This window comes from Chenopodium quinoa, unplaced genomic scaffold (assembly GCF_001683475.1).
Source record: "Chenopodium quinoa cultivar QQ74 unplaced genomic scaffold, ASM168347v1, whole genome shotgun sequence".
NCBI lineage: Eukaryota > Viridiplantae > Streptophyta > Magnoliopsida > Caryophyllales > Amaranthaceae > Chenopodium > Chenopodium quinoa.
This window is the reverse complement of record NW_018744693.1, coordinates 687,444-975,801: the sequence shown is the minus strand read 5'-3', so window position 1 is coordinate 975,801 and position 288,358 is coordinate 687,444. Positions and strand designations below refer to the sequence as shown.

Sequence of the window (288,358 nt, the reverse complement as noted above, 5' to 3'; positions counted from 1 at the left end):
TTCTCTCAACATGTCCTGTCCCTTTTTGCTCTCCTTCACAATTTGCTTTCGCAGAGTTTGTAACTCTAACTCAGACACTTCTGCCCTCCTAGATAAAGCAACAAGGTCAGCTTTGAGCATGTCAGAAGAATCATCCAAACCCATGGGAGATCTTAAACTGGGAAAGAAATCTCTAGGGCTGTTCATCGAATACTCGGTGCTTGAGTCATTGACAGGAACAATGGCCAGATCCCACTGTGTTTTGTGCTCATCTTGATAACCTGAGCTGTTTGAGGTCTGATCTTTGACAGTATTAATATTTCTTACTCCAACTTCTCGCGGAGTATTTAATCCTGAGCTGCTATCAGAGCTCGACAATGTGATGTCCGAACCATTGGACCCTCTACGAGTGCCATTCAACCCCACTGTATGTGACACCGTCTTTCTCAAGGGTAGATCCTGCAAACAATCATCCAAAACAATAAGCAAATTGAAAATCAAATAATTAGAATAGTAGCATTACATTAACTTGTTATCAATTGATGCATTTCTCCAATAATCTCTGTAGAAAATCACAATACCAAAGATTAAATCAAAACAAACACCAAATGTGAGACCTTACTTCAATAGGATTCGACATGGTAGCTTGCTCTGCATCGCCATTGCTAAAATGTCGTCTCAAGCTCTTATCCTCGTCCTCCTTTACTCTTAAACCATCATTCTCTTCAAGATCTCTGCATACCCTCATACCACATCAACAAAATACCCAAACACGAAAATTCGAAAAGCAAATGTAATACAGTACATAGATATCTCAATTCACACCTTTGAACTCTTCCATGATTACTATTCTCCTGTACCCTTTGAATTGAAACCTATCACATTAACCAATCACATAGATAAGAAACCTCAAAAACTCTAACATTATTTGCTCAATAATTCAATCACATTCCTTTTAAAAACCAAAATGAATCATTTCTGAGTAATTGGCCAAAACCCGGCCTGATAATGAGACCGTCTCATACAAGAATTCGCGATAATTAAAAGGTTAAGAAGAGTACTAACATGCAAATAAGAATCCGAATTCGAGTTCTTAAATGGAAATGAAACTGAACAAGCTTTTGTTGCTCCAACATAATCCGCTATATTTACAGAAAACTCTCCCACTAAACTACTCTTTGGTGATCCCTGCAATTTCAATGCCAACAAAAAACAACTCATCAACCAATTTTACTTCACAATTCTTTCCAAAAATAGAAACCTTACAATCAAACAAAATAACAAAATTAAAAAATAAAAATCAATAAAACGTACAGTTGAGATGAGAAAGTAGTAGATTCTCTCTTGAATCTTTCCAGTTTTAGGATCTTGAATCAATTTCACTGTTTCGTAAACTTGATTCTCCCAATAACAACCATTTTCCCTCACCGTCGATTTCTCCAACCTCGCCGTCGGTTTCCCGTTCTCCGCCGGAACTACCGACACCACCAACCCATTTCCGCCGTACTCAAATATCTAAACATTATTCAAAAATTTCAACCACATTATTATTGGAAAAATTGTAACCACCGCCGACACAATTAATTAATTAAAAAAGAAAATCAAGTTTACCTGAGTAGCATGAAACTGCAATTTGAAAATAGCAGTGATTTTAGTTCTCTCACTCCTCCACTTAAACATATCTAATTTTTACGGTTGGTATAACCGGAGCTCAGCCGGAAAATTAACGGAGCTCCGGCGAGCATTGCCGGAAAACGATACTAAATAGAGGAGTAGCAGAATCGCATTCCGAGGTTGACTCGGGAGAGAAACTGAGTGAGAGATCGTAGGAATGCGCAGATCTAGAGAGGGTAATCTAGTATCTGAATCTCTCTCTTCTATGTATGTAAGGTGGAAGCATGCAACAGTGTTGTTATTGAAAGAAACGACTGACTTCTTAAAATATAAATTCGGAGGTAAAATGAAGAAGATGTAGACTTGTTTTAATATTGTAAATCAAAGTTTTTTTTTTTATTGTTGTTCTTTTTATTTTTTTGGTGGTGACGGGTGAGATTTATTTATTAATATTCTTCCGTTTACAATTAATCTTCTTGTATACTCTGGATGACTGTACCTATTTAGAATTAGAATGTAAAAATAGGGTTAATTATACACTTGTATCAGTCATTTCTACCCTTTAACATTCTTACTATATCTTATAAGTTCTTTAAATTACGTGTTTAGGGTTAATAGAAAGATTATTAAGGACAAAAGGAGTTTAATTAAAAATAGGGTTAATTGGTAGTATTAGAGTAATAATTAGGTGGGGAGAAAGTAATGAGAAGATACAGTAGAGAGTGTAAAGTAAATATGTATTAAAAAAATAATAAATAAATAAAAAAAAAGTGGAGTATATTAGGGAGAGCGGGGGTGTGCTTAACGGCAGGGGAGCAGTAGTTTGATTACGTAAGAAGGTGATTCTTCCAATGAATTTTTATTGGATTGACTTTGGTGTCTTCTTCTTCTCCGCCTTGTCCAATTTTTGGTTGTGATTAAATTTTGCCCAATTTTTTGGAGCTCCGAGATTAGGGTGGATATATGACCTCCAATATCCAAATAGATGCATATTGGATGCTGGATATTCGATCCGAAATCACAAGTATTTGTCATTAGGTATTTGGTTCTGTATATGTAGCCGTTTAGGACCTGTAAGGTTTCAGAACTGACATGAAATTTTGAAAATAATCTTTTGCCTAAAAACGCTCTAGCTTCCCTCTAGTTTCTCTTTCTAGAATTTTATTTCTAGTCACTAGCTTGATCATCAAAGACATCATTTTATAGGTCGGAGTCCAAGTCGTACAAAAGCTGTATTACACTCTGTTTGTCGAGGGATTCTAAAAAATCTCTTGAAAAATATGTCAAAGCATCACATGAAATATCAAATATAAAATTGAAATATTTTGGTTTATTTTAACATTATTGCATAGTCTTTATCACCAAATTACAACAAAATAGTGGTTTAAAAAGGACTAAAAGAAAGTGATATAGTGTACTACATATTTGCCTCTTAGCTCTTCCAACACAACCAATGTATAAGTTCGTTTAACCACATTGCTACTTCGATGTGTTTCTCTCGGTATACTCTACTTGGTAAAGAAGTGGCTATTGGGAATTGTCATTGTCATTGTATATTTGTATTAGACTATTAGATCCACCCTTGAAATCATCAACTACGTTGTACTCCATATCACACACTACTAAAGTACTAACATAAAAAATGCCTAGCTAACTCAAAGCATAAAATGCTCAAGCTTCTTTATTTTTAATTGACTAAAATTGATTCAACTAAATATTTATATAGAAACATAGCTATCAATTCTCTTTTATTAACTTGAAATTATACAGTTTATGATCTAATAAGTTCCTAATATATATATTGTATTTCTATTATCTACTTTGTACGTCATAATGATATGGACATTCATGGGCTATAAAAATACAATCACAATATTAGTCAATCTAAAATTCCAAACTTTATAACAAATTAAACAACAAGACAAAGTAATAAATACCAACTTACAAGTTGTGTTATAAATTTATTTTTATTTTATTAATTTTAAATAAGGTGGCTTACGATTGTTGCTTGTGAAAATTATATTTAAGAAAAACCTTAATTATTGTTGGTATTAAAATTATTTCCATGCTTATATAAATATAAAGTCCACTCACTAGTAAACGATGCTATATTTGACTACTTGAGAAAATAAAATAAAAATATATATATAGATAATTCATTGTTTTTATTTGTTGTGATTGTTCTATTACGTTGGTGCTCCAATAGACATCTAGATCCTATGCAACTATGTGTCTATGTGTATATATTTAGTGGGACCCAAAGTCCAACGGTCAATGAAAATTTGATTAGGCTTAGCCAATGTAAAACAACTACCTTAATTACCGATTACGGAAGTATCTTTCCATAATTTAGAAGGGAAGACAAAATAGTAAAAAGTAGTATGACGATGTGATATACCATCTTTTAATTAATCAAACAAAAAAAAAAAAATGGTTGTATATAAATCTTGTTGATTGTCTTCTATATACAAGAATTTTTATATATAACGGGTGTATTGTAATAGCTTTGTATTGTGTCTAATCCTTGATTTTGATTCCAATTATATATAGAGTATTAATTCAATTCATACTAATTTTTGCATTTCGCCTGTCATGCCTACAACATAATTCGTCTTTGTATATACAACTATCCTCTTTGACGATTTATTATTATTATTTTTTTTTAAATTTGCATACATTTCATCTTCCGTCCTTCCATTTTTGGGAGTATTATTGCTCGTATTTACCCTTTTATATACTCACACAGTCACACAAATTAAAAATACCCGCACACATTATCAACTTAATTAGCTATAAAGTATAAATATAGTTAGTTGAATAATTTTTATGCTTTATGTCTTTCTTCTTCTACTCGCATCATCTACATGGACCCGCTTCTAATCTAACTTTTATTATCTCATTCATATGATGTCTTAATTTACGTACAAACAATAGTTATAATCAACTTAAAGTAACGAAGAGAGTATAATTTTATAGTGTTACAAACTTACACTAGCTTGCAGCACATTATCAATAATGACATGCAAAAGAGTGTGCAAGAACTTTTTCAAGTACACCAGATAATTTCGTCCATGTCTAGTTGTAAATTTGTTTTGCATGAAGGTGAGTCGTGTGACTTACCTAGATCTGGTTCCTTTATCATGTCTACTACATCATTATTTTATTATAGTACTAATTATCTTAGACTTTGATGTACACTGCACAGTACTAGCACTTGTAATTTAAATAATAAATAAACCAATTTTTAATAAGATCAAAGAAGACCATTATTATACTTTCAATTGCAAAATATTAAATTCAGATTTGATTTGCTTAATTTTTAATTAAGATGCAAATTTGTGTAAAATTGTGCTTAAGAAGTTCCTAGAAGAACAATGATCCAGATTTGTAGTACTAAGGTCAAAGACATTACAGAGTCCGTAAGATAGATAACTTATAAATTAATTTAATTATTCATCTATATTAGGGGGACCTAGCTACCCTTCAATTAATGTTCATTCCCCACCAATTATTAAATCATAATTCTTCTTGGAGCTACATTACTTGGAAAAGGAATACATATATTATGTATAGTACATGTATAAGTTGTTTTATGACTTGAATTATACGGAGTAATTTATGGTTACATTGGTTAGTTGTAATAGGACAATTGCATATGGATGTTCCCAAGCATAATAAGTACTAGTTCATTTGTTAGTTATTATAGTTGATAAATTAATTTCTGATGGTGATATAATAAATTTTAATCGAATTATCTAATAAATAGTACAATTCTTCTCTTATGCATGGTAACTTCAGTATTACAGAGTACTCCCTCGATCATTTTTATTATCCCATTAAATCTATTTGCGAGACAAAAAGAAAAAAAATCGATCCACAAAAAGCTAGATTTCTAATAAAAAACTGGGAAGAACAAAAATGACCAGAGAGAGTATGTATATGAATACCTTTATACTTTCTCTATTTCATTAATTTTAGTGTATATTGAATTAAATGTTTGATAATAATGTATTATATGTGTAGATTGATAAATAATATCTTTAATTGCTTGTTAGGGCCTGTTCTGATTTACAGAACTGAACTGATTGGAGCTGAACTGAACTAAATATTTTATGAGAGAAGAAAATTAGGAATTGACTAAACTGAACTGAACTAATTGGAACTAAACTGAACTGAATTAAAATTAAGCTGAAGAGAACAAACCCTTGGTCGTCTAAATTATAGCCTAACTACCATTATTTATATTGTGATAAGTTCTACAATACAGTACTTAATAATTTTTTGTTTAATCTATGAATAGTGTATTAAAAATGATTGGAATTTTCTTAAGGAAGTCATTTAAATTGAAGAAATGTGAATCTTAAAGAAAATTGATTTTAATAAACTTTATATGTTGATCTGATATTCAAATCTTTAATTAAGTTCATTTTTATTATTGTCCTCTATAAATTCTTGTAACATTGACATTATACTCTTCCATTATAATATTAGAATAACTTCCAAGGCAACTATAACTTTAAACATTCAATTTCCAACAAAACCATACAAAAGGCCACCAGCAATTTGGTATATTAACACTATACATATATTTTCGGTAGCACCCAAATATATAAATAAAGAAAAAGTTAGTAATAATAATAAGAGTATAAATGTATGTAGGTAGAACCTAAGCTAGGAAATAGGAAGTTAGGAAGGATATGATGTTAGATTGTAAAGCATGTGAAAAAAGAAAGGCTGTAACAAAGTATTCGATGATTGGAAGAGAAGCATCTTAAAAAAGTGGCGTATGTATAGATTGTATTGTGTGTTGAACAAGGTATTGTACTGGCTTGACGGTGGCTCGCACCAACTAACTCATCTAACCTCCTAATATTGTACCACGCACTTACATTGCATACTTTCGAAAATTACGTATGACCTACCTACTAGAGTATGTTTTTATTTGTAGCTTCGACTAGCCGCCTTTTTACCAAATATTTTCTCATCATTTGCTAATTATGTATACTATACATGATATAATACTTTTGTCGTCATTGAAAATACCAAAGTTTGGGTAGTCATACATATTTATGTAGACCTTTGTATGGTCTATATATTGTTTGTACAATCATATGTATTTATGTAGACCATTGTATGGTCTATATATAGTGTTTGTATACTCCGCACAAATGTATGATACTGTTTCTCTGTAGTTGATATGTAAATAGGTATGTTTGTCTTGTTTACATTATTTATATCAATTTTAAAAAATGTTTTAATAGGTAATGTATTTATTTATTTCATGTTTAGGAAAGTTTTTTTTTTTATTAAATTTATAAAATATAATTAATTCAAACCAAAGCTCAAGTAGGTATATTTAAGTTTAAATAAGTGAAGCACGTATATAAAATAACCTCAAAATCAATGAAAAAAATTCCTTTATGATCGACATCCCTATGAAATTAACTCTGATCTGTTTATTAACACCTAACAATGAGCTCCATATTCTTTGTCAAACAACACTTGTTCTTAAATGTTTCAGATTTTCAACGTATCATGAGTTAACATTCAAGAAAAGTTTATCAAATGTGCAGAGTCTGATCCATCATTTCATGCAATGTTATATATAAAATATCAAGGTCATCGAGTCTAATTAAGGACCTACGGTCATAGAAGTAGAATTCAAAAAGTGTAAAATATCTATAAAAAAAAACAGGTAGGTTATGCAAACAATTTTCTGTTAAAGCTATAAACATATAATGTAACACACAATTAATTCATACAATGACATAAGATGGTCCTTAAAACCTAACACGATATACTTTCTTCCTCAGTTTCTCATACAAAAAGTGAAACAGTTTGACATAACTCATGTTCCTAAACGATAAAAGCCCGTGTAGTTGATATTTATGTGGCCACAGAAGTAGTACTCATCTAACAATTCTGCATTATTAATAAAGATGAAGCAAGCAATGCAAGAACGCAGGACCAGGGGGCGAATGAACATAAATGAGGTATAGGAAAATTGGTTGGAATATTAGTATCAATGTTTTAAATTAGTTGGCTTAGCTTTAAAGCTGGTCATATGGTGGGCGTGAATAAGTAAGTAAGTTGGCTAAATATTGTTCAACTTTGATGCATAATTAACTAGTGTTGCGCTAGAGCTGGACACCATGTGATTTTTATGCGTGAGTTTTCAGTCATATATAAAAATAACAGACACATTAACATTAGTTCTTGTTACAATTATAACCAACATAGATATTAAGAATTTATCATAATAATTATTGTATGATTTTATCATAATAATGGATATATAAAATAAAGTACAGTGGTATTATTATTCTATTAGCACTATGATTTAAGTTATATCCATATCATATCTAACTTTCATTAATTGCTCACTTTATTATTCAATTTCACGTCACTTCTGTTTCTTTAAATCTTTCTTTATTATTGCATTTTTTTTCCTTTTTATGGGGGGTGCAAAACACTGGTAGCTGCATGTTCCTCTTTTATGAATGGTAAGGTTGCGCGTCTCATAATCTATGTAGCACTTATGTATGGAGTGTTAATAATCTTTCTGATCATTGTGGGTGGCCTTAATAGTATAATTTAATTAACCTAGCATCCGAATCAGCATTTTTTAATGTTTTTTTCTAAAATTCTTGACGATGTTTGTCAATGCTTAACTTTTAAGAGATTAACGCGATCCTATTTGTTTTTATTGAGAAAGTAACACACAGGGGTGCAAGGTTGTACTGTTTTCTTCGGGGAGAATAAAATCTAAGGCAAACAATGCAAGGGTTTGAGACTCTAAGGGCCTGTTCTCATACGTCATTTTCAGTTCAGTTCAACTCTAATAAGTTCAGTTCAGTTCAGTTCAGCTCTTAATTTCCTTCTCTTATAAAATGTTCAGTCCAGTTTCAGCTCTAATAAGCTCAATTCAATTCAGTTCAGTTGATTCGGTCAATGAGAACAGGCCCTAAGTGTGAGTAATATATATTTTCACATGTTAGGAAGAAAAATATGGTCATAATTATATTAATGTACGGATTATAAATAAATATTGCTAAGTTTGGATTAAAAAATGCAGGTAAAAACAAAACACAAGAAGCATTGTGTAATTTCTTATGAATTATGATAAGATTTCTATATGCCAAACATTAAAATTAAGTGTCAGGGAAGGTTTTGGAAATGGTCTCCTTTTGGCCTTTGAATATAACATCCAGGCCAAGATATTTGTATGGCGCAAAAGATATAATGTAATTTAACAAACAATATATTTTTGAACAGACAAAATATGGAAGATCCGATCCATCTTGTGGAGTCGTGGATGATAAATGATACTCCAAGTTTGAGGGACAGATTATGCGACGTCTCTTGAAGGGAATTGTACATCCTACATCTATCTATCATGATATTAGTCCTTTCATCAACGGTGAATTTCATTTTTTTATTATCCTTTAATGTGGTTACATTTTTGTATTAATTTGAGTAGACAAATATACCCAACACCACGCAATGTAACTCTTTCTATTACAACATTTTTTGTCAAGGATTCTATTGTAATTCCCCCCAACCAACACACACATGTATAAGGCTAAGGCCGGGGTGTGCAAATTCAGCCCCGGACTTAAACTTGTTTTTAAAATTAGATCAGAATAGACTCCTTTTTTATATTAGGAAAAGATTATAATAGACCTGAACTAAATGTTTTCTAATGTTTAATCCTTGAAAAGCTTGAGTCTAGATTCCAATCTTAATAGATGATTCAATTTCCTTAAAATTAATTTTCTAGAGGAGCTTTACATTGTTAACTTGTTCGTATGGAAATCATATAAAATTTGAAATTGTTTTGTCATTTATGAGTATAATATAGATGGATCGCTGCAATATTGATAAACGGGCTTGGCCACACCCGTCACACAAGTGTTCACTTTACACGACTAAGGAGGTTTTACCTTAAAACCACATGGTAATGAGAGGAGTAGCCCTTTAACCTTATAAAGTGGACACAATTTTCTTTTTTCTATACACATGCCAATACTTTCACTCACATGCGGGTTTGCTCATGGGCTCAACAAATACACTTCCACCGTTTTTTATAGTTGCAACACATCCCTAAAATGGAAAGGTCACAATAGTTGCATGTTACTATAAAAGGAAGGTTTTTATGGTGGAAATTTTACTATTACCTTTATTTAAAGCTAATGGTCCACTTGATTATATTCCTAACAATCTCTTAAGTCTTAAATTCCATTTCAAGTGTATTATATCATGTGAGATCCACTTTGTTTAAATACCGTGATAGAGTGTGTGTTGCCATTATAAAGAAACGGAGGAAATACCCTTCAAAAAAAATGGAGGAAATATGTTTTACACCCTCCATTCCTTATCATAAAGATAGTCCCTTATGTTCACGGAAATTAAATAAAAAACTTAAATAAGAAGCAGTAAAACTACATTGAAGTAAATTTACATGGTGTATGCAAAAACGTAGAGACATAAAGTAATAAAAGTATACAGAAATGAAAATTTTACATACAGAACCTAAATTTGTACAAATATTGTTGCAAATTGGAGGGAATTTTTGTAAAAAATTAATATTAATCATATCGTAGTTGAAAAAAAACAAATTGGACTATCATTTTAGAACTTAAATTTGATCATAAGGAACTATCAATAAGGGAGGGAGAGAATATATATCTTTGTAATTATTGGTATATGTTTTACAAGGCATTGATGAAAAATTTATTTTAATTTATTTTCAAGGCCTATTCTGTTTCCGTATAGAAGTACGGACTACTACTTAAACTCCCCAATTCCCCATGTTCAACCTAGCTAGCAATACATAATACAAGTATAGTACGTACATAGCTAACACATTATTTAGAAATAGGCATCTAATTACGAAATGGAGGGAGTAGTAAATTACCTTGCATCTGTTGTAACAAATTAGTTGAAACAATCCCAAACAAAATAAGAGATTCAATCCACTGACATGATGTTTGACGAGTCAAAAGGCCAACTTAAAGGTTTATTCATATTTACTGAACTGAACTGAAATTAAACTGAAATGAACAAACCCTTAATAAATTAAACACTTATCACTTCAAATGCTAAATACATAGTGTATTGAGTAAATGACATTCAATTTGTACGGCCACTAAAATAATGCCTAAATCCTTTCCTTTTTAGTTCGGTTCTTAGAAAAATATTTTCGTGTATGTATTTTCCATTTATGCATTTACTGAACTGATTTTCCCTCTTCGTTTTACTGCCAACTTAATAATGCTTCTCTTACTCTGAATTGAAAAAATTAATGCTTCTTTTGATCATATATTTATGACTCAAGAAATAGGCTGTAACACAACCATTTATCTAAGTATATGCTGAATTTACATGAACTCATTTGACTTTATTACGATATCAATTATCAAACCTAACCCAACCATATATATTATATCACCTTATGTAAGGGCCTGTTCATATTTACTGAACTGAACTGAACTGATTGGAGCTAAACTGAACTGAACTAAACTAACTAAGCTGAAATGAATATTTTATGAGAGAGGGAAATTAAGAGCTGAACTGAACTGAACTGATTGGAGCTGAACTGAACTGAACTGAAAATAAGTAAATATGAACAGGCCTTAAGTAATGTTATCATAAGGTTTCAAAAAAAAAAAAAAAGTAATGTTATCATACTTCTAATTTTCTAAAGTTACATGAACTCATTAGACTTTATTTCCCGTAAATTTATTAAACTCAAGGAACCCGGATTATATAATTTTGTAAGAAAGTAACTACATTTATTTGTTATGAACTTATCATTTTTTTTTTAACTTGTCAACTTTCATATTCAATTGGAATTATATTTCCTTCCTATTTCCTAATGTAAGTTGATGAATAAAAATAGCCCTATTAGTTCAAGACAAGGAAAAGTAGTTTCTGAAGTCTATTTTGGAGACTTTCTTGTAGGATGAGGATTGTCTAAGGTGTCATAGTCATTGTAGAAGGCACCATCAACCATTATCACCAAAATGCATGTATGTATAATTGTATAGGGCCCAAAACAAATTGAGTGTATCCTATTACAATTCCATTATTATTATGGATTTTCCAATATTGAACCAAAATTTTAGCTGTCTAGCACCATCTGCATATGTTAAAATCAGTTGAATACAAGATATTTAATATTTATTTAATATTACATTTCAAGCATACCTAATATTACTTTCAATTTTTATTATTTGTAACTTTGGGATATTATTTGTGAGATATAAAATATTGCAAAGTGCAGATATTAAAAATTGAAGATAGTACAATGTGGGAATATGAGTATGTAGAATTTTACACATAACATTCTAAATAATTTAAGCCGCCGTACATATTTATTTTCTTCTTTCCTAAAGATTAATACTTGCATAAAGCTAGCTCCTCACTTCCTCAGTCCTCCTTCATGTGTCATTGGCACATGATCGGTGATCCTCTCCTTTGTTATTGTCTAAAGCTCAAACCCATAAATTATAAAAATAAATAAATAAATAAAGGTTGTTATACAGAGAAATTACTTCATTTCTTAATACATGCATAATTAATATAGGATTAGAAGACATTGTTCTCATATACATACATACATTTTCCTAATTCTTACGATGAACATGTTTCTCGTTGTTGAATTGATCTAAACTAAATTCAGTAGAGTATTATTGTCTTTTTAACCTTGATTTCAATTTGTTTGAATTGCCCCTGATCCAATCTTATAATCTTTTGGAACAAAGATCCCTTTAAATTAGATGTAAAATTAAAAGAAATAATTCTAAGTCACCTAATACTTATTAGAAACAAATAATACCCATCAATATACAATACTCCATCCATGTATGAATTAATTAATTGTTTGAGTCTTACGTATTTGTCATGGTTTTCAAGTCAAACTATTCCTAAAGTTGTTCAAATAATTACACAATTAAATATATATTTGATTCTTATGTACTACGTACTTATATTAATTAGTTGGTATATATATAGTGCTAATCCTATGTGTGTATTATTGTGTTTTTTAAAATAGTTTTTGGGAGTATATATTGTACTATAATTGTCATATACTTGGTACTTCGTATATAAATAGTGTCGGTTGTTGTTAAAAGAAAAAAAAAATGAAAATTAGCATACTTTAGAGAAGAGGCAAAAGAAGAGAAGATGGGAAGACACTTTAGAAGCAGGAGAACTTCCACATTCACAAAAGAAAGAGGGGGACAGTCCGTAAATCCTAGTGATGTGATGATTTAATCTGCAGAAATAGAGAATATGGTCATCATCATTTCATATCATATGCTTTCTTTAACCTTTTCATAATTTTCCAAAAAAAATCCTTAATTTATCCCACTTTAAGTCATGGGCTCCACATTAATTACCCTTTTAATTTTAATTCTTTATAGTGCTTGTAAAACTGTAAATTGTAGACGAGATCTGACATCAAGTATAGAGTGTAAGGGTATCAATTATTATATGTTCTTGGTTGAAAATTAGGGTATCAATTATGACACCAACATCTAATTTATGTTAAGATTAGGTATAGGATTGTTACAATGAGAATCCTTAATTAGGTATGGTCCAATGATGTTGCTTAATTAATCAAATAATAATCATGTCTCTATCCTCTCTAATCTAGAAGTAGTAGTGCTTAAAGATGTTAACTTTTTGGCTAATTATTTTATACTCGTAATGCAATAATGAAAAAGGGATCTAAAATAAAAGTATTGTACTTATCACAGATTGATGATAAATTACATCAATTTAAGAATGAATTGACATACGATCACCTACCAGAAAGCTAATTTGCAACGAATTTGCCCGATTATTCAATTCAATTAGACTTCTCATATTGTATTTTAGAGTAATCATATCATACTTTCCAATTCAAATGTTTTAATTATTTGATGATTAGAGCTTTAGCCTCAATCTTTCAATTGGGTGTATGTATATAGTACAAACTCTTAAATAGACCTATTTCACACTAATTTATTGTGGACCACTTATAATAGAGATATTGTGGTCATTTTATTAATTTTAAAAAAGGTCACTATGTTATAAGAATGGTCATTATGTTAAAATAAAAGTGATTGTTTAAATTTAAATGAAAATTTTAAAATACTAGTCAATATGAATAATATAGGTCACTAGGTTAAAATTTGGATCATAACATCATACTTCAGGTTTGCAACAATATTAAAAATCACACACATTTTATTAAAGGTTACTATGTTAAAATTAAGGTTACTATATTTAATATTAGAGTCACTATGTTCAATACAAAGCCAGTAACACACACGTAGAACTTCGGGTCCACAATAATATTATTGTGAACCAGGTTCATACAAGTTTTTCTGTGTATATAGATTTTGATACTAACCGCTCTTACTATATGTAAGCATTAGCTTAAGTCACACAGTAGACAAACTGTTATACAATAACTCAATAAGTATGAAATCCATAATTTTAGTAATAATTTAGATGATAGATACTACTACTCCGTATGTATTTAGCAATATTATCTTTTAGCACATTGAGAAATTGATAACTTAATGTATGAAATTTGTCATGGTTAATACTATAAAGAATGACAAGTATCATAGAAAATTATGAAATTAGTTATGTTTATTAATTGAATATAGACATATAGGTAATTATTAGGCCCGGTTCTGTTTTACCTTATTTTCACTTATTTCAGGGTTAATAAGTTCAGATAAGGGTTAATAAGTTCAGGAAAGATAAGTTCAGATAAGGGTTAATAAGTTCAGATAAGATAAGTTCAAGAAAAATAAGTTCAGATAAGTTGTGATAAGGGTTAATCTACCCAAGTTTTATTAATAACTAAAATAATTTCTAATAAGTGATAATATTATAATAAGTTCAGATAAGATAAGATAAGTAAAAATCATGTAATAGAATACACCCCTTAGCATTACTTTCTAGTAGGGATCGGATGGCGCAACAAATTAAATGTCCAACTCTGACGGAATATATGACTCCGACTTTGATAGATTATAGATTTGGGTGTGGGTCGTGCTGGCAATGGGTGTGGATTCCAAAGACTCAAATAGCCCAATTTCTCAAAGTATACTGAATAATAATTGAAAAAAACTCAACGACCGGTTGGATCGGAATCGGAGGTCGGATATTGAAGTCGGTTTGGAGTCGGATCGAAGTCTCAGAGTTGGATGTTGGAGTCGGAGGATTTAGCCTCCGACTTCTTGTAGGGTCGGAGTCGGATTTAGCATAATCCGCTCCGAGACCAACCCTTTATCATCCCTACTTTCTACTTTAATTATAATCGATCCATCCATAGACAATTACCTTGTTCAACTATTAATGGGGATTATCTATAGCCCGTAACTTATAATTATCATCTTTTTTTTTAAAACATTATAAATATCAACTTAGTTATATATAATTACATCGATTTTTTTTTTCTGTCATAACTTTACTTTTATGTGATCTAAGATGACCGATGACATCGGCTTATTTCATTGACCTTTCTACTAGTACAATACAAAAAGAAATGGGGCTTAATAAAAATAAGGCTTTGCTAGCTTGAGGTTGAAGCAATTCTCATGCATGTTAAAAAAGCTACCGTGTTACAGAAAGAAGTAGGGATAAACATCATAAGTCTTCATTTTGTGCTTGTGCTATCTTTCTGCCTTTTCCCTTTAGTCACGAGAGGAGGATAATCTGCTTTGCATTTTTTCAGAATGCATGATTATATACACTTTATATTATTATATTAACAGAACATTACATGGCATAATTAGCAGATCCGTGTATATGAAAAGCTAATACGAATCAATCAATCAATTACATTTAAAAGGAACTTGTTGTATAGGTAAAATGTAATAATCTATAAGCACTGGCGTATCCAGGAGTTCCGAACTGTGGGTTCGGAATCTTAAAAAACAAAAGATGCTAATATATTAATTAAATATTTTATATATGTTCAAATTTTTTATTACAAATGGATGGATTAAACAGTTACAAAATAATAAATTAAAAAAAAAAAACCTTACAAAAGCATTCTTCGAGTAATGAGGGTGGCTAGTCTCGAACCCATGATCAAGAGGAGCCTCACTACTCTATTAGTCACTCCCTTACCAATGTGCCAGAGTTACATATTTGTTTATTTACTTCACAAAAATTTGTTTTAACCTTATTTTATTTTTTTAAAAAAAAAACCAAAACTTATAATTTTTTTTTCAAAAAATCTGGGAGTTCAATGAACCCCCTTGAACCCCCCTGAATCCGCACATGTCTATAAGTGAAAGGGTGGTGAAAAAAAAAATAGATGGGTTATATTGAGTATTTGTATTTGTTTTTTTATTGACGTTTATAGAAGATATACTATTGACCTAAACAAATGTTAAGAATATAGATCATATATTAGTCAATAGATAATTCTTCCTTGGAATTAAACATCAGTGTAAACCATAAAAATTCAAACCTGTAATATTTAAATAAAGAGGCAGAAAATATTGATTCCTCTCTCTAAAGGGTTAGGGTTTTTATATTTATTTATAGTACGAGACCTTGTCGGCTTAATCCATACTATGTACCTACAATGTTTGGTAGTAGAGAGGAGATGGAGTCTTTGTGACTTGTTCCATCTGAGCCTAATTAAACCCTAGATTCGACCCTCTTTATATAGAGAGTCGTAGAGTAAAAGATAATAATCTATGAGATTCAGAAGATAAATATCTTATAATTTTTTATATTATCTCCTTATTTACATATATCTGACACTTAATAATTAACAAAATTTCGGTGTCAACAATCAGATATACAAAATATCGCTCCTTACTCTTTATTACAAAATACTCTAGAAAAAGAGTTTGATTTTACTAGAAATTATATCATATCCTATAAGTCATGTGAGTGGTAAAAGTTACAAAAAAAACTACAAACATTTGTTTACTTAATTTAATTTTTTAAGGATTGCGTACAAGATTTATGACTTAAAACATTTTCTCCTAATTTTGTGTAATAGATGTTTTTTTTTTTTTTTTTTTTTTTTTTTTTTTGCAAGTTTGCAACTTTCAAGTTCCAATACATGATGACAAAGCTTGAGATAAAGTAGCAAATAAATATGCTACGTATTTACGTTATAGTAGTACATAGTAATTTCTTTTTGAAAAATGACTTCCAATATCAATAAGATAACAAGTGTAGATCAGAGAAATGAGGCGTATGCTTGAGAGTAGGGATGTGTTATGTTGGTTAGTTACTTTTTAACAATCTCTCTTTACTTTATATTTATTAACAACCGTTTAAGCTTTTACTTGGCTTTAAAGCTCCTTAGTTTGCATATATCATAAATACTGGTACGATGTACTAATCCTAGTTCTTTGGTGCTGTTTTTAAGACTACTAATGCCAGCAGCCTTGCACCTAATTTTAATAACCCTCTTCGAGAGTACCAATTTCACACATCTATCTTTAATGCTTCGTACCAATTAAGGAGTATTTAAATTGGTTACACTTTTGAGAATGATCTCAAAATTCATAACTACGTAGTACTTCCACTTTAAGAAGATGTCTGCGTTTTAATTTTGTACACATATCTTTAATTATTATTTATAAAAATATGACATTATGAAATTATACGTGGAGACAAATCTAATCATATCAAAACATATTTTTGGGACAGATCGAGGAAATTTGCTCACTTTGATTCCCATCTTAGTATAAAATTGTTCGCTTTGAACTAGTCCACATAAAAGATATCACAACTATCTAATTGTGAGGTCACATATATGAGGGTCTCCCATACCACTACCAAAGACTTGTACCCACGCCATGAAGCCACACTATACACCTAATTTAAGTGTTCCAATACCATCAAATATGTACGAAGTTTTGTACTATGGGGTTAGATTTAGATACCACTTGATCTTAATTGACTGGATTGACTATGTACGGATTTATTTTGAGATACCCTCCCAAAAAGCCTCATACTAATAGAGAGGTGAACACTTATAATCAAGTCATCACTTTCTTACTCGTTTCACATGGTACTTATATACCTCAATAAGGAGTGTGTAGTATAAAATACTTATATGTGTATCGAGTATGAGTGTATGACCCAAGGCATCATCCGGTCACAAAAACTAGTTTGGAATTAACTCACGTCAAATTTATTGAGCGAGGAATCAAAAAATGACTTCACAAAGAAGGATAAAATAATACTCGTATAAGAGGATTTGCTGTTCAATTGTTGGTCCTTTAGTAAATGGCCCAACAACCAGCATGCTAGCCCACTACAACTATGTATTGTTACAAAAATCATTCTTCACCAATCACCACCCACAAAACTTATTCCATTATTTACAGATAAATTTCCAACCAATTAAATTATGTAATTATATACCAGTAACTTGTAAAGTTTTCAAAATTCATTTATCTCCGTATGAATTTTTGACAAAATATTTTTTTTATTAAAAAACCGTTTGTTATTATACATGCAGTTTTGATTGATATGTCAATTAGAAAAACAGTAACTTTGGAAGGAGTATAATACAAAGATTCGTCTCAATCAAAGCATAATTTGATGGTTGAAACCCTAATTGATTTACATACTCTATCATATATTCCGTAGATAATCAGTTGATTGTTGGTGTAATGGTGATTGAGGTTGCACTTGATAAGGAAGACTGCATGTTTGATCCTTCATAACAACAATTGAAAGGGGACCGAAACTTAATCCGAATTAGTCAAAAGGATAAATCGGAGGAGAATACCCAACTACAATAGTTGGGTAAAGCCGTTTTCTTGCTCCTTATGTAATGCATGATTTTCCGATGCCTGGAGGTGAGCCTGAGTGGCATGGAAATCTGGGTGATAAGGACTTAGATAGCCTCTTTGGCTTTATTGAGGCATATGTGGAATGCCCCGAGACTATAAAGTGACCCTTCCTTCACATTATATTTCAAAGCCATGATATCAATTGAGGAGTGAGGGGATGGAGGGATGGTTGGTCCCTCCATCTCCCCCCCATGTGATGGGGGTTCGACTCCTCACAACCCCACTCCTGAGATAGGATGGGGCCCCTCCCCGTAGTTTACCGGTAAAAAAAAAAACGGAGGAGAATAGTCACCAATATAATCCGTGTATAAAAGGGCATGACAACTAAAAAAAAAGTTTGCAAAAACTGTTTGACTTGAAGGAACATTTATTTATTTAAGAAAAATTTGCAAATTGCAGCCATTTAAATTTTGTATTTTGCAAATTGCAGCCATTTAAATTTTTTTTTTGCAAATTGCAGCCCAAAAGTTCATATAAATTGAAAATTGCAGCCCGATTCAACTTTTTCATCGGTTTACAAGTTGAAAAATCTTCTATTAAGGTTTTAGGGGCCACTTTAGTCCTTAGGGATCCGAATTGAGCTCAGAATTAGCAAAAAAATAACGCAAGTATCTCGTTTTGCGTAATAAAAGTGTATCGATTTGTGGGAAACTGTAAATATGAGACATTTACGTTTTTTTTTTGCTAATTTTGAGCTCAATTCGGGCCCCTAAGAGCTAAAATGACCCCTAAAACCTTAACCGAAGATTTTTCAACATGTAAACCGATGAAAAAATTGAATCGGGCTGCAATTTACAATTTGTACGAACTTTTGGGCTGCAATTTGCAAAAAAAAATTTAAATGACTGCAATTTGCAAAATACAACTTTAAATGACTGCAATTTGCAAATTTTCCTTTATTTAATAGCGATTCTTTTTAGATTACAAGGCCCCATCAGAAAGTTCAGTATTATGTCTACTGGGCCCCCGTAGTCTTGGGTCTAGCCATTAGTAATTGGTGTATGTACATTGATTGGGCAATTTTGTCCATTTACCACACAATTCATTAGCCACAAACCAAATCCCCCCCCCCCCCCCCCCACACCCAAAAAAAAAAAAAAATCAATAAACTTCTCTATTTACTTTTAAATTGATCACTTTTACTTATGATCTAATTTTTTATACCGATATTTAATAATTTATACAGTTGCTATTATGTAAAAATTATATATTTCCTCCGTTTTCTTTTAGATGCAACACACCCTTTAGCGCGGTAATTAAGAAAGGTGGGGTTTACATGATATAATAAACTTTAAAATAGGATGAGTGGTTGTTAGAAGTGTAATTTAGTGGGCCATGTGTTTTAAATAAGGGAAATAATATAGTTTTTTCTTATAATAACTTTCCTTTTATAGCGTGTTGCAAGTATTGTGACATTTCATTTTTAGGAAAATGTTGCAAGTAAAAGAAAACGGAGGAAGTACATTATTAAATATTAGTATAAAAACCATTTTTTCATTTATTGTATACTTTTTTTTTGACATAAAGATAGGGATTTTATTAATTGCTCAAAACATCAAATATTACAGCATCCGAAGCACACTCAGGCACCTCCTCCATCCAAATTCTCATAGCCTCAAACATAACACTTCATTGAGCAAGCCCATGAGCTACCCCATTCCCTTTTATACCAACATGTGAAGAAGCAAAACTACTACAAGAATCAGCTAGCTTAAGAATATCACTAATAATTAGCCCAAATCTGGAATTCTGAATTTTTCTATGTTTTAAGTGCTGATGCAACTTCAAGTTATCAGTTTCCAGGATTATGCTTCGAAAGCCAGCTTCTATGGATATTGTGAGAAGATGTCTAGCAAAAGGGCTTCTCCAATGTCCACCTCGAACTCCTCTTGCAGTCTCCAGATTGTAGACAGCAGCACATCACCCAGGCAGTCCCTGGCCACACCACCAAGACCAGTCGTTTTGTCACTAAAGCAGGCAACATCAGAATTAGTTTTGCAAACACCTGCAGGGGGCAGCTTCCAGCCTTGTTCAGTCACCGTATTCTGAGTAAAGGGAGTTGCTCTTGCTTCATTAGCCTTGATAAACTCACACACCAAGTTCACAGCTCGTTGGATAACAGACTCAATTGTGAATGATTTTTTATCAAAGCACCACGAATTCCTTTTCAGCCAAATACCCCACAGCAGACTCCAGAGTATATCCCACCATTCTCTCTTTTTGTTCTCTTTCATTTTTTGTTGGCAAAAGGAGTTGAAAGAGATAGAGTTTTCAGCATCAATGGTCAAACGGAGAGGGGAGAAATACCATATGCTCTTTGCAACAGGACAAAAGAAAAGAGAATGCATAATGGTTTCAGCATTCTCTCCACAAACAGGACAAACATCATCATCACATATGCCTCTTTTTTTCAGTTTACTTCTCACAGGTAACCCTCCATGGAGAGCACGCCAACCAAAGTTCTTGACCTTGGGAGGTACATTTGCATTCCATAACATCTCCCAAATGTCATTGCAGGGGTTAGTAGACGATGACGTACCAACAACTTTCAGAGAATGTAAAAAAGCAAAGTAAGCGCTTTTAACAGTGAAGTCACCGGTCTTTGTAAGCTGCCAAGTCCACCTATCCATATGAGGGAAAGCAGACAGCGGAATCTTCTTTATTACATGAGCTTTCCACTTCACAAATGTGTTGTCGATCAGTTGATAATTACACTCTCCTTCCAAACACAGCTCATGAACATAATTTGGTCCAGCAGGATCAATTAGAGCTCTTGGCAGTACCTTAAAATTGGGTAAATTAGGTAACCAAGGATCACTCCAGATATTGATTGAGCTGCCTTAACCCACCAATTTACAAGCCCCAAGCCTCACCACATCTCTTGCAGAAAGAATTGATTTCCACGTATAGCTTGCAGTAGGAGTAGCTTTCGTTTCCATGAACTCAGTATGAGGGAAATACTTTTGTTTCAGAGTACGGACCATCAGGGAATTCGTATTGGTGATTAATCTCCAGACTTGTTTAGCCAGCATTGCTTTATTGAAACACAACAAGTCACGCATTCCCAGACCTCCTTCCTTCTTAGACACAATCAATTTATCCCATGCCACCCATGCTGTCTTATGTTCCTCTTTCTTCTGACCCCAAAAGAAACTACGACACATACGTTCAATTCCCTTCAAAATGCTAATTGGCAAATTGAAACACTGCATTGCATAAGTAGGGATGGCTTGAGCAATTGATTTAATTAAAACTTCACGCCCGGCTTGAGAAAGATAACCACCTTTCCAGCCTTTTAATTTTTTCCAGACTCGATCCTGAATAACGGAGAAAATCCTTTTTTTCGAACTCCCTAGGTAAGTAGGGAGTCCAAGGTATTTGTCATGTCCTTCAACAGCCTTAAATGATAACTTCGTCTGAAGCATATTCCTCTTCTCTGGCTCAACGTTTCGGCTAAAGGAGACTTCCGATTTCTCCATATTCAGTTTTTGTCCCGAAGCAATCTCATAGGTGGACAGAATATCAAGCACATGATCCACTTCCTCCTCATTTGCTCTAATAAAAAGCAAACTAATCATCCGCAAAAAATAAATGAGAGATCGGGTCCACTCTTTTTCCAATCTTCACACCATGGATGATTTTCCTTCTCTCCGCATCTCTAAGAAGGGTAGATAAACCCTCAGCACAAATGATAAAAAGAAACGGTGACAATGGATCACCTTGACGCAATCCTATGGAAGGCAAGAAACGTCTCGATGGCTGCCCATTTACAAGAATTTGAAAGGAGGCAGAGGTCACACACTTAATAACATTTGTCACATAGACACTCGGGAACCCCAACTTCATCATCATGCTTTCCAAAAAAGACCATTCAACTCTATCATAAGCTTTACTCATGTCAAGCTTAAGTCCCAAGAAACCTGTCTTCCCCTTCTTCTTCTTACGCAAATAGTGAAAACATTCATAAGCAACAAGGATGTTATCAGAAATTAATCTCCCTAGCACGAATCCACTCTAGGACTCATGAATAATATCAGGCAAGACCAATTTCATTCTATTAGCAAGAACCTTCGTCACAAGTTTGTAAATCACATTACACAAGCTAATAGGTCTATAATCAACCGGAGACTCACATTCTTTCTTTTTAGGAATTAAAACAATGTAAGTCTGATTAAACGACCCAATGTCACCCCCATTGTTCAAAATATCCAACACTAAGTCAATAATATCCGGACCAACAATATTCCAAAATTTCTGATAAAAGAGAGCACACATACCATCGGGTCCAGGAGCCTTCGTAGGGTGCATCTGTTTGAGAGCTTGAGTAACTTCATCCGCTCTAAAAGGATCAGCAAGCATAGTGACCATTGTTATGAGACACGAGCATCAACCAAGTCAACAACCTGACCCGTATCAATCTGGCAAGATGAGCCGAATAAATTCTCGAAATGGGCAGCAAGAACCTCCGAAATTTTTTCTTCTTCATTAAAAGTGTTTCCAGCTTCGTCTGAAATGGATATGATGCTATTGCGTTGGGCTCTTTGCTTGGTCTTGGCATGGAAAAATTTTGAGTTTTTGTCGCCATTTTTTAGCCATTCTTGCCTGCTTCTCTACTTCCAATACAATTCCTCTCTTTCTTCAAGCTCATCTAATCTCTCATCAATGGCCTTCATCTGCGCTAGAACCTCAGTCGTTTGATCCTCCTCCATGAGCTTCGACAATTGGGACTTCAAGGTTCTCAACTCCTTGGCAAGGCTGCCGAATTTGATTTTACTCCACGAGCCAAGTCTTCCTGCAGTAGTGGAAAGATTAGTTCTCACATCCCCCCTCCATCCCATGTTTCACGAATAATGTCCAAACACGAATCTTCTCTTAGCCACATTTCTTCAAATCTGAAAATTCTCTTTATTTTTTTCTTTTTTTTTTCAAATGAACACACTCTTTGACACACAGGAGTAAGGGTAAATGATCAGATTTTCTTTTTTCAAGGTGAGTCACGAAAGCCCCTGCAAACATATCTTTCCACTCCATATTAGCCGTGAAACGATCGAGTCTCTCTTGTAAATTATCTTCACCACTTTGATTGTTAAACCAAGTGAAAGGATATCCAATGTAGCCCAAATCATCCAACTTACAAGTAGTAAGAGCATCCCATAATATAGCAGCCTCGGCATATTTGAAATCGACTCCCCCTTGCTTTTCCGTAGACCACATCATCAAGTTAAAATCGCCTCCAACAAGCCACGGCATATTATTATTACTTGCAAGACTTTCCAAGAGAGAGCCAGTTCTATGTTTATTTCCATCCTCCGGAAAGCCATATATCCCCGTGAATCTCCACCAACTCTACTTCTCACACTTCACATGAGCATCAATATGGTTTAGGGAGTATGATTGAATCGTGATGGTCCAATCATCTCTCCAAAGAAAAGCTAAACCACCACTCCTTCTTCTGCCTTCCCCTGCACAACCAATCGCCACCATCCCTGTAAATTTCAGCTTGTTTTTCACCCTTTCCATCTCCCCTTGACTAAGCTTTGTCTCTTGCAAGAACACCAAACCGGGATTTTCCGTGATAACAATGCGCCTTAACGCATTGGCTGCCCGAGGACTCCCCAAACCTCGGCAGTTCCACGATAGAATGTGTCTCATTTCTCACCAAGGGCCCAAGGAGTGGAGCCCGCCACTATGTCCGTCATGTCAGTATCATAGTAAGCATTCACCGAGCTACTGTCTATTACCCTTCTTTTCCCATTATTTACCCCAGCACCATCATCATTAGAGTCAATCCCTTCCTCCTGCACACTCCTTTTCCTCGTACCACCAATTGTAGTAACACAAGAATTAGTAGCCAAATTCTTCCTATCCTTTCTAATCACCACCTTACTCTTCTTAAGTTGGGGACCACTCACACTTTCTTTAACACAAGACACTACATATTGAGAAGAATTTTCATGTATTTGAGAAGATTCAATGCCTACCAGGGAGTTTTCTTTATCAGGTAGTAAGATTGGGGGGTTAGATGGGGAGATGTCACCCTCCTCACCATTCTCCTTACTATCAGGCATCAACACACAAATCATTTAAAGTCAAAGAGACTTCTTGCAACTTTTCAAGCACTACGCCAATCTGCTCATTACTCACCTTTTTCACAGATTCTTTCGGTTTAGTGATGAATAAACCCTTAGCACAAGCAGGTTTATTATTCGGCAGCACATTATCTTTATCCTCTCTATTACTCTTCCATGGAGAAGCTTTCATCCACCCACCAAACTTCATATTTGAATCATCTAAGTCCCTGCATCCCTCACAATCCTTTACACCATGGCCTATCTTCCCACAAAAAAAAAAAAAAAAAAACAAAAGAGAGGCGGTTTTTCATATTTCACATCAAAAAATTCCTCATAACCACCTCGCATCTTCACCTTAACCTTCTGTAACAAGGGTTTAGTAACGTCAATCATGACTCTAATTCTCACAGAATTATCAATTCCCATACATCCTGAACTTTCCAGTCTAACAAAGCGCCCAATTTTATTCCCAAGCGCCTCCACATTAGCAGCGTTTAAGCGTCCCTTGAAAGGTAGATTGTACACCCTTACCCACATTGGGATTTCATATAAATGCACATCAAGCGGTTTCACATTATCTTCTATTTCCCCAAGCAATAAGGCATGTCTGTCGAAATGCCAAGGCTTCTCATCAAGAACCCTCTTCTTGTCTCTCCAATGGTGGAATTGGAACACATATGTGTTCTTCCCAATATTGCTTATCTCTAAACCATGTCTGGGTTGCCAGACACTCTTTATTGTTTCCATGAAAGCATTGGAGTTAATTGAGCGATCAGTCCATATCTTTCCTATCAACCCTAATTCCACCCTTGCTTCCTCATCCTCCTCATTACCCTCAATCCATTCCACAGCGTCATCGGTATCATTGCTGATGGTATTATCTACACCATCGATGTTATTCCCCTCTCCTGCGTTCTCTATGATATTGCTAATATTTGTTTCTAAATTTTTATTTAGGTTTGAAAGAGTCTGACTTTTTGTATCTGGTTTTTTCTTCGAGGAATTCGATTCCATGATCAAGTACTAGCACAGATTCGACCACAATAATCAAGCAAAACCTTCACAAGAAGGAAACCCTAGGAGAAACCTAGACAAACCCTCCCAAGGAAAACCTAGAGGGAACCTTGCATGAATATGTATTTAGTCACATTGTTTTTTCATAATATTTATTTTAACTGTCTACAATTTTAAACCTATAATTACCGATATTAAGTGGCAAATGCATTAGTCAAGTATTCTCCATATTGCCTAAAAGGAATTGCGATTCACATCAAATGTAATGTATTAATTGTAAACAATATAATCCTGTATTTTCAAAATCCACTTTTTAAAGTCTATTGTCGTTAAAAATTAATAAACCTTTCGTCGTCTCTTGAAATTGACATTTATCTTTGACTTGTAAGATATTTATATGTATATGCGTTTAAACTTTAATTAACATATTACACACGGCTTATACTAATAAATATTGGTGTGACATGTTATAAACAAAGTTTTAATCATTGAAACGGATACAAGAACGTTATACATGATTTTTGTTTCGTATATGAAGTAAGAAAATGCTATACATAACTCTTAGAGCTACATATAAGCATTAAAAAACGCTCTTGAAAATTGTTTAAATTTAGATAATCATGACAAAAACACAATAATTACACTGATATACGCGTGTTTTTGTCATAAATTCCTAATTTTATACAATTTTCAAGAGTGTTTTTTATTTTATTTTTTATGTAGCATTACCCTATCATTATTTATTCATTTTTGTTGATAAAATATCATCATTTAATGGTGTATAAGCCATGCAACGTGTTAAAATGAAGCAATTGATAGACTTTAACCTTCAAAATATAAATGAAGCAAAGAAAAACACATGTAGAAAACTAGAAACCTGCATAAAAAAAAGGTGGAATGTTGTTCATAATGGTACCAGATCATGCCTGATAATCGGTCATCAATGCTGGTATACTTAGCCGTTTACACTACTGAATTTTGCTGTCAAGTGTTTTATGAATAATAATCGTATGAGAAATTACACCATTAATGTTTTTTTTTTTTAATATTATTTTTTTAGGGGGTACCATTTATGTTAGATCGATGTTCTTACCCTTGTTAAAAACGATTATAAAGTTTGTTGGAATTTGCAGATTTCACTCATCAAATAAGGCCATGTTCTATTAAAGACTTAACGTACAATATTCATCAAAATTAAATAATTAGAATTATTGAATTTAAATTAAAGTACTGTATATCTTTTTTGAAACAATTAAAGTATATTATTAAAATTAAACAAATTTTGATGAAATTAAATTACTTAATTCACTGATTTTTATTAGGTAAAAATCAAGCAATTAAGGGCCTGTTCACATTTACTAAACTGAGTTGAACTGAACTGAACTGATTGGAGCTGAACTGAACTGATTGGAGCTGAACTGAACTGAACTGAACTGAACTGAACCTGAGCTGAATGAATATTTTATGAGAGAGGGAAATTAGGAGCTGAACTGAACTGAACTGAACTGATTGGAGATGAACTGAATTTAACTGAACATAAGTAAATGTGAACAGGCCCTAAAGCTCACCATTATTAAGTTGAAAAATTCAATTTGTAGGACAAGAACACGTATCATTATGAATTTATGATCTCTAGTCCTCTCTCAGACCTGCTGATGTATTACTTTATTCTTGGGATTGTGGTCGCGATGTCTGTGTAGATTTGATAGGATCTTCTCCTTTGACACAGTCAGGGCTATCTGACTTTATTCCTGGACGGGTTGTGGCTGATGCAGCTCATCGGAAGCAGGTTAAGTATGAGGCTCGTTGTCAGGCGATTGGAAATGGGTTCATTCCCTTCTTCTTTTCTTCGTTTGGTGAATTAGAGAAGGAGGATGTTGCGTTGCTTAAGCGAATTCAGAGGTTCTCGACGACGCAAGACATTGGAGCACGTGTTGCAGCTCATATTTTACTAGGTTAGGTTTTGCTATAGCTAGAGGAGTGGGGGCCCAGATTGTATCTCGGCTTTCCACTAATTTATTGTAGGCTGTATGACTTTTTGTTTTTGAGATAATAATAATAATAATAATAATAATAATAATAATAATAATAATAATATATTCCAATTGTCGTGAATTAAAGTCATACTTCCTCTGTCTCTTTATTAATGTCCACTTTCTCTTTATTATGTGAGTAATAAATGATAAAAGTGGACATTAATAAAGAGACGGAGGGAGTAGTTGAAAATCGTTATGTCATACCCATATTTTGAACATATGGACGTTCAAAAATTAAGCAATTGGGAAAGTATGAAATGCTTAACATGATGAGTTGCGATAGAGTATATGGTCTACCAAGGGCAGAGTTAGGGCTTTCCAAATGTTGTTATATACTCATGAATGGAGCTTTACAACATCAACAAGGATTGGCTCTGCCGCTTAAGGTTATTGGCGGGATTGTTAGTCTAGGCTGTGGGGTTTAATTTGTTCCACGTAAAAATGACTATTAAGGACCATCATTTTACTTTCATATTTACTATTTTGTACATAAGATCACACTAATATTTTTTATTTCATCTAATTTAAAAATAAAAGGTACCAGTAGTTGATATCAGACAAACTAAAAGGTCAATGACTCAATTCAATGAATAATGAAATTGGTTAGTTTATCCATTTAAAGAATATTTGGTCATGTAAATGTGAATGGATTAGCCTAAAACCCTAGTTGATTTTTATTTGTAGTCAAAAACCATAAAACTTGTTCAGCCATAAAGTCCGTAAACAGGTGAAACAACTTTAATCACAAGGGGGGTGATCACTATGAGTAACCAAGCTTGTTTGCCTTTTGTTTTTAAGTCACATGATGTTGTATGCTTGATTACATGTATAGTTGTATGACTGAAATTACTTTTGTGTAATTGCGACGAAGTTAGACATCTTAATAAACAACGAAAATTACAATCACTTCAATTTTAATATTTCTATCGCTTTGACTAACATGTGTAATGCCGATACCATAATACCCAAATATGTACTTGGACCACCATGGAGAGTTGGAGACCATGGGGTAATTGATTTAATTAGGTAGGATACATATGGTAATCATATATCGGTATCCAGTAGACCGGATAATCATATGTCCGAACAATTGGGCTAGGCCAACATCGGCTTAAGTATTTTGTTTCGGGCCTAATTTGTGCCTTAACTTTATAATAACATGGTTTTTTAAAAAACAGTAAACAAAAACATTCGCTAACTTTAATAATATCGATTTTATTTTTTGTAATCATAATCTTAAAAATGAAACCAAAATTTGTATTTTTTAACTGCCCATTAATATTTCTTATTTACCAACTTTTTTTAAAAAAAAAGGAATATTTACGGTACTACTAACCTTTTTTATTATTATTATTTTTACGGCCAGTATAATAGTTTATGGGCGTGTTCGGCGCTAGCTTTTGAGTAGTTTTTAGTGGTTTGACCAAGTCAAACCACTACTTAACAAAAAATGTGAGTGTTTGGCAAAGTAATGGTTCAAGTAGCTTTTAGTGGTGGAGGTAACTTTTATTAAAAGTTAGGATTATTAGCTTTTAAAGTTAGAGGTAGTTGTTTTAAAAAAAAAAAAAAAAAGTTAGAGGTAGCTTTTGAGGTAGTTTTGAAAATTTAATGTATAGTTTTAAAAATAAATTATTGATTCTTAAATGTAACAGCTAGTTAACCACTACTTCACCGAACACTCATACCTAAATGATCTATTTTCACAGCTAACAGCTTGTTGACAGCTAACAGCTACATACACGGCTCACAGCTATAGCTACCTTCACAGCTATATTTTGCCGAACATGCCCTATGTCTATAAATATTAAAGCAGTAAAAAAAATATTTTAAAAAATTAAAGAGTGAAATCAAAATTATAAATTATTTAAGTAAGTTAAAATCAAATTGTATTTTTAAAGGTGGTTAAAGTAAAAAATAATAAATAAATAAATAAATAAATAATAAAATAAAATTATAATAACAGTCAACATGAGATCAAATTTAGGATCCCTTTATAAAAATTCAATTTTAAAATGAAATTATATTATGCCCTAAATTGGGCAGGTTGCCAAGTTGATCAACTATAGTTACCATTCTGGGATTATTTGGCAGCCATTGCAAGTCATTTATGCGCTGGTTCAGTAAAAATAAGTTTAGTTCAGTATATTATTTCAGTTTTTTTTTAAATCAATAATTTAAAAAAAGATATATATAATAGAAAATCATCAAAAATAATTTATGTTTATTAAAAATAATATTTTTATTTCAGTAAAATTAATTTCAGTTTTGTAAAAATAATTTAATTTCAACAAAAATAATTCCAGTTGAGTAAAAATAGTTCAACTAAAATTTGGTGAAGTAAATAGGGCCTTATTATGTCCTACTACCAAAGTCAATCAATAATTTAGAAATATAGGTTTTTATTATGAAAATAATTTAGATAACTAGGTTGGTGTATAATTGTATATTATAGATTGCTACTGCACCGTCTTTAAAACAATAAGCGTGTATTGGCAGACTGCATGCCATGTCAATTTCCCATTTTGAAGATTGTAACTATTAATTACATTTTTGGGGAAAACTATACGTACATTGATTTTTAAGATACATTAGAGTGGAGGAAATTTTTTTTCTCCAAGTTTTTCAATGCAATGGGATAATTTCTTTTTATTCACATGAATAGAATTTCTCAACATGCAAATTTAAAGTTCAAAAAACCTACACACATCAATAAACCCCACATTCCAACATACTAGGTGACTTACAATTAATTTTTAATGCTTTACATCAAATTTGATTATTTAATTTATACTTCATAAAAATTTTAGAGATGAAAATAACTCATCATTCTCACATCATTCACAATTGCTATACACAAGTAACACAACGTCAACAACGCCACCACAATATTATAAATCACCCAGTCCTCACACATATTGTAGGACTAAAGGTACATACTCTAGCCAAAAATTGCACGTAATACATATAATTGCATGAAGTTGAGTTTCATTATATTGTGATACATGAGACAACTTTGATCTAAATTGAAGAGCTAAGTTGGTTAAACACTCTAATTTTACCACGAACTATCCCATTAATATTTGCGGTAGGAATTGGTTGTATGTATGTTATTTAGGGTTCTATATCCAATGTCCGTTTCATGTTTGCTCCCATAAAAATATATAACTTGTGAAGTGAAGACAATTTACTTATCAAAATATTGTTTTAATTTGGTATTATTTAGGCATTTGAGTATTGGACGTATCTTCTTGACTTTGAGTATATAATTCATCATTTTGTTAATCTAACGTTAAAGCAAGTGGTAACATATAAGTAGACATTAACATTTGTGGAAACTAGTGGAAAATCCTAGTCCTAATCCCATTTATCATTAATTGGTTACGTCCTTGTTACATTGCCTATCTAACTATCTAAGTAGCATATAGTCATATATAAGTACCATGTAAGTGTGATCTTAGTAGACTTAGTTACAATTGATTCATATTCATAATTTGCATGTATTATGGTTAGTTAGTGTGGAACACAACATGTATTAATTGACATTTACATTTACCGTGCACTCGCGGTTGATAACTTAGAAAAGTGTCTAACACATTACACATATAATTTCTAGAAGCATATTGTATAATCATTTTTACCCAATTTAAAATACAATGCACCAAAACTGATAGTAAGTGTTCAATACCCATTGACACATTTCCATTTAAAAGTACAAACATTTTGTAAATACAAAATAAACTTTGTATTGTTTTGTTTTTCATAACATGTAAGATGTATGTAACACTACACCATTGTTTTTGGTAGGCTTATTATTTCAAAAGATAATAAAATTAAGTTCAATGTTCATCAATTAAAATTTGGGTCATCTCTTTTGCACGATTTTTCTCATCAATTCCACCTTTTCCCCTATTCACATACAACCCATACACGTAGGAGCAAAACCCCCATGCACATATCACGGTGGACACAGCTTTAGGGCCGCTAAAGTTGTCCCCGTACACTAACACCCCGCCGATGACGTTCAACGCTAGGAGGGCGGTCATGCACACGCCACCCGTTAACGAGGTGGTCAGAAACACCATCCCCGCGGTGCCCATGAAGCACACTTGCCAACTTATTATGTTACCCATCACGGTTAGCCAATACATGTTATGACCTAGGTCGTATTCGACCATGCTCTCCCTCTTCATCTCTTTGAAACCACCAGCCGCCGCCATTGCTATGGTGGCGATCACCGTTGTTGTAAACTCCATCACAAATTGCATCTCTACCACCATTTCATAGCAATACACCTCCCTATATAAAGAACAATATATGTGTAACGTTACATAAATTGTTTAATATTATTAGAAAATAAGCTAAATGAAAAATTAGTGATTAATTACCTACATGAAGAATTGAAGAGCATTATAGTACTTTTCTACGGAGTATATATTTTTTTATTTATGTAATTAGGTTTTCATGGAATTAAAATACAAATTAAAACTATTCTTATTAAAGTTGGATAAGATTTTGACTTTGTTAGCATATATGAGAGATTTCATGTGATGCGATAACTTATAGATAGTCAATTAGTCCAGCGAATGGATGTAGCTGACAACTTTCATTGACTCATACATTTTATAGAATTAAAATATAATTATTGGTATATATGTAATATGTTTAATGTTATTTATGAAAATATAAGAACTCTAAAATGAAAATATAAATGTAAATTTTCCTCAAAAATAAAACATAAATATAAATATATGGTAAGGAGGGAAAAAATGGTATAGACGAATCATAAATAATAATTGTGAGAAATAAGAATTAAATAAACGTGCTATAGATTATGAACAATAATTTGTGATTTTTTTTTTTATTTTTTTTTTTGGACAAGGAGAACTACATGTTAAGGAGGTCAGGCTTATGGGTAATTTTATAACGTATTTCGTTACAATCCAAACAATATAACAAGTAAAAAGTTAATGAATTACCACGTCATCCACTAATTCTTATTTTCGCTTTAATTACCAAAACTATCCCTGTATATGTAGAATAGAATGGACTTTGCAAATATTTCTTTACTTTATCAAATGCAAAATTGTCTTTTTCTCCAAAAACACAAAAATTAAAAAATGAATAATAAACAAATTTTTTTTTAAAATAACAATAAAAAGTAAAAGGTGAATTTGTAAAGAGCTGTGTTCAATTGCTCTAGGCATTTAGCTAGTTAGCTTGTCAATCCAATCTTTGTTTTTTTAATTTATTTTTGGAATTTCTGACATTTCGTGAGTTTTGGTAAAATATATAAGTAGACGAAATTGGTACTATCCTACGAGGAAAATTTGCTAAATCCAAATAAATTCAAATTCCCAAAAACTTTTTTTCACTTTCAAATGGATTAATTAACTTGAAAAGGAATACGAACAAACACAAAACATATGTAATTTATTACCCATTATTGGATTGATTTAAAGAAAAATGTAAGCAATTTATTTATCCATAATTGGAATATGGCTTTGTCACTTTCATTCTCTTTCTAGTTTCGATCGTATAACATTGTTGGAAAAAAGATGTGGATAGCACAATTATTAAATCAAGCCAAGAAGCGATCTTCAGAAATTCAACTACAATTGTTTTTAAAAGACATATATTGCATTCTTTTAATCCATCATCGTAATGTCAAATATGGGTTGAGAACTATGGTTGTCTTCTTATACTACATAGTTATTAATGGATTTTTAAAAGATTCGGAGTATTTTTAAAAAAAAAATTATACAACCTTCGTTTCTTCACAGATGCATCAATTTAACTATTTACTAACTTTGAATACTTTTATGTATGAATATATATACAATCATAAATAATGTCATTTATTTTTTTTTATTTTTTTTGAGGAAATGATAAATAATGACGTTATTTTAATTGTTATTGATTACATCTCAATGTATATATATGTATCAGGGTATATAATTTAAGAAAGATAGGGTCAAAGAAAGTTTATGAACAATGTAAAATTTCAAACTGATACATATATTGAAAAACGGAGAAAGCATTAGCTTTTTATAGTTGTTTACTCATTTTAAAATTAATTAGTTGTTTACTCATTTTAAATTTAATTCCAACTTTCAGTTACTTCAAAACAGTTTATGTTGACCCTTGTCACAGAACATATGTTTTGTAACGATACAATAAAAAATGTATAGAGAATTTATGAGTTACAAACAAGGGATTATATTTTTAGAGACTATCTAAAAAACAAGGGACTATATTTTTAAAAATAAAAAATAGTTAGAATTTTTTTTCATTGCAAAAAAGTTATTAATAATTTAAACAAAAAAAATATATCAAATGTCACCTAAATTATATTAATTGCTCCAATAATGATAGTAATTGCCCCAATGATAATTTTAATTACCAAAAAAAATTTCCCTCTAATAATTCTCCTAAGATAACAATCTTGCATGCAATTAATGCACTATTATGTACCAAAAAAATGGAGGCAGAAATTCACAAACAAATTAAAGAGTATACGTAATTAAATCATAAAATTAAGAGGACATGAAAAAAAATAAAAATAAAAAAATGTACCTATAAATTTTCTCCATGAGAGGAAGATAAAGAGAGAAGAGCAAACCGGCACCAATGGTACAAAAATAGCCAATAAAATACATGCGCTTCGTTACACCCTCGGGACGATCATGGCTCGAAATTAAAGCTAATAAAACCGAACTTATGGTTAATAAAATCACACAATTTAAGTTGTTAAAGGTGATTTTTTGTTTAACAATGAGGCACGATAAGATTAATGTGAACACGAGTTGGGATGATAAAAGTAAGGAAGAAGTTGAAACCGGTAAATAAGAAGTGCCCCAAGAAATTAAAAAATTGTTTAGGAAAAATAAAACTCCAATTATCATAGAGAGGAGAATTAATCTTTTGGTGAATTTTTTTGAAGGGTTTTCTAGGGCTTAATTTAAACATGTAAGGGAGAACTATAGGGATGATAAGGAAGGGAAAGCCGGCACATTGGACCCAAGTCGAGACCCACCGGCTTGAGCCATTGTGGATGAAGTAAAATTTGGCTAAGAGTGAGGAGGCCAAGGAGCCAACAAAGAGTAACATATAGTTTAAGACTAGTAGCACCATGTAACGTTTTGTTGGTTTTTGGGACGACGATGGTGAGGATGACATAATTGGCATGATTTCGTCGGTGGTGGTGGGTGGTGGTGGTGGTGGAGCTTGGTGGACGGGGGACATTTTTTTGGGTTGAGAGGAAGGAGTCATCTTGAAATGGAGAAGGATAAATTTTTTGGTTTGTTGAAAGAAAGAAATGAAGGGCTTGTAAAAATGTTGGAACTTTTGGGTTTTTAAATGTGTATGTCTTGTGAGTAGTGGACAATTTGTGTGAGTGTAGCTGTATTGGTGAATGTCTTGTGAGTTTGTTGTGAGGACTACAAAAGTAAGCGGATTTATTTCCCTTTTAAAAATATTTTGAGGATACTAATAAATCACCCTTTTTAAAAAAAATAAAATAAATGTGACTAATTAAATAGACGACAGTATAAGCTTAGTTAATAATACTCTCAAATGATTTAATTTCTTCTTAAATGTAATTTATCTTTATAATGGACTTTATTTTTTATAAAATGAAAAATCAGTCATGAATCATTCATTATTCTCATTTTTACAATAACCTTAGTTTGGTTTCAAAACAAATTGAGGGGTTAGGGCCTGTTTTGATTGACTGAAATGAGCTGAATTAAAATGAACTGAATTAAACTGAACTGAACTGAACTTATTTGAGCTAAACTAAATTGAACTGAAAAGAACAGGCCATAGTCTAACTAAAAATAAAGTACAGAGTAATTATTTGAAGGACAAATTAAATCATTGGAGGTTTTTGTTTTTCCTTTTGTTTATGATAATTTTATTTAGTTAATAGCTATTGATGAGTGTCGTCGTCATGAGTGATGCTCCATATTGTTATTTTTGGTTCCTTTTTTTTTTTTTTTTTTTTTTTGAAAGAATACTTTTGGTAATCTTTGCCTAGTGAAGAAAAAAGGGTTTGATGACTATACAAGTGATTGCTTGATTTTATTTTATTTATGATTTTAAAAAATAAAAAAAATTAAAAAAAAACCCTTAAAAATTTGGAAATGAATAAACAATGGCTCAATTATTACTTTAATTTGTATTATTTTACCAAGAAAAGATGTTTATAATGCATGTTATTTTTACCATATGTAGTTGAGTAAGGTCTTGTTTACTTCATCTTATTTGTATTGCACTAGAATTAATTTTACTGAACTAAATTTAATTTTGTTGAGCTTAAATTATTTTTACTGGTCTGAAATTAGTTATAACGAACTAAAATTATTTTTATTCAGTTCAATAAAAATAATTTAGGCTCTACAAAAATGAGTTTAGTTTAATAAGTATAAGTTTAATCAATATAAATCAAGAAATTCAAAAAACAAATGTAATAGAGAATTAGAAAATTTAAGTTTTAATTAGTAAAAATAATTTAATTTCAACAAAAAATAATTTGATTTCAACAAAAAATAATTTCATTTTGGTAAAAATAAAATAAACAGAACATGGTAAATTTTATTGGTGGTTAATTTTAAATTTTTCATAACAATACGGTCATGCGCCTATCCGATTATACTCTTGTATGGAGGAGCAATTGATAATATTGATTTTCTTCAGAAAAAGTTGAAGGATTGACATAGAGACGAAATATTTGCATTAGAAGAAACATGTGATACATAAACTTTTAATTTTTAATTTTTTAATAAACTACTAAACTAGTATAGATGCTACATTTAAGCCACAAAATGTCTTATATTACTCTTTGGTCTCCACTTCTACATATCACACTTTATTATTTTTCTCTCTTTATGGACCCTACTCTTACATGTAATTGTTGAGTAAAATTACCAAAGTAATATTTTTTTTTATTAAAAAAAAAAGTGAGCATAATAAAGGCTTTTATTTATTTTATTTTTTATATTTTGGTTGGGTTACTTGTGGGAATTTATACATAGGGAGTATTATTGTTGTTATTATTATTATTATTCTGAATTAAATGGGTGTGTCCTCAATATTAATAAAAGTATGACTAAACACTTATGAATAGTGTTGAGATAATTATGCCCCTTAAAATGTTTATTTACATATTTACCCTTAAATATAATTCTTTTACAGTATTTTTATAAATAGGGTTGAGATAATTACAACCCTTAATAAAAACTTTATCAACTTAACGAGTAATATTAGGTTCACTCTAGAATTTTCCTTTCCCTTAGGAGGATTTTTCTAGCCTCTATTGCTATATTTTTTCTGCTTTTTTAAAAAGGTTTTCCTTCACTCTTCTCTTTGTTTCTCTTTCTCTTTCATCTCTTTTGTGAATCTTTGTAGGGGCTTCCATTAGTGTTTTTATTGGTTGTAAGCCCCAAAAAACTTTTTAATTACTTTCAACATATATGCGGATTCCATCTTTGAGATGGTAATTATTCTATTAGGGTTAATTTCTTTTGTGTTTGTCTGTCGAATATTGAAGATTTGGGTTTCATAATTTCCGAAAATATCTAGAAGACTATAGGAGTATTTTCACTCAAACAACTATTCATTAGTAGACCTCAAGCCAAATTAGTGTTACCTTTTCAGATGATTTTTTTAAGGCAATTGTTGATGGCATCTGCAATGTATCTAGTTCTAAGGTGATATGTACTTGTGTTGGAATTCTAAGAGCATGTTCACATTTAATGAACTGAGCTGAACTGAACTGGACTGAACTGAAATGAATATTTTATGAGAGATGAAAATTAAGAGCTGAACTGAACTGAACTGATTAGAGCTGAACTGAACTAAAATTAAGTAAATGTGAACACTGAACATACCTAACAGCTGAACTGGACTGAACTGAACTGAACTGAACTGATTGGAGCTGAACTGAACTGAACTGATTGGAGCTGAACTGAACTGAACTAATTAGAGCTGAACTGAACTGAACTGAAATTAAGTAAATGTGAACAGGCCCTAATTTTTCTAGTAATTATTTGTCCCATGTCAGTATCGTTTGACTATCTTTATTACTGAAATTCTTTCTTCTTGTCGAAAAAAAAAATTTACCCTTAATGAGTTTATCTTCTTATTTTTCCTCATTAATGTTAGTTATTTTTTTAACTCTTAAAAATGTCTGCGAACATTTATACATTAAAAATATTTATTTACTACGTATTTTCCATTATTAATCCTTGCAACAAATAAAGTTGTGATGACATAAGTCACATAAACATAAGGCCAACCCAAAAATACTTCTCGGATATAACTAGCTATGATGCGTGCATCGAGTGCGTTAGATGCCATAAGCTAGTATAGTAAAAAAAAAAAAAGTAGTTTTATGTATGTTTTGGATGAAAGTCCAATCTAATCTAATCTTATCTAATCTAATCAAATTCAATCCAATCCAATCCAATCCAAAATCAAATTTGGTTGCATGTTTTGAAATATTGAGTCTAATTCGAACCAAAGATTTACCAACTTTCATTTGATCCGCCAAATTTCAATCCAAATTTCAAATTGAAATTATCTTTTGTTTACAAATTATTTTCGATGATGAGGAAAAAAATACAATGTAACCCAATATCTTTCATCTCACAAACTCAAAATGACTTGAAAGCTAATATTCAATCTTGAGGAATAAAAATAAATTTCGACAACAATAATCTTTAAATTATAAAATTATTGCATTTAAAAGAAAGTGATAAAACTCAACAAAAAATCAAAAAAAAAAAAAAAAGAAGAATTGAGACAAAGAGAGATGTATACTTATAAGAATTTTATGAACCAAAAACAAAGTGATAGAGGTATATATTTATAGGAATATGTGCATTTTTTTTGTGCAAGGAAATATGTGCATATAAGCATTTAATATACTTCTTTTTTTAGTATTGAGTTGAGAATTTATTAACAATTTATGAGTAAATCGGTTTAATAAATGTTTATTTATTGTCAATTCTTTCCACTTTTTAGCTTATTATAAAGGTTGCAAATATCTTTTTCCTTAATTTATTATTTTATTTTGTGAAGTATTTTAATTAGTGTAGGACTAAGCTAATTAAGTCTATGTCAAAAAAAAAAAAAAAAAAAAAAAAAAAAAAAAAAAAAAACCAAACTTCACTAATAATTAATTACTCCATAATTAATAATTAATGCTTATGTGATAGGTATAACTTTTTTTTATTAATAATAATGGAGTACATGCATAATATAATCCTGCCCTCATTAACACCTCTGTCCTTTACAATTGATTATAGTTGATTATATTATATAAACAAATGTGTTATGCATTAAGTTCTCTAATATATGACCTAAATATGGATTATTATTAGTAAATCATTTGGATACTATGTTGTTTTTTTCCTGTGATTTTGTCGAATGTATTATTTTTGTCAATCATTAAGATAAAATTATGTGTAAACATAAAAATGGTCAATATTTTAATAGGGGTTAAAAAGTCTTTTAATTTCATGAGGGCATTACTCCTCCCCCGCCTCTTCCGGTAGATTATAAAGATACTCGTTACTTTTAATTGTAGAAAATGAAAAGTAGAGATATTTTTATTTAATAATAAAGCAAATCAGACAATAGATTTTTTAAATGTACATATCTTTTTGTCAGAATTACTCTATAGATATCCGTTACTCCAAGACTTTAGGAACTCAGAGGATACATAATCTCACCTGAATAATTTTTCTTGTTTTTATCAGGCATAAGTTTGAAATAAATGGTGGGCCAACTGTGATTTTTATCGCATACGTGTCTATTATTTTTAAAGCTATAAATGTACGTGACGTATGTACAAAAAATTGATACTTTCGGGATTGACCAATAGATTGTTTGCTAGATAAAGTGATATTGTTCTTTTTTGAAATTATTAAGGTCCATGTACATAAATTTCCCATGCCTGAGGATAGACCAATATACTAGATTTTTTTTTTTTTTTAAAAAAAAAAAAAACTAACAAGCTTTATAAATTATAACTAACCTAATCAAGGAAGCTAAGCTAATTTAAGGACAGTACAATGACAAGCAAATCCGGCAACAAACCTCCAATAGGGCGGAGAAATCTTATTACGAAGGAATTTCTTTTTTCAAGAATCTGGTGTGATAGCTTTGGAACTTTCCTTGACCATCATCATGATTACCTTAACCCATGCTGATAGAGTGTAAATTATATTTCTGGGCCTCAACCATTAACTTGATATCAAAGCCAACGTGACTCAAAGGTCACGAGTTCAAATCTTGTCTACCCCTTAACTTCAAAGTGGAATATTTCGCGCAGGTTATGTGGAGCGCCTATGTTGCATCCACACTTCAAGCCCTACGCGCTATCGTGTGAGAAGGCATGAAAGAGTATATATATATATAACATATTTCAAGCCTTAATAATTAACTTAATTAAGCTTTTAGTTGAGTTGGTCTGTTAACTTGATGGAGTATAAAACATATTCCAGGTCTCAATCAAAAGCTTTAGCTAATGGTTATACTCTATCACATGCCTCAACGTCGACATTGTTCTTCCACCACCGCAAACCTTGGTTATATTGAATTGAATGTTTCTCTGAGGGTCGACATCCCTAAAGCATGTGAGCGAGCTAGATCATCATGGCCCTCTACTGATTCCAAGCTTAGTAAGTGTTTTCTTATTTTATCTATATCGTCGCATAATCATAAGAGGAGATTGGCTAAAAATACTTGGCATATCAAGAAAAAAGAAGGGTTTTGTAACCTAATAATCACTGTTTGGATGGAACACTTACATTATTAGCTAGATTCATTGTTATTAATGCAGGTGCATGGAACTTGGTAGAGGAAGTTGAAGACGTGCCACGTGTTGTGACACGTAGCAATGCTAAATCCTTGGTGGTCACCTCTTGGGGTTGACTAACATCAAGCTTGAGTAAGTTTTGTTTTCTTAGAATAAAGCTCCAAGGATTCCATGTGTTATCTAATAAAGACACTTATCAATGTATGATGTAATTATTTGATTCAGTCATATCTTCTTCATTACAAGAAATTTTTAGGTGATTCAAGTTGGAGGTTAAAGTAGAGTTCAAGAGCATTCCAAAGATTAGTCACATGCTAAATTTGAGCAAGAAACGAAGAAGTTATAAATGTTTGAAGTTGAGTTGTTCAGGTAGTCACGAGGACCGCTCGCTCACCAAGGAGGAGCGCCCGCTCCTCACAATGGAGCGCCCGTTCCTATGGGAATCACTTGAAATTTCAATACTGAGTAGCGCCCGCTCCTAACATTTAGAGAGGCCGCTCCCGAGGCTCTGTTTCTAGCGGACAACTTTTTTTTTTATGCTTCTTTTTGCAGTCTTTTAATCTTGACCTTTCATTTGTAATCCATGGGGTGTAATTTAAGAACTTTAGGGCTTATTTGTATAGCCTTTAAATAAGGCTAAGCTTTCTTTTGGAATAAATTTTGCTTAATATTGAAATCATTGAGATTTCCTCTCTCTACCCATAATCTTTGTGATTATTTGCTTTCTTTGTGATTGCTACTTTGTAATCTCTGAAGTTACACCTTATTCCTAGCTTTACTTTGTGTTAGCTTTGATTAAGTGGATTGCTAAACATCGCCCGCAAATCTCCACATAAACCCCACAAATCTATATTGAATTTACCTTATTGCCCTAAACCTAAAATAAAAAAATCTAACCCATACCCACACTCTAATCACCCGAAAATACGGCAATGTTGAGGCGGCAAGGCAAGGACTTGGCGGCCACAGCGGCGGAGGGAAGGACGGCTCACGGTGGCAGGGTTTTTTTTAAAATTTTTTTTTTTAAAAAAAACCAGAAGAGGTGGGGCGCCTGACCAGGACACCCAGCCCCTAGTGGTGGCGTCTGCTCCGGCCGCCGGAACCAGGGGGCTGGCGTCTGACCTGGACGCCTAGCCACGGTTGTGGCGTTTTCTAGAGGCGCCACCGCCGTGGCTGGGCGTCCAGGTCAGACACCAGCCCCCTGGTCCCGGCGGCCGGAGCAGACGCCACCACCAGGGGCCAGGCGCCCTACCACTTTTTTTTTTTTTTTTTTGTCTAATATTTTTTTTTTTTGGAAAATCTGAATTCTTTTGTTAATGTTTAATATTTTTGTTTTATGTGTTAATGTTTTTATTTCTAATGTATATATATATATTTTAAATCAGAATTTTTTGTGTTAATGTTTAATTTTTTGTGTTAATGTTTAATTAAAAAAAAACAAAAACTTTAAATAAAATTTAAAAAAAATTACAAAAAGTTTAAATAAAATTACAAAAAAAAAGAAAAATAAATAAATAAAAAAATTACAAATTACAAAAAAAAAAAAAAAAAAAAAAAAACAAAAAAAAAACAAAAAGTAGGGGTGGCGTCTGGCCAGGACGCCACAGCCATGGTGGTGGCGTCCTGACCAGACGCCACCCCTACTTTTCGTAATTTTTCCCCCGGATTATCTCGCTTTCCGGCGACGATGACGGCTCTTCGGTGTCCCTCGGCGATCCACTCCAGCTCCACATTCTTCGTGAGAGTGAATTACGGTTTCGGTAAAAATTAGAAAAAGGGCAAAAGAGTCAAAGTAAAAATATTTGTGGGCTTTATGTGGAGATTTGCGGGCGACGTTTAACAAATCCCTTGATTAAGAACCCTATTTCATATATCTCGGTGATTATTGAGATATGTTTATCTTTTTTTATTTGAAATTGTTGTTACTCGATTCCCTCCCCTCTTTTCTTGGTTTTCTTGGTTATTTCATACTTCCTCTGTTCTTTTTTACTTGACCTGTTTCTTTTATTACGCTTGCCAATGTAAAACTTTAACGATCAATAACTTAAATTCTCCACAAGTCACTAGTAGGATAAACGTAATGGCAAGCGGTTCATACCCCCTAATGGGAAGCGGTCTTGAACCGCATGCCATTGGGGGGGCTTGCCATTAGCCTTTTAAATGGAAAGCGGTTCAGAAACGCTTACCATTTGTAGTGAAAGGGCAGCGGTTTTGGCGCCAAACCGCTGCCCATTATGGGTATAAAAAATAAAAATAAATTATTATTTTTTTTGGTTTTTTCAATTAAATTGAAACACAAACATAATATATGCAAAAACATTAATATTTTTATTAATTAATTGTTGCAATATTACATTTTCATAAAAAAATACAAGTATTAAAATGGATGATGCTCTAGTTCACCAGTCGTGCACACCACCAGCCGCGTGCGCCACCAGCTGCCACCACCAACCACCTTAACCTGTATCACCGTCACCACCCTATCCCGATTCACCGCATCTGCCAACAATAAATTGAAAAATAAACAACAATAATTAACTTAATTTCAGATCTTTTGTGTAAAAAAAAAAATTCAGATCTTAAATTATAAACAACAAAATTTTAAAGCTAAAAACTCAAAAATTATACACAAACATACCTGGTTCAGATCTTAAATTATAAACAACAAAATTTTAAAGCTAAAAAGTCGAAAATTATACACAAACATGCTGGGTTCAGATCTTAAATTATACACAAACATAATATATGCAAAAACTCAAAAATTAGCTAAAAATTTAATGAAATACCGGAAAATCAAGTGAGATATGACTTGAGAAGCAGCGATCTGAACCGTAACGTCGAGCCGGAAAACTGAACCCAAATGTTTTCTTCATTCTCGTCGTTGGGTACTCGGTGTTCGTCGCTCTTCGTTGTGGTGAAGTGTGAGAAAGGAAAGAAGGGAGTTTTTTTGACCAAATGGCAAGCGGTTCAATGCTCAAACCGCTTGCCATTTACATTTTGGTAAGCGGTTCATCCAAAACCGCTTGCCATTGGCATTTTGACAAGCGGTTCATCCAAAACCGCTTGCCATTTACATTTTGGCAAGCGGAATTCAATAACCGCTTGCCATTTGTGGCTGCCCTTTAAGTTTATTCTACTAGTGAGTAAAAATTATAAAAGTTATATACTATGATAGTATTTATTGAGACGAATCCAAAAAGATCATACATGACTATATTTTTCCTTACATAATATTATTCACAAAAGACGGTCAAAGGAGAGGTGGTGAATAGTGTAAAAGTCAAAGCAGGTCAAGTAATAAAGAACGGAGTAAGTATCGGTTATACTTCGCCTTCTTATAATGAGGTGGCAATTTTGGGGATTTTCGAACTTATTATGAACTACGTACACTACACCACATCTATATTATATATATATAGATATATTACCTCCGTTAATTGTTATCTGCAACTTTGGGGTATTATTTGAGAGATATATATAAAATATTCCAAAGTTGCTAATTTCCTTCTCTCAGTTCAGCTTAATTTTAGTTCAGCTCAAAATCAGCTCCTAATTTCCCTCTCTCAGTTCAGCTTAATTTTAGTTCAGTTCATCTCAGCTCAGGATCGATTCCTAATTTTCTCTCTAAATTCAGTTAAGCTGTTCAGTTGAAAAAACAATATGACCAAGAAACATGACAGTCCACATACAAGTGCACTCTTGAATGAGAGTTTGAAGGCACATGACACTACAGACGTAGTGGCATGCAACCAGAGACGTGGCGAGTTCGCCTGATACTTACACAAGCCTCATGTTTCTTTTACATCTCAAAAATACTCAACGTTGCGCCACTTTGCCCCGATATATAGCTTGCTGGTGCAAAACTCGATCTCACCTATTACTCTATTAGTCGATTACAAACTTTAATGATTAAGTTGTCGGATTCTAGTATTTTTAAAATTAATCATGCTTATTTAATCATACAACTTGTTTTCTTACAACGCATTAAAACAACAACATTTATGTTATATATGGAAAATCTATGTGACAATTTATTTTTTATGTCCAAATTTCCTTTTATCTTACTCTCTGTGTTTTTTTTTTAATTAGAATTGAGATTTTCCACTATTTATATATCATCATTAATTTAATTTTTTTTTTCATAAATATAATCATATAACACGTAAGCAGTTGAGTTTGTCATAATGTCTACTTTTACGGAGTATAAATTACTTTTTTATATAAATTTAGCTAACCTCTAATTATTGATATTAATGATCAAAGTTATATTTCAATAAATGTACAAATCCAACTCTAACTTATTAAAAAAAATAATAAATAAATAAATAAAACAGAGAGATTATATGTGACTATTTGATTGTGGGCATTAGCTAGCACTAGCAGTTTAGCACAAGTACAATCTATGATAGTATCCGCTTCAAACCTAGTTCGCAACAATTTATTTTTAGGCACTTTCCTAAAAAAATCTCATACTAATTAGAGTGCGAATTCACTTATAATAAAGTCACCTCTTCCTTATTTCTTCAGTGTAAGAGTTGGGATGAATAACCCTAGCCCAGGACAACATTGTTGTACGAAGTAAAAAAAAAAAAAGTAGCTAGTAATGGTCTAGTGGTAAAATATAACTCGGTAATAATTACATTATATTTTTCACTCAACTAGGTAATACAAAAAAGAGCTCGCTAATTTACTATTTCTAGTCTAATTAACTTAATTAGAAGCAACAGCTATGTAGGAAGTTGTCACTACGATGATCAACCCATGAAATTGATTGACCTTGATTATTATTAGCTACTTGTTTGCCACTTGATGACGACGATGTCTCTGACCTCGACCACGACCTCGACCCCTCCGCTGCCGCCGCAGCCATTCTCTCCATTCTTCTCTTAATCACATATTCTTCCGGAATAAACACATCCATTATACTATAGTTTCTTGGAAAAAAAACTAAGTATTAACTGCCTATTTGTAGTAACAAAAAGTACGTTCAATGTGCTTATCTGCTTAACTCACTAATTAAATTAATTAAGCAGCAGCTATTAGTACAGTTACACAACCGTAGAATTTATGCCTAATTAATTAGGCCAATGATAGGAAAAAGTAAGGAAATTATATGTAATTAGTTGATGAAGAGAACATAGGTGGGATAAAAATGAGTCATATAAATAGAAGGGGTTTTAGAGTGTATAGTGTATGAAGAGAAACTGTGGGTTACAAAACAGGCAAAGTCATGGTTTTTTGGTGTAATGTAATGTACTCGATTAACGAAAGTGTTGTGAATTTATTTCTGTTGGCAAAGTGTATGTCTAACACCTGGTTTTTATGGAAATCATATATAATCATATAACAATGGAGGAAATTTCATGCTATATTGTTAAAATAAAGGAAAGTGTAATTAAATAAGACAAAATGTAACGTGGTGCATACATGCCTTGCAATGATGAAGGAAATTTCTCTTTCTTGTCACATTTTTTGTTAGTCGTGGTCTTATGGAGTACATTTTTCATGATCGCGAATTTGATTACCTAGATTTCTTTTAAACGGTCGTGGTTTGCAAGAAAGAGAAAATAACAAATATGGTCTAGTTCTCATGTGAGTGGACGAGTGGTCATGAACTTATGATTAGAGGTGGGGCACGTGCTGGGCCGTCCCAAGCCGTGCCTCGCCATGTCTGATGGTGGTTTGTGTCGTGTCGTGCTGAGCCACGCTAGAATCTTGGTGTGCCGTGTCGGACCACCATTTATCACACCCCAGCCCACAGCCGCCCGAATCGCCCATAATATTGTTATTTTTTTAGCAACTTTTAAAATTGATATATAATTTAAATAATATTATTAATATATATTTATTTATGGTTGTGTCTGCATGCCGTGCCGTGCTGACTGGCCAAACTATTGTGCCGCCTGCGAGTTTGTGTATTGTTCGTGCCAGATTCTTGAAATCGTGTTCACGGCACGACCCACGGACCACTTCTCACTGTGTCGTGCCGTGTGTTTCGGGGTTTTCTGATGTCCTGCGGGAGAGTTACAATTCCGAGACTGGAACCGGGCGCCTGTACCTACAAAACAAACGGATGCTCCGGATGATTGGAGATCCGCCTCCGACGGTCAAGTTAGTACTTGATTAAGGAGTAATTAATGCGGAAATTAAAGTGATTGGGTCTCTCTAGGTGAGAGAGTTTAATGTGTGTAATCTGCCTACTCTCCCTTAATGAGGATTAAGGGAGGTATTTATAACCTCGGGAAACGTGCCAATCTAGGTTTAGGTTAACCTTGGGCTGATTGGGCTTCCCACGGAAGTTGGGCCTAGGTGACCGGTTATCCCAGGTGTCATGGGAAGGACACGTGTCGTGTCGTAATTGGTCCATAGTGGACGAATCATTGCTTGACACGTGGCAGGCTCCTATTGGCCCATGTGACGGACACATGGCGGAACCTGATTGGTCCACTTGTCAGATGGTGATTGGTGGGGGAAAATCCCCTAATCATTTGCCCCTCACAGGTGGCACGTGACTGGTCACGTGTTACCTGTGACAGGTATCGCCCTGTAACAGGCGACGGCCTGCTACAGGTGTCTCTCGGCGAGAGGCCGAGAGATTCTCCCGCCAAAATTTTGAATTCTGGAAGTGACCCTTCGCCTTCTCACTTCGCCTATATAAAGGAGTGTTGACTTCGGTCATTTTCACACTTGAAAACTTTGTGAGAGAACATTCGGACCCCTGAACTTGCTCTGACATTTTGGACCCTTTCTGCCTACCGCCTGCTCTGACAAGCCGACTGCAAAGGATTTTCAGAACTTCATCAATCGTCACTCGTTCAGGTAACCGTCGGTTCTCTTACTCTTAATTTTCTCTTTACTTTATTCTTTTTTTGAAATGGCACCACGGAAGCACACGACACGACCTAGGTTAGTGATCAGCCGGTCACCGGGGACGGCTGAATCTAGGACTAGGAGTGTCGCCTGCCCTTTTCTGGACCCATCTTTTCCCTTTATACAAAGTCCGACTGTATCTGTGTCTATGCAGAGCATGATGGCCAGAACAAAAAAGACTGCCAGGATCTCAAACTCAGACGGCTCCTCCCACAGGGTGCCGATTAGTGAAACATCTGACCAGGCGCCAGATGTGGAAGTGAAACAAAGCGGCTTGAAAGCCGGCAGTTCTGAGGGAGGAGTCAAAGTGACCCCTTCCCATTTTACAGTTGACAATTCTACATTCTCTCCTGCTCCTTTTAAAAGAGAGGAGGTGGGCCCCTCCGGGAGAGGGGAGGAGTCGTCCTCTTCGGACTCGTCAGAGGACGATTCCGAGTCTAGCTCTTCTGGCCATGCTTCTCTGGACACAGAAGAGAAAAACAGTCGCCTACAAGAGGTGAGGCTTTCTCACGCAGTTGAGAAGGGGGACGATTGGGCGGAGCCATCCGCCTCTCACCGAGAGCAAAATACCCCCTACTACTGCACGGTACCTCGGGGCCGGATCACAACCATGCAAGAGAAAGTGGAGAGCTTTATCGCAAACCACACAATGGGCCTCGGCTTTTTAGTGTTCGTGCCGGATCCAGAAGACACAGTCGTCTGGCCGGATGGTACCAGTTATGATGGCGCCTGCTTTGGCTGCTACGAGGCGGCCATCAAGGCTGGGCTGCGCTTCCCACTACATCCGGCTGTTCAGCGGATCTTGGATGGGTATGAGTTGGGGTTATGGCAGTTAGCCCCGAACTCCTGGGTCAACGTACTCGGCTATGTGGCCGGGTGCGAACTACACGGGGTGGAGCCGAACTTCGAGGCTTTCGCCCACATGAACTACCTCAGCCGGACCCCTAAGGCAGGCGGTACCGGCTGGTATCAATTGACGAGCCACAGGGGCTACCTCATGACGAGAGGTAAAGCAAACAAATGGAAGGAATGGCGGAGCACCTTCCTTATCATTGAGAGTTCAGACACAGAGCTGAACAAGCGCTTCAACAGGTGGAACAGGAATCCGCCCCTTCTTGCAGGCGGCCGCAGCATGCCGCCTGTTCCCCCCAAGGCTAAGAAAGAGATCCTAGATAAAGGACTCTTCAAAGTAGAGTCGAAGGTGAACTCTACTTCAGGGGTACGAGAGCAAGTACCCCTGCACTGCGTCCCGAGCTTCAAATGGCTCTACGACGAGTACTTTTTGGCCGCCTGTGGCCTCAGCAGTCGGTGCTCAAGAGGTAGCCGGCCTGTCGAATACTCTGTTGTTCCATGCACTTCTTGTTATGACTTTTATTAACTTTGCTATTTGTTTTTGCAGCTGACGCCATGAGCAAAATTACCGCCTCCAAGACTGCGGCGGCCATGTTGCGGGCCTCCATCATGCAACAGTCTTCAACCGACTCCCCCAACAAGGGGGCACCCTTGGTGGGCTTCGAACCTTTCACCCTCTTTTTGGAGTTGTGTTTATGCATATACTGACTCTTTTCTTCTTTTTTAGACGGGCGCTCCAAGAGCTTCTTCTTCCCAACAGTCGGACCCCAAGGCCCGGAGGACGACTGTTGCGAGCTCTCCTGGTTCTTCCAGGAAACATGTGGCGGCTGAGAAGCAGCCGGCCACTTCTTCTAAAACTCCAGCTGGGCCACCTAGAAGTATGAAATTATCCTTGTAAATTTTAGACTTGCTCCCTTCTTTACTAGGTCTAATCCGTTTGTTTATGCTTGATGCAGCCGGCCCTCAGGAGCCTGACTTGGTCGAGGTGGCCAAGTCTATGATCAAGGTCGTTCCTCCAGCTGAAAGGGAGGCGGTCAGGGGTGTCGGCACCCTTGACCTAGACGGGATTGCAGGGGTCCTTGCTGAGGTATACTTAGCATATTTTTGAGTATTTGAATTCCAGGACGCCTGTTTTCTTTTTTATTTGGAAACTGACGCCTGTTCCCCTTTTTACTTAGGCCCTGCTCCGAGTGAACGGCCTTCGCAAGCCGCTTGACCGGAAGAACAAAGAGGTAAAGGCTGCAAAAGCTATGGCCGCCTCTGACTGTGATAAGGCAATGTTTTAAATTGCCCAAATTGAAGTTCTGACCATTGATATTCTTTATTATCAGGCGCAGGCTATCGCCGCTATCCGGGCTCAGTTAGAGGCAGCCCAGAAGAGGAATAGCGAGCTGGAGGCGACCATCAACAACCTCAAGGCCGAGCTGAGACCTCTTCGCCAAAAGATGTCCTCATACGAAACCTTGGAGAAATCCTTGGCGAGCGTAAAGGTACGCCTGGTGACCCAGGAGAAGAGTCTTACTCAGGAGCTCTCGGAAAAGGCCGAGCAAGAAAAGAAAGAGTTGGTCCGGGAGATGATGGAAGACTCTGCTCAAATCCAGCGCATGACTTGGGGCCGCCTCTTCCCCAATGTCGACTTTGCCTCATGGGAAAAAACGTACCGCCAGTGTTCTGATAGATATAATCAAGAGATCCTGGCGGCTGCTGAGGAAGAGGCGTTGGAGGAGGAGGAGCAGCCGGTAGTGGCGCTTGTGCCGCTTGGGGGTAATGCATCAAAGAAGGATGCAGCTGAAGCCGAGTCCAGCAAGAAGAGTGCTGACCAGGCGGCAGCTGCTAATATTGAAGATCTGCCCCCTTCTTAAGCTTTATGTCTTCTTTCCACGGCCTGCCTGCCGTTTGTTTGTATTTACCCGTCTAGGGGGCCGGGGCTCTGAATATTTTGCCGGTCTTTAATGACCGGCTTCTTTTTAATGATTTTTTTTTTTGTTTTGCTTCAAATTTGTTCAAGTATTGAATTATTCTGATATCCAATTGTACACTATACCGACTGTTTTACATGGCCGATAGTTGCAGACAGGTACGGATAGTTAGTCACGCCGCCTATGCCCCTGGACGACTGGTTGTCTGTTTCCAGGCTAGACGATCAGTCGGCCATTTATCCAATCGGTATTCGAACCATTTTAAAGACTGGATCCCCTTTAGGCAGGCGGTCCTGTCATTTGTAAAATTAACCAAGTAGGAAAGTTGTTTCCTACTTGTCATGCTTTTAGGCTAGAGACTTTAGGCCGTCTAGGCCGACTGTTTCCCGCCATATTAAATCTAGTGTGAACAGGTGTTGTATGAACACCTTTTTAGTTTCATACTAAAATTTTTAAGGAGTGACCAAGTAAACATGATTGTTACCTGGTCGCCAAGTAACTGAGTAGTAGAGGTATCAAGCGGTGAGTACCGGTTGTTCCCCTTTATTCGCCAATGTTTGTTGGCTTTTAACTCATAGGTTGTTAACCTAGCAGGAGTAGTGGTTGAGAGCCCCTGTTTGCTAAAAACAGGCGGACGACTCATACCTTTTAGGCTCCATACTAAGTTTGAGAGAGTGACTATGAGTTAACTTTGGTGTTACTCAGTCGCCGTCACTCCTGCTTGAGTAGTAAAGGTACCAGGCGGCGGAGGCCGGCTGAACCTTTTGATTCGCCAATGTTTGTTGGCTATTAACTCAAGAGGTACCCCCTGCATTTATCCCAAGTAATACAGGCGGTCATCTGACTCAGATGCCAACTGCTACCACTGATTTGGTTAGTGATAGAGTTATCCTTGTCTCAAAAACGGCTACGTGGTTGCCCTTGGGGACAGTCGTATAGGTGTCGTGTAATTAGTTTATAGAGCAATGTTCCACCCAAAAGGGAGCTGCTCTCTGCGATGAATTTCATCCGGAGGGATGCCGCCGGACGCCTGCTATGATGTTGGGACAGGTCGTATTAGTTTAAAGATTGGATCAGTTGGCTTGGCGCCTGGACTGATCATTCGGCTTGTGGAATTGGTTAGTTCTTGGTGAACGTAGGTGCTAAGTAAGAGGAGGGTGGCCGATAAGAATAAAAATTAAACATGGAGAGCAGCCGACTGTTTGTCAGTAGGCATGCCCCTCTTAAGTAAAAATGAAAACTGAGTATGGAGAGTAGCCGACTGTTTGTTAGTAGGCGTGCCCCTCTTAGTACAAAATTGAATATTAAGTATGCAAACTTTTATTAAGTAGCCCTTGACTATTTATATCATTCAAAAGAAATATTTCTTAAGATTATCTGCATTCCAAGTTCGAGGCAACGGTTGGCCGTCTGGTGTTTCCAGACGGTAGGTACCGTCCCTGATCTCTTCACGGATTCGGTAGGGTCCTTCCCAGTTGGGAGTTAGTTTGCCAGAGTCATTAGCCCTTCCAACTGCTTCCATTTTTCTAAGTACAAAGTCCCCCACTTTGAGTGGACGCCTGTGTACTTTTTTGTTGTATGATCTAGTCATTCTCAGGCGGTAAATTTCATGGCGCAAGACAGCATTGCCCCTCCTTTCAGGAAGTGAGTCTAATGCCAGGCGCATGGCTTCCCAGTTTGTCTCTTCGTCATATAGCATTACTCGAAGAGTCGGCTCGTAGTGTTCTATTGGAAGAACAACTTCCGCACCATAAGTTAGGAGGATTGGAGTTTCTCCAGTCGCCCCTTTTTCAGTCGTCCTAATGGCCCAGAGAACATGTGGTAATTCATCCGCCCATAGGTCGCCTGCTCGTTCAATCTTTTTCTTGAGACCGTCTGAGATGATTTTATTAAAGGATTCTACCTGGCCGTTTGCTTGTGGACGGCCGACAGATGCAAAGTAGTGTGCAATTCCTTGGTCACCCAACCAGCTTTTGAGAACAGGCGTCTCAAATTGGGGACCATTATCAAAAACCATAGACATGGGAACCCCGAACCGAGTGATGACATTTTTCCGAATGAATGAAATTACATCCTTCGTCTTGATTCCCTTTACAGCCTCCGCCTCTACCCATTTAGTGAAGTAGTCGACGGCAACAAGTATGTACCTCCTTCCGCATGTAGCAGGCGTATATGGACCCAGAATATCCATGCCCCACTTAGCAAACGGTAGTGGGCTATGAATGGTAGTGAGGTCAGTAGCCGGACGGTGAATAAGCTTGCCAAACCTTTGGCACTTGTCACATTTTTTCACCATCTCCATTGCATCTGCTTCTAAAGTAGGCCAAAAGTAGCCCTGCCGCCTTGCCCGTTGAGCAAGCGTCCTACCGCCTATATGGGAAGCACAGTAACCAGAGTGAAGATCGTCTAGTATCTCTCGTCCCTTTTCTGGAGTAACACACTTTAAGAAGGGTTGAAGGTACCCCCTTTTGTGAAGTTCTCCCTTTATTATTTCAAAACTGGTTGCTCGTTTTTTCAGTGCTGCCGCCTGTTGATGATCATCCGGCAGGGTACCATTTGTCATATATGCCCTGATTGGATCCATCCAGGTTGAGCTTCTGTCTAAGATTCCAATAGGTTCTTCCTCAATGCTTCTCCTCTCCATTACTTCCCAAAAAACAGTTCGAGGAGTATCACAGGAGGCGGATGATGCTAATTTTGAAAGTGCATCCGCCTGGTTGTTTTCTGATCTCGGCACTTGGGTCAGATGGAAATCCTCAAGGGAGCCGACTGCTTGTCGGACCGCCTGTAAATACTTGATCATGGCCGGATGGGTTGCTTCGTATTCGCCATTGTACTGACTCACTATCAATTGTGAATCGGAACAGGCGTCTATTTTTCTTGCCCCTGCCGCCTTGCACATGCGGATTCCGGCTAGTAAAGCTTCATATTCTGCCTCATTGTTTGAGGCCTGAAAACTGAAGCGAAGAGCATACTCGTACCTGTCGCCCTCTGGCGACTGACATATGACGCCTGCTCCACAACCATTTGAAGTAGAGCTTCCGTCCACATATACCTTCCAGACTTGGTCTGTAACTTGAGAGTCAGGAGGACGAGTCATCTCAACAATAAAGTCAGCAAAGGCTTGCCCCTTCACTGCTTTTCTAGGCTCGAAAGTAACTTCGAGGCTCTGTATTTCTATGGCCCATTTGATCATTCGGCCTGACGACTCCATGATGGTCAGTGGCCGCTTGATAGGTTGGTCTATATACACGAGACTGCATGTGCCAAAAAGTAGGGCTTCAATTTTTTAACAGCCATGAAGAGTGCAAGACCAAATTTCTCCACTAAGGGATACCTCAACTCGGCATTTTTCAGTACATGACTGACAAAGTAGACCGGGAGCTGACAGTCGTCTCTCTCAGCAAGGAGAACAGCGCTTAACGCATGATCAGAGACGACCAGGTACATGTAGAGTACTTCTTTGGGCAAAGGGCTGACCAGCCTCGACAAGGAATGCAAGTGAACTTTCAATTTCTGGAAGGCCGCCTCAGCATCCGGCCCCCATTCAAACCTTGCCTTTTTCTTAATTGCCTGGAAAAAGTATAGGCATTTGTCGCCTGATCGGCTTAGAAATCTTCCCAAGGCCGCCAGACAACCTGTTAACTTCTGAACCTCTCGGATGGTACGAGGCGACTGCATGTCGATGATCGCCTGCACCTTCTCAGGGTTCGCCTCTATTCCTCTCTGATTGATAAGGAATCCGAGAAATTTCCCAGACTCAACTCCAAAGACACATTTCTTGGGATTAAGCATGACATGGTGTCGCCTGAGTGTGGCGAAAGTTTCTCAGAGGTCCGACAGATGATCTTTCTGAAGTTTAGACTTGACAATCATATCATCAATATATGCCTCGACATTTCTCCCAATCTGATCAAAGAACACAGTGTTTATCATTCGCTGGAAAGTGGCCGGGGCATTCTTAAGACCAAACGGCATGACCGTGTAACAGTATAACCCCTGATCAGTGACGAAGGCCGTCTTCTCCTGATCTTTCTCCCATAAAGGAATTTGATGGAACCAGAGTAGGCGTCCATGAAGCTCATCAAAGCATGGCCGGCTGTTGAGTCGACCAGGTTATCAATTTTAGGCAGAGGGTAACTATCTTTGGGGCACGCCTTGTTTAAGTCTATGTAGTCTACACACATTTGCCAGGTGCCATTCGGCTTTTTAACAAGCACCACATTTGCAACCCAGTCTGGGAAGTAACATTGCCGGATGAACCCTGCATCAAGTAATTTTTTAACTTTGGCGGCTGCCGCCTGACTTCTTTCTTCGCCATGGTTCCGCTTCTTCTGCCGTACCGGCTTCTTTTTCGGATCCACGACCAGTTTATGTACCGCCAGATCAGGACTAATGCCTGGAATTTCATGGACTTTGAATGCAAAGATGTCCTTGTATTCTTTCAATAGTTTGTGAAAGTCGTCACCCAGGTCCCTTAGAGCAGTCGTCCCAACCTTGATTGTTCTGTCAGGACGCGAGTCATCTAACATCAGGTCCGTATGCTCACCAGCTGGCTGAGGGCGGAATTCATCCGACCGCTCCTCTGCCAATGATTGCTATTTTCTGTCTTTTCTTGCGGCCCCTGTCTGGGATGCCTTTCTCTTCTTGCCGCCTGCTTCTTGAACAGGCGCACTCTCCTTGACATTGTCAAGGTCTATTTTTCCACCGCTTGACATAGTGGCCATAACAGTGGGCTTGACATCCGAGAGATAGCACTCTCGGGCCATCCTCTGATCTCCCCTTAGGGACCCGACTGTTCCATTATCCCTCTCAATTTTGAGCAACATAAGAGATGGGATTATAACAGCCTTGGAATTATTCAGGGTTGGTCGTCCCAGAATCATGTTGTAGGCCAAGAGTTCTTCTACTACCAGGAACCGGACTACCATGTGTCGTCCTACCCCTTTTTCACCCAGGCGGATGGGTAAATCCACTCGTCCAACTGGGTGGACGAATCCTCCTCCAAACCCTACTAAAGGGTGGGATGCCGGATGTATGCAATCAGTCTGATATTTTAGTTTCGACAGACATTTGCTACTGATGAGATCTGAGGAGCTTCCGGTATCTATGAGGATTCGGCCAACTCTCTGGTTGGCCACTTTACATTCAATAACGATAGGGTCGTCATGCGGCCCTCTTACCCCTCCTAGATCTTCTTCAGTGATGACAATCTCAGGAAATGAATATTTGGAGGGCCGTTCTTGGTGAACGGAATTTACATCTAACCGTCTGGTGTTGTCTTTGTTGCCCCTAATAGTGGGGCCGCCTCCTGAGAAGCCGCCTGCAATGGTGTAGACGACTGCATCATCTGTATCGGAACTGTCGGCCTGTTGATTCTTTTTGGCCGACTGCTTTTTCGAGGAAGTGTTCCCCGTAGATTTCTTGACATAAGTGTCAAGATCACCTTGCTCAGCCAGGCGGTCCAGATACCGCATGAGACTGATGCATTCATTGGTGTGATGACCAACATCTTCATGATAATCACAGAATTTTTCTTGGTTCCGGTTGTTTGCAGAACCCTTCATGGGGACCGGCTTCTCAATTGAGATCCGTCCCTTGATTTCCTTTAGGATAAATTGGTTATCCTTGTTAAACGCATACTTTGGGAGTATGGTTTGAATTCTTTTTTCTTTTTCTGGGCCGGCTGTTTAGAGGAATCAGCCGCCCAGACCTCTTTTCTCTTCTCGTCTTTGTTTGACGACTGTTTCTGTCGTCCTTCTCTTTTGTCGGACCTTCTCCCGTCTGACTGTTTTACCGTACTACAAAGATCAGTCGCCTGTATATAAGCTTCTGCTTCAATCAAGGCCTCTTGAAGAGTCGCCACCCTCTTTCGGACCAAATCAAATTTGAAGGTCGACCCGTCTTTGAGACCTCTGAAAAAGTCAGTATAGGCTACTTCATCCGGTAACCCTTGAATCTGTATTCTCATCAGGTTAAACCGCCTGATGTAAGAACGAAGCCCCTCCTTCTCGCCCTGCTGAATTGTTCCTAAATCAAGGGTCGTCTTCTTCGCAGGGATGTTCATGGCGAAGTTGGAGGTGAATAAGTAAGTAAGCGTCTTGAAGTTATTTACACAACCAGTCGGCAGGTTGCCGAACCATTGTTGTGCGATTCCTTTGAGAGTCGCTGGGAAACACTTGCACCAAGTGGGATCATCCAACCCTTGAAGGTACATCAGGTTGGTGAATGTCATCAGATGGTCTTCTGGGTTAGTAGTGCCGTCATAGGCGCCTACTAATACATTTTTCACTTTGGCCGGCTGAGCGGCTTCAGTAATTTCCTTGGAGAAGGCCGACGGCTGTTCACCAAGTCTAAGCAACCGTAGCTGCCAGTCCATAGGTTGGACATTTTTTGCTGCATGTCCACCAAACGGAGGTGGCTGTAAAAAATACTGTTGTTGCGGTACAAACGGTAAGTTTGGTACCGCCTGGTCGCTATGATAGCCGGACTGACGGGAGGTGCCGCCTGACTGACTCTCATGATACGACTGAGTATGCCTCATCGAGGTATTTCGCAGACTGTCTTGGAAGTTTGAAGTAGAGGCCGACTCTGACAATCGGTCACTCTTCTTCTGCTCCAGCAGTAGTCGAGCGTCTGTGTATGTTTTCCTCGACCCGTCCGCCTGAATATGACAAACAGGTTTCCTGTTTCCTGGAGTAGGAAAACGGTATTTTGTGAAATCAAGGGCAGGTGGCTCCCACTTCCTAGATTTAGGATGAGGGGTCGCCTCTCGCCCTTGAACTGGCTTCCTCTTCCTTGAAGTGGAGGGTTTCTTAGCCGACTGCTCCTTGTCCAGAGCAGGCGGCTTCTTGTTGATTAACTCTTGAATTTCTCCCTTGAAGTCCCTCATGAAGGTCATGAGTTCGTTCCTTGTGATGGGAGCAGACCCATCAGTCGGCTGCTGCCGAACAGGCGGTGCGCCTGCTGGCTCGCTTCCTGTATGAAGATGTTCCTGTTCCCTCCTTTCGGTATGACGGGTACGTCGGGCCCTTAGGGTCCCGTCTGAAGCTGTGTGAGCTTCAACTTCAAATTCATTCTCAGTATCGTGGTCCGACAGAACTAGAGGGTCGTCCAGGGGACGTCTCTCTTCAGGAGCCGGTACAAACGTGGATGCCATCTCAGAAGTACTCTCCCCACAGACGGCGCCAAGATGTTTCGGGGTTTTCTGATGTCCTGCGGGAGAGTTACAATTCCGAGACTGGAACCGGGCGCCTGTACCTGCAAAACAAACGGATGCTCCGGATGATTGGAGATCCGCCTCCGACGGTCAAGTTAGTACTTGATTAAGGAGTAATTAATGCGGAAATTAAAGTGATTGGGTCTCTCTAGGTGAGAGAGTTTAATGTGTGTAATCTTCCTACTCTCCCTTAATGAGGATTAAGGGAGGTATTTATAACCTCGGGAAACGTGCCAATCTAGGTTTAGGTTAACCTTGGGCTGATTGGGCTTCCCACGGAAGTTGGGCCTAGGTGACCGGTTATCCCAGGTGTCATGGGAAGGACACGTGTCGTGTCGTAATTGGTCCATAGTGGACGAATCATTGCTTGACACGTGGCAGGCTCCTATTGGCCCATGTGACGGACACATGGCGGAACCTGATTGGTCCACTTGTCAGATGGTGATTGGTGGGGAAAAATCCCCTAATCACCGTGTACCACTGACGAGCTCGTGCCGTGTTCGTTTCGGATTCTCGAATTCGTGTTCACGACACAGACCACGGACCACTCCTCGGTCACTGTGCCATGTCGTACCACTAACGGGCTTGTGTCGTGCCGGGCCAATCTGCACATGCTGCTCGGGGACTGGCACGGCCCATGCCCACCTCTAGTTATGATCTCGTAAACCGCGGCGTATTTCGGATGCTTGAAGGCCCCGCTTACCCGAGAAGTAGCTGCACAACACAGCTTTTGTTTTTAACCCTATCTTGCACCCCTAGTAGCTACGTTCGTGAGTCCGCCCCGGTCTCACTCACTCCAGGAAAGGGATTAAGGGTGATTTTTATTTTTATTGATTATTATTATTTTTATTTATTTTTTTTGACAAGATCTTGTCTATTTTAATATTAATGTAGGTATATTTTAATGTATGCTTTAAGAAAAGTTTTTTACCAAAAAAAACAAGAAATAAGAAAAAATAGTCGTACAAACTCTAATGTGCAACGAAACTTAGCAGGGATAGTGGAACTCGGCCCGATCCAATAGAGTTGTACATGGACTACGACGTGAACGCTTTGGGCCAATAAAGGATATGAAGCCAGTTTCTTTTGGGCTGGAAAAATTAATGATCTTTGGGCTCATGCATATCACATGAGAAACCAAAATTCAGCTAAGAACAAGTTTAGGTCGTTAAGTATTCCGTATAACACTTTCTAGTTTTTAATACGAAGTATAAGTATATTCTTTTGACAAAAAAATTACGGAGTATTAATCTAGATTGTATAATGAGTTTAAATATACCGTTACACTTTGAGTATTGATCATGCGATATAAAATATTTCAAAATTATAATTAATATGTAACGAAAGTAGTATGTTAATTTTGAAAACCGATAGCGCACATTTACTAGTTTCCACATTTATTTATTTCTTAACGATAACAAACAAACCCTAGTTAGAGCCTGTTCAAATTTACTTAATTTTAGTTCATTTCAGCTCAGTTCAGTTCAATTCAGTTTAGCTCTTAATTTCCCTTTCTCGTAAAATATTCATTTCAGGTCAGTTCAACTCCAATCAGTTCAGCTCTTAATTTTTCTCTCTCATAAAATATTCATTTCAATTCAGTTCACTTCAGCTCCAATCAGCTCAGTTCAATAAATGTGAACGGACCCTTATTAACTGGAAAAAAATCTCATAAAATTTTGTATGAAACCGAGTATAGAGTTAAAGAATTGAATGGCATTCTACGTGTGAGTGTGTGACCCAATTAATGATTCAATGAACTAAGACAACCAAAAAAGAAATGGAAGCAGTTTTAAAGGCTGAGAGGTACAAGTGTTATATTAATTGAAAGACTAATGTCCTTGTATTAAGGAAATCAAAATGGTCGGTGAACATTGAATTTAAAGACTCACTTGAGCAGTTAGTCAGTTACCCTTTTCTCTGAGGTTGTTAGTTACCTCAAAGTTAACAAAATTCTCTACTAATCCAAAAACTTGGTAGTTATACTGATTTTACGGAGTACAAGTGGAATAATAAACCTTTTGATTGTATTTTATTAATGCTGTAAAGTTACATGTAAATATGTAATACCTCATTAGTACTGAAAACAATCTATAATGACATATACGGTCTACTTACAAAGGTAGCATGGTTTATTTGATTAGCTAAAATGAACTTTTTATTTTAGTACGACTTATATTTTGAATAGAAAAGAATAATACTTCGTATTAGAGTTGTCAATGATTAGAGTTTAGAATTGGGCCGAAACATCGATGACAATACAAGTGGTTATTGCACGCTGGAACACTCAACACACACGCCCCTCCTCACACAATTTTTTGTGGCATTTTGAACTAGGGTTCATTTTCTAATGTTTATAGTTTGGTGTCTATGTTATTTTATTTTTTAAAAAAACACAAATATATTACTAGTAAAACTTGTTTTTTACTAGCAAATATCAAAGTCAATTATTATCTATAGAATTATACAAATCAAGTAAATAATAGAGCTTTCGAAATATATAAAGTAGCTTAATCTCAAACAAAAATGTGATCAATAAAAGTAAAACAAATAGAGTATACATTAATTTCGCTCTTACAGTAGCCAAGCTATATGTTAATTTATTGTATTTTAGTCGTGCCATCTTTATCAACAAGAAGAAAGTAAGGGTCGGGGCCTGTTCTGTTCCGTTGAAATTCAGTTCAGTTCAGTTCAGTTCAGTTCAACTCTGCTCTTAATTTATGTCTAATGATATTGCTAATGATATAAAGCCAAATTTCATTCTTTTAAGCTCTTATTACAACGACAACAACAACAACAACAAAAACAATAATAATAATAATAATAATAATAATAATAATAATAATAACAATAATAATTGAAATAATAATACTAATAATAATAATCAATAAATAATAATAATAATCATCAGTAAATAATAATAATAATAATCAATAAATAATAATAATAATAATAATAATAATAATAACAACAACAATAATAATAATAATAATAATAATAATATTATTATTATTATTATTAACAATAATAATAATAATCAATAAATAATAATAATAATCATCAATAATTAATAATAATAATATTGATACAATTCATTGTTCAAATGGTTCTATTTTTTTATACATATTTCTAATGTTAATCTCATTGAGAAAATTAGAGTACTACACAACTTAAACTAATTTTCATAGTCAGTTAGTTCTTTTGTCCTAATACTATTTTATTTTTAAATTAAATAGTATATGTGTTTAAAATATTTAGAGGTTTCAAGTTTTTAATATATTTTTCATACATTTTATAATATATTTTCCATACATTTTATAATTATATAGTATATTTTTCGTAAATATTTTAATATGTACATTTGTATATACACATATGTATAGTAATAAATAATCAATAAATAATCAAACATTACTAATCCGTAGTTAAAAATCACTAATTAATAAGTTCAGTTCAGTTCAGTTCAGTTCAGTTCAGCTCAATTCAGTCAATCAGAACAGGCCCTAAGCTACTCCAGTACTTTCCAAGTGAAAAGAAGAATCCTTAAAGAGCTTTTTTTAGGTGGCCAAATAAATGGAGAAATATTATGGAATATCAACAACTCAAAAAAGCAACTAATTAGCTAGTGAATCTATAATTAGTTCTCTTAATTACTCAATTAATTATGTGGACATAATAGAGTAGAGTGTAAAGTAGAAAGAGGTCATTCGCCACCTATAAATGGGGCCTACTAATTTGGGCCTTTGGATATGGTCAAAGACAGGCCACATACGATATTTGATTGATTATTTTTTCATAAAAATCTTTAAGTGAACTTATTCTTTGGATATAGAATCCAATGGGACACATTTACATTACTTTCTCTTTTTTCCCCTTTATTTTTTTTAAAGAAAAAAAAATTTGAGATAATATGAGGGACACATTTCAGAATTTTATATCTTTCACATTTTACAAGCATTGATGTATAATATATAGGGCCGACATGCCTTTTTTTTTTTTTTTTTTTTAATTTTTTCCCTATTTTCTTTTGGAGAGAAAGGTAAGCATGCAATTGAGGTTTACTGTGTCGAATTTTATTTACCCAAATACTTATCCTCCTAATCCCTAATACACTTTGTATAACGTAAATTAGGTTATGTGTGTGTTCTATTCACCCGATAATAGTAAGTTTTTGGGTTAGTTATATCTAATTAAAGCTGATCAAGTTCAATTATGTATAAACAATAAGATGAAAGTTAAGGATAAACGAGTATGGTCATATTTGATAAATTAAGTTTAAATAACTTTAGGTGAATAGAATGCACCTTACTAAAGATAGAGTACTAACGATTTTAAATTATAAAGTAGTACTCTAATATTACAATTAGAAGAGTTACATAATTTCTCAAGTGCAGATAAAAATTAGTTTAGTTAATTTAAATTTTAGAAAGTGGTATATACTACGTGTAAATATATAATGTATAGTATATATTATTACTATGTTAAAACTGTGGCAATGCAATTTATAAATGACCATGGTTAAAATCGATATATTTTTGCACAAGCTTAAAAACAAAGTCAACAAATACTCAAATCGAAGAGTCTTACTAAAAAACAACCATCATACCCAAACAAAACAACTTATTTGTCAGTTGCCACCTGACCTAGAAATTATTTTATACACCCGGGTGTAAGGTGCACCCAAAAGTATTTTTTGCTCATTTCGATGATTATTGCTCATTTTATCATCAAATAAACAAACAAATACCCTTGGATGTATCGTACACCCGGGTGTATATAACAATCTCTCCATCTGACCACCCCAAAATCTTCCTAGAAGTCCTAGTTAGGGTTACCATTAAAAGAAGATTATTTCCATGAAAGTCAAGATTCTATAGAACAAACCATAACAAACCTATAACAAATAGTACAAGTCTTCATGCTATTTTTGATACAGTATCTAACGCAACCCATACCTACACACAACACAACACAACAGAACAAAATAATAATTTTTATAATAAAAAATGATGAAATTTTAATAATTTTAGAAATAAAAATAAAAATAGTTTGGTAAATATCAGCTGTATCTTTGATATGCTCTCCTGGCACATCATACAATAAATTATTATTATAAACTCCTATAATTTCAACCTGCCCTCCACCTCTCTTTATCATCTCCTCTGTTTCTCTTTCTCTCCTACCACTCTCATTTCATTTCTTTCTGGTTTTTTCTTCAATTTTCAACCAAAAAAACTCATAATTTTTGTAACCAAAAATAACAGAAAAAATGGGTGAAGAAGAACAAAAGAAAGTAGAAGAAGTGAAAACACAAACTGTTGAAGAAACATCAAAAGATGTTAGTGAAGAAAAGAGTGTGATTCCTGTTGTTTCTGATCACAAAGATTCTGACTCCAAGCCTCCTCCTGCTGATGAAAGTAAAATTTCTTCTCTAACCCATAGTTTGTTTTCATTGATTAATTTTTTTGTTAATTTTAGTGAAAAAATTGTGAGGTTTGGATTAGTTTAGTTTAATTTTCTTACAGTATTTAGCCATTGATTAATTTTTTTGTTAATTTTAGTGAAAATTTTGTGAGGTTTGAATTAGTTTAGTTTAATTTTCTTACAATATTTAGCCTTTGTTTAATTGATTACTCAATTTTGCTTAATTTGAAGTGATATTAAATGTTAGTTATTTTGGTTTAAATGCTTACTTTTTTTAGCCTAAAGTTCTTTTAATTTGAAGAATTTTGTAGTTTCCAAGCTTTATAATCTAAATATTTTGAGGGGTTGAATTAGTTTAATAAAAATAATTAATTTAGCTTTAGCCCCTAGTTTTATTTAATTAATTGATTTCTTTGTTTTTTTTTTTGTTTTTTTTTGTTGATAATATGAAGTAATTTTGGTGTTAATAAGTGATTAATTTTTGTAATTATGGCAGAGGCTATTGTACCAGTAGTAACACCTCCACCAGCTCCTGCACCTGAGAAAAAACCTTCAGGAGGTTCAATTGACAGAGGTATTTTACCATTTTTTTTTAAAATATTTTTATTTATTTATTACTCTTTTAAATTTTAGGTTACAAAAAATAATTCTGTATTTTTGGTTAAAATTAAAATAAACTGAATTATTATTAATCTTTGCAAAATTCAGATGTTGTGATGGCAAAGGTTGAAGAAGACAAAAAATTGGCCCTTGTCAAAGCATGGGAAGAAAGTGAAAAATCCAAGGCAGAAAACAAGTATGTACTTTTTTTTTAATTGTATCTGCTAACCATAATTTTGTTTACTAGTTTTATTATAACCTCCATACTCAGTGGCGGATCTAGGATTTCCGAGATAGTGTTGATCATTTGTAAAAGTACAATTTTTTTTCCATGTCTTGTTCATAATTAATTTCAATCCAAAACTTATATGTATAAAATATATATATATGTATATATACATATATATGTATATATACATATACCAAATTGATTTCAATCCAAAAATAGGACACAAAAATTCATATCTTAACCAAATACATTACTTAAGAATTCAATTTTACAAGTCGAAAATACTACAAATAACATGTTATAAATCAATGGTACAATAAAATTATTATATTGAATTAACTTTATGATTTTTTAGTTAATTGATAAGCTTTATGGGGAAATATTAAAATTGGTTGTACAAATATAAGATATAAAAAGGGAAAAAAAATTATACAAAAAAAAGTGAGATAACTTAAAAGACCAGTTATTAAATATAACTGGTCTCTTTAATGAAAAAAAGTAACGCAAAAAAATTGTGAAATGCAATAGCAGCATCAAAGAGACCTCTTATATAAATAACAGGTCTCTTTAATATATAAAAAAAACACACCAAGTCTTTTGTAGCAATAGCAGCATCAAAGAGATCTCCTATCTTAATAAGCGGTCTCTTTGATATTGTTTGTTGTTAGCAGCATCAAAGAGACCACCTATCTATAATAAGGGGTCTCTTTGATATTTTATTTTTAAAAAAAATACTATGTCACTGGACCCACTATGACTAAAGGTGGGTCCGCCCCTGTCCATACTTCTAGTACATCAGTTGGACTGTTGGAGGGTGATTCATATAGTTTTATACTTCGTATTAATTATTATAGAACGGTTTTTCTAATGAGTGTCCATGGGTAGTTATTACGGTTTATCTACTATAGAAATATCCTTAATATAAAATACGGAGTATGATGAAACTTAACAAGTGTTCATGAACACATTTTAGAAAATCGATACGAGTATTAAGATCATAGATTATCTACTAAGCAATAGTTTGATGAATTTTATTTACAACTTGTATAGTTGTACTTATCATCCTTTAGTTGCAAGTTTTGTGAAGTTGTCAACTTTATGTGAATTGTTAATCATATTTGAAGTAATCTTAGCTTATGAAAGTGGAGTTGCCAGAATTTATATGCTTTGACAAAAATGACTAATTTGCTGGGTTTTAAATGTACAGGGCATGCAAAAAGCTGTCAGACGTAGAAGCCTGGGAAAAGAGCAAGAAAGCTACATTAGAAGCTGAACTCAGACATATGGAGGTACTTCAAATCTTACCTTTACATGTATTGATAATATTTCGAGTTCTGAAACACTTGGACGGTCTGAAAATAATTGTCACATTATGTAACCTTTTTCCTCTAACACTTTTTAGTCGTATTATTATATGGGACGGAAGGAGTATTCGTGATAATCCTGTAATGAAACAGGAATAACTGATGAATTGATGATAGTCACATTATATCCGCACCCTTTAGTCGTATCATTATAAATATTCTGGGACGGAAGGAGTAATAGTGAAACTCGTGTGTAATGAAACAGGAAAAATTGGAGAAAAAGAAGGCAGAGTATGCAGAAAAAATGAAGAATAAGGTGGCAGAAGTGCACAAATTAGCAGAAGAAAAGAGAGCAATGATTGAAGCCCATAAAGGAGAAGAGCTACTTAAAGCAGAAGAATGTGCTGCTAAATTCCGCGTTACTGGCCATGTACCAAAGAAATTTCTTGGCTGCTTTTAGTTGCTGGTTTATTAATTAATTCTAGTACAAAAAAAAAAAATTAAAAGTAATTGTGCAATTTATTTATTTTTATAAGTTTTTTTTTTTTGTTTCAATTGTTTGGGTGTCTGAATTTGGTTTGTCAATGTGTACAGTGAAGATTTTGTCTGGTGTGGTTAATTACTTATCAGTAAATTATGCTCAGTGTGACTGTTTGCACATTATTATGGGTAATGTTGATCATCTTAGTTTATTATTTTCACTTTTATTTTTATTGTTTTTAATTTTTTTTTTCAATTTTTAAAGAAGGGTGGGGCTGAAGTTCAGGCCCCATTTTTGAAAAAAAACAGGTACCAACTACTAAGTGATATTCCTGTCCATTTTTTTAGGGAAAAAGTGAAAAATTGAAGGGGTGTAAATTTTGATATGTTTTGCCGACATACTTTTAGAAAACAAATGTTGTGCCAACAATATCATTAGAGGTAGGGTTAACCTTCTCCTAATTTTTCTCCCATCATCCAAAAACTGCCCTAACTTTCAACTTTTACTAACTGAGTTTAAGACAAACACAAACAATAAAAGAAATTAAGAAAACTCCCTAGATGTTTCTTTAAACTGTTTTAAGTTGTTTCACATTTTATTTCACGAGCCAATATATTTTATTCCTCTAATATTTTTAATGAGTTAATAGAAATATACTATGTATTTAAAAAATCAATCAATAAAACCTCATACTCCGTATTATAATAGTACTAATTGATGCAAATCTTATGAAATGACCTTTTTTTTTCTTAACTATAGTATTAATCATCAAATTTAGTCCAAGTAAAGTACTACCTCAGTTAACTTTTAGTTGCAACTTTGGGTATTATTTGTGAAATATAAAATATTCTAAAGTTGTAACTAAAAGTTAACAAAGGTAGTAAGTGAATAATGCATAAGTTTAACTGTTACAAATAAAAATAACGAAGGAAGTGTATTATTACATGTCAAATCATTGACTTTAAATAAAATCAATTTGTTATACGTCACAAATGAAACATTATGAATGAATGTCAACTATCTTAATTAACTTCAAGCATAGTACCGAAAACCTAGGATCAACTCTTCTCTACATTATAGCCCTAACATAAAGATTAGCTTATAATGTAGCAGTAGTATTAATGATCATTCTCTTGCCAATTCCTTTACAAGTGTTACAAATCAGATAAGTCTCAAGAGTATTACACGACATCATTACATTTCCTCAAATAAGGCTGGTTCGTTTCAATAGACAATGATCCATCCTAAATCATGTCACGCACAAACTAGCTCTCTACGATTTAGTCAACAAAATACTTTGACTAACTAATCCAGAATTTATTTATAACTAATTCATCATTAACAAATTTTTTGTCAAATTTTTTTTTTTTTTTAAATCCTGTTTCTTTAAACAAAAATCCTACAAGGTCACAATCTCGCATATATTTGACCTCACTTGTACTGCATGCCAAACGTTCATCATAAAAACATTTTGGAAAATTATGATAAAAGGTCCAAAATTAATTTTGCAACTATTGAAAATTGCCCTTAAAGACAGACAATTCATACCCAAGTTGGTAGGGCTACAACTTCCAACTTCCCATGTGCTAACTAGAATTCTTAATATCTTTGGTTTCTTCTTATGCTTGCTGTCATTTGAGGTATTACTTACGTACCTTTTAGTTGGACAGCTAACTTAAAGAGTTTATATTCCACAAAACATTAAGAATGTGGTGACATTCTCCATCATCTTTATAACTGTCTAGTTAAGAGAATGACGAAAACATGCTCCAATCTAAGAAACGTGGTATCGTTGCTGATCAAAAGCATCTCCATGACAGACAGATAGACCATTGAGAGAACCGACCAGTGATGAATTTGACGATCATGAGTCATGAAACACATTTCTCAAGTAACACCCTAAAGTTATATCGCTGTCGATGACAACGAATGAGAATATGCTGAAGGTTTCAAAAAAAAAAAAAAAAAAATGCTACAAACGAAGATGCACAATTTGAGGACAAAAACCACAATATAGAGGGTTGATGCACCAGAGTAACATCTTCCACTCAGAACATGGAAGCAGATTCTGGTGGTTTGCTGGAATTTAACATCTATCACGTAACATTCCACCTCCTTACAGTTAATGTGCAACAACACGATGAATACACAGTCTAAACTCTAAAAGGATTAAAAATAAAAAGTACAAGATTTAAAAGCCCTCTACATGTAACTAAGTTTAAAGCTGTTGATGCCTACCTTTTTTTTTTTTTGGTTTTTATTATTTTTTTCTTTTTTTTTTCTTTTTCGTTTTTTTTTTTTGGAAAGTTGACGCCTAAAGTTAAATGCGAATAAAGAATATGAAAAAAAACAGGAAGTTACAGAAACCTTTTCACTGCTAGGATATGTGAATTGTCAAACATGCGTCTTCAAGCAGTCGGGCTTCATCAATTTCAGGGAAGTCTAATGGACAACCCCCTCAATATCATCTCACAAATCAGCACAGGTCTTCAGCTGCCTCTTAAAAAAGTGTTGCTAGCTTCTTCTCCATCCTCTGCATTGATCCTTGAACCAGAAATATGCTCAAACATCAGTCCACCCTTACAGAGAGAAATTGCAATGGGATAAACATAAAATCAATATACAAGTGCAAGCAAAATGCCAAATATAGAAAGGAAAAAGGAAGAAGGAACGCACTGATCCATTTAACCAACTATCCACAGCAAGTCCAGCTAAATTTCTAACAAAGTTAGCATGTGAAAATACATTTTTCCATTGAAATGTGCTCATCAAGACTGCCAACTTTGACATTTCTAACAAAAAGGCAGAGGCTAAATGTGTGCATTTGAGTGTGCACACACACACGGGGGAGGAACAGTGAGAGGGGCAGTGGGAGGAGGAAGGGGGGGGGGGATGCTTGTTCAATTTAATATTGAACTACTTACAATGAGATATGGCCCAACCTATGTTACTTCAAGTCTTCAACGCCCTGCTGTATGTAAGATGACGCAAGTTGGATCCTCAACAGTTCAAAACTACACCCAAATATATAGTTGCCTTCTATGATTTTATAAAATCTAGAGTATAAGAGGATCCAACACCGTATCGGACACGACACCCAAGTCCAAGTCTGGGCAACATATGCCCAATTAAAAGAACTATAAGTGCTAACTGCAACCAAAAAAAAAGGCTAATGTAGCTTAATAATTTCTGATAAACTTCATTCCAAAAACACCTTTATGGTTTAATCAAACTCTAGATACAACAACTTAATCTCTTGCGTCATTTTATCCAATTAAACTCAAATTAGCTCAAGCAGCAAAGCTAGTTTACATCAGACCAGATGTTTTATGATCACAATCATCACATGTTCATATCCAGTTTTAATAAAATCCCAAACTTGAATTCTTGGGGAATGTATGTAGCAAGATATCTTTCATCCCATAAGGGAAGATTCACTTTCGTTTCAATTTATCTACAAATTAACTGCAAAACTGTTTTCAAACAATATACTCCTTACAATTTTGAATATCGAAAAGAAACAAAGTTCATCTGATATAAAGAAGAAACTATTTCAACTTCAATTTTGACAAGTGTGGGTATCAAACAGAGTACTCAACAGGAGCAAACGAGAAATTGGTCCATACATACTGACAGGAGTAGAGGGAGTATGGTCCAGAAGAGCAACAGGAGTAAGGGTGGCATTGACCGGCGAAATATTTTGAGGAAGAAGCAAGTTATTTCCATACAGAGCATATCAGAAGAAACAAGTTAAGCCCATGCACAGGAAGGGAAGATCTGTGGAGAAATCACTAAAAAGGGAAAGGAGGACCTCAGCCATACATAAATACAGACAAAGGTGAGTCGAGGGGAACAATAAAAAAAAATAAAATTGATACGTTTGTCAAAAAAAAGATTTTGCTGTTATTTGCAACTACAACTTCTGATTGTTACTTTCTTGAATCTTCAAGTGTTAGCAAGCTACAGACTAAAAACCAGTAGCACAAGTAGCAGGAGATGGCAATCTCTATCATTGGAAGCACCCTAAAGGCCTAAACTACAGACTCTCAGAAGGAATCACAAAGTCATAACCCAAAATTCAATTCACAATCCCAAACAAACAATTTTAATCAGCAGTAATGCAATCACATCAGATCACAACACTAAGATATTCAGCATAGAGAAACAATATTGTATTACAGGGGGTGGGGGGGCAGTTTATGCACTAAAATTAGCAGCACACATCCTTGCAACATAAAAGTTCAACTCTCAAGTAAAATGTGATTGCGAGGACAACACCTCAGAAACCACAATAACTCAAGTATGTTCAGAAGTCAAATCAGTCTCGTACTTCTTGGAAAAATAAAAAGTACTCCTTAATATCCTGTTAAAAAAAAAAAGCCAAACCATTGATGCCAAAACCCTTTCTCTCAAACTGTGTCAGAATTCATGCAAAATACTACCTCAACAAAAGTAGCTTCACACCTGTAGCTACTCTCTCACAGAATTCATTTTGAACGCATAAAGCCCTTAACACGAAAACACACCTCCCTCCCCACCCCCACCCCCCCTCCCCCAACACTGATTTTTTTTAAAAAAAAAAAGGATGTGGGCTATAATAATGAAAAAGACAATACTCAAAAAACATTTAAACATACAAGAAAAGACAAAAACTTGGAGCCACAAAAACCATACGTGGATTATTGTCCCACCAACTCACCAGAGAACAATTTGTTACCGGCAGTAGATACCCTGATCTATGTGCGGAGGAATTTGCTTGATTTCGGTGCCAAGCTCTTGTTCAATCTTGTACCTGAAAAAAAGAAGAATTTTGCTTAACATTTAATTGTTGGCACTCCCTGTGAATGTCAATTCACAACACATACAAGTTAAAGCGATCCTCATATGTGATTAGGTTGACAGCCAATCCAAGGTGCCCATATCTTCCAGAACGACCAACCTGTATAGCAGATAGATATTAAGTACATTCCAGGGGAGAACGATAAAACATACATCAGACCAAAATTAAAAGAAAGAACCTAACATACTCTGTGCAGATAGGTTTCTGAGTTTTTTGGGAAATCAAAATTGATTACAACATTTACTGCTTGAATGTCTATACCCCTTGTAAACAAATCTGAAAAAGGCCAAACAAAAACACTAGCTGTAAGCACATAACACCTACTAGTGCCAAAAATCAGAAATATAGAGAAGCTATCCTACATACTTGTAGGAAAAAGAGCAATCCAGCATGTAATTTGAAACTTTGCCACAGAAGCAAAGTATTAGTAAGATATTATGGGTGCTAATGCAAGTGTAATTAACAGGTGCAAAGAATAATAACAAAATCTAGTATATGACGCACTTCCACTCTTCAATTACCAATTGACCAATAGAACACTTGTTTATCTAGTTATAAAAGGCTGTGTAGCCATACTTTACTAAAAAAGTGTTTGAATGAAATTATGTACAGCAACCCTTAAGTTTAAATGAATAGCAGAAACAAATCTGAGGTTCTGGGATTGCCCATGGTATCCCTGAGTTAACTGTTTTTGTTTTCAATTTTCCCTTCAAAATGACGGCAGGGTGACACATTATAGACCAGATAACCAGATTATGTTTTCCAAAAACAAATGAACTGAGCAGGAGAGTTTGATTAGTAATAATAGCGTCAGTTGTGAGGCAAGGACTGAAAATTATATGCCTTGTGCAACTCCTTCCTTTTCCATACTACCAATAAATCTAACAAACATCAACAAGGAGAGAGAACAAAACCAGGAAGAGGGGAGAAAGCAAGGAGAAAGAACAAAACCAGGAAGAGGGGAGAGGGGAAGGAGAGAGAACAAAACCAGGAAGAGGGGAGAAAGCAAGGAGAAAGAACAAAACCAGGAAGAGGGGAGAGGGGGGGGTGCAGCGGAGGGATAACAGGAATAATTTCATTTATAAAACTTCTTACCAAACCTTTTATTTGGACAAGATTTGGCTCCCGCAAGACACAAAGGTAAGGACTAAATTTCGAGAATTCTCTCATGATCAACTTTCTCTCATACACTTTATCTCCTCTACTCTACAGCTCTACTATAATCTGTGGTGGTGGTTGCACACTTGCACCTACCTACAACACTTTCTACCATTAAAAGACCCCTCTGTTGCCACTACTGCTACTGTTGCTTCCCATTGCTGCTTCTGATATTGTGGTCTTCCACTACACTTTTGCCTTACTCTTCTACAAAGACAAGTGTTACCTAATCCGCAATTGGGAATATGCTGATATTGCGGAACGCAGTTCGTTTGCTACCAAATTATTGTAGAGTAGAGCAAAAGTGTTCTGCAATTGGGTGGGGGGTATTGGGTAACACCGTCAATGACCAAACAGATGAAAGTGGGAGTTGGGAAAAAAGGGTAAGATTCCGGGAGAAGAACAACCCTAGACTTATCATTGATGAGCTGAAAGAGTGGGAAAACAAAGAAAGGGGAAGAAAGAAAACCAGAGATGATTACTTTACAACAGCAGTAACAGTGTCAGGTGGCTGTCAATAGCAAGACCATTCATAAACTTGAGCAGCATATTCAGGGTTACCACAAACAATCCAACAAGATGAGATTGTTATTTTAGCTTGTTTTGTTAATCTTCAGGTAACCAGGAAAAATTCAAATAGAAAATCCTTTGTATTCTTGAAAATGCAACTAATAGAAGCAATGATGAAGTGATTAAAGGAAACTTAAGAGGAAACTACTATCCATCACAAGCATAAAATCTTTGTACAAATCAAGAAAAGCTTTTAAGCGAAGGATTGAAGGACTAAAAATCAAAGAGATAGTATAAATGACTATTGTCTAGGCATTAAGACCCATTGCAAAGCAGAAGGGGCCAAACACATACTTCCTCCGTTTTTATTTAGTTGCATCACTTTTGTAATTGTTGACTCCTAGGTAAATTTTTGTAATAGAGAGAGATAGAGAGAAAAATAAAGGAGGACCATGTGATAGGAGAGAGATAAAAAGAATTTATTAACTTAAGGGGAAAGTGATGCATCTAAATTGAAACTTCCATATTTAGAAAGTGATGCAGCTAATAAAAAACGGAAGAAGTAATTTCCAATTCCGCTGTGGTCAAGACAAGTCACCCTTGAAACAAACAACACCAAGCAGGACAGCATCTCCATCAAATGTTAAGAGGTCTAGCTCTACCTCACTTCTAACAAAATCAAATTGCAAATCCATGTAGCCCCTTCCAATCCCACATATAAACAGCTATTATCAACAACATCCTGGCACCCTAATATCCAACAAGATCAAAAAACATGATTCTAGTAGTACTAATCAGCACAGCACTAAAAGTAAAGGGTGCCACCAGTCCTACAGAAAGCAATGAAGAGTTTGTGTTAACATATCCAAAAGAGGATATATACTATTGCCTATAAGCAGTCACATCTAATATCCCCCAAAATGAATTAGAACGTGATGATGAAGTAGCTCTATTTTTCAAGTTGTCACTATGCCACTATGGTTAAATCATTTGATATAATTAGTAGGTATGTTTCCACTCGTCTAGGATATGAGGAAGGGAGGAAGAATCATCATTATGCTTTTCCAATATCCTTGCACATAGAATTATAGGGCACGGTTGTTATTCTCAAGAGAAACCAATCAAGCACTGGTCCAAGCGTAATATGACAACCAATGAATACTTGCAAGCACTTACAAAGAAAGCAATAGAGGAAAGGTAGTAGCACAATTGCTTAGACATCACCCTAGTTCTATGTCCACCAAACTAAGAGACCATCCTCGTCTTTCAGGTATATAGCATTATAGCCCATAGAAAAAATAAAAAAATAAAATAAAAATAAAATAAAAACATAAACATAAACATAAACAAACAAACAATATCCTGACCAAATCACACAAATCAATAAATCATTAAAGAGTATCTTACAACACTTCCAACTAACTAATACAGGGCCAGTGGAGCAGAGGATATGCAAAACGAAGAACTCCCATGGTCACCCAACCTAGTACTATAGCCCAAACACAATCATCCAACGATCATCAAGGGAATAAGAGAAAGCTCCAGAAACCAATTGAAAGGCTTGTTTATGACATTTGGATCACATGTTTTCTATTACCTGTGCAGACAAGGTTCCTGCAGGCACCATTGCGAAAATCATGAAATACTCTATTTCGATGGTCCTGGAGCATCTTAGCATGGATGTAAAAGCAAGAATAACCAAGCTCTGTAATTTTCTTGGCCAATAATTCCACTCGATTCACAGAATTGCAAAATATAATGGATTGGTTTATTTGTAGCTGAAAAGCAAACCCATAACGATATCAGAGAGCCTTCAGACGTGATGCAGAAACAGTAGAAACACACTAGCACATAGAACAAGGACAAACCTTCGAGAAAAGCGTGTTCAGGCAATGGAGCTTCTGTCTTTCTTCCACAAAAGCATAAAATTGTGTAATACCTTTGAGAGTAAGCTCGTCCATAAGGTTGATTACATATGGCTTTTGCAAGAATCTATCTTTGAAATCCTTGACAGTGACGGGAAAAGTAGCCGAAAACATCAAAACCTGCCTGTTTCCAGGAAGAAAACGAATCAACTGCTCCACGGATGGTTGAAATTCAGGGGATAAAAGTTTGTCGGCCTGAAGAGAAAAGAAGCATGGAGCATCAGATAAATCCATATCTAATCAGAATAGCTTAGCAATTGATACTTAACTTCAAAAAGCTTTTAAGTGAATTCACTCAAGATCAATAATGCAATATAGCGTCTAAAATGGTCAGTCAATATATTTTGAAATATTCATTTTAAGAAAAATACATGGGCTGCTTTTATGAAAAAACAAAACAATTCTTTTTCTCTAGAAGGACACAAACAAATTCTTACCTTAAAACTAAAGAACAAGAAAATACAAAAATAAATAATATATTAAAAAGAATAAAATAACCATAAAAAAACCCACATTAATCTTTTACTAAATAAATATTAAATACCCAACACCACCACCTCTGCAAAGTTACTCATCATATTAGAGATGACAATGGGTAAGGTTTGAGCGGGTTCGATAACACCTGCACAATAAGCTCAATCCCTATATTTTTTTTATGTGTAGTCATACCCTACACTGACCCATGGGCTCTAAATAACTAAAACCCTTACTTAGACCCATAGGGTATAACAGGGTATGGCCAAGGTCTAGGATCCGATATGGATCCTTCACATACTATTTATAGAACCTTATTGCCTTTTTTTTCATTACATAAAATGCGCAGCAAAAAAAAAAAAAAAAGCTAAATGGGCCAACACCCACACAAAAGTGCAAAACATCAGTCCACAGTTGCACTAAGGGTGGGTGATTGAATGGTCAAATCTCAAAATTTGAACCTAGACCCATACCCTGAAATTAGGATAGTAAACTAGACCCATTGGCCATTGCCATCCCTATATCAACTGCTCTCCCCAGCCCCCATCCCTTCTTCCAAACATTTTGCCTCACTGGTCATTCACAAATATGGTAACTGACAGGATAATGAATAAGAAGACAAAGAAAATAAGAAAGTTGTCTGAGACAAACTTTGACCAGACAACTGACTCTAATTTTGCTGGAAGAACCTTTCTGGGGAAGCCTGGGCCAGAAATGTTAACAGAGAGCCAACAAACTGACAAAAATAGAGTGAGTGAGGGCAAGGATCCTTCTTCATGGTCCTGAGGGATTGCACAGGAGATTAATGCAACTACTATTTTTTCTTCAGACATTTCTAAGAATAATAATAAAACAAATAAGACCCATGCATGAGCTACAATTCTGTCTCAAAATGTCCTCATAATACCACTATTAGACGTTTCAACTTCCAAGATCCAGAAATGAGCTGTATGCCACCCTAAATTTAGTATTGTACACATTTTGAGCGCCTGGAACATTCTGGAAACATCGAGGGGAATGCAAATGGAGCTCAAAACACACCTGCCCCCAGGATTTCCGTGCTTCATAAAATAAAAATTTTATTAAGGTTAGCAGGTTAAGATTAACATGACTTTATATACTTCAAAATGATGATAGGTCTGGGCAGAGAGTGCATTTGGCAAGGACTTGCAGAATGAACAAAGTGGAAGGAATCAACACTAAATATTCAAGCAAATATGGAAGTACCTCATCCATTACAAGCATGGAGCAGTCTTTTAGAACACATATGCCCCTCTTTGCAAGATCTAATATTCTTCCTGGTGTTCCAACCAGCAAATGCACTGGTTGATACAAACGCATAATATCATCCTTCAAACTAGTCCCTCCTGTTGTGACCATAACTTGGATCTTTAGATGCTTGCCAAGCTCTTTGCATACCTGTGATGTTTGAAGGGCCAACTCTCTAGTGGGAACGAGTATAACAGCTGCAGTGAACAACCAGGACACCCATTGAGCTACTAGACAAGTAATTATCAATAGAATACGCAGCTGAGGCATTAATGCTTAGATGCTAGAATAATTTAATTTTTTAAAGTCAGAAACTAATAAAGCTTAGTTAGGCTACCCAAATGGGCAGATGCTGGAATAATTAATACTGGTTATCACCTTGAATTACATTGTTGTCTTGGTCTATTTTTTCCAGAGCAGGGATGCAAAATGCAGCTGTTTTTCCAGTTCCATTTTTAGCTCTGGCAAGAATATCACTTCCTGTTAACGCAATCGGGATACTTTCCTCCTGGATTGGGGAAGGACGTTCAAATCCCTTTTCATATATACCCATGAGTAGCTCACGTTTCAAGAAATAATCCTCGAATTCATTTCCTTTTGTAGCAGTGACATCCTGATCCAGGATGATTTATACATCAGCTTACAATCAACCAGCAAGTAGCATTTATGAGAGCCTCTTAGAGATAAAATTCAGTAAAAATCAGAATCCATCAAAGATTTTATTTTTCAATTAATGTTTGGACTACGAAGTATAATCATAAGATTCATAACATTAAATAGAGATACAACAGCCTTAACTTTTACCAAGTATTCGTGGGTACATCAAGTAGGGATTCAATATAATTGCATCCCTATGTGTTACTGCATAATATATACTTATACGTATGCAAAATGAGGTTAAACGGAGGGAGCATGATTATATAATAACACATAAGGGTGCATATAAAGCCACACTTTTTGCGAAATTCTTACATAAGCAAAACAGAATATCAACCTACCTATCATCTTGGCGCATAGCTTCTATGTGTTTTGGAAACACATAGAGGGTAAATTAGTAATTTGACATTCATAAAGGTATTTTTAATGGTTATAGTGATACTTTTGTGTACAGTAATGCATTATGCATGTATATATACCATTAGAGTATAGGTTGCTTATTAGTACTATTAAATCTCACAGTGGTAGAACATTTGATGTACAATTTACATGCTTTTTTGTACTATTAGAAAAATAATTATACCACTACAGCATTTAATGATACTATTTACCTATTTAACGGTACTTTATACTCATGTTAGTATTTACAACTTAAAATTCCTTTAACGGTACTTTATACTCATGTTAGTATTTACAAATTAAAATTCCTATTTGTTTCAAAACAAATAGGTCCTATGCGCCAATACTTCTCCCATTCCAAAACTCTATAGGAATTCACAAACAACCGTGCCTAGATACACTACCCACATCACAAGCTCATAATGTCTCGACTTCCCCCAACAACACCAAGTATCTTTATAATATAACTTCTTTCAATGTTGTTAGTGCATTATTGCTTTCCAAGAAGAAAACAGAATTCATGTAATTTACCAAGAGTGGCAGTGTCACTACTCCAAATTCCAAAGCCATAAGCCTGTTTTCCCTAACTCATCTTTTCCTTCCCATTTATCCCAATTCTTATATTTCCTTCATTACAATTTAGTGAACACATTTTGACTTTCACCACTATTCATACAAGTTACTTTGACATCATAATGTGAATTTTCCCAACAAAAAAAAAAAATAGTTGTAAAGGGTCATGTTTGAACAGTCTGAACATATATTTTCCAAATATCAAATTTGTATAATTTTTGGTTGTACATAATTGAAGATAATGTTATTTGAAGTTAAGCATTGACAAACGTGCCTAAGTGAACTGCGTCAACTAACATGAAACGGAGAAAGCATTATATAATACTGGAATTAATCATGAAAGATTGTCTTTTGGTAACATTAAGATTTCAAGAAAAGTGGATGTAACAAAATATAGCACGTATAAGTGTATGACAGCATCAAAATGAATTATGTGTTCAATTCCCGCTGCAACGCAATCAATTACTAAAGCTACAAACTTCACCCTAAGATGAGGGGGCTTTTTTTTGAAATGCATGAAATGTTTGAGACTCTATCATAAAAAAAACAGAAAGCTATTTTAGGTTCTTATAATCTTAATCGTACCCCCATGATTTCATCTCCTTCACTTCTTTCATCCGTCTATTGTTTAAAATGATTGTGCAAAGCAAAAATCTTAATCAATATAATAGGAAGACTTTCTGTTTTTAAAAAGGCTACACGACACCAAGCTGGCAAGCTACTTGACTTGCAACTAACTAGGTATAATTTTTTACATGCGTCAAGGCCATATTCAAACTTGTCACAAAAAGAGATAACTTGCTAAATAATTTTTCTCAAGGTTACTTACAAGTCCACTAGTTACAAGACTCTTTCAGTTCTCCTGGTCCACCTTGTTTTATATTTGTTAAGATTTTTTTTTTTTCGATTAAAAAAAAAAATTAACTTACATCACCTTATTCTAATATAAAATCCTGAAAGTCAGGAAATAATTTTTTAGGTTAAACAATTCAGTCTTGATTTTTTTTTTTTTCCTTTGCAACCACAACTCCTCAAAATCCAAAATTTGGCAATCTACAATTCTTGTTTAGCCAGCTACAGTTATCCGGGGAAGCAATATGCAGACACCAATGTGTAGCTGATGTGAAACAAGCATAAATTGGCAAGTATATATGCAGTACCTCTGTCATGTAACGGGTATCAGCAGGTGGAAGCTTAAGGTTTGCCTTCCAATCTTGGGAACTGAACCAAAGGCAATATTAAGTCACAACACAACAACCTTCATAATTAGCATCGAATTAAAGAAACACAAGTACATGATATTTATATATCAATTACTTTTGACATCCATAACTATAAAAACAGTAGCAATCTCATTGATCTGGCAAACAAGACACGAGTTATACTACTCCCTGCATTCCAAAATAAGCCTTTATTGTTTTTTCCTGATTCAAGTTTGACCACTAATTCATCTGAAAACACTCATTCATTATATCTTAGTTTTAAAAGGCATGAGGTGAAGGAGCATGCCTTCTTTAGGTGTGGCACAATTTTTTTTTTTTAATAAAAAGTAGTTTCTATTAAATAAGTCTAAAAACAAAATTCTGATAATAAGGTGAAAAAGGCCATGTGATCGATAGCTAGGGTTTTTTGAACAAAATTGGGGAATATGGGGTTTCTCTCTCCTGTAGAATCGAAGTAAATCTGACCCATGCAAAGTCACATGGCAGCCTAGAAAGAAGCGCATAGGTGCACGCCATTAGTAGGTCTCTGCAGCAAACATAGCTAGGGCCCCAACTTTCATGCCTTACGGCGCTAACACCATTATGCCTAGGCACGCTTTATAAACTAAGTATTATGTATATTAAAAAAAATTACTCCTTATGTTTGGAAATAAGTATGATACTTTGGGATGTATTAAAAAAAAATTGTCATGCTTACAAAATCATAGATAATTCATGGTTAGACTTCTCATCATACCTCACTAATATAGAGTAAGATAGACGATGGGGATGAGAAAACCGATATAAAGGGTTTTTTAGTAAATTCATGGTATATCCTTGTTAATTTGTGACTTAAAATATAGTAGAGCTGACTTTGAATGCAAATATCTCTCAAACTATAAGTGATTTTGAGGTGATTCAAGTTAAAGGTCATAGCTTGTTTGGAAGAACTTCCAACGATAGGTCATATGCTCAATTTAGATAAAAAAAAAAAGCGAGAAAGTTAAGGTCATTCTACAGAGAACAGACGATACTGACTCGAAAGGGACATCCGTTGATCCGTGCCAAAAAGAGGCACGTCCATCAGTTTTAAATTTGGATTTAAGCTTACGTGGTTAATGGAAATTTCCTAAAACTATATTACTTCTATGACGGCTGTTAAGTATACTAGGGGAACAATTTTGAGTTTTAATATGGCTTCCTTATGCTATTAAAAAAAAAAAAAAAAAAAAAAAAAAAAAAAAAAAAAAAAAAAAAAACCTTTAGTTAATCAATTAGATCACACCTTATAGAGCCATTAAGATTTAAGACTCCTTATATTATTCTCTCGTTTTTTCTCCATTACAGTGAAGAAGCTCTCGAATTTCCCATCTGTGAATGTAGGTCTAATTTGACCAAACCACCTAAATTCTTGTGTTCTTTGTTTATCTTCTTCATTGTTTTTCTCGTTCTTATTTTTCATTGACTTGTTCCAATGTAATCAAACACAATTACACCCTTATTTCCTAACAATCTTTAATTAAGAGACAAGAATAATGTGAAAATTGATTCCAAATTAAGGGAACATATTGTAAGCAGTTTGCCATACAAGTCTAACAATATATTTTTTACGATTTCCATCAGCATGTTATGAGATATTTATGATATGTCTGCTCTCAAAAATGAAAACAACAATGACCTTGGATTAACATAAAGTGTCATACTTGCACTACAAGACCATATTTTGGGGTACGGGTGGTGGGAAGCACATAAAGTTGAAAAACATGTGGCAGACAAGATGAAGACAACTCATATATGTTTGAAAGAAAAGAACAGATTTGAACCTTATTAGTTTCACAGCTAACTAAAAGCTTGAAATATACTTCAGAGGGGAGAGGAGTATACAACCATATTGAATATAAAGACTTTGATTAAGCTCACAATGTTTTCAAAGTTCATTTAAAAGATGAACTTTGACCAAAAATATCATTCTACTTTCCCCCTCTCCCCCTCCCTCCCAAATTAAAAGTAACGATTTTTTTTTTTTTTTACAATATCTACCTATCTATTTCCAAATTTCTCCACAAAGATACATATAACGCTATGGGAGTAATGATATTGGGAAACTTGCCAAGGAACTTCAGAAGTGCAATGGGATATTAGCTTCCTACCAAGTTGAAGGATGGACATCAGCTTTCTGCATTGGCAAGGCACTATAACATCATTGGCCAAACGCCCAGAACTAACAACTCCGGCAGGGCCAGTTATCAATCAGGAACTAATAACTCCTACTTAGTGTAAACCTCAAGACTACAGCCTTTGTATCCATAACTCTAGTCTCATCACAACCAACACAATATCATCCACAAAAAACAAACACCATGATATCTCATTTTAGATAAACCTTATTATGTCTAAAACTATTGCAAAGAGGAAGATCTTAGGGTAGTTAGGATAGTTTTTAGTGTAAACTGATCGTAATAGGGAAATATTTTGTTGCTCCACTACCAAATGTTTTCACATCACGATCTATACCATCAACTAGGCCCATACTTGCGTGATATTCTTTTCTACATCATTACCCACCAAAGCCCCTCTTGATTTTTTGTCATATGCCTTCTCTAAATAAGATAAATAAATAAAGGTGCAAATCCTTCTTACTTGCCCTATAATACTCCATTATTTTCCTCTGCAAATGGACAACTAATATTCATATTGTCTCGACATAAACCCAAACTAATTTATTATAATGTTAGTATATTTACTCAATCAATGTTAATCACTCTTTCCCACAATTTCATGGTATGACGTAAGCTTTATTCCTCGATATACTGATCTATTTTGTTCTTTTAAATAGGCATGAATGTGGATTAACCAAACCCTTCCCTAGGCTTCTCCAAACCTCAATAAGAATAACATCCAGCACAAATGCTTTCCTTATCCTATTTTTTTTTTTTCAAAATTTTCTCTACCTATAAATTTTAATCCTACCATGCAATTCCAGCTTCTTGATTCTGAAATGAAATGTCTGCAATAACACCTACTACTCTATAACATAGCTCACCAAAAGATTCCCTGTATCTGTCCTTCACTACCCAAAATAAGAATTCTTTGGTTCTTACCCTTTAGCACCTCATATTATAAAAGTCCTTGGTCATCATTTGTCTCCTCCTAGATATCTTATAAATTTCAAATCCTTATGAACCCTTGATTTAGCCTATTATTTTCCTTACCTTTAGCATCCTCCAACTTTGCATAAAACTTATAAAACAAGCTCTACTAAAAAAAGCCTTTTTATATAGAAATTGAACAGTTGTAATCACCAACTAGTTGTTTATGACAATAATTTCCAATGAACAATGGCGGTAAGTTCTTAGTTTTTCTATCTCTTCAATTTGTCTCTATATAATACAATATGGCTATAAAATTCCAAAATCATCAACTCAAAGCAAACAAATATTACAAAATTCTACTCACTACCTTATATAAGAAAGAACCCATTATTTTTACTATTTAATATCCTAGTTTGATCCCCATCATCTACTTTCTTATCACCTTTTTCAATAAAATACCATAATAATTGCCCATATAACTTAAATTCAACAAAATACTGCCTCACTAACTCTTATAACCTCAAGTCCATCACTTCACAATTAATTTACATAAATGCCCCATGATTTATGTTCATTAAAGGTTAACCTAAGTCGTGGTATGGTTTAGTAAGTGGAATTGGTACAACAACACAATTTACTACATGATTTGGTAAAATTAGTCTAGAAGTGAACCATTGTACCATGTACCACAAAGCATGGATTATACCATTAATATGTAATAGCTTGTTAGCCTGTACACAAATGAATAACTTTACATAGGAACTGTACACCCAAACTATATCTCTACAGTCTACACTAACACTGCCACAAACATGCTGGTTAGATAAGGATTTAGATAGCATTTGGGAATGTAGGATCATGGTAATATAGAGTACCTTCATACCAAATCAAATTTGAAATTTTGTTCACCATTTACCTATTAGTCTCAAGATTGTAGTCTATAACATAAATGAGAAAATAGCCACCTAGGCGTGTTTTGGACATGGGATGTAGCATTACAAATCGTAAATGGTAGATTATTATAAGTATAACAACCAAATGCCAAGATCTCAATCTAGTCCTCAAGCACCAAACCCCCACATTATCCACCTGAAGCATAACTCCATCCCCTCTCAAGTACTAATGTATTATACAAACAAAGAACTTCATTTAAAATTCTAAATACGGCCATCAAAATGAACATATACTTTTAGATGCTCATCTTATAATAATTATGTCGATTATCCCATTTGAAATAGTCAGAGCAAGCGAACCCCAATATTATAACAATTCAGCACAAATACACTGACAACCTACAAATGACTTATCCATCCATTAATGATGAGAGGCTGAGAGGGTAAAAATCGGAATGCAATCAAAGAAGTCAAGAGTCAATCATGATAGGACCTGCAGATACTTGAACTCTGGCAAAGAATAGTTGTCGTAAGGAGAATACCCATCTCTTTTAAGAAACCAAACTTCCATCCAATTTTACCTGCTTCACAATGTCACAGCTTACCTGAGTCATCCTATCCAGCTACAAACAAGGTAAACAAAGCGAGAACCAAGAGTCCAGGCAACATAAAGGGTGTTTTTGCAAGCAGTACTTGGTCACAAGACAAATCAAACATCTACTTGATTCAAAAGGTCCTCAATCAGGTCTCCACTCTAAAACCAAATCAAATGCCCTAAAACAGATCTTCACTCTTACTCTAACTTCCAAAACCCCAAAATTGAATCAATAATCGCAAAGTGTCTCCTGAATAAACGCTCCACTACTTGCAACTCCAAATTTCAAAGTCTGAAAAAACCCAAATCTTACTCTCCAATTCTACTCCATAAGAGACTAAATCAATTAAAAGTAACCACAATCACAATCCCTCATTCAACAGTTACACAATATCATATAAATTCCAAAAACATCAAAAATCACAAAACAATCAAACAAAAAACCCTAAAATTGGGATAAAAAAAACAATACCTAGAATCCACACCAGAAGAAGCAGTTTGCATAGATTTCTCAACTTGATTAACAGAAGACTGATTAGAACCACCATCAGTAGCAGAATTAGCAGGACGTCTCATCATCCACTGCTGCTGCTGTTGCTGTTGCTGTTGTTGCACTTGTTGCTGCTGCTGCTGCTGTTGATACTGATGCTGATTCTGCGGCGGCGCGTTGCGCGGCACATACTGAGGTTGCTGTTGCGGTTGTTGGTGGTGATATGGCGGCCTATTTTGAAAATTAGGGTTTTGCTGCACATAACCGCCGCGACCGTTGCCGATCCCCGGCGGAAACCTCGGACGAGAGTTGTGGTTCATCGGAATCTGGAGTGATGAAGGTCAAAGGAAGAGTAAACGATGAGAGAGAAAGAGAGTGTAGTAGTGAGTGATTTTTATTTTGAACGAAGAATTTTGATGGAGTATTATTTGGGTAAATATAAGTTAATCTCTAAAATTCACAAAATTTGTTTATCACATGGCAATTTTGTAAATAAAGCAACAACTTTTTTCATAAAAGTAGGTCCAACAGTGATGATGACTGGATAAAGTTGTTGATTTATTTACAAAAATGTCATGTGATAAACAAATTTTGTTTATCCCAGAGATTAATTGGGGCTTCCTCGTATTATTTTGGATCTAAGAAGAAATGAAAATGGAACATTTTTTAGGAGGGAGTAAGAGCCTAAGAGGGAGTGGGTGTTGTGGGACTTTAGTAGTTCACTGCGTCTACTTTTTTTACTGGATGATTGATTTCTTCTTGTGAGCTTGTGACGAGAGGGTTTTGTCCAGTTTTATCGGTTCGCCTAACTTTATTGAGTAGACATGACTTGTGACGAGCAGATTTTGACTAAATTTTCCTTTTTTTTTTTAGAAGATATGTTAGAAATGACCTTTTTAATGTAGACCTCTTGTGAGAGAACTTCTTTAATTGTTATGAGCTTGTGAGTTGTGACGAGAGGGTTTTGTCTTGTTTTTCTGGTTTGTCTACCTCAATCGATCAATGTTGCATACATGAATACAAATGAGTTATGTTCTTACACATTGGTATTTTATGAGTATTTTATGTGGAAAACTTGTTAGAATGATGTTTTGTGAGGGATGTAAATGTTCTTTAAAATAAAAAATAAAAAACAAAAAAACAATAATAAAAAATTAAGATCTTGAAAGTAAATATAATAAAAATTTGGGAATTTGGATTTTTGAACAAAAAATTTGATTGTTGACCTAATTTTCAGACATTGCCCCTCTAGTGACCTCTTCAAAACCTCTTATTTTCCCTTTGCTTCTTCCCAAACTACCATGACCATCGGCTCACACTTATCATCCATTTCAACGTTTTAGAAATTCTACTGACATAAAACATCAATTTAATTGATTATGAACAAAATTGACAATGATCTAAAATAAAACTTCAAATGGTCGATTGCAAGGGCCAAGGGGTATCTAGTACATTAGGATTGCCTAGTGCATTATTGAACTTATGAGATTACATTGGGATGGAACTTTTTTAAAACTAAGGAGAACTTTTTTAAAACTTCTTATCTTTCTAGGGCTTATTTCGCTTGTGGCACACTTTTTCAGTAATTAAAAGAGTTAGAATAATATTTTAGGTAAATGTATATGAAAAAATTAAGAACATAAAATACATTTTATAAAAAGATTATATATGAGATTTGGAATAATATTATAATAGTTGTATTATACAAATTTTCCAAATATAAAAGATTTTTTGTTAAAAATGGAGGTGGGGGTTTTGGAGGGAAAAAACAAAACCAAAAATTGACACGTGTCATTCCTGGTGTCTATTTTAATATTATGTTATTGATGATTGATTGTAATTCTCTACATTAGTGTGGAAGATTCTTGATTAGCTTTGGACATCTATAAATAAGAGAACCTTGGAGGAGCTTGATATACAAGTCATTCCACAACAAGCATTGAGAGGAAAACCTCTCTTAGATTGAAATGAGGAGTTTGAGATCATCTTTATTAATCTAAAGATAGTGAGTGTTCCACAATTGTACTTTGAGAGAAAATTTTGTTATTCATCCAATTTGGGTAAAGTCATATTGTAATCCTACTATTAAATGATAGTGAAAGTTTTGGAATACTAATCTTGTGGTTTTTACCATTATTGGGTTTTAAATGCAACCAAAACTACTATTTTTCACAACAAATACATATTAAAAAAACAAAAACAAAAAAAAAAAACATAAATTTCAAAGGTTCGACAAAATAATCAAGGAAGATTATGTATGTCTAAAACAATGATAAAATATTAAATTATTACGTAGAATTTCTAATAAAAATTCGAGATTTCACCTTTAATTTCATCATCAAGAAACGTAAATAATGATAATGTGACACCTGCAAATTAAGAAAGAATAGTAAATTATCAAATGAATTACCAATTACGATGAATATCTTTCTAACGAGTCATTGCAAATTATCCTAACTCATCCTAGAAAATTTGCTATTCAACCAGTCCAAAATTGTCTAGAGAACATACAAGTGAACACAGAAAAGGAAGAAAATTTCCAAGAACTGACGATAACTGTGCAAGTATGACGTAGTGTAGCAAAGATTGACTTATTAGATCCCAACCAGTATTACAGATCCAATTGTAAATGCGTTTATAAAGAGAGTGCATTGCAATGTCATTTAAATTTATGTGAGGTGGTTTTGGTGCTCGCACCGGCGCCGGAGTCGATGCAGGCATGCAACTCGTTCCGAGTTCGGTTGCCAAGAGATGTCGTAGTAATTGAAAATAAACATGGTGTAAAATACGATGACAAGAAAGGTGGGTCATATAAAATCCATTCAGCTATTTGTATAATTGCTAATAATTAAATATTATTTTTATAAAAAAAATTGCGAAAGTATCATATCACTCATACTTAAGTTATTTTAGTTCAATCAAACACGTTCTAAACAATTTAAGACGTCTTATTCTAAAATATGGTTTACTTCCAATAACACTGAAATATATCATCGAGGTGATATTTTAATCTAAAAGTAATAATTATTTGATACGGAAGGAGTTCCCTCTAGGTTTTCCTTGGGAGGGTAAATTGCATTAATTTATCCTAAAGATTTCATTTCAATTGGAATTTGGTTATTCACCATGTACGAGGATCCCCGCTAATCATCCATGGCTGAATGGTTAAAGTGCCCAACTCATAATTGGCGAATTCGTAGGTTCAATTCCTACTGGATGCACGCCAATGGGACCCTCCAATAAGTTTATTGGAATTGGCTCTGTATCAATGGAATCTCATCATCCATACATAAGGAATTGGTGTGGTATATTCATATCATAACATATGAACAGGGTGAATTAGCATTCTTATTGAAACTCGAACTCATCATAACATATGAACAGTAAGAACTAGCATTCTTATTGAAACTCAAACTCATAGGGAAGAAAATCGATTTATGGTCGTTTGGCATTGTTGCGGTTTTCTGCTTTTTGGTTTTTTGTTTTTTAAAAGTATGTGATATATGTCCCAAAATGAATCAAAAATTATTTAAACTTATTAAAAACATGATTATTTTGAAAACTGACAACAGAAAAGTGGAAACACATTTTTCTTGTTTCCTGTTTTTGGTTTTTGGTTTTCAAAAAAACAGAAAACTGAAAACCAAAAATGATGCCAAACAAGCTCGTAGTTCTCTTGCTAAGGTTTCCTTTGATTTTCAAGGCTCAATCTCGATTCTCTATCGAGTTGTGGACTAATTTCTGGATTTTTTTTCAAATTTCTTTTTCTTTCTCTTTTAATGGCGGAAGACAATAGCACAATAGTGGTTGGGCAGAATGTTGATCGTGGGGACAAACCCTTAATTGGGGAAAATGAAGATGTTTTGGAGGAAGCAATCGAATAGGAGATTGATGGAGGAGAAGATGATGATGCCTGAATTGAATTGGCTCTAGTTGGGAAAATCTAGACAACTCGTAATATCAATAACAATGCGTTTATTGCGACCATGAAAGGGGTTTGGCAACCGAAGCATAGAGTGGAGATAAGTACCATTGGAAAAAATATGTTTATGTTCCAATTTCACCATTGGAAAGATAAACAAAGAGTCATCGATGAACAACCTTGGCATTTTGACAAACATGCCCTTCTTCTTTGGGGAAACCGCAAACTCAATCAAACCCTCGGACATTCAACTCATTCATCTGTCGATGTGGATTAGGGTCTATAATTTACCTCTTAAGGGTAGATTTAATATGATTAGTGTGGAGAAAATTGGCAACAAAATTGGTGTTTTTGTTAAAATGGATTCTTCTGCAAGAATGGGAATTGATAAGTCAATTCGCATCCGTGTTCTCGTTGACGTCCGCAAGCCCCTTGTAAAGGACATTAGATTGAAGATGAGAGGTGGTATAGAAGAGTGCTTTGAGGTGAAGTATGAACGACATCCATTATTTTACTTTTGTTGTGGGAGAATGGGGCATGGTATCATTAGTAGAAAATTAGCAAATGGCACGAACCGGTGCCATAAATGATTTTGGCACCGATTAACCGGTGCCATAACTATTTTTTTTTGTTGGGAATTAAAGTCAATTGGCACCGGTTAACCGGTGCCAATTCATGTTTTTTTTTATTATTTTTTTATTTTGCTTTATCCACACATACAATCAGAGATATATTGATCAAAATATAATCAGAAACATATAACAAGCTTGAATACGAAATATAATCAGAAATATATTGATGATTAAATTGTTATTTTACAAATACAAAAAAATAAAATAAATTACAACATCAAAATCCAAAAAAAAAATTACAACATCGAAGAAAAAAAATATTACACATCGAACGAAAAAAAAAACAATTACAACATTGAAATCAAAATTCCAAAATCAACACTTTGATTCTTCACCTACATCAATTAAAACACCGAATTAATAACAACTCACAATAAACTAAAATTACGAAAATTAAACCCAGAAAATCACGAAATTAAAAGCAAGAAAATAAACCCAGAAACCCCCCCCCCAAAAAAAAAAAAAGAAAAAACCCCAAAAATACTCACGAACTGAAAATAAAAAAATAATTAAAAAAAATCCAGAAACTCAAAATTATAAGAAAAATTGAAAAAAAAAAACAAAATCTCCGAATTTTCTTTTTTAAAAACACCCAGAAAACTCAAAAATAATAATAAAAAAACCCCAAAAGACACATGCATGTACCCAAAAAAATCGATTAATTAAACCCAGAAAAAACGAGAAAAATCGAATTAAAATACAAAACCGATTAAATTCAGATAATTATACCCAGAAAAATTGACAAAACTCAAATTAAAAATCCAATAATCAATTAAATAAACCCAGAAAAATCGATTTAAATCCAAAATCAAACCCAAATTTAAATCCAACAAACTCGATTAACATCGAATTAAACCCAAAAAATAAACCCTAACCTCGAAGGATTATACCCAGAAATTGTTGTTGATGTTGATGTTGGTGGGCTTTGCGGCGGTGGTCGACCTTTGTGGTGGTGGTGGCGGCTTTGCGACAGTGGTAATGTGGTGGTGGTGGGCTTTGTGGCGGTGGTTGAATTTGTGGTGGTGAAGATCGAAGAAAGAGAGGAGATCGAAGAAGCTAGGGAGAGGAGACGAAAGAAGATTGAAGAGAGAGAGGGGATCGAATATGGGAGATGAAGATCAATAAGGGAGATGAGAGGAGAGAAAAGGGAAAGGAGGAGAGAGAAGGAGATCAGAGGGAATGAAATAGGCGGAGTGATAATCAGCTATTTAGGGTTATGTGATGAACCGGTATTTTTTTAACATCTTTTGGCACCGGTTCAAAATTGAACCGGTGCCATATGTCTAGCCCGGTTAACAGCTGCTTCAATCTTAGCCTTTTTTCCACCGGTTTTCCTTGAACCGGTGGCAATATAGGGGTTCCCTTTTGTAGACACCAAATTTTGATCCCCTATTTTCCATAATTGTTTTTTACATTCAATTAACTAATAAATTTTGTGTAATTTCATAATTATAATAACAAAATTCAATTTTGCTAACGACAACCGCAATAATTAGACATAAGAGACAAGTTCAAGTAGTGTTTATTTATAATTTTGGAGTATACAAAACCCTTTCAGAATTGAGAAATTCTATGGCTCGAATCTTTAGTATTCTCTTCTTTATTACCTGTGTCTACTATTTAGGCAGAATGTTGTCACCTATTTTAACTAAGAAACTGAACGAAACTCCAGAAACGAAAGAAAGTGAGGAAGAAACAGATGTAGAAATAGAAAAAACTTCCGAAACGAAGGAGACTAAACAGGAAGAAGAGGGATTCACCGAAGAAGATCCTTCTCCTTCCCTTTTTCGGAAGAAAAGAAGGATCCGGACAAAATCAAAATGGATGAAATGGGAAAGATCCGAGTGAATGGAAAGGACAAAACAAAGGATGAATTTCACTTGCACTTAAAAGAAGCATGCTATAAAAATAGCCCAACTTCTTATTCTGGGAATCAAGATATTTCGAAGTTCGAAATACTTAAAGAAGAAAATAAAAACCTATTCTGGTTTCAAAAACCCCTTCTTTTTCTTCTTTTCGACTATAAACGTTGGAATCGTCCAACGCGATATATAAAAATCAATCGGTTTGAAAATGCGGTAAGAAATGAAATACAATTTGTACTCCTAATTTACAAACAAAACACGAGGCTAATTTGTAGCATAACTCGAACCTTGTACACTCCATGCCGGAAACTTCAAGTCGTCATTTATTCATGATTATGAAAATCATTAACGCCATTAGTAGTACCACTAACGCCATAATCAAAGCTAGATATAAATTTAGCACTCGAAAATGCTCGTCGAATGGAGATGGAGCTTGACGGTTTTGGTTGCCGGGAGCCATGGAAACCGAAGAGGAAAAGGTAAGGGGTGTATTTTTTTGAGTAAAGGGTGATTTCGGATAAGGGAAATCTCCCTTTTATAGGGGATAAATCTTATCCGTATTTTATCATATCCTAATCGTGTAATTGTTTAGTCTAATAATAGTAGTAAGTGTATCTTTTAAAAATAACATAAAATAAAAATAATGTGTTACCACTGACATATGTAACACTTATTCCGTTTGACATATCCTGATCGAGAATATCAAATATTGACCCTTTAATCTGTACAATTTTAAAACCGTGACCATTTCTAAAGTATCACTTAACCCCGGGTAAAAGTTTAGTACTAACTGATTTTATGTATCCTATTGCTATTATTATTATTCTAATATTTTCAATCATCTTTTTTTTTAAAAAAAAAATAAAATAAATAAATACAAATCATAAAGGACAAATTAGCATATTTTGATTATGTAAAAGAATGCAAAGCATGCATGCATACTAAGCCATTACCAATACCCAAGGTCAGACACAAAACATGCATGAAATGCATGTAATGTAAGTGGAAAATGTCAAAACTCACGGCTCCCATTATTTTTTTTTTTGTTTTGTTTTTTTTTTTTTTTTGCTGTTGTTCAACTTCCTTAATTATAACTTGTTTTAGTTCTACCATTTTGCTTTGTCAAAAACGTACTACTATTCCAATTTTCATCTTCTTCCTTATTCACCAAAACACCATTACCACTATACCTTCATGAGTCATCTTTCCTCTATTTCATATACTCAGAAATAACAAGTGTAAGTATGCATGCTACTTCTCTTCCGGGTTATTACAACGACGACAATATTTGACAGTAAAAGAGTGGCTCTAAGCAAAGATACCTCTGCCATTACCACTCATTTGATATGTCAAATCTCTACAGAAAAAGAAAATGGTAAGCTATGGTTATAATTTAGCAACGAGAATCAGAAAATGGTGTGATATGACAATACGTTGTATCACTGAGCCGTGTTTCTTCCCAAACGGTAAGGTGATATGACTATCCACAATCAATGGCAAACAATTTTTTTCCTTGTTATTTTCTGATAAGTGGGTTGTGTAATAGTCGTATTTTGCTATGGTAAGTTTAATATACGAAGAGTAAGTACACTCTTCAAAGGAAAGTAGTACCAATTAACCATTGTATTCAAATTATATTAGTACTTTTAATTATTTTTAGTCATTAATAATATTGTATTTTGTTCAGTCAATAGTAATTAAGTTTTACATAGAGTAGTAGGCTATTCTATTTGTCCTCTACCTCATTAAGACGATTTTTAGTTATAATTTCTACCTAACTCTTGTATTCGTACGCATTTATTTCGTATAACAGTATATTCTCTGTATTTTGTATTTTAGCTCCCATTTTCTCCCATATATATACCACCCCACTCTTCACGAAAGGGAAAAAAAAATATCGAAGAGAATAGTTAAGAAAGGAGCTAAAAAAAAAACTCATAAAAGAAGTCTAAATTATTTCAGCACTATAATTAGATAAAAAAAAGGTAATCAAAATTTTTATTTTCAGTAAAAAAAAAAAAGAATATAAAAAAATTGTAGAAGGACTTGGCCTAAAAAAATTAAATCGATCATTTTGACACTACCTTGACTAATTCCTCAAGATAGCTACTCAAAGCCAAAGGTAATATCTTCTTTCTTTTCATTTGTGATTTCATATTATTTTTTACACACATTTACTAACTTTTCTACTTTTGTGTGTTCCATAACCTCCTAGGGCACTATACGTGTCGGTTTCCTAATTTGGAAACCAAGTAGAATTTGACCGACCGCGAACGAGTTTGAGAGTGAGTATATATGGTTTGTTTGATTTTTTTTCTTGTATGTATCATCCTTATGTAGAGTATGAAATGGAATCAATGATAATTGTACAAAATGCATAAGGAAGCTCCAAAGAATGAATGATGGAATTCTAGCAAGATAACATTTTCGACTACTTTTTTTTATTACGTAAAAAATCGTTTTTCATCATAAAATTAAAAATAATTTTTTACAGTAAGCTTATGTATTTAGGAGTGTATGAGACTTGGAATTTTATAAAAATAAATTTTAACCAACTCACAAAAAATCAGACATTAAGACAAAGTAACACCACAAATTCCTTACTACAGGTCTGTCCATTTTCCAATTTCGACCAATTTCCTTTTTTGATAATAAAATTTGAATTAAATAAATAGAAAGTATATTCCTTAAGCTTTGTAAATTGGGGTCACACGTTCTCATAGGATGAATACTCTATTTTTTATGATTTTTACAAAACAAGGTATCAAAATGATAAACTGATTTGAGGCTGTTTTCCCCAACCAAGCATACTCTTTTTATTTGGCATATCAAATGACTTCTAAAAAGGGGGAATTTTCTACAGAGAATTTATATGCTTGTCCTTAACATACCATTAAAAGGATCATGCCAATTTTAAAGTACTTTGACCATTATCACCCAATTCCCCATGAACGTCCCAAACCGGAGTGTTTTTTTAAAGAAAATTCATTATCTTTCATTTCAACAGCTAGATGAATCCCAATTTTTGATATGTTATATAAGACATAGACATTTCCAAAGACCTATCATATGCTCAAATCTAACTGTTAGAACATGAGTTATGGTGTCCGAAATATTAGAGACACTTTAAACCCTTAAGCTTTTTAAGGAAAAATGGAATGAACATTATTATATAATTTGTGTCACCCTATCATGTATACCTCTGTTTTTTTTTAGTCATTTGAGGAAGTTATAAATTACTCATGCCTCAAGTTGATATTAATCCAAAAAAGAGACACATTTGTATCACTTTAAGACTAACACTTTTTTTTTATTTAAAAAAAAAAAAAAGTCTTCTTCATTCTATGGCTATATGAAAGGATCATTATAAATAATTCATTTAGTTTGGAATAGAATGTCTTATAATTTTTAAATAAATCTTGTTTAAATTTTAATTCCATCATCGTTCGGAAGAGCAAAATTTCCTTATGCATTTCTTAATAAAGAGACAACTAACTTTTAATTAAGCAAAATATGGCCTTGCATGCTTGTATCATTTCATTAATAAAATAAATCTTTCGAGTTATGGTTTATGGCTTATATTTAAATAAGAGGGTAAAGTTGAATATTCAATCATGATAGGTTATAAGATGATCTATTTGCCGCAGAGAATTATACTTTTAATGTTTTATTATCTCTGATAGATCGCTTACTTAATCTAACATGATTAAGGTTTTCAACATATACTACCTATCATTTAGATTTAAGCCATATAGAATGTCCATTCTGCGTAAGTCAATTTCATACAATCTAAACACATTTCCTTCATATTCTTCTCAAATTCATACCAAATAAAATTCCTTTTTTTAGCACACTCAAATAAGCCCACACAATCTCTTTTTGGAAGTTGGTCAACCCTAAATAAAGTCGTTAATTGAAACGCATTTTACAAACAAAATCATTCTCCTCAAAGAAACTCCTATGGTGTCGCTGATTCTAGTGACTTCCTCAACCTTGATAAATTGACCTCCACCTTAAAAGCAAGATTGCTCAACCTCATTCAAATGACCCTATATGGATCGACCACCTCTCCTAAAAAAAATATAAACTTTCTTGAAACCTCGTATGAAATTTCGACCATGTATAAATGGACGTTCGTAAGAACTACGTAGGGTTTTGATCCGGGAGTGGATTCAAATCCCACAATGAACGGTACGTAGTGCAACTTTAATGCTCAAACCCACCATATATCGTAAGGTTTAATTCACTTTTATTTTACATTTGAGTGTGATTGACAATGTGGAAATTTTCATGTTTTTATGCATTAGTTTAAGGAAAAATATGTGAATAATCATAACCAATTAACAACGTATTAGTAAGAGCCTGTTCGTTAGAACAGAGGAAAAGACGAGTTCCAAACGTTCGATCTTCCTAACTTATACCCCGTACCTAGATTTTTTATTTTCCTAAGACCATACTTATATAGTGCCTCATCTAATGGAGTCAATGTCGTTTTTTATTTGAAAACGATCATAAACAAAAGACCGTCTCTATTCAGGCAAAAATAGAGTGGCGACTCTAATTTTTATTTTTTTTTGGTCAAATTATCGACTTACGTGGGATTTTGACTTCTAGTTTTAATTAGTCATAAAATGGGTACCCTGTGCTGCAACAGAATAATGGGGAAGACAACACTAGCAATGAGATTTTCTTATTTGGTAGTGGCGTGGTGACAGAAGGAAATCAGGAACAGAATAATGGGGCAATAAAAACAAGTAGCATTGATGGGGAAGGGAGTAAGAAAAGTTGGAAAAGGTATCATAAAGATAAAAACCGAGGCCTGACTAGTGATGAGAAACATACAGGAAAGAAAAGAAAGGGTGCAGAGGCGGATAATTTGGATGATACCTCGATGATGATTGATACTGCTGATGGTAATAAACGTAGAGCTCTAGACCTCTCAATTGAATATGTGGCGGGCCCCACATAATGGGCTCTTGGTGATCAATGAGCTACATCCTCTCGTGGGACTGTAGAGGTTTGGGGAGCATCTTTGCAGTGAATGCCTTGAAACGTGTAGTGTTTCTTGAAAGCCCCCGTTTGGTTTTCCTTTCGGAAACCAGTTTGAAAAAACATGAAGCTGAAAAAATAAAAAATAAATTAAATTTCCCGAGTGCCTTTGTAGTAGAATGTGAGGGTGGGGGGAGAAAAAGAAGTGGGGTCTGATGTTGTTATGGAAGGATGAGGTGGATATTGATGTAATGTCATATTCTCAAAATCATAGTGATGTTATTGTTGATTGCTTGATAGAGGGGGGGGGGGGGGTGGCGTTTCACGGGTGTATATGGTTTTCCCGAAGAGGATCAGAAATATAAAACTGGCCTTCTTTTGGAGGGCATGGCAGATTCTTATGATTTACCATGGATTTGTGGGGGAGATTTTAATCTCATGTTAATGTCAGGTGAGAAGCAAGGAGGAGGGAACTTTAGAGTGGAAGAGGTAGACATCTTTAGAAGGGCGGTGGATCATTGTCAGTTTCTTGACATGGGATATCTTGGGCACGATTTTATGTGGACAAATAATAGGGGGGGGAAAGCATAATATACAGGAGAGGTTGGATAGGTTTTTGGCAAATCAAGCATGGAAGGAATTGTTCCCGGGGTCGTTTGTTACTCATCTCTCGAAGAGAAGGTCTGACCATCTCCTGATTCTTTTGTGCATAAAAGAGGCGATAAATATTCCGAAGAAAAAAAAGAAAAAAAAGATGTATCGTTTTGAAGTGATGTGGCTTAGAGACGAGAATTGTGCAGAAATTATTGCTAATGCTTGGGAGGCAGGTGGTGACATTGTATCGAAAATTGCTTGCACTTCTAACCGGCTTAGTAAGTGGAGTAAAGAAAAATTTGGTGACTTTGCAAAAGAGATGGCTGATTGTAGAGCTCACATGAAATGCTTGATGAGTGAATACCAATCTGATGATATCATTGCTCAAATGAGGGCCCTCGATGACCGTATGGATGAATCGGAGAGTAGGGAAGAAGCTTATTGGAGACAAAGGAGCCGACAAGATTGGTTGAAAAATGGTGACAAAACACGACTTTTTTTCACACAAAAGTGAAGCAACGAGCAGCAAGAAATAACATTAACTCCATTAAGAATGAGGCGGGCACAGAATATCGTGATGAAGAAGTGATTACTGAAGTCTTAGTGTCTTATTTTGAGGAGCTTTTTGCCACTAGTTCCCTCACTGACATGGAGGCCGTGATCGAGAAAGTGGAGTCAAAGGTTACAGAGAGTCAACATTGCTCACTTGCTGCCCCTTTTATTGCGGGGGAAGTCCGTACTGCCTTGTTTCAAATGCATCCAACTAAGGCCCCGGGCCCTGATGGTATGTCTGCAATCTTTTTTCAAAAATTTTGGGATGTGGTAGGAAATGATGTGATTGAGAAAGTCTTGGATATTTTGAATAATGATGGTGATATAGGTTCTATTAATCAGACTCATACTGTCCTAATTCCGAAAAAGAAAATTTGTGAGTCTCTTGTTGATTATAGACCTATAAGTCTTTGTAATGTTTTGTATAAAATTGTTACAAAGGTTTTGGCAAATAGGCTGAAAAAGGTCCTTCACTTTATTATTCATGAGTCGTAGAGTGGCTTTGTTCCAGGAAGGTTGATCACAGATAATATTTTGGTTGCCTATGAGTGTTTTCACTACCTTCGGAAGAAGAAAACTGGGAAAAAGGGCTACTTGGGTCTTAACTTGACATGAGCAAGGCTTATGATAGAGTTGAATGGGGTTTTTTGCAGAATATGATGCTTAAGTTGGGTTTACCGACTATTTTTGTGAACATGGTGATGAAATGTGTCAGCTCTGCCTCTTTTGGTGTGTTTGTAAATGGTCAGCCGTCAAGGATTTTTATGCCTAGTAGGGGTCTTCGACAGGGGGATCCTCTCTCCCCTTTCCTTTTTATTATGTGTGCTGAAGGCTTGTCGACCCTTTTGAGAGATGCTAAAAGTAAAAGGCTTATTCATGGGATAAAAATTGGTACGAATGTCGATCCTATCTCTCATCTATTTTTTGCGGATGATAGTCTCCTATTTGTACGTGCGAATGAGGAGGAAGTGGAGAATGTGCTGGAAATTCTTTCTACCTATGAAGTAGCTTCTGGTCAGAAACTGAACATGGAAAAATATGAGGTGTCATTTAGCCGAAATATTGAGCAGGAACGGAAAAATATTCTTCAGATTAAATTATATTTTAAGGTTGTCGATGGGCGTGACAAATATCTTGGGCTTCCGACCTACATTGGGGGTTCTAAGAAACAGATTTTCCAAATTATTCAGGATCGAGTCTGGAAAAAATTGAAAGGTTGGATGGAAATTTTTTTGTCTCAAGCTGGCCGTGAAGTTCTTATTAAGTCTATTGCTCAAGCTATTCCCACTTATGCTATGCAATGTTTTTTGCTTCCAGTGAGTATCCTTGATGAGATTGAAAAATTATGTAGGAATTTTTTTTGGGGACAAAAGAAGGATGAAAGGAGAATGAGTTGGGTGGCGTGGGAAAAATTGTATGCTCCTAAGTCTCATGGAGGTCTTGGGTTTCGAAATATGAGGAATTTTAATAGAGCTCTCTTGGCCAAGCAAGCTTGGAGAATTATGACTAATGAGGACTCCTTGATGACAAAAGTGCTTAAAGGAAAATATTTCCCCAAGTCATCTTTCCTCGAGGCAAAAAATGTTCCAAATATGAGCTACACTTGGCGCTCAATCCTTGGTGCTAGAGATGTGATTGAGTTGGGTGCAAGGAAGTTGATTGGTGATGGTGCCACGATTGATATAAGAAGTGACCCGTGGATACCTAGTCTCCCAAACTTTAAATTGCTGCCAGAACGTCTAATTGAAAATGAGGAGACTGTTCCAGTGCGTGATCTTTGAGTGGAGAGGAGTTGGAATTTGCAGACACTAAACACTCTTTTTTCTGCAAGGGAGGTTGAAGCTATCTGTGCAATCCCGATTCCTATTTTTGATAGGAAGGATAGGTGGGTTTAGCACTTTTCGAAAGATGGGAGATATACAGTCAAGAGCTCGTTTAAGATGATGACTTTGCAGGGAGAGCGTGAGAAGGCAACCTCTTCTAGGGGCAAAGAGGAGTTTGATTGGAAGTTAGTGTGGAATGTAGATGTTCCTCCAAAGGCTAAAAATTTTGTGTGGAGGGCTATTAGTAATGGGGTGGCTTCCCGTGCTAATCTGATGTCCACGGGTATAATAACTGATGATATGTGTGTAATGTGTGGGAAAAAAGGGAGGATACTCTTCATATGTTGGTCTTCTACAAAGAGGCGAGGCTCAGTTGGCACCTTTCTGTTTTAAGATTGGAAGTCGATAGATATGAGGGGTGTGACTTCAGGAAATGGTGTGCAAATAATGATAAGGGATTGTAAGGTTTAGGATCAGATTTGATTAATATAAAAAAAATTGTCTTTTTTTTTTAAAGAAATATAACAAATACAACAAGATTGTTAAAATATTATAGATCAAATATCTTAAGGTCACACTATTTAATTTTAATTATTGGATTTCAAAGTATTTTATACCGATTGTGATAAATTGGTAATATGCATCTTATTATTCATAGTAATTTAATATGTGATTACATGCATGATGCTAAAAGGAAACCAATACCTTCTATGGACAATAATAATATAAGAATTTACAAGACACTATTAAGTTTATATTGGTTTAGTACGTTTTCATCTAGATATATACTCTATTATCTTAAATTAACGGTTAAGCTTGAAGTATAATTAATACATTTCAATATATTTGGTCAAATTAGTGTCTTCCTAACTTTATCTTCCATAAGCTAATCAAGCAACAATTCATCTTCTAAATATATCTATATCTCCTCATAATACGGTAGATCAAGTGGGTAATGTCCATACATCAATGTTTGATTTTGTGGCCTCTAGTTTTTACATCAACTTAGTTTGTTTTTATATCTCAATATTTTGTCTAAGATAATCAAAGTGTTTCCATTGAATACAATTATTGTGAACATATTTCTTCCACATTCCTCATTCGAAGATAATCCAATTATATCTTACGAGGAGGAAGAGGAAGATTAAATAAAATGGTGTTTACAGGAACCCTCGACAAATGTAAGGCATGTGACAAAACGGTGTATGTGGTCGATATGGTAACAGCCGATGGGGTTCTTTATCACAAAACTTGTTTCAAATGCAGCCATTGCAATGGGAGGCTCATGGTAAGTGCGTATATCAATTAAGGTTTAATTTTAAATGTTTCTTATACAAAGTACACCATAAACCTCATGTATATGATCAAGATAAGGTAATCATGATATATACAAGATACCTATATTGGGCTATATGACATTTTAAGTTTGGGTACATCTACTACAACTTATCAATTCATCATTATTTATTTTACAGACCGGTAGATTTTCATCATTGGATGGAGTTCTATATTGTATGCCACATTTTGAGCAACATTTTAAGAAAAACGGCACTTATTCCAATAATAAGTCTCAATCATGTAATCTTTTTCTCTACAAACTCTTATACATATATTATGTTCTTGTAGAAATAAGTTTTCTAAAATTTATATGCTTGTATATGCATATAGTCTGACACATTTTTTTTTGTTTTTACTTGTATAACAACAGCTGCAAAACGTGAATTGGTAAGCTTCTCATATTGTGATCATCAAATTAATAAAATGATGTATGTTATGATAAAAAAAATCTAAATTTTTTGCTTGTTTGTGATTTTAGAGCAAGTCTTCTAGCAAGCTTTCATCAATGTTTTCTGGGACCCAAGACAAATGTGCTACTTGTAAGAAAATTGCATACCCCCTTGAGAAGGTTAGCAAATATATATGTTATACTTAATAATTTTTAGTCTTATAATAGCACAAGTTCACTAATTCTTGTTTATTCAATGACAACATATATATTATAGATTGTTGTAGAGGGAGAAAATTACCACAAGTCATGCTTTAGGTGTGCAAAAGGAGGTTGCTTTCTTTCTGCGTCAAATTATGCTGCTCTAGATGGATATTTGTATTGCAAACCTCACTTTGCCCAACTATTTAAGGAAAAGGGATCATATAACTACCTCAAAAATTCTATTTCAATGAAGAAAAATAATTTTGCTCCTCCATCTTTAGAAGAAAATAAGCAACATACAACTTCGGAACTTGAAGTAGCACAAGGAAAAGAGAAAGAATCATCACAAGAAGAGTAGTGATTTGTTACCGTATGCCTCAAATGCAACCTCTTTGTTTGCTTTTGCAATTTCATATTCCTATATTGAACCTATATAGATCATATGTAACGCGAGGTTATTATTAGATCTTAAATTAGGCGCTTAGTTTTTAAACAAAATTTTCATTTGAGTTAAAGAACAAAAATCATGTTCTTTAATTTGCATTTGATTGAGGATTATGCATTATGGGAGGCTGTATTACAACTTCTTTACTTAGAGGATGTGAAACATCACCTTGTTGAATTGGAACGACATTGAGGTGTACTTTAATTTTGAGTTTGTGGCCATATTTTGATTTGGAAGAAGATGTATTTTTGTAAGTTGTAAGAATTTCAATGTGGTTCAATTTTAAGTGAGTTAATAAATTTATTTATTATTCCTTTTCAATGGTTCTTCGTATAATTTGTACCCACAAATGCCATGATAAACTTAGTAATTATGTTACTTCAACAAATATATATACTTTGTATTTAACATTTTGATCCAATTTTCTCATATTTATCAAAAAGTATTTATAATCATCTCATCAAATCTACAATATTTACTACACACTTATTTTTATGCAAGGCAAACACTTAACCATGTACAAATTCTATTAGTAGTTGAACAATTTGCAGTTCACGTAAATGTCATTTGTTTAAACAAATACACCATCTCTATATGATATCTCCATCCATTCATTACTCCCTTAATTGTCTCAAATTAGTCTTGACACTTTCCTTTTTTAATTGTCCCACATTGGTTTATATACTTTTTTTTTTAATTATTTTTTTTATTTTGGAAAAACTCTATCATTAAATTGAACATCTCTCATAAGTCATACCCAAAAAGTAGGAGTCCAATACTTTGCAATTTTCAATTTTAAAAAATTATTCTACCATCTCCTATCATTTCTACTCTTTAATGCGGCCTATATGTAAGACACTACTATCTCCTTTTAAATTTACTTTTGCATTAATATAACAATTGATAACCAAACAACAACTTATCATCTAAAACTACGTGTCATGATAAATGTCAAATCTAAGATGAGATAATGGAGAGAGTAATTGATTATTTAAGAGAAATCATCCCATATATTTAATGGTAGCTCTGGCTTCCACATTATGGGTGGCAATTCGGGTCAGTAGGTCGGGTTCGGGTCAGATTTCGGGTTATGTTTAGAAACTATAAAAAATAGTGTAAAACTTAATATTATTATGAATTTAGGGTCAAATCGGGTCGAATTCGAGTTGTTCGGGTTCGGATTCGGGTTTCTCTCAATAACTTCGGTGCGGATTCAAATCGGGCTATCGGGTCGGCTCAGGGATTGCCAGCCCTATTCCATATATAATCTCACTACATATTGTTGTGCGAGCAGATGATTTTTATATCAACCAGTAGTAAGGAGCAATCACTTGTTGATTATTATGGAATCACCAACACAAACAGAGACATCAAGTCGAGACCACATCATTGCATGAGCTGTGGCCTGTGGGGAATCACCAACACAAACAGAGACACTTGCTCTTCTTTCATTTATGCTCTTTTTTGTTAATTTTTTTTTTTTTTGCTTTTTTGTTGTGTGAAACGACAACGTTTTGCATAAAATTGCCTCATTGTTTACTTTGTGTCAGTACACTACAATGACACTTGAATAAATGTAGCCGTTATGCATTATTTGCCAAAATTTTGTATAGATTTAAAAGGGTGAAATATCTTATAACGTTAATAAAAAAAATCTACATTGCTTTTCAAAAAAAAAAAATTATCGTTGAGTTTGTCATAATTTTTTTTTTTTATAAATAGAGTCCAATATGGCAATATTGACATATTTTTTCACAAGTAAATTTTTACATTTTCTCTATTAATTATATTATCAAATTAAGTACTGTAGTGACTACTTTAATAATTAAAAGAGTTGAATTTGTTAACATTAAATCACTATAATTAAAACATAAATAATAATATTAATAATTGGTGGGGTATTGATAAAGTAGGAGAGAGAATTATGGGGTAACTCACCATTGTAGAAAAATTAGAAGAATGACTTACAATGGTAACTCATCATAGTGGGAAATGACGTGGAGATGATGTAAAGTAAAAAAGTAAGAAAGAGAAAATGGTGAGCTAGCCCATGAAAAGTGATAGATTCCTTAACACCCACAATGGTAGAGAGCACCCTCCCCACAACTCTCTCTCTCTCCTCCATTTGAGCTACCTCACCATTGTAAGAGGTGACTCATGGGTTACCCATTTGATGGGGATGCCCTCTCTGGCAAGTCATCAAATGTCTCGGCCCACGCAAAAAAAGAACGTTGCGTTTCATTTTTTTTTTTCCAATTATTGTTGAAAACGGTACCGTTTTGACTGTTTTAAAATTTTTTTAAAAAAAACTGAAATTTCTGACGCGCGTCAAGGAGGACGCGGTCCACCAGATTTTCGCCAAGTGTCCACTTACTTTTGTCTTGATTTAATTGTAGCCATTGATTTTATAGCTGTTGGAGCTTATTTTTTTCAAGTAATTTTTATCTCTTAAAAAACTTTCAACGGTAATAAAAAAAAAATCTGCTCTGAATTAAAAAAAAATAATAAAAAAAAAAAATAATTTCCAACGGCTTTCTTATATTTTTGCCTATAAAAAGAGACCAATATTACTTATGTTATTCACACTTAAATTTTTTACCATCCTTCTACTAACCCACAAAAGCTAAGTTATATATTATCTAAACCCAAAAAAATAATAGTAGTCCTAATTATGGATCCTAATATTCCAAATAATCAAGGAAATAATTTCTACTCCCCACAAAACCCAAATAACCCAAATAATCCAAATTACCAAATTAGTTCCAATTCTCCAAATTTTCAAGTTAATCTCCACTTTGATCCAAATGGTCTTGCTAATCCAAATGTTCAAAGAATGTTATATTATAACATTCCTAACCGACCAATTATAAACCTTAATCAATAGTTTCCTAACCAGTTTCAACAACAATTTTCTAACCAATTCCAACAACAATTCATGAATCCAATTCCCCAAAATTTTTCTTCTGGTTTAATGTTCTCAATGTCTCAACACGTTGGAAACCAAGTGGAGAATAGTCCAACAACTCCCGGGGGAGATGGAAGTAGCAACAAAACTCCTCCTGAAAGAAATGCCAATGATGATGAAAATGACGATGATGACGTTGTTGGTGAAGATCCGCAAGATAGCAACACCACCTCGTCAAATGCAAAGTGGGGTGCACAAGAAGACGACGCACTTGTCTCAGCTTGGATAGAATGTGCGATTGAAGATCCGGAGACAGCAACTGATCAGTGATTGGCTATGATGTGGAAATCCATATATGATTTGTATGAGGAAGCCAGGAAAGACAATTCTTCCACTATCCGCCGCAGAACCTTGAGAGCTATGAAATGTCGTAGGGGTAGAATAAACAAAGATGTGAACCTATGGATTGGGTGCTATGCTGCGGCACAACGTAGAAATGCAAGTGGTACCAACACTTACAATGTCATGACTGAAGCTCAAGAAATGTATAGTGCATCATGTAACGGAGCCTGGTTCACTTTAATCAGTACATGGGATGTGTTAAAAAAATCTGATAAATGGAGGCCAACAAACAAGCAAGTGTCGAATACTAGTGAAAGTGATAGCTCCAAAAGATCAGAACCAGCTACTCCAACGGAAGTAGGTCGGCGTGGACGTCCAGATGGGGTGAAAAAGGCAAAAAGAAAAGGTAAATATGTAGCTAGTTCCGGAATTAGTAGTTTAGATTCGTGTACTCAAGCTCTATCAGAGATGAATGTGATGAAGGAGCAATACAAAAGTGTTGATGAGAAGCTGATGTAGCGCAACAAATGTTGGATTATCAAAAGGAGCGAGATGTTGAGAAGAAAAAGAGGAAAGAAGAGGAAAGAGGTTCAAGTTATTTAGTGTTCTACTTGCACCAAACCTCTCTGCAGACGACCAACAACTATTTCAGAAATTGATAGAGGAGTTCAGCCACCTTTTAGGCTAGTTATTCATGTTGTTAGTTTAATATTATTTTAAGTTAGTTTAAGCTTCTTCAATGTTTGCCTTAATTTATGTTGTTGTTCATTTGGTATGATTTAACAATTGTTTTCTAAGCATATGTAAAACTTGTTTTAATTGATGCTATTTAAATATAATTAAAGTCATTCTCTTTAATCTCATCTTCTAGAGATATGGGCACAAACATTGGTTTGCAGTTGGATGAAAATATGCAAACCTTATCAGAAATCTCATCTTCTAGAGTTGCGTGCCTATATAATAATTCGTAATTGGATAGAAATCAGGATATATGATCAGAATGATCTGAACATCTCATCATCTAGAGTTGTGTGCCAATACATGCTTTTTTTGTAATTGGATAGAAATATGAAAACCTTATCAGAAATCTCATCTTCTACTTTTTTGTGCCCATACATTATCTCATCTGTAATTGTTTTAAAATCATTTACAAATTTCTATATAAGGCCTATTCACTTTGTAGTTCAACACACAACCAAAAATACCCTTCCTCACAAAAACAGCCTCACACTAAACACTAATCTTACCATATATACCGAAGAATGAATTATGATTCAAATTCATCTAGTTATGGTATTTTCGATTATATGGTGAACGACTATGTTGAGTGGCACGAATCAATTACTCAGAGACGTAAGGAAGAGGAATTAATTGAGGAAGCGATCAATTCAGTTGTTGTCCCCCTTGTCACCTCTACTTTTCAGGTCCCATTCACTCCCGGACCTGAGAAGCAAAGGTGGTACGTACCAAGAGATCGTGAAGATGCTGATACACGGTTATATAACGACTACTTCAGTCCCAAACCACTTTTATAATGACGATATGTTTTCGTCGAAGATTTCGCATGCGTAAACACGTTTTCACGCGCATTGTTGAGGAGCTAAGTGAAAGTAACGAATACTTTCGACAAAGGCCTTATGCCACTGGAAGACTTGGTGCTTCGGCTTTTCAAAAATGCACTGCGGCAATGAGGATGTTGGCTTATGGTACAGCAGCCGATGCAGTTGATGAATACCTCAAAATCGAGGCAAGTACATCAAGAGATTGTCTCCAACACTTTGTTGAAGGGGTTATCTCTAAATTTGGACAATAGTACCTGAGGAGGGCAACACCTTCAGATGTAGAGTGACTTCTTTGTGAAAGTAATGTTCGTGGATTCCCCGGTATGTTGGGGAGCATTAACTGCATGCATTGGGAGTGGAAAAATTGTCCACGTGGATGGAAAGGAATGTACCAAGGAAGAAGTAAAACTGCGACCATAATTTTAGAAGTTGTTGCTTCCAAAGACTTGTGGATATGGCATTCTTTTTTTGGCACACCTGGTTCACTAAATGATACAAATGTCCTCCAACGGTCGCCAATGTTCGATGATATTTGTGAAGGTCGAGCCCCAGAGGTGAGTTTTAATGTGAATGGAAATAGATACAATATAGGATACTACCTTACAAATGGTATATATCCAAAATGGGCAGCATTTATCCCAGCCATCAAGCTTCCACAAACTGCTAAGCAAAGATTATTTACGAGGAAGCAAGAAAGTTATCGCAAAGATGTTGAGCGTGCCTTCGGAGTGTTACAAGCTCGATTCGCAATAATACGACAACCAGCTCTCGCGTGGTCGACAGAAATCCTATGGAAAATTATAATGGCATGCATTATCATGCATAATATGATTGTTGAAGATGAGCGAGAGAACTATTAGCATTATGATGCATATGAATTTATCACTGATCAACCTCAAAATATAGTCGAATCTTCAAACCAATATATTAACCAACCATTCACTGTAGTGAGAGAAGGACGACTACGTAATCTTAGTTTAGCGGGTTAATGGCAAATAGAAATAATGTCCGAGACAGGGAGACTCATGTGTCATTGAAAAAAGACTTGGTTGAGCACGTATGGAGTCGTTTTGGTAATGAGTGACGATATCAAGTAGTCGGATAATTATTTTCTTATGTAATGTTATTTTTTTTCATTGTTATGTTTTCCTGTGTTCTTTTCAATTCCGTCTATGAATTAAATGTGATATTGTTATTTTATGAGTAATAATAGTTAAGTCTTCAATATTTTTTTTAATAATATTTAAATTAATCATGTCATTATTACGAATACTTTGATAATTATTAAAAATAATTATTACGTAAACTAAATTAATGAAAAATTCAAGAACTTATAGATGTCATTATTAGTTCGACTAATATGTTTATTAGAAGAATAATTAAACATAAACTTCATTGGTAAGAGAGACAAAACATGGTGGAGTATTGATAAAAGTAGGAGAGAGAATGGTTGGGTTACTCACCATTGTAGGAAAAATAAAGGGAGTGACTTAAGAGGGTGACTCAAGATAGTAGAATATGATGTGGAGGGGGAAAAGTAGGGAAGAGAAAATTGTGAGCCACCCCATCATTGTAGGTGCTCTAGCATGAACAGTGGTGAGTTAGTAGTAACTCACAACACACTCTCTCCTCTTCGTGAGTTAGCTCACCATTGTGGAAAGTGACCCACAAGTAAGTAAGTTACTCATGGTAAGGAGCACTCCCCACTGTCGAGTAACTGACATGCTCATAATTTTTTGCTTTGCTATTATTCAATTATAAGATGACAAGTGTCACTTACAAAGAAAAATATGTTTAGGTGAGAGAGTAGTGAGTAAGCTTACCATTGTAGATAAAAAAATAAGGTGACTCATTAATTTCATAATAGTAACTTTAAGATAGTGGAAAGTGAGATTGGCGATGATTTGAAAAAGATAAAAATAAATAAGTTGATTTGTAATGATTGTGAGTTACCCACCATTGCTCATGCCCGTAATGCCCTTATATCTAAAGCTTAACACTAAGGCCTAATTGATATATATTAGGGGTGTTCAAAAAAACCCGACCCGAATGTCCCGACCCGCTGTCCCGGCAACTACCCGATGGGAATTTTTTTTAAAAAAGCCTATTTTTTTCGGGTCGGGTTCCCGACCCGGGAAAACTGCCTTCAATCCGGGTCGGGACATGGGGCGGATTTTTTCAGAAACGGGTACCCGAATACCGGAATTAAAAATAATAAAAAAAAATTTACCCCCTCAAACTCCTCACTCTCTTCCTACCTCACTCTCTCTCTTCCTGCAAATCGAAGCAACAACAACCCCAACAAATCGAAGAAAATCAAAGACAATTCTCTCTCTTCGTCCCTCTCCTTCGTCTCCCTTCATCTCCGTCTCTCTTTCTCCGTTCCCATTTCTCTCTCTATCTCCGTCCAGCAAATCGAAGCAACAACAACAAAAATTCTTAGCAACAATTGGAGTATTCTTATCAACAGAGAATCGGTGATGTGCTTGCTTCGGTAAGGTGCGGTGACTTCTCTTGGTCAGATCTACAAGATTACAAGTTTCCAATATATTAATGGAGTATACTTATTAATTAGGGATGAATATGTTTACCCAATTTAATATGGGTTTTAGTGTTTTACAATTCAATTAGTAGTAAATTAATTTTCATTGTGTTTGGATTAGTATACTCAATTATTCATCAATAGATTTGATATTGTTGGGGTTGTATAACTTATTTTTATTCAATTATACTGATAAGAAATTATGGATGAAGATTATTATTGTTTTTTTTTTTTTTTGACAACAAGATTATTATTGTCTTTGATATGTTTTTCTACTGGATTATTTTCATTTCATGACTTTTTTTATCAAAAAAAAAAGATCCGGGTACTCTATGTCCCGACCCGAATAATTCGGGTACCCGGGTACCCGAGATATTCAGGTCGTGACATGGGACAAATTGACAAGTACCTGAAACTCCGGGTACCCCGGGTTTCGGGTACCCAAAAACCCGGGTACCTATCCGAAAACCCGGGTACCCGGATTTAAACACCCCTAATGTATATACTTCTTGTCCAAACTCGTAAATTATATTTGGACTTAGTGGGCTTTTTAGGCCGAGTCAAAAAAGCTTGTCCATAGGCCGTTTAAAAAATCAAGGCGGGTCAGGCCCAACTCATATTCGGGCCTTTTTTTAATTTCCAAAGCCCGCCCGAAATTGGGACGGGTCAACGGGTCGGGCCTGTCTAGATCAAGTACCATGCCATGAAACTCTAGGATTGTAGAAAAAGATCTTGTTCTAAGAAGTGCAAATCATAAGGCGCCACGTCTCCAAATTGGCGGATAAACATACTCCCTCCCTTCTCTAGCCGTTCCTTTTATTTCCCTGCAATTTTCTGGGCTTAATTAACAATTTTTCAAATGTTCTTCTTCTGCAACACCTTCTTCTTCATCAACATTATCTAAGTTTATCTCAACTATGGAAAAACTTTCTCTCTCTTCAACGCCAACTCCATCGTTTTCTCGCCCCTTTCTCTCTCCTCTCCTACCCTCTACTAAAAGGGTATCCTTCACTCTTACTAACCCTAAGAAATTCTCAGTTTCTGCCTCTAAAAATGACCCTATTGATGATAAAAAGCTCAATCAATGGGACTTAATGGAGCTTAAATTTGGAAAAATGTTGGGAGAAGACCCTAAACTTACCTTAGCTAAGGTCAATTCTCAACCTTATCAACACTCCCTTTTCTGCAATTTTTGTATGAACTTCATAATATTGAGTTTTGCTTCATATTTTTGCTGTAACTTATGTGTTTTATTGCTTATTGAATTTGTTGCATGGACATGATTATGGGTTTTCTGATATGTTTTGATTGAAATATTTAGTTAGAGTAAATTTGTATTTATATGGGTTTTCTGCGGGTTAATTTGCTTGAATATTTGTTTATGTGGTTGGTGATTTAGATAAAGGGAAGGAAGTTAAACCCTGATGCATCTTATGTCGAAATTGAGAAGGATTTTTATAGAAACAAGGGGAAAATAGTGGAAGTGAAAGAGGTTCCGTTTGATGTGCCAGAGAAGCTCGGGTCGAAAAAAGTTACAAATGGTTTGAATTTGGTGAAACCAGTACCAAAGAAAGGGATTGTTGTTGGGGGTGGTGAGGTTAATTCTAATTTGCCTGAGATAAAGAGGCCAAGTGAGTTGATTAGAAATAAAACGAGTAGTGAGGATGATTTTAATTTGCCTGAGATAAAGAGGCCAAGTGAGTCGATTAGAAATAAAACGAATAGTGAGGACGATTCTAATTTGCCTGAGATAAAGAGGCCAAGTGAGTCAATTAGAACTAAGATGAGTAGTGTTAGTAAGTCCAATGTTCCAAATGTTATATTACGAAAACCAAGCGTGTATAATGAGGAAGACGATGAAATGTATAATTCATCGAGGTTGAAGATTAAGCCGAATTTGACATTGTCGATGAGGACAGAACCAGTGAGGGAGATTTTTAGTGGGATGACATTGTTAAAGAAGCCTAACATGAGTGAGGCGAATGAGGATGGCGGTATAAATGAAAATGGTTCAAGAGATGGATCAGTGTATGGTGGACTTCTGAACAAATCAGCAAACAAATTTGAGTCTAATATGGATGATGACGGTCAAAGCTTGACTAGGTTTGGTGAAGAAATGCTATTGGAGAAACCCCAAGCCATGGTGCCCCAGGGTACTGAAGGGATTGGAAGCAATTCTATGCCTAATGGAATGGATGATATGCTAGAGGATTATACTGAAACGTTTCTAGAATTTGGAGGCGAATTGATTTCAAAGCAAGATGGACCGGGAGAGATTTCCTCGATAGGTACATAATGCATTTCCTTTGATTTTGCATTCTATTCTAGGCTGAAGGTATTTGCCGAAGACTAGCTATTAATGCTTGTAAGTATTTATTTTCAAGGAATTCAGAACCTTGAGCAGACTGATGCTGGAAATTCAGGGAATGGAGACGGGGTGAGTAAATCCTCAGGTGTAACAGAGACTGCCTCTCAGTTCTTTGTTGATTCTGCTCTCCGGGGAAAACCAAAAAGGTATATAATTCCGGTTACTTTCCACATGTTTCTTAAACTTAGCAAGTTTAATATGCTAATAGGTTTTTAAATAATAGATTAGACCAATCTGTAAAAGAAACATCATCCTACCCAATTCAAGAGAGCACGGTTCATGCATATCCTGAAAGGTTCGATGGTAAAGGTGTCCAGGAAGAATTGTCTCAGCCACAGCCTCTGAAGGTTAGATCTCTTATGTTCCACTGGTTATAATTAACCACTATTAATGGGGGTAGATCTGATCCTCTATGCTCTTGTAGGCAACGGAAGAGACTGCTTGGACACAATTGGAGCATCATTTTAATCTTGGAGATAAGGTGGATGTGGAATTAATTAATTGCAGTCCAAGAGGATTTGTGGTATGGATTTGACTGAAGCTTACAAATTCATTCTTCCTTGTTTTCTATATTTGTTTTTATCTTACATGTATTGGCTTCTCTTTCAGGTATCCTATGGGTCATTAATAGGATTTTTACCATATCGAAACCTGGCAGCAAAGTGGAAGTTCTTAGCTTTTGAGTCATGGTTGAGAAGAAATGGTTTAGATCCATCCAAGTACAGGCAACATTTAGGCATTATAGGAAATGATGATGTTTTTAAAAAGAGCAGTTCTCTTGAGTCCTCACCAGTTCTAGAAGCCAGTCATAGAGAAAAAGAAAAACTTGAAATTACTGCTGATATGGAACTGGAAGATCTTTTGAAAATATATGACCAAGAGAAGATCCACTATTTGTCATCATATATTGGTCAGGTTTGATCAAATTACCATGAACTCAGCAATTTTCTGTGCATATGCTTAGATTCATGAAAATCTAGTATTTACTATGTATTGCATCTTTGCAGCATATCAGAGTCAATGTCATGTTGGCTGATAGGAAGTCCAGGAAGCTTATATTTTCTATGAGGCCAAAGGAAAAGGAAGAAACAGTTGAGAAAAAAAGAAGCCTCATGGTAGTGAGCTTTTCCATCTTCCTTGTATATATGTATATGCATTTGGCTCTTTCATTTTGTTAATGCAACCTTATTTTCTTTACAGCAGATCAAATGTTCATGTGTTTAAAAACTACGTTTTGACATCAGTGACCTAGATCTTAATTCAAACTGTGATTAGGGAAGTTCCTTTAGGGTACCACATATATGGGCTTTCCTATGGTAGGTGTGATATTCATGCAAGCTAATTTTATATAATGAGAAAATCCATGATTGCATTTATCTTATGTTACTATCTTAGCCTTTTGACTAAGTGCAAAACACCCGCCTCCCCCAGCAGTTAAATTGATTTATAGTTTTATCATCTTCACCTGTTGTGGTGTTGCAGATTAGTGCATATTGTGGATCTTAAATAGTTAAATGGGATGAATCTATCAGCTAGAGATACTGTGTGCTGTTATCTTCTGAATAAGGTCATAGAATGTCATATTACAGACTGTATATTGGTGTACTTGTAGGGTGGGGGTGGAGATGGGGGAAAGGGTTTTCTGATAAGATAAGAGGATCATTATGCAAATTAGCTAGGAGCCTAGGATAACCCAGCCATTGTGGAGATGACATAATAGCAAGAGTGACTCTAGCCATGAAGTAGTTGACTAGTTGTACTTGTAAAGTGAAGGGCAAACTATTCATAATATTCTTTGACAGCTTGTGTGTCTTCATGTAGCCCAGAAGACATCATACTTTCAACTTTCGAGCTATAGGATGTCTGTATAATGTTAGTAAAGAGACCAGCTCAATTAATGAAGATGGGCTGCATTGAATAATTAGCAACCTTATAAACTCTATTAGGTCTTTCATCTGTGATAGAGGATCCTATGCTTCCCTTAGGGCATGCTTAGATTGAAAATAATGCGTGATGGTGTAGTAAAACTCAAAGACAAAATAAAGGTGAGAAGAGGTTGTTTGTAAGGAAAATGAAGTAATAAAAGTGCAACAAGAAAGGAGAGAGGGGGAAACTATTACCCTCCTTTGTAATAGCTATCTTAGGTTGGAGGTGGGTAAGTGCTATACCCAATATCAGGGTAATCATTTCTATCTTTCTTCCTTTCCCTTCATACTAACATATTCCCTATCTTAGTTTGACTTAATTGCTAATCACCTTCATATCTTAGTTTGACTTAATGACTTTTATCATCCCCATAATGTATTGACCTTAATCCAAATATACCCTTAGTCGGCAGAAAAGATGAACTGTGTTTACAACAGCTAGTATGAAATTTTGTCAGACTGCAGGACTAGAAAGCAACTGTGATTGCTTTCATGCAAACTCTGAAATTTGATATGCTTGGCTAGTATTACTTGATCAGGTGACCTCCCAGGAGCCTTTGTTGGCCTTGGGAGCAAGTAATGTTTTGACGGCACAGTATAGCAGTCTGTTTAATAATTACAAACTATGTAATGTTGGATTGTGTTGAATCTGTTGATTGCTCTCTGCTAAGACTTCATGTGGTACATTGCTTTTATTTTTTGGCTGATAACACCTGCTGTTACCCCTTTGTTACTACCTTTATCCTTTTTACAACAATTACTTCGTATTTTTCTGCGTGCCTCTTTTGGGAAACAATCTCTTCTTGCTTGAAATAAGGTTGCATACATGTTCAGATGTTCTCACCTCCATGGCAAGAAGTACTCTTTTTTTTTTTTTTTTTTTTTTAAGACAGGATATTAAATTCGCTTAATAGAGGGTAGCAGTCATAAATTTCTGTGTACAGGAATTTTTGTTGCAAAATAGAGATGATTTAAGCATATGGTCCTAGAAAAGGATATAAGCTTTGTACATAGATTTGTAATAAAATGATTCATGATTGATTGTCAACCTTTTTCTCTTAAAACTAAATTTTAATGTATTTACTGTACATTTTGAATGTAGGCAAAGCTTAGTGTGGGAGATGTTGTGAAATGCTGCATAAAGAAGATAACTTATTTTGGTATCTTTGTTGAGGTATGGAATAACTTATTTTGTGTAGATAAATATTCTGAGGAATCATTTAATCAATGTTCTGGTAATGAGATGAGCTTTTGTAGGTTGAAGGAGTACCTGCTTTAATACATCAGACAGAAGTAACATGGGATGGCACACTAGACCCTGCATCATACCTTAAGATTGGCCAGGTAAGGAGGCTTGCCTTTTATAATTAAAAATGCATGTTAATGTATATAAGGCATGCCATGTAATCTGGATTTTGAAAACTCATGCTTCAACCTGTAGAGATTCTAGTATTCTACAAACTCGAGAAACAGCTATTTTAGCCATTTGCATAGCTAGTAGCCAACTTGGGGCTTCCTGTCCAAATGAGCAAATTCCAACTGAGAATAAAATGTTTAATGTAGACAAAATCCCAATTTAAATCAAATTTTCTGCTTGGCATTTGTTGTTGTTGTTGTTGTTGAGGCCTGAAGAGGCTGCTTTTGGTTGCAGATTGTGGAGGCTAAAGTTTTTCAATTAGACTTTCAACTCGAGCGCATTTTCTTGTCCCTAAAGGAGATAACAGTAAGCATGCTCTCTTATTGCTATTCTGTTTTAGGCTGATTGCTTGTTGCTCAGATCTTATCTTGTATTTTCTTGAGGCAGCCAGATCCACTAAATGAGGCATTAGAATGCATTGTTGGAAATAATGGCTGCAGTGGGGGATCAAATGCTGCAGAAATTGACTCAGAGGTTTGTGTCTTCATGTTTTACCTTAATTATGCCAATTTGTGCTGCCATATTGCAAATATCTCCATATCCTTAGCTTCTCGGGAATCCATAGTCTTACCCACATGTCAAAAAATGCTTTTCAATATTGAGTACTTGTCTTAAAAAGCTGGTATTGGACTAATCCTGTAGTATATACTGAAAAGTGTTAATATTGTTTTGTTTGAGCTTGTCTAGTTAAAATTCTATGTAGAGAAGGAAGCCACAAGTCATTAACAGAATTTATAAGTCATTCACAGCTTAAGTGTTTATGGGCATTTAGTTTGGTCATGGTCGAACTTAACATTATTTTTTTGAATTTATTAACCAGTGGGCTGAGGTGGATTTACTTTTTAAAGAACTGCAAGCAATTGATGGTGTTCAGAAAGTCATTAAGGGCCGGTATTTCTTGAGTCCTGGTTTGGCACCCACATTTCAGGTGAGCTCAATGAGGTGTCAATATTTATCTCAATTGTAATAGGTGTCTTTCACTTAAATCACATTTCTATGAATTAAATATGTGATCATTTGCCAGTCACTTAAAATGAGATCTTAGGGTTAAGGTCCTTGAGCCATATGTGCAGCTATTTACCATGATAGTGTTAGGGCCTTGAGGACTTAAGTAGTTTGCATTAAACAGAGTGCTGCTACATATTTATTTTCTTTGTTTCTTACTGAGTACTTCATTGCATCTTTTTTATTTGGGGAACTAAATTTCATCAATATATAAATTGCTGTTTGTGGATTCATCATTTGTAGTAAAATATAGTCTTGTGCACTCTCACAAGAGGTAAACATATCAGATGTCCGTCAATTAGTATGTAATGTCAATATGTCATTTAGAGGAAGTTTAGTTTTGTGCACTGTCAGAAAAGGCAAATGCTCCAATTTTTGTGCTCTTAAAATCTTCGAAATCCCTGGGACAATTTATTTATTTATCAAGCCCTTCAAAAAGGGGACGTTTTATCTAAGTCCACAATTTTGTCTTCTTGAGTAAGCTTTTGCTATCAATCACTCTCGTGGTCTTATATCTCCATCTAACTCTTCTTTTCAGGTTTATATGGCATCTATGTTCGAAAACGAGTACAAGCTACTAGCTCGATCTGGAAACAAAGTACAGGAGGTAATGTTCAAACTTGTTGCTATGTAGTGTTTCTCTTAACATCGGACTCTCGTAATCTTGTTGCTACCTGGGTGTGGGAGTTCCATCCTTTTATGCTGGGATCAGATAGTTGTTAGTTTCATGTTTGGTCCACTGAAATATGCCTCCTATAGATGATTTTGGCTCATTGCTTGGCACGGAAACACTTTTTAAGGGTTGCCTGCCTCATTCATCGTTAATTTCTGAAAATTATGTCAACTTTCGGAAGTTGCTCCAATTTTTTTGTGGCATCTTATATCTTATCTTAGCTTCTTATAATAAAATGATTGTCATTCTAAGATTTTCCATGGCTAGTATCAATAATCTGTTTTTTTGATAAATTTGTGTTCTGTTGATTCATTGATTGCAAGATTTGCAACTATGTTAAATTCTCTCTCCCTGAAATTTGTAGTTAATGGTTCAAGCGTCACTGGATAAAGAAGAGATGAAATTGGCGATTCTCAATTGCACAAATAGAGTTGAGATATGATTTTGATCAGCCTCTACCTCCAATTTGTACATTCTCTCCTTCCACAGAATAGGCGATTCTAAATGCTTTCATCTCGTCTCTTAATTTGGGGCTCCCTAACCTTTTTGTTTATTTGTTAATTGTAATTTTTTAGTTGGGATTGGGATAATTTGGTTCTTATACTATCTACGAGTACATGCTAATCTGCTATAGGATCTTATATTACCTGTAAGGCTGTACCAACTATACGAACAATACCAATCAACAGAAACTATCATCCATTGAAATTATATTCGGTAATCACGAATGTAAATAAAGAATGTTTTTTATATAGGTTTTTTTTGTCACTGCTCCTTTTCTTTCATTGTTCTCAAGTCTCAACCTTCACTTCTATCTGTTGTTGGATCCAAATAGTCGAAATGTCCCATATAATGAAGGTCTCTCGTGCTGCAGTGTTGCCTGCCCATCAGTTAGCGACTTCAGCTAGGAAGCGTCAGCTACTTTGTTTCCTTTTTTAGTATTTTTTTTTTCTTTTTTGACAGGAAGCAAAGAAATTTTATTAAGCTTCAACTAGGCAATCTGCCATTACAAGATCAGCGACTTCAATTGAGAATTCCTCCATCCATACTCTAAGCTCAATATAAATTCCTCCATCCATACTCGATCAGTGACTTCAAGTTTTTTTTTTCTTTAGTGTGTAACTTTGTCCCAAAAAAAACCACCTTCACTTCTATGGCAAAATAGTTACTTTTTTGGGTTGGTAAGGGGAAGGGCCCTATCGGGTCAGAACCGGTCCTCCCGATCTGGGTTAGTGGGCTAGACAGTATGGAAGAATGCGGGAAGATAAGGGAATCTCACTCCCCCAAATTGTCACTAGTGGGGATTGAACCTCCAACTTCATGATTGGAAGGTGCTTTCCTTTCCACTATACCAAGTTTGGCTTGGTAAATAGCTACTCTTGTCATAAACTGAAAATTTGAAGGTGCAGGCGGCTATACTTTACTTGGTACAGCCAAAAAATGCAAAAAGAACATGTAACTATTTTGTAAAGAGCATACAATTATTTTGTAAAGAGCATACAATTATTTTGTAAAGAACATATAGTTGTTTTGTAACGAACATCCAATTTTATATATTTTTTTCATATCTAAAGAACATCTGCAGTATTAATAAAGAACATGATAATATTATATAATAAACTTTATCTATATATAACCACCCTAATTTGAAGACAATTTAATAAACATTTCACATTAAGCAATGATCACTATGTTGCAATAAAGTACATTACACTGACTGATCAATGAACATAAACATATTATTTTTTGGTGCAAGTATGTTCTTTTCACTCTAGGTATATGTTCATTACATTTTAATAGTATGTTATTTTTACTTTAGGTATATGTTCATTATATTTTAATAGTATGTTCTTTTCACTATAACTATATGTTCATTACTTTTATATATCACGTTCTTTCCTACAAAACGACTGTACGTTGCACCGTACAGGCGCCTGTAGGAACCAACTATTGAACAAACTTTTTTAGACAATAGTTTTTACTTTTTAATGACACTTTTAATGTAATTAACTCTATACATTGTCCTTGTTTCATTAAATGGCAAACATCTAATATCATAAATTACTAACCTACCCCAAATATTTTACGCAACCCACATACCCAAAGCCAACCCCTTCGCCCTCCATTATTCCCGGCCACCCCTTTTCCATTATTGTAACCCCACACCCGGCCAGCCCCTTAATTTTTCTTTTTTGATTTTTTTTTTCCTAATTATTGAGGAAAAATCTTATCCTCAATTTTTGTATTGCTTGCATCTCAAGTCTCCTAAATTTTGTACTCCATATTATTTTTTATTAAACATATTAATTTTGTGACATATCTCAAAACTCCTCAATTAAACACAAATTAAAGGAACAACCCTGATCTAAAAATTAAAAAAAAAAAAAACAAAAAAACAAAAAAAGAAACCCTAATAATTGGTTACTAAAGATTTAACAAAATAAACATCTTTATTAAATCAAGATTCATGAAGAAGCATACGCATTAGAGTATAACATACATACAATATGCTCAATATCTATCTAACTTTGTTACTATATTTGTAATAAATTCTACTACTCTAACAAATTACAAAAATCAAATCTTATTACATTGGATTTGCAATTTTGCAACATCAATAATTCAACAATCGATATAAATCAATACACCAAATTAATCTTCAACTAATAATTCTATGGCAAAATTATAAACCTACACAAAGGACAAGTCTCATGATCATACAACCACATCCACAAGCAACTCCCATGAAACTTATGCATGCACGTAGTTCCCGAAACCGTTTCTCCAACTTCAAATTCCTCTTGACAAACACCACAAACTTCTCCTCTATCTTCTTCCAAAACCACCATGTCTTTCATCGCCGTTTCACGTGGATCAACCGGCAACTCTTTCACCATTATCTTGGCCTCAATTTGCATAAACTCAAGGTATGTCTCATCAAACACCGTGTTGAAATCACGGCCAGTAGCTTCCGCTCTTCTCCTAGCCACCTCGGCTAGGCGGCCTTTGGTCTTGGCTAGGGTGTCCATGAGTTTGTCCCCTTCCTTGGAATCCAAGCCATGGTACTTGGAGTATTCACCCCAGTTGGTTAACTTTCTTAAGATTTCAACCGTTATTCTTGCTAGCTCTACGACTTCCGAAGTACATTCATGATTAACTTCCATGCTTGAAAATTGTCGAGAAGATTGAGAGAGGGTAGGATGAACTTCCATATTATGGTGAGAAATTATGGTTGCAATGAAATAATATGGATAATTGTTACAAATAAAAAAGATCTTATGCTATGAATTGAAGTTATGTGAAACTAAAATGTATGTACATGTATTATATAGCTTTTGGGTCGGTAATACAATCTAGGGCGGTGGTAACTTCTTAAAATTATTGTAATTTAATCTAATTAAGTAAAGTTATATGATATGAACTAATTCTATCATATAATTACTTACCAAAAAACAAAAAAAAAAAAAAAATCTACGGATTATCATATAGTTAGTTATGTTAGCACCAAATAAAAATTGCGGAGTATAGTTCTTTGTTATCCAAGACTTTCCTAATATTCGAAGCGGAAGGTTCTACGTGCATGTAACTCGAGTACCCTAACACGTACAATCTATCATCTTTGAAATTAATTCCTAAAATAATTCTATGTAACATGATTTTGTATGTTTTCTTTTTTATATGAAAAATCTATCAACTCTATTAGAAATTCCTAAAATAATTTTTATTTAAAAAAAAAAAAAGAAATCCCTAAAATAATCTTATTTGAGATTTGTTAGTTGTGAGACTTGTGTGATAAGGTACAACATCTTAATAAGTGACACAAACATCGACTGCGGTTTTATAAGTATAGACACAAATAAAGCTTATACAAATCTTACGTGGACAATATGGTGGGATTAAAATTAAAACCTATGCAAATAGAGAATTAATTTACAATTAAGCATTCAATTATTTGTATCCCAATGGCTACTAAATTGTTGTATGTATGTTAAATCTTTTCTGATATAATTTGCTACGTAGGGAATAATATTCTTCATCCTTTGAAGATGCTAGCAGCAAGAAACTTTAAAAAGAGCAAGCAAGTCCCTCCAACTATAACTATTGAAAATGTTTTTAAAATTCAAAATTTATCATGTAAGGATCCTCTTACATTTTCCATTTTCATATTTATCTTAAAAAAAAAAAAAAAAAAAATAATGTGCCCCTATGCTAAAAGAATCCATGTTTGTTCATAATTTGTCACTTTTTTTCTCTGAGTTTAATAGTATAAGCATTAAATTTACACTTGAAAATCGTAAAAAGTTAAGAAATCATCAAAATATAAACACTAATAATACTTATTTACGCGAGTTTTTGTCTAAAATTTATAATTTTATACAATTTTCAAGATTATATTTAATGCTTATATATAACTCTTAAGTCTACATATAACATTACCCTTATTTAAATACTTGACTTTTGCATGGTGTTTGTTTCTTCCTTCTAATCTTTGAAATTTACCATAGAATATCAAAGGGGTCACCGTTCCTATTCGTCCTTGTATCGAGAAACTTTATGGTCTTGTTGACTAGATTGCTTCTTTTTTTTCAGCTCTAGACTAGATTAGTTAAATTAGTTGATTTTTTATTGCTTACAAAAAAAAAAAAAAAAGTTGATTTTTTATTGGTTTGTCAATTTTCGAAATTTGCACCGAAATTTAAGCAAATCTTCTTGCGTTTCTGACCCTGATTTTTTTTTTCTTTCCTTATTTTTAAGCGCTTTTGTTCGGAACTTAGTTAATAACACTAACCTAAAGTTTTTTTCCCAGCTCTAGATTAGTTAAATTAGTTGATTTTGATTCTTTATATTGTACTGTACGATATTTTTTGTTAAAATTATTTTGTTCCACCACTGATGCGTTTTTTTTTATAGACTTTCGGTTTTTTTTTTTTATTCACATGAGACTCACTTTCTTTTAGTTGTATAATTTGATTTTTAAGCTCATTTATAATTTGATGTTTTTTAAGCTCATTTATCGATTATTACTCCGTATTTACACATTATTACTCCGTATTACAAAAATATACATTGAAACAAACAAATAAAAGGCAACGTGGTTAAATAGATCAAATAAAATACGGAGTACTCCGTATATAAAAAAGGTAAAAGCTAACAAATGTCCTGGAGGCGTTGGATAAGCTAACTAAAAGTAGAAAGATTAAATTAAAATGAACATTAATTACACTGATCGATGCGTAATTTTATCATTCTTTTCCAAATTAATATTATTTTAGACAATATTTTAAATTCATATCCAACACCTAGGAGCGTTCATTAGCAAGATTTAAGTCAAGACATTTAAAAATTGGACTTTCCCTAAAAGTAACAAAAACACATCTAGATTGTAGATGCACCTATATTCCCGCTATCACCATAATGACTAAAATACCCCTAACAATACTTCCAAATTCCTTAACATACCTCCTTTGTTGTTCCTTCTAAGTTCCAACTCAAAGATACAAACTTGAAAGTTGAAACTTCTACTTGCAGTACAATGCAAGCGCCATCAAACAACAAGAAAACAAGTTGAAAAAAATTATTATTTTTTGGACCCATCTCATATTCTATTCTAATATCTTCTATTCAACTTACTTTAATTAACTCAACGGCTTCTTTCCATTTTCTCTCTCTCTTCTGTTTCAGAGAAGATGGGTTCTGAAGGTGCAGCAGGAACTAGCACCTTTGTCATTAAATGGATCAACTTTCTCACCACGGTAACACACTCTACTCTTTATTTTATTTACTCGCCACGGCCTGAATTAGTTGTCACGTTGATAGTGTAATTTAAACTAGTAACGCATCAATTAAGCCTGACCGAGTAGTGACTAGGGATTATTTCTGTATGTGTTTCATATGTTGAACTTTTTTGTTTTAGGGTGCTTTTAATGTTAATTATTTGATATGGGTTTCTATTTTTGGGAAATGGGTTTGTTTTGAATCTGGTTAATTTTCTACTTTTGGGTGTTAATTCAATGCTAATTTGTGAAATGGGGTTTGCTTAAATTGTGATTATGTGATGTGATGCAGCTTATAGCTTTGGGAGTAATTGGATTCGGAATATGGATGAGCAGTCATACTGATGGTTGCAGAAAATCTCTCACTTTTCCTGTTTTAGGCCTTGGTGCTATCATACTTGTAGTGTAAACCCTTGTTAATTCCTTTATTTTATTTTATTTTATTTTTTTATTAAAAAATGCATATTTGGGTATATTTGATGATGAATTTAATATCCTTTTTGGCTTACAGATCATTAATTGGGTTAGTGGGAGCATGGAAGAACAACTCAATCTTGTTATGGATTGTATCCTTTGTCTTGAATTCTTAATGAATGAATAGGGTTGATCCATTGATTTTTCTGTTATGAGGTTTCCTTGACCTATGTTCTTTTTTCAGTATTTGACACTGTTATGCTTGATACTCATCGCCATTTTGATCTTCACTGTATTGGCGTAAGTTTTTTTTCTTCCAAGTGTAATTCTTTGTTTCTTGAATTAGCTTAAGTTAGGCATTACAAGGGTTGATGGTAGCTTTGTGCTAGACTATTAGCACTATAGTTAATGTGGTGAGAATTTGTTTGTTTTGAGTATTTGTAGTCATGTAGGCAGATGTAGCCGACCCCACTTATGGACTAAGGCTTTGATTGATTGAGTCTTTGTAGTCACTGTAGATGTATTATTGTTATAATGTCATTCTTGGTGCATTGTAGTTGAAACTTTAAATTGATCAGCTCAATTTAGCTGGTTAATGATACTTGGAAGTTTTGAACTCACGCTAGATGTTAATCTTTCCTTGTATGTCCACTTGATGTCAGAAATTGTAACTTGTTGCAAATTGTAACAAATTGGTGTGTTATGATTGTGCTTTCTTAGTCCTTAGTGTTTGGATACTTTCTTTGGACAGGGTTAATTAAACTTTAATTTTATCAAAAGAAAATGAGGACACTTGTTTTATTGGATGTACAGACATGGAAGTGGTGAAGGTGAACCCCTCACTAATTCATCATGTTTTATCACTTTAGCTCCTTCCTATGTGTGATAGCAGTCTTCGTACAGACAAAACTACTATCGTTGTTACCTCTTTTTTTTTCTTGTTATATGACGTCCTTACCTAGCCCTATAGGTCTTCTTAGAATCTTCACTTGACCCATGGGTAGTTGGTGGCTTGGTAGGTTGGTGAAAAGGTTAATGTGGATGACCTTGGCTGAAGTAATCAACTTGATTTCTTTTTGGATCTTTATAAATTTTAAAAAAACAAATTCTAGTGTGATGGGAAGATCTGGAAGGAAAGTCAACTGTGATAGTAAAAAAATTAAAATAGGCAATGAAATTATGGATTAGACTTTTGACATATTAGATAGTTCGGCCAAAACAATAGTATAAAAGAGTATTTAGTGATGCAGCTTCTAGCTTCTACTGAGAAGGGCTTCATTTGGTTTCCAAACTCCTAATGTTGCTAATTGTGTCTTCCCTTTTGATAATGATGGCTTTGGTTTCTGGATGATTATGTATATTTTTAGTTTCTTCTCACGTGCACATTAAAGTCCTGAGGTATTTGATTGATCTTTGTCAGATAATATAAACTCCTTGATTAGAGTGATTTCCATTGATCTATTTTCCTATATTCCTAACAATCTTTATGTTTTCAGATTTATTGTGACAAATAATGGATCAGGACACAAGGTGGCTGGATTAAGGTAAAAACTAAACCTGGGTTCTGCTTTTTAACCTTTAGTTCTGTTGTGGCAATAATCAAATGTGAAATTTGTGTGGAATTTTGTGGCTACATACCTACATGTGCTTATAACTGTTAATTTGCTTTGATATTTCACTTTTGTTTCAATGATGCTTGTCAATTTAAGGTTTTACCTATTCTTATCTCATCAGATATAAGGAGTATCAACTGCACGATTACAGTTCATGGTTTCTGAAGGAAGTAAGAATTCTGCGCTTTTTTTTTTTTTTTTTAATTTTTTTTTTTTTTTTTTTATAAAAAAAAAAAAATCTTGGGCAGAGATACTGATTACAGATGACAACTTTTGTGATACATAGCTAATTTAATTTCTTTCAGCTAAATAATACCCATAACTGGAATAATTTGAAGGCCTGTCTCGTGAAATCTCAGGACTGTGCTAAGCTGTCCAAGAAGTACAAGGTATGTTTTCCATATTCCTGTTTTATTTGTACAAGTTTTACTCTTTCCATCACAGAATAACAATGCCCAATTTTTTGGATAGGTGTGAATAACTCATATATACTAGTTTTCGGTTTTTGGATGTCAGATTTAGAATTGGTATGATATAAGTTAAACAATGAACTGAAAATTAGTAGACATGACACATTATTTAGTCACACAAATTTTGAAACTTGTGACCGAAATCTGGGAAACTACTATCTAGTTTCCAAAAAAACGTGTTTTAATTATTCAAAAAACTGAATACTCGTTACCATAACAAACTAACCCTAAGAGGAAGGTGATTTAAGAGAGTAAGATGAAAATAGTATTCCCTAGGGCTTATGCGGTCAAATGCTTGAGGTAATGTAATAAAAATAATAGGGTTTGACGTATTGAATAATCGAATATTCTTGATCTTTCAATGCAAAATCTAGAGTCAACAGTAGCTGCTCAATTTATCTCCTCTTTCTCTAAAATCTGTACTATGACAATGAATAGGGCATGCCATTCCATGTCTAATAATAGGTTATATAGACTTGTAAATTTTTCTAGAAGAGTGGAGAACCTAATCCTAATTTCTTATTGGTGACTAGGGAAGTAGGGAGCCACAAAGTGATTTTGATCCCAGGGCTTTGTTACACCTCTAAGACTTTAATTGTCTAAACTAGTTGACATCTACTAATCCTAAGTACGGAGTAATATATACTTGGGTTTTCCTAGGAAGCTTTTTGATCATTTTGGATTTCTGATTTCGAATTTATAATTCACACTATATAGTAAATCTTTGCCAATTGACACATGACTTAGGTTTGTGATAAACCATACAACTTTAGTGAGCTTTATTGCTCTTAATTGAATCTGTGTTTTATATAAAAAACCGATAACAGTGATAGTCCAAAATCCATATATTAGCATGTCTCAGTTTGGCAGGATTACTATTAGTTTTTATGCTGAAGTAAAGCATATACGTATTTTCTGTGAACGTATTGTTGAGATGATTATGTTAATCAGTTCATCATTTGAAAAGTTAACACCCAAAATTATCAAGCTATAACCCAAATGGGGCCAAATGTAAAATGTAACTTTGTATCAGAGGGAGTTTGGAAAGAATGGGTTTTTTCTTGGCACTGACAAATATAAAATAAATGTGATCTTTTGGAATGGGGTATGCACAAAATACTATTGTGTTTACAATAATCTTTTTGTATCCAGTAGACTTTGAAGAAGTATAAAGCAGCAAAACTGACCCCAATTGAGGCTGGTTGTTGCAGGCCACCATCTGAGTAAGTTTCTAATAGTCTTGTTTAATTGGTATTCAGAATTTTAGAAGCAAATAATTTAAATTTTCCTTCCCCATTTTTAGTGGCAACAATTATTGAACATTGTTTCAAATTGAAATTACATGCTTTGTTCTTTATATCTTTGACCAGTATTACTTGGGACTCGCTGGAAACTGAACTCAGTCGTTGGAACTTTTAATTGTTCATCGTGTGTTTGTTGGGCTATTTCTTGTTGCTTTTGTATATTGTAAAGCATCATTGACCAAGTACTCAATTGCAATAGATGTGAGGGATGTCTGTGACACTGCTTTAGCCTAGCGTTTTAAAAGCCTGTTTTCTATCACCTGTTAGGTGTGACTATCCTGCTGTCAATGCTTCATACTATGATCTGAGCTATCATCCGGCTAGTTCTAACAAAGATTGCAAGTTGTACAAGAACAAGAAGACCATTAGATGCTACAATTGTGATTCCTGCAAGTAAGTGTAATTCGCCTTAAAGTACTTGCATATCTTTTTCTATTATAACTCGATTTGTTTGTTAGTTATAATGCTTTTGCTTGTACTTTTTCAGGGCAGGAGTTGCTCAGTACATGAAAACTGAGTGGAGGGTGGTTGCAATATTCAACGTGGTCCTTTTCGTTGTTTTGGTAAGATATAGAAGTCAAATACTAGCCACTTAATGAATATACTCGTATATGTTTTCTATAGCTCAGTATTAGCCTGTGTACATAATATATAAGTTTTTGTTCTCCAAGCATAAACATGCATGCATCATCATCATAAAGGACTTAGAAACAAATTGTCTGCTTTTTTTTCTCATTTCTTGCTTCCACTTTTTCTTGTATCAGTCAATAGTGTACTTTGTGGGATGCTGTGCAAGGCGAAATGCTGCCTCTAGTTGCTCGAAAGCTTGACGAAAAGACAGTGATCAGTTACGGGGATTGAACAAGAGCACAATCAAGCTTTATATTTTGAAGATTGGTGAAGAACTTGGATAATAGAAATCTCTTCATTTGATGTATTATTGTTCTCGCGCAGTATATTACTAATATTGACTCATTCAAAACATTCTAACCATTAAAATTTAGGGGAAAAAATTGGGAGAAATGACTAATTTACTAAGATTAAAGATTAAGATTGATATTAGTATTTCAATGGCTATTAAACTTTGGTCGTAAAATTTTCCAGCCATCACTGTATTATTCTTCGCCTTTGTTCTTTTGGGCATCCATTATGTGTTTAGTAATTCATTGTTAAATAATTCATTGTTCAATGTGGTGTTCTCTTTTTCATATGCTACTTTATTATTTAGGGAAAGGGTGCAGAAATTTTAGTCAAGATGAATACGTTAGCTATGAAACATTATGATCCCACTATCTTGAATTAAGCCATTATCTATACTGCATTTGGAAAGAAGTTGTACACTTGTACTGTCAAACTATGATAAGATCTAATATAAGATTATGATAAGGATATATTTGTATAGTTTATGTTTTTTTTACATGATTGTAGACATTGTGGTACCTAATTTGAGATGGCCCAGATGGGGTGTATTTTGAGGAGGAAATCGAGCGGCGGATTGATTGGCCAATCGCAGAGTTTTTCATTACTCCCAATTAGAATTTATTAATAATGTTTATTTTAGAGGAGGATACTAGGGGCATGACTTTACCACGTTTAGTCCTTTTGTTGTTTTTTTTTCGCTTGCTCTTCCTCCGTTCTGTTAATATTGCAACAAGGAGGAAATTACGCATCCCAAAACACATTTTATATGCTAAATATCTATAATTGTGTAACAGTAAAAATTATAAAAAGTTGATATTGTGGAAGTATTATATGAGACGAATCCAACAAGATCCCACTTGATTATATTTTGCTTAACGTATAACTCATATTGATTTGGGTATTTTTACCCGGCCAGGTGGCCCAATCAGAAAATGCCACGTGTCCTCAGTAAAGGTGTCATTTGGACCTATGAGATGATAACACGTGGAGGGCAGACATTCCTCTGCCCTAAACAGAGTGATGATCCAGCATGGACCAATCGGAAGGCGACGCGTGTCATCCTAAAAATTGCCCCAAAGACCTTTTGGGCTCAGTGACACGTGTCACTCAGGCATTGCCTCTGGAATGGCGGCCTTCAAGGGCCCAAACCTTGAGGCGCCGTTTTGCGGCGTGACCTAATCCCTAGGTCACCAGATCCTAGGGAGGACACACTATCCAAAAGGACCCTATAAATAGGGACATTCTCGCATTTATGACAGGACAGGAATATACACGCAATACGAGACAATACGTCACTTACTACAGAGTTGTCATTTTCAAAGAACAGACATCACTTTACCTGAGCTTGGGATCCGAGCAGATAACTTTACTTCCGCACGTTTTATTACCGAACGCTTACTAACTTAATCTTCGGAGGCGGACCACCGACCATCCGGCGGTCCGTTTGCTTTGCAGGTACAGGCGTCCATTGCTGAATCCAGTCTCAGTGTTGTAACTCTCCCAAGGGACAAAAACCCCCGAAAAATTTGGCGCCGTCTGTGGGGAGAGTACCTCTTAAATGGCTTCACAAGTCCCTGTACCGAATCCAGAGGCCAATTGGCCTCCAGAAGACATACTGGTCCAGACGGACCATGACTCGGGTGACGACGCTGATGTCGAAACCTATGTGGACCCAAACGGATCCCTCATCTCTAGACGCATCCGCAGTAAGGAAAAGCGGGAGCGTCACGCTGATCAGGCAGGGCCAAGCAAAACTGCTGGTCAGCCAAAGAAGCTCTCGGGGCGGCCGGGCGATCCTTCCCAGGCGGCAGGATCGACTTCCGTCACTCGAGATGAACTCATGAGACTCCTGAGCAGTCTTAGGGGTAAAATTAAACAACTCGCCTCCAAGAAGCCGCCTACTCCTAGAAAGGAGCAGTCGACCAAGAAGTCAGCCTCAGCTGGCAAACAGAAGTTGGTCAGGGACCGACAGCCAACTCCTCACCCTGAGAAGACTCGGCCCCAATTTAACCTTACCAGGCTCCGTTTCCCAGAAACGGGCACAAGAAAAGCCATCCGGCACATACAGCCGGATGGTAGTAAGAAAGCATTCTCTGATGCTTGGCAATACATTGAGCAGAAGAAGACCCAGCTATCGGAGTTGGCCTCAACGTCGACTTATCATGATAGCTTTCGGAATACCTCTGCGAGGTGTTCCCAGTCTGTACATGAGACCCCAGCGAGCAGCCCACGGGTTCAGTCTGGTCCTCATATGATCCAGTCGGCCCAGTACAAGGCACAACCATTGTACCAGGCGCCGGTTCTACCTTACATGCAGCCTGCCCTCTTTGGAGGATAGGCGGCATACGGCTATCAGCCGACGGACTGGCACCTTAGGCTGAAACACCTTGGAGATCAACCCTCTGCTTTCTCCAGGGAAATAACTGAAGCCGTACAGCCGGCTAAAGTAAAAAAATGTTCTGGTTGGAGCCTATGACGGGACCTCCAACCTAGAAGACCACCTGCTAGCATATACCCACCTCATGTATCTACAAGGGTTGGATGATGTCGCATGGTGTCGTTGCTTTCCAGCCACCCTGAAGGGCATAGCCCAACAGTGGTTTGGCAATCTGCCGGCTGGTTGCATAAACAGCTTCAAGACGCTTGCGTTCTTGTTTGCCTCAAACTTCTCTATGAACATCCCTGCCAAAAATACAAGCCTTGACTTGGGCAACGTACAACAGGGAGATAGAGAAGGCTTGCGTTCCTATGTCAGACGATTCAATCTAGTACGAATCCAGATTCATGGGCTGTCTGATGAGGTCGCTTTCACAGACTTCTTTAAGGGTCTGAAGGACGGGTCTACTTTTAAGTACGAACTCGTCCGCAAACAAATCTTTACTCTGCAAGGAGCCTTGCGGGAGGCGGAAGCCTATATACAGGCGACCGAACTATGCTCCTCCAATAAGCAGTCGGACCATAAAAAGTCCGACCGACAAAAAGAGAGTCGGCCTTCTCAGCCGGCTCCTAAACCAGAAGAGAGCAAAAAGAAAAAACAAGTCTGGGCCATTGATAACTCCTGATCAACCGGCCCAGAAGAAGAAAAAAAAGTGGAATCCGTACGTCCCAAGGTACGAATTCCACAAGGACTGCTGCTCCATTCTCTTGGAAAATAAGGGTCGGCTGACTCTTGAGAAGCCGACTCCTATGAAAGGTTCCGCTGAAAATCGGAACAAGAACAAGCATTGTCATTTCCATGAGGATGTTGGCCATGACACGAACGACTGCTTCAGTCTCAAGCGGGAGCTCGACCGTCTGGCCAACAAAGGACAGCTCAAGTCCTATGTGAAGTCCAAAGTGACTTCAAAGGCAAACCTAGGGCAGTCCAAGAAAAAGACTCCCCAGCCTGCTGTGAGTGCCGAAACTGATGAAGATCCGGTATACACCATAGCAGGCGGTTTTGCTGGAGGTGGCCCGACCATTCGGGGCACCAAGGACCATCTGAGGAAGATGGTCAACTCTGTTGATGAAGGAGAGGCGGCAGGCACATCCGCCTTCCCTAAAGTCGTCATCGCTGAGCAGGACAGAGGCAAAGTCCGCCGGCCGCATGATGACCCTGTGATCATTGAATGCAAGGTGGCCAATCAGCTGGTTGGTCGAATCCTGATTGACACAGGAAGCTCCTCTGACCTCATCATCCTCAAATGCCTATCCAATCTCAAGAACAAGCCGGACAGCATGATGGAGGTCTCCCACACCCTTGTTGGGTTTGGGGGAGGACTTGTGCACCCAGTCGGACGCATTGACTTACCAGTCCGACTAGGAAGCAGAGGAGATGGTCGGCACATGACCATCCGTTTCCTAGTAGTTGAAGAGCTCACAGCTTACAACATCATCTTCGGCCGACCCACTCTTAATGAGTGCAAGGCCGTCATCATCCCTGCGCTCATGCTACTCAAGTATGAGAAGGATGATGGAACAGTCGGTTCCCTCAATGGGGACCAAAAGATGACTCGAGAATGTTATCTCTCGGACGTCAAGCCCGCTGCCGTAGCATCCGGCCGGGGCAAGCAAACGATTGACCTCGACAATGTCGAGGAAGAACAGTCGGCCCCACCAGCCGGAAAGAAAAGAAAGACTGATCAGCTGGTGGCGGTCAAAAAAGAAAAGCAATAGCAATCACTGACCGGGGAACGGTCGGATGATCTCCGTCCCCAACCTGCTGGCAAACACATTGATATCCCTCTGGACGACAGTCGCCCAGAGCGGACGGTTAAGGTGGGGACGGTTGCGTTTGCGAAGCTGGGCGAAAGCCTTCACCAGCTGCTGAGAGAATTCAAAGACATCTTTGTCTTTGAAGTGGAGGAGATGCCAGGCATCAGTCCGGATCTTGCTGTCCACAAACTCGTCGTGGATCCCAAAAAGAAGCCTATCCGACAAAATAAAAGAAACCATGGCGAGGAAAGAAGTCAGGCGGCATCCGCCGAAGTTAAAAAACTGCTGGACGCCAAGTTCATTCGGCCATGCAATTTCCCTGAATGGGTAGCTAACGTTGTGTTAGTAAAGAAGCCGAATGGAACTTGGCGGATGTGTGTTGACTACACAGACCTCAACAAGGCATGTCCAAAGGATAGTTATCCATTGCCTAAGATCGACAGCCTGGTCGATTCAACAGCCGGACATGCCCTGATGAGTTTTATGGACGCCTATTCAGGTTTCCATCAGATCCCCCTGTGGAAAAAAGATCAAGAAAAGACGACATTCGTCACTGATCAGGGGTTGTTCTGTTATACAGTGATGCCGTTTGGTTTGAAGAATGCGCCTGCTACTTTCCAACGAATGATTAATACGGTCTTCATTAATCAAACCGGAAGGAATGTAGAGGCGTACATTGATGACATGATATTCAAATCCAGACAACAGGCGGATCACCTTGCTGATCTCCGAGAAACATTCGCCACACTCAGGCGGCACAAGGTCATGCTAAACCCAAAAAAGTGTGTCTTTGGCGTTGAGTCTGGGAAGTTTCTCGGATTTTTGATTGACCAAAGGGGAATAGAGGTCAACCTAGAGAAAATACAGGCGATAATCGACATGCAGTCGCCCTGTACTGTGAAGGAAGTGCAAAAGCTAACAGGTTGTATGGCGGCCTTGGGGAGATTCCTCAGTCGGTCAGGTGACAAGTGTCTCTACTTCTTCCAGGCAATAAAAAAGAAGACCAACTTTGAATGGGGGGATGATGCAGAGGCGGCCTTTCAAAAGCTGAAAACTCATTTGCACTCTTTTCCAAGGCTTGTCAGCCCTTTGCCCAAAGAGAAGCTCTTCATGTACTTAGTCGTCTCTGATCATGCCCTCAGTGTCGTTCTCTTAGCTGAAAGAGACGGCATCCAGCTCCCGGTGTATTTCATTAGCCATGTTCTGAGGAACGCGGAGCTTCGGTACCCCATGGTTGAGAAATTCGGCCTTGCTCTTTACATGGCCATCAAGAAGCTTAAACCCTACTTCTTGGCACATGCGGTAGATGTCTATACTGACCAACCGATCAAGCGGCCGCTCACAACCTTGGAGTCTTCTGGACGAATGCTTAAATGGGCAATTGAAATGCAAGGATTAGAGATCACTTACGAACCAAGGAAGGCAATAAAGGGGCAAGCATTCGCCGACTTTGTACCGGATAATACTGACGAGGTTTGGAAAGTGTATGTGGATGGGAGCTCCACTATGATCGGCTGTGGTGCAAGGATTATCTGTCAGTCTCCTGAAGGAGATAAGTACAAATATGCACTACGGTTCAAGTTCCAGGTCTCTAACAATGAGGCCGAGTATGAGGCCCTGCTGGCCGGCATTCGATACTGCAAGGCGGCAGGGGCAAAAAAGATTGACGCCTGCTCTAACTCTCAACTAGTCGTACTCCAGGTCAATGGAACGTACGAGACCACTCATCCGGCCATGATAAAATACTTGCAGGCGGTCAAAAGTGAAGTTGGGACACTTGAGGAGTTCCATCTAACTCAGGTGCCCAGATCTTCAAATAATCAGGCGGATGCTCTGTCAAAACTAGCATCATCCGCCTCTTGTGAAACGCCTCGGTCGGTCTTCTGGGAAGTCATGGAAAAGAGAAGTATATCTAATGAAGACCCCATTGGAATTCTCAACTGAAGCTCTACCTGGATGGACAGCATCCGGGCTTATCTTGCAGACGGCAAGCTCCCTGATTCACCCCAGGAGGCGGCTGTTGTGAAGAAGAAAGTGGCAAACTTCGAGCTGAGACAAGGAGAACTCTTCAAAACGGGTTTCTTGAAACCCTTGTTGAAGTGTGTTACTCCAGAGAAGGGTAAAGAGGTCCTCGAAGATTTGCATGCGGGGTTCTGCGCCTTTCATATAGGCGACAGGTCCCTGGCTGCCAAGGCCAAGCGACTCTATTTTTGGCCAACTCTGGAGTCGGATGCTATGGAAATGGTCAAAAAGTGTGACAAGTGTCAAAAGTTTGGCAATCTCATCCATCGTCCGGCCACAGACCTGACGGCCATCCACAGCCCAATACCCTTTGCCAAATGGGGCATGGACATACTTGGGCCTTACACCGCGGCACCAGGGCACAAGCGCTATATATTGGTAGCTGTGGATTACTTTACCAAGTGGGTAGAGCCGGAGGTTGTCAAAAACATTAAGACAAAGGACGTTATTTCCTTCATCTGGAGGAATATTATCACTCGCTTTGGGGTGCCCATGTCTATGGTTTTTGACAATGGTCCTCAATTCGAAACGCCTCAACTCAAGACTTGGTTGGGAGAACAAGGGGTCTCAAGCTTCTTTGCATCAGTCGGTCGGCCCCAAGCAAACGGCCAGGTTGAAGCCTTCAACAAACTAAACTCAGACGGGATTAAAAAGAAAATTGAACGGGCTGGTGGTCTTTGGGCGGATGAATTACCACACGTCCTCTGGTCCATCAGAACGACTGCTAAAGGGGAAAATGGAGAAACCCCGTTCCTCATGGTGTATGGTGCAGAAGCTGTCCTGCCCATTGAACACTATGAGCCGACTCTCCGAGTCATGTTATATGACGAAGAAGCTAACTGGGAGGCCATGCAGCTGGCATTGGACTCACTACCAGAGCGCAGGGGCAATGCTACCTTGCGCAATGAGATTTACCGTCTGAGAATGACACGGGCTTACAACAAAAGAGTACACAAACGTCCTCTCAAAGTGGGGGACTTTGTGCTACGGAAAATGGAGGCAATCGATAGGGCGAATGAGCAGGGAAAGCTAACCCCAAATTGGGAAGGCCCCTACCGAATATATGAGGAATTAAGAGACGGCAACTACCGCCTGGAAGAACCAGACGGCAGGAAGCTGCTTAGAACTTGGAATGTGGACAATTTGAAAAAGTACTATTTCTAAGTACAAATGTAAATACCTCAAACTTTGTCTCTTAAAACTTTGCTAATGAGAATATGCCTTAATTTCCAACTTGTCTTTTTATTAGTAGTATCGCCTGTACAAAATACAGGCGGCCAATGTATTTGGGTAACGTCTGTCCCAATAACAGACGCCCCAACCCCTATGAAGGAGCCGACTGCCTTAGAGTAGTCGTTTCTACGAAATTCTTTGAGTATTATGCTAACACTTAACGAATAACTGCTTAAAAGGCCTAAGGCCAGATAAAATCATTTTAAGGCCAATGGCCGGATATTAAACAGATAGAGACCGAATGGTCATAGTCTGCTCCAACATGAGTATGACCGTCTGCTCCAACATGAGTCAGATAACCGGCGATGCCCATTCAGGCGAATTCGTCGAGGAGAAGCATCTCCTATTTGGGTGGCACATTTCTCTACAAATACATCAAGCGGCCCTACCGAATGCTAAGGAAGCATTCGCAGTCGTTTGGTTTAATCGAAAGTGAAACCTAAAAGGGCCAAAAAAATTCTAACGGTTCTAGCACAGTCAGAAAAAGGTCACCATGTCATAAGTAGAGGCTATTGAGGCATTAGGCCAGATGCGCCTGTTTTTGCTCTGGGGCAAGACAGGCGAAATTTTTTTTACTGAGGCCCCTGGCCAGATACGCCTGTTTCTGCCCAAACGCAGGACAGGCGGACTATTACTTACCAAGAAAACGAGATAAAATACTTAGCGGATTAAAAAAGAGACCTAGGGGTCGGATGCGCCCGCTCTTTGCTCTCGAGGCAAGACAGGCGGATTATTCTAAAGTAAAATTAAGACTAAGTTAAAACTTAACATCTTATCTCGTCGAGGCCTTAGGCCGGATGCGCCTATTATTAGCCCTTGGGGCAAAACAGGCGAGAGATTTCTTTTTAGCAAATTTGCTAAGTCATCTTGTATTTCATTTGAGCCAATGGCCGAGTGAAAATAATTATTCGCGCGCTCCGAATGGACGTCTGTCGCGTGGTTTGGGGCAATCTCCATAGAGATTGATTGACTTAGAAACCATGCATACTCTTCTAAGTATCCATAATTTCTAAGTCAATCAATCCACTCAACCGAAACCACTCGACATTCGTCCAGGGGCAAAAACATTCGCATGGTATATAGGTTATAATACTTAGCCAAAAAACATGCAACAAAAAAAAAAGAATATGAATAAACTCAGCCAAACGGCCGAATGATTCTAGATTAATAGACCCAATCGCCACCAGACGTCTGGGTAAGATTGTTTGCTGGCCACGCCAGAGAAAATTGTCAAATTACCCGACCCCTCGGTCGGTAAAGATACATGGATACTCGGCACGCAGGCCGGAAGATGAAATGTATGGCCATTCGGCCGCAGAAATAACAACTAAAAAGCTTTAAGGGGCAGAGGGATTATTGGCATTGGCAGCCGCATCATCAGTTGACGGATGCTCTTCATTTTCATTATCCTCCTCTTCCCCGTCTTCGTCCCCAGAGGATCCTGAAGAGGAGTCGGCCTCATCGCCATCAGCGTCATCCTTGTTCGCTTCCTCTTCAGCCTGGCGAAGGAGTTCAGCATTGAAATCCTCGTTTGCTTGATCAAAATTAGATTTCCAGATGCCAAAATCAGCACCCGGCTGTACCGCCTCCCATGCCATCCGCATGATGGTATCGTAGTCCTCCATCATTTGTTTGACAAGGGCCTGCTTCTCCTCCTCAGCCCGGGACTGGAACTTGGCCTTCAGCTGCTGCTGTTGGTTCGCCAGGCGCCCCTCCAGGCGGCCAACCCGCTCCTTGGCCCTCTCGGCCTCTTTCTTGGCCTCTTGAAGAGGCTCAAGCTTTTCCTTAAGGCCTTTAACTTCGGCCTTAAGGTCATTAATTTTGGAGCGGGCCGAATCCAGGTCCTTCTCCACCTGCAGGTTGGCGTCCGTCTGGGAATACATCATATCAAGGGTCAGAAGCTCATTCTGAGCAATTTCAAATTGAGCTCGGTCTAAGGCGGACTCGGCTCAAGCTTTAGCGGCTGTTACCTCTTTAGACTTTTCCTGGATTGGCCTTCTTAGCCCCTGGACGCGCAGCATGGCCTGGAAATGAGGAAAGAGCCGAATGGTCAAAACCAGTCGGATATGTGTCTAAATATTAAGGAAAATTTAGCTAACTTGTTACCTCACAGAGGTTCCTGTAGGCGTCGTTTGAAGTGCGCCTACGTTAAAAGCATGTTGTGAATATGCTTGGCACTCTTAGGAAGTAGGAATTGACATAATACGATTAGGGACAAAGCAAAGTAGGGAGCCGCCAACAAGTTTTTAAGGAACTTGTAAACCGTTCACGGATCATAAAAGGCAACCACGAATAAGGGACAACGATAGGCAACAACGATTGACCCGTGAAGGTTACACCCCATTCATAATCCATGAGATTACTAACTCCATATGGTTCGGAACCACGAAAGGAGGATCGGGGATGATGGTACGAAGTGAGTCATGGAGTCACATTCGCCCGTATTGGCCTCTACTCGATTCTTATAGTGAAAAGTGATTCCTGCGATCTCAAAGGCATACAAACAAAATATTCAATTTGCTCCAAACTATTATCAAGCTAAATTGGTTGAATATTAATGCACACATTATTCTAAAATATTGTGATCACTTCAATTAATAACAAGATTAAAAAGGATCCTAAACCGGTTGTCCAAATTATCTTATTAGGCGTGATTTTCAATTACATATTCCCTTTAACATGCAATATGGTGATCATAATAATAAATAATAGAATAAACATTAATATTGGAAGCAATTCAACAATAATAGCGTTAGTCAAATTAAATATGAAATAACCTAATCATGATACTAGAAATAAGAAAATAAAATAAGAGTAATTAAATTAATTAATTACTCACATTCCGCGTGTTCCTTTAAATTGCTACATCATGAATAAACTGTTAGTAACTTCAATAAAAAAAAATATAAAGTAAATGGAAATTAAATTAAATAAATATTAGATTTGATTTGGTCCAAACCCTCAGTTATTTGTACCTTTCACGCCTTGGTTTAAGGACGGAACCTCGGGTTAAGTATAGACTCCTTGGAGTGCTTAGGGGAATTGTTATAAAAGAATAAGGAGGCTAGAAATTAGGTTAAAGAGGAAGAAGAGAATGATTTTTGGTGTAAGGTGAGAGAGAATGATTATTCGTTCCCCATACATCAGAAATGAGGGGTATTTATAGAGAAAATGTGTTGAGGGAACACATGGAACCCTAAAATGATAAAAACCCTAAAAAAGTATCCCGCGACACGGCAAAGTGTACCGTGACACGGGAAATCCCACCGTCAGACGGGAAACTTTCCCGTGACACAGTACAAATTTGCGTGACACGGGAAATATTTAGTTTACGGGAAGGAAAACGCGTTAAGGGTTTACGCGAAAAAGACACGGAATGTCCCGTGACACGGCACAGGTACCGTGACACGACAGTATCCACCGTGACACGGTACAGTACACCGTGTCACGGTATGGGAGACGCGGAAATTACACGGAAACAGCTCCGTGTCACGGGGAATCCCACCGTCAGACAGTGTAAATTCCCGTGACACGGTGGAAAATGTCGTGAAGCGGGAGTTGTTTAGGTACGAAGAACGCAAATAGGACACGGAATAGCCCCGCGTCACAGCAAGGGCACCGTGTCACGGGGATTCCCACCGTCAGACGGTGCAATTTCCCGTGACACGGTGGAATTGCACTGTGCGTGGTGATTCCAGGTTTTTACCCGTTTTTAAAACCATCATAACTTTTGATCCGTAACTCGGTGAGGCATATAATATATCATTGGAAATATTATCAAGTCTACTTTCCAACCCAATTAGAATCAAGTCAAAATAATATGTATATTTTAATATATATCCGCTTTAGTGGAAGGGTGTCGGTTTTAGGCCGAGTTTGGTGTTTTGCTCATATCTTTTTCGTTATAGCTCGGAATTGGGCTTATGATATATGGTTGGAAATCTTATTTAAAGGCCTATCCAACAAAATAATAATTGGATCAAAATTGTATAGCCATAAAATCAGTTTCTCTCAGTGGACACGAAAAGTGGAAAATAGGTTATGGTTTAGGGAAATGAGCTAGAAATTGGATTGGTTCATGAAATATATTGGATAGAACATGGATTTAAGCACTCCAAAGATTAAATACTCAACTCAACCAATAATGGCGGTGAAAGGTGTTCATCAACGGGTTTGGTTTTGGGGAGACATTTTTAGGTGTCTACAGTTCCCCAAGATGGCATCCAAGTTAAGGGTGTCGACTCCTCTCACGGACGCCTTGTCCTCTAGATCGAGCGACCGCAGCATCCCCTTGGCCATCTGGACGACGGTCGACCTTTGCACAGGAGCTGCAAAATTATAAGTTAGTCAAGTTCTAAGAAACTATCTTGATACTGCAATTCAATGGAGATGCGGCTCATACCGTCCGACTGAACCTCCTCCTCTCTCCCATGACGTCTCTTCTCTCCTGATGAGCCGACAACAGTGCTGGGTTGCTTAAAGCCACCCTTCGATGCCTGAGTAGCATCCGGTTTGCTGACCTCCCTGTCAGCTTCGAGAGCAGAGCCGTCCCCTCTCTTGGGCTTTTGAGCAATGTGTTTCCGGTTTTTTCCGGATGCACTCACATCACCCGCCCCAGTCTTTTGAATTTTGGGTTGGGATTGTTTGGAGGGAGAAGGCCTGATGGAGCCACTCTGTTTGAACAAAAAGAAAGGCGTCAGAAAAAAAGGCGGGCAAAATTTAACCTTTATTGAAAAAAATATACCAAGTGTCATAAACAGCTACCTTGGGAGTTCCGGCCGCTTTCTGCTCGTCATTCGCCCTGTTAAGGACGTTGGAGCGGTACTTTGCTGCAGAGACGGCAACCGACTTCTTTGTTGCCGAGAGCTTTTCCATTGCTTTGTCTGCACCAAAAAGAAGGAGTTAGGCTTTATGAACATATACTGAAAACAATTTAAAGTTTGCTTAAAATCAGATGGTCGACTACCTCTCGGCATCTCAGAGCTTAGACCACAAGCGGCCAAGAACACCCCATCTTCTAGCCACTTGTAAAGGGGAATGTAGCTCTGGGGGACGACTATTTTCTCCCCATGCTCGTTTGTCCGAACGGACACTTTAAATAGACCCCGGTCAAAAATTTCCTTCTGGGCCAGCCTAGGGAGAGGGGGCAAGACACTCTTGCCAGCCAGGAGGGGCGGATCCTTGTTCCACCGATTGTATTTTTGGTTCATTCGGCTTTCAGAGGAATGGACAATGTAGAACTTTGTTCTCCATTCCTTCCATTTGTTCTCTTTGCCGACTGCCATCATGTATCCCTTGCAGGTGGACAAGGTGTACCAGCCTTCGCCGCCCTTGGCAGGCGCACGGCTGAGGTAGTGCATGTAAGAGAATGCCTCAAAGCTGGGATCCACCTCCAGCATTTCACAGGCGGCAACGTACCCGATGATATTTATCCATGAATTCGGGACAAGTTGCCAGATACCCAGTTGGTATCCGTCCAGTATCCTCTCCACGACCGGATGGAGAGGGAAGCGTAAACCAGCCTGAAGGACCGCCTCGTAGCAGCCGAAGGCTTTGTCCTTATAACTAGCCAGGGAGGGCCAGGTTACAGTATCCTCCTTGTTGGGGACGGACAAGGAAAAGCCATGCCCCATTACGGTCTTGCGCCTGAAATTGGCAAGACCGGATGTCATGAATGTCCGCTTGCTTTGCGGAACATGGTGATAGTAGGGGGCGCGTTTTAAGTGCCTGGAAGCACTTGGCTCCGCCCATCCTTCCCCTTTCTCTACTGACAAGTAGGGGTGTTCAAAAATACCCGACCCGAATGACCCGTCCCGTTGTCCCGCTGACCCGACTGAATTTAGCGGGTATTTTTAAAAAAAAAATGAAAGAGAAAATAGCAGGTCTTCGGGTCGGGTCATGGGCCGACTTGTGAGGTAATCGGGTACCCGCTGACCCGTGAGTGTAATTTTTTTTTTGTTTTGGGTGAAAAGTTGTTCATGTGAAGTGAAGGGTTAGGGTTTTATACTTTTATTCCCAACTATCATACTCTCTCTCCTCCAAGCCGTCATTCCTCTCTCCTCTACATTTTTTTTCCCTCCCTACAATATACAATTCTACTTGCTCTTTTCCCTTCTCTACAACTCTCATCTCTACTCTCTTTGCTTCTCTACATATCTCACGGTTCCACAACGATAACAGAGCAACTCCGAACATCATCTTCTCCACGGATCCACTACGATCGATAACGAGAACAGAGGCGCGAGCATCATCTTCTCCACGAAGAGGCGCGAGAATCGTATTCCCCAAACATAGGAGATATTATCATGCTTCAAATCGTCTTCTCCGAGCATCATTCCGGTTAGTTGTTTGTTCTTTGATGTCATCTCATCTCCTCTCCGGCGGCCGCTCACTTCGTGTTCGACAGATCTTCACTTCTACGGCCCAAAAAAATATTTTAGTTAATTTTTTAGGGTTTATTTGGACAATTATCATTATAATCATCAGTTTGAGTATTAATTAGTTGTGGCTTTGTTGTTCATAAGCGTGTAAAAGTTTAATTTATGTTTGATTTTTGTTGTTGTTGATTTTTGGCTTTTGATTTTGATTATTGTGATTATATTGATGTATAAGCAGCATGTGATTTTTAAAGGATGGAAGAAAAGTCCATATTAAATTTTTTGTAAAATTATAATTTTTTAAAAATCGGGTACCCTGTAACTCGACTCGAGAAAATCGGGTACCCGAAACCCGGGTACCCGATCTTCTCGGGTCGGGACATGGGTCGAGTTTCCAACTACCCGAAGATCCGGGCACCCGCCTTTTCGGGTACCCGAAAACCCGGGTACCCGGAATTGAACACCCCAACTGAAAAGGATTCCCTTGCAGTCTCTATTTTCGCTCGGGCTTCCTCTGAGTTTACTGGGTAGCTATCAGAAGATGACGAGGCCGAACGTCATCGGAACTTTCCCCAGAGCTAAGGGACTGCCGGCTAGGGCCAGCTAGGTCCTCCCCTAGACTCTCCTCCGACGCCTGTTCAGAAGGCTCGGACTGGTACCGACTGTCGGCTTCCCTTAGAATAGTATCACTAGGGGTGCCGCTTGAAGAAGGGGGAGAATAGTATGTTGGAGTTTGGGGAAGGTCAGAAGAAGGGATTGGGGGGTGCTCAGAAATTTCGCTAACTGGCACCCTAATGGAGCCGTCTGAATTTGGAGTCTCACTGTCCGAATGGTAAAAGGAATCATCCGGCCTGGCCTATATCTCCTTGTTGTCTGCTTTGTTCGAGCCATCGTGTCCTGCAAATGCACAAACACTATCGGATTTGGAGATGTACTCAAAGGAAAGTTCTCGAACGAGCATTTGGCACTCCTTGTTCTAGATTCAGCCGTCCCCGGTGACCGGCTGATCGCTAACCTAGGCCATGCCGTGTACGTTTGGGAAACCATTCGAATAAATGAAAAATACAAGAAAAAATAAAAGGAAAGAGCAGGCGGTTACCTTAGAAGAAGGTTTTGTGAGACGCCTGGTTGGCTGAAGCAGTCGAACAGAAAGGTCGAACGTCGGATGCTTGACAAAGTTAGGGTATTTGAGAGTCTTTGAAAGTCAAAAGTCCAGAGATTCTCCAAAGATTCGCAAAGGTGTGAAAGCGAAAATGAAGTCAAACCCTCCTATTTATAGAAAAGGGAAACCCTAATTTTTCCCCCCAAAAGCAATTTGAAAATCCAACCAGTCATAGGAAGACACCTGTCACAGGTGCCACGTGCAATGCACGTGACCCCTGTGAGGGGCAAATGATTTGGGTATTTTTACCCGGCCAGGTGGCCCAATCAGAAAATGCCACGTGTCCTCAGTAAAGGTGCCATTTGGACCTATGAGATGATGACACGTGGAGGGCAGACATTCCTCTGCCCTAAACAGAGTGATGATCCAGCATGGATTAATCGGAAGGTGACGCGTGTCATCCTAAAAATTGCCCCAAAGGCCTTTTGGGCTCAGTGACACGTGTCACTCAGGCATTGCCTCTGGAATGGCGGCCTTCAAGGGCCCAAACCTTGAGGCGCCGTTTTGCGGAGTGACCTAATCCCTAGGTCACCAGATCCTAGGGAGGGCACACTATCCAAAAGGACCCTATAAATAGGGACATTCTCGCATTTATGACAGGACAGGAATATACACGCAATACGAGACAATACGTCACTTACTACAGAGTTGTCATTTTCAAAGAACAGACATCACTTTACCTGAGCTTGGGATCCGAGCAGATAACTTTACTTCCGCACGTTTTATTACCGAACGCTTACTAACTTAATCTTCGGAGGCGGACCACCGACCATCCGGCGGTCCGTTTGCTTTGCAGGTACAGGCGTCCATTGCTGAATCCAGTCTCAGTGTTGTAACTCTCCCAAGGGACAAAAAACCCCGAAACACATATTATATGGTCAAACAAGAGTGATGAATAGTGTAAAAAGTCCATTGTTACAATATTAATAGAACGGAGGAAGTATTCGCTTTCTGTTGTGCTTCCTTTCTTTGGTTTTATGCCTCATATGAATTTTTAAAAAAAAATACATATTCTTTAATAATTAAAAATTTTCACTAAATTTCTTAGTGATGTTATTGACCTTATTGTTATGATATTCATCAATAGTGGACCACGTATAAGATTTTAACTTTTTCAAAATTCAAAAGAGACTCGAACTCAAAACACTACTAGGACATTGGACATATATGTACATTTTTTTAAGGACCACTATCTAATGTTTCACTTAGGGCCCATACAAAGGATTGTCAGTTTGTCATTACAAGATTTGCAACACTTACTTGAAATTTTTTGGCCTGACTCAAATTTACCCGAATAGAATCCCTAACTTGAATTGAATTGATTCTGGCCAAATTAGTAAAACCGAATTGAAACAATCTAAAAGATAGATAAACAATGTTGTAAATGATATTCAATCTCAGGTTTTGGGCACAATCCCATATCACTTTAACCTAATAAGCTAATTGGCATCCACACGATAACTCAATCATGTCTCTTGTAACACTTGTTTGAGTTGTCTCTCTTTTGTTCATTACTTGAGAGTTGGACTAAGAATAATTCAAACTTGACTTATTAAACTCTTAAATCAATTTAAGCTCGCATGAACTTAAGAGTGTCAATTCGGATAATTGGATCGAGTCTGATATGGTCAGATCGGGTCGGGTCAATGTTTAAAGTTAAGTCATACTAAATTGTTATGTCCACGCGAGTCTTAATCTGAATCGGATATTTTTCGGATCGGTTTTAGATCGGGTCGGGTGTGTTTTTGACACCTCTACATGAACTAGCCTTGATTGAGCTCGTTAACATATTAACAAGTATTATAAATTACTAAAACTGTCTAGACAACATAAGGTACAACTATATAAATTGGGATTATCTGCATTAATGAGTTAATGACAATATCAAACCAAAAATCAAAACTGCCTAAACCCGCACTAAACTCGAATTGACCCGACTTAAACTTGATCCAAATGACCCTATTGCCTAAGTCTGCCACAGGCTGTGGTCCTCTACAGCATACTTACAGATTCAGATCCCAATTTCGAACCTAAGAAAAACCGGCCAACACTTCTCTTTTCTTCCTAAATTTCTGCATTTATGCTAAAACCCCTAAAACCCCAGTAGCACTCATTTACTCCAATATACCCGATTCAAAAGTTCTTCCCAAGCATCCACCTTTCAGTGATTTGTGGGCATACATTTTGCCAGGTTTAATGATCTTCCACCTTCTTCTTGTTTTTTACTCATTAATGGAATATCTGTATGCTTGATGTTCATTGTTAATTTGCTAATTTTGTTCTTGCTTTACCCATTTTTGTGATTCGTTATTTTCATTAATTTGTTGGTATTTGATTGTTAAATTTTGCTCCTTTACTAATTTTATATGGGTTTATTGATGTTGCCAATTTCATGCATATTTACTGTTCGATGAAATGCCCAAGAGAATCGACGTTTGGTTGAGTATTTGATGTGATTGTTTGCTTTTGTTGTAGGAAGCTATATGTTTGCATGAAGTTCATTGGTGGTTAAATATGAAATTTTTTTGTATTTACCAATTTTCTATGGGTTTTTAATGCTTTTGTTTTACGATGTCTGAAGCATCTGCTCCTATGCTTATTGCAGGAATGTGGGGTTTGATGATCTGATTCAATATTCTTCTTCAGTAAATCGAGTAATTTTGAGTTGTCTTGAATTTTTAAGGAAAAGTAAGCTATGGGGAAGTAAGCTTTAGCAAAATTTTGGCAGTCATATTCTTGCTCTTCATTGTGTTTTTTTGCTCTCTCGGCCCTTGTAGTAATTAATAGGATTATGCGATGGAGGAATTACTAAAGAACCCGGTATTTGCAAGCCATCTTCTTGCTGCTTCAGGTTCTGTGGCAATAGGCACTGCTCTATCTTATCCTCTCGACACTGTCAAAACTCTCATCCAAGTTGGTGCTAGTTCCAGCAAGAAGTTAACTGCCACTCAGGTTTTGGAAAGGGTTAAATCTGTATCGGGATATCCAGGTCTGTACAGCGGTATTGGTTGGCTAACTGTGGGAAGAATTGCAGGTCTGGGTGCTCGATTTGGGGTCCATGAATTTTTGACAGCCTTTTATAAAGATGGTCGGATTGATAACTATGTTTATGTTTCTGAAGCCCTTTTATCGGGAATGATATCTGGGGCCTTAGAGTCTTGCCTGAACTCTCCATTTGAAATGATAAAGCTTCGGAAACAGGTTGCTGCAGCTATTCCTATACCTAGCACAAGTAATGCAGCTACAAAATCTGCTGCAGCTCCCATGATGTCAAGGTTACTACCTGGATATATTCCCAATAGTTTGGCATTGGATCGTACTGTCAACTTGTTATCTGTTTTATCTTCAAAAAATCATAACATGGCCGAGGCCTTGAAAAATTATCCATGGATGATGACTGGCTCTGGTAAGCCACCTGATGTCACTGATGTTAGACGGCCGCAAGACATTGTCAGATTAGAAGGATGGCGTTCCCTTTGGAGAGGCCTTCGAACAGGTATAGCACGTGATTCTATATTTGGTGGCGTTTTTTTTGGCAGCTGGCAATTTCTGCATCTAGCAATGCTTGATTGGAAGGCTGTTGGGATGGATCCTCCTCCGGAAACAAATGATGAAATTGGCCCTTTGTCTCCTTTAGTTGTTAGCCTGTCAGCTGGGTTTTCTGGGTCAATGGCTGCTGCTGCTTCTCATGGTTTTGATACCTCAAGAACCCGTTCTCAGTGCATTGTGCTACCCAAGTATCTGGCTAAGGAGAGGAAGTATCTAAAATGGAGCCGGCCTGGGAATTGGTTTGAGAGATTTTCTGGGATGCATCCGTCAGATCGCAATCTTCTATTCCGGGGTATTTCTACGAGGATGGCTCGGAGTGGTTTGGCATCATTTTTCCTAGTAGGGACTTACTATATGGCTGTTGACTACCTTATTGCTAAGTCATAATACCTTGATTATGGAATACAGGAATACAAGCTATGGAGCTATGCTTCTAAAAGATAATCTAGAGATCGTTTCTCTGTCACAATATGTGACCTTAAGACATACCAGGAAGAAAAAATTCAGTAAATCTTGCAATTTTTTTTACAGCTGGAGAAAAAAAGAAGCTGTTTCTTAGTCACGATTCGCCAGATATTTTGCTAATTTATTTTGGTGACAAGTTCCTTTAGGTACCTGTATTGCCTAGCTATCGGTGACATAAATTATTAATTTGCTTTGTGCTTTCAAGTAAGCTTAATACATTTACATTGGTATTTTGATAAACAGATGTTCCAGATAGTTGGAAAGTCATTGAAATTGTTGTATAAACAATAAATTGAATTATCGGGTTTCATTACATCATGATTTCATTATTCATGTTTTAGCTTTGACAACTATCCTGGATTGATATAACGCTCTCTGCTGGGCATTTGCAGCTCCTTCTTTCTGTTGTTATCTGTAGGAAATGGGATTTAGTTTATTGAATAACTATACCATCGTAGATAAGTGCAAGTGTGCAACATTTTTCTTGGCTTGCATAGGCAAGGTGAGCATAGTATGGAGAGCATTTTGAGCTTACATTGAGATTATGGATTTACTTTCTTATAGGTCTAAAGAATTGTTATTGAATGTTAATAACATTATTGGAAGTAGGTGGAGAGAGATAACAACAATAAAAAAAGATAAAATGTTATGATATTGAAAGATATATATAACTGATATAATGGAGTGATGCAAGGGAGCTTTTTTATTTTTTATTTTTATACCATTAGCTTTTACTTAAAAGGAAAGAGAGTAATGTGAAGTTTATTTGTTTGTGATGGGGGGAGTATATGCCATTTGTTATTTTTTAAGACTCTAAGAGTGCTGAATACATCTCTACAATTGCATTTTTTTTTTCTTCTCTTGAGAATCTGGCATGAATGAAACACATTTGAGTTACATTGTATCTACCTGTTATCTTTTGTATCCTAATTTTCAATATTTCATTGACTAAACAGTAAGATCTCTTCCTTATTGAGGATCTAGGGCTTTTGTATATACCATGGAATATGCCTAGATGCTTTGAATTGTTTCATATATTTGTGCTTTCCCAATTCGATTGCCTTATACTTTATCCCAATTTGCAAACCTTGGCTACAACTTTCACTCTCTCATTCGCTATTGAGAATTGTAGGTTGGATCTCATCGTTAACTGGTATGTGCTTCTTTCCCCTGCTGTACTGCAAATATCATTGGTGATGCTAGTATTGTTACTTGCATTGTTATTTATCTCGTTGTATTGTACTTGATCTGAAATTAATCAAACAGCATGTTTGTCTAATTGCCTCACTACTCTATTAGTGATTCCCTCTTACTCTTGTGTCATTTTTGTTTCCATCATTTGGGTTGTCATATATTCTTCTGTTACTTATGTTGCTGAAGTTTTGGATGTATGATTAATAGTCAAGTTTCTTATTATATGTTCCTATAGAAAATAAATGTAATTAAAATGACATTCTCTATAGAAAGCTCAGATATGTTTCATATGTAGAATTATCTTTTGCCCCACCAATGTACGTATAACGTATTCTTTCATATTTTGGTGAATTTTTTCAATCTACTTTTATCAAATATCCTCATAGAAGTCTCAGCTACAAAATTAGCAGAATGCCAGGGTTCTAGAAAGAGTGTCAGGAGAAGCAGCAAAATTGTTCTGTTTCGTTTGTCTTAATTTATTATTTTTGTTTTCTTTCTAACAATTTTTGTTTCCATATAATTCAGCTTCAAAGATGATTTTGAAAGCTATATACAAGTACATTCTTTTGATATGTTTCCTTCTGTCAAGTTTTGAGGCTGCTTCTCTTGAATTTTCGAGGAAAGGTGGATCAGAATCTGCTGTAAAGACAATTAAGGTGGAAGTTTTGCACTTATTTCTATAAAACTTGGTTAAGGCGTCTCATTCTTTAGATAACTGTCATTTATTTTAGCTGGATGGTGTACAGACTGTGTATGGGGATATATATGATTGTATAGATTTTTACAAGCAGCCAGCATTCAATCATCCTGTCTTAAAAAATCATACTTACCACCCGCAGGTGCTTTTCTATCTTAGTTGCTGCTGTCCCACTTCCTCCATATTCAATTTTCTATTGACTTCTCCATATTATATTTGTGCAGACGAAGCCTACTGCTAGGCCTAAACAGATCCAAAACAGCAATATCTCTTTGATGATGAATGAAAGACCAACTGACGTGTTCCTGTTAAAGGATGGAGGCTGCCCTCCAGGGACAGTTCCCATTAGAAGAGTCAATGAAAATGATGACCTTTCACAAACCAATGTGCTTCCACACCAGTCTGTGGAAGGAGTGAACCCCAATCGTGGAACTGAATACATATCTGGAACTGTTGTAAGTTTAAAGCTGAAATATAGGGAAATCAATCAATTGATCACTACTCATTTCTATCCAAATATGCATATCATCTGCATAGTGTTCAAGTGTGTCTAGGTCTTTTCACAGAGGTTTACAAGAATTTTTACACCCCTTCCTCCTCTATATCACCCAGAAAATGAAAATTGTCCGTCCACGTTTTATTTTACTTCTTCTGTGACTTTATTCCCTTAATATGATTACTATTTTTACAGTATAATGCTATTGTTTAGACTTTAAACTTTTTTATAACTATAAATCTATCATGCTTTTTTAGGCAAGGGTATGCCAAATATTTAAACAACTAGATGGAAATTACTATATGGTCCTGTTTTTTCTTTTGCTTGATCTTTTGTGTTCTTTTATGCTTAATTAGCATGGGATTTTTCCTTCACCTTGTTGGATGTGGAAATTTATCTGTTTTGTATTGTACTTTGTGATTTAGTATGCACTTGGTCAAACAAAAAGCAATCCTTCGAAGAGTTATTATGGAGTTGGTGGTGTTTTTAGTGTTTATAACCCAAGAGCTCTACCATCCCAGTACAGTTCAGCGGAAATCATTCTCAGGGGTGGTAGTGATACCATAATTGCTGGGTGGACGGTAAGTGATCTGATTTTGCATTAAATTGTTTGTTATTTGTTATACATTTCCTTTTGAAGCTTTTACTTAGCTGGTTAAGGAGGACATCTGCTTGCACCATCTAGCAGAAGAAAAAGAGGTGAATCTTCTTGTTTATTTGTATTGCAGAGATTACAGGAGCTGTTTTTTTCCTTTTGCTTGTTTCCCAGGTTAATCCATCCAAGTACAAAGACAACCGGACAAGGTTCTTTATATATGCAGTTGTAAGTCAGGGCTGACATAACTAATCAAATTTTTTTATTCAAATGACGAGAAGTCACTTTTTGACAGAAAAAGATTCTGTAGGAGTATGTTAACAAAGTCCACTCTATAGATTAATAGATTATAATGGCATGAAGAAAAGTATGCTGATATTAAAGAATTCATTGTCCAAATTGCTAAATTATTCTATAAACATTTCCACAGGCAGGTGATTTACGCTGTTTCAGTTCTGAATGCGGGTTTGTCATTGTCAGATCAGATATCCCTATAGACTTTGCCTTGCACCCAATATCAAAAAAGGGAGAAAAAGTTTACATAAACAAGTTCTTTGTTTATCAGGTGAATTTCCAAATTAAAACACTTTGTAATTGTATGGTAAGAAACAGGCTGCATTATTGGTGTTCAATGTGAAAACTCTTTGTTCCTTTTCTGATTTCAGTTTTAAAGAATTTGTAATTTTCTAATTGCCATATTCCAACCATATGCAATAGGAGAAGCCTTCTGGAGATTGGTGGCTTGAAGTGGGAGCTACACATCCAGTTGCGCTAGGGTTTTGGCCACAGAGGATCTTTCAAGGCCTGAATGCGCCAGCAACTTATGCTGCATGTGGAGGAGAAATAAGCTCAATAGCAACTCTGCCACCTCCTGAAATGGGAGCTGGTTCTTATCCTGAATTTGCTCCTGCTTTGCTGGTTAATTCTTATTGTAAAGATTTTGTCGTGGTGGACGAAACCTATACTGTTGTCGATGTTGCTGATTCTGAAACCTATGGAAATAACGGTAACTATGGTGTTTATGATACTCATATGAGGAATAAGCAGCATGTAGTAACATTTGGTGGTCCGTGATTTTTTAGGTACATTTTGAAAAGGAGATTTAATATCTGGGATTATTTACTTGGTTAAGATTGATGAAAAGAAAGATATGAATTTGAGCTGTTCCATAATCATCTGTTGTTCTTTTTTATAAGTGCAATATTCTTTTTAATTATTTTGCAAAATATGTCTATTCAAAAAAAAAAAAAATGTGTTTTTATAAACTACAGTTATCACCATTTATATGCAAAATATGTCTTGTTAAAAAAAAATTAATCTGAAATACAGTGTTCTCATTTATAAGATCTTATAAAAAAAAAATTATAAGGACAAATATGAAAAAAAAAAATTGTTTACGTAGACTAAGGCCCTGTTCTCTTCACCTTAAAAAATAATATTAAGTAAAAATAATTTCAGTTCAGTAAAATTAATTCCAGTTCAGTAAAAATAAGTTCAATTCAATAAAATTCAGTTTTCTTAAAGAAAAATTATAATAGAAAATCAGTAAAAATAATTTCAGTTCAGTAAAAATAATTTAAGTTCAGTAAAAATAATTTCAGTTCAATAAAATTAAGTTCAGTTCAGTAAAAATAATTTCAGTTTAGCCAAATTAAGGTGAATCAAACAGGGCCTAAATAGTACATATCATTTATTCTCTAATTGGTGAACTTATAATATTCACTCCAAAATAGTCATCAGGCTCAAAAAACTCCAAAGAACCTCCAAATTCATTGGAATGTGCCAGAATATTTCCATCTGGTACAAGGGGGAGATCCTTCCAAAAAAAAAAAAAATATTCAAGTAAAAGAACAATGTGTATACAATGAAAGAACAAGGTGTAACCATAAAAGAATGTAATATAATATAATAAAGAACAATATATACCTTAATCGTATTCTGTGCTTTTTGTTTCATCTTTGAAACACCCTTTGCGTTTTTCTTTTTCCATGACTTTATTTTGACCTTTTAGCTTGTTGGAAATCTTTTCCTGTGTGCTTTTCCACCTAATATTCTTTTGACCCTTTTTTCTTTTCTGAATAGGATCCTTAACATCAACCTCAACTGCGTGTTCTTTATCATTGCCTCCATGTTCTTTTTCAAGGCCTCCATGTTCTTTTACAGGGCCTCCATGATCTTCAGCCAATTCCTCAAAAATTACTGGTGGTTCTAATAGACTGCCATCACCTTTATCTTGAGTAATATCTTGTTCAACCATTTTTGACGACTCAAGTGGCACATCTTTATCTTCTCCCATTAAGAGCTTAATCCTAGCAGTGCATTCTTCAATTGCTTCCTCAATGACTGCTCGAGCACTCAAGTCATTATGTGCCCGATCTACAAGTGTGATAAATGTACGAATATGATACAATCTCCATACACTACAAGGAGTGACACCCATTTCAGCCACATCATTGTCATCAACTCTAGTGCACATAGCAGCTTTTGTCCATCTCTTGCAAATGTATCTCTTCGGGATATAAGTAATGTTGTTTAAGTGTAAGACACGAAGTGAGTGCTTGTACAACAAACCTACATCACCAAAATATTTGCAAGTAAAATCAACTGTAATTGTTGATTCATCGAATGCAACAGTATGCATGATCAAATCCTTTTTTGGATGCCCAACATGATATTCATAAAGAGGAGGTTGAAATCCTATTACCTTGGCCGTGCAAGGAACATCATTGACAAAATTGTCTTCAAAATGTAAATAGATTTGAATAGTATAAATCTTCCTAGCATGCTCCAACAATCCAATATCTGCCCAAACTAAATGACGATTTACAGTCATACTATCATAATCATTACTACCTTCTCTACTCCTCCACTCATCAACAACCTCGATCAATAAAAGTAGTGTAAAAATCACAGAGACCATGAGTGGCATGTAGTCGACAGGAAACTGATTTGTTCGTAGTTTCACTCCTCTGAGATGACGTAACACCACCACTAAAATAATCTTTGGAATATGCAGGACACCACATCTCTCTGATATTATATAGATTTTGCAACCATATATTATATGTGCATTTGTACATTTTCTGCATGCTGTAAAAATAAAAGAACATTATACTAAGTGCAAAGAATGTCACATATAGTAGAAAAGAACATCTGTCTATTTTAATCCAGCACATTGTGTATACTTGAGAAGAACATCAAATATATTATAAAAGAACACTAAACATGAAAATAAAAAACATTATACTAAGTGAAAAGAATATCACATATAATAGAAAAGAACATCTGTCTATTTTAATCCAGCACATTGTGTATATTTGGGAAGAACATCAAATATATTACTCCCTCCGTTTTTAAATACTTGCTCCATTTCTCCATGCGCGGAGTTTTAAGAGAAATTGGAGAAAGTAATAAAATATGGAGGTAGTGGAGTATATGAGAAAATAAAAAATTGTAAAAAGCAAAAATAGTGGAAGAATAGGAGGAGAGAGAGTATTATGTTGGGTCCAGTGTCCACTAAGTGTGAGAAATGAATTAAATATTGTAAAGGCTTTCCATTAAAGGAAATGGTGCAAGTATTTAAAAACGGCCGGAAAAGGAAAGTGGAGCAAGTATTTAAAAACGGAGGGAGTATAAAAGAACATAAAACATGAAAATAAAGAACATCATCTAACAAATTAAAAAATATTGAAGCAGTAAAATATTTAAATAACAAATATTAAATATAAGTAATTCATAGTGTTACCTTGCCCAATAGCGCTCGAATTCTTGAATAGTATATGTATACTTCAAAACAATATCAAACAAATCGTTAAAATCTTCCATTGCTCCAAGTCTTTGATATTTTTCTTTGCATTCTCCCCAATATGCCACGTACATAATCGATGCTAGGAATTTGGAAAGACAGCCTTAATTGTTTTAGCCATTGCTTGAGCTTGATTAGTCATTATTGTCACAGGATGTTTGCCACCCATGGATTTCAAAAAAGTATTGAACAACCACTCCAACGACTCCCATTTTTCATTGATCAAGAAGCCAATACCAAACATGACATTATTGTTATGATGATTCATGCCAACAAACGGTCCACAAATCATACCATATTTGTTTGTACGATACGTTGTATCATGGACTAATAAACCTCCAAAAGCATCATAATCTACCTTCATTCTATTATCACGGAAGAAGAAATATTGCAAATGACCTTTTTCATCAACATCAAAGTCATAATAAAAGTCATACTCACTGGATTTTCTCTCCTTAAAATAGCTTAGCAACCACTTTGCATCACATCCATCAAACTTCATTCATTTTCTTATGTTGAGATAAAGCACCATACGCATCCCTACAGAGAAATGAAAGATTTGCCTCTCCACCAGCTTGATGCTTTAAAACACGCACTGCATCAGCAACAGGTATACTACTCTCAGTCAAACTACTGAGCATCACAACTTGCTCATTAGTAACCTGTATACAAAAAACACATTGCTTGAAAAAAGAACATAATGTATTTAAAAAAGAACATATAATGCAAATTAAAGAACATGTTTTTAAAAAACGTTTAAAGCAATGTCCAATCATTTTAAAAATGTATCATTACCTTCCTATGAGACCTAATCAAATGTCTCTTAAAAACAGGAACCTTACTATGATTATGAACCATAGTGTGATTGACCACTACATACAAACCCGAATCCTTATCAACATAAAATTGTATATGAGCCTTGCAACCTGTGCGGAAATTCCTCTTTTGGTAAACTTTTGGTTGTTCACTAGGCTTCTTCTCTTGCTTAAAGCCAGCAAAAGAACACACCAAAAACGTTGCCTAAGTGTCCTATCTTTGTCATCTCTACGATTTAACCTATCTTTACGTATACCAAAACCATGTTTAAATGCATAACTATTATACAAATCATAAGCCTCTTCATCATACTTGACTTTTTTATCAAATAATTCTAATTCAGTTGCCTCGGTAAAACCCGAAATAGGAGATCAAAATACATATATATTAAGCTGGTGTTCTTACATAATAACATGATGTTCTTTTATATGTATAGTATGTTCTTTAATATAATTGTAATGTTCTTTATTAAATGCACATTGATAACGTCACATTAATTACAGAAAAATACAAAACAGAGTACAATAAAAGTACATGACGTTTCAAAAAAAGAACATTCCATTTCAAGAAAAGTATACACAGAGTATTACAAAGTACATATATAATTAACAAATGCACATTCATTATTAAATAAAATCAACATTGATTTCGGCAACAATGACATATAATAACAAAAATAAAAGAATATATCTAAATTGTAAAAGGACTTCATCTTCAACCTTACACAAATTATTGTAAAATTAAAAATATGATGTAATTCGATAATAAAATTAAAATTAGTAATAATAACTAAATTTAATAATCAAAATTAAGGATTAACAAATGCAAAGTATAATTGATTAAACAATTCACCTTCATTGAGGTTTACGATACCCTCGACTTCACCTTCATCTTTGATATCATCATCATTTGCATCATCGACAAATCTAGCATTAGAATCATGGCGAAATTCAGATTGATAAACCATTATTAACTTCTTCTACAAGGAATTCAATTGATCGGTTATCAAAATTCTCTCTATAATTTTCTCTCGCTAAAAAGTTCAGGATCTTTATGATTTTCTCTCTCTAACTCTTTTTTGAAAAATATCAGTTAATAAAAATTACCAAAAACTGAAAGCTATAAAATCGGCAACAATTCATCAAAATCCATGTGATATTAAACTGTCTTCAATTTTTTTTTTAATTCCTGTAATTCACAATTAACTGAATTACTCCTGCCAACTCAGCAGGTGTACCATGAGCATGGTACACCCTTGTGTACTATCAAACTTTCACCTAAACCATCAAATCTAAAGCTTTAATTAAGAAAAGAAGAGAGAGAGAGAGAGAGAGAGAGAGAGAGAGAGAGAGAGAGAGAGAGAGAGAGGGTCGGATATGGAGACAGAGAACAAGAGCGCTGGAGAGAAAGAGAGAGCACGCAACGTTGAAGGTGGTGGTGGCCGGTGACTTTGAAGGTGGTGCGGAGGAGTTTTAGGTGAATTGAATTTGGTGAGAAAATTTATGTTAATTAAGTTAAATTATTATTGTAATGAATTTTGTATGTTCCAGAGGTAGTAGTTATTGATTATTGATTCATTGGTTTATCTCCAATTAGCTGACATGTGTTAGTGTATCCATCACTCCTGCATCTCATCTAATCACTCATTAAGCACGCAAATCGACTCACTCATCTTCATAGAGCACTTGCCAAACCATAACCATGGAATGACGTCAGATAGGATCAAAATTGAATTAATGGGTACACGTCGTTAGATTTTACAAACAACCGGGTAAGCGACCGCTTCATCCAAGTTCAACCTAAATTATACTGCTACCCCAAATAAAATGATGGAAAAGACATTATTACCCCTTGATACACAAGTGATTTATCTCAGACGGATGAACTCGAGAAAATATAAGTTTATTAATCTGATAAACAAAATTGTTTATCAAATGACAAGTACTAATCAGCAACTTTTTATTAAATATAAGTCCCATTATTGTTAATATATTTACGAAAATGTCATGATGATTGGGCATTTATGTTGTTTTATTTACCATTTTACCATTTGATGGTTAATCAAGGCTTCCTCGATGAAGTCTAAGGGTCTGTTCTCATACGTTGAAATTCAGTTTAGTTCAGCTCAGTTCAGTTCAACTCAGTTCAGTTCAGCTCAGTTCAGTTCAGTTCAGCTCAGTTCAGTTCAGCTCAGCTCAGTTCAGTTCAGCTCGGCTCGGCTCGGCTCAGCTCAGTTCAGTTCAGTTCAATTCAGTCCAGTTCAGTTTAGTACAATTTAGTTCAGTTCAGTTCAGTTCATGTTTAATAATATTGTTAATGATATAAAGCCAAATTTCATTCTTTTAAGCTCTTATTACAACGACGATAATAATAATAATAATAATAATAGTAATTATTATTATTATTATAATAATCAATAAATAATAACAACAATAATAAATAAATAAATAATAATAATAAAAATAATAATCAATAAATAATAATAATAAATAATAATAATAATAATAATAATAATAATAATAATAATAATCAATAAATAATAATAATAATAATAATAATAATAATCAATAAATAATAATAATAATAATAATAATCAATAAATAATAATAATAATAATCAATAAATAATAATAATAATAATCAATAAATAATAATAATAATAATAATAATAAAATAAAATAATAATAATAATAATAATAATCAATAAATAATAATAATAATAATAATAATAATAATCAATAAATAATAATAGTATATTCTTCTTAAATATTTTAATATGTATATTTGTATATACATATATGTATAATAATAAATAATAAATAATCAAAAATCACTAATCCGTAGTTAAAAATCACTAATTAATAAGTTCAGTTCAATTCAGTTCATTTCGGTTTAGTTCAGTTCGGTTCAGCTCAGTTCAGATTATTTCAGTCGATGAGAACAAGGGTCTGTTCTCATCGACTGAACTCAGCTGAACTGAACTAAATTAAACTGAACTGAACTGAACTGAGTTGAGCTGAACTGAACTGAAATAAATATTTTATAAGAGAAGGAAATTAGGAGCTGAATTGAAATGAAATAAATATTTTATAAGAGAAGGAAATTAGAAGAGGAATTGAGGTGAACTGAACTGAACTGAACCGAGCTGAGCTGAAATGAACTAAATTTTAAGGTAAGAGAACAAGCCCTAAGTCTCAAACCCCTCGCTCACTTCAGTCAACTCTCTCTCCTCATTTTGTCTCCCGCTAAAACCCTAAACCCTCATTTTTCCAACAAAAAAAAAAACCACCATGATAACCACCGTAATCATCCGAGAATCATCCAGAACCTTCCGAAACCGCCCATCCTTCTCTCTCCTCTGGGCCCGACCCATGGGCGGCGGGCCTCGAACCTTCCCAGGCGGGCTCAACAAATGGCAATGGAAGCGCCTCCATGAGAAGAAAGCTTCCCAGAAAGAGAAGCGCCTTATTGACCATGAAAAGCAGCTTTACCAAGCTCGTCTTCGTTCCCAAATCCGGGCCTCCGTCTCGGGCTTGCCGGAGAAGCCCGAAGGCCCGTCTCATTCCCCGATGTCACCCCAGGAGCATATCAAGGCTCTTGCTGATCGGTTCATGAAACCGGGTGCCGAGGATTTGTGGAATGATGATGATGGTCCGGTACATTCGTCCTCCCGGGCCGGACCGAGTAAGCCGAATGATCCGGGTATTGATCTCAGGAAGTTTGTTAATGATGGTAATTTTCAGCAAAAGAGGGGGTTTTGTAGTCAGATTAATGATGATGGTATTGATAGTTTGATGGGTTTTAGGGGTAAATTGCAGCAAATGAGAGGGTTTTGTAAAGGGAATTTGACGGGGTTTAAGGGTAATTTGCAGCAAATGAGGGTTTTTTGTAGTCAGATTAATGATGATGGTATTGGTAGTTTGATGGGTTTTAGGGGTAATTTGCAGCAAATGAGGGGTTTTTGTGAAGGTAATTTGATGGGGTTTAAGGGTAATTTGCAGCAAATGAGGAATTACTCTGGAAATGTGAAGGGGAAAGTGAAGAAGAAGTTTTATAAACATATAAAGGGAAGTTCATCGAGTGAAGATGATGAGGAAGATTATGGGAGGTTGAGTAGTAATGCGAGCTGGCCGCGGTTTGTTTTGGAAGGGAATGAACTGGGGAGTGGGGAGGAGGGAGGAAAGGGTGATGTGAAATGTGTGAGGGGGTTTATGGGGAATGCAACTTTAGGAAAGTATGATGTGAAGGTGACGAAAAGGCGGATTGTGAAGGAGTTGGAGGAGTATGCAGAGCAAGAAGATGAAGAAGGTGATTTGGGTGAGAAAATTTATGAGATTAAGCAGGAGATCATTGAGAGGAAGCGGATGGAAGAAATTCAAGAGGTGACCGATCAGGATGAGTTTGTTGCCTCTGGAAAGAGGTGGGATTGTTATTTTGTTGGTGATATTATGCAAGGTGTTTGTCAATTGTTATTATTGATATGTTAAGTATTTGTTATTGCCTTTTTATTCGTGTGCTTATGTTGACAATTGCTGCTTATTACTTAGAGAATTTATAAACTACTGTTAGATGGTGTAATTGCTTGTATTGACTAAATGTAGTATAATTTTTAGATGTCTTAAATGGCCATATAGAAGTTGGATATGATAATCTGAGATAGTATGGGGGTCTTTAGTTGCTTAAGGATAGCTGAAGAAGGTGGATGGGTGCATTGTTATTTGATTATTCTGCTTGATAATTATATCCTTAGCTGCCTCGCATTGGTTAAATTGATGCTGTTTGTTTTTTTGCTGCTGATACGTTATGACTTTAAGAACTTCAATTGATGTACTATATAATTTTTAAGCTGTATCTTATAAGCTATATATTGTTGTTTCAGATTTGAGGACTGTGGCATTTCACCCTTGACAATTAAGGCATTAACTGCTGCTGGCTATGATGTGATGACTAGGGTTCAAGAAGATACACTGTCTGCTTATCTTGAGGGTAAGTTACTGTCAAACTTCTGTTTACGTTCTTGCTTCTGCAATTGCCAATGTGTGTGTGTGTTCAATGTAAGATAACCGAGGGACTTGCTGTGCCTGAGCTCTGCCATCTCTTGGATTGATTTCAGCCAAATCTTCCTGCCCTGGTCTATTCTTAGACTATTAGAGCCGTTAGAGGCATTGGTTTAATTGTATTGAGGAGTGGTGGGTAGATGTCTGTATTACTTTTATTAAGGTCTTATATTCCATTATTTTGACTGTCATGTTTTCTCTTGTAGGTAAGGATGCTTTAGTCAAATCTAGAGCTGGGACAGGAAAAACCACCGCTTTTCTGGTATACAATTGTTATCTCTTTCTTTTGGGGTTATATAGTTCTCTTTTTATACAATGCTTTACTGCAGTGTCCTTGTTAAATAAAAACAGCTTCCTGCAATTGAAACAGTTTTGAAAGCTATGCATAGTGACAAAGCTAAGCGTGTGCCTCCTATATATGTTCTTATTCTTTGCCCTACGAGAGAACTTGCTAGTCAGATTGCTGCAGAAACAAGGGTTTTGCTGAAGAATCATGACGGTTTGGGTGTCCAAATGCTAGTTGGTGGTACACGTTTCAAAGATGACCAGAAACGCCTGGAATTGGATCCTTGCCAGGTGCATCATTTGGTCTAATTTGTTTTTTTTTTCTTTTTTTGGTAGCAGATATATAACAGGCCAATAAGATAACTTTAAAGCCATTCTATTGTTCTGTAGTGTGTCAAGCAAGTCTTCTTTGCATATTCCTCTGACAATTTTTACTGACTTTCCAAACTTAAACCTTGCAGATTTTGGTTGCTACTCCTGGTAGATTACTTGATCACATTGAGACCAAATCAGGCTTGTCTACAAGATTAATGGGACTTAAAATGCTTGTACTAGACGAAGCTGATCATCTGCTAAATCTTGGGTTTCGCAAGGACATGGAGAAAATTGTTGATTGTTTACCTCGTCGACGACAGTCTCTGTTGTTTTCTGCAACAGTGCCAAAAGAGGTGGTTTTTTTTTTTATTGCTCCTTCTTATACCAGTGTTTTGGTTTAAAATAACAATTAATAAAACAAGGTGTTCATAGCTTTTTTTGTTTGCACAACTGCCGGTCTTGATAATATCTTTATTTTCAGGTCCGTCGAATTTCTCAGCTTGTTCTTAAACGGGAGCATGCTTTTATCAACACTGTGGATGCAGGTAGTCCAGATTCCAGTTCTAAGGTACTTTGCTGGCACTTTGATATAAATATATTCAATGAACTGCTCGTTTGTGATAGCAACTGTGTATGCTAAGTCATCGTTCTCCACTCAGATGATGTGCTTATTTATCATTTTGTTGTACTTTATAATTTAAACTGCTGAAAGTGTGGGAAAGCTTTTCTTGGAAAATTTTTGGTTTGATATTGTGTTCTTTTGCAAAGGCTTTACTTAAACCTTATTGCACAGCATCCTAGTTTCATTAGGTTTTGCTCAAAATTGTGTCAGAGACTCCAAGTTGAAAGTTTGCATGTTAGTCACTTTTACACCTAGGGGAAAGGAAATGAGAACCCCTGAATTCTAATTTTTTTGGTCGGGAAGGGGAGATTTTTTCTTCCACTAATGTTTGGCTGGCCTACAGAATTTAAATCCCCACCTCACTTACTCATCCTTGATGTTTGCCCTCTTACAAGTATACCGCAATAACTATATTCTCATTGTTTTCACCACATCGTGTCCTTGACCTCTCCTAAACTGTGCACGGATGCATCCATGTGTATTGTGTAGGATTGGCTCCTTTCAATACTGGATTAGAAATTGATGTTTCTTTTCCATGAATGCCTGTATACAACCTAGTGGAGGGATTGTTTGACAGCTGAGGTTTATTGCTATCTTTCATTGGTGCACCATAATTTCATTTGAAGCCAACATGCATGTGATTAAATTAGTTTATTGCTATCTTCTCAATTTTTGAAGTTAATGCCAATTGGTTTGATTGAGTATTAATATGATAAACATCATTGTGCTATTTTTAAAATTGAGCAATTGCTGTAAGGGAACTAGGGAAGGGTTTATCTATTTATTATAGATGAGTGCTTTATGTAGGTGAAGCAGACTTATATAATAGCTCCCCATGATGTGCATTTTCATGTAGTATACCAACTTTTGAAGGACCATATTGCAGAAATGCCAGACTACAAGGTAAGGAGGTGTTCTGCTTTTCTGAATTTGATCAGTACACTGTACATATGCAACCTGTTTCTGATGTGTGATGGAGTGCTGAACTTGCTTCCAGGTTATCGTTTTCTGTACGACTGGAATGGTGACTTCACTTATGTACCTTCTCTTCCGTGAAATGCGTTTAAATGTTAGGGAATTGCATTCAAGAAAGCCTCAACTTTACCGAACTCGTACAGTTGAAGAGTTTAAACAATCAAAACGTCTGATTTTAATTTCATCTGATGTATCTGCTAGAGGAATAAACTATCCTGATGTTACTTTGGTTATTCAGGTATATTGTATATAGCCACTTCTATTCTTTTTAAAGTTTCATATAAGCTTTTTTTATAGATTTAGTCTATTGACTAATGACCAAAATATAACGTGCACTAAGGCAATATGGATTTTTCTGTGCTTTATAGTGTGCGTCTGCTCCACCTCTTTAAAATTGCCTCACCTCAATTTACTAAATATAAAAATCGATTATTGCTATACTATATAATAAGCAGTCCTTTCTGCCCTCTATGAAATTACCTCTTTGGAAATCTCAACCTTAACCCAATATTTCCAGGTTAGGCTCAATTTAAGCTACCAAGTCGGGTCAGCTTAGGAACTCAACATGTATCTTGACCTTGTCAGAATCTGGAATCTTTGACCAGTTTAGACTAGTAAAATGCCTTCTCCGAAATATGGTTGATAAAATTAGCATGTACTTTTGGGCAGATAGGCCTTTGAGTAGATTATTATTTTGTATCCCAACTTTGCAACTATTATATATGAAGATGTGGATATTTCCAGGTTGGATCTCCCTCTGATAGGGAGCAATATGTACATCGCCTTGGGAGGACTGGTCGTGAAGGAAAAGATGGTGAAGGCATTTTGCTGCTTGCTCCATGGGAAGAATATTTCTTGGAAGACATAAAGGACTTGCCTGTTGAAAGGTCTTCTGCACCACATGTTGACCAATATGCAAGATCAAAGGTTTTATTTCTTTCTTGTAGTATTCTGCTGCAATACATAAATACTACTATTAAGCTTTGACCAAGAGGTAAATACATATGTGGAAAATAATTCTCTGGTTTATGAATTCTGGTATTCTGCATATTCATGTTGACTCTCTGCTGTTCTTGATTGGATTAAGATGGAGAACTTATTAAACTTACGCTCTTGATTAGGAGTTTTACTTCCTCAGAATACTCTTAATCTGAGTACGGAGTATTACATATGTGGAAAATAATTCTCTGGTTTATGAATTCTGGGCATATTCATGTTGACCCTCTGCTGTTCCTAATAGGATTAAGATAGAGAACTTATTAAACTTACGCTCTTGATTAGGATTTTGACTTCCTCAGAGCATTCCCAACAATGAGCAAAAATTGGTTTCCTCATTCTCTCTCTACCCACTTTCTCTCTTTTTCAACCCATGAGCATTTTTGTGATCATATTTTTATCCCACCAATGATCAAAAAAAAAATTCTTCCCCATTCTCTCTCTAGTACATCTTCTCTTACTTTTACTAATACCCTCTTATATTTCTCTCTACTATATTATTTTTAATTCTTTTTTTACTTGCATTGTGGACCCCACATGATTACTATTCATCTTTAAAAATGCTCATCCTATGAGCAATTTTCATTTTGCTCATGAGCATTTTTCAATATGCTCATTGATGGGGAACATCTTCTACCATTTTTGCTCATCAGCAAAAAAAAATGCTCATTGATGGGATGCTCTCAGAATACTCTTAATCTGAGTAACCACACAATAATTTAGTTCATTCCCGTATTAAATACTACGTATAAAGGTTTGTGGATCACTTCTAAATTTCGCAAGCAATTATACTCAAATTATTATTCTCAATTTCTCATATAATTCAACTCCACAATTTATTGCAAGAAGCCCTTATACAAGTTGATTAGACTAACAGTATAGAAACTTTATAGTAATAAAAGTAATAATAAAATATTAGTTAGGAAATTTATCAAAAAAATGCCTTACTAGTCAAGTAGTCAAACTAGTCACTCTTTTTGTGAACTAGTACCCTTTTTTTTAAAAATAAATTTTTAATTTGGGGGGGGGGGGGGGGGGGTGAAATAATTAGCTTGTTGTGGGCCTTGTGGCGTTGAATTTGTGGGAGTGGATTCTGAAAAATATTGTCCATTCCTTGTTTGGGGAATTGATAGGAATAGGTTTAAGAATTTACAAGTGCAAACCCCCCCCCCTCCCCCCCTTTTGTGTTGTTGCTATTCCATTTTCCAGCCTCTCACCCTCTTCACACACGCTGAGTCATGGTTCTTTTGCTGAATTTTTTTTTTTTTTTTAAATTTATTAACCAAAACAAATGGAACATGTATTGTAAGCTTGACTTTTTTTCCGTAGAATTCGGTGATGAGGTCTTAACTTAATAATACGTCTATTCAGGTGCTATTAGCAAAATACAAGATACTAGCTCATAAAGTCATAAATAGGAGTAAAAAAAACAAGGTAATTTTCAACATATATCTTCCCAATAATATGTATGATTCTAAATAACCTATCCCATACTCATGAGCCCACAATATAATTATGCTAATCAGTCCATAGAATATACCATTTTCCATTTTCACTTGTTTAACCAGATCCAACCATCAATAGTAACAAAGATAAACATAATATGAACTTGTTTGAGTCTCTTTGCCTTATGTTGTGTGTGGTGCTTGCTACTGCATATATACATATAAAACCTATATACAAGGAGGGAGGTGGGGCACTAGGCTAGATGAAGGCAATATTGTCATGAAGTGAATAGAAGGTTATTGACTTTATTGTTATATCCAAGTAGTGTATGTTTCTGGGCCAAATATAATGCAAAAATATGGTTCCTAAAGCCATTTTGAAAGAAATCATTTGTGGAGAAAAAGGACTGAGTGCCTTGTTATAAAGAAGGGGAATGTAAACAGGAAACTTCCTATGGAAAACTGAAAGTGCTTAAAAAAATAGAGGAAGAAAGAGAGTCACATATAATACAAGCGTTATTTCCTTGTGGATTAGGTGGTCCTTTATTTGCTATCATTTTTTTGGTGAGGCCTGTGTTAAAAATTCGGTTTTAAAGTCAAGAATAATCTTGAAGTCTTGATCCTGAAGGAGAGGGGGAATAAGAAAAAAGAAAGATGGGTAATACAATTCTCACTCGGGTTTCGTTCACATCGGTTTTACATCATTTTTGGAATCGAATTATTACTACAATTCTCATTTGGGTATTTTTCACATTGGTTTTTCATTATTCTTTTGGATATGAAATAGTACTACAATTCTCATTTGGGTTATTTTCATCTTGCAGATGGTGGATTCAATGGCAAAGATTGATACTAGTGTGAAAGAAGCTGCGTACCATGCTTGGCTTGGTTACTATAATTCTCTTAGGGAAACAGGCAGGGATAAGACCTCACTCGTGAATTGGGCAAACCAATTTTGCGAGTCAATTGGGTTGGAGAAACCTCCTGTACTTTTCAGAAAAACAGTTGTAAAAATGGGTTTGAAAGATATTCCTGGAATTCGTGTAAGGAAATAGCACACTTCAATGTTCAGAGTACTTGGATAACCTTGCTTCAGTTTTTTAAAGCCTGGAAGTGCTGTCAAAGAAATTCAATACAACTAGGGAACTGAAGAAGCCAAATTCCTCAGCCTGATAGTTGGCCGGGGGAGGCACGTAAGCAAGAAGGAAGCTGAGCTTAATGCAAATGGCTAAAATCTCCCATGCTGCAATTGAAGTGGAAATTAACCTTATCCTCAAACTAAAGAAAGAAGACAGCGGCAACGGTTTTGATTGTATGCACAACTCTATGACAGGAAGATGAAATATGCCACTTTTAGGCCCTTTTACCAGTTTAGGTCCCTTTAGGAGCTCTGAATGGAGACATTTTTTTTGTAAGTTCAGCAGTTAATACGGAATAGCTAGTTGTACATTCTTCAGTTGATTGCTCAGTTAAAATGTCATATGCTCATACTCATCTGATCTCTTGTAACTGTTGCATTATGTCTAATTGTCTATGTCAAATGTGTTGCTCTTGCCCATCTCTGAGATTTCAATATCAAGTTATCAGATTAATTTCGCTTTCCCCCTTCTTTATTCGGATTATCCAAATTCCAATATTACCCTTTTTGGGCATCAAAGACGGTTGTAACAAAGTCTTATTGTAATGTATTGTACACATTGGCACTAAACCAATAAATTTCTCCTCATTTGTCCATTTTTGGTTTTGTTCATTAGTAAATTTTCCTGTGACATTAGTATGGCATGCTTTGTGTAGCATTAAAAAAAATGCCGTGGTTGCACTACAATCACTATACATAGTCTATAAATATACAAAGGCTAGGACTTGTTTTATTTACATAAGGGTAGCTATTGCATTGACATAATAACTCTCTTTTGTTCAGTAATCAGTGTGTTAGTTGATTTTGTTTCTTTTTGCAATTTGTCATCAATTGTGCTAATGGACCCGCGCTAGACTATGGTCTATGGAGACAGAGATTTAATTAAGTCATCCAAATCCTTAAAAATGATACGAAGTACTTGTATTACTTAAATTAGGTATGAAAAAAGAATATTGATTTTAAATATTCAAATATGAAAATTTTTCATAAACAACATTTCAAGCTTTAGATTAGCTAGCTCAATGACCAGTTGAAAATTCGCCTCTTTAAAAATAAAACATAAAAAACTAGCTGAAAATTCTCTCTCTTTCTTACTTTGTTTTTTTCTTTTTTTTTTCTTTTTTTTTTTTGACAAGCTAGTCGAAAATTCTTACTTGCACCCGATGTATCAAGGGGTGGGTTGCCCTAAAATTATGTTTTCTTTTGCTTATATGATGATTTTGTTCATTTAAAAAACATCAAATGAAAAAAAAACCCTTAAGCGCACCTATTTATGTACACTAGGTTGGATATTAATATTTTTTATGGTATATTTTTATATCCATATGTGGATGTAATTTAATTAATTAATGCCTATTCTTGACAATTCTTCACATAATCACATTAATTGCCAAGTAATAATGCATGAAATAATTGTGGTATTAATTAACAAACTAGTTCAAATTAGTAGTAGACTTAATCAAATAATCACGCGGTTTAAAAGGACAAAGGTTGATCCGACATACATAATTAAACAAGAGATACGTGCTTGAATTTCAATATTTGACTAGTTTACTTTGGTTGGTTAAATATTTCCTTATTTTATTTTGGCTTCATTCAAATTGCTTAAACTTGCAAGACTTAAACTCTTATGATTTGATAATCATACCTGTATTTAATTGAAAGTCTAATCTTAATTACGATAACTAGAAATTAATTAAGAATACCATTTGACTTTTTTCATTGGTGACGCAAAAGAAAATGCATGAAAACATGCTTCATATTTTGTTAGCTTATGTTTTAAGATATTGTATTCTAGTCTTGAGCTTGAAATCTGTCATTTTTTTAATAAACTTATTTTTGTATCTTCCATTATAATTGGGAATCATTATTAACCTAATACGAAGTATGTAGTATATTATATATTATGAAAATGTTATTTGATTAAATTATTCGTTTATGTTAGAGTGTAAGACCATAATAGTTTAAGATATTGTCAAAAAAAAGAGAGAAAAAAGGGGTAAACCGTATTCCACATATGATAAATTTCTAAAACAATATGAAATGGGTCTGGGCTACCCGAACAAGGAGGAGGAGAGTTTGGTCCACAAACAAGGCTTTGGAGCTTCCATACTAAAACCAATTGACAATAATAGGAGTAACTCGTCTACCTTATAAAGTGGAACTACCTCTCCTCTTTCTCCAATGTGGGACACTCACAAGTGGGGTACAATGGGTTTCAACAACATATGTTCCCACCAATGTATTATGCTCTCAAGAAATGGAGTACACAAGGGTGTACGGGAGAAAATAATTCTCTTTCAAACAATTAAGTATCGATAAAATTTTATGGTCATATTTTGCTATTGGCAACCCTAAAGTAATTACTAAATTCGTGTTAAAATTATAATTACGATATCATCACATATTACTAGCAATAATTATAATTATTGCTAATATAAAATTTACATTTATAAAAAAATGACAATATTAATTAGATGATAAAAGTGAAATAAAATTATTCACGGAATATTTCTTCTACGATAGCTACCATAAAAGCTAGTAAAGAAGTTGATCCAACTTAACTAAGACTCTTGTATGTATTTACATCAGTATTGGTAAGGACTAGGGAGCATCCCAAGCCCGTCAACTTGGACTCAGGTATCGAGTACTCGAGTACACTAATAACTCAGAGTCTAGTAAGCTCTAGATCCGATTTACCTATAATAATAACAATTCTCTCTCCTATCTACATTCACACACATGTGAACTTAAGGAGCCAAAAACAATGAAAATTTGGCATGAATAGTCGATAGACATGTTTTGCCAACCGCATGAAGATTGTTCCCAAACTATGAAACTTATAAAATGGTAAGCACCGGCTTTTCCTTACCTTTATTATCCGTCAAAAACCAAATCTATAAACTATGATGAAAACTTTGAAGAAGATGTGAGCACTAACATGAACATGATGGGAAAACACTAAGAAAAAGAAGTATATAAAAACTTATTACAAGTGGTATTGTCAACGATTAATACGCCGTCTGTTCAGTCTATTTAGACGGCAAATACATGTGATACGGCATGGTACAACGACATGTTACTACTCTGCCACGTGTCGGCATAACGTGCCACCTAATCGATATTAATTACGTTGATTAATTAATTAATTAATCTTACTCCTATTAATTATGTCAAGAGTCAACTCTTGGTTCTCAGTTTGACTAATGGGTTGTTCTTGTTTACATTAACACTCTAATGATGTGAAAAGACGGTGTTACCCTTTGCCGATGTATAATGAGAATTGATTTGGTGACATGGGGATGGGTAGTTTTGTAATTTTAGACCTGTATTAATTGAATTTTGGCTCCTATCTTCTGTAACAGGAAGTCTCATGTCACATACTACATTATAAACCTTTTATAACCACCTCTTTTTAGCAAACTCTTTAAAAACTCAAACCAACTTCTTTTGCACTTCATCATATCTTTTCCAGGCTAACTCAAACCACAACAACTTTCATGGGACTTCATACAACTACAAGGATACCAATCCTAGTCTTCATCATCTTTCTCTCCTTCCATCTTTCGAGTTGCCGGCGAATACGGAAGGATCAGAGCAATGAACAACCACAGACACAGCAGCCAAGCTCTGAAGCTTCATGGCAGTTCCTTACAAATGCTCCCAAGGGATCCAACAGCAACGAACAGGTTTATTGGGATTCATTTCGAACCGTTCCAGGTGGTCCGAATCCCCTCCATAATTGATCAGCTCTAGCTATATCAAGAAGTTAGCTGTTTAGATATACTTTTTTTTTTTCCCTCTCTTATTTCATAGATAGTTCAGTAGCATGGATTTTGTTTTATTCTTTATTTCTGTATACATCCATATATATAGTGTATTGTATTTATTACAAGCTTATACTGTACTACATTAAAAGGATTTTGGATTTTTTGTATCCTACAGAAATCTGCTGCAAAGTTGTCCTGTGTATAATATTTCTCTATAGTTATATTTTAATTTAATTTTTCAAATCAATCATTTATAGCTCAAAAAGTTATGAGAATACATTTATAATAAAATATCTGTTGTTTTTTTCCTTATGATTTACCAATTCCTTTTAGAATATAAGTTTTATGAGGGAATGGGGAGAGGAAGTGGAGGTGCTGATAATGTAATAGTGACAAATATAATACTAAAATATTTATATGTAGGATGATGAAGATACAAGAGATGGACAACTTCAGTGAGTTCTTTACATAAAAAAAAAATAAATAAATAAATAAAAAAAAATAAAATAAAAAATAAAAAAATTGGAGGTAGTGTGCAGAAAGTCAGGTTTTTAAGCACACCAACATGATATATAACTGAATTTTTCAGTTAATGATCAAGGGAGAGGGGCCGCCTTTTAGTATACCAACATTTCCTGCATTCAATAACATAGTTGGCAGAACCGTTGAAGCATTACTATATTACTTTAAAAACGGCCTGGTTCTGGACCGTATGTGGGGAATCCTCACACCGGTTTTGGTCTACGGTTTTGAGTGGGGGTGGGAGATGCGGGGGGGGGGGGGGGTTCTGGGGAATAGGAAACTGGAGATCCCTCTTCCAAGAGCCCGAGGGGAGTAAGACTTGACCTCAAAGTCACAAGTTCAACTACGTACCATAGTCAGTAGAAGCGTTACTGTCTAACCTCTAGTTGCAGGGTCAAGCATATTAGCAGAAAAATAAAAGGATGACTCAGTGATATAGACATCTTTACGACATAAATGGTTTCTTTTCATTTATTGGTACATGTAAATATATGTAGGCTCAATTTACAAAATTTTCAAAAGTAAAAGATATAGTATTAAACTATAAATGGATGTAATCAAAGTTTGCACATTGAATTAGTCATATACTATTATACTCAATAAAGATAACTAAAAAAAGGTAAAAAGAGGGAATAAAAGAAAAGTCGCTAAGATCTAATTGTCTAAGGCTGAGTATTTTTTATGAATGGAAATCACTGCGTTATACTCCGTAAGCTTACAATTAAATTCTTTTCCTAGTTTCAAACAAACAGTAAACCAGATTGTGACTGAAAAGATAGCCATTTAATCAAATAGTGTAACAGGACTAGGACCCCAGTTTAAAAAGCCTAATTCCTGTGTATTATACCCACCAAAGACAGCAACTTATTTCATATTCCCTTTTTTCCAATTACGAAACTTCAAAAGAGACTGATTAGAATGTACTTAACTATTATTCACCGGGTATCTTTCCAAATTCGGCAATGAAGTAGGTTAAACATCATCACTCTAATGAAGAAAAAACCTGCAAAAATTCAACACGTAGCTATTCAGAGCCAACCAATCACGAATATGAAGCTCCAGATAATAAGTCAGTAGTCATTTAAGCAAAAGATAAGATTTCCAGCTTACGTAGGCCAGAGAGACACATCAGAATGAGGAAAATATTTTTTCAAATCTTCGAATCATACTGAAAAGACACAAGTGAAAGTGTCAAGATGTGGGCTATGGAGAACCGCCTGAAGCCATGAACACTAGAGAAAAATAAATAAAAGAACTGGTTTCAAGTGAATATATTGATAACTGATCAGATATATGAAGTTGCCATTACCAGAATTAGTATGCCTTCATCTATAATCAGAATGCACTTTCAGCTGCCCTACATGAGTTCAGTGCCAACTGGGTCCACGAGAAAATGGAAAGAAAGAGTATTCTGGCTGATTGGCAGCAATTTTGATTCCCACAACTGCTAATCCATAGTTTGCAACAAAAAAAAAATGGTGATAAGTTACTGCACTGTACTATAATAACCTGTCATTGTTGAACAAAGTTTAATGTAGAAGTAGAAGAAAATACTGAAAGTCATAATATCTGCTTAATTCTAGTATCATGCTTAGCTAATTTTCACTTTTTTTTACTACTATTTTTAGAAAATTAAAACCATCACGTAAATCATCATAGAGTAGGTCCATTTGGCCATGAATAAGATTATAAGGGAATCCTAAGGTTAGCAAGAAAGAATTCAAACAAAACAGAACATATTCATGAAAAATTGATCTTCTGAAAGTGTCTGGCTTTCACTTCACTAGAATGGAGGAAGCCATCTTACAAACTGATTAACACAAAGAGTTCCACAGAGATCAACTTGGAAGACTACATTCCACCAGTCAGATATTTGCATACTAAACAATATTGATTATTGATAAATAGTCTTACATGTTTATACTCTGAACTCTCCATAAAGATCCTCTGAGCTTCAACTGCAAAATAACATCAAAAGTCAGCTCCAACATTAATAATTCAGAATAACATAACCCGTGGAGAAAACTCACCAGAGCGGAATCGTATCACTATTGCATGAGTGTAGTCCTTGCTTTCAGAATTAAAATTACTACCTGAGAAAAAAAGCTGAAAGGTAAGCAAGCACATAAAAAATTACCATATATGTTTGTGAGTTTGTAAAAGAGAGAGTCTATATCTGGTATCAAGGAAGCATTTCCTGTTGAAAATCTTCGGTATATTGGATTCCAGAAAAAGATTCCATGTTCCCTCAGAGGAATGCATTAGGTTTAAAGTATACCTTGAGTAGACTGGACGATCAAGGAGGGAAATTCAAAGGCCAAGTTTGCAAGAGAAGTCAACACATCTTCTGCTGGTCCATCTAAGGCACTCTCATGAAACTTAATCAGAATCACAAACTCCACTCCGGAATTAAACTCCTGTTACCCAGGACGATATAAGTCAGTTTAGTGACCATCTTGAAGATAAGAGCAAGTCTTAGGAGAGAATGTTACAGACTCAGATTTGCCTAGTCTATTAAAAAAATAATAATAAAATAAAATAATAAAAAAAAACCCAAGGACCAAGGTAATGTCATTTCTACTAATATATCCTATTTTTTTTGAAAAAAAGTTAAAGAGGAGTAATGATCATTAGTAGTTGTTCATTTTTTATTTCTCTATCCTATTTCATCACCTACTATGAAGTGATTTTTCTCCTTCTCCTTCACGTTTCCTCTTTCATCTTAACGATCCTTCTATTGATACGACCTGCATGAGTCATATGACTATGCACTAGTTTATTTTGATACATCAAAAAGTTATTCCCCTAGAAATTGCAACAAGTCCCCCTACAGTAGCATAAAAGATTTTGCCAAACTCAAATAGCCATAAAGACTATCAATCACATAAGATTGTAGAATCAGAGTTGGCTTTATGTATCCTTCTAAGCCACAATAGTCAATCTAAACAACTTCAATTATCAAAATATAAAGAAGGGAATTAACATCAGAGACCAGTATTTCAAACTAGTGCATTACTTATATAGACAACTAATTGTAGGCGACACTAAATTCCAACCTCTCCTTTCCGAAAAATGGCCAGGATATCATCTTCTACTTCAGCTTCAAAATCAACATATAGCAAATCCTGTAAAAATGTAACAATAACTTTTAAGTAGCAGTAAATACCTCAGTAAATCTAACCAGAAGTAAAAGGACAGCTAAAATAAAGTTAAGGTAAGTTGGAATAAATAAGCTTTGAAATTTACATTGCAGCGCATACATGACAGAAAGGTGTAACATGCTCCTTGAGAACACGCAAATACAAAGGATTCTCATAAAATTTTGCAAGGTCTTCCTTCCTCTGGAAACGCATGAATACACCATGGCTATAATTTTCAGAATTCTGATCTGAGGTCCGTCCTACAGGAATCAATAGTAAAACTTCCAGAAGTCATACAACTAGCATAAACCAACTATGATATGTTTTACGTTTATCTATCAACCATATAAAATGAGATTGATGATTTGTCTAGGTAGAATACTGTTTCTTGGGGAGTAAATAAGAAGATGTAGAGGCAAGTTGTAAGCTTCAAACAAGCTAGAAAACAAAACTTAATATGCTATAAGCTGGTCTATCAGAATGTACTGATTTCCTCATAGGAATGCTTCATATACTTTGGCAGAGCAGGAACAAGGAAATAGAAGCAACTGATCACAGTCCCAATTCATCAGTTGGGACTTGGGATTCAAAAAAAACCAGAAGGCTAAAAAAATTGATGATAAATTTTTAAAAAATGATTGTGTACACTAAAGCAAATACAACAAAGGCTTAGTTTTAAGATATTTGGGGTACAACTGTCATGAATCATCATAAGGAACCGTCCACAAAAATTGGAAGAGAGAAATAGTGATAAAATGAAACTGGACAAAAAGCAAGAAAAAAACATAGAGAGCAAAAGATGAGGGCAGTACAATAAAGCAGACCCAATTTTTATTATTAAAAAAAAAAAAAAAAATCAACCATAAGGATAGTTAATTCTGAAACAAAGCACAAACCTGTAAGCATGTAGTCCCTATAATGTTTAAATGTTTATTTACCTAGAGATATTGCCACTATGCCAGCCATATGATACTGAGACGTATAAAGGTTGTCCAACATATCTTTCTCTTGCTCATCAGATAATTCTTCTTTTGCTCTCAGTAAACATAAATGTTCCACAACTTTCCTGCAATACAAAAATGGAGACACAAAGTCCATAAATTGGAAAAAATATCTCTTACGGACCAAGGTTCGCAAACCAGAAGCACACTACTCATTGGTTCAGCCAACACAGCTGAAGAAAAGGTTGATTTCTTATAGCTTTTTTCTAGCCCCTAATCTCACTATATTTTTGCCAAATAAAATGACCTATGAATTCGACAAATCTTTTTTGTCAATAACCTCATTTACATTTTCCATATCAGGTTGATCATGATTTTTCTAACATGCTTTTCGATCTGGACTGACTTTCACAAAGCAGACTACATAGTCTATACTTTGCCTTCGCTATATGCCTTGATAGATCAACCCATTATTGAATTGAGTGAGTTGCAAGACATGATGACAAAATGGAAGAATGGAAGCAATTTCAACATCTCCAATTTAATGAAAGTCATAGCATGCAAGACTTTAACTTGAGTTGCCTTTAATCTTTTAAAAATTGAATACACTTGAAAAGATTTAAGGCAAGGTACATTTGGTTGGACAGGGAGTGATCTTGGAGAAAATGATTTCTAAAATTTCCTTACACAGCGATCGGAAATTCAGTAAAAATTCCTTATCCGAAGAGTGAAAAATGTTTTCCTACAATTTAAATAAAAGAAAGCCGCGATTTTTTCCAAGAACTCACCCTTCTTTCTCTCGGTCCCTTCACATCTCATTCTTTTACCTCCTTTCCTCTACTGATTTCCTCTTTTATTCTCCCTCATTTCCTCTAATCAAATCCAGATCAGGTCATCAAATTCTACCAATGCTACTATGCTTGCTCACTCTTTTACACAAAACGGAATAAATATGAAATTTTAGTTACAATCCAAACAAGGGAAAATCTAATTTACTAAAACTAATTTGTCCTGTATATATTTATTTCTAGGAGAATTACTATATTTATCAGAAATTATTTACATTGCATCAATAATTCAATACATAGCAATTTAAACTAGAAAATAATCCAGTTTACCATGCAATCACTAAATTGAACAACTTTTCTTGAAATTTTAAACTAAGATGACAAGCTAAGAATTAGGGAAACAAACCCACCTTTTTCGTACAACATCATTACTTGAATTCTGTGATGAAGAAGCCAAACAAACACCGCTTTTTCTTCTTCCACCCCAACACTTCATTTCAAGAGCTGAAATTGGAATCAATTTTAACATCAACCCTAATATTTTTACACAATAATAATTCTCAATTAATAGTTTCAAATTCAATTGTTGGCCAAGTATTATCAAATGTAGAATTTTATGATCAATTTTATATTTTTAATAAATTGACAGAAATTTTAGATTATGATAGATTATTAATACAAATTAAAGAAAAAAATTGCAGGAAAAAAGATGAGGAGAGAGAATGTAACTGACAGTAAGAGTTGAGAGAGAAATATGGAAGGGAGAGACATGGCATTGCAAGAGCGAAGGAGGAGTAACAATGGAGGTTGTGAGCTTGAAGATTAACGAGTGGACTGTAAACTGCCATAGCTTTGGCGCCTTATTAATCCTCCTCATGTTTAGCATTTTGGTCATCTTTTAATATAAAGGAAAAAAAATCTCTTACATCGTACGTTTGGGAGTAGGATGGCCATTAATCGGATCTAGGTCGGATTTGATTAGGAATTTAGGATCAAACCCGAGTTTATAATGTAGATTTAGGCTTGACCTATTCAAATTTGAATTTGAAGGAGAGGGTTGTATAAATTGGTGAATTTGTTTTGACGAAATGATTAATAAGATTAATAAGTAATAGAGTTGATCATAGGTTGAGTCATGTAGGATGATGCATCATGCTCATCCCAAATGTTCATACTAATTATGTTTTAAAAGTTGTCATACGCTAGATTCATCCACTTAGGTTGATCTTTTAGATATGGTCAATATGGAGCCTTGTAGTATGTACGGATCCAACACAAATGTCGAATCATATTGTACTAGTGAGCTCTCTTAACTGATTTACAATTTTTATAAGTTACTTAGATATAAATGGGCTAATCAACGCTTGATCTCTAATCAAATTTTGAAAATGATGTCCATATACAACTCATGACCCATTGTTGTGCCACTAATGTTGTGTTGGGCTTGTAGGAGATGTAGAAACTATAAAGAGAGAGATAAGAGATAAATATTTACATTAACACACTAAAAACGGAGATACTCTAGGCCCATATAAATAGACTTACAACTCTAAAAACTAATAAAGCTATAAAGTAGGAACTAATAAACACGTGGGTAACAAACACTACACCACTAACTCAAGTACTTGGAATAACGTTCTAATAAACAGATATTTAGGAAAATTATATGCAACTAACGTTCCACTAGTTTTGGAGCACTAATTACTAACTACTTTGAATCAATCCAACATTCCCCTTGATTCAAAGTCTCATACACTCGACTAAACTTAATATTCCATATTGCCAATTGACTTCAACTTAAATTTGACATATTTTGATCTCAACAAGAACACTTAACCGCACACTCGACTTTGGAAGAGCTAATCTTCCTCTTCAAATTTCATAACATCTTGCTAGACGTTTTAATTTGTGATGCACATCTCATCACCTACACACTCGGAGCACTTCTCTCCGCACAACCAAACATCGACATTTTTGTTGATGCACTACTTCTCATCAACTATTCGATCTTGTTGATGCACATTATCACCAACTTTACATTTAATGGAGCACATCTCTCCATAAACTCTCATTGACATTGTCCTTCAATTGACCATGTCACCTTTGCATCATACCAAAAATTTTTAATTGGTATTGTCTTGAAAATCGTCTCTGCGTTGATTACGACTTTCACACTTGTAAAGATTATATGATCTTTACCTTAAAATAATTTTTTGCCCTCTTTTTTTACCGGACTAAAATCCAATTACATCGGCTAAAAGGGAACCCAATCAACACTAGACCAAACCAACCATTACTTCCATGGTTAAACAGAAACACGCATAATTAAAAAATTTCACTCGATATTTTTTTTTTAATTTCTCACACACAATGAAATCAAGCTGTGTTGCTTGGTTCAATACTCAATTTTTTTTTAAATACTCTCTTTCTCTTTTTTTTTTCTTCATCTCTTTACCTTCTTTTCTTTTTTTCTTATCCCGGATCTAACCTGAAGCTCTGATACCATGTAGAAACTATAAAGAGAAAGATAAAAGATAAATATTTGAATAATCTGTTTACATTAACACACTAAAAACAGAGATACTCTAGGCCCATATAAATAGACTTACAACTCTAAAAACTAATAAAGCTATAAAGTAGGAACTAATAAACAAGTGGGTAACAAACACTACACCACTTACTCAAGTACTTGGAATAACGTTCTAATAAACTGATATTTAGGAAAATTATATGCAACTAATGTTCCATTAGTTTTGGAGCACTAATTACTAACTACTTTAAATCAATCCAACAGGAGACTCGTGCCAAATCAAACCATTTTCCGCTTTTCCGTGTGTTGCCACTTGCCAACATGAAAATTATTTTCAAATTTTGTACGAGCATAAGAAGTCGTCTTAGTCAATTATATCAAAAGGAGAGGTGCTAACACGACACGGTAATACATCAAATTTGAACCCCGTTTATAAAAATGTTATCACAAGCCCAACTTGACACAACATGAAATTTTAAACACAACCAACAAAGACATGTACTCCCTCCGTTTTTAAATACTTGCTCCATTTCTCCTAAAATATAGAGGTAATGAGGTAGTTGAGAAAATAAAAAATAGTAGTAAAAAGCAAAAGTTTTGGAAGAATAAGAGGAGAGAGAGTATTATGTTGGATGCACTAAGTATGAGAAATGAATTAAATATTTTAAAAGCTTTCAAAAAAAAAAGAAATGGAGCAAATATTTAAAAACGACCGAAAAAGAAAAGTGGAGCAAGTATTTAAAAGCAGGCGGAAAAAAAAAGTGAAACAATTATTTAAAAACGGAGGGAGTAGTTTTAAATGACCCAACCAGTGTGTAGCTCTTGACTCTGGAGAAAGCGGAAAGAAAGCTGAGAAATGGCAATTCAAAGTTGCCAAATCTATGCATAGATCCACAAAGCAAAGAAAATACTCTTAACAAATAACAAGTACACTAAGGTAAACAAAGTTGATGCTCGAAAAAGGGCAGGTAAATCCCAAGTACACGTGGACAATTTTGCTGTCTTTTATTGACCTCCTCCACTTTATCCACAACTACATTGTAGTTTGTACTCCCTATATCTTACTACATCTATTTTATATTACTACAGAGTACATCCGTTACAGATAATAAGACATTTTCCCTCTTTATTTATGTCAAATTTTTACACATAATCTGTAATTAAGATAGTATTTGCAATTATTTAATATAAAGTAGAGAGAAAAAATGTCTAATCATTGCAAATAATATGAATCTGATATAATACTAGTATTTATTTTTACATACTCCGATTTTTCTACTGTGAATTCCCAAATTTCCCCTGTTTTTGTTTATTTAGTTTTTCTCTCTCCTCTTACTCAAACAGTCTCACAAACCCAGAAAAAAAAAACACAAAATCAAAAATCAATTACAGTAGGAGAGAGAAATCAGCTTGAAGATCTTTCAATGGTGTCGAAGAACAAATCCGACTGGCCTCCTCCTGGTTGGAAGGTCGTTGTCAAGTCCAAAAATGGCCGCAAGGTTAAGGTTTGTTTTTATAATTCTTTTAATTTGTTTTTTCTTTGTTCAATTAGGGTTTTTGATTTGTTATTATTTAGGGTTGTTTTCCCCCTTTTTTGGTGTTTTTTGATTGACTGATTGATATTTGAAATCAAGTATTTGATGATTTTGAGGAAGTTGTTGAGATTTGATTTACATGCAAGGTATCAGAATTTAGCTATGACTGACTTTGTTAATCTGTTTTATGATTTTTGCATCTTAACTACATGATCTATAGTTTATAGAGCTATATGAAGAAATTCAATCAAGTATTTGATTGTTTGGAAGCTTAGAATGAATTTGAGCTAGTTCAGTTCACGGTTTCAATGATATAATTTTGGAGGATAGTGCGGCGGTCGGGTCGTAAGGTTGAATAAGAGTAATCCGGGCTGTAAATGGACATCAGCTGTCTTTGTAGAGAGAGATTTGAGGTTTTTGCTAGCCACTTGCTGGCTAAGTGGTGGTACCGTGTTCGTATCGTTTAGAGCTGTTTGGAAGTCTTGAGGTTGGAAGAGGAAATGTTGGAATGGGTCAATGGTAGAAATCATGGAAATTGATGTTTTGAACCGTTCATGGGTGCTTGTTAAGAAACATGGAGTCCTTGAATTGAATAAAAGTTGGGAAAACAAGCTTGTAAAATGAGAAACAGAAAGAGTATACAAATAAAATTAACAAGGGGTTTAAAAGAGTGGTAATAGGATAAAAAGGAGAGGGAAAAACATGTGAGTAAGAAGTATATTAGGTTAATTTTAAAACCAAGTTTGTGAAAATTACTAATTTCCACTTGTTTAGTGATTCAATGTGAAAAATCTAGTATTCATATGTAAATAGTTTGCACAATTGTCTTTTTATGTGGTTTCTAATTGCCAAAACATGTTACAGAGTACCAAAATTTCATATTTGTTTTATACTTGTATCTCTTTGATATATGAGCTATTCAATCTGTTAATAAAAAGTATGATAAACTAGGGCCAGTATAGTTAGAAGTTTTCCAGTGAGCATATCTCCTTTGCTTATCTATTGTTTCTTTTCCTCTGAGTGAAAAGACGCAGGACATTTTTTGAAATATATGTATGTTTACTCGTATACTTATTATTTGTCATTCAATCTAAGTTCTCAAATTCACTGTAGGCAGTTCTCTTTCCATTAAGGCTGTAAAAGACACAATAACTTTGCATTAATTATTTTTATTGTGAAGCATGTCACTGCAATCAAGTATGCAGGAGGAATATTAGTAATTCAAATCAAAGACACAAAAGTTTCTGATTTCATAGTTATATATATTGTGTATCTGTAAATGTTGACCTATTACACTTTGCTAAGGTTAGTCATGTTGTCTGAAATACAGTACTTCATTAATTCAAAGACTCGTCAAAAGTTCTATTCAAAACCGTCTTTGCTTCGATACATTAGAGATGGATGCGTCAGCAATGAAAAGCCTCAGCCTGTTATTCAGCACGCTAATAAGAAATCTGGAGAGTTACAAATGCAGGTGAGTTTCATAATCATCAGTTTCATGTGTGTTTTTGCCTTTGCACTGTGTTTAATTGATTGATGTCATATGTTTAGCGTGTTGAAGAAAATGATTTCGACTGGTTACCCACCGGTTGGGACTTAGTAAGGAGAATCCGGAAGAGTGGTGTCAGAGAAGGAACCGAGTATAAGGTACTATACTTGTTATTATAGAAGCTGAATCTAAAGTTTGTTTCTTTTGTTAATTAGCAGTGATTTATAGATTTGTCTTCAGAAAATTTGTGTTCTGGATTCTGGAAACTTAATGCATGTATAGGAATCCTATGATAAGATATCCTATGATATGCAATGATTATTCGTATGTTGGATATGAAAGAATTTAGAATTGTATTCTCATGCTCTTATGTTGATGCTTCTATGGCTGTGCAGCTGAAACTACCTGCTATGTTGGAAGTGTGTCCTCTTCAGTTTTACAAAACCTTTTTCTTCCTCTCTTTTAAAATTAACAAATCTTCCATATGTATATAAGTACTGTACCTATTATTTAAGATTCTAAAGTGATGAAGCTATGTGGCTTTTTTTGAACTTTCAACTTTATTACTCGTCACTTTTCTGCATCTTGCCTCTTAAAACTATCAAGTGTGGAAAGTCGATGGAGACACCCTTCATCAGTATCTAACAGGTTCTTATACCTATATTGATGACTACTTGTTGAGAGGTTTCCACACCTGTAATAAAATTAAATACAGACCTTTTACTCTTTGCCTGGCTCTTGCTTGAAGGGGTTGTTTGATGCTGAGTTACTTATTAGTGATATGTAAATCAAGAAAACTAGAAGAGGACTGATATAGTTTTGGTTAGCTTTTCATCTTTTAAGTCACGGGAAACTTATTGACCTTTAAAGCTCTTTACAGTGTTATATTGACCCTTCAACTGGATCAACATTTTATTCAAAGCCGGAGGTATTGCGATATCTTAAAAGTAAACAATGCATTGGTGGAACATCTAAACAGAAGGACAAAAAAAGGAGCAGGCACTCTTCCAACAAGGTTTGTTTCATTTGATATTGCGTATTATGACGTATTGCAGCTTTATTATTGTGTTACAATCCAAATAACTGTCATTGCATGCATTCCCTATGTAAAAAAAAATTTTAAGGACCTTGAATAAAAAAAAATTAAGAAATGTATGAAAGTTGCAGGGCAACTTGCTATATAAATTCTTTCTCCCATGTTTCAGTCTTGCAATGTTATTTGAATTTGTTGTGGTATACTATATTGTAGCTTTATTATTGTGTAGGACTTTGGGTTCCACGTGTTCTGTAGTACCATAAATTTGATTAGGAATTTGGATTGAAAATGTGTGTATCTGCCAGAAAACGTGCTATATATCTTCTTTTCTCCCCATAAACAACTCTCCAGAGCCTCTTAGGTTTTATGTGGCTCTTCAAAGGATATAGCTGTTTTTTTAAAAATGTCGAATTTTTGCTTTGAAATCACGGTTATTATGGAGTAATGTATGCATATTTAAATCTTTAAAAAGCGCCTTTTGTACTCTGTGTGCTAAGAAACATTCAACTATGCTTTGCCTCAGATGTACTTACATAAATGCATTATCTTTGTAGAGGTCAGTTGATCCAGTAAGTGCTCGCAAATCCAATTTGGAGCCAAAGGTGTCGCAGATTTCAAAAACACGTGTTCGGAAGAGTCTTTCTTCAGGAAATCTGAAGGTTTGCCTTGCTTGCATTTATTTTGGGGCATCTGCCTGCAACTGTTATGGTTTGTGAGCATTTTTTAACTATTCCATAGCTGTGTTCTTGGATAAATTTATAGGTAGTAACAGAGAGAACTGTGGATGAAGATTTGCCGTCTGGATGGATAAAGGAAACGAGAATCAAGATGCTTGGAAATAAAGTAGTCAGGAGAGATCCGGTAAATAGATTCCCTTTTGACTTCAAAGGCATTTGCCTGGGGATGTATAAATCAACGTGATATATACCATCCTTATTCAACTCATTATTCATAACACATGTTATTCAAATTATGTTTCTTGTGAACTGTAAATTTCTAATGAATGTTTGTATTGAAATTGTTGCAGTTCTTATATGATCCTGCCAGTAGACTGGTCTTCCGCTCCAAGTTAGAAGTTTTACGTTATGTGGAGACTGGAGAGATTAGCAGGCATGCATATCAGAGGAAAACTGGAAGCGGTGTTGGAGAAGATTCTGCAAATGGAAAGACATCTGTAAGTCTCCTCTGATATTGTCGATATTACTGCAACTTCCTTTCTGCTGTTTTAAATAAATTTGCTGTCCTTTATACTTTTACCTCCTCTCCCTCCCCCCCAAAAAGAAAGGTTCTTGAATGCGTGGCTCATTTGTTATTAAGGAATTAGGAGTATGAGGTTGCCGATGTCCATATGATAGTTGTTTCTTCATGTTGTGTGTCACTTGCATCTGACTTGGATATTTTTGTGTCATACTTGATGGCACTGTCAGTAATGTTATGCATTTGTACTGAGATTTGCTGTTTTGAAATCATCACTTGAAGCTCACTGTCCATTACCTGCGCAGATCATGGAAAAAGGTTTAGAACCAGAATACACATACATACATGTAAATGCTTTCTCTCTAACACACAACCACCTCCACTAAGAAGTCTGTTCTCTGAAAGATCATATTTAGCAATTTTTCTCATCCCAGTTATTTTATTTATCTATATATTTATTTATTTATTTTCCATTTCTGCTAATCTGAACATTTTGGAATCTTACTAAACTTTTGAAAGTATTTTTACTGATCTTGTATTAACTCTACCTGTTTGAATTTATTACGAGAGAAACGGTTTTTTTTTTTTTTTTTTTTGAAACAGAGAAACTAGTTTTAACATAAGTGGTAAGTTATTGATTTGGCTCTTACGCATGTTTATTACATTATCAATGAAGTTTCTCTCAGAGCCCTTTGTCCTTGTTTTGATATTGTAAAATTTACAATGCATCCAACATCTTTCATTCTCATTATACCCATTCCACCTCTCCTCCTGACACATACACCAATATTATTCTGATATAAATTAATGCCCACTAGTTTCACCAATTAGTGGAGAGCAATAGAACAAGATTTATATGCATTGTGCGTTTTTTAGCTAGTGATGATTGGCCATGCACTTTTTAGATATATGTATGTTGTGAGTCTTAATAACAGACCTTGTCAGATTTTTTTTTTCTTTAAAAAAAAAAAAATAGGGCACTGGAGATAAGTATAAATCCTTCTGCAGTTACAAAACTTAAACAAATGAGTATATAATAGAGATTACCAAAAGCTAGATGATAACAGTTATAGCATCTGTTTTGGATTTTTTGAAATTATCCCACTTAAATGCAAAAATTGGCATACGTCACTTGACTTTTCCTGCAGAAATTAGTTAATACTGAGATAATGACTTAGTTTAAAAGGCGCAAGGCGCACCAAGGCGCAAATGGTCTTGGCAGCCTAGGCGCGAGGCGCAAGGCGCGCGCCTTTTGTATGCAAGGCGCATGTATTTATATATTTATTTCAAACTATATTATACTTTGATTGTACTTAATACCAATTAAAAAGATACATAATAAATTATATAAATGATATATGTAAAGCTAAGATTTATATAAATGATATATGTAAAGCTAAGATAGTCTGAATTTGAAAAAATGTCCATCACTTTTCAATTTATAACTTAAATCTTAGTTATTTTCCTTGAGGTGCAAAGGCGTGCCTTACCAAAGGCGCTTTGAGGCGCAGGAGGCTAAAGCCCATTTCCCAGAGCCTGGGAGCGAGGCGCACTTTTTAAAACCAAGGATGATGACTTGATGAGTAACTGGAAATTCACATATGAAATAGGAGACTGAGATGAGTGACTGTAGATTCATACATGATGGAGGCACATCCGGGATGAGGATCATGGATGGTCTGAGTTTGCTTGCATTGGTTCATTTAGCAGGATAAGATGTTAGCTTGATGTTATGTTCATTACAGAGGCTAGCTTCTTCATAAGCTCTTACATTTCAATGTTCCACCCCAAACATCTTTTTTCCCTTGTAAATTTCTAATGCCCCCACTTCACAAGACTTGGTGGTAACGAAACTTATGGGGAAAGATACCCCAGCTTTGTCAGCTTAATAAGCCACTTTTGAGCTCATTAATATCTGATGATAATGTATGTTGAATGTTTCACCTTCACTGGAAACAGACTATTAGTCATTCTGGTTATTTTGTATATATGCTGGCTACTTTTGTGGATACTTCCTGTTTCTACTACTATTTAAATTAAAGGAATGAAGAATAATAAGCAAATGTTGAATTACTCAAATAGGATGTCTCCACCTTTTCTTTCACTTTGACCTTATCATCATTTAGATCTGTGACATTCTAAATGTTTTTCTGTGTTGTTTTTTGAATCATGACTAATATTTTAGGCTGTTCAGAAATGGAAGCTTGACAAATAAATAGGCCGAGTAATAATGTTTATCTGAGAGCTTTATGTTCTGATCTGTTTTGTATGGGTTTTCAAATTTTCATTGTTCTGACATCTCGATTTTTTTTGGGGTTGCTATTATCAGACATCAAGTGAGCTTGAAGAAACACCAAAGAGGAGGACCAGAAATATGCTCTTTCCCGGTGAATCAAGTAGCAACAGTATCCAAGAACTTCCTGAAGATTCAGGCGATAAAAAAGTTGAAGGCAGGAAAAGCAGAAGGTTATCCTCCAGAGGCAAACCTGCCACTGCTAGAGCTTCTAGTCTTAAGCAGAGTAAATTGTCACCCATATCACCCAGCAAATCCCAAGAGTTGGTGGCCAAACCATCAATGGAAAAGCTTTCTGGAACCAAAGAATCTGTAAGTGTGACCAAACATGCCCCATCAGAAGTCCAAGATGATGGTTCAGAAGTTTCAACTCTTGAAAAGAGTGAGTCTCCTGCTCCAAGGGACTTATTGCCAGAGGAGAACCAAATACCTCTTGCTGTTCAAGACTGTAGTAATGGGAAAGCTTCAACCAGCAAAAGGAAAACAAGTGCCAGGAAATTGGTGAGTGCGCCTTCCCGATCCTCCAAGCGACTTGCTGGTGTTGAAGCTAAAGTAGTATTCCACTCAATACCCATTGAGCATACTCTTCGGGCCACAAGCAGAAAGCCCTCCAGAACTAAACCCATCCCTAGTTTGGAATCGGTCCCAGATGGGCTACAGGAGAAGTGCCATAATGTTGATAAGCAAAATGTGCTTGTATCTGAAGAAGAAGAGCATCAGACAGTTGTGGCTAATGCAGTTAGTATACTCACAACACACGGGGAACCAACAAACACAATTGATGACTTGCCATCTCAAGAAGAAAAGCATTGTACAATGGATGTTAATTCAGAAACTCTGCTTACAACTGAAGAAGAAACATTGATTAAGATTGATGACTTCACATCTGAAGAACAAAATCATTATCCACTTAATGTTGATTCAGAAAGTGTGCTTGCAGCTGTTCATGAAGAAGCATCAAACCAGATTGACAGGAATATATTAGCAAAAGAAACCCTTCTGGTTGATCTCAGTGATCTGCAGCTGGAGGAGGCTCCACCAGGCTTCTCTGAAAGTATGAAAGTTGAAGTGTCTTCAGCTAAGATACAGCAATCATTTGAGCATCCACCGGTTTCTTTACAAGGGAGCAAGGTTGAGAACACCTCTAGTGAGCGACCAATCGTTGAAGAGAAACTGGCCAGCGTTGAGAAAGAAATTGGACGGCCTCAATCTGAATACTGCTTTCCACCGCCCTTGTGGTCAGATCCATGCCTGGAATTTGCATTTAAAACTCTTACAGGCGCAATACCATTTGATGATAATTTGGCTATCCAGGATTATATCCAACATCAACTCCGCACTTCAGAAGACAATGATAACAATCAGTGTCTTCCTGATGTATGTGCACCTAGCGGTGACGAAACAATAAAAGTACCCCAGTTACCTGAAGACGTCAACATCCCAAATTCCAATGGATTTGGCTCGCCAGAAATCAAGCAGGTTAAGAATTAATGATAATCATAGTTGCTCTGTAGGTGTCTGTTGTAATTTTTTTTTTTGTAATATATAGTTACAGTGTATCTTACCCAAAGGTTTCAACTAGGTTAAGTTCTAACCATTTGTAATATCCCTAACCTTGTATTTGTTTATGATGAATCCGAAGAGCAATGAATGCTGCTGATTCACGGCCTGCTATCATTCTAAAAAGATTCTGTTTCATTTCAGATCGATAATGCCTCTGTTTTAACTCGGCATTGCTACAAGTCAAGTCTTTGTATGTATATGGTAGTATGGTACACATCAGATTATGAGGTTCTTCACTGCATTACCATGTCTTAGCTCATGTATGTCGTCATTTTAGTATTACTATTTTTTTTGTTGACTAAAATTGTATTGCAGCTGCATCTGTAACATAAATGTTTTATCATCTTCTGCTGCTTCAACTGTTGGATTGAGAATAATATATTATTTTTATCATTTCCAAAATGTTTTATTATATAGCTGCCTTCTACTGGGTTCTTTATTTTGAGAAGACATTCAGAACAACTGGAAGTACCGAATTACATTCTTATAAAAAATGCAAATATCTAAGAACAATTTTTCTCAGCCTAATGAGAGTTTCCCCATCCACCATAGCTTTCTTCTTGTGCAGCTACCCCGTGATCGTGAGCCTGGTTATGGATGAACAGAGAATTAACAATATTATTACACCAATAAACAACTCATTCGACATCTCTGGTTGGAGAAGAATTACAAAAGATTGTTTATCACCTTGTGGGTGAAGAAGAGGCTGAGTTTGATCTGTCCGCGAAATTCTTGACCTTTGACGACATTGTATGATGCTGTTGGAACACTGCCTTCTTGTAAGACTGGTTCTAGTGGTATACTTCCGTTACAAAGTTATTGCAACAAAATTATGTAGTTAAATTAGTCCTATTGATCTAGAAAGCCTCATAACAATGAGTTATTTGGCGTAAACTAAACCAAAAATCAGACATTTTCGAAACTTACGTAGCTTCTCCGACACAATCATCCTCTGTACCATAATCACTGTCCAAAAATTTTAAGGTAAGATCTGAACCACCAGAATTATTCACATCGAATGTAAATGTTTGATTCCATTCTGGTTCAGATCCTTGTCCTGCATGCATGCATACATCGATTATATTATATAAACTATATATAATAAATGAAAGGTCGGATGCTAGCTAGTTTAGTTGAATTTTGCCTCCGAGTGTTATCCAAAAGTTTAGATCAAATCTCGTCTATAAATTACAATTGATAAAAGGTTACTCAATTAATCTACATTCTGATCGTTGAATAAATGATGTTTTTCTTAACTCGAAATAAAGATAATTAACCTGTTTATGAAGATCTAGATTACCTGATGCAATTTTGCTATTTTGCTTCCGGCCTCCGTAACTCAAGATCACATAGGGATCCATCTTATCTGCGTATTAGTCCATCTTTAAACACATACATAAATGAAGAATAGATTTTATGCATAATCACGCGGTATGTGATAGAGATCGATAATCACAACTTACTGAGATAATCAGAATTTTCAAGACCTTTGGCATTTATATTTTTCAGAAGAAATTCAAAGTAAAATAGGCAAAAGAAAAAATATGCATGAGAAAATGTTGATTTAATTACTATATAAAATTGGAAATTAATAGTACTACTTATTATAGAAAGTATATTTTCTAAAAAAAATATAATAATAATAATAATAATAATAATACTTTTGTCATATTACGTAATAATAATATGTACTTATATTAACTACTTTTATCAAAAACCAACAAGGTTTTGACCTCCGATTACCGCGGTTGCCTAAACTAAAAAATAAAAAAAAAATCATCACCTTCCCGTCAGCAAGGGAAAGTGGTGGATCACCGGTCAGGGTGGTGGTGGTGGTGGTCGTCGCCGGTCAGGGTTGTAGTAATTGTTGTTGCTAGTTAGTGTGGTAGTGGTGGTTGTTGCCGAACAAGGTGCATGGCGGTGCTCATCACTGGTCAGGTTGGTGGTGGTTGTTACCGGTTAGGGTGGTGGTGGTCGTCGTCGGTCGGGTTGTAGTAATTGTTGTTGCTAGTTAGTGTGGTGGTGGTGGTTGTTGCCGATCAGGGTGCATGGTGGTGCTCATCACTTGTTAGGTTGGTGGTGGTTGTTACCGGTTAGGGTGGTGGTTGTTGTTGCCCATCAAGGTGGTAAGGTGTTAGTGATTGGTGCAGTGGCAAGACGGAAGATAATGGTGAAGTACTAAGGGCATGATTGTTCATTCACGCTAGACGTTGGCGATTTTGATCATGGCAGCAGCTCGGGCAGAAACTGGCGAGGACCCCACGGCACCCGAGTTGTTGGGACGTGGGCATCGACCGAAAATTCCTAACCCAGAATACCGGGATTTTGTCACTCATATGAATGTTGCTCGAAATAGTCCATCCGACACTTCACTCACTCCAATTGCTACACCTTCCTCAGGTATGCCGTATCCTATAGCACATTATGTTAGTTGTGATAAGTTTTCTGCAAAACACCAAAATTTTATTGCAGCTATAACAGGTGGAAAGGAGCCCCGATCCTTCAAAGAAGCAATGCAAGATCATGGTTGGAAGGTGGCCATGAAAGAAGAAATGCGTGCCTTAGAAGCCAATGGCACGTGGACTTTAGAGAAGCTTCCTCTCGGGAAGAAAGCCCTTGGGAGTCAATGGTTGTATAAAATAAAATACAACTCCGATGGGAGCATTGAAAGATTAAAGGCAAGATTGGTCGTCTATGGTAACCATCAAACCGAAGGCATCGATTATGTTGAGACTTTTGCCCCAGTTGTGAAGATGACTACAGTTCGTGCTTTTCTTGCCATTGCCGCTTCAAAAAATTGGGAGTTGCATCAAATGGATGTTCACAATGCATTTCTTCATGGTAATTTAGAAGAGGAAGTATACATGAAACTTCCTCCGGGTTTTACCACTGATAAGCCGGGCCTTGTTTGTCGCCTTCGAAAATCTTTATATGGGCTCAAACAAGCTCCTAGATGTTGGTTTGCCAAGTTGACTACGACCTTGAAGAAATATGGTTTTATACAATCATATTCGGATTATTCCTTGTTCACTTACACAAAGGGATCAATTCAATTAAATGTTCTTGTCTATATTGATGATTTGATTGTTGCAGGGAACAATTCTACAGCTTTAAAATTGTTCAAAAATTATTTGAACACTTGCTTTTATATGAAGGACTTGGGCGTTCTAAAATATTTTCTTGGCCTTGAAGTTGCAAGAAGTAATACGGGGTTGTTTTTGTGTCAACGAAAATATGCTCTTGACATTATCTCCGAAACGGGTCTTTTGGGGTCAAAGCCGGCAATGACTCCTATGGAACAAAATCATCACTTAGGCCGTGCAAGTGGGCCTATTCTTGCAGACCCAGAGCCGTACCGCAGGTTGGTGGGCCGACTTGTGTATTTAGCTGTGACTCGACCCGATCTCACTTACTCTGTACATGTTCTTTCTCAATTCATGCAAGCCCCTCAACAAGCTCATTGGGAGGCTGCATTGCGTGTGGTAAGGTACTTGAAGAGTACCCCGGGTCATGGTATATTGCTACGGACGGATGATGACCTTACTCTTGAAGGATGGTGTGATGCGGATTGGGCCGCGTGTCCTTTAACTAGGAGGTCAGTTTCGGGCTGGTTAGTCTTTCTTGGCCATTCTCCGATCGCTTGGAAGTGTAAAAAGCAGCCCACGGTGGCCACTTCGTCTGGTGAGTCCGAGTATCGTTCAATGTGTACTATAACAATGGAAATGAAATGGTTGAAGGGTCTACTTTTAAGTCTTGGGGTTCAACATCCTACAGCTATTCCGATATTTTGTGATAGTCAGGCCGCGATCCATATAGCTCAAAACTCGGTATTTCATGAACGAACAAAACATATTGAATTTGATTGTCATTTTGTTCGAGATGCAATTCAAGAAGGTCTAATTACTCCAATTCATGTGCGTACCAATGAGTAGCTTGCGGATGTTTTTACTAAGGCCTTGGGTAAACAACAATTTGATTATCTCCTTAGCAAGTTGGGCATCTTTGACCCAAGTGCTCCAACTTGAGGGGGGTATTAGGAAAGATATGATAGATTCTCTAATTAATTATCTTATGGTAGTTATTATCTTATCTTAGGAAGGTATTCCTAGTTTCCTAGTTTGATAGAGTTTGATATTATTCGGTATTATCTTCCTTGTAGCCCAAGGAGACCTCTTGTATAAATATGGATCAATATTGAATGAGAAGGCTGGGCAATTGAGCATCAATCTTAACAATACCACGACTACACCTCAAGGGGGAAGTGATATGGGGATATATAGCTTAACTGAAAAGAAATTCATTGAGCAATTTTATCAAGGTCCATCACAATTTGATTTTATCACTCCACCTATTTGGGTGGAACGCCTTTATTCTAATTAGCCTTATTATGTTGAATTGTTGGTTGTTGATCAAGGGGATTCTTATTTTTTTTATGAAGTGCGCTAAGCAAAGTAAAATAAACTATTTGATTCTTCTACGATGTTTAATTACATCTCAGTTTATTGAGTTTGTACTATTTCTTTTGAGCATATGAGTTTGATTCTTCTACGATGTTTAAAATATACTATTTGATTCTTCTACGATGTTTAAAAAAAAAAAAAAAATCACTTCTATTATGAAATATTTGTGGATATCCATTATCTTCCCTTGTACCATTCAAGAAGAATCTAATTATATTGTATATATATATATACCTTGTCATCATATGGAATAATATATACAGATTAATTCTCTTCCTATCTCTCATATTTCTTCTTGTTTTATAACACTTATCAACACCAAAGCTCAATATAATTGATCGAATTAGTTACATTACGACGCATATATAATTCATCCGTGATCAGGTATATATGTAGTCACCCCTATTTTGATTATGTTATAGAATTTCTTGAGTAACGTGAATACAATTGATAATCTGCACAATAGATTAGTTTGTTTTATATTCTTCTGCTTTCAATTTTCTAATAAACCTACCACCCACTAACATGACATAATTAACTAGAAACTTTACCACAAAACTATATTACGATTTGGTTAATTATCTAGTAACATGCATGATTGATATTGTAGTGTTTAAATCCTTTTCTTAATATAGTTTCGGATGCATAACTGTATAGTTCCGAAGTCTGGAATCTTATTTCTGCAATTTTGTTTAATAGTTATTTATATGTATTATTAGATCCAATTCTTTTTTGCTTATTACGTTGAGTTATTAATATTACATGTTCGATAAGCAAGTATTAATTTATTTATTTTACGCTTGTATGATGTGATAATTTGACTTATCAAAAGGTAATTTGATGGTAGTGGAAGTGTAACATATCTATATGCAATTTAACTAAGTGGTTATAAGTGTATTTATCACATATATGATGATGATTGCTTTTCCATCTCCGTTAATTTACCTTGTACACCGTATTACATTACCAATTATAGATTTATTTGCAAAGCTGGTCGGATTAATAATTTTCTTGGTTTTGATTGATCGACTTTGAGATTAATCCTAGTTTTATCTTGAATAAATTTGGTTGCTTCATATTGTTTACTTCGTATTTGGTTTAATGTAAGGTATAGTAAATAAATTATGTCATTTTAATATATCTATATTATAATTTCGTTTGATGATTTTAGAATCGTAACCGTATCTTTTACCATGAAAGAAATTGATTTATTTCATGAGTGTTATATTGCTAATCAGTGAATACATGTACAAATTACAAGCTAAAAGTTAGGCTACTAAAAGATAATGTTTGACAGCTATCTTTGACACACTAAAATAGCTAAACGTTTGCTAACACTGAGGAAAGTACATATACTAACTAAATTAGTAAATAAGATGTATACAAATACTTATAGAATACTCCGTATATGATAAACATATTCTAACAATATCAAACTTGATTAGCTTTAATATTAAGAATATCAATTACTTATGATATTTTATGATAAATATATTTATCAAAGTGATTTCCAAACTAATAAGTCCTCATTTATAGTATTTATTTTAGATGGCATGTTTAGACCTTATAATCCGTAAGATAGATGACATGCATTTGGTATATTAAGTTCACTACTAAAGAGAATCACACTAGTTTTGATTTGTTATGGAGAATACTTATTGGGTTTTAAGTCTATTGAGTTGTTAAAAGAGCTTAACTTTGATTGAATTAAGTGACTTTAATTTGATGGGTATAGATTAAACTTTGTGGACTAAACTTTGGGTGACGAAATAATCTCATTCACCATATGAAGATTTGCTTTAAGATATTTAAAGTCAAATATAATTCATGAGTATGATTTAGCTCTTTGAGGATAGATAGCATTGTTTTTAATTATCTTTTTGATTGAGATTGCAATATTTGAATGCATGATGTCATATACTTAATTGACTATATAGATTTTTTCTAGTTGACCTCGAATTATGTTAATCATTGTTTTATTTTATTCATTTATTTCGTTAATTAGATGGAAAAGGAGTTGATTGATAAATTATAGTAAGTGATGATAATATGAGATCCGACATATAATTTATGAAATGGTCAACTTTCAAGCTAATACTCATTCGCATCCCCATTTTTGGGACTTGAAGTTTCACATTTTGTTCTTTTAATATTAATTACATGCTTATAATGCTGAAATATTGATTAATGTATGATTGAATTTAGTTATATATGATCTCATATGACTACATGAAGTTGGTTTATAAAAATGAATTTATTTAAAAATGTAATTTTTGTATATACAATGGATCTGAAGTAACCTAAATTTATGAAAGCAAGGGTCAAAGACCTTTAAGAATATTTTGAAAACGGAAATAGCTAATATAGTTTCTAAAGTATGTTGACTAGATTATCCATCATGTTAAAATATATAAATAAGGAGTTGATGTATCTCTCTTTTGGTTGAATATTTTTTTAAAAGAAAACTCTGTGTAAGATAAAATTGATGAATGATAGCTAATTAGACTTACTAGCTCATTCCCAGAAGTGAATGAGAAATTGCATGATCAAAAGAAAACTAATAAGCATATTTGCATGATGTTCTCTTAATTATATTATTCATGAAAAAAAAAATCATAAGAATATCTATTTGAACAAGAAATAGTGTTATGAGTTCAAGAAATTAATCATGACATTATGAGCAACTTACTTACAAAATATTTTTATTATGCTCATACATACTTATAAGAGATTAATATAATTGGGCAAGAGTTACGAGTTGAGTTTTTTTATAAGAGTACTTTATTATGATTGATACATGCATTGGTAAAAGAATTTATGCCTTAAAAGGTGGAAGAAATTTAAATGTTGTTGTATTTATTCCATTATTTTATGTAATCATTGCACAGAAATAATAAAATATATTGATGGTCAGTTTAATTAGTACATACATTAACCTAAGTATCAACGATTTATATAATAGAAGTGGCCACATATTAATTAAATATTTTGTAATGATACCATCCTGAAGATGGATATGAATAAATTTCGTTGACTATATACCAGCTATAAATGCTCCAATGAACCTAAAGAACACCAGTAGCGTGATAGCCCAATGGGTTCCAAATAAACTTCAAATAGGAAAGGAGCAATTATTGACAATAATTTGACGAGGTGATGCATTTGAATAGATCTCTAGAAGAGATTATATTTATTAATTGATATGTACCATAATTATATAAAATACTCCAGAAAAGTATAAAATGTCCAACAAGGTTAGCATGTATCAAGATTATATGAGTTAATATTGGATCAAATATTAGTTGATTGTCTTGCCAACAGTATAAAGAAACACATGTTAGTGTTTTAATATCACATCATATTCATGGCCATGTACAAAGTACATTTAATAAAGTGATCACTAGTGTTGAAAAACTGACCAGAGTTCAAATTTAGAGAAGTGATTGGATGTGATAAATAAATTAGGCCATCCGGGTTTAATAATTACCCGTTATGGAAAGCTGAAGTTTTATTTGATAATGTGCTGACGCTCTCTCAATGTTAGATATATAAAATGAATTGAATGACAAGACATAATATTGAGGTTGAGCTATATTTGGATTGTGATTCATAATAATTTGTATTGATGAAAATTTCAAGAGTTATTAGGTTTTGATTTCTTATATAAAAGAGTATTGGGTGACTAGAAGTTCACCAAAGTAACTTATATATTATTGTCAATTATTAGGTTACCAGAAGCTCACCAAATACACTATTTAAGTTTTTAAAGATCCAGAAGATCACCATCTAGTAGAATTATAAGCAAGTGATTTATGCTTATATAACAATTCCTTTGATTGGGGCTATTATATGTCAGCACATAAGAAATAGGAAAAGAAGGAATTGAAATTCAACTGCACAACATATGTCTCCCCATTGATATTGAATTATTGATCTCCTGAGAAGAACAAATTATGAAAGATCTTATAATAAATACATATGCGTTATGCATTGTATAGTTAATGAAGAAATGATTTAAAAATTGCTCTCTAGAAGAGATAAAAACTTGTTTAATATAATTCTTATGAGAGATAAATTTTGTTGATTATGATCCTCCCATGAAATGAATTTTTATTGCAAATTTGTATACTAAGTTGGTGAAGAATTGTGATGCCCTTATATATGAGATATTTTACCAACTTAGGGGGAGAATTGGAGTAAATTGGCAAAAATTAATTAAACTATGATCCCTATATATATATATATAATGGTAATTTGAAATATTTTCTAGCCAACTTTCGTCCATATGTTATCAAGATATGTTGCACATTGAGATAAAGTTTGTCAATTGTATATACTTGAATCACTACACCTGAAGTGTAGATTGTATAATCGGTTCCAAAATAAAGATGTGGTATATGGTAAGATAGTGCAGTTGACACTTTTAATAATGTAATAGTATATTAATACCAGGTGTATGAAATACCCTTGAAGTTGTGGAGATATATGAATTATTACAATAGATGGCCTATGATGTAAGAAATTATGATGGTACCAATAAGAAATGTATTCAGATATCATAGTAAAATAGCATGCAAAATGTACATTAAAGAAATTTTATGATACTGGTACAGAATGGAACCGATAAATAATATGCATATGCATGATATAATGGACTAGTGAATAAGGGATCTGTAATATATGTCCATTTTAGTGTCGACATAATGATAATAATTAAAGTTTATCATGGACCAGAAGTCCAATGAAATATGGATTTTAAAATCCACATTGTACAGTGTCTTGCATTATTTCGAGTTCTATGTATGTTCATATGCATGTGTGAGTTCATTGGTAACTGGATTATTCATTACATATGTTCGAAATTGTTAGATGCATTACTTATTGTATAATTTGTTTAATACGTTATCATATTTTCTATATCTCATATTGCATGCATAATTTTCTATACAATAATTGTGTTTTTTGTCAATGTTCATTCATTCTATGTATAGTAAGACATATTTACAACTTTGATGGAAAATGAGAAAGAGATATTTATATTCCAATGGGTTTATAATTGTGATGGAATTATTGATGACGCCTATTTAATTGCATGTTATAAATCATGTAAGAAGAAGAGTTCCTGAAGAACTTATGTACGACACGTTTATATATCCAGCCCTACAAAATTTATATTTTGAATATTGTAATTATTATTAAAATTTTAGTCTATGTGACTAAATCATTGACATCTCAACCTGAAGTTTGAGCATAGTAATCAGAATTACTATTTGTATATGAAAGAGAACTATCGTGTCAATTATTAATATTCTAAAGAATCAACAAGATAATTATGCGTGAGACTGTTTTATCATGGTCCAGGAGAACCATGATCAATGTATATAATTACATGTGTTATATAATTATTTCATACAAGATTGAAAAATCAACATTAATAATATCATGTGTTGCCATATTATTAATAAGGAATGTTTAATCAAATAATAATGATCATCAATTTCTATTATTCACGGCCTCCAGAAGAAGGCATAATTATAATGGTTAAGACAACTAAAAACAAATATTTCGAATGAAATGTGGACAAACACATGTATTATTGTTATAGGTTTGGTGATATGAAGACTCACTTGTTCGCGTAAAGATTTGAAGATTTGGGAGGATCGAAAATCAAGGAATGATACTATTTTGCGTCATGTGAGAAGACTCTCAACTATATTGGATTCATTGCATTAGAAGACCTCAAGTTATGTATTCATCAGGGGGAGAAATTACGCGCTGCACTCTTTTTCCCTTAACCAAGGTTTTTGTCCCATATTGGGTTTTCCTGGTAAGATTTTTAACGAGGCAGCATTTTGAGCGTATTACGAAGAATGTTGTACTCTTTTTCTTCATTAGGTTTTTATCCCACAGGGTTTTTCCTAATAAAATTTTAATGAGGCACAGTCTTCGATAATGGACATCCAAGGGGGAGTGTTATGAAATATTTGTGGATATCCATTATCTTCCTTTGTACCATTCCAGAAGAATCTAGATCTAGAATTTATATTCTTATCCAACCAAACCCTAATTATATTGTGTGTATATATATACCTTGTCATCATATGGAATAATATATACAGATTAATTCTCTTCCTATCTCTCATATTTCTTCTTGTTTTATAACAACTTCCATTAATATTATGAGAAATCACAAACTCTAATATGTGAATGAACATATACTAATATATAAATGAACATTTACCAAAATGAAAACGAACGTTCAAAAAAAAATCCCACTACAAACTAAAGTTACATTTCTATGATCCTAAAAAATAGCTCAAATTATCCATTATATTAGGGCAATTGAACTGTATTTTTATTTTTATTTTTTTTTTATCCAGTAATTTTACAAGATAATAACACACACCACAAGCTCAATCAATTTAAAATAGATAATACCAAACATCATTCTATCATAATCAAAACAAATCTTTATTATGATAAAAATTATAAGAATCATGAACTACTACTGCTAAAATTTAATATATGAGAGAAAATAACTGGGAAAAAAAAAAAGCGAAAAGTTAGGGTTTGCAACTTTTTTTTTTCTTCAAAAAATAAACAAAAATAACTTACAATTTGATTTTTGACCTTTTTTTTTTTGAGGAGAGAAACAATGTGGGTAAATTCTTTTGTTCAACATGATAGTAAAGGGAGGGAAAGGGGGTGTTGGTAGTACTACCTATAGTGGGGTGTTGTAGAGGTGATCAACATTGGCTCGACCCATTAGCCTGGCCCGAAAATAGGGCGGATTTGGGCAAGCTTAAAAACGTATTTTTAGTTAAAAAGCCCGAACCTGGCCCGAAATGCCCATTTTGGCCCGACAAGCCGCTACTTTTTTACAGGTTTGGGCACGAGGAATTGTGTTAAGGCCCGACCCAGCCTGACCGAATTTTGATTACCTCTAGGGTGTAGGTGAACTAAACAAGGCCTAAATCAGATAAGGACCTTAGAGTAGTAGCCTAATATAAATCAACTGTAAGTTTGACGTAAAGGGCCCTTATATTATGCATAAAATTATAACTATCACCACTTGTTTTCAATTCCAAATAATTATTCATAAAATTATTTTATAACTATGCATGGTATCACATTTGCTTTATTCATCCCTGCCTTTTTTTTTTTGCACGTGACTCACACATAGTGGAGTCAACGCCGGAATATAGGGTCAAACCCTCTTTTCCGGCCAAAGGTGTGGAGTTGCAAAATAAATTTTGATTAAAAAATGTTTTTATAAGGTGGTTTCCTGTAAAAAATTGGTTATAAAAGGTGGTTTGCAAAATTTCCTAGATTTTAATAGACTTTTGTTATTCGTAATCACCTAAGTTCATCGCAATTGCAACTTTCCAAGGATAATTTGGCCAAATTGGGGGGATCACAATGGCAGTCGTGGTAGCAATGACAGGATAAAGTCATATCATCTAGTCAAAAATAATTCCTAAGTTCCTTTAACTATGCAGATAGGGAAGAAAGGGTAGATCCACAGGGAATCAGGTCTTCCTACTCCTAATTAATAAAAATAATCTAAATTATAAAGTAATTGAATTATAGATATAAGGGATTAAACTAAAGGAGATAAAAATAGGGAGAAATCAATTAATAAAAGCCTAGGGTATAGGTAATCAATTATAAATAATATTACAAGGTAAAACATAATAATCAATCATCAATAATGCATCTATTAACATATCATAAAGGGATTTTGCTACGTATTACAATCATGGAGTTAATTTACCGGTATTAAATATCATCTCTCGAATCTTGACTTAACCATTTATAAATTAGTCTGCCTATTGAAACTAAGCCTAAACATCAATTCTCATCTCTCGAATATCGAATCAATATTGCATAACTCATACAATTAAACCGGGCCTAATCTAATTGCATAGCATTAAATCAATCAATAGGAAATTAATCAAGCATTGACAATCAACAACAATAAATTACCCCTTCATATTATCTATGGATCCCCATAAACCCTAGAAGAAAAACTACTCACGCATAATTAAATCTAAACTAATCAAAGCAATTAAACAAGACATGATGAAATAAAGAAATTAAATTACTGAAAATAATAGAGAAGAAATTGTTACCAAAATTAACGGAAATAGTGAATTGTATTAAGAACAAGGTTGTAGAGTTGTAGAAAGAGAAACAATGAGAGAAAACTAATCTGAAAACTAAGTAGAGAGAAAACTAAGAGAAAAAAGGTACTAAAATTACTTAACAAAAACGTATTTATATTAAACTCGAAAATCCTAAACTTAAACGAACTAAAATCGAGCTTAATTATCTTCTGAAGACATGCGCCCGGTCGGGCGCGCCTTTTCTCCATCAGATCTTCTCTCACGCCCGGTCGGGCGCGAGATCGGGCGTCTTGCTTCTTCCGCCCCGCCCGGCCGGGCGCGCTTTCGAGCGAGACCATCTTGGCCGAGCAAGGCCATCTTGGGCACTCTAGCCCACTTTAGGCAAGCCTTGGACTTCGATTGGGCCCCGATCATTCGGCCTAATCCGGATTTCCTTCTTGGGGCTTGACTACTCGGTCCAATTTCCTCGGTATATCGGTCGTGCTCCTCCATTGCTCGCAGTCACTTCATAAAATCCCGAGAAAATGATCCAAATGTGCAATGCCCTACAAACCTCAACCAAACTACGAAAACACTAGAAAACACTAATTAGTAATAAAAGTGGCTATACAGAGCCAAAAACACTACCAATTACAACCAAGGGATGGGGGTAAAACACTATATAAAATAGACATATCAAGCAGCAGGCACAGTTAGGGGCGGATCTACATGGGTGCCTCCTGAGTCACGTGACTCACCAGTGAAGAAAAAAAATTATGTTTTATTAAAAAAAAAAATTAGAACTCAATTACAGTAGCAGTTTAGGGACTCCATTGAAATACATGATTTTTTGGACTCCATTGCATGAATTCACGATTTTGTCTTGGACTCTATTGAAATACAGAGAGTAAAGAAAAGAGGAGGAGGGAGAGTAGCGCGAAGAAGGGGTAGCTGGTAGTCTGGTAAAGTGTGGTAAGGTATTACATTAGAAATTTAGAGAAGGTCGGGTGTGAGTTGTCAGGAAGTTGAGGGTAAGGGAAGTGCGAATAGGACAAGTGTCTTCTTATATACCATTAGTTTTTTCTTTTGACCTTTTGATTTTTGACTACTACTAGTAGTATTACTCAACTAACCTGTTGTACTTTTACTGCCAAATTAATACAATATAAGTTGTATTTAAAGTTAAAAAATAAACTTTTTACTATAAGAAAATGAAAAAAAAAAGTTAATTTCTATAATTTGTGAGTAATTATATTAATAAATATATGAAGTTATAAAACTAAAATTTGGTCATCATATCCGCGATATTCGCATTAATTCCGTTACATAAAATTGTATTCGTTATCGAAATCACGACCGAAACCATGCCCGAAACTTTAATCAATATATATATCCAATGTTATATTAATTTTGTGGGTTATGTAATAAAAATTTTCTAAATTATTTGTAATTGAGGGGGGAATTAACTATATTAGGCACTTTCATTTTGAAAAATTGTAAAAATGTATGTAATTTAGTGTGAAATATGGAATGTAATTGTGTGGTAAGGAGGGTAACAAACTAACGATACTTATAGTATTAAGTGTTTGCAAAAACGCACAAATTGTTTAAAAAACATCAAAGCTACATTGCATGGGAACATGAAGATGTTATTAAAGAGTTGTATAACGTAATTTGTTAATGTATAAATAATTTTAATATAAATTGTTTAAGTTTCATATCTTGTTAACTTATTTTTTTTCTACCATATAAAACTATGTATCCCAACAAAATAAATATGTAAGACATGCTTAGTCTATCCTATGTGTTAAACTAAATACGTCTTACCTTACCTCCGACGTAGGGAGTTAATTCATCCCGTTCAACTGATTATTTCTCGTATACCTACGGATGGTTGTGTGAGATCTACGTAAATGTTTATTTTAACCACTCTTGGCTGGTGGGGGGATTGTGGTGATTGATTTGAGAGGACACATTACATGTATATGGACTCATGTAACCATTGATTTTGTCTTTGAGGCTGAGTGTGCGGTTCTCGGAGCTGGTGTTAGATATGGATTCTAGAGTTGCATTCGTTTGCGACTCTAATTAATAATTAAATTTTTTTAGAGTTAGATTAGATAAAAATTATCTAATATTGAGATTTGTTATACAATTATTAGTTCCCTGAATAGCGAATTACTCAAACTCGATGATTGGACAATCGAGCACATTCCTAGAGAGGGAAATGAGTTAGTGAATCTAATTAATTGTTATGCATCTAGGCTGTCCGTTGTGTATGGTTTTGAGTCTACGTAAGGTCTACAATTATGGTTTATCATGTTTATAGTTTTCAAATCAATTAAAATACCATTAAGAATTCAATTAATCAATTATATGCAGTACAAGTGTTAATATAAATAGAATTGATAATTGTAGGAAAGCTTTAGGGCCTGTTCACATTTACTGAGCTGAGTTGAACTGAACTGAACTAATTGGAGCTGATCTAAACTGAACTGAACTGAACTAATTAGAGCTGAGCTGAACTGAACTTAGCTGAAATGAATATTTTATAAGAGAGGGAAAGTAGGAGCTGAACTGAACTGAACTGATTAGAGCTGAACCGAACTGAACTAAAATTAAGCAAAGGTGAGCAGGCCCGTAGTTTGATCATTTGATGTAAAACAATTGATTGGGCAGCAAGATTAACAATAGAACGTTATCATTAATAAAAAAAATATTAAAGAATAATCAAACCATAAATAATACTACGTATCAACTAAAAATTATATATATTACAAACATAGATTCTCAAACCCTAAAAAATTAAATTACTCAAACATGAAATAAATAATGAAAAGTAAATCTAATAAAGAAAGCATATTTAAAGTTAAAAAGTAAAATTATATTACTTCAATAAATTAAGGAAAATTCAAAAAAAATCACCTTGTAAAGTAGTGAATTTTAACATTACCACCTCAATCAAGTTTTTTTTTTATTTAATCGTACTACCTCGTTTTTTCCAAAAACGCTAAAAAGTACCACCATTTTTTTGAGTGACGTCATCATGGGATTGTGTTAGTGTTTTAGCTCTAATTACATATTTTAATTGTGTTTTCGCCCCAATTACATGTTTTAATTGTGTCTTCGCCCCAATTACATGTTTTAATTGTCTAGCTATTCATCCAATTAATCAATTCATAAACCATAACTATTTGAATTGAGCAAAACCCCCAAATTGATTACCCAAACCCTAATTACACTAATCAATTCATTTCGTTGAAGGTTTAATTGCATAAATTAATAACCCAATTTGCAAAAATGCTATAATTGAAATCAAATTTGCAAGATGAATAGGTAGAAAGAGGGGAAAAGATAGGGGAAATTGAGGGAAAATGAAAAGGTGGGACCCATGATGACGTCACACAGAAAAGTGGTGGTACTTTTAATCGTTTTGGAAAAAACTTGGTGGTACGATTAAATAAAAAAAAAAAAAAAAAAAAAACTTGAGGTGGTAATGTCAAAATTCACTAATTTACATGGTGGTATTTTTCAAATTTTCCATAAATTAAAGTAACAAACTCAAGGACAAATCCAAGGAGAATCCATGGAGTTATCCATGAGAAACCAGGGGTCGAGAGAAAACTAAAATAATGAACGTATATAAACAAAGACATCAACAACATAAACCGCTTAAGGGAAAAATAATTATATCCCGTATATTATATTATCCTAATACTAATATAAAGATAAATAAATAAAATAAAATCAGAAAAATAACAATTACATAAGTCATATTATGATTGGTCGACTAAGGCGACATTACAAATCGTAGTCGACAAAGCTTGCAGAGGCGCAACGATCAAGCCCATCACGAGAGCTGTTGTGGACGCCCAAATCATCACTTGTTGGCTGCCAGCCAGTGCGCAAATTTTAAGATACACCTATTTATAGGTGCACCACGCCTATACTTTTGAACATTTAGTAAAAAAAAAATCTGAACGATTGCAAAATTTGAACATGTAATAAAAACATATGAACATCGCAAATTTTGAACATTTAGTTAAAAAATCTGAACAATTGCAATGCATCACACTTATACTTTTGAACATTTAGTAAAAAAATTTGAATAATCGCGAATTTTGAACATTTAGTAAAAAAAATCTGAACATCGCAAATTTTGAACATTTAATTAAAAAAATCGGAACAATCGCAATGCACCACACCTATATTTTTTAACATTTAGTAAAAAAAATATGAACTATAACAAATTTTGAACATTTAGTAAAAAAATCTGAACAATTGCAAATTTTGAATTATTATGAGTCAGACAAATTTTGAAAGAAGTTTGTCTGACTCGTAATAATTCAATAGTTTTGTAATATAAACTGAACATTTTTTGTACATATATGAACATTTATTTATAAAATATGAACATAAAAATTGCATGTTTATGTTTAGTTTTTGTGACGTGCTTATATTTTTTTTTACTAAATGTTCATTTTTTTTTTACTAAATATTCAAAAGTGTAGATGTGGTGCACCGTGGTGCACATAATACTAATTGAGGCCAGCGGCCAAACCGGTAGCTCCTCAATGGGCTGCTCGTTTGAGCAGCGGGCGCTAGTCGTCCGATGGTTCTCTGGGTCGTCTTCAGGGGATGTAATTCTTGTTCAAGAGATTGTATAGGGGCATGTGACCTATCGGTGGAAAGCTCACACAACTTGAATATCTTCAATCTGATTTTTAGAACTCAAGTTATGATCAAAAGCGGCATGATCAAAGTTAAATTTTGAGACTTGCAAACCATCGTTTTTCTTCATTCATTTGATGATGAACAACAACTAGTATTAACATTGACTGGTGGGAATTTTGTTTTAGCTCGTTGGAGGAGGAGGATGTAGAGAATATTGTTACTCTCTGCTGGGCTGTGTGGAACGCGAGGAACAAGCTGGTGATGGAAGGTGAGACCCCTAATGTTGATCAGATTGTGAGCTATGCTTCGGAGGTGAGTGCTGAAGCTCGTGCTGCGAGGCAGCAGTGTTGCTCGAATGGGACTGCTGCTGGGATGAGCTATCCTTCGGTCTGGAGTGCCCCTGCTGTTGGAGTGTTTAAAATTAATGTTGATGCAGGTTGTTTGGGGGATTTAGGCTCGGGGTTGGGTGTGGTCTGCAGGGATGGTGTTGGCAAGGTTAGGTGGGCTGCGATGTCCCAGGTGCATGAGACATGGGATCCGAATGTGGCCGAGGCAAAAGCAATCTTGCTGGGGCTCGAGCTGGCAAAGGAAAAAGGTATGAGCAATGTGGAGATCGAGAGTGATTGCCTTGGAGTTATTGAAGCTCTTCGCAAGCGTGTGAGAGGTTCTAATTCCGATCATTTAATTATCAATGATATTCTTGATTTTTGTTCTAATTTTGCTAGTATCACTTGGTCTTTTGTCAAGAAAGGGCGGGGGGGGGGGGGGGATAATAAATTAGCTCATTTTGTAGCTCATTTTCAACCATGGCTAGTTGGTTTGAGAATGTAGAATGATGTAATCCCCGATTGTATTTTGGATACTTCTTTGAGTAATATAGCAATATAACCTATCCCGTCCCTCGGGGTCTTTAAAAAAAAAAAAACCATTGACCTAACCACAGACGGATCTTCTAAGGGGCTGGCCTAGGCTTGGCCCCCCTTAGATCTGATCCAATTTCTATTAAGAAGCAAACTAAAAAAAAAGCCCACTTTGTAGCCCATTGGACTTAAATTCAGAAACACCTTATGTACCATGTACGGAGTAGTATTCCTCTATATGTTTTTACTTGACACAAACTCCTATGTGAGTTTGACACATGACAAATTGGCCCATATTTCAATACGTAAATGACAGTATTATTGGCAGTCAAGTACATTTTTTTAATTTAATTTTTTTTAAAAAAATTCTATATAAACAATAATAAAGTACTCGTACTACATTATTCATGTTTAAAAAATTATTAGGCAATTAGCAATAATATATATGTACTGTATTTGTTGTTCATAATTCTTTTTATTTTTTTAAATAGCTACTTTACAAAAAAAAATGTTAACTATTTTATATGGGTATTAGTATCTGCTATGGTTTAAATTTAGAAATTAAACTTTAATTCGGCCCCCCAAAAGAAAATTGTCAAGGTCTGCCACTAGACCCAACTATCATTAAACGTAGTACTAACTATCATGATTCATTGGTGACCTAACTCTATATTTGCCTTGACCACCCAAAATCACAGCTTTATTAGATGAGAACCCAAAGACAATTTTATCATGCATTTAAAAAATGCATTTAAAAAATACAAAGTAAAAGTTTATAGAAAAGCAAGGTGATAAATTAATAACACACTCTAATCACACATCAATGACAATTATCACTAAATAACTACTCCGTAACCAGGGGCGGAATTAGGAGGTGGCTGGGGTAGGCCATGGCCACCCCCTTGATTATGTCTAAAATTTAATTTTGCAAATGTTGTCAAACAGATATTCACAGTTAAGTTGGTTTAACGTATGAGATTATTTAGTGATTTCTCACATGAGAGTATGAGTTCGAATCTTGCTGAATAAGTACTATGTATTTCCCAATATTTAAAGAAGAGAAAATCGGTTAAAATTGAGATTGTTAAACCATTTTTCCAATACCTACAATGAATAGTGAAGTATGCTTCTTCACGTGATCGCAACTCTCCACTATCACGTGACCATCTATCTTTGTAGTAACGCAACCACCGTATATCCCGTCATACAATCATACATAACAAACTCACCATACAAATCATACACCCTACCACACTCAAACCCACCCAAAAAAAAATCCAAAACAATTTTAAAACTCAAAATAAAAATTCCCTCTTTCTATAAAACCCCTTCATTTCCCCCAAAATAAAACCCCCCTAACACTTTCTCCCACATTTCCGTCGCATTTTTCCCACCAAAAAACGTCGGAAAATCGAAAATGAGAGAAATCCTCCACATTCAAGCGGGTCAATGCGGGAACCAAATCGGAGCCAAATTCTGGGAAGTAGTTTGCGCCGAACACGGAATCGACCCGACAGGGCGGTTCCACGGTGAGTCAGACATCCAGTTCGAACGAATTAATGTTTACTACAACGAAGCGAGTTGTGGTCGGTTTGTTCCTCGGGCTGTTTTGGTGGATCTTGAACCGGGTACTATGGATAGTGTACGGTCTGGACCGTACGGTCAGATTTTCCGACCGGATAACTTTGTGTTCGGACAATCTGGGGCTGGTAATAACTGGGCTAAAGGTCACTATACTGAAGGTGCTGAACTTGTTGACTCTGTTCTTGATGTTGTTCGTAAGGAAGCTGAGAATTCTGATTGTCTTCAAGGTACTACTTCTTTAAAGCTTTTTCTCTCTTTTTTTTTGGGTTTTTTTAGGGTTTGTTTAATATGGTTTAATCCTTGTACTCCGTATTTAATTGGATTATGTAGAATTGTTTAATAATTGTGATCAATTTCAAAGAATTTCTCAAAGTCTGGTAAAATTTCCTTTGCTATTCCTTGGTAAATAATTGATGTTGGGGAAATTGTGAAAATGTTTGATCAAGTCATTACTATTTTTTTTTTTTTATTTTTTTTTTACACAATTTTGGTGTTAATCTGGTGATTTTGTTTCTGGTTCTGTTGAATATTGTTGAGTAAAATGAATTATTGTGTGATGTTGTGAATGAAATTTTAGTTTGAGAAAATTTTCACAAGAGTCGGACACTTGGACACATACCCGTGTGTTGGAGATGGGTAATGGGTTATCGAGTTTGGTTAAAGTTTCAGTCAAGAGTGAGAAATTGATGTTAGAAAGTATTGTTCAGATTCTGCAGTAGACATGATTTGGGTTTGTGTTGATTTAGATAGATTATTGTTCTGTTTGTCAAATGCAGGGTTTCAAGTATGTCATTCATTAGGAGGAGGTACTGGATCAGGTATGGGTACCCTCTTGATATCCAAGATCAGAGAAGAGTATCCGGACCGAATGATGCTAACCTTTTCGGTTTTCCCATCTCCTAAGGTGTCCGATACTGTGGTTGAACCCTACAATGCCACACTATCCGTTCACCAGCTCGTTGAGAATGCTGACGAGTGTATGGTGCTTGATAATGAGGCCCTATACGATATATGCTTCCGCACTTTGAAGCTAACGACTCCTAGCTGTAAGCCACATTGCCCTTTCTCCTAGTCTGTTGCTTGTAATGTTTTAAATAATTGTTGAATTCTTGACTTCTTGTGACTTGTAATTGACTGAAGCTAGTTAGTTATCTTCTATTTCCCAGAACTTACTAACTTGGATGCTAAATCCTGTCAAGCTGTCACTAATAATTAATGGCTTGCAACTACTTTGAAGTATTATTGTGTCTTAAAATATTAGGTTGATGGATTTGTAGCTTTAGATAGTTGATCTCCATTGCACATGATGTGTTGTGTGTATCGTTATCATAAATCTCATAATGTGTATCCAATTAAATGGAGTAAGGTTAAAGAAAGAGGGTTTTTCAGCCTTTTCACTTGGAAAAGAGATGGGACAAGTTAAGATAATATCGTTTTCGTTTAGTATGAGTTATGACTATATGGTGGTTGTGGATAGGATCCAAACATCATTGTCACTCGATGTTTGTATGTTTTACAGTTGTTATATCACATGGGCTTTGGTGGGCACTCCTATTGTAGTAGAAAATAATATCAATAGCTTGTTGGTAGGACTGGTAGCATCATATCAGTTGGTTTAAGCATCAAGTTATCTGCTTGGGCCCTGGGGCTGCAAATTTTGTATTGTTGCTTTTATTTATGTTGATGACATTAGGACTTTAACATTGATTATTCTATTGATCCTCAAAGGCATACCAACTATATGGACATTCATGTGACTTACAGGCCTTTGTTGTAATTTTTTTTAATGGCAAAGTTACATTAGTTTAATTAAAACTTATATAATATGATTCTCTGTTTTGTCTCACTTGTGAGCTTTGACTATTCATATTTTATTTTCTTCCGTGGTAGTTGTAAACTTGTGAGAAGCATTGTAAAACACCTGAGAGGCGAACTGCTATCATGTTGCGACTAATTAGCATAATCCTTATTAGTTTAAGGCCGTCACTTTATGAACAGAGGAGGCTGTTAATCCTCTGAGAAGGAGAGAAGCATTTACGAAGGTTGTACTTTTCATTTTTAAATTTATTAGGGTAATGATTATCCATGGTATCTTTATCTTAAAACTGAATGTCTAATCATATGCTAGGATTGTTGCAGACTTTTTTGTTTCCTTTTTAAAACAAGTTAGAATGTTTTGTAAGCATCTTACTTTTTTTGGTCTACTGACTTGTAAAATGCCTTAATCATTCAGTTGGTGACCTGAACCATCTTATCTCTGCTACAATGAGTGGAGTTACTTGCTGCCTTCGCTTCCCTGGACAGCTAAACTCTGATCTTAGGAAGCTTGCTGTCAACCTCATTCCTTTTCCCCGTCTACACTTCTTCATGGTTGGGTTTGCACCCCTTACATCTCGTGGATCCCAGCAGTACCGTGCTCTCACTGTCCCTGAACTTACCCAACAAATGTGGGATTCCAAAAACATGATGTGTGCTGCTGACCCTCGGCATGGCAGATATCTCACTGCATCTGCCATGTTCCGTGGAAAGATGAGCACAAAGGAGGTGGATGAGCAGATGATCCATGTACAGAACAAGAACTCATCCTATTTTGTGGAGTGGATTCCAAACAATGTCAAGTCCACTGTCTGTGACATCCCACCTACAGGCCTGAAGATGGCCTCGACATTCATTGGGAACTCAACTTCCATTCAGGAGATGTTCCGTCGTGTGAGTGAGCAGTTCACTGCCATGTTCCGCAGGAAGGCCTTCTTGCATTGGTACACTGGTGAAGGGATGGATGAGATGGAGTTTACTGAAGCAGAGAGCAACATGAACGACTTAGTCTCTGAGTATCAGCAATACCAGGATGCAACTGCCGGTGATGATGAATACGAAGAAGAGGAGGAGGAATACCAGGACTAGGCCAAAGATTCGAGCTTGCGCTATCTTACTGTTTGAGACATCTTGTCTACTTGTGATACACATACAATTCGTTGCAAGAACCTGAAAGTATTATAATTAGATTTTACCTTTTGTCTTAGATCAGATGTAATCTGTGTACTGTTTTGTGGGATTTGTGGCTACAGAATTTGGTTTAATTTAGGTGAACTTATGGTGTCATGGTCAATGACATTTTGATATTGGGTGGTATCATGAAGCAATGTTCTTGAGTATCTTGTGCAGAGCTCTCACCTGCCTGCTGTACCTTGTTCGTAACTCGTAAGAGTTGGTTTCGTATCTCTTGCATTGAGTTTAGACTGATGTGGATTGTTTTTTGTTAAGTGAATATTGTGCTCCTCTTGCTGACTCTGGAACCATTTTTCAAAGTTGATTTGGGTATTATTGCTGTAAAGTTTATGGCTTTACAAATAAAAGAATAGATGCCACTAACCAAAACTTTGAAGGATAAGTTGTTAAAAAGCCTCAGCACGGTTAATTGGGTAAAGTGTACTGTAATTGAATTAACACTAGTCTGTGTCTCGGTGATCTTACGACTGAGGATTAATGTGCGAAGTTGTGAGAAATTTTCCACGAGTAGGGCTTCACGCTTAACTATAAGAACTAGTAAATTTCATGTACGAGGTTGTTTAACCACTATTAGTCGATGGAAGGCCTATGAGGCTATGAATCCTCAACTGAAGAGTTTTCATGGGCATGCCTACTACAATGAACATGCTCAGATACGAAATAATATTACTCCATACTTTTAGCATATTTTATTGGGATTGTGACAACAATTTTTTTAACGGCTATTTCATCAAATGCCACTAAGCAATTTAAAAATTCATCAAATGCCATCGGACTTTTCAGAATTCACTAAATGCCACCGAGTTTTTAAAAAATTCACCGAGTGCCATTAATGACTAACGGCACTTAACTCAGTCATTTAGGCTAATTATGCCACGTGGTGGCTTATGATTGGTTGATTATTAAATTAGTAAATTAATTACTTAATAAAAATAAACTTAAAAAAAAAAACCACCCACCATTACCCAACCCCAACCACCGTCTGTCACTGCACAGTGCCACCACCCTATCCCCACCGCGGCGACCCAGCCCTGAACAACCACGCCGTCGACCCAGCTTAGCCAGCCCGCGCCGACAACGCAACCCAGCCACCCTTCCCGCAATTCGCAACCTTCTCTTTCTCCATTGAAAATCCCTCAGTTCCCCTCCCCACCGCCGGACGACCAAAGCCCCCTCCACTCCCCACTGCCGGTGACCAACAAACCCTCTCCGCTCTGGCGAACCCAAACCGCCCCCTCCCCTTCCCATCTCCACCCCCTGAACCACCTCACTTAAACTCCAAAATTGAAAACCTTAAAATCGAATTAGGATTTCGATTTTGGATATTTCAATTTTGGGGTTAGGATGGTGGTTTAAGGGGGGAAAGTTGATGGAGATTGTAGGGGCATGGGCGAATTAGCTTTGCCGGCATGGCGGCATAGGTGATGGGGCTGGACGACGGTGGGAGGGGAGACTGGTGTTTTTAAAGTGGAGGGAGGGGTTTTAGGGTGGGGGGAAGGTGGTTCTGGGAAGGAGAGGGTGGCGATGTCATAGGATCAGGGGGAAGGGTCGCCGCCAACACCGAAGAGAACGTTGGTCTGGTCGCCGGTGGGGGTGGGGCAAGGGGTTGGGCTGGCGTTGGGGCGGTGGGAGTGGCTGGGGTTAAGGTTTTTTTTTTGTTTTTTTTTTTATTTTAATTTTTTGATAAATATAATAATAATAAAATGAACCAATAAGAATATGCCACGTGGCATAATTAGCCTAAATGACTAGCGGAGTTAACTGTCGTTAGTCATTAATGACACTCTGTGAATTTTTTACAAACTCGGTGAGATTTGTTGAATTCTGAAAAGTCCGATGACATTTGGTGAATTTTTAAATTGCTCAGTGGCATTTGGTGAAATATCCGTTTTTTTAATTTATGTTTTTTTACCTATATACAACCCTATTTTAGGAATAATTGTATTGAAAGATCACCAGTATACTGAGCATTTATGGAAGTAGAAAACTTTTTAGGAATGAAGTGTCTCGATTTATTTCACAAACATGTTACACTTTCCCATATGAAAGTGCACAAATGCCCAAATGACTAATTTCAGTCTTCATGCCAAACATTAAACATCAATTATATATTAACTAGAACATGTACAAAATGCAGACATGTCTCCAGGATTACATCCATCACCTATCGTTTGCTCAGCGCTTCCCAGAGCACATCCAAATCAATATTACCTCCAGAAACTATAATAGCTACATGTTTGCAATCTGCCCACAAAGGATTTTGCTGAAAGCTATCAGACAGAACAGCAGCAAGACCTATGGCTCCGCTGGGTTCTACTGCTACCTTGAGAATTTCATAGCAAAGTTTCATAGCTTCTACAATTTCCTTATCATCTACTGTGATGACTGCATCCACCAAATCTCGAACAATGGGCCTATTTCCAGCAAAGATAACCCATAAGAGTGCAACAAAGGGAAAGAAGTAGAAACATAATGTAGAGGTGGGGTTGAAGGGAGGGAATGAAAAATGATCCTGCATACATAAATAATTTGATGATTTACCGTAACAACAAAGATCTCATTATTATTGTCTCACTTTTTTTTAGCAAGGACATTAAGAAGCACTCAATGAGAAACTGCTGCTTCCATAAGATAGTTAAGAAAAATTATTTCCAACGATAAGTGAATAATCTAGCATGCACAATTGATCCTAAGAGGTAGATTAAGACATGAAATTTATAATTTCATGTCAAAAGTGTAGGAAAGAAGATGTTAGACTGTAAGTGGCTACATTTGTAATTATATGGCATGAACATGGCTAGTCTTGAAGTAAAAAAAGACATTCAATTCTTCCAAACATTAACACGAAGAATACTAATTTTTTTTAAAAATGCTAGATTTTAAAGTTTGCATGAAATAAGCTTGTTTAGTTGCCTTTACCAGGTTAGATCCCCAAGGAAAGCTCTAAGTCCATCAGCAATTGTATTGGTCTGAGGCAATGTAACTACTCTGCCTTTTTCTTTTGAAAGAGCTGCATCATTGGCTCCGACAGGTTCTGCAGCCAGAACTCGAATGGATGGATTGATTGATTTGGCAGCAAGTGCCACACCTGATATTAGACCCCCTCCTACAAAAAAACCAAATTGAAATCTGTTGGCCAATGCTAGAGGATTAAGATTACTTTCAACCAGAAGCATGAATATAATTATAAGGAAAAAAAAAAAAAGGTGAACTTCCAAAGTTCCAAGATCTCACCACTTATTGGAACAATTAAGGTGTCTATTTCAGGGAATTGCTCCAAAAGTTCAAGTGATATCGTCCCTTGCCCACTGCAACAAACCTAGTTACAAACTTACAATTGCCATTGCGAATTCATAGGTGGCTAAGCAATAAAGCAACCCCAATAATCAATCACAGAAATATGGAAAGATGAATTACCAAAACCAAACACTTTAAATAAGATTGTACCTTATAATGCGGCTATCATTATATGGATGTATAAGAACAGCACCAGTGTCTTGCTGTACTTTATCAGCAGTAACTTGCCTTGACTCAAAAGTAGGCTCACACCAGATTACCTCACCTCCATAACGGATTACATTCTTAACTTTACATTTTGGAGCATTACTGGGAACAACTATATATGCAGGGATTCCCCGCATTTGCGCAGCCAAGGACAATGCAGCAGCATGGTTGCCACTACCAATTAGTGTCAGGTGATATTAACACAGCAAATCAGATACTAACACAAAAGAATCAATTTAAGAAAAAGACTTACCTGCTATGAGTTACCACTCCTTTAGCAGCCTGTTCCTCGTCAAGTGAAAGCACAGCGTTTGAAGCACCTCTGAATTTAAAAGCCCCTCTAGGGTAATATACCAACAAGTAGAGATGGAAGTGTTAGAATCATTCTGCCGGTTTAATATAAGACTCAAATCTCTACATTCAAAATTGAAGACCGTGTAGGTTAGAATCTGAAATTTCAAACTGTAAACGCACTCAAATAAACTAATAAAAGTTCCTCACCCCTTCTGAAAGCATTCACATTTGAAGAGCAGCCTCCTACCAGCCATCACATTCAAAGTATCAGAGGAAAAGACAGGAGTATTGTGAATGACAGACTTAATACGCTCATGGGCTTCCTTGATGGAAGAAAGATCAGAAGCGTATTGATCAGATCCATTGCCTTTCCCTGTGTCCATTGTATTGATACACTGTATGCATATCCAATACAAACACATGAATTTTATGTGCCAGGAACAGAATCAAAAGTTCAATACTGGTAAATGCAGATTATGTGCATTTGCACAGACAACATGTAATTTCCACAGGACAGGCACTTCATCAATCTGCTCCAACACTTCCTATGGCTAATGTACGACGAACTCAACAAGCCACTCTATTCAAAATTCCAATTCCACCCACTTAATCTTCCTCAAGACTCCTATTTCATCGGTTAGCTATTTCGATGTAATACTTAGTCTTAATCATCTTTTTGGGTTTAATCCAAATCAACTCTACAAACATCACCACCATAGTAAAAATATAATGTCTCTTTCCATTAATAACCTCAAATGGAGCTATACATACATACACATACATACATCAGTGTATAGAAACTTATGCAAGAATGATTCAACTCAAAGGTATGGATTGACATGGGTTTTAACCAGAAATTGCAATTAACACATCTAATTGCTTCTTAATTACTTAATTACATATATGAATATCAATTTTTACCAATTGGCTCCCTAAACAACATCAACAATAAAACTAAAGCCTTGTTTCAAAGTACTCTTTTTACCTAAAAACATATCATACTACATGACATGAATCACATGATACACTATATACAGCATTTTCATATAGACATCATTCTTTAACAATTTAATTCAGACTTAATTATTTTTAAAAATTAAAATTTGTAACTTTGCAAATTTCTTAACTGAACAGATTAAAGTCAAATTATCAATTAGCTACAATTGAAAGGGTAAAAAGAAAATGGGATGAGGCGACTTACATGGGGATTGATTAACGGCTGCTTAAACGCCGTTGATGGTGGCACTGGTTTTGCAGTTGTTTAGTGAGAGAAAATAAATGCCATGGATTTTATTGAGCAAAAGACAACATGGTACTTGAATAGATTGTGATGTGTGACTTTGTGATTGTTTGATATGTTGGTTCATTTTTTTAAGCTCCTACTTGTATAATTGTTCATTTCGTTTTCTCTCTCCTACTTGTATTTCATTTCCATTGAATCAAAATTTTCATACTATTCCGTATTCCTTCCGTCCCTTTATTAGATTCTTATTTATAGCATTTATTCCTTACATAATAGAGAAAAGTAGGAATCTAATTAAGGATTGGAGGGAGTACTATTTTTTAATACTTGCAAGTTGCAAGCTTGCAAGACTCATAAAAAAATAATAAACGGATTGATTAAGTTATACATAGTAAAACTTAACCATAACAATTTCATATGGAGTACGTGATAAAGTATTTCACTTAAATTATTCGTTCACACTTGATCAATCCCAAGCCTCTCATCGGAAAAAATTACCAAAGCTCTATTCTTATATGTGAAAGTTGAAATAACTTTGATTTGAATCACGAATTCAAATTTATTATGCATAACTCATAAGGATTATATTCATTTTAGATAAAGTGCATATTCATGTGAACCACCTTGTGTATGATATTTTTGTGCCTTATTGGACCATTTGTTGAGGAGTAAAAAAAAAAAAAAAAAAAAATCATTTAAGGCCTATGATGGTCTAATGGACTATAGGCCTTGTAAAGCCCAAATTTAACTTGGGCGTTTAAGAACTTAAGTTGCATGAGTTACTTTTTCATTTAGTTTGCAAGAGTTAAGGGCCTATGGCCCAAGTGGATAACAACATTGCACATATTGAAGGACTTGGCCCATTACAAATTGAGAGTATTACTATGTGAACTGTAAAGAGCTACCAATAAAATATTGAACATCCATTGGGGTGATGAAAATCCGGGAGCTTACACAACAAATTCACCGAATTATTTATAGAATTCTTGTGAAATCATAGAATTTTAGGTTGATACTATATACCATGTATGTAAATTGCTTAAAATTTTGTCTAAGACTATATTTAAAAATATAAAAGTATGATCTTAAAAAAATAATTACCACTTAAACATGCGTTTATTTCCAACATCAAGTACAATAATTCATTAAAAAGGTGGGGACGGGGTCAATTGAATATGATTCTTGCCATACTTTGTCAACATATACCAATACTTGCATACTTGTTCTTATGCATTTTCAAGTACAATGACAAGACTACATTGAATTTCAATATACCAAATTCATCAAACAAAAAAAAAAAGGTTCAAAATTTCTCAATTATTTGGGAAGATATAGTACAAAGAATCATAAGATTCATACCTATTACAAGTATTAAACAAAAATGAAAAATGTGAGTTATACAATAGCAATCCACCTAGCTACGAGATTAATTTACATACACCAAAAATGGATTTTCCAAAAATGGTAAGCACTATAACATGAATCTTCCTATACTATACCAAAGCATTCAACGTACCAAAACCAAAATGTTTTTAGAGAATACTACGTACATTTTGCGTGACATTTCTTTACCAAGGCAAAGGAGCAACCCAAACCGCAGAGGGATCCGAAGTCTTCAACCATTCGGGTTGCATCCAACAAAGCGATTTGATACCCGAATAATCCATATCATAAACACCCATATCATTTCCGGGTCGAATAAACCCGAAATCCTTCACATTCCTTTGTCTATCATCCGTGAAATATATCTTGTTTCCTTCAATCCCACTAACCTCCAATAAAGACAAACAAATAGAAGTATTCATACCCAAGAACAATGCATACTCCCCAAGTCCATAGACCTCGACCCATTTACCAATACCCGAATCCATTTTACACACCCGAAACTCCCGGGTTGAAATCGGAGGATCCACATTAGGGGCATTATTGTAAATATCCTCATCATCACTGACATTTTCGTAATAAAATGCTTCATTAAATTGAAATTTCCTAAGTACCCTACAAAGCTCCCCTTTAATTTCAACCAAGTAATACTTCTGCCTTACAAATTTGGACACATCGGACGGCTGAGATGAAATCTCCTTAATCAAGCAACGGTCAAGATTGCAAGTGAATATCTTACCATAATCATTAACAACGTAAAATCTCCCCTTAAAGAACAAACCATCAGAAAACCCATTCATCTTCACAACACAAAAAATGCAACTTAGTCCAAGAAACATCACCAACCCTACAAAACGCAGCACCTCGTACTTCATAAAGTATCAAAACGACACACTTCGAGTCTAAGGAAGGAGACGAAGAAAGAAGCGCCTTTTCAACATTTTCCGTAATTCTTGGAAGCCAACGACGCCGTTTGATGAAAGGATTAAGAAGATAAATAGAATTAGACGAGCTATGATTGTCTATAGTGAGGACTAGCCAGCCATCATACGACCCGCGACACCGGTGAGAACAGGGGACGTTGATGTTGAGGTAATTTTGATCAGACGGTGGAAAATTGATGAATTTCCGGTGATGGGTTTTACGTGGAACGGTGATAATGAGGCCAGGGATTGGGTGTGATAAGGTGTAGCGGTTGTACTTTGCGATTGATCTCCAAGACGAACATACACCGCTGATTCGAATGTGATCAGATGGTTTTTTGATTCGTTTTATGATCAAAGATAGGACATCTTTGTTTATTTCCGACCAATCGTGAGTACGAGACTTAACCATTTTTATGATTGGAGAAATGGAAGAAAGAAGGAGAAAAAAAAAAAACAGGGGAGTTTGAAACAGGGGAAAACAGAGGTATTTAAGGGGTAGGGTTTAAAGTGTTACTTGGGGATCAAGGATTTTAAATGGGGATTAAGGTTAAATTAAGGTTTTACTTGAGGATTACGGTTTTGTTGGTGGGGAATAACGGAAATTCGGTTATGTTTGCCGCGTCGGTTATTTTTAGGGCTTTTGGGCTTTAAATTATGGGTTTTCAAAGATTCAAACTAGTCAAAATTTATTTAAGATGGTAACCGTTAACCAAGAGTGACCGAAGCGCCTTATTTTTGTCGAAGTGAAATTATTTTTACCAAACTTAAATTATTTTTACTAAATTGAAATTTATTTTACTCATCTGAAATTATTTTTGCTGAACTGAATTTATTTTTAATTTTCAGTTATATTTTTCGTTTAAGTTATTGATTTTTACTGAATTGAAATTTTTTTACTGAACTAAAATTAATTACTGAATATTTTTTTTTTGTAGGAAGCGAACAAGGCCTGAGTATAACCTTTTTTTTTTCCAAGCCTTTTTTTATGTGGGTTTATATTCAACAAATGTATAAGAATTAAGAAAGGATGTAACGCAGAGTGAGAGTAAAGGATAGTTTAACGGATTGGAGCTTCCCTTATTGTCCCAAGAAATCTTGAGATCGAATTTCATCACATGTCCTTATGACTCTAAAAAAAAGTAGTAGAGTTTAGAGCATGCTTGGAATGAGGATAATATATTAAGAGGGTAATAAAAGTCAAAATTGAAAAACATAAGTCAGTAAATGTATTGTTAATAGGAGGTATGGTCTTTACAAACGAAATAAGGTAGTTGTTCTGTGATGAGGAAAAGAAAGAGATGGAGAAATTATTACCCTCATAATGAGGGTAATCGTTACACACCCTCAAAATGAGCCTTTTTCTTCACCTCATACACCATCACTACATAATTTGTCTTACAAGCACACCAGCCATTACTATCTCATCATTCTCTATTTACTTTCATTTTGCTTAGTTTGACTTTTATTACCTTAATAATACATTTCCCTCAATCCAAGCATGCCCTTAATGTGAATTAGAGATCACGAAGAAGTCCAACTTGACCTATTCTTATCCAATAGAGCCCTAAAATCTTAGCTTAATAAAAATCACAAAAGAACACCTCACAGCTCCCGCCTCTAATGCCAACCCACTACCATAGAGCCCTAAAATCTTCAAATCATAGTTTGATAGCTGTTTTTATTGATTTAGTTTTAGGTATGAAACTTTGATTAGACAAAATGACAAATCAACAAAATCAAGTTAATTAATTTTGCTAATTTAAATAGTTGTAGGAGAAAACATTTAATTGAGGAGGTTAACAACCAAAATGAACTGTTCTCTCTCCAATGCTCTCTCTAGTTCATCTTGCTGTGGTTGTGGTGTGTACGTGTTGCTTCTTATGCTATTACACTTGCAATACGTAATAAAATAAAAGATATTAAAGCAATGATAAAAAAAAAAAAAAAAAAAAGAGATCAATAAAAGTAATAAGGCAAGAAAAATCCATATTCGTTATCATTCCTAAATTAGTTCGTTAATCGATCAATGAAGAATCATGTCCTACATGGATCCAAATCGCTTGATAAACTGAATCTTATCATGTCATATAAGAAAACAAATCAGTTGATAAGCTAAGGGTCTGTTCTCATACGTTTATTTTCAGTTCAATTCAGTTCAGTTCAGCTTCTAATTTCCTTCTTTTATAAAATATTCAATTCAGCTGAGTTCAGCCTATGAGAACAAGCCCTAAATCTTAAAAAAGGGCTCTAGATTGAACGTTGTTTTTAGGAATAATATTGGCTTAAGTCTAGATACTTGAGTCGATTTGATTTTGCCAATGTCATTGGAGTTTGTCAAATGCCTTTTTTATCTTATTTTCAAAAGAGTCGCAAAGACAGTAAAAATTATAAATAAGGGAAGAAAATTTAAACCTACAACCTAATGCAAACACGCCCTTAATATTAATCAACCGGTCAAGACCTAATTAGCCATTCTAAGACTAAAATCTTAAAAAGATGACAATCAACTAAGCCAAAGCTTCCTAATCAGTGGAGATGCCAATTAGCCCAATCAACAGAGGATGTCCCAGTTTCTCATGGTGAGAAACATATTTTGTTTGTCATATGACATTTTCGTAAATAAATCAACAACTTTATTCAACTATGAAGCTCACAATAATGAAAAAGTTGTTGATTTATTCACGAAAATGTTCCTATAAAAAACAAATTTCTTTTCTCACCATGAGAAACTGGAATTTATTTCCCCAATTAACACAGTCAAAACAATAAAACTCCTTCATAATTACTTTTATGTTATTATCCAAGTATAAATGCATTTAAACCAACCATCTTCCACTGTTATAACATTCGATACAAATGCTCTTACTTTGTGAATTATTCAACAATTAAATGTTCTTATTACGAGTTTTATGTAACTCAATCTATTGCCACCATTCTCAGTCCGGCGTCCCAATTTGATTGGTGAGTTTGTCTTTCTCTCTACTTTTTTTCGATATCATGTTTATCCTTTGCCAATATTTTACTCCGTATTTTTATGTCATTGTCTCGTTGATATCCAACGTACTTTGCTTTATTATCATTTTTCATGCTTATTTGAGCATCAAACTGCTCAAAACAAAAGATTATCCAATGTAGAATATGTCCAAATAATATATATTTCAAATAATAATTATGTGTTTGTCTTAAAAAAAAAAAAATACTGGAGTAATAGAGAATCAAACTTGGTTTCATATACTTCGTGTCATTCTTTAATTCGTTTAATTACGGAGTAGAGGCAACTTATTAGACAAGTTGATTGCTGGATCGTGGTACCAATTATAAATTTATAATTATTTATTTATTCATATAGAATAAAGATTTCACAATGATGCCATACACATAAAGGCGGCCTACTACAACACATCTTATATATTCATATTGCTTTTGACTTTTGGATTGAATTACTTAAAATTATTTAATTTTAAGTTATTACTTGTTCAATTGTTGCATTTTGCATAGATTATGTGGGCCTATGATACCAATAATACAAAGTATAATTAGATTGTTTGACACATAATACATTAATTCTAAAATGTTCTTGTAATTTTTTTTTTTGTTAACAAAATTTCTGTATTATGAGACATTACCTCCATTTTTACAGATGAATTTTGTTTTATGGGTGTCATTCCTTGTCAATGCATATCTTTAATATAATTATTAATGAACAAAAAAATATATAATACTTACTTTGTAAGTATTAATTAATACAAATCAACTAGACCGTGCATGATTATACTTTATGTTCAATTTTAGTTACAACACTTAAAGTTTTTGCATTGTCAATTTTAAAAGTTCAAAGTGCAGCAACTAAAAGTAAACAAAGGAAGTATATGTTTTAGAATCAGAAATGAATGGAAGAAATATGCTAATAATTGAAAAACTTGGTCACAATTTATAATATAAAAGCATTTAAATCAAATTATTAATAAATGTCTTGGATTTCTTGCATTAGTTATGTAATAAATAAAATAATTGTACATTTTATATGTTGAAGAATAAAACCTCTCAAGTATCACCACATGTAAGTGTCCCACATTGGTTGGAGAAGAGAGAACTAAACACTTTAGGGCTACTCCTCCTATTGCCATATGATTTTGGGATGAAACCTCCTGGACTTGTGAAGTGGACTCTCTTTTCTCGGTTTGCGGGTGCGGCCCAGACTCGCGTTTAATATTATATCATACTTCGACATAATTATGCAATATTGTTCAATTCATGCCGATGTAGCAACACAGTACATATAGAGTAATTGTATCATTGTATGTATAGCATAAGTTGACTTTCTAACAAACTTTTGACTTTTTCTCGATACATCCACTTTTTTCCCGGGCAACAAATATTTTTAAAAATCTCAATTTGTCATAATCTTTAAAACCAACCAACTTTTCTTAGCGTGTACACTAACTTTTACATGATATTAGTTTAACCCCAGCATTTCATTGTGAAACAGAGTAAAGCACAACAACAAAAACAAAAAAGAGAAACAAAAAAAAATAAAAAAAAAAACCCAGACATTTTCATCAATGGTGGCAGCCAAAATCTTGACGTTTAGCGTGCTTTCGGAATGAGTGGAGCAGGGCAGATTTATCGGCGAGGCCTCACTACCCGTCGATGCCGAAATACCCGAAAGGAGTTTCGACGAAAGAGAAGGAGAAGATTGAAGGGTCTGAATCCAAAGCTCTGTTTTCTGTTATTGGTATGACTTGTTCTGCTTGTGCTGGCTCTGTTGAGAAGGCGATTAAACGACTTCCCGGTATTCAAGAAGCTGTTGTTGATGTTTTGAATAATAGGGCTCAAGTTATCTTTTATCCTTCTTTTGTCAATGTGAGTGCTCAATTCATGTGTTATTATTGATTACGATTTTGTCATTTTTTTTTTGTATGTAAAATTATATATTATTGGTTGGTATGTGAAAATTTTGGTTGGTTTTTTTTTTTGGGTTTATATTCAATTGAAAAAAATAAACCCTATAATTTAAATATGATTTAATTTATCAATAGATGAATAGAACACAATTTAACTGGAGTACACAAATCTCAATTAAAATTTGATTTTGATTAGGGTTTTTGTTACAAGTGCAAAATGGAAATGGGTTATTCATATTTGATTCAGTTCAAGCCAATATATGGGTGATGAATTGTTTGATTTAATAACAGATAATATCGGGTTACATTCGAATCTAAATGCTATATTTATTTGATGGTAAAACTAAAATTAATGTTTTTGTCCTTGAAATATACAATTAATTGATTCTTGTGTTCTTGTTTATTTGTTGTCTTAATTTAGTTGGTTACAAATCCATTTTTCATTAGTTTTTCAAAAGTTTAGTACAATTTTATAGGAGGAACAAATTCGTGAAACAATTGAGGATGTTGGTTTTGAGGCTGCTTTGATCCAAGATGATATTAGTGAAGGAAGCACTCAAGTGTGCCGGGTACGAATAAAGGGAATGACTTGTACTACTTGTTCAAATTCAGTTGAAGCTAGTCTTCTTGGAGTTCAAGGTGTTAAAAAGGCTCAAGTTGCATTAGCTACCGAGGAGGCTGAAATTGAATATGATCCGAAGCTGATAAGTTACATTGAGCTACTGAAAGCTGTAGATGATAGCGGGTTTGAAGCTGAACTTATCAGCACTGGAGAAGATATTAGCAGGATGCAGCTCAAGGTTGATGGCATAAGCTTAAACGATTCGTGGGATACGATTAAAAGTTCACTTGAGGCACATCCTGGTGTGCAAACTGTAGAAATTGATCAGACTCTTCAGAAAATATCACTTTCTTACAAGCCTGATATGACAGGACCTAGGAACTTTATTGAAGTGATCGAGTCAGTTGGATTGGGGCATTTCAAGGCTATGATATATCCTGAAGAAGGTGGAAGAGATTCTCATAAACACGAGCAAGTTAAGGAGTATTATCGAGCATTCCTCTGGAGTCTTATCTTCACGATACCAGTGTTTCTGACCTCTATGGTCTTCATGTATATACCGGGTGTTAAACATGTGTTTGATACTAAAATAGTGAAGATGCTTACTGTTGGAGAAGTACTAAGGTGGGTTCTAGCAACTCCAGTTCAATTCATTATTGGTTGGAGATTTTACTGTGGATCGTACAAAGCGTTAAGGCATGGTTCTGCTAACATGGATGTGTTGATTGCCTTGGGAACAAATGCAGCATACTTTTATTCAGTCTATATTGTGCTTCGAGCTGCAACATCTAAAACCTTTGAGGGAACGGATTTCTTTGAGACAAGCTCTATGCTCATTTGCTTTGTTCTTCTAGGAAAGTATTTAGAGGTTTTGGCTAAGGGGAAAACATCTGCAGCCATTGCCAAGCTCATGGACTTGGCCCCTGAGACAGCAACACTATTGGCCCTCGACACAGATGGGAATGTCATAAATGAAAAGGAAATTGATAGCAGATTGATACAAAAGAATGATGTGCTGAAAGTTCTCCCTGGTGCAAAAGTAGCCTGTGATGGTTTTGTAATTTGGGGTCAAAGCTATGTGAACGAAAGTATGATAACAGGAGAATCTCGGCCAGTGCCCAAGAGGAAGGGGGATACAGTCATAGGTGGGACAGTGAATCAAAATGGAGTGTTACATATCAAGGCTACGCGAGTTGGGTCAGAAAGTGCACTTTCTCAAATTGTCCGTCTTGTTGAATCAGCAGTTCAGCACAGATGGCCAAAGCACCTGTGCAGAAGCTTGCTGATCGTATATCCAAATTTTTCGTTCCTTTGGTAAGTAATCATGTTGATTCTATACCACCTAACATGCGATTGTTCTTATATTTTTAATAGTCTGAACTCTGAAGTATGCTTAAATATTAGTAATGTAAAGTTTGCTATTTCAACTTACAGGTCATTTTTCTCTCAATTTCAACTTGGCTAGTATGGTTCTTAGCCGGAAAATTCAATACATATCCAAAATCATGGATACCCTCATCTATGGATAGCTTTCAGCTTGCATTACAGTTTGGCATTTCTGTGATGGTTATAGCCTGCCCTTGTGCTCTCGGATTAGCAACACCCACTGCGGTTATGGTTGGTACTGGAATTGGTGCATCTCAAGGTGTTCTCATAAAAGGTGGCCAAGCTTTGGAGTCTGCTCACAAGGTATATATATCATATACGAAGTATGCTGCAGTCTTTGCTCGAATACCACATTGCATTTAACATTGACAAGAAACTAATAAGGTAATCTGTCATCCTAACTATTTTGAAGGTAAATTGCATTGTGTTTGATAAGACCGGGACTCTCACAGAAGGCAAACCTCTAGTTGTGAGCACAAGGCTCTTGACTCAAATGGTACTTCGGGAGTTCTATGAACTGGTGGCTGCTGCTGAGGTAATTTATTCTTCACAATTCACAACCTTATTTATAAATTGATGTAGGAGATATGCAATATAAATTGATGTAGGAGATATGCAATAAATTGATGTAGGAGATATGCAATAGCATCACCCATATTAAATCTCTGAAGAACAAGTTTGATGTACTCTGATTGTGATAACTGCAAAGTGCCTCTCTGCTTATCTCTTGTGATTTGCATTCCTAAAATCTTCTTTGCTGGACCCAAGTCCTTCATGTCAAATTCCTTTGACAATTGATGCTTCAACTTTATAATATCATTCATATCAGAACCTGCTATTAACATATCATCAACATAAAGTAATAGGATGATATAACTGGATTGATATCTCTTGAAGTAGCAACAGTGGTCAGCGTTGCACTTCTGGAAATCTTCCTTGTGCATGAAGTTATCAAACTTTTTGTACCATTGTCTTGGGGCTTGTTTTAGCCCGTATACACTTTTCTTAAGTTTGCATACCATCTGCTCTTTCCCACTTTTTATAAAACCTTCTGGCTGGTGCATGTATATTTCTTCATCAAGATCTCCATGAAGAAATGCAGTCTTCACATCTAACTGCTCGAGATAAAGATCTTCAATTGCAACAATACTCAACACTGTTCTAATGGTATTGAGTTTCACAACAGGAGCGAATATCTCATTATAATCAACTCCCTCTTTCTGTTGAAAACCTTTGACAACTAGTTGAGCCTTATACCTCTTGGAATCATCGTGCTCCTTTTTTGCTCGATATATCCATTTGTTATGAAGGGCCTTCTTACCTATGGGTAACTCAGTTAGTTCCCATGTCTGGTTTGAAATCAGGGATTGCATTTCATCTTTCATTGCAAGCCCCCACTTGCTAGCATCTCTGGTCTGGGATGCTTCATAATAATCTTCTGGTTCCCCATCATCAGTTAATAACAAATAATTCATATATTTTCTATTAGGCACATGTGGTCGAGTACTCCTTCTTAGTGTAGGAGTTGGACAAGAAGGTTGTTGTATGTCATTTGATTGCGATGTACTGCCCTGTACAGTCTGTTCTTGTTGCGGAGTACTTATGATAGTGTACTCTTGCATCGTACTGTCTGGGACATAATCTTTATCAATGAATGTGGATTCTTTTTGATTTGTTTCATAACTCTCAATTTTATGCCTATCTTTGTACATGACTCTCTCATTGAAAATTACATCTCTTGAACGAATAATCTTTTTGCTTTCATCATCCCAAATGCGGTATCCGAACTCATCTTCGCCATAACCGATAAAAGTGCAAACTTTTGATTTAGGATCAAGCTTATTTCTGCCTTGATCACTAATGTGAACATAAGCTACACAACCAAATACCTTTAAGTGCGACAATTTGATCTCTTTGCCGCTCCATACCTCCTCTGGTAATTTGTACTCCAATGGGGTTGATGGTCCTCGATTGATCAAGTAAGCTGCTGTATTGACTGCTTCTGCCCAGAATTGTTTTGGTAGACCTGACTGTATACGAATGCTTCTGGCTCTTTCTGTCAATGTTCGGTTCATCCGCTCAGCTATGCCATTATGCTGAGGCGTACCTGGCACAGTTCTTTCCATCTTAATACCATGCTCGTAGCAAAACTTCTTGAATTTGGTGTCCTCATATTCTCCGCCATTGTAGGACCTGAATCTTTTGATCTTCAGACCTGTTTCATTTTCAACCCTAGCTTTCCATATCCTGAAAACTTCAAACACTTCGGACTTGTATTTTAGAAAGTAAACCCATACTTTCCTAGAGTGATCATCAATAAAAGTCACAAAGTACTGTTTTCCACCTATAGACTGGGTGGTTGTTGGTCCCCACACATCAGAATAAACAAGCTCCAATTTTTCTTTCATTGTAGTTCTTCCATATGTCTGAAAGCTTACCCTCTTCTGCTTTCCAAGTATGCATTCTTCACACATGTCTAAATTCACAGATTTTAGACTAGGGAGTTTTCCAATTGAATGCATGATCTTCATTCCTTTCTCACTCATGTGACCAAGTCTTTGGTGCCATAACTTGGAATTTTCATTCTCTGTTGCAACTGCAATCGAATAACACGCTCCAGCTGTCAAATAGAGAGTACCATTCTTTTTACCATGAGCAACTATCATTGCTCCCTTTGAAATCTTCCAATTATCACCTTGAAAGATTATAGTGTAACCTTCACGAGCCAACTGCCCAACTGAGATCAAGTTCTTTCTTAGGTCGGGAACATGTTTGACATCCTTCAGCTCCCAAGCTGACCCATTTAACTTAATTTTGACATTACCTTGACCAACAATATCACAAGGTTGGTCATCACCAAGGTATACCTGTCCAAGGTTTCTATGGACATATTTCTCAAAAAAGTTTTTATTAGAAGTAGCATGGAGCGATGCTCCAGAGTCTAATACCCAAGACTCTTCTTTGCTCTCCAATGAGCATATCAACACATCATCACCTTCTCCGGTAGAAGTGACATTTTCCTCTGCCTTCACTTCTTTGCCTTTTGGTGTTCCCTTGCACTGATTTTTATAGTGCCCAATCTTTCCACAATTCCAACACTCCACAGTCTTTGAGTTTTGGAAATTATTTGGATTCCTGGATTTTGACCTCCTATCTTTGGATTGTCCTCGATAGTTTGATCTTCCGCGTTCATTCCTTCTGATTAAATTTCTTCCTCTTGACTCTGTATGCAATACTGAAGAGGATGAAGATTCACCTGATTCTCTTCGTCGAATCTCCTCACTAAGAACCAGATCACAAACGTCATCAAACTTCAACTTGTTATTTCTCGATGAGCTACTCACAGCTGTGACTGTAGCATTCCAACTATCTGGCAGGGAAGATAAAAGTATTAACGCTAATACTTCATCATCAAATTTGATTTCAACAGAACTCAATTGGGTTGTGACAGAATTGAGTTCATTAAGGTGTTGAGCTACCGATCCACCTTCCGACATCCTCAAACTAAACAACCGCCTCATCAAATGAACTTTATTGGAGGCTGATGGCTTCTCATACATATTAGAGAGAGCTTTCATGAGACCTGCCGTTGTGGTTTCCTTTGCAATGTTAAACGCCACATTGCGTGATAACGTCAATCAAATAACTCCGAGTGCTTGTCTATCTAAAAGCTTCCATTCTGCTTCTTGCATGCCATCTAGCTTTTTCTCTTCCAGAGGTTGATAGAGTTTTTTCTGGTATAAATAATCTTCAATCTGCATTTTCCAAAATCCGAAATCTTTACCATCGAATTTTTCAAGTTTAACTTCTCCTTTGTCTGCAGCCATTTCTCCCACTCAAATTTGACTTTTTCTTTTAGGATCGTTTTTATTTTTATCGTAATGTGGACTAATTGTCAACCAAGCTCTTGATACCAATTGTTAAGAAAATAATGCAAATTTTCTATTTAATCAAATTTGAGGGAGAAATAAATTACATAAACAAAATGTCTATTTATACCAAAGTGCAAAAAACACAACCCCTCTTTTCTCTGAGTTATTTTTCTTCTCTCAGATTTTCTCTTGAAATTATTACATACAAATGAAGAAAATGCTCAATTTATAGTTTTCCTAAAACAACCTAAGCCATTTAAAATTTAGCCTGCAATATTTATTACCATTAGTTATTTTTCTCTATATTTGGAAACACCTTTAGTTTTCAATGGTAATGCATGGTTATTTAATAACCATTTATTTTTTTTTCTTTATGTTTCTTAATTATCTGCCAACACATAGTCTGAAACCAAGAGATTCTTGTTGGTAACAAGAGCTTGATGTTGGACCAAGGAATTGCCATCGCCATCGAGGCAGAGGAATTACTTGCTGAAGCAGAGGATTTGGCTCAAACTGGTATTTTAGTATCGATTGGAGGTACTATGGCAGGGATTATAGCCATTTCTGATACACTGAAACCGAGTGCACGTGATGTCATATCTATTCTCAAGTCTATGAATATCAAAAGCATTGTGGTCACTGGTGACAACAAGGGCACTGCAAACTCCATTGCCAAACAAGTTGGAATAGAGACTGTTATTGCTGAAGCAAAACCTGAACAAAAATCAGAGAAAGTAAAGGAATTACAGGTAATAATATATTGTTATATACTTAGTATTCCAATGTTACAATTACTTATACATAAGTATCTCATTTACTAAGAACAAATGCAGGCAGAAGGTTATATAGTGGCTATGGTCGGAGATGGAATCAATGATTCACCGGCATTAGTAGCTGCTGATGTAGGAATGGCAATCGGTGCAGGGACAGACATAGCAATTGAAGCAGCAGATATTGTTCTCATGAAGAGCAATTTAGAGGATGTCATAACTGCCATTGATCTTTCTAGGAAAACTTTCTCCAGGATACGGTTGAACTATGTATGGGCATTGGGTTACGATGTGCTTGGGATCCCTATTGCTGCCGGGGCCTTGTACCCTTCACTGAGGTTCCGGTTACCACCATGGATTGCTGGAGCTGCAATGGCCGCGTCATCAGTCAGTGTTGTTTGTTGGTCTCTCTTGTTGAAGAACTACAAAAGACCAAAGAAGTTAGACACTCTTGAAGTCAGGGAAATAAGGGTTGAATGATATGATAAATATATACAGGGTTGTGAATCTGTCAAAAATGTGTACATATTATAAATTGTGCAGCTGAGTTATGATTTGTGTTCATGCAAAAATGTATATATGTTTTGTGATGGAAATTTTTGTGCTACACTAATTTGCATTGGTTGCTGATGAGAATTTTGTGGTACATTAATTATTTTATGCTTTCTCTGTTAATTAATAATCTCACTCGCATAATCTCATAAGTACCAAGCACAAGATATAAAAAATTGGGCGTAATACTTATTTTACAAGCCGTCACACAATATATATGCAAAATTCTCCACTATACACTACTTTTCAACATTCCACCAACATGAAGATCCACTTTAAGTGATTGGAGTTACATAATTATAGAAACATTTTTAAACCTTATGCGTATACTCTTGAAATTTTCTAATACTAGCATCTTATATTAATTTGTATATATAATCAGTATAAAAACTCATTATAAAGGAATGATTTTACTTAAAGTATAGTCCAATATAATGATTTTACATTAAGTATTTATATTAGTTACTGTCTTACATAGTAAATTAATCCAAAAAATAAATGAAATTGGCATCTACATTAGATAGGAGAATTATTTCACTCACGTATGGTTATCTATGCTCATCAAATTATATTAACTAGCCTTGGGTCAGTGCAATGCATGGAATTGTAGAAAGTTAATCGGGTTACAAACTTATAATTAATTTATTTTCAATTACTCGTAGTATATTTTCTTAAACTAACAAGCGTTAACATGCAACTAACGGCTATTGTACTTGGCGTAAAGTTGGCGTCCAAAATCCAAGTAAACGGAGTTGTGGTGAACTGTCGATTTGCTTAAACTAAGGGACACGTTTTTGCATGTTATTTACAATTCATGCCATCAGATTAACGAATTTCGCAAATCTGAGGCATGAACTTGTATTTTTCTTATGAGAAAAAGTAAAGAATTAGGGAGAGGAAAGTTGAACATTGATCAAAATAACGAGATATATTCATTAAAACTATTGAATATGGAGAATACGATTAAAACATCTTTCAGATCAATACATAGATTAAATCAACAATAAAATTATACATTAAAAAAAAATAAAGAAGGAGATGGCACTTGGTGGCGTTGGTGCATTACCGCTCAGGCGCTCATGGTTTGAGTTTTATATAAGTTTAAGGTTTTAATTTTATATAAGTTTATAGTTTTATTGAATTGAAATTAATTTTATTTAATATAAATTTTTGTTAAGCGAAGAAAAAAAATAAGACTTTATAAAAGAGTATTATATTTTTCAAGTAAAATAGAATTTTGAAGGAGACTTCACCTATTAATCCAAGCAATTATAGTCCAACAAGTAAATAATAAATTAGTGGAGCAACTGAAAACGCCTTTTTTTTTTTTTTTTGACGAGAACAAATATTGTCTAATTAGACTTCTTAGTGGAGTAGTGAAGAAATTACACAAGTTTTAGTAAAAAGTGCATTCTGACTATGAAATGCATGAGTAATAAAAAGAGTATTCCGTATAGGAGGGTTTTTTTTTTTATTTTTTTTTAACAGAGGTATATATGATTTTAACTTCAACCAAAAATGGTCAGACTTGAAAGTAAGTGCAACTAATACATACGTACATATAACATATTACTTCATCTTGATAGGCTAGCTAATTAACAATAGATTTGAATCACCTCTATGATTTATTTTTAGCATAACTTCATCAAAGGTGGAAACAATGAAAAAATTGTTTAGAAGATATTTGTAATTGGTGTAGAGATACTCCGTAGTATTCTCTAGGGGTGGAGGCATGAAGCATGCTGCATGCATATCATGATGAATCTAATAACCCTATTTATTTCATTCTCAATCCTTTCAATACTTGACTTTTGACCTAATTTTAGTACTAAAATACTTCTCTAGTTCTTTATAGTACTTTGGCATCACATGATTATTTATTACATTTGTCAAAGTGTAAAACCAACGACTAATATATTTGATTATCAATAAATAAAAATTATAAAGAATCGATATATTGAAAGTACACAAAAAAAAAAAAAAAAAAAATCCCACCTAGCTATAAATTAAAAAAGGTAGTTAAATTAGAGAATGAGCATAATAGTCAAACCATGTCAACTACTTATAAAGAGAGAAAGAAGTATAACTAATTTGTGATCTCAGTTTAGATTTTTATTACATCAACTTGTTGCGATTTATAAAAAAAAATAATAATAAATAAATGACGATATTAATTAAATCAAACAATATTTTTAATGATAATGAGTCAAACCTTTAATGAAAATCATACAAGATCAAATCAAATTAGAAATCAAAATAAATGGAAGCAGAATTTTAAAAATTCATATTAAAACATGCACTTTCAATTATTGAAATATAAAGTCTTACAAAACATGTGAAGAAGAAACAAAGTTGACAACCGAATATCTTGCTTTTTTCCCCCCAAACAATATCCAAGAGAAACATTTTAAAAATGGAAAATCCAGAAAAAATAATTCTGTGTGTTTTGAATCACTTAACTTTACCCAAAATCTCCTAATTTTGCTTAATTCAAAATGTATTTTATTAATTACTATCAACGTTTATTCACATAAATTGTACCGCCACCCATCCCATTATCATTTTATTTAGTATTATTTGTTACAATTATCAAATTTGTTTCAAATAAGTAAGAAAGTGGCTTATTATGATAATTCTACATCATTCTCTTTTTTTTTTTTTTTTTTTTTTGACAAAACATCATTCTCTTTTAATCTGTCACAATTAGTCAAAAGATAAGTTTTCTTTAATCATCATTTTAGATAAAAGGTATGTTTCGCTGTAAGCATATTAGATCCACCAATTTAAGATTTTTAGAATTGACAAACTTTACACTAATAACAGCTAAAGTGATTTAAGTGATGATATGAGTCATCTCAAAAATTTGACACACTAATTTAACCAATCACTAAAAATTTTCTATAATTTTAATGCAAGTATGTGCAACATAATACTTCTTTGAATGCGTTACTAATAGTGATCAACAAATAAATTTTGCATTACATTGTAGTTTATTATTAATTGTATGTTATGAGATATATGTCACTATGAGGTTGAAGGTAAGTTATACTTGCTACTCATGAAATGCATGATAAAGTGTCGATTAGTCGATATATGCATTATTGTGGAAGAAGTCATGAGAAATGAATTCATGATATTGATAGGGAATTAGCTAGAGATCCATTTATTCATTCCCTTTAAGTTAGTCCCTTAATTGTACGTCAAGCAAAATCGTGAAAATGATAAATACTTCCTCCGCCACGCATTATGTGCAACAAACCTTGTTGCACGTTTCCCAAGATAAAATTTGTTAATGTTGATTAACTAAATGAAAGGTGTGTGCTTAAGGTTAGGAGAGAGAGTTAATGGCCACCACTACACCACCTGCCAGCAGCAACATCCACCACCACCCCACTCGCCGTTACCACGTAACCACCACCACCCCACTCGTCGTTACCACGTAACCACCACCCCCTTACCTAGGCCTACCCCGTAACCACCACCAACACCACCATGATCCGAAACCCCACCATCCAAATCGCGGAACCCCATCACCTGAGCGAAATTGCGACAACCTGAAACCTCAGTAGCCAATTAATCGCGAAAACCCACCACCTGAGCGACGCAACATCGCGAACCCCACCATCCAGATCTGAAACCCCACCGACGCAACCAAGATCTGAAACCACCGCAACCAATCTCACCCAGTTCGCAACCACCACAAACCACCCTTTACACACTCTCTCACCACCGCAAACCCTAATCAATTTTCAGGATTTCAATTTCCAGAAGGATCGGCGACAATGTCATGGAGGAGGAGGCCGGTGACTCGATCGGCGGTGGATCTCGGCGCAACAGGGGTAGGTTTGGGCGACAGAGGCGACTTGGGGGGGGGGGGGGGTTTCACGAAGACATCAATGGAGGAGAGGTGCTCAGGGGGATTCGGGGTTGGGACTGGGTGGGTGGGTGGGCGATTTCGGCTTGTGTGGATCGAACCGTCGCTGTGAGAGAAGCGCGAGAAAAATGGTGGTGGCGGTGGCAGTGGCGGCTACGAGGCAGGTGAGAGAAAAGTTGGTGATAATGGTTGTGGAGGTGGTTGTGAAGGAGGAGAGAGATTGGGATGGGTTTAGATGATTGATTAATTAATTTTGGTTAATATGTTAATAACATATAATCTTAATCATTTAATATGTGTTAGTAAAGTTAACTAAGGGTACATTGGTCATTTTAAGTAAAAAAATTACTAAAAGGGGAAAGTTTTAGTTTGTTGCAGATAATGTGTAACATCCATTTTTAGAAAATGTTGCACATAATGCGTGGCGGAGGAAGTAAATATGTGGGATTCTTGGATCGTCATGCTAGCTAGTAACAACATTGTCTCGAAACTGAATTATTCAAAAATTAGAAAGCTTTCATAGCTAAATATATATATTTCTCGTATGATAGTTAGGCCCTGATCTTTTGTGTTACTGGAAAAAGTAGAGCAGGGATCAACAAAGTAGAGCAGAATAGATTTCAATAGAGCAGAGCAGCAGAGCCGAGTTTCCAACACACTGCATAGCACAGCAGCTCAAAGGAACAAAGTAGTACTGTAGCATATTGCGTTGCTGACTTTTATCAACCTTGTCATAAAAGAATTATCCCACTACGACAAGCATTAATCAAAACTTGCATAGTGCACACACTACCCATATATAACCTCCTTTTTTTTTCTTTTTTGGGAAACCACCCTATATTAAGTACTATAACATAGTTAAATTAATTACATGGTGGAGAGATTTATCATAATTATCCATTTCTTATTCTTAAAATAAAGATGTAAAGTACCTCATCCAAACTATAAAAGGAACTGTGTGTCAACTTTTTATACATCGAAATCAAATACCTAATTCAGCATTATATTACTTATTTTTACTTCCAATTTACTCTAAACTAATTAATGCGCACTCATCAATCCAGGCTAGATTTTCAAAAGTTATACCACTTTTTACATTTTACTTTATAAATACATAATAAGAATCATTTGCTTACAATTTACATCATTTTTCCATGTATTCTTCCAGCAAAGCAACATCAAATTAAAAACCCAACAACAATAACATTTTTTTTTTTTTTGAATAGCAACAACAATAACATTGCATAAAGGTCAATGCCTATGACAAGCGTGAAACTCTCAACGTTAGTTTGCATATGCAATGACAGTAGGAGTGATCTTTTATCCCCGAGAGCTCGGTACCCTTCAATGCCCAAGTATCCGAAAGGAGTTTCGACGTCGATGAGAGGAAATATGGAAGAAGGGTGTAAGAGTAGTGAATGGAAAGCTTTGTTTAGAGTAATGGGAATGACATGCTCAGCTTGTGCTGCTTCGGTTGAGAAGGCTATTAAACGACTTCCGGGGATTAAAGAGGCTATTGTTGATGTTTTGAATAATAAAGCTCAAGTCATTTTTTATCCAAACTTTGTTAATGTAAGTTCTTTCTGCCTTATCTTTCTATTTTTGTTATTCTCTCTGTTTCATAATATGGCATTGTTTCTTACCATTGTGTAAACTAAAACATTATTATATAGAACTTTGTTAGATTTTTCCAATTCATTGTTTCATGTACTATATATATGAATCGGATTTTATATATAGTATAATTTTTGTATATTTGCAAAAACAAATGTTATGTTTCTTGTGAAAAGGAGGGAGTATTACCAATGTTTTTTGTTTAAGATATCAATATGAAGTTAGTTTTTTTTTTTTTTTTTTTTTTTTTTTTTTTTTTTTTTTTTTAACAGGAATATGAAGTTAGTATATAGTTTTGTTTTTAATTCTTGACACTGTAAATGTGGTTGTTTAATCCCATTGCTTGATTTTTTACAAAAATATAATATGAAAATTAGCTTTCCTGGAATGATCTGTAAAGGGGGAAAGACCATTCTACAGTTCTCTAATTTTTTAAAATTTACTCCGTTAGTAAGAAAAAAGGACTAAGGACCTGTTCAATTCAGCTTAATTTCAGTTCAGTTCAGCTTCTAATTTCCTTCTCTCATAAAATATTCATTTCAGCTCTATTCAGTTCGGTTCAGTTCAACTCCAATTAGTTCAGTTCAGCTCAGTTCAGTTTAGCTCATTTCACTAAATGTGAACAGGCCCTAAGATGAAGAGAAAACAAGCTTTACATAATGGGTGGTCAACTTTAATTTGTTTAATAATTAACAATTTCTTAATAATAATAAGATATATATAGGTTTGATCTTAAAATATGCTTTACATGCAATAATTTTTCTCTTAGTATTGCTAATAATAACTGCTATAATTAAGTTTATTTATAATACGAGTACTTTATAGCTTAAAGGAGGTGATAGCTAGCCAACCTTATCAAGCAAGAATGTAAAAATTGTTATGAACTTATAAAGTATTTAGCTCTCCTCTTTAATTTCTATATTCAATACATTCATTATGCCATACCATACTAATATAAAATAAAATATACGTTCGCTCCCTAGTCATATTTATTACGGGAAACTAAAATAAAATCTAAATAAAATTTTAGTGTAAAATTCCTTTTCATAGCAACAAAAAAATGAAGACATTGATAACTACTGACTAGTGACTTGGTGAGTGACAAATACTAGTATATTGAATTAAAAAAAAGTATGTTAGTTGAAGCCTTGAAGGTACTCCATCTATGATCTATTCAATATACTACGTATTACCAAATTAGGGCATCAAACTATGTTACCAACTTACCACTTCTTTCCAAGAATCACACACAATCTATCTACCATATATACCATTCCCACTAACCGGCACTATGAATACACCATTGGACCCATCTTGGGCACCATCACTAGACCCATCAGGACCCACGGCCTTAGCCACTAGTCCCCCACTAGCATTGTTTTTGATCTTTTGGGAGTACTCAAAAGGTGCAAATGGCATGTTATTCCAAGCAATGCCTCTTATACTCTCTCCGTCCTTTTATTTTTGCCTCATGCTATTTTTGGGTCAAAATTTCATGAAATACCGTCAATCTATAAAAGATAATATAGTCATGAGTGATTTTGTTAGATTCTTTTCATTGTATATTTTATTAATATCACATTTTTATAATTTTTACGTGTATGAATATAATTCCTTCGTTTTTTTTTTTACTTGTATCACTTGGGTTTGCATAAAGTTTAAGGAGAGTAATATAATATTATAAGTGGATAAATAAATTATTATAGTAAAAGTAAAATGGGGACCATGAAAGAGAAGGTATGTGAGAGATGATATATATTTTTAATATATAAGTGGGGACCATGGAAGATAGAGAAATGATAAAATGATTTGAATGAGATTTAAAGTAAGAGAAAGAAATGATAAAATATAATATAAAGTTACCAAATATACAAGTGATGCATTAAAAAACATCCTTAAATAGAAAGTGATGCAAATAAAAAAACGAAGAGAGTAAAGATATAGACGTTTTAAGGGTCTGTTCATTTCAGCTTAATTTCAGTTCAGTTCAGCTCCAATCAGTTCCGTTCATCAGTTGTAATCAGTTCAGTTCAGCTCAATTCAGTAAATGTGAACAGGGACTAAGACGCATCTTGAAGACCGTGCACAGTTAAATGGGGCACAGAAATAGGAAGTGAGGGAGTAATATTGTACTCCCATTATTTCTTTTTATTTTGTCCATTTGGATTATTGACAAGATTCATAAAATGAGATAATCTTCTAAAATACACCCAATATATAAAATATAACATATTCATATTATGTTTTATTTATTGTCTCAACATATACTTTAATTTTCAAATTTCATAGTATTTAATTGTTATATTCTTTTTTTATTAATATGCAACTAAAGATTTCTATTGTCAAAATTGTATTGGCAAACATGTGCTGTTAATAATAAGAACACATCTAGAAATAGAGGGAGTAATAATTTATAGCCATCAAGGCGTTAACAATGAAGTATAACCTATAAAAAGTCCTCCATATGTAATCTATGACTTTAAGCTGCCTGATTTTTAAAATTTGTGTATGATTAAAGAAAAGGCTAGAAAATCCAAGTAGTTTACTTAGAAATTTGGATGCATAATTTTATATTGAGAGAACACAGAACCTGTAATGCCAATTGCATTATTCATTTATATATTTATAAGTGTTAACGACTACTTATCAAACTTATGTATGCTTAAAGAAAATTTTTGCAATAAAATTTCAGATTTTTTCATCTTTTCTGACCAATAAAAAGTGTCATCAATGTTTTATAGGAAGAACGAATCCTTGAAGCCATTGTGGATGCTGGCTTCGAGGCTGAACTGATTGCTGATGATAATATTAACGATGGAAGCAATCAAGTATGCCGGTTAAGGATTAGAGGAATGACATGCACTTCTTGTGCAAATGCCATCGAAACTAGTCTCCTAGGAGTTCGCGGTGTTAATAAGGCACAAGTTGCATTAGCTACTGAAGAAGCAGAGATTCACTATGATCCGAAGCTTGTTAGTTACAATGAGCTACTAGAAGCTGTAGAAGATAGCGGGTTTGAAGCTGTACTTATCGCTACAGGAGAAGATAGATGCAAGGTGCATCTAAAGGTCGATGGGATAAAAACAGAACATTCTTGGAGAATGATTGAGAATTCACTTGAAGCACTCCCCGGTGTTCAAAATATAGACATTGATCTAAAACTTCAGAAAATTTCTGTTTCTTACAAGTCTGAAAATACAGGACCAAGAGACTTTATTGAAGTGATCGAGTCAGCTAGCTCAGGGCATCTCAAGGCGATGATATATCCTGAAGAACATGGAAAAAATTCACATAAACAGGAAGAAATTAAGCAGTATTACAGATCATTGATGTGGAGTTTAATCTTTATGATACCAGTGTTTCTGACATCTATGGTATTCATGTATATTCCGGGTGTTGGAGAAGTATTTGACACCAAAGTTTTGAAGATGCTAACTATTGGTGAGGTAATAAGGTGGGTATTAGCAACCCCTATACAGTTCATTATAGGCCGAAGATTTTATATTGGTTCTTACAATGCATTGAGGCATGGTTCTGCTAATATGGATGTTTTGATTGCGTTGGGAACAAATGCAGCGTACTTCTACTCAGTCTACACAGTGGTTAGAGCTGCTACATCAGAAAAGTTTGAGGGAACAGATTTTTTTGAGACAAGTTCTATGCTTATTACCTTTGTACTTCTAGGGAAGTACCTAGAGATATTGGCGAAGGGAAAGACATCTGCAGCAATTGCCAAGCTAATGGACTTGGCCCCTGAGAGGGCGACATTGTTAACCCTTGATGCAGATGGAAAGATCCTGAAAGAAAAAGAAGTTGACAGCAGATTGATACAAAAGAATGATGTGCTTAAAGTCATTCCCGGGGAAAAGATAGCCTGTGACGGATTTGTAGTTTGGGGCCAAAGCTATGTCAATGAAAGCATGATAACAGGAGAATCGCGGCCAGTACCAAAGAGGAAGGGTGATCTGGTAATAGGAGGGACAGTGAATCAAAATGGGGCACTACATATAAAGGCAACACGCGTTGGATCAGAAAGTGCACTTTCTCAAATTGTACGACTGGTTGAATCAGCACAGATGAACAAAGCACCTGTGCAGAAGCTTGCTGATCATATTTCTAGATATTTTGTACCATTGGTTAGTAAACAACTAAGCATATAATTTCTTTTAAAGCTCGAACTATATTAAGATACTCCAACATTGTTAATTACTTACTGCTTTGATCCCCCAGGTTATCCTATTTGCAATTTCAACTTGGCTTGGATGGTTTTTAGCTGGAAAATTCAACAGTTACCCCGAATCATGGATACCACCATCAATGGACAGTTTTGAGCTTGCGCTACAATTTGGCATATCTGTCATGGTCATAGCCTGCCCGTGTGCTCTGGGTTTAGCAACACCAACTGCAGTTATGGTTGGTACTGGGATTGGTGCTTCTCAAAGTGTACTGATCAAAGGAGGCCAAGCTCTTGAAACTGCTCACAAGGTATGTTGAACTTTTTGTGTCTTGGATTCAATAAGCTTAAAATGGATGGACTATAGTTTAGGGAGACACCCTGGCAGTTATTAATACACTCCAACATTCTAATAAACTTCTGTAGGTTAATTGTATTGTGTTTGATAAGACTGGGACTCTTACAGAGGGCAAGCCAGTAGTTGTCAGCACGCGACTTCTGAGACAAATGGTGCTGCAGGACTTCTATAAACTGGTTGCTGCTGTAGAGGTAGTTCATTTTTCTGCAAACTTGCTGATTCTCAAAATTTCAAAAATACCTATTTTTCTGTTGACAAACCCCAATGTTCTGCTCTATACTTCTGATAGTCCTTTGATGTTAGACTTATTTCAGAACAGATGCAGAGTGTTTTAGTCATTGTTTCTAGAATTGGCCGAGTTATAAAGATGAATGTTCTAGCTCAATACTTGTAATACTCAAATCACGCTTCCTTTTTCTTGACATAATATTAGGGAATGATTTTCAGGTCAATAGTGAGCACCCATTAGCAAAAGCCATCGTCGAGTATGCCAAGAAGTTTAGTGAAGACAAAGAACACCAAACTTGGGCAGAAGCAAGGGAATTCATGGCCATTAGTGGTCATGGTGTCAAGGCCATAGTCAACGATAAGGAGATTCTTATCGGAAATAAGAGCTTGATGTTAAACCAAGGAATCAACATCCCAGCAGAGGCTGAGAAATTGCTTTCAGAAGCCGAAGGTAAGGCAGAAACAGGCATTCTGGTATCCATTAGTCATGAAGTTGCAGGAGTAATAGCAATTTCTGATCCTCTGAAGCCGAGTGCACCTGAAGTCATATCTATTCTTAAGTCCATGAACGTTGAGAGCATTATGGTGACTGGTGACAACAAGGGGACAGCCAACTCCATTGCCGGACAAGTTGGAATTGAGACCGTGATTGCTGAAGCTAAACCTGAGCAAAAAGCAGAGAAAATAAAGGAATTACAGGTCAGATTTTGATTACTCTTCTCTACCCTTTGAGAGAAACTAACAAGCATAATTTAGAAGTTATGGACATATATATGTAGCTCCTCACCTCACTGATGAAGTGATAATAAACACAGGCAGAAGGTTATGTAGTGGCAATGGTTGGAGACGGTATTAATGATTCACCAGCATTAGTAGCTGCTGATGTCGGAATGGCAATTGGTGCAGGAACAGACATAGCCATAGAAGCAGCAGATATTGTTCTGATGAGGAGCAACTTAGAGGATGTCATAACTGCCATCGACCTCTCAAGGAAAACTTTCTCTAGGATAAGATGGAATTATATATGGGCTTTGGGTTACAATATACTTGGTATCCCAATTGCTGCAGGAGCTTTGTTCCCCTCATTGAGATTTCGTTTACCACCATGGATTGCAGGAGCGGCTATGGCTGCTTCATCGGTCAGCGTTGTTTGTTGGTCACTCTTGCTGAAGAATTACAAAAAACCAAAGATATTGGACACCCTTCAAGTTAAGGAAATAAGGGTAGAGTGAAAACGCTACTTAGCTAGTACATGATAAGATGAGCAATCGTGTTAGCTACAATAATTTTGTACATATGTACTGGTAAGCTATCAATAAGCTCAAGGTCTGCTTATACTTGGCTAAATCATGAAATTGTAAATAGGTTCGTAAAGTGGCAAGAAAAGTGCTCCAATTATTTCCCTTCCATGTTGTACACGAAAACATTTGTTCAAGGACCAACTCAACCAAAATGTTAAGGTGATGGTTGAGGCCCAAGAATATATTTTATACTCTATCAATGTTGGTTTAGATCGAAAAACCAACTCTGAACCTTATGGGCGGGAGGGGAGGCTGGAGCAGCAAACAATAAGCTCAATCTGTTGTAGGATCAGGTCAATTTCTTTATAAATCACATAGTAGTATATGTTTACTCTATGCTAGTGTATAAATTTCTCTTGGCATTTGTTGGTGAGTAATTCAGAATGTAAGAAACATAATGTATAGTTATATCTTTCAGCAGCAAACACGCATATTTTTTTTTTTTTTTTTTTTGACAATGAGTACTAATAAAGAAATACATAAAAAGAAAGCAACCAACAACTACACTACACAAACCCAAAAAGACACTTGCGAGCAAACTTTATTCGAGTTAAGTTGGAGTACTTGAAGTCCACACTAGGCCCACGACCACGCTTTGCACCCACACGAACCACTTGACATCCTGCATGTGATATAGGTCGCCCCATCAAAGAACTAATTTTCCTTAAACGAGGGTGATAAATAGATTGACGACGATGAAGTGGTTGCCCCGTGTAGGGAATAATTTCAAGCCTTTAAAATCCCACTAGCTTGAACCCCGCTGTGATCATACACTAAAGTACGGTAGCATCCAAAAGGGAAGAAGATAGAGCAAAAGAGTCGCCAACAAGTTTTTAAGGAACTTGTAAACCGTTCACGAGGTGAAGGTTACACCCCTTAACGATCCAAGAGATCGTCAACTCCATAAGGTCATGAACCAAATAAGGGTTCGGGGATGAAGGTACAAATCCAACCTAAAAGAGATTGAACCTGCCCTAATAATAGGCCTCTACTTTATTCTGATCGTATTCATGTGCGCTTTCTAATTAACATACAATCAATAGGATTAACCCTAAACCTGTTTAATCTATGTTGGTTGAATTTAATGCACAAACAAATCTATTATTGGCGATCACTTGAATTATAATCACATTAACCCTAAACAAGATTATTAATTATCTTATCAAGCGTGATTGCAAATATCAATTCCCTTTAAACATACATAAAAGGTGATCAAGCAATAACAATATACAATAATATGCATATCAAGAAACATAATAAATAATCATCATCAATCATAATCATAAATGTTAGAAAGAACATAGGAAGCATCATACTTTTAATCATACTTGATATTAAAATACCCTAGACATGATACTAGGAATCATAACAATAAACACATGATGTCTACATCATAAAAACAATTAAAATACTTACTTGGATGCCTCGTACCTCTTTCTAATTACAAAATACACACGTTAGTAACTTCAAGGAAAATAATAATCAAAACAAGTAAATTAAATAATTGAAATAGAGATTTGGGACCAAACCCTCAGAAATTAAAACCTTTCACGTCTAGGGCGAAGGCAACTTCGAATATTGCTAGGTGTATCAAGATCTTGTGAATGCGGAATTTTGTATGAAAAAGCAAGAAAGAAAGAATGCTAAAAGATTAATGTTATTGAGAATTGATGAAAGAAAGATGATGAATAAAGAGAATTGGAGAATGTTGATGATAGATTGATTGTAGATGAAGAAAATTGATAATTGGTGATTGGTGAATGAAAACGGAATTTTCTGATACAATATTTATAGAGAAAATCGACCAAAAAAGATAATTTATCAAAACAGAGCTTGAAGATCACAGAAACAACTTGGCGCCGGCCTGGCTCATTGGCGCCAGGACCAGTGGCTAGTGCCAGACGCCAATGGCTGGCGTCTGGCGTCAATCCTGGTTCCAGGCGCCAAGGCCTGGGGTTGGACGCCAAACCGGCTTTTAACACATTTTCGAAACTATGATAATTTTACCGTACTAGAAGATAAAATAATATAATTTCAGTCGAAAATGTTATTTGATCTAATTAAAACTCTAAAGAATCCTAATTGAATTAAGAATGATAAGACCTTCTAGAATGTTCTAGAAGACCAAAACCATTCCTAATTATATTAGGAATGATAAATCATATTAGGCCCTCCCCTAGATCATTGGGCCGTATTTAAAACTCAAACCGGGCCCAGTTTAGTAAATTGGCCATAACTTCCTCACTATTCATTGGAATTGGGCTTATAATATATCGTTGAAAAGGTCTTTGCAAGCCCCATCCAACTACACCATTATTGGACCCATATCATGGACCAACCAAACTGGATTGGCTATTTTCTTAAAATAAAGTTTTCAAAAACAGAGAGAAGAGAAAAGAAAAGAAATAAAACTTTCCGCAACACTAAACCTTTTTACACTTTCGTTTCATTCGATTATGATTCCACGTGAAAGGCACTCATCACTGGGTTTGGTTTTGGGGAGACACAAATGGGTGTCTACACCCCAAAACCTTGGCGCTGAAATGCAAAGTGGAGAACTGATAACTTGGAACACAAACTTTTCCCACAAACTCCTGCGAATTCATCTCTCCCATCTGACTATCAGAATTAGAAAAGGTAGTCATGCACTCCGAATTGTTGTGCATCACAGGAGCACCTGTGGACTGCTGCAAAGTGAGAACCGGCTGAGACTCTAGAATGGGCACCGTCTGCCGATCATCATCACATGAAACCTTTTGTGAAGTAACTGTAGGGAACATCGCTACACTGGACTTCACATTGTGGGAGACCTCTGTCGTAATAGAGGTGATCATCTCCTCCTGATAAGACTTCAAAACCGGAGCATACGTGGACTGCGAAATAGGAGCTTTCAGGAACTCTAAAGTGGACACTGCCTGTTGCTCCAATCCACTAGGGGACTTAGCTGAAGTGGAAATAGAGAACTCTGCTTCCCTAGAAGTTACATCTTGGGGGACCTCGGTCTGGATAGAAGTTTTACTGGGATGAACCCGAATTGACATTAACGTCATAGACTTAGAATGGTAGAACTGAATGACCTTGCCTTGCATAACTTGCTGTAAATTTGAAGGAGAAAGCCGAAGGGATGAACTCGAACCATGTCGAGAAACAAACTCATGCATACAAGGGACTTCAACCCGAGGAGAAGGTGGTAAAGACTCACGATCCATATCATTACCAACTGAATCTGATTGGAAATCACATTCCATATCAGCACTCTCTAAAACTGGTGATGGGAAATTACATTCTTTATTTGTCATCACTAAACGAACTAGGCAATAATACTGGCTCTGAAACAGCTGGACTTAACCCACTACACTAAACCCCAGCAGTTTGAACCACTTCCGCAGAACAACAATCCTTGTTTACCTCACAACCAACTACATAGTCACTAGGAACTTGAAAAGTCGACTCAACTTGGGTAACAGACTTGACCAACTTACCCCTTTGTTTTTTATCGACTAAAGACACATCTTGTAACAAACCTTCAACACAATGCAACTTTGTTAACACGTCTGTATTATTAGGATCACTTTTAGTAGCCTTAACCAGATCCTTTCTAGCGGAACGAAGCTTGCCCAATTCTTGATACGCAGAAGCCCTCCTATAAAGAGCCTTTATATGATCGGAATCAAGCCCTAACACAAAGGAACAAAGCTTAACAACAGCAGAATAATCAAGAAGCTTCAAAGCACAAGCCGCAAGATTAAGATGCAGAGCAAAAGCCAAAGATCGAAACGAAGCAAAAGCTTCCATAAAACACGGCATAGTAAAACATAACAATTTACTAGCCAACTCATACTTGGAAAAGGCAAGTTTAAACTTGTCAGCCTTGAACAAGGAGTTCCCTTGCTCCTTGAACTCCGAGGAACGAACTACGACGTCACTGGGTTTATCCATAGAGGAAAGGAAGTGGATGATACTTTCATCATTAAAATCATCTGGAAGATGAAAAGAAATGAAAGCAGGAAATAACTCCATAATCAAAACTAGAAACAGAGTAAGAGTAGGATATGTACCTAGAAGAACAAATAACAACCAAAGAAAAAAGAGAATTCCACCAAACACACCATCTCACCAGCTACTACAAAGCAAAAGAGACAACACCTTTATTCTTTCAAACGTAAAATATGATTATAGAGCAAAGAACTGATGCCAATTACTCCAAAACTCTAAAACAAAACCAATAGAGATCACACCTTTGAAGGAGAAAAAAACACAAAAGGAAAACAAAATATAAAACCAGAACAACCACAACTAAACTCCTAAAGAAAGTTGCAAGCAGAGAAGGAAAATAAAAGGCATAAAAGGACAAAGAAAGCTAAACCAAAGGAAACGAAAGTAAACGAAAAAGAAAAGAGCAGTAAACAACGGGAAAGGGAACGAAACACCTAGAAACAGAGGATACAACGTTGCTCCGAACGATCACCCTTCTCGTCAGCCGTACTTTGAAAGAGGCGAAGAGAAACAACCAAACAAAGAAACTATAGACAGGCTACTAGCCTCGCCGGCGACAGCTAGGAGAAGGAGCGCCTATCGCCGGCGAGCAAACAGAGAAAGAGACGAGGCGGTGGACGTAGCGGTGGTGAGGCGGTGAGGGTTTTGTAGAGAGAGAAAGTATCCTTGTAACGCCCCGACTTTTATTCTGAATCATGTAATTTATACTCTTCAAAGTTCACCCCCAAAAGTAATTTAGGGGTACATAAACCTAATAAATCGATACCTCTCACTATTCAAACTAGGGATAAAGATTAGGGAATCACCACCTCGAAAGAGCTCATAGTAAATTTTAAAATTCAGGTGACCAAAAACACTTTGACATTTTTCACCAAAAGTACCTATCAGAGCTCATTAATTTTTTCGATCTTTGAGGATTTGAAACGCCAGTAAAAAACTTTGATGTGTTCATTAAATTATTAAATGTGGAAGGGCGTTGATGTTCAAAGCAAATTTGATTATATTAATGACTGTAATTTTTATTTTCATTTCTATTTTGATGTACGAGAACAAAATAGAGAAAACGGAATTTTTTTAATAGTCAAACATATGAATGTGACAAGATTATCTTCATAATTGATCAATTTTTTGTCAAAAAAAAAAAATTGAGTACATTTGTCAAAAAAAAAATACTAATTGATTCTCACTTCGCATTTGTGGCTCTCGGAACAAAAAAAAAATAAAAAAATAAAAAAAAATCCAACCTCCATGATACTTGACAAGTCAACAGTACAACACATTCGCTAATTGTTTGACTTCCGATAACTATCACTCTTCACTAGCATAACTAGAATTTCTAAAGTTAGAACGTTCCGGTTATACAGAAAAATCTTCGCATCGTACTTATAGGTTCGAAAAATCTCATATCCGTACGGATTGCAATCTCCTAAAAAGAAAGACAGAACCCTAAACGTGTCACAAAGCAATTTGACGAATTGTCGACACTCAATCGAAGGCTCTCCACCGCCGCTGACAATTATGCAAGGGTACAAAAGGTGGAATTGGGTGGATATAGATTTTAGGAAAAATTGTCAAAAATAATGCAAACTTTGTGCGGTCCGCTAAAAACAAGTCAAACTTTTAATTATTTCTAAATAATACAAACATTGAGGGATATTCGCTTTAAACAAGTTATTTTACCTACAACTTATTTAGCCGGTTAATTTTTTTATTTATCTTATAAAGTTGTTTAATAGTTTTAAAAATATAATACAATGTCACATGCTATATAACCTATTCACGAGGTAACTAATCGGTTTTAACTTGTTTAAAGCGGATAACCTCAAAGTTTGTATTATTAAAAAATAATTAAAGTTTAATTTGTTTTTGGCGGATTACTCAAAGTTTGTATTATTTTTTACTATTTTCCCTAGATTTTAAAGTATTGCCAACTTTTCAACTATCAAAATGAATAGAGGGGAACAAGACCTTGTTCTACTCTAATAATGCTTGAAAAGTTGATCTTATGCACATAATCAAATATAATAACATCTTCTGAAACCTCTGCATCTGTGGCAACAGATAACAGCTCAATTCATCTACCTTTTAGTCAGTTTAGGCATGCATAAATAAAGATTGTTTTGCGCATGCTTATTGTTAAATTCATAATAGACATCCATAATTGATCTACGGAGCATGAGGTATTTACGAGACTGAGATTGAAAGGTAGTAACCAAAATTTAAACTAGAACACCTATAGATACTTGATTGTGTCTCCCAAAAACCAAACCCAGTGATGAATACCTTTCCCGTCATTGATTATCGAACGATGTGGAGGGTCCATTTATATTTCTAAAGTCATTAGGATTTGTTTAAGTTTTACGTAATTTGTTAATTCACAAATCAGTTTTACGTAATTTGTTAATTATCCTATTTTTGAAAAGAAAATTGATGAATAAAAAGTTATACCGCAAGTGCACGGTATTGACTGAGACTTAGCAAATACGGGTCGAATCCCTATTATATAAACTATTTCGATAAACAAAGAGTGATTTGATGATCAATTAACTAAAGTATGACAATAATAAAAATAAGGTTGTTATCTGATAAATTAAAGTCTAGGGCATAGATTTGGTCCTAAAAGTGCAAACAATCCATTAATAAACAAACTAGGTCGAATAGTTAAAGCACTGTTAATCCTATTGTCGAGAATTAACGCTTTTGAATTAATATATGTAGTTCGGTCGCTAAATAATCAACTCATGATATTAGCCAATTACATAAATCAAACAATAAAGCACAAATCAATTGGAACTAATCAAACTCTAATTCATAAATAAATAAGTATAAATAAAAGGTATAAACATAATTTCCCTCACTTAGATCTAGAAAACGGCTACTCACTCATAATTGAAATAAACAAAACAAAATAGATAAATAAACTATAATTCATAATTAATAAAATAAAGAACGAAAGATTGAATGAAATACCTCAATGATTGAATTACTTACTGAAGAGCAAAATCTAGGGTCTAACAATGGAGGAAGAAAAACTCAAAAGAACGTTCAAGCATAAAATAAAGTATAAGAGACCAAATAAAATCCTCTTAAGTATTTATATTAAAGCCTAATTCTAAGCTAATTAAAATAGAAATAAATACATAAGCTAAAATATTATTGGATGATAAGCAATGACGTGGAACGTGAGAATTCAAGGTTGCTCGTGGCCCATCACCACTCGACCAAACCCGCGGCTGCAGGGTGGTTCTCGTGCCCTGTCAGCAGCGACAGCAGCCTTTGAGTGGTCGCAGGATAGACCCACAGCAAGATCCCGCGGGTGGCTGAATGCATCAATTGGATTTAAACCTTTATAACTTCTGTTCTAGGAAGCTTCTCGATGCGTGTGACCTATCATTGGAAAGCTCTTAATTTTAGTTTCCAACGCAACTTGAATCACTTCAATCCGATCTGTAGAACTCGAGTTATGATCAAAACAGTGAGCAAAGGTCATTTTTGATACCTTGCAAGCCTTCGTTTTTCTCTGTTTCTAACTCAAATTCGTTTCCGAAAGGTCCATAGCGACTCTTGTGGATGATATATTCATTTCCCATGCATAAAATCCTTAAAGCCAACATCCACAAGCATAAATCCCTCGATCAATGAACTCGTCTATCGATTTCCATTCAAATATCATTCAAATCATCTTCAAACACTTCGAAAATATCCAAATGACTATGAAATTGATCACCTGAAACATTAAGAAATACACAAACGAAGCCTAATAGAGCGATAAATGATGACTTATGTAAATATACAAAACAACCCAAAAGACTAAGAAAAAGATATAAAAACTAACATAAATGTAAAAACCCTATATAATTATGATTAAAAAATTTATTTCGAATAAAACAAGTGTTTTAAATATATTTTATACGGATTTAATAAGAATAATTACGAATATTCGACTAACCCAATTTGATTGTAGGTCGGATTCCGCACGAACCCTATCTTCCAAAAATATATCGTTGGGCATTGTTCGGAGATAGAATCATCACGACGCGATACCCCCATCGCACTGGATAACCCTATCGCGCCGCGATGACGCCTGTTTTACTCCGCGTCGGATTTGGATTAAATCCTTATCTTTTCTGTTGGTTTTTCTTTATAAATAGAGTCGATATTCCCCGTTTTCCAAATAACCAACAACCATCTAATTCTCTCCTGGTCAATAGTGAGCACCCATTAGCAAAAGCCATCATCGAGTATGCCAAGAAGTTTAGTGAAGACAAAGAACACCAAACTTGGGCAGAAGCAAGGGAATTCATGGCCATTAGTGGTCATGGTGTTAAGGCCATAGTCAATAACAAAGACATTCTTATCGAAAATAAGAGCTTGATGTTAAACCAAGGAATCACCATCCCAGTAGAGGCAGAGAAGTTGCTTTCAAAAGCCGAAGGTAAGGCTGAAACATGCATACTGGTATCCATTAGTCATGAAGTTAGCAATTTCTGATCCTCTGAAGCCGAGTGCACCTGAAGTCATATCTATTCTTAAGTCCATGAATGTTGAGAGCATTATAGTGACTGGTGACAACAAGGGGACGGCCAACTCCATTGTCGAACAAGTTGGAATTGAGACCGTGATAGCTGAAGCTAAACCTGAGTAGAAAGCAGAGAAAATAAAGGAATTACAGGTCAGATTTTGATTACTCTTCTTTCCTCTATTCAAAAGAGACTAACAAGCATAATTTAGAAGTATTACCTTCATTTAATCCTTTGATATTTGCGATATACTTTGATATTTGCGATATAGTACTTCACTGATAATAAACACGTGTTGAAGGTTATGTAGTGGAAATGGTTAGTTGGAGACGGTATTAATGATTCACCAGCATTAGTAGCTGCTGATGTCGGAGTGGCAATTTGTCAAGAATGTGAATCCTAGGTGTTTTTATTAAGAGTAAGGAGTATATATATACAACTTATGATAGGGCCTAAACGTAAGCCCGATAGCTAACTAATTACAAAGGTTATTTGGTTTAACCCCCCCTCAAGTTGGGGGAGCATGCAAATCACAAATGCCCAACTTGTCTAATAAACACAAAAATTGTCGTTTGCCCAATGCCTTCGTAAATATATCCTCTAGCTGCTCCGTCGTCCGCACATGAAAAGTTTCAATAATACCATCTTGAATGGCATCACGAACATAGTGACAATCGATCTCAATGTGTTTAGTACACTCATGAAACACTGGATTTTGCGCGATGTACAAGGTTGACTGACTATCACAAAATAGACTCATTGCATGAGGATAAGCCACACCCAGACTACCAAAAGTGTCTTCAACCACTTCAACTCATCAGAAGCAGAGGACATAGAACGGTACTCTGCCTCTAATGAAGACTTAGCAACAGTTGGTTGTTTCTTGGTTTTCCAAGAAATCGGAGAGCCACCAAGAAAAATTAACCAACCAGTTATCAACCTCATACGGGTCTGGGCAACACTCGCAAACCAAGAGAGAGAGTCCACTTTACAAGTCCAAAGGAGGTTCCATCCCACAACCATATGGCAATAGGAGGAGTAGCCCATTAGCCTTATAAAGTGTTTAACTCTCTCTTGTTCAACCAATGTGAGACACTTACATGTGGTAATACCTGAGAGGTTTATTATTCAACACTCCCCCTCACATGCAAGGTCTTTTTTAACTCTGTCTCTTGTGATTTATCGGGCTAGAGTGCTTCTTTACTCCACCTCACATGGAAGGGCTATTGGCCCAGTGAACTTTAGCTATTTAAGGTCTCATATCGTGAACTTGGATCTGATACCATGTTAAGAATGTGAATCCTTGGTGTTTCTATTAAGAGTAAGGAGTATATCTATACAACCTATGATTAGAGATGGAAATGGATCGGATCGGGATCGGAGTGGGTGGAGCATCACCCGCATCCATCCACCCCACCCGATCCATCCACCACCCAGTATAACATCCACCCGAATCCATCCATCCATCACCCACGGGTGAAATGGATGGTTCGGGTGATAATCGGACGTATAATATGAGCATTTTAGATTAAAAATTATGTAACATTTAGTGCATCCCAACCGTCATTGACTCATCGAAATATCAAACTATTTAATTATGGGATGATTTTTTAACACATAAACTCATAATTCATAGATATCCAAATTCCAATACCTAAATTAGCAGCAAATTTACATCAACAATTAATTAAACAAGCAGCACCCTAAACACAAGCAGCCAATTAACAAAAAGTTGTAGCAATTCGTGAAAAAAAAGTCTGAAATTTGTGAAAAAATATGATTCATATATATCAACCCTAAAAACAAGCAAAAAATTCGAATTAATTTCGAATTAACAATGCCGAAATTAGCAACAACAATTCAACAACATATGTAATTTAATTTGAATGAACAAAACCCTAAAAACCCTTTAAAAAATCGTATATAATTGTAGACGTGGAGTCGCTGCTACCGTGGAGTTGCTGCTATAGTTGGAGACGTGGAGTTGCTGCTATCGTCGTTTTCCTTGTTGCAGAGGTGCCACCGTGAGAGAGAGGCAAGACAGAGAGGGGTAAGAGAGAGCTCTGGTGGTTTTTTTTTTGTAAGGTTAGGGTTTAGAATATTAGCTTAGGAATAAAAATACTGACTTAGGATATTAGCTAGCTTCAGTTGGGCCTAGCCCATTATAAAGATTTCATAAATTGAAAAAAAGTTTTGTTTTTTTTTTTAAAAAAAATTCGGGTGATGGGTCGGGTTAATGGATCGAGTAATGGGTGAAAATTTTCCACCCGCATCCGTTAATCCATCACCCGCCTATCATCCGTTTAAACCGTGTTTTTCACCCATCCAATAAGACGGGTGGAGCGGATGAGCGGGTGATCCACTGGATATTTCCATCCCAATTGCTGGAGGAGCTTTGTTCCCCTCATTAAGATTCCGCTTACCACCCTGGATTGCAGGAGCAGCTATGGCTGCTCCATCAGTCAGTGTTGTTTGTTGGTCACTCTTGCTGAAGAATTACAAAAAACCAAAGATATTGAACACCCTTCAAGTTAAGGAAATTAAATAAGAGCTGAGTGAAAATGCATATTAGTACATGATATGATGAATGATTAGCTACTACTAGTTTTGTAAATATGTACTGGTAAAAGTATCAATAAGCTGAACGAAGTTCTGCTTATACTTGGCTAAATCATGAAATTGTAAATAGGTTCATAAAGTGCCAAGAAAGTGCTCCAATTCTTTCCCTTCCATGTTGTACACGTAAACGTTGGTTCAGATCGAAATCAAACTCTGAATGTTATGGGCGGGAGGGGAGGCCGGAGCAGCGAACAATAAGCTCAATCAGTTTTATGATCAGGTTACTCTCTTTACAGATCATATATAAGTTTCCTCTATGCATAATGTGTACAACATTCTCTTGGCATTTGTTAGTTTAGCAAAATATGGAGTATTTCAAAATGTGAAACTAACATAATCTATAGTTATTTCTGTCAGCAACAAAGCTAAAAGGAATGATCCACACGCAAATTCTGAATCATGTTCTTCATACTTTTCAAAGTTCACCCCAAAAGTAATTTATAGGGGTACATAGATAAAACCTAATAAATCGATACCTCTCACTATTCAAACTTATTAAAAGTGTAGGAGAAAGGATAAGGGAATCACTGTCTCAAAAGAGCTCATAGTAAATTAAAAAAAATCACGTGACCAAAAGCACTTTGACTTTTTTCACTTAAAGTACTTATCAATCTTTGATGGAAGTAAGCATATTGCTCATAATCTTTCCGATCTTTGAGGACTTGAAACACCAGTTATCTAGAAAAAACCTTTGATATGTTCATTAAAACAACTTTAAATTTTTAAGCAAATTTCATTATATTAACGACTTTAAATTTTATTTTTATTTAGATGTAAAAGAACAAAATAGAGAAACTGGGTTTTGTTTTTATAGTCAAACAAATGAATGTGACAAGATTATCCTCTTAATTGAAAATTTTATATGTAAAATCATTACGGAGTGCAAGATTACAAAACTAAACTCTCTTGGCCTGGTCTTGGTAGCCATTAAAACATCCTCCAAAAAATCACCTGCACTAGAAAACATAAAAAATTCACTTTAAAATAATAAACCGAAGAAACTACTCCTTTGTTCCTAAATAATTTTCAAATGAAACTTTTCTCATTTTCTTAGTGTTTGAATCCAACCTCCATGAGAGTGAGAGATAGGTCAAGTGGATAGAGCTTCCCTTAAGGTTTCAAGCGATCTTGGGTTTGATTCTCACTCTGCCCTTGCAGCTCTCTGAACACCAAAAAGAAAAGAAAAAAAAAATCCAACCCTCGTGATACTTGACAAGTCAACAGTTCATCACATTAGCTAATTGTTTGACTTCGAATAACTATCATCTTCACTGGCATAACTAGAATTTCAAAAGTTTGAACATTCTGGTCATGCAGAAAAATCTTTGCATGCATTTTTAATACTTTCACGGAGTACAAGTTTTTGTCAGCTGTAATTGAAAAACAACAATACATACGGAGCGAGATTTACTTTAGGAGGAAGAGGAGAGTGAGAATCCATGGCAACACCAAAACTCTTCGCGTTACCATGCATACGCAGCAACAGCTGCAGGATAGATTTGTCGCCAGAAACTCAATCCCCTTCGATGCCAAAATCCCTGAAAGGGGTTTCTGTTACAGAAAAGACAGGAGGGTGTGAATCGAAAGCTGTGTTTTCAGTGATGGGAATGACTTCTGCAAGTGCTGCTTCTGTCGAGAAAGCTATTAAGCAACTTCCCGGTATTGTAGAGGCTATCATCGACGTTCCAAATAGCAGGGCACAAGTCCTTTTCAATCCCTCTTTTGTTAATGTGAGCATCATCTGTCTACCTATCTTTTACTTTTTTTTATTAGTTGGTTGAACACTTGAACTGCTTTAGTTCTCTAAATTGGTCGGATACTTAAAGAATATAAGCAGATAATCAAAGCTGCTAAGGCTGTTGACGATATTAATGGTTTAAATGATAACACCTACACCTAGATGTATCGTACACCCAAGACTATTTAAGTCAAACTATCACACCATTGTTAGGAATGCTGGCAAATCGAAATTGTCTGATTCTACAGGAAGAAAAAGCATGTGAATCCATTGCAGATTTAGGCTTCCAGACTGCATTGATTAATGATGAGATTAGTAATGGAAGAAATCAAGTATGTATGGTACACATAAAGGGCATGACATGCATTACTTGTGAAGATGCCATTCAAGGTAATCTTCTGGGAGTTAATGGTGTTAAAAAGGCTCAGATTGCATTAGCAACTGAAGAAGCCGAAATTCATTTTGATCCGGAGCTGGTTGGCTACAATGAGCTGCTTCAAGCTGTGGAAGATAGCGGGTTTGAAGCTGTACTTATCAGCACAGGAGAAGATAGAAGTGAAGTGCACCTAAAGGTTGAAGGTATAGAAACTGACCAATCTTGGAAATTGGTTGAAACCTCACTGGAAGCACTTCCTAGTGTTCAAATTATAGGTATGGATCTGAAACTTCAGAAAATCTCACTTTCCTACAAGTCTGGTATTACAGGACCTAGAAAATTTATTGAAGTGATCGAGTCAACTGGATCAGAGCAATTCAAGGTGATGATATATCCTGAAGAACAGCGAAGGGATTCTCACAAACAGGAACAGATGCAGTATTATCGATCATTCCTGTGGAGTTTAATATTCATGATCCCGGTATTTTTGACATCTATGATCTTTGAGCATATTCCGGGTGTTAAGCATGTACTTGATGCCAAAGTTGTGAAGATGCTTACTGTTGGTGAGATGCTAATGTGGGTGTTAGCAACTCCAGTCCAATACATAATCGGTTGGAGATTTTGTGCTGGGTCATAAGCATTAAGGCATGGTTCTCCTAATATGGATGTTTTGATTACCTTAGGGACTAATGCAGCCTACTTTTATTCGGTCTACACAGTGCTTAGAGCTGCTACCTCTAAGACGTTTACGGGTAAAGATTTCTTTGAGACAAGTTCGATGCTCATTTCCTTTGTACTTCTAGGGAAGTATCTAGAGTCTTTGGCCAGAGGGAAGACATCTGCAGCAATTGCCAAGCTAATGGACTTGGCCCCTGAAACAGCAACATTGTTAACTCTTGATGCAGATGGGAATATCCTAAACGAAAAAGAAATCGATACCAAGTTGACACACAAGAATGATGTGCTCAAAGTCCTTCCCGGGGCTAAAATACCTAGTGATGGTTTAGTAGTTTGGGGGCAGAGCCAGTACAGAAGAGGAAGGGTGATAAAGTAATAGGAGGGACAGTGAATCAAAACGGGGTGTTACATATTAAGGCAACACGCATTGGATCAGAAAGCACACTTTCTCAGATTGTACGCCTTGTTGAGTCAGCACAGATGGCCAAAGCACCTGTGCAGAAGCTTGCAGATCGTATATCAAGATACTTTGTGCCTTTGGTTAGTCAGCAACATTTTAACGATTTTACTTTGTCACCGCCTTCAACTCTAATTTAGAACTTTATTCCCACAGGTCATCCTTCTTGCATTTTCAACTTGGCTGGCATGGTTTCTTGCCGGAAAATTCCACAGCTACCCAAAATCATGGATACCTTCATCCATGGACAGCTTCGAGCTTGCACTACAGTTTGGCATCTCAGTTATAGTTATTGCTTGCCCTTGTGCTCTGGGTTTGGCAACTCCAACTGCAGTTATGGTCGGTACAGGGGTTGGGGCTTCTCAAGGTGTCCTAATCAAAGGAGGCCAAGCTCTTGAAATCGCTCATAAGGTATGTTATAGTCTTATTATGGAATCTGATAACTTAAAACTTGATAACGTATCAAATTTCTAGGCTCCTAGGATAAAAAGAATGATGGCCACTAAAGTACACCCATGCTTAAGATTTATTTGTAACCTCATGCTGTAGGTGAATTGCGTTGTGTTCGATAAGACTGGGATTCTTACAGAGGGTAAACCAGTAGTTGTGAGCACGCGACTTCTGAGACCAATGGTGTTACAAGACTTCTATGAATTGGTAGCTGCTGCTGAGGTAATATTCACTTCATAGAACAAACTAATTCCCAGACCACAATCGTTTTTACTGCTGTGTTAACAAATCACAATGTACGATCAATGTTCATCCTATAAAGTTCATTGGAAATAGTTTTACTTCCTTACCTTTTATCACACTGCTAATCCCAATAATCACTATTCTTTGGGTATAACTGGAAGATCAACAGCGAGCACCCATTAGCAAAGGCCATCGTTGAGAACGCTCGGAAGTTAAAAGCAGATGAAGGAAAACAAACCTGGGAAGAAGCAAGGGACTTTGTTGCCATTAGTGGTCACGGCGTCAAGGCCATAGTTAAGAAGAAAGAGATTATTGTTGGAAACAAGGACTTGATGTTGAACCAGAAAATCAACATTCCGTCTGAGGCAGAGGAAATGCTCGCTGAAGCAGAAAGTATGGCCCAAACAGGCATACTGGTATCTATTAATGGTGAACTGGCAGGGGTAATAACAATTTCTGATGCTCTGAAACCATGTGCACCCGAAGTCATATCGATTCTTAAGACTATGAAAGTCAAGAGCACTATGATGACAGGTGACAACAAGGGAACAGCCTACTCCATTGCTAAACAAGTAGGAATAGAAACTGTGGTTGCTGAAGCCAAGCCTGAGCAAAAGGCAGAAAAGGTGAAGGAATTACTGGTAATCTTGAGCCCCTCTTGTGCTAGAGGAGCTATTACTCAATTTTATTTTAATCCTTTACATTTTGGCCTTGATTTCCATTAATGAAAAAATTTAAGTTACAATTTTCCTTCTTAGCTCTTATTGGCCACGTTCATACCACCTCTGTCACATCATGTTCTACTCACCAAAAACTTACAATCATATGTATTTCACCATCTCACTGATAACATATGTTGCAGGCTAAAGGTTACGCAGTGGCCATGGTTGGAGATGGTATTAATGATTCGCCTGCATTAGTGGCAGCCGATGTCGGAGTGGCTATCGGTGCAGGAACAGACATAGCCATAGAAGCAGCAGACATTGTTCTCATGAGGAGCAACTTAGAGGATGTCATAACTGCCATCGACCTCTGAAGAAAAACTTTCTCTAGGATACATTTGAATTATATTTTTTCATTGGGTTACAACATGATAGGGATCCCAATTGCTGCAGGGGTTTTGTTCCCTTTACTTAAAGTCCGCTTACCACCATGGATTGCAGGAGCAGCAATGGCTGCCTCATCAGTTAGTGTTGTTTGTGGATCTCTATTGCTGAAGAACTACAAAAGACCAAAGATATTGGACAAAGTTGGAGTTACAGATATATGGGTTGAGTAAAAATGCCTATTTATCACTATATGACGAGGGGGCTTGTTGCTACTCATATTAAAGTTGGGTTGATAAGAATCAAACACTGAACTTCATTATTGGGGCTTGAAAAAAGAGTTTCGACCAAATAAACTTTCATCTAATTCTCTTTAGTATTTTTACGTATAGATTACAGCATATACTAGAGTCGAGAATTCTCTTAGCTTCTAGTATTTTGTACACCAAAAGCCAGAATGTAAGGAAGATGTTCTAGAATTAGATTCCTCACATCTTTGATTGCAATGTTGCAATTTCTCTTTGCTTCTGAAATTTTATCTTGGCTTTGTAAAGAATCCCATGAACATCATCAAAATGGGGCTGTGTTGAAGCCTTTGTAGCTTCAATCCACTCTTGAACCTTCTTGTATGGACTAAGTATCCTAGCACGATCCTTTTCATCCAAAACCTAAAACCAAGAAAAACTGAACGTCACACTCTACCTAGCTAACTAGCTTACACTGGCTCCAGAAAGGATCTAAGAATTACTTATAGCCATACCAGCTTTAAGAGCTTCGTTCATGCTTAGAACACCAAAATATACCCATAAAAAGGCACAAATGAGAACTGAAAATTTTGGGTTACATATCAGACAGAATAGACACAATGTCTACGCTTATATAATAAGCAAGTTATCATTTGCTGTTCTTTCTTATATAAATTATATTGAAAGCACAGCAATGCTCAATACAATCTTTATCGGTAATAGTAGCAAACTTTTCTTTATTAAAAATAATAAGAAATATTTGTCCAGATGTACCTGATATATATCATTTCTACCTTAATATTTTTTTCTAAAACAACTATCACCCATTTTTTTTAGAGTAATGTAGCTAACGCTACCTTTAACTGAACATGTAACCAAATTTGACCTTCAAACCATCATTACTTAATCAAAGGCAAAATGGTGATGATCACTGCCCTCTAGACAAAGCTGAATGAATCAATTCAAAGTCAAATTACTTCATTTTCTTTCTTTCTTTTTTTTTTTTTTTTTTTTTTTAAAGACAAATTACTTCATTTTCAATAACAATATAAAGGAAGCATTATTGTAATTAAAAAAAGTTGGTCTAAATTTTAATGAGCAAAATTTTCCCATTAGAGTATCCCCTTTCTACTCAGTTTCCAATTTGAGGTGTTTTTCCCCTTCTCCCCTATTCTATATTTATGTTCTTGGCAAACACCTTTTACCATTTGATTAACCCTAGTTATCCCTTTACCTCATAATACATACACATAACACATTTGCAATCTCTTACTCTATCCAACTTTTCTTCCATCCACCCACCTATTTACTCCATCTATCTTTCTATCTACATTATACGATGAGAATCAGACAGGCATTGTGTATTCCTCTCTAACAAACTGGTCTAAGGAGCATGACGCTAAAAGAGAACCAGACTCTCACTAGAGAAAAGGATTACAACAATTATGTCAACTAAGGATTTATCAACATATGGGGGAAGGATGCTTGCAGAGGGTGAGATAGAGACGTCTAATATGGCCCAGAAGGCAGAAGCGCAGATCCCAAAATAATACCAGCCAATTGTCCACCACCTGACATTTTGAGAGTCAATGCCAATGAAAAAATGGGAAGATATACAGAAAGGGTACGCCTATCAAGAACTCAGAAGAAAGTACATTTTTAGGGCAGGGGCTCAATTTTTGATAAATTTTCCATTGATTGGTAGCGTAGAAAATTTCCTTGAACTTATTTTAATCCCAAACCAAAATTCTTACTTCCTCCATCACAATTCTCGTAGATACCATATGCATCACAGAATCACCACAGGAATTAACCCAAAAAGTTTCAAGAATTTTTTATGCTTGTTAGTTGTTACTATAATTCCAGCTTATTACCAGTTTATTAACTCATTAATTTTGCAAAAAGGACTACTAATTAAGGAAATTTACACCCCACGAAGGAGAGAGGAAAAGGGTGGTAATAAATCTGAAAGGACATAGGGACAAGCAAATGAAATCATTCTTCAAAGCAAGATATTGGGAAGAAGCCCAACTTTTCCTTTCCTAGACCGATCCAAACAATGTAACAGAAAAATGGGGAAAACGATTTTGCAGTACAGCATTGTGCAGTGGACCATATAGAACCTAAGTAGAGAGAGCCAATGTCATCTAGTAACATAAAAATTATGACAAAAAAATCTCATGAATTGCTAAAGATTTATCTGGCTGCACACAAGGAGTCTGCTTTGAAATTTGGCATATGATACAAACAGTGGCGGACCCAGGAATTTCCGACTGGTGAGTCACAATCGATAACCAAATATGTAAAAAAAATTTTTTTACCAAACAACCAAATAATAGTACTAAAAAATACATTCAAAAACCCAGAAACCATATATCCTCTGTTCTTGTACCCTCTTTCTCAGAAGCTAAATAACATTAAAGAACTAAATATTAAGTATATGCAACCAACTAAATATACGAAACTTAGGTCAAAACACTCGCAAAAACAACAACAATGTAAGAAATAGGGCGAAATGCATATGATCTTCAACAAGAGGACACAAAACAGAAGTGTTGTTGATAAGCATTAAGCAAGCAGGACTAGAATCGAAGGCAACAAGAGGACACAAAACAACAGTATGAAGTAATAACTCGTTTGGTTGATAAGGGAAATAATTTTCCATAAGAAGTTGTATTTCACGGGAAATTATTTCCCAAATGAAATTTCTGGGAATTTTCTTATGGCCTGTTTGGATATGCGGATTTCATTTGAAATTCCCATTTGGGCCTGTTTGGATAATACAGTCATTAGGATTTGTATTTGGGTCAAATTCATGCAAATCCAAGCCCTTACAAAATTAAGTCCAGCTCAATTATATCAACATCACAGCAAGAATCAAAGACCCTAACACAAACTGTGGCCATTGAAACTACACGAGGAATACACAAACTGTTAAGGATATTTGCTTCATTTTTTTAAGAGCCAAAGAAAGAAAAGAAGCATGCTAATACTTGAAAAAAAAAACAAGATTATGTTTTGGAAAATGCAGAAAGTAGTGCATAATGAACGATATTCAGATTGGCTCAATAGTTTGGAAAGCAATCTAAAAATTGAGAGACTGACACATTTTGAAATCAGGAGAAGTACTCTTGCTTTTGCAGATAAGCAAGTCTATTTAATATCATTTCATTTCAGGGTATATCAATTTTAGAGCATCACCTAGCACAGTATTCTAATAAAGTAATAATGATGTATATGAAAAGAAGGAAAAAGAAAACAATATATCAAATAAATCCAACTATCTTCTATCTCCTTCGTATCACCTAGCTCCCATGGCCATCCCTGAAATCTCTTCCTCTCAAACTTTCAAATTCCATCTCACATATCGTCTTTTCAAATTCTCACACTTACCCTAATTTTCTCTCTCCTATTCTGTTTCCCTTTCCCGACATTTTCTCTCTCTTCCATTGAAGCAGCTCCAATGTCTCTCTTCCATTGAAGTAGCTCGTGAGCTTGCCCGATATTTTCTCTCTCCTCCATTTAAGCAACTTTTGAGCTTTATCTACTCCATGAAACCCCATTTCCCAGAAACCAATTTTTTTTTTTTTTTTTTTTTTTTTAAATCTTAGATTTTTTTTTGGGCCCTGGTGAGTCACTTGACCCACCAGGCACAAGGCCAGGTCCGCCACTGGATACAAAGCCACAATAAAGGCTAGGGGGCTAGGAAAAAAGGATAGGCTACCAGTGATGTCATGAATCTGTTTCTAGTTTACAGCATATGTGATATTTCATAGTTGTAGATAATATAATTGAATCTAGTTTGTCAAATTTTATGTAGTATAGACACATCAAGAATGGATCTTAACTCTCTTGTTAACATCAGCAGGGTACCTTCAAGTAATAAATATCATCAATCACGAATCGATGCATGAAGAGTAATAGGGTATAGATTGGTGCCAAACAGATAAGTGAAAGAGAATCCAGTATTATGCCAAATAATGAGGCAGATAGTGCAACATCTACAAAAAGAAGATGTTTTATTTATTTGTTGGCATAATCCAGTATTAGTTTATATAATAATTAATCTAAATATCTAATAGTGTGACTTCTACTAAAAGAAGATGATTACTTGAAATGAACTTTATTATATAATTCATAATTTTTGTCAAATCATTTTAGTTTATCCTATCCTTTTGGTTTCATTGGAGGTCTAATAAGTTGTTTAAATATTGACAGTTATTTTTTCCATATTGATTCACTTATTTTTAAAAAAAATAAATAATAAATAATTAAAAAAAAAAAACAAAAAACGTATACAATGAGATTTGGTATGTTTAAAAAATAAAGTAATTTATAGACATTAGACTCAAGTAAATTATAATAAAAAGAAAGAAAGAAAACCTTTTTGTGGGAAAATATTCATCAGAAGATGATATGTGTCATATTGATGTCTCTTATAGTAAAAAGTACATAGATAAAAGAACTATTCAGAGGTTCGTGAGGGTAAGGGGATGGACTTACCAATGATCTGCCACTCCAGGAAATGCATAAGCAAGGTACATAAGGATTGCATGACTGGAAATTTTCATGCAAATAGTCAATTAATTTTAATACATAACATAAGATATAAACTGAACGAAGCTAAAAATTATGGCAGTGTACTGACTTCAGATTAAGCATAACAATTAAACAGCATGCTCACATATCTATAGAAAAGCTCTTTAACAACATTAATGATTGCAGATAGATCAACCGAGGACAAGAAATTAACAGGTACTTTTTATTCTAACATCAAAGTTTACCCAATATTACCAGTTTATCACTCCTCACAAAGCGCATTCCAGCAAGATTCCAATATTCTACTTAGCAGTAACTTAATTATGTTATATGGATTTGGAGGATGCAAATATGCAACCAGAGAATATTTCAAAGGCAAGGTAGAACACCAAGTTGAGAAAGATGCTGCATCGACCAGATATTATTTCAAACAACTCAGTGTCCTTATATCTTCAAATTGAGAATTTCCATTTCAGCTTCATACCCAACTACCCAAGACCCAATTATTTAAGTGTTTGAGCATCACATCGTGGTATTTTATGCATAATAACCATTCTAGCAAGAAAATATAAGTCAATCTAATGACTAGCAATAATACGCAAGAAATGAGACACAGATGGCCGGGGCAAATTATGAGAAGAAATCCAAATGTCTCGATAACAGAGACGTGACAATAGCTTCTACCCTCACTATATGATTTGAGAAAGGGAAAAGGTTAAATTGATCTTTTCATGCTTGCTGCTCCAATCAAGAAATATACTATTCACTTTTTTCCGGATGCCCTGAGGCTTAAAGTCTGTGTTTCTTCTTCATAGGGGAATCTATGACAACAGCCTGTCAACCCGTTACGGACCGTAAACCGATAACAAACCAAACTGCTCAAATCCGAACCGAAACAAAACCGAACCGAATGGTTTATAAACCCGTTAATGACCCGAACCGTTTATAAACCGAAACCGTTTAAACCGTAAAAAAAACCGTTTAAACCGAACCATTTGTAACCCGCTAACCGTTTAAACCGACCCGTTTATGAACCGAAACCGTTTAAACCGCTGGAAAAACAATATAAACCGAACCGTTATAATCCGCTAACCGTCTAAACTGAACTGCCATAACCCGTTAAACCGTTAAAATCGAACTGTTTTCGAATCGCAACCTGTTTAAACTGATCCGATTACAAACTGCTTAATTCAAATTGAATTATTTACAACCTAAATGGCTAAATAGTAAATACAATTAATGTTAATAAATGTAGATCTAATCAAACGGCTTAGGTTTATACAAAGGTTTATATCACCTAGATCTAGTCCAACGGCATTATTAATATCGTTTTAGATTACTTATTTATTTTAATTACAAGATATATCATTTGTACCATTTTCATTCCAGTAATAATGCTAGTCCACCCAAATTATCTTCATTGTTCCTTCATAAAGATATTCATGATCATCCAATAACACTCAAAGGTAACATAAGATTGGAGATGTATGAGATTGCGTTACAAAAGTGGCATAAGCATTAGAATATTACTGTACTAGTCAATAAGGCATACAAATGTACAATCATTCACATTATCACTTTATAAAAATTTCTTATACAAGTATTTTGTAAAGGGGGAGGACTAAAATGTTTATAAAACTGCATGAGAATAACTAGATGTCTAGATTTGAAATTTATGGTAGAAGAAAATGGGAAACTTTCCCTTCCTTTACATGATCAAAAATTTTACACCCCTAACAGACGGTAAAAGGAAAGCTAACATACTAGAATACTAGTATACTACTATATCCTAAAAACAAAAGGCAGCAGAATCTTGAAGCAGCAGCACAGCACCCAAGAGCAGAGGAAATAGCAGCAACAAGCAGGAACCAGCTTACGCAATAACAGATCAACAACTTATCAGAAGCAAGGAACAATAAGCAGAAGGGACTCAGCAGGAACTTATTTTTGTTTTTCAAAATTGCTCTCAGATTTACGTTTATCGTATCATCACTGAGCAATGGCTGTTTTAACTTAAAACTTGAAAAATGCTGCCAGCAAGTACATATACATTGAAGTCTCAACATAAATGACAAGGGTAACGATGATTCAAGAAAAATTAAAACAGCAAGCATAAGAAACAGCAGCAGCAACAACTCAGCAGAGACATCAACCAAAAGGCAAAAGCACTACCAGCAGGCAGCAGCTCATAACAAGTTCAAGCAACTTCAAAATTATAGCTTTTGTTTTTTAAAATTGCTCTCAGATTTACATCACTGAGCAATGGTTGTTTTAACAAAAACTTGAGAAATGCTGCCAGCAAGTACCAAAATACATTTAACTATTTAAGTCTCAACATAAATGACAAGGGCAACGATTTTAAAAGTCGTGAAAAATGCTGCCAGCAAGTCTGAAAATAAATGACAAGGGCAACGATTTTAAAAGTCTTGAAAAATGCTGCCAGCAAGTCTGAAAATAAAAGACAAGGGCAACGATTTTTCAAGATAAAATAAACCACAATGAGACACAAATACCAGTTATGCAAATGAAGCACTTTCGGCTTCAATCTCTTTACCAATAAGGAGGACGTCTTCCTCAACATCCGCTTGATAACCACGGCACCAATTTTGGGTGGTAACCAATGCCTCAACATTCTTTGGCAAAAGTTTACCCCTATATTTGTTCAAAATACGACCACCCAAACTAAAAGAAGATTCAGAGGCCACCGATGTAATAGGAATGGCCAAAACATCCCTTGCCATATTAGCTAAAATAGGAAGAGAAGAAGCTTGAGATTCCCAATACTTGAGAACATCAAAATGTTCCCCTTGAATTAATCGCGAACGAGGTCCATTCAAATATGCCTCAAGATCAGCCAGAGGGCATCTAGTTGAATCATCACATTCGTCATCAACCTCACGCAACTGAAACAGATTTTTTATTATAAAAGTTAAATTATGACATTACAAATAAAAATAGAAGACTACCATTAATATTGAGTATATTGTATAACATAAATACCGTAAAAATATTTTGAGATCTCAACGTGCGATTAGAATTTTCAGATTGAGCTGTGTTTGAAGAGGCAGGATTTCTGCAGCTTGTATTAGATGCAGTAGAATAAAATTTATAAAGGTCATAAAAAGCTTCCTTAATCATCATAATCTTTTCGTCGCATGCCTCATCATTATACAACGAGTTCAACATATGTCTCACTCGAAACAACTTATAACGAGGATCAAGAGCAATAGCAACTGAAAGTATCAAACTATAATCCTCCCAATAAGTCTCAAACTTCTCAAGCATAACTGCTGCCATGGGTGCAAGTTTAGGGTCTTTAAAGGCTTGAGTAATAGCGTACTCAATTTTTAAAACACTAACAAAATACAAATTAGAAGTGGGATATTCGGTACCAGAAAATAACACAGTTATATCATTAAATGGCTGAAGGAAATCACAAGATAGCCAAAATACAGACCATCAAAAGTCCACCCTTGCTTTCTGAAACTCATATAAGAAACATGCAAGTGCTTTTATACAACATCAGGACAGACCCCCACTGATCCAAGTAATTGTACAGATCAGCTGCTATAAGAAGATAGCTAGCTTGGAGTGTGAAAACAAACGGCTTAATGTCTCATTGCAAGCAAGATGCATGTTGCATACATGAAAATGCAGTACATTATTGGTTCTAGATACCTGCAGCTTATAACTGCTATTGACTCTCTGCAAGAAAACAGAAAAAAGAAAGGTCTCAATCACTTTGGGACCTTAGACAATCAAATGAATTTGACACCACAGACAAGCAAATAAGAGAGGCAAACAATGGCTTTAGCTAGTTCTCATAGAAGATATAAAGCAAAGGAAATATGCAATCTCTATGAAGATTTATAAGAAGTAAACTCAAACATAGACTAGAAAATAACAACAATAATCAAATACAAAAACAGAAAAACTGTATTAAAAAAACGAAAAGGAAAAAGTAATTACCTTTGAGTAGTCTTTGACGGCTTGAAGGAGATTTGAAGATGGAGAACTGCCTGAACTGGAGATCAAAAGAAAAAATCAAGAACTTGAAGTAAAAAAAAAAACCGAAACGAAAACGAAAAAAATCGAAAAAATTAACAACAAAATTACCTTGAGGTTTGACGACATGAAGGAGAGGAAGAATTGAAAAAAAAAACGAGAATGGAAAAGTCAGAAATAAGAAGTTTAGATCCAAAACAAAAATGAAACGAAAATAAAAACCCTAAATAAAAAAAAGTAAAAAACCGAAACGAAAACGAAAAAAATCAAAACGAAAACAACAAAAATTAACAAAAAATTACCTTGAGGTTTGACGGCTTGAAGGAGAGGAAGACAAAAACAAAAAAACGACAATGAAAAAGTCAGAAATTAGAACTTAGATCCAAAACAAAAATGAAACGAAAACAAAAACCCTAAATAAACAAACCGAAACAAAAACGAAAAAAATCAAAACGAAAACAACAAAAATTAACAAAAAATTACCTTGAGTTTTGAACTTTTGACGGCTTGAAGCCTTCAAATTGAAGGAGAGGAAGATTTGAAAAAACAAAAAAACGAGAATGTAAAGCGAGAAATCAGAAATGTAGATCCAAAACACAAATGAAACGAAAACTAAAACCCTAATTAGGATTTTTAAAAGTTGAGAAGTTGAGCTTGAGATTCTTGAGAATTTCAGAAACGAATGAGTGAGATGAGAACTGAGAAACTGAGAAGTTAGAGAGAGAAACTGAGAGTGAGTAAAACGGCTGAATGGCTGATAGAGTGGGCTTGAGATTCTAGGTTTAGGTTTTACTTGTTCATTTGATCAACCGTCCATATTCAATCTCAAGGATTCTCAACATCTAACCGTTCATTTTTTTTTTTTTTTTTTTGTAGATTCCAGAATTTTTATCTAGATCTAACGGTCTAGATTTTTCTTTGTGCTTTTCTAGGTCTTTTTGACCGTTTTTTTTAATTATTTATTATTATTATTATTTTGAAAGATTATTATTATTATTATTATTGTTAGTATAATTATTTGTTAATATTATTATTATTACTAGTTTACTACTACAGTACTACTATTATAGTATTATTATAATATTATTATAATTATTATTATTATTACTATTATTATTATTATTATTATTATTATTATTATTAGTTTATTACTTATAAGTTATAAATTGTAAGAAACGCAAATGTTTCAAAATTGAAATTGATTCAATACGACATAGTTAATGACTTAATGAGTTAATGCACATCAATATCTGACATCTCTATATGTATATTATATATATCTGTGAGTCTGTGACTGTATATCAGTATATATAATAAACTAATAATAACTTTATAAGTAATAACTAATAAAGTAATGAAAATCTAACCATTGTTTTTCATGGGCATTCAATCTAACCGTTGTATATTTGACTATTCGTACATTAGTATTGCATAATGATTTCATCACCACTTTAATTAGTGATTTCGTGATTTCGTCCATTTAACTTATTAAGTTGTTTGAGTTAGTAATCTAAATAAAGTAACAAACTAAATAACGAATCCATTTAATCTCGTGTAAGTTATAATTTATAAGAAATGCAATGTTTGGAAATGGAAATTGATTCAATACGATATTGTTAATGTATATGTAATTATAGATTAATTATTATGTATATCATATCGTACGAATGTACGGTTGGTATCATTATCATTCTATCATAAGTATCATTGCCTCATTGAATTATTGGTATGTACTATAATCGATAAACATATTTACATATCTGATCATTAAAACTTAAAAGTTTAAAACACTTGTTGATCAATCTAATTGAATACTTGTACATTCTTATTTATAGGCTATTTATTTAAGCATATTTACTAGATCTCTACAGACCTAAAACCAAGTCTCGTCTAGATAGATACGTTAGCCTTTTGTGAGTCACACTCTATATATGCACCCAAAAATGATGGCTTACATGAAGTTGCATGATTTCGCAAACTAGAGCAAGATCGGCAACAGAAGGTTGATCGTTGCCTAGGAGGAACTTGGCGTCGCCTTTAAGCCACAAAGTCTCAACGGTTGAAAGAGATTGAACCAAAATCTGTTCATATTCGGCTGCTACTTGAGGATTTGGCGTTTTACCAAATGTTGGAGCTAATACTGTGTTTATCAGGTATCTTGCTGCGCTCATCCAAGAACAAATTATACGAGAATTAGTAAAAACCAAAATAATACAGCATAATTAAACTATAAAGTACTCTTTCTTGTATATGATCATAAATGACTAGATCAAATAAATAAAAAAATAAAAATAAATAAATAAATAAAAATCAAATTTATACCAGGCCAAATCAGGTAAATTAAATCAAATTAGAAAAATTCAAATCATGGCAAATTAGGTCAGGTAAAGTGAACATAGTCTAAGACTTTAAGTTGAGAAGGGTTATAGAGAGATAGTATTACTTGAACCATAACGTAAAGTTGTCTGGTGCCAATCCAACACGGATTGAACCTTAGCTCTCTTCCGTAGATCAGCAGGATACCTGCAATTTTCAATTCAATTGAAACATGAATACTTGCCCTGGCCTAGATTGGATTTCAAAAAGAAATAGGCGTGAATGATTCAATTTTTGACACGTATAAATTTGATTTTGGCACACTAATTACGAGAGCACAATTTTCTATGATTGCCTCTCAAAGGATGTGCCAAAATCAATACGGAGTATAAGGTGTATCAAAATTAGTTTCCTAATTTGACTAGCGAGGAAAAACATAATAAGCTCACCAATGATCAGGCACTTGATACCAACAAGCAAGGTACGTGAGTATGGCATGGCTGCAAGCAGAGTAAAACATAAGAATCAAAAAATGCTAATTGATAATTTTTTTAAATTGTATTAAATAGATGCATAATTAAAAGCTTTATTCCATGATTGTTAGTAGTTTGTAACATAAGTAATTTTAACAAATTATTTTATGTACTCTATAGGATTACCTTTCAAAGAGAGTAAAATCTCCATCAGCTATTGCTGGGACTTTCTTCAATGGATGAATTGCTGAAAGATTAAACCACAAAATAACTACTGTATTAGAGAAGAAAGAAAGAAAGGGGTAATAATCACAATGCATCGCAAATTCGCAAGCCAATTCAATATAATGTGGTTGATTGGTAGGCATCTTGGCCTATATCAAGCATCTAGGCCGGGTACTTGAGGGTAGGAATTCTTCTTTTACCCTTCCCTTCTACCCTCCCCCCCCCCCCCCCCAATTAAGTGCCAGGCCTCAAATCGTTCACCAAAAAAACCACAAGTATTAAGGTCTAATTAGGTTTTCCCTTACTGTTAAAAAAACACTCGTATATCTCTATCAATCATCTACTAAATTGAGTACTACATTAATTTTACCTTGCGAATGAAACATAAAATTTCTGATTTGACAAAATTAATTAAATTTATATCTTCTAATCAAAGAAACAAAAGCCAAAACTCGTACGAGTACTAATTAATTGTTAAACGAAATATTATTGCTTAGAAAAATGGGTAGCATACTATACCTTGATACTCTGGGGTTTGAACATCAGAAGTGAAGAGTCTTATTTTTACCTCCTCAAATTGGATCCCATTAGCCCTAAATTACAAATATTAATTGGTGTATAATAATTAAGAATTATACATGTAAATCCAAATTATGCCAAGCATCTTTAAAACGATAATTGTATAACATTTTCGATGATCAAAATTGTATGATGTTTTTCAATGATCAATCTTATGGATAAAACAAAATAATTTTTTTTTTTTTAAAATGAAGGGAATAAAGGAAAGAGTAAAATACTTGCAAAAGATCAAGATAGCACGGGTGGGTTGAGACTTGCGATCACCGTAAATCTTGAGCAATTCTGTTGCCATTTCTCTCGCTTTCTCTCAAACTCTTTCTTGTTTTGGCAGTACTCATTATTTGAGTGAATACAAGACCATATAATTATAGATAAAGTTGTAGGACACAATTAACATCTTTTGTCTAATTTACTTTATTCGTTTCTCTTTGTTAAAAGAGGTAGGGTCGGAAGGAGCTTGAGTAGTTGTGGCTTAAAATGACACTAATAAAGCCGATTTGTGATTAGTGTTGTCAATTCGAATGTTCGGATCGAATCTGATAAGGTTAAGTTAATTTTTAAAGTTGAGTCATGTTAAATTAATATATCCATACGAGTCGCGAGTGAGAAATAGCTCAAGTGGTTAGAGCTTCCCTTTCGACTCAAAGAGATCTTGGGTTCGATTATCACCCCTGTCCTTGTGCATAAAATAGCATTATAAATTACAAGATGTGTCGGTCTCAAATTATAGGTTTTTTTTTCTTTTCTTATCTTTCTTTTTCAAAAAGAACTTTTAAAAATTTTGACACGATACATAGGACCTGTTTACTTCAGCTTAATTTTAGTTTAGTTCCTTCAGTTCAGTTTAGTTTAGTTCAGTTCACTTCAGCTCAGTTTAGTAAATGTAAACATGCCCGTAGTATGTGTGAGTGGGCTTAATACGGAGTAAGGCTTAACCGCTTAAGGAATGCCCATAATTATTATATGAACTCATTTTAGCCAGAAAATATAAAGATACTTAAAAATGAAAGAAATTTAAAAATTAAAATTAAAAAATACTCGGTAGTCAATACCCCATACTTCCACTATTCTTTTTTACTTGACCTGTTTCTTTTATCACGCTTGTCAATGTAAAATTTTAACGACCGGTAACTTAAATTTCTCCATAAGTAAAAATTATAAAAGTTATATATTATGATAGTTATTATTGAGACGAATCCAAAAAGATCATACATAAATATATTTTTCCTTACCTATTATTCACAAAAGACAGTCAAGGAGGGGTGGTGAATAATGTAAAAATCAAAGCGGGTCAAGTAATAAAGAACGAAGGAAATATCATTTAATAATTGCATTACACTACTAGTAGTGCATGACGCGACTAGAAACTTCCAAATGCAAGAATACAACAAGTGAACAACTCAAACTCGAAATTTAAAAAAAAAAAAAAAAAAAAAAAAAAAAAAAATATGAGACGTATTAAGGCTGAAAACCTCCTTAATCAATCAAATTGTGAACAAAATTAACACAATAATAGGACATGCTTTTGAAAATTAAGCCTTTTGCTTCAAAGTGGCAATAACATCAAATAAATACTTGTGAACTTCATCAAAATGAGGGTTAGTTGCCTCTTTCACATCCTCAACCCATTGCTGAACTTTCTTGTAAGGGCCTATCAACCTATTCCTTTCTTCATCAGGCAACATCTATACGTACAAGAACAACGTGTTAGTCGTAGAAAACCATTAAAATCGCGCTACTTTACACATTTACTTTGATTTTAACTTAATTGCATGTTTGATTAACAATGAATATGGAGGCATAATATTGATCAATGAGAGGAATTTAACAAAGTTTGCTTAATTATATAAAGTTGCATTATCTCTGAAGCCAAGGAAAGATCAGCAATGGAGGGTTGATCGTTGCCTAGCAAGAACTTGGCATCGTCCTTAAGCCATACTGTCTCAATTGTGGAAAATGATTCAACCAATTTTTTTTCACAATCAGCTGCACAATCATGGTTTGGCAATTTTCCCAAAAATTGTGCTAATATTGTGTTAACCAAGTATCCCACTGCATACACCACAAAATTATATTAGCAAGGTAAAAAATATTGATTATTAATTAAAGTTACGCGTTAGAAAATGTGCTTGTTAAGGCCCTGATCACTTCTCCTTAGAAAAATAATATTAAGTAAAAAAAATTTCAGTTCAGTAAAAATAAGTTCAGTTTATTAAAATTAATTTCAGTTCAATAAAAATAATTTCAGTTCAGTAAAAATAAGTTCAGTTTAGTAAAATTCAGTTTACTTAAAGAAGAATTATAATAGAAAATCAATAAAAATAATTTCAGTTCAGTAAAATTAATTTAAGTTCGGTAAAAAATAAAGTTCAGCAAATATAGTTTTGTTTCAGTAAAAATAATTTCAGTTCAGCAAAAATAAGGTGAAGTGAACGGGGCCTAAATAGTTTTAATTTTGAGAAATCAATACTTGTAACATTACTTAATACTACTCATTAGTAAAAGAAAATGGCAATTCTAGTGTACATGTTGTATATTACTTGAACCATAGCGCAAGTTGGAGTGATGCCAATCCAACAAGGATTGAAGCTTAGCCCTCTTGCAAAGATCAGCTGGATACCTACATGACCAAATTTTAAAAGTTTAGAGCGAGCATGTTTGGTAATAGTGTTTTTTGGATTGGAAACGGATTTATTAAAACCATTATCATTACCAAGTGTTTGTCTAAAAGGTTTAGGGTATATCATTACCTAGCTAGCTTATATTCCGTATTTCAAAAGGCAACATCATCAATAGGCTCCCCATACGATTTAATTGTTCCATTATTTGATTTTAAGACAAATGTTTTTAGTCATTAATTTTACGAATAATGAATAGTTTATACGGAAGTATTATTAAAATACAAAACTGAAATGAATATTACATATATTGGTATTAAAAAAAACAGGTCAAAATTGATGAAATTTGAATCGGGAGAGAAATTAATGAGCTTACCAGTGATCAGGTACATGGTAAGAGCAAGCAAGGTACATGAGGATGGCATGGCTGCGATCGAGCAAGAGTGACAAAAAAAACAATTGATTAGCTACAACTTCTATAATAAGTTGCATTATAAAAAATTTCAAAGCTAATTATTTAAAAAAAAAAAAAACAACTATGATGATGAGCTAAATTACCTCTCAAAGAGTGTAAAATCTCCATGAGCTATTGCTGGGACTTTCTTCATAGGATTTATTGCTGAAAGTTGGGTCATAAATTTTAGTAAATCAACTATTTTGTGTTTGGTTTAGAGGTTTGCACAAATGTCATAACTCATAAGTCATACGTACAAGTATACACGGAAAGAAAATTTAGCTTAGGGAAACCAAATTAAAGACAAGTAATTAGAAAAATTAAGCACCTTGATATTCTGGAGTTTGGAGATCATCGCTAAAGAGCCTTGTTTCCACTTCTTCAAACTCGATATCGTTAACCATAATTACAAATTAATAATTCCAATTAGTGGAAGCATTTAACAAACTTTAAGTCAAATACCAGCTTAAGATTTTTTTTTTTGACATAAGCTTAAACAAACGAACTAAATCACATCAGTTATTCATTAAAACAAGTTTTATTATTACTTGCAGAAAAGTATAATAGCTCGAGTTGGTTGGGACCTCCTATCAGCATAAACCTTGAGAGTTGCCATCTCTTTTATTTTCTTTTTTTTTTTTTCTCTTCCAAATTAAGGACTAATATTTGAGTTTTGCAATATAACGTTTAATGCATAGTAGTAGCTAGGTTTATCATTAATCTTTATTTTATGTGTTTAATTTTAAATGTTATAAGTGATTATGAATGTATCATAAAACGTGGAAGCCAACAACATTATGCAGGAATAGAACGTGAAGCTCATCATATCTCAATACGTTGAATTAGCATAGCTAGTTTAATTCACTTACCATGATCTAATCATTATAAAAATTGTAGTGGTTACCAACCCATATTGGTTCTTTAATTATGATTAATAGATTAAGTTGATAAGGAGAGGAATGAATTTTGGTCAAATTTAATGCCATTTTCTAAGAAATTTTTTTGCTAGAAATCTAAAATTTGACTTTTGTGTTTTTGAGGTAACAACAGCCTAGTAACGTTGGGCATGAGATGTCATCATGTCAAATTGCTAACTTAACTATATTAGACAATCGTCAAGCATTTGTCAAAAGAAAAGTTGGAGTATTAAACGTATATGATTTTGTCGTCATAATCATTCCATATATTACATACCATTAATTATTATATACAAAGTACATAGTACATTATTTTATGATTATCTATAGCTAGCAATATGCATAATGCATGACTTGCCCTAATAACTAAAATATCCCCTAACTTTATTACTCCTAACAGTTACTCCTCAATATTTAAATAAATGAAATGTTTTTCTTTTTCGATCGTGTTTAAATAAATAAAACGTTTCTTTTTTTAGTAACTTCTCTTTTTTTTAATAATATTCTTTTTATTTTTTTATAACATTCTACTAACTAATGGTCCCACAAAACCCCTTACCCTCTTCTCTCTCATAAACTTATCCCCACTACCTATTGATTAGGGGATTTTTATCCACCAAGCGCCGTTTGACAAGTGGACCAACCAGGTTCCGCCACGCGTCCTCCACGGACCACTTAAGACACGCCACGTGTCCACCCATGCCAAATGGGACAACCGGCCATCAAGGCCCATTTCAGTCTAGAAGCCCGATCGGCCCTAGGTTTACCTTAAACCTAGAGAGTTGCACGCTTCCCAAGGCTATAAATACTCGATTAATCCTCATTAATCAAGGGACCGAATAATTAACGGAACGGAGGAGAAACATTACGGAACACACTAATAACCGGCTGATCTCGCTAGCAAAGCAGATTACCTACATTAAATACTCTCACCTAGAGAGACCTTATTACTTTAATTTCTGTATTAATTACTCCTTAATCAGGTACTAACTTGACCGTTGGAGGCGGAGCTCTCAGGAGTCTCCGTTATTTTGCAGGTACAGGCGTCCGGTTCCAGTCTCGGAATTGTAGCTCTCCCGTAGGACATCAGAAAACCCCAAAACATTTGGCGCCGTCTGTGGGGAGAGTACTTCAGAGATGGCATCCAAGTCTGTACCGACCCCAGAAGAGAGGCGTCCCCTAGACGACCCTCAAGTTCAGTCGGACCATGATACCGAAAGTGAATTTGAAGTTGAAACTCATACAGCTCCAGACGGGACCCTAAGGGCCCGCCGTACCCGTCATACTGAAATAAGGGAACGGGAGTATCTTCAAACAGGAAGCGAGCCAGCAGGCGCACCGCTTGCTCGGCAACAGCCGACTGATGGGTCTGCTCCCATCACAAGGAACGAACTCATGACCTTCATGAGGGGATTCAAGGGAGAGATCCAAGAGTTGATCAACAAAAAACCGCCTGCTTCAGTCAAAGAGCAGGCGGCCAAAAAACCTTCCACTTCACTGAAGAGGAAGCCAGTTCAAGGGCGAGAGGCGACTCCCCATCCTAAATCTAAGAAGCGGGAGCCGTCTGCTCTTGATTTCACAAAACTCCGTTATCCTACGGGAAATAGGAAACCGGTTCGTCATATTCAGGCGGACGGGTCAAAGCAAACGTTCACAGATGCTCGGCACCTGCTAGAGCAGAAGAAGAGTGACCGATTATCAGAGTCGGCTTCTACTTCAAATTTTCAGGACAGTTTGCGAAATGCCTCGATGAGGCCAACTCAGTCGTACCATGAGAGTCAGTCAGGCGGCACCTCCCGACAGTCTGGCTTTCATAGTGCGCAGGCGGTACCAAATTTGCCATTTGTGCCGCAACAACAATATTTTATGCAGCCACCTCCATTTGGTGGACCTGCAGCAAAAAACGTCCAACCTATGGACTGGCAGCTACGGCTGCTTAGACTTGGTGAACAGCCGTCGGCCTTCTCCAAGGAAATTACTGAAGCCGCTCAGCCGGCCAAAGTAAAAAATGTTTTAGTAGGCGCCTATGATGGCACTACTAACCCGGAAGACCATCTGATGGCATTCACCAACCTGATGTACCTTCAAGGGTTGGATGATCCCACTTGGTGCAAGTGTTTCCCAGCAACTCTCAAGGGAATTGCACAGCAATGGTTCGGCAACCTGCCGACTGGTTGTGTAAACAGTTTCAGGACGCTTGCTTACTTATTTGCCTCCAACTTTGCAATGAACATCCCTGCGAAGAAAACGACCCTTGATTTGGGAACAATTCAGCAGGGTGAAAAGGAGGGGCTTCGTTCCTACATCAGGCGGTTCAACCTGATGAGAATACAGATTCAAGGGTTACCGGATGAGGTAGCTTATACTGACTTTTTTAGAGGTCTCAAAGACGGGTCTACCTTCAAATTTGATTTAGTTCGAAAAAGGGTGGCGACTCTTCAAGAGGCCTTGATTGAAGCAGAAGCCTATATACAGGCGACTGATCTGTGTACAATGAAACAGTCGGACGGGAAGAGGTTCGACAATAGAGAAGGACGACAGAAACAGTCGTCCAACAAAGATGAAAAAAGAAAAGGGGTCTGGGCGGCTGATTCCTCTAAACAGCCGGCCAAGAAGAAAAAGGAATTCAAACCATACTCCCCAAAGTATGTGTTTAACAAGGATAACCAGTTTATCCTAAAAGAAATAAAGGGACGGCTCTCAATTGAGAAACCGCTCCCCATGAAGGGTTCTGCGAGCAACCGGAACCAAGACAAAATCTGTGCTTATCATGATGACATTGGTCATCACACCAACGACTGCATTAGTCTCATGCGGTACCTAGACCGCTTGGCTGATCAAGGTGATCTTGACACTTATGTCAAGAAATCTACGGGGAATACTTCCTCAAAAAAGCAGTCGGCCAAAAAGAATCAACAGGCCGACAGTTCCGATACAGATGATGCAGTCGTCTACACCATTGCAGGCGGCTTCTCAGGAGGCGGCCCCACTATTAGGGGCAACAAAGATAATATAAGGCGGTTAGATGTAAATTCCGTTCACCAAGAACGACCGTCCAAATATACATTTCCTGAGATTGTCATCACTGAAGAGGATCTAGGAGGAATAAGGGGGCCGCATGACGACCCTCTCGTTATTGAATGTAAAGTGGCCAACCAGAGAGTTGGTCGAATCCTCATAGATACTGGGAGCTCTTCAGATCTCATCAGCAGCAAATGTCTGTCAAAACTGAAATATCAGACGGACTGCATACATCCGGCCTCCCACCCTTTAATAGGGTTTGGAGGAGGAGTCGTCCACCCACTGGGACGAGTTGATCTACCCGTCCGCCTGGGCGAAAAAGGGGAAGGACGACACATGGTAGTCCGATTCCTAGTTGTAGAGGAACTCTCTGCCTACAACATGATTCTGGGTCGCCCAACCCTGAATAGTGCCAAGGCTGTTATAATCCCGTCACTTATGCTGCTTAAGTTTGAAAGGGACAATGGAACAGTCGGCTCCCTAAGGGGAGATCAGAGGATGGCCCGAGAGTGCTATCTCTCGGATGTCAAACCCACTGCTAAGGCCACTGGGTCAAGTGGAGAAAAAACAGACCTTGACAATGTCAAGGAAAGTGCGCCTGTTCAAGAAACAGGCGACAGAAAAAGAAAGGCGTCCCAGACAGAGTCCGCCAGAAAGGCAAGAAAATAGCAATCATTGGCAGAGGACCGGCCGGATGAGTTCCGCCCTCAGCCGGCTGGTGAGCATACGGACCTGATATTAGACGACTCCCGCCCTGACCGAACAGTCAAAGTTGGGACGACTGCTCTGAGAAACCTTGGTGATGACTTTCACAACCTGTTGAAAGAATACAAGGACATCTTTGCATTTGAAGTCCATGAAATGCCAGGCATTAATCCTGATCTGGCAGTACACAAACTCGCTGTGGATCCGAAAAAGAAGCCGGTACGGCAAAAGAAGCGGAACCATGGTGAAGAAAGAGCTCAGGCGGCCGCCGCCGAAGTCAAAAAATTACTTGATGCAGGGTTCATTCGGCAATGTTACTTCCCAGATTGGGTTGCAAATGTGGTACTTGTTAAAAAGCCGAATGGCACCTAGCGAATGTGTGTAGACTACACAGACTTGAACAAGGCGTGCCCCAAAGACAGTTACCCTCTGCCCAAAATTGATAACCTGGTCGACTCAACAGCCGGCCATGCCTTGATGAGTTTTATGGACGCCTATTCTGGTTTTCATCAAATTCCTTTGTGGAAGAAAGATCAGGAGAAGACGGCCTTCGTCACTGATCAGGGATTATACTGTTATACGGTCATGCCGTTTGGTCTTAAGAATGCCCCGGCTACATTCCAACGAATGATAAACACAGTGTTCTTTGATCAGATTGGGAGAAACGTCGAGGCATACATTGATGATATGATTGTTAAGACTAAACTTCAGAAAGATCACCTGACGGACCTCCGAGAAACTTTCGCCACACTCAGGCGGCACCATGTCATGCTCAATCCCAAGAAATGTGTATTTGGAGTTGAGTCTGGGAAATTTCTCGGATTCCTTATCAACCAGAGAGGAATAGAGGCGAACCCTGAGAAGGTACAGGCGGTCATTGACATGCAGTCGCCTCGTACCGTCCGAGAGGTTCAGAAGTTAACAGGTTGTCTGGCGGCCTTGGGAAGATTTCTAAGCCGATCAGGCGACAAATGCCTATACTTTTTCCAGGCAATTAAGAAAAAGGCAAGGTTTGAATGGGGGCCGGATGCTGAGGCCGCCTTCCAGAAATTAAAGGTTCACTTGCATTCCTTGCCAAGGCTGGTCAGCCCTTTGCCCAAAGAAAATCTCTACATGTACCTGGCCGTCTCTGATCATGCGTTAAGCGCGGTGCTCCTTGCTGAAAGGGACGGCTGTCAACTTCCGGTCTACTTTGTCAGTCACGTACTGAAAAATGCCGAGTTGAGGTATCCCCTAGTGGAGAAATTTGGTCTTGCACTCTTCATGGCTGTTAAAAAATTGAAGCCCTACTTTCTGGCACATGCAGTCGTCGTGTATACCGACCAACCGATCAAACGGCCCCTTACCACCATGGAGTCCTCCGGACGAATGATCAAATGGGCCATAGAAATGCAGAGTCTCGAAGTTACTTTCGAGCCTAGAAAAGCAGTGAAGGGGCAAGCCTTTGCTGACTTTATTGTAGAGATGACTCGTCCTCCTGACTCTCAAGTTCCAGACCAAGTCTGGAAGGTATATGTGGACGGAAGCTCTACTTCAAACGGTTGTGGAGCAGGCGTCGTATGTCAATCTCCAGAGGGCGACAGGTTCGAGTATGCTCTACGCTTCAGTTTCCAGGCTTCAAACAATGAGGCAGAATATGAAGCTTTACTAGCCGGGATCCGCATGTGTAAGGCAGCCGGGGCAAGGAAAATAGACGCCTGTTCTGATTCACAACTGATAGTGAGTCAGTACAATGGCGAATACGAAGCAACACATCCGGCCATGATCAAATATTTACAGGCGGTCCGACAAGCAGTCGGCTCCCTTGAGGATTTCCATCTGATCCAAGTACCGAGATCAGAAAACAACCAGGCAGATGCACTCTCGAAATTAGCATCATCCGCCTCCTCCGATACTCCTCGAACTGTGTTTTGGGAAGTAATGGAGAAGAGAAGCATCGAGGAAAATCCTATTGGAATTCTAGACAGAAGCTCAACCTGGATGGATTCAATCAGGGCATATCTGACAAACGGTACACTGCCGGATGATCCTCAACAGGCGGCATCACTGAAAAAACGAGCCTCCTGTTTTGAAATGATACAGGGGGAACTGCACAAGAGGGGGCACCTTCAACCCTTCTTAAAGTGTGTTACTCCTGAAAAGGGACGAGAGATACTAGATGATCTTCACTCTGGTTTCTGTGCTTCCCATATAGGTGGTAGGATGCTTGCTCAAAGGGCAAGGCGGCAGGGCTACTTTTGGCCTACTTTGGAAGCAGATGCAATGGAGATGGTGAAAAAATGTGACAAGTGCCAAAGGTTTGGCAAATTAATTCACCGTCCGGCTACTGACCTCACTACCATTCACAGCCCACTACCGTTTGCTAAGTGGGGCATGGACATTCTGGGTCCATATACGCCTGCTACAGGCGGCAGAAGGTATATACTTGTTGCCGTTGACTACTTCACTAAATGGGTAGAGGCGGAGGCTGTAAAGGGAATCAAGACGAAAGATGTAATTTCATTCATTTGGAAAAACGTCATCACTCGGTTCGGGGTTCCCATGTCTATGGTTTTTGATAATGGTCCCCAATTTGAGACGCCTGTTCTCAAAAGCTGGTTGGGAGACCAAGGAATTGGACATTACTTTGCATCTGTCGGCCGTCCACAAGCAAACGGCCAGGTAGAAGCCTTTAATAAAATCATCTCAGACGGTCTCAAGAAAAAAATTGAACGAGCAGGCGGCCTATGGGCAGATGAACTACCACATGTTCTTTGGGCCATTAGGACGACTGAAAAAGGGGCGACTGGAGAAACTCCATTCCTCCTAACTTATGGTGCAGAAGCTGTTCTTCCAATAGAACACTACGAGCCGACTCTTCGAGTAATGCTATATGACGAAGAGGCAAACTGGGAAGCTATGCGCCTGGCATTAGACTCACTTCCTGAAAAGAGGGGCAATGCTGTTTTGCGCCATGAAATCTACCGCCTGAGAATGACTAGATCATACAACAAAAAAGTGCACAGGCGTCCACTCAAAGTAGGGGACTTTGTACTTAGAAAAATGGAAGCAGTTGGTAGGGCTAACGAGTCTGGCAAACTAACTCCCAACTGGGAAGGACCCTACCGAATCTATGCGGAAGTCAGGGACGGTACCTACCGTCTGGAAACACCAGACGGACAACCGTTGCCTCGAACTTGGAATGTAGATAACCTTAAGAAATATTTCTTTTGAATGATGTAAAGTAAAGAGCCACTTAATAAAGTTGGCACTTACTATTCAATTTTGTATTACGAGGGGCATGCCGTCTGTACCTTTACAGTCGGCTACTCTCCATTGAGTTTCACTCTTTATCTTTACGAGGGGCATGCCGTCTGTACCTTTACAGTCGGCTACTCTCCATTGAGTTTCACTCTTTATCTTTACAGGGGCATGCCGTCTGTTCCATTACAGTCGGCTACTCTCCCTCGAGTATTTTACTCACAATACTTAGCTAAAAAGTTTAGGGCCTGGCCGATCCTGTAACTAACAGGCGGCTACCCTTCTTTTACTTAGCACATACGTTCACCAAGAACATACCAAGGCCACTGGCCGAATGATCAGACCAGGCGCCTAGTCAACTGATCTAACTTTTAAAAACTAATCCGACCTGTCCCAACATTATAGCAGGCGTCCGGCGGCATCCATTCGGATGAAATTCGTCGCAGAGAGCAGCTCCCTTTTGGGTGGAACATTGTTCTATAAAATAATTACACGGCACCTATACGACTGTCCCAAAGGGCAACCACGTAGCCGTTTTTGAGACAAGGATAACTCTATCACTAACCAAACCAGTGGTAGCAGTTGACATCTGAGTCAGATGACCGCCTGTATTACTTGGGATAAATGCAGGGGGTACCTATTGAGTTAATAGCCAACAAACATTGGCGAATCAAGGGGTCTAGCCGGTCTACGCCGCCTGGTACCTCTACTTCTCAAACAAAAGTGACGGAGACTGAGTAACTCCAAAGTTAACTCATAGTCACTCCTTCAAATTTGGTATGGAACCTAAAAAGTTTGAGTCGTCCGCCTGTTTTATACAAACAAGGGCACTCGAACCCCTATTCCTACTGGATAACCTATTGAGTAAATAGCCAACAAACATTGGTAAATCAAGGGGTCTAGCCGGCCTACGCCGCCTGATACCTTTACTACTCAATCAAGATTGCGACGAAGACTAAGTAACTCCTATGTTAACTTAATAGTCACTCAAACTTAGTACTGAGCCTAAAAGGTACGAGTCGTCCACTTGTTTTTAATAAACAAAGGCTCTCAACCAATACTCTTGCTAGGTTAACAAATAACAAATTAGAGGCCAACATTGGCAATAAAGGGAAACAACCGGTACCCGCCGCTTGTTTTCCTACTTAAATTCCTTGGCTACTTGGTAATTCTATTTACTTGGTCAAATTGAATAAAGAGTTCGAATACCGATTGATTAAATGGCCGACTGATCATCTATCCTGGAAACAGACAACCAGTCGTCCAGGGGCATAGGCGGCATACTTACTATTTGTACCTGTCTTAACGTTCGGCCATACACAACAGTCTGTCTAGTGAGCAAATTTCAAATACTTAGACAAATTTGAACAAAAACAAAAAATTTGATTAAAATGAGCCGGCCATAAAAGACCAGCAGAATATTCAAAACCCCGGCCCCCTGGCCGGGTAATTACAAAGCAAACGGCACGCAGGCCGTGAAAAGAAAAAATATACTTAAAGCTTAAGAAGGGGGCAGTTCAGTATCAGCAGCAGCCGCCTGGTCAGCACTCTTCTTGCTGGACTCGGCCTTCGCTGCATCATCTTTTGATGCCTTTCCCCCAAGTGGCACAAGCGCCACAACAGGCTCTTCCTCCTCCAACGCAACGTCCATCGCCTCTTCTTCAGCAGCCGCCAGGATCTGTTGATTATATATTTCCGAACACTGGCGGTACGTTCTTTCCCATGAGGCAAAGTCGGCACTGGGGAACAGTCGTTCCCAGGTCATGCGTTGGATTTGGGCGGAGTCTTCCACCATCTCCCGGACGAGCTCTTGTTTTTCTTGCTCGGCCTTGTCCGAGAGCTCTTGGGTAAGACTCTTCTCCTGGTTCACCAGGCGTTCTTTTACGTTAGCCAAAGATTTCTCCATGGCTTCGTAAGAGTGCATTTTCTGGCGAAGGGGTTTCAGCTCGGCTTTAAATTTGGTGACGGTCCCCTCCAGCTCGTCAACCTTCTTTTGGGCCGCCTCTAGCTGAGCCCGAACAGCGGCGGTCGCCTGCGCCTGATAATAAAGAAGATCAATGGTCAGTACTTCATTTTGGGCAATTTGAAACATTGCTTTATCACAGCTGGAGGCGGCCATAGCCTTTGCGGCCTTTACCTCTTTGTTTTTCCGATCAATCGGCTTGCGAAGGCTGTTGACTCGGAGCAGGGCCTAAGTACAAAGAAAAACAGGCGTCAGTTTCCAATCATAAGGGTTAACAGGCGTCCTGGGACTTCAAAAGGGTATACCTCAGCTAGGATCCCCGAAATTCCATCGAGGTCAAGGGTGCCGGCACCCTTGACCGCCTCCCTGTCAGAGGGAGGAACTACTTTAACCATTGACTTGGCTATCTCAACCAAGTCAAGTCCCTGGGGGCCGGCTGCATTAAGCAAAAGGAAAAACAAGTTAGACCTAATCAAGAAGGAAGCAAGAGTGAGTTTTTACAAGCAAGTGTCCATACATCTAGGCGGCCCCGCCTGGGTTTTTGAAGAAGTGGCCGGCTGCTTCTCAGCCGCCACCGTTTTCCTGGAAGACCCAGGAGAGCTTGCAACAGTCGTTCTCCGGGCCTTGGGGTCCGGCTGTTGCGAGGAAGAAGCCCTTGGAGTGCCAGACTGAAAACAAAAAGAGTTAGTATATGCATAATACAACTTAAAGGGGAAGAGTTTTCAAAGCTTACCAAGGGTGCCTCCTTGCTGGGGGAGTCGGCGTACGACTGCTTCATTAGCGAAACCCGCAGCATGGCCGCCGCAGTCTTAGATGCTGTTATTTTACTCATGGCGTCGGCTGAAAGAAATAAACAGCAAAGTTAGTAAAAATCCCAAGTAAACAAGGCGTGAGAAAACAGAGTATTCGTCAGGCCGGCTACCTCTAGAGCACCGACTGCCGAGGCCACAGGCGGCCAAGAAGTACTCATCATAGAGCCACTTGAAGCTCGGGACGCAGTGTAGGGGTACTTGCTCTCGTACCCCTGAAGTAGAGTTCACCCTAGTCTCTACTTTGAAGAGTCCTTTGTCTAGGATCTCTCTTTTAGCCTTTGGGGGAACAGGCGGCATGCTGCGGCCGCCTGCAAGAAGAGGCGGATCCCTGTTCCACTTGTTAAAACGTTTGTTCAGCTCCGTGTCTGAACTCTCGATAATAAGGAAGGTGTTCCGCCAATCCTTCCATTTGTTTGCCTTACCTCTCGTCATGAGGTAACCCCTGTGGCTTGTTAGTTGATACCAGCCGGTACCTCCCGACTTAGGGGTCCGGCTGAGATAGTTCATGTGGGCGAAAGCCTCAAAACTTGGCTCCACCCCGTTCAGTTCGCACCCGGCCACATAGCCGAGTACGTTTACCCAAGAGTTGGGGGCTAACTGCCATAACCCCAGATCATACCCATCTAAAATCCGCTGAACAGCCGGATGTAATGGGAAGCGCAGACCAGCTTTGATGGCCGCCACATAGCAGCCAAAACAGCCGTCACCATAGCTGGTACCAGCCGGCCAGACGACAGTATCTTCTGGATCCGGCACAAACAGTAAATACTCCGGGCCCATTTTGTGGTTAGCAATAAAGCTCGCCACGTTGTCTCGCATGGTTGCGATCCGGCCCCGGGGCACCCTGCAGTAGTAGGGGGTGTTTTCCTCTCTGTAAGAGGCGGACGGCTCTGCCCAATTATCCCCCTTCTCCACTGCATGGGAACTTCTCGCCTCTTGTAGGCGGTTATGTTTTTCTTCTGAGTCAGAAGAACTATGGTTAGAAGAACTATGGTCAGAAGAGCTGGAATCGGACTCGTCCCCTGACGAGTCCGAAGAGGACGACTCCTCCCCTCTCCTAGAGGGGCCCGCCTCCTCTCCCTTAGAAGGAGCAGAAGGTAAATTGGACATGTCCACGGTTAGATGAGAAGGGAACACCTTGGTCCCTCTCTCAGAACTGTCAGCTTGACAGTCGCCTCGTTCCACATCTGGCGCCTGGTCAGATGTTTCGCTAAGGAGTACCCTTTGGGAGGAGCCGTCTGAGTTTGATATTCTAGCAGTCTTTTTTGTTCTGGCCATCACGTTCTGCATAGACACAGATTCAGTCGGACTTTGTATAAAGGGCAAAGATGGGTCCAGAAAAGGGCAGACGGCACTCCTAGTCCTAGATTCAGCCGTCCCCGGTGACCGGCTGATCACTAACTTAGGGCGTGTCGTGTGCTTCCATGGTGCCATTTCAAAAAAATAAAAAGAAAATTAAGAGTAAGAGAACTGAGTTACCTGAACGGATGACAGTTGATGAAGTCCTGAAAGTTCGGGTCAGTCGGCTTGTCAGAACAGGCGGTAGGCAGAAAAAGTCCGAAAATGTCAGAGCAAGTTCAGGGGTCCGAATGTTCTCGCAAAAATTCTCAAATGTGAAAATGACCGAAGTCAGCACTTCCTTTTATAGGCAAAATGAGAAGGCGAAGGGTCGCTTCCGAATTCAAATTTGGGCGGGAGAGTCTCCCGGCCGTCTGCAAGGTGACACCTGTAACGGGCCGTCGCCTGTCACCGTGCGACGCCTGTCACAGGCGACACGTGACCAGTCGCGTGCCACCTGTGAGGGGCAAATGATTAGGGGATTTTTATCCACCAAGCGCCGTTTGACAAGTGGACCAACCAGGTTCCGCCACGCGTCCTCCACGGACCACTTAAGACACGCCACGTGTCCACCCATGCCAAATGGGACAACCGGCCATCAAGGCCCATTTCAGTCTAGAAGCCCGATCGGCCCTAGGTTTACCTTAAACCTAGAGAGTTGCACGCTTCCCAAGGCTATAAATACTCGATTAATCCTCATTAATCAAGGGACCGAATAATTAACGGAACGGAGGAGAAACATTACGGAACACACTAATAACCGGCTGATCTCGCTAGCAAAGCAGATTACCTACATTAAATACTCTCACCTAGAGAGACCTTATTACTTTAATTTCTGTATTAATTACTCCTTAATCAGGTACTAACTTGACCGTTGGAGGCGGAGCTCTCAGGAGTCTCCGTTATTTTGCAGGTACAGGCGTCCGGTTCCAGTCTCGGAATTGTAGCTCTCCCGTAGGACATCAGAAAACCCCAAAACACGGATAAAGTATAAAAAAATTTTAATAAATTCAACTAATTTTCCTAAAAGTCCGTAAAAGTCAAAACGTTTTATTTATTTAAACACGGATAAAGTATAAAAAAAATGGATGTGACCATTATAATTTAATTTAGACATGTACGTTGTTCAAGGTAATTAGATAACTAAGGTACATATAACTAGGGGTGTTCAAAAAATCCCGACCCGATTGTCCCGACCCGATTTTCCGATGACCCGGTAAATACCCGACGGAAAATTTAGGAGAAAAAACTGTTTTTCGGGTCGGGTACCCGACCCGGGAAAATTGCCTTCTATCCGGGTCGGGACATGGGGCGCTTATTTTCAATATCGGGTACCCGAATACCCGAAATTAAAATTAAAAAAAAAATCGCTAGTATAAGGCAGGTAAGGCAGTAAGCCCAACCCAGTTTGGAAATTAGGGTAATCTTCCTCTATCTCTGTCCGCCGCTCACTATTCCATATTCCTATCTCTCTCTCTCCTCTCTTGCTGTTCATCTCTCTCTCTCTCTCTCTCTTCGTTCCCTCCTAAGTAATTTCTATGTCCATTTCTTCTCCACACTTCACCTTATCTTTCTTCATCCCCATTTTTCAACAACAATGTCTGACAACAACCAAACTCCCCTAATTGACCAACCCCCTCGACAACAACATAAAAAAGAACAACAAGAAGATGACCCAGATGAATCCGCTAACGAAGATGACTCAAACTCATAAGATTCAGACTCCGACTACGAACCCGACGAAATTGACGGCAAAAACACCGACGAACCCACCCAAATTGTGGAATTGAGGATCAAATAAGAATATCGAGGAAGAAAGATTTGGGGCATCTTCAAACTTTTCCAGAAATTTAACTCACTCCTTTGCTTGATAAGATGTTAACATATGACAATGTTATCGGTAGTAAGCTGAAACTAAAAGGAAAAGCCTTGGATGTGAAGACTGGCGGTATAAAGAAGAAGAAACAAAAGAAACAGTATGATGAAGTCTCAGGAAAAAAAAAAAAAAAAAGATCCGGGTACCCTATGTCCGACCCGAATAATTCGGGCACCCGGGTTCGGGTCGGGACATGGGAAAAATTAAGAAGTACCCGAAACTCCGGATACCCGGATTTGAACACCCCTACATATAACTACAAGTACTTTTACATTTACAGGTAGAATTTTACCGAAACTCTTGTGATTAGTGTCATCGCTTTCCACTTTCTTAGGGAGACTAGCTAGGGATCAAAGTATGTTTTGTGGTGAGAATGGTGGAGAGGAGGCGTCATAAACATTGATGAGTTAGGGCATGTTCTGATTTACTGAACTGAACTGATTAGAGCTAAAATAAATTGAAATGAATACTTTATAAGAGAAGGAAATTAGGAACTGTACTGAACTGATTGGAGCTGGACTGAACTGAATTGAGCTTAATTGATTGGAGCTGAACTGAATCCTGCTATTAGTTCTACAAAGCCGAAAGGTGGAGATTAGAGTTTCATTGGCTAGTTGGCTAGGCAATATTGGACCCCTTTGGTAACTATAGAGTGGGTTAGTGGGATTGGCCTAATAGAGAAAGGATTCATAACTCTCATTGTTTGAAAAGTTAGACATCTGAAATCAAAGTTGGCTGATCGATTGCCTGATTATGATGCTTAAATCACTAGTCAATAATGCTATGCGATGCTATGCAATTAGGGCTGAGCAAAACTACCCGAAAAACTGAAAACCCGAAAACCCGTTTCGTTATCGTTCTGAAAATTAGGGTACCCGATCCGATAACCATAACGGTTCGGGTACCCATTCTGATAATTTGTTATCGGGTATGGTTTTTGGGTATCATTTTAAAATTAACGGTTTCCCGTTCCGTTCCGATAAGCAATTATTTTGTTTTTTTTTCCTACTTAAATCTATCTTTTCAATATTTAAACTCTTACATTACTTCGTAATCACTATATAATATCAATAATTAGTAATGTTATTAATAATTTGGTCAAGATCATGTGGTATTGTTATTAATTAGTGTTAAAAAATATCATAATAACTAATTTTTTAAGTTTTATTATCACTATTGGATACTTTATTGGGTACTCGATAACCGTTTCGAAAATCTGGGTACCCGAACTTATCGGTTTGGGTTATGGATATCACTTTTAGTGATATTGGTTATCGGGTAGCCGAACCGTTAGTACTAATGGTACGGGTACCCGTCCCATGCTCACCCCTATATGCAATGCAAAAGTTAAGAAGACATTGCCTGGGCTTGCAGTGCAAAGGTAAATGTGGAAGTGGGTCGGGTTGGCCAGTGCCACAACTTGGCCCAGCACGAAAAAGTACAACACAATACATTATTATACTTCTCTAGTTGTGGGTCACATTATTTTTGAAGAAGCACATAATTAGGGATGAGATAACAAGATCTGGCATAACAAAACATGTTAATTTACTAGTTTATCAATAGGGCTGCAAACGATCCGAGTCGAGCCGAGTTTTAGTCTATTCGAACAAAGCTTGGTAAGAAAAATTAGTGTTCGAGCTATTTCGAGCTTGAACGATCTTTCAAAAATCTTGTTCGAGCTTGGCTTGCTAAGGATTTGACATGTTCGAGCTTTGTTCGCGAACATGCTCGTTTGTGTTTCGAGCTTAAGGTCAAGCTTCAACGAGCTTTATTCAATAAGCGAGCCAAGTTTTATCGTTAAACTTATAAATTTTAATGCATCTACTTAATTTTATATGAGAAGTTTCCATTCTTTCTATGGTAAAAAGGTAATCCAAAGTTTTCATGCCTATATAAGATGTAATAATTTGCAATTTTACAAATAAGTATAAGTAAATAAAGATATATAAATATACTAAAGTAGTTTTTAATATTTCTTTCAAAAAAAAAAAAGTAGTTTTAATATAATAGATATTTTTTGAGCTTGAGCAAGTTTTGACCGAGTTATAATCGAGCGTGAACAAACTTATGAATATGCATAAACGAGTTGTTCACAAGCATTTTCGAGTCGAACATAATGTTGTTCGAGCTTTGTTCATTTATCTGACGTGCTTAAAATTTTTGTTCAAGCTTGTTTGTTACTTAATAAACGAGTCTTGACCGAGCTTTGACCGAGTTTGTTCACGGGTATTTCATGAACGTATCGGCTCATTTACACCCCTATTTATCAACACAAGCATGACATGACAAAATATATTGTTAAATGATTTTAGACCTTGTGTTGGGCTTTTGTTTAAGTTTTCGTCATAGATGACTCGTTACATAACTAGTTAGTATGAATCTTAGAAGTCCTTAGAGCACTTACAGCAGAGATAAAATTCTCCTCTAAAATCACCCCCCCCCCCCAAAAAAAAGTACCCCACCACGAACAAAATTTCTCAAAAAAAGTCTAAAAAAATTGGAAATTTTATCTCTTGGAGAAAACTTTCTCGACTTTCATCATAATTTATGGCCTAACTAACATTTTGTGTGCGGCCCACAAAAAAAATAACATACAATAATTTTTTGGTTTGTTGTTGGTGGGATGAAAAAAATTCTTTGTTTAAAAATCTCATGTGGAGGAGAGGGAAAGTTAAAGAGAGAGTGAAGATGGATTTTTTTTTTCCTGTGCTGATAGTGCTCTTATACAATACATCATATTTTTTTTGTAGCTTTTTATTATGCCATAAATTGTAAAAGGCAAGTTCTTTAAAAGCGAAAAAGTGAAGTTATATAACACCTTATCTATATCTTTCTTATTACCGTGGCAAATCTTTATGATCAGTTACACTTAATATTTTATCTATTAGTCACACTTTTTTTTCCCTATTATTTTGACAAAATTCTTCTTGCTTAAATTCCACTTACCAAGTACATAATCGGATAAACCTTATAAACACTCTATTTAGTGGTGGTTTGTTATTGGACAAATATACCAATGGATATATCCATGTAAGGTTGAGTTTGATGTAAAGGGTTTTTATTAGATATTATATGTACTCATTTGATTTAAAATTTAGATCGCAATAAATTTTCTCATTATCCTCCTGTCTTTTTCCTTGCTTATTTACTAGCCCTTCAAAAATCTAGCTTCTTGCAATCCGCATTGACATGACCATCATTTGGCCCTCTACAAGATGATTTGTTAGTTAATGACCCACACATATTTGATCTAACCCGCCCAATAATCAGATCTAACTCTATCTTTTGTTATTTTTCACACATGTTGTCCTTTTCTACTCTCCCTCATTTTCCTTGATTATGTCTCTTACAATTATCATGACCATCATTTATGTGATTGAGATTATTGATCAAAATGGAATGTCTTTTAACTTTTTGTCCAGGGAATCTATTATGCCCTTGTATAGGAACCAATAAATATTGGTGGTACTTCTAATACGAGGAAGTACTAATGTAGGTTTGATATGTATGTGCAAATACATATCAAACATTAAAATATTGAAAAGTATTGTAAAGCACATGGGGGTGGGAGAAAAGGAGGAGAGAGATGGGCATGTGGGACCAGTTTTAAATGTACCACTGAAAGCTTATATAATATCATTGACTATGTAGTGATTCTATTTCTACACGTAGTTAGTACCACTAAATGAATATACAGTACCATTGAATGAATATATAGTACCACTGAATGTTCAATGATACTATATGATCATCTAGTGATACTATTAATCACCCAGTGGTACACTTAAATTCAGCACATGGGGGTGAGAGAAAGGAGGAGATAAATGGGTAAATTTCATGTGAAATGTCTCTTATGCCCCTTGATATGTATGTCCAGGTACCTATCAAACCTCCCTTTGGAAGGCCTCAAATACTAATAAGTAGCAATGGGCCAATTTAGTGGGGTCAACAAGAAACCAATAAATAGACAACGTGGGATACCATCCTTACAAATAAATGAGGGCTTCCAAAGGGAGGTCTGACGTGCAAATACATATCAAAGGGTAAATTTGTCAATTCGCTTGGAATTTGAAAATTTTGACTCAGCAGCCCCGTTCTGCAACTCGATTTCCCGTTTTGTACTATTTTAATTTTTTATTGTCTTGTTTGTCTCGATCTCATCTCTGTCCTCCTTCCTCTCTCTCCTCATTTCAAATTAGTTTTTTGGTTTTCCCCTTCTCTTTCTCTCTCCTCATTTCAATGTTGTTTTTTGTTTCGTCTTCTTCACCCATAGTTGTGTTAAATTGAGATTTTCGAAACTTCTATTCCACAAATAAGTTAAAAAATAATTATTTGAAGGCGATTTTATTTTATGCGTGGTGGTTGAAGTTGTTCGGCGTTGTATCTTGGTCGGCGTTGTATCGAGTTCCCCAGAGTCTGCGAGTCGTTGTGTTTGAAGCCTTATTTTGTGTTAATCAAGGTTAGTTCAATTTATGGGTTCAATTGAATTGTGCATGTTTAATTTTTATTGGGTTCAATTAAACTACCATGTTAATGGCGAAGATTAGGGTTCAGTATAAGGTAATTGTTATCCTCTTGAATTAGGCTTAATTGTTTATGAATGTGTGTTTTGTAATCGTAATCGCAATTTATTGAAGTTTGATTTTTGGGTATTTGTTATCCTCTTGTATTAGGTGTTATAATAAGGTCGAATATCAGGAGTATAAGGTCGAATTTGAAGAGGTTAGAAGTTGTAATTTGGGTATGAATATGGTAGTTTAAAAGGGTTGAATTTGAAGAATTGAATAGTTCGATATTTGGTGTTTATTTTTGTGTGTATGTAAAAAAGGTCGAATATGTAGAGGTTTGAAGTTCAAAATGTGGGTGGTTATGTATTCTGGCTATTTTTAAAATGGTTGAACTTGTAGAATAGAATTGTTTAAAAGGTTTGATTTATGTATGTGAGAGGTTTATTGTGTAAAAGTGGTTGAATTTTGGGTATGTATGTGTATTTGATTAAAGCATGTGAGCAAAATTTGAGCAAAATTTGTCTCTGTATTTAGTGTTAAATTTGTTTTGTTTTACATGTTTTGGGACTTTTTTATATGATAGAAAGAGGAATAAAGGGATGAGGAAGTCAGTAGTGAGAGCAATCGGCTGGAAGAAGGGATTGGTGAGTTGTTTATCTGTGTATCATTTTAATTATGTCATATGTGAAAGGTTGTTTGTTTTGATCTTCTAAAATTGTGGTGTTGTCTGTTGTCAAGGGTCCTTCAAAGTGTAATTCTGCTGCTGTAAAGAGTGGTGCGCGTAAGGGTGGTGGTGTAAAGGGTGGTGGTGTAAAGGCTGTTAATAAATCCCAGGTGGTTGATAGGAAAGTGAAAGGTAAAGAAAGGCAGGAAGTAAGTGATGATGATGAGGACTATCAAGTTGAGGATGAAGATGATGAAGTTATGGAGGAAGATGATTACTGTGATGAAGAAGGACAGTCAGCAAGTAGTGGTGATTTTATGGAGAATCTGATGATGGAGTACATGAAGTTGAAGTCTAGGAAGAGGAAAGGGAAATTGGAACAAAGTGTGTACAGGAAGCAGAAGCAAAAGGTAAAATATATTAGGGGTTATTTTTATATGTGATTAGTTCTGTTTTAAGGTAAAGGTAAGCTTGTGATTTATGGGTGGTGTGTGTTGTTTTTGATTTCTTTGTTAGGTA

At 35.8% G+C, this 288,358-nt stretch overlaps 22 protein-coding genes and 3 pseudogenes across 26 annotated transcripts in view; 14 read left to right on the top strand and 11 right to left on the bottom strand.

Annotated features, from left to right (window-relative positions):
* Positions 1–2,449, bottom strand: part of LOC110702470 (putative uncharacterized protein MYH16) — a 6,206-nt gene extending 3,757 nt beyond the window's left edge. Inside the window, exons 1-6 of the mRNA XM_021880180.1 lie at positions 1,591–2,449; positions 1,294–1,494; positions 1,045–1,167; positions 805–854; positions 602–713; positions 1–438 (exon numbers count right to left, since the gene is read on the bottom strand). The exon at positions 1–438 is cut by the window's left edge and continues 2,208 nt beyond it. Coding sequence (XP_021735872.1) covers positions 1–438; positions 602–713; positions 805–854; positions 1,045–1,167; positions 1,294–1,494; positions 1,591–1,659 — 993 coding nt within the window. The 5' untranslated portion in view covers positions 1,660–2,449. The remainder of the gene's footprint in view (positions 439–601; positions 714–804; positions 855–1,044; positions 1,168–1,293; positions 1,495–1,590) is intronic.
* A 28,768-nt stretch (positions 2,450–31,217) lies between these two features.
* LOC110702469 (probable purine permease 4) lies at positions 31,218–35,137 on the bottom strand. The gene is given in 3 exon segments (XM_021880179.1): positions 31,218–31,848; positions 34,126–34,487; positions 34,489–35,137. Coding segments are annotated over 3 exon segments (1,155 nt in total). The 5' UTR covers positions 34,822–35,137; the 3' UTR covers positions 31,218–31,388.
* Positions 35,138–62,353: 27,216 nt separating this feature from the next.
* On the top strand, positions 62,354–65,484 carry LOC110702468 (remorin-like). Its single transcript, XM_021880178.1, has 5 exons — positions 62,354–62,649; positions 63,153–63,230; positions 63,365–63,452; positions 64,693–64,774; positions 65,055–65,484. Exons 1-5 carry the CDS (start codon positions 62,502–62,504, stop codon positions 65,247–65,249), a joined length of 591 nt encoding a protein of 196 aa, XP_021735870.1. The 5' UTR covers positions 62,354–62,501; the 3' UTR covers positions 65,250–65,484.
* A 1,618-nt stretch (positions 65,485–67,102) lies between these two features.
* LOC110702467 (DEAD-box ATP-dependent RNA helicase 8-like) lies at positions 67,103–83,765 on the bottom strand. 2 transcript variants are annotated; one of them, XM_021880177.1, is made up of 10 exons: positions 83,330–83,765; positions 78,236–78,296; positions 75,825–76,059; positions 75,405–75,643; positions 73,647–73,898; positions 73,376–73,556; positions 70,298–70,386; positions 70,136–70,209; positions 69,970–70,062; positions 67,103–67,849 (listed from the first exon to the last, which is right to left on the bottom strand). In XM_021880177.1, the coding sequence occupies exons 1-9, from the start codon at positions 83,665–83,667 to the stop codon at positions 69,984–69,986; spliced, it is 1,548 nt and encodes a 515-aa protein (XP_021735869.1). In that variant the 5' UTR covers positions 83,668–83,765; the 3' UTR covers positions 67,103–67,849; positions 69,970–69,983. The 2 variants fall into 2 exon arrangements, with proteins under 2 accessions (XP_021735869.1, XP_021735867.1); XM_021880175.1 differs by having other exon boundaries at positions 67,103–67,814; positions 83,330–83,764.
* A 15,011-nt stretch (positions 83,766–98,776) lies between these two features.
* Positions 98,777–100,420, top strand: LOC110702370 (LIM domain-containing protein WLIM2b-like). Its single transcript, XM_021880075.1, has 5 exons — positions 98,777–99,012; positions 99,200–99,302; positions 99,433–99,449; positions 99,541–99,630; positions 99,728–100,420. Exons 1-5 carry the CDS (start codon positions 98,878–98,880, stop codon positions 100,010–100,012), a joined length of 630 nt encoding a protein of 209 aa, XP_021735767.1. The 5' UTR covers positions 98,777–98,877; the 3' UTR covers positions 100,013–100,420.
* Positions 100,421–105,294: 4,874 nt separating this feature from the next.
* On the top strand, positions 105,295–105,768 carry LOC110702284. Its single transcript, XM_021879987.1, has one exon. The coding sequence runs from the start codon at positions 105,295–105,297 to the stop codon at positions 105,766–105,768; it is 474 nt and encodes a 157-aa protein (XP_021735679.1).
* Positions 105,769–108,213: 2,445 nt separating this feature from the next.
* Positions 108,214–115,592, top strand: LOC110702466. 2 transcript variants are annotated; one of them, XM_021880174.1, is made up of 14 exons: positions 108,217–108,601; positions 108,850–109,738; positions 109,835–109,964; positions 110,042–110,165; positions 110,243–110,341; positions 110,428–110,733; positions 110,826–110,933; positions 112,846–112,917; positions 113,001–113,087; positions 113,395–113,466; positions 113,548–113,634; positions 113,981–114,088; positions 114,704–114,772; positions 115,203–115,592. In XM_021880174.1, exons 1-14 carry the CDS (start codon positions 108,368–108,370, stop codon positions 115,278–115,280), a joined length of 2,463 nt encoding a protein of 820 aa, XP_021735866.1. In that variant the 5' UTR covers positions 108,217–108,367; the 3' UTR covers positions 115,281–115,592. The 2 variants fall into 2 exon arrangements, 1 of the variants encoding a protein (XP_021735866.1); XR_002507467.1 differs by lacking the exons at positions 114,704–114,772; positions 115,203–115,592 and having other exon boundaries at positions 108,214–108,601; positions 113,544–113,634.
* Positions 115,593–117,510: 1,918 nt separating this feature from the next.
* On the bottom strand, positions 117,511–118,050 carry LOC110702283 (E3 ubiquitin-protein ligase SIS3-like). Its single transcript, XM_021879986.1, has one exon. The coding sequence runs from the start codon at positions 118,048–118,050 to the stop codon at positions 117,511–117,513; it is 540 nt and encodes a 179-aa protein (XP_021735678.1).
* A 2,314-nt stretch (positions 118,051–120,364) lies between these two features.
* LOC110702465 (tetraspanin-10-like) lies at positions 120,365–125,621 on the top strand. The gene is made up of 11 exons (XM_021880173.1): positions 120,365–120,591; positions 120,905–121,017; positions 121,124–121,178; positions 121,271–121,326; positions 122,523–122,570; positions 122,761–122,809; positions 122,945–123,028; positions 124,265–124,332; positions 124,681–124,806; positions 124,901–124,976; positions 125,178–125,621. Exons 1-11 carry the CDS (start codon positions 120,526–120,528, stop codon positions 125,241–125,243), a joined length of 807 nt encoding a protein of 268 aa, XP_021735865.1. The 5' UTR covers positions 120,365–120,525; the 3' UTR covers positions 125,244–125,621.
* A 16,662-nt stretch (positions 125,622–142,283) lies between these two features.
* LOC110702463 lies at positions 142,284–144,636 on the top strand. The gene is made up of 2 exons (XM_021880172.1): positions 142,284–142,513; positions 142,928–144,636. Exon 2 carries the CDS (start codon positions 143,119–143,121, stop codon positions 144,256–144,258), a length of 1,140 nt encoding a protein of 379 aa, XP_021735864.1. The 5' UTR covers positions 142,284–142,513; positions 142,928–143,118; the 3' UTR covers positions 144,259–144,636.
* Positions 144,637–145,417: 781 nt separating this feature from the next.
* On the top strand, positions 145,418–148,485 carry LOC110702462. The gene is made up of 8 exons (XM_021880171.1): positions 145,418–145,489; positions 146,056–146,186; positions 146,277–146,369; positions 146,452–146,682; positions 147,149–147,304; positions 147,493–147,546; positions 147,749–147,883; positions 148,036–148,485. Exons 2-8 carry the CDS (start codon positions 146,064–146,066, stop codon positions 148,390–148,392), a joined length of 1,149 nt encoding a protein of 382 aa, XP_021735863.1. The 5' UTR covers positions 145,418–145,489; positions 146,056–146,063; the 3' UTR covers positions 148,393–148,485.
* A 6,585-nt stretch (positions 148,486–155,070) lies between these two features.
* LOC110702461 (DEAD-box ATP-dependent RNA helicase 48-like) lies at positions 155,071–163,365 on the top strand. The gene is made up of 10 exons (XM_021880170.1): positions 155,071–156,358; positions 156,818–156,924; positions 157,202–157,257; positions 157,347–157,571; positions 157,742–157,948; positions 158,077–158,163; positions 159,025–159,120; positions 159,215–159,430; positions 159,937–160,119; positions 162,458–163,365. The coding sequence occupies exons 1-10, from the start codon at positions 155,229–155,231 to the stop codon at positions 162,686–162,688; spliced, it is 2,538 nt and encodes an 845-aa protein (XP_021735862.1). The 5' UTR covers positions 155,071–155,228; the 3' UTR covers positions 162,689–163,365.
* A 4,463-nt stretch (positions 163,366–167,828) lies between these two features.
* LOC110702460 (stress-response A/B barrel domain-containing protein UP3-like) lies at positions 167,829–172,905 on the bottom strand. 2 transcript variants are annotated; one of them, XM_021880168.1, is made up of 11 exons: positions 172,666–172,905; positions 172,343–172,436; positions 171,142–171,269; positions 170,324–170,463; positions 170,120–170,188; positions 169,342–169,480; positions 169,094–169,156; positions 168,978–169,021; positions 168,373–168,510; positions 168,174–168,231; positions 167,829–168,066 (listed from the first exon to the last, which is right to left on the bottom strand). In XM_021880168.1, exons 1-9 carry the CDS (start codon positions 172,778–172,780, stop codon positions 168,421–168,423), a joined length of 882 nt encoding a protein of 293 aa, XP_021735860.1. In that variant the 5' UTR covers positions 172,781–172,905; the 3' UTR covers positions 167,829–168,066; positions 168,174–168,231; positions 168,373–168,420. The 2 variants fall into 2 exon arrangements, with proteins under 2 accessions (XP_021735860.1, XP_021735861.1); XM_021880169.1 differs by having other exon boundaries at positions 168,373–168,507; positions 172,666–172,901.
* Positions 172,906–175,667: 2,762 nt separating this feature from the next.
* On the top strand, positions 175,668–183,816 carry LOC110702459 (methyl-CpG-binding domain-containing protein 13-like). 2 transcript variants are annotated; one of them, XM_021880167.1, is made up of 8 exons: positions 175,668–175,961; positions 177,328–177,471; positions 177,549–177,644; positions 178,367–178,501; positions 179,077–179,181; positions 179,285–179,383; positions 179,550–179,696; positions 182,049–183,816. In XM_021880167.1, exons 1-8 carry the CDS (start codon positions 175,887–175,889, stop codon positions 183,501–183,503), a joined length of 2,256 nt encoding a protein of 751 aa, XP_021735859.1. In that variant the 5' UTR covers positions 175,668–175,886; the 3' UTR covers positions 183,504–183,816. The 2 variants fall into 2 exon arrangements, with proteins under 2 accessions (XP_021735859.1, XP_021735858.1); XM_021880166.1 differs by having other exon boundaries at positions 175,671–175,967.
* Positions 183,817–184,099: 283 nt separating this feature from the next.
* On the bottom strand, positions 184,100–187,087 carry LOC110702282 (elicitor-responsive protein 3-like). Its single transcript, XM_021879985.1, has 6 exons — positions 187,066–187,087; positions 185,039–185,089; positions 184,876–184,941; positions 184,503–184,632; positions 184,263–184,377; positions 184,100–184,162 (listed from the first exon to the last, which is right to left on the bottom strand). The coding sequence occupies exons 1-6, from the start codon at positions 187,085–187,087 to the stop codon at positions 184,100–184,102; spliced, it is 447 nt and encodes a 148-aa protein (XP_021735677.1).
* A 15,755-nt stretch (positions 187,088–202,842) lies between these two features.
* Positions 202,843–206,549, top strand: LOC110702455 (tubulin beta-8 chain-like). The gene is made up of 3 exons (XM_021880161.1): positions 202,843–203,485; positions 204,035–204,304; positions 205,492–206,549. The coding sequence occupies exons 1-3, from the start codon at positions 203,092–203,094 to the stop codon at positions 206,160–206,162; spliced, it is 1,335 nt and encodes a 444-aa protein (XP_021735853.1). The 5' UTR covers positions 202,843–203,091; the 3' UTR covers positions 206,163–206,549.
* Positions 206,550–208,255: 1,706 nt separating this feature from the next.
* LOC110702457 (serine racemase-like) lies at positions 208,256–211,508 on the bottom strand. The gene is made up of 7 exons (XM_021880162.1): positions 211,267–211,508; positions 210,273–210,460; positions 210,025–210,111; positions 209,715–209,945; positions 209,502–209,575; positions 209,187–209,373; positions 208,256–208,681 (listed from the first exon to the last, which is right to left on the bottom strand). Exons 2-7 carry the CDS (start codon positions 210,446–210,448, stop codon positions 208,432–208,434), a joined length of 1,005 nt encoding a protein of 334 aa, XP_021735854.1. The 5' UTR covers positions 210,449–210,460; positions 211,267–211,508; the 3' UTR covers positions 208,256–208,431.
* A 921-nt stretch (positions 211,509–212,429) lies between these two features.
* Positions 212,430–214,309, bottom strand: LOC110702456 (annotated as a pseudogene).
* A 3,461-nt stretch (positions 214,310–217,770) lies between these two features.
* Positions 217,771–225,675, top strand: LOC110702458 (probable copper-transporting ATPase HMA5). The gene is given in 6 exon segments (XM_021880165.1): positions 217,771–218,480; positions 218,998–220,326; positions 220,329–220,397; positions 220,518–220,774; positions 224,733–225,090; positions 225,175–225,675. Coding segments are annotated over 6 exon segments (2,643 nt in total). The 5' UTR covers positions 217,771–218,267; the 3' UTR covers positions 225,592–225,675.
* Positions 225,676–228,848: 3,173 nt separating this feature from the next.
* LOC110702453 (probable copper-transporting ATPase HMA5) lies at positions 228,849–237,898 on the top strand. Its single transcript, XM_021880160.1, has 6 exons — positions 228,849–231,109; positions 233,893–235,287; positions 235,382–235,636; positions 235,752–235,874; positions 236,131–236,610; positions 236,727–237,898. The coding sequence occupies exons 1-6, from the start codon at positions 230,792–230,794 to the stop codon at positions 237,141–237,143; spliced, it is 2,988 nt and encodes a 995-aa protein (XP_021735852.1). The 5' UTR covers positions 228,849–230,791; the 3' UTR covers positions 237,144–237,898.
* A 2,671-nt stretch (positions 237,899–240,569) lies between these two features.
* LOC110702281 (70 kDa peptidyl-prolyl isomerase-like) lies at positions 240,570–241,232 on the bottom strand. Its single transcript, XM_021879983.1, has one exon. The coding sequence runs from the start codon at positions 241,230–241,232 to the stop codon at positions 240,570–240,572; it is 663 nt and encodes a 220-aa protein (XP_021735675.1).
* A 4,053-nt stretch (positions 241,233–245,285) lies between these two features.
* On the top strand, positions 245,286–246,131 carry LOC110702280 (annotated as a pseudogene).
* Positions 246,132–249,786: 3,655 nt separating this feature from the next.
* On the top strand, positions 249,787–253,571 carry LOC110702451 (annotated as a pseudogene).
* Positions 253,572–253,826: 255 nt separating this feature from the next.
* LOC110702452 (glutathione S-transferase T1-like) lies at positions 253,827–266,136 on the bottom strand. Its single transcript, XM_021880159.1, has 7 exons — positions 265,939–266,136; positions 265,661–265,734; positions 265,103–265,163; positions 264,893–264,943; positions 264,571–264,650; positions 264,083–264,288; positions 253,827–254,006 (listed from the first exon to the last, which is right to left on the bottom strand). The coding sequence occupies exons 1-7, from the start codon at positions 266,010–266,012 to the stop codon at positions 253,827–253,829; spliced, it is 726 nt and encodes a 241-aa protein (XP_021735851.1). The 5' UTR covers positions 266,013–266,136.
* Positions 266,137–267,252: 1,116 nt separating this feature from the next.
* LOC110702279 (glutathione S-transferase T1-like) lies at positions 267,253–269,618 on the bottom strand. The gene is made up of 7 exons (XM_021879982.1): positions 269,341–269,618; positions 269,121–269,194; positions 268,897–268,957; positions 268,715–268,765; positions 268,261–268,340; positions 267,660–267,772; positions 267,253–267,405 (listed from the first exon to the last, which is right to left on the bottom strand). Exons 1-7 carry the CDS (start codon positions 269,406–269,408, stop codon positions 267,253–267,255), a joined length of 600 nt encoding a protein of 199 aa, XP_021735674.1. The 5' UTR covers positions 269,409–269,618.
* Between the last annotated feature and the right edge of the window lie 18,740 nt (positions 269,619–288,358).

Excerpts from the sequence above, each read along its gene's own strand:
- LOC110702281 (XM_021879983.1), bottom strand. The coding sequence starts at position 241,232 with ATGGAGTTATTTCCTGCTTTCATTTCTTTTCATCTTCCAGATGATTTT.
- LOC110702465 (XM_021880173.1), top strand. The coding sequence starts at position 120,526 with ATGGGTTCTGAAGGTGCAGCAGGAACTAGCACCTTTGTCATTAAATGG. Across the intron at positions 122,810-122,944 it reads GTTCATGGTTTCTGAAGGAA|CTAAATAATACCCATAACTG; the intron begins GTAAGAATTCTG and ends AATTTCTTTCAG. Across the intron at positions 124,333-124,680 it reads TGTTGCAGGCCACCATCTGA|GTGTGACTATCCTGCTGTCA; the intron begins GTAAGTTTCTAA and ends ATCACCTGTTAG.
- LOC110702462 (XM_021880171.1), top strand. The coding sequence starts at position 146,064 with ATGATTTTGAAAGCTATATACAAGTACATTCTTTTGATATGTTTCCTT. Across the intron at positions 146,370-146,451 it reads ATCATACTTACCACCCGCAG|ACGAAGCCTACTGCTAGGCC; the intron begins GTGCTTTTCTAT and ends ATATTTGTGCAG. Across the intron at positions 146,683-147,148 it reads AATACATATCTGGAACTGTT|TATGCACTTGGTCAAACAAA; the intron begins GTAAGTTTAAAG and ends TTTGTGATTTAG.
- LOC110702457 (XM_021880162.1), bottom strand. The coding sequence starts at position 210,448 with ATGGACACAGGGAAAGGCAATGGATCTGATCAATACGCTTCTGATCTT. Across the intron at positions 210,112-210,272 it reads TGTGAATGCTTTCAGAAGGG|AGGGGCTTTTAAATTCAGAG; the intron begins GTGAGGAACTTT and ends ATATTACCCTAG. Across the intron at positions 209,946-210,024 it reads GGAGTGGTAACTCATAGCAG|TGGCAACCATGCTGCTGCAT; the intron begins GTAAGTCTTTTT and ends ACTAATTGGTAG.
- LOC110702466 (XM_021880174.1), top strand. The coding sequence starts at position 108,368 with ATGGAAAAACTTTCTCTCTCTTCAACGCCAACTCCATCGTTTTCTCGC. Across the intron at positions 108,602-108,849 it reads CTAAACTTACCTTAGCTAAG|ATAAAGGGAAGGAAGTTAAA; the intron begins GTCAATTCTCAA and ends TTGGTGATTTAG. Across the intron at positions 110,166-110,242 it reads CTCAGCCACAGCCTCTGAAG|GCAACGGAAGAGACTGCTTG; the intron begins GTTAGATCTCTT and ends ATGCTCTTGTAG.
- LOC110702460 (XM_021880168.1), bottom strand. The coding sequence starts at position 172,780 with ATGGCAGTTTACAGTCCACTCGTTAATCTTCAAGCTCACAACCTCCAT. Across the intron at positions 171,270-172,342 it reads AATGATGTTGTACGAAAAAG|GAAAGTTGTGGAACATTTAT; the intron begins GTGGGTTTGTTT and ends TTTGTATTGCAG. Across the intron at positions 169,157-169,341 it reads GATCGTCCAGTCTACTCAAG|GTAGTAATTTTAATTCTGAA; the intron begins GTATACTTTAAA and ends TTTTTTTCTCAG.
- LOC110702370 (XM_021880075.1), top strand. The coding sequence starts at position 98,878 with ATGGTGTTTACAGGAACCCTCGACAAATGTAAGGCATGTGACAAAACG. Across the intron at positions 99,013-99,199 it reads ATTGCAATGGGAGGCTCATG|ACCGGTAGATTTTCATCATT; the intron begins GTAAGTGCGTAT and ends TTTATTTTACAG. Across the intron at positions 99,631-99,727 it reads TTGCATACCCCCTTGAGAAG|ATTGTTGTAGAGGGAGAAAA; the intron begins GTTAGCAAATAT and ends TATATATTATAG.
- LOC110702452 (XM_021880159.1), bottom strand. The coding sequence starts at position 266,012 with ATGGCAACAGAATTGCTCAAGATTTACGGTGATCGCAAGTCTCAACCC. Across the intron at positions 265,735-265,938 it reads GCTATCTTGATCTTTTGCAA|GGCTAATGGGATCCAATTTG; the intron begins GTATTTTACTCT and ends TTTGTAATTTAG. Across the intron at positions 264,289-264,570 it reads AACTTTACGTTATGGTTCAA|CAAGATACCTGATAAACACA; the intron begins GTAATACTATCT and ends GGATGAGCGCAG.
- LOC110702455 (XM_021880161.1), top strand. The coding sequence starts at position 203,092 with ATGAGAGAAATCCTCCACATTCAAGCGGGTCAATGCGGGAACCAAATC. Across the intron at positions 203,486-204,034 it reads GAATTCTGATTGTCTTCAAG|GGTTTCAAGTATGTCATTCA; the intron begins GTACTACTTCTT and ends TGTCAAATGCAG. Across the intron at positions 204,305-205,491 it reads GAAGCTAACGACTCCTAGCT|TTGGTGACCTGAACCATCTT; the intron begins GTAAGCCACATT and ends TTAATCATTCAG.
- LOC110702468 (XM_021880178.1), top strand. The coding sequence starts at position 62,502 with ATGGGTGAAGAAGAACAAAAGAAAGTAGAAGAAGTGAAAACACAAACT. Across the intron at positions 63,453-64,692 it reads AAATCCAAGGCAGAAAACAA|GGCATGCAAAAAGCTGTCAG; the intron begins GTATGTACTTTT and ends TTAAATGTACAG. Across the intron at positions 64,775-65,054 it reads CTGAACTCAGACATATGGAG|GAAAAATTGGAGAAAAAGAA; the intron begins GTACTTCAAATC and ends GTAATGAAACAG.
- LOC110702461 (XM_021880170.1), top strand. The coding sequence starts at position 155,229 with ATGATAACCACCGTAATCATCCGAGAATCATCCAGAACCTTCCGAAAC. Across the intron at positions 159,121-159,214 it reads CAGAAATGCCAGACTACAAG|GTTATCGTTTTCTGTACGAC; the intron begins GTAAGGAGGTGT and ends ACTTGCTTCCAG. Across the intron at positions 159,431-159,936 it reads ATGTTACTTTGGTTATTCAG|GTTGGATCTCCCTCTGATAG; the intron begins GTATATTGTATA and ends GGATATTTCCAG.
- LOC110702453 (XM_021880160.1), top strand. The coding sequence starts at position 230,792 with ATGCCTATGACAAGCGTGAAACTCTCAACGTTAGTTTGCATATGCAAT. Across the intron at positions 235,637-235,751 it reads CTCTTGAAACTGCTCACAAG|GTTAATTGTATTGTGTTTGA; the intron begins GTATGTTGAACT and ends AAACTTCTGTAG. Across the intron at positions 235,875-236,130 it reads AACTGGTTGCTGCTGTAGAG|GTCAATAGTGAGCACCCATT; the intron begins GTAGTTCATTTT and ends AATGATTTTCAG.
- LOC110702459 (XM_021880166.1), top strand. The coding sequence starts at position 175,887 with ATGGTGTCGAAGAACAAATCCGACTGGCCTCCTCCTGGTTGGAAGGTC. Across the intron at positions 178,502-179,076 it reads GCAGGCACTCTTCCAACAAG|AGGTCAGTTGATCCAGTAAG; the intron begins GTTTGTTTCATT and ends TTATCTTTGTAG. Across the intron at positions 179,384-179,549 it reads AAGTAGTCAGGAGAGATCCG|TTCTTATATGATCCTGCCAG; the intron begins GTAAATAGATTC and ends AAATTGTTGCAG.
- LOC110702284 (XM_021879987.1), top strand. The coding sequence starts at position 105,295 with ATGTACCAAGGAAGAAGTAAAACTGCGACCATAATTTTAGAAGTTGTT.
- LOC110702467 (XM_021880177.1), bottom strand. The coding sequence starts at position 83,667 with ATGAACCACAACTCTCGTCCGAGGTTTCCGCCGGGGATCGGCAACGGT. Across the intron at positions 76,060-78,235 it reads ATACCCGTTACATGACAGAG|GATGTCACTGCTACAAAAGG; the intron begins GTACTGCATATA and ends ATCCTGGATCAG. Across the intron at positions 70,387-73,375 it reads CAGGAACCTTGTCTGCACAG|ATTTGTTTACAAGGGGTATA; the intron begins GTAATAGAAAAC and ends GGCCTTTTTCAG.
- LOC110702279 (XM_021879982.1), bottom strand. The coding sequence starts at position 269,408 with ATGGCAACTCTCAAGGTTTATGCTGATAGGAGGTCCCAACCAACTCGA. Across the intron at positions 269,195-269,340 it reads GCTATTATACTTTTCTGCAA|GGTTAACGATATCGAGTTTG; the intron begins GTAATAATAAAA and ends ATTTGTAATTAT. Across the intron at positions 268,958-269,120 it reads CCAAACTCCAGAATATCAAG|CAATAAATCCTATGAAGAAA; the intron begins GTGCTTAATTTT and ends CCCAACTTTCAG.
- LOC110702282 (XM_021879985.1), bottom strand. The coding sequence starts at position 187,087 with ATGACCCGGGGTACTCTTCAAG. Across the intron at positions 184,942-185,038 it reads TGAAAATTCTGATTATCTCA|ATAAGATGGATCCCTATGTG; the intron begins GTAAGTTGTGAT and ends ACTAATACGCAG. Across the intron at positions 184,378-184,502 it reads GATTGTGTCGGAGAAGCTAC|TATACCACTAGAACCAGTCT; the intron begins GTAAGTTTCGAA and ends TTGTAACGGAAG.
- LOC110702283 (XM_021879986.1), bottom strand. The coding sequence starts at position 118,050 with ATGGAAGTTCATCCTACCCTCTCTCAATCTTCTCGACAATTTTCAAGC.
- LOC110702463 (XM_021880172.1), top strand. The coding sequence starts at position 143,119 with ATGGAGGAATTACTAAAGAACCCGGTATTTGCAAGCCATCTTCTTGCT.